Raw genomic sequence first — 202686 nt, forward strand, 5'->3', positions numbered from 1 at the left:
CGCAGGGCTGGGAAATGGGGTGGGCTGGATCTGGGAACTGCCACACCCCAGCAATTCCCCAAGCCTCCCCCTTGTCTCCAGGTGCCCAACATTGCCCAGTGCTCCCCAGTGCCTCCAGTGCCTGGAGATCCCAGTCACGGGGCTGTTCCCACTGCCCAGGTCCCCCACTGTTCTCCCACCTAGGGATCCTTTCCTGGATCCTGGTCGGTGCCAGCCCTCTCCTTTCCCCATGGGGCTGGAGTGAGAAAACTAATCAGACACTTCAAGTCTGGGGCTGGGCTCAGCCCTGGGGTGTCCCAGAGGGAAAGCTGTGGGAAGGGATGGGCAGGAGGACATGGGAGGATGGATTGTGTTGTTGTGGGATTGTCCCCAGAGGGTATGCAGCTGCTTTCAGCTCCCTGCCCACCCCCCTGGCACCCCCAGGGGCCTGGGCCCTTCCAGGGGCAGCTGCCCCGTGCAGGAAGCTGGAGGGATGCCGGGGAAGGTGGCTGGATGGGTGCCGCAGGCGGGATGGACTCTGTGCCAGGGCTGGGCTTGTGGCCAGGGCTGGGGGCTGTGCCCAGCCGGGCATTGCCCCGGGGGCTCTCGGGGAGGGGGCAGGGAGGAGTCCCGGCAGGGATAAATGTGCTCCTGCCCTTGTGCAGCCTCAGCCAGCGCTGCCCAGGCCCAGAGGAAGATGAAGGTCGCTGTGCTCAGCGTGGCCCTGCTCTTCACCATCCTGCTGAGCCCCCCAGCAGATGCCTGGATGGGTCCCCCTTCCCAGCAGGATCACTTCAGGGATGGGTTCAGGGATGGGCTCAGGGTCGGGTCTCCTCGCCCTGACTTCGGCTCTGGTGCAGGACTGGATCCTGGTGGTGAGCAGGAAAACGCTTGTCTTGGCATCTCCCTTTCACCATCCATGAGCATCTCCATGGTTCCTGCAGATTTTCCTTCTCATATGAGGGGGTATCCATGGGCGGGGTGGGGTGGGGACACCTGTGTCCCCCCACAGGCCCACAATGGCCAATCCTGATCAACCCTTTGCTCTCTTTCCCCAGACCATCATCAACACAGGTTGGGGTTCCTGCACCCTGGTAAGTCCTGGAGTTGGGGGACATGCAGTGTGGGAACTGGGGGGCAGTTTGGTCCCCCCATCCCTTACTGAGACTGGGGACACCCCAGTGACCAGTGACCTCTCACTGTCTCTCCACAGGGAGGCATCATCAGGGGAGAGACGAATGGCCAGGTGGGTGCCAGGAGTTGTTCTGGGCCCAGACCCTCCTCTCTCATGGCCACGACCGTCCAAGGCAGCCCAGTGCACCCCAGTGTTTCCTGGGGAGGCCTCTTTCTCCGGGCCCCCACTGTAATCCCATCCATCCCAGTGCACCCCAGTATACACTCAGGACATCATTTCCCATCCATTTCCTCCCTGCTTTTCCCCCAGTCCTTTCCCTTTCCCATTGCCCAGGACAGTGGTGTCCCCAAATCCCCCTCCTTGACACCCCATCCAATTCCTTGATTTTTGTTCCCTGCCACTTCTGCCTTCCCCTGCTACCCGTGTCCCCTCCACTGGAATTCCTTCCTCCTCACCTGCATCCCCCACAGTCCAGTCCCTTTGACACCCCTGTCCCCATCTGTCGGGGTCCCCAGTTTCGCCCAGTTTAACGCCTTAGGATGCCCTCCAATCCCTTACTGGAATTAGGGGCAGCCCAGTGACACCTCACGGTCTCTCCACAGGGAGAGATCAAAGCCAGTCAAGCAAAGAGGTCTGAGGTGGGTATCCCAAGTTCTGCTGTTCCCAGACCCTCCCCTGTCATGGCCACAGGGCTCCAGGGCATCCCAGTGTGCCCCAGTATGCCCCAGTACACCCCAGTGTATCTCTAACCCTGCCTTTCTTCCCAGCCCCCCGTGGCTGACCAGGTGGAGCTGCCTGTCCAGGTGAGAAATAGTGGAGGGTCCTCTTCCCCACAAAGGGTCCTGGAGGGGGTCGTGGGGGATTCCTGAGCCCTGCAGGGTGGGCAGAGCTTGGGGAAAGCAGAGGGACACGAAGTGGGCTGTCCCTGATCCATGTCCAGGTGAGCTGGACAGAGCTGCCTCCAAGCATTTCCTTGCACTCAGGGGGCTCTGCAGACCCTCAGGGTCACCGTGAGGGCAGGGAGGGGCTCTGGGAGACTTCAGGGCATCCAGGGTGAGAGGCTCTGGGGGCCCCATGGATCTTGGGAGCCAAGTCCTGTCCCAGGTATATCCAGGGTTCCAATTCCCTTCTTCTGCCCCAGGTCCCTGCAGAGAGAGGGTCAGGACAAGGCCCCTCTCATGTGCCGGTGGACACCAGGGGTCCCATTTTGGGCTCTGTCTTTCAGGACTGGAAGTGGTGGTGACACCCATGTCCTGTCTCCCTCCAGTGGCATGAGGAGATGATCATCTCTGGAGGACCCCCCTGATCCCCTGGGTGCCCTGGGAATTTCCTTGGAATGATCAATAAACCCCTGATGCAAAGCAAATGCTCTCTGTGTCCATTTGTGTCTTCCCATGTCCATTTGTGTCTTCCCATGTCCATGTGTGTGTTCCCACGTCCATGTGTGTTCCCATGTCCATGTGTGTGTTCCCATGTCCATGTGTGTCCCCATGTCCATGTGTGTTCCCACGTCCATGTGTGTCCCCATGTCCATGTGAGTTCCCATGTCCATGTGTGTCTTCCCATGTCCATGTGTGTTCCCACGTCCATGTGTGTGTCTCCGTGTCCATGTGTGTGTTCCCATGTCCATGTGTGTCCCCATGTCCAGGTGTGTTCCCATGTCCAGGTGTGTTCCCATGTCCATGTGTGTCCCCATGTCCATGTGTGTTCCCACATCCATGTGTGTGTTCCCATGTCCATGTGTGTGTTCCCACGTCCATGTGTGTTCCCATGTCCCTGTGTGTCCCCATGTCCATCTGTGTCCCCGTGTCCCTGTCCCCTCCCCTCTCCAGCCCCTGCACACCCGGTGCCTCTCTGGCCGCACCCCCACCATGAGCAGAGCGGCTCAGGGGGCTCCTGGGGGTCTCTGCACACCAGATCCCCCTCACACTCTTAAGGGAACTTCCCAGGCTCACCATTCCCAAGACTCCCTGACTGTCACTCTCCCACCAGCCCAGACTGGCACTGCTGACACTCAGGCCCCTTCCCAGCAGCAGCAGCTCCAGTGACCCAATGGATCCCCTGTGACTCCCCACACCCCCACTCTCACAGTCAGACCAGGTTTCCTCACTGCTTCCACCCCAGCTTTCCCATGGAAGAGTCTCTGATGTCTTAAAAACAGGAAAACAATTTATCCCTGGTGCAGGAACACAGAAACAGCCTGAGCTGGTGCCTCCAAGGAGGGATCTCCAACAAAGAACCCCATGGGCTTTTATTCCCTCACACTACAAGCTGTCATAGGCTTACGTGTTCTAAAAAACCAAGCAGGGAATTTTTCTTTCCCCTGCATGGCTGTAAAAGAAAGATGTTGAAGGAGGGAGGGGGAAGGTGTTTGCCCGGGGTCACTGAACCCCCAAAGGAACTAGCTAGCAGATCCACATTCCCAGCTGATGGCCCTCCGCAGACTGTGGGGAGGGGTGATGAGTTATTTTTTTTCTCTCCTCCTAAACAGGAGGCACTTTACTTGTGCCCTGACTCAGGCAAGGTGTGTAGGAGGGGTCCGAAGTTCACTTTGTTTCCGGCCTGGTCACCTGGCTGTTTTCTGGCCCCGGTTTGCCTGTGGCCTGTTCTGCCCCCAGCTCAGATCTGCTCTGATTTTATTGGAGTGACCTGACCCATCTGCAGGGGAACCTTTGGGGGAGGAGGTCGCCCTCTCCCTCCTCCACTCCCGTGTTGGCAGCAGCGTGTGTCCAGCGACGGAAGGGGGGAAATCCCAGCCAGGGCCAGCCGCAGGCAGGGTGAGTTTCGTAGGAACAGCCCTCCCTCTTTTTCCCCTTTTCCTTCCCCTTCTCGGAGGGGGGAAGCCGCCATTTTCATCTTCTGACAGCGCCCCCTGCTGGCCAACACCAGCACTGCAGGCCCCGCCCCCTGCACAGATCCAACAGTGCCCCCTGCTGGCCAACACCAGCACTGCAGGCCCCGCCCCCAGGGATCCAACAGTGCCCCCTGCTGGCCAACACCAGCACTGCAGGCCCCGCCCCCCAGGGATCCAACAGTGCCCCCTGCTGGCCAACACCAGCACTGCAGGCCCCGCCCCCCAGGGATCCAACAGTGCCCCCTGCTGGCCAACACCAGCACTGCAGGCCCCGCCCCCCAGGGATCCAACAGTGCCCCCTGCTGGCCAACACCAGCACTGCAGGCCCCGCCCCCTCCACAGATCCAACAGCGCCCCCTGCTGGCCAACACCAGCACTGCAGGCCCCGCCCCCAGGGATCCAACAGCGCCCCCTGCTGGCCAACACCAGCACTGCAGGCCCCGCCCCCTGCACAGATCCAACAGTGTCCCCTGCTGGTCAACACCAGCACTGCAGGCCCCGCCCCCAGGGATCCAACAGTGCCCCCTGCTGGCCAACACCAGCACTGCAGGCCCCGCCCCCCCGGGATCCAACAGCGCCCCCTGCTGGCCAACACCAGCACTGCAGGCCCCGCCCCCAGAGATCCAACAGTGCCCCCTGCTGGCCAACACCAGCACTGCAGACCCCGCCCCCCAGGGATCCAACAGTGCCCTCTGCTGGTCAACATCAAGCACTGCAGGCCCCGCCCCCTGCACAGATCCAACAGTGCCCCCTGCTGGCCAACACCAGCACTGCAGGCCCCGCCCCCTCCCGAGATCCAACAGCGCCCCCTGCTGGCCATGGTTAGAATTGCACCAAAAGGCAGAGATTATTGAACTGTTTACTTTTTGAGGGGGATTTTTGGGTACAGGATTACTGTTTTGTTGGTTTTGTGTTCTTTTGTTGTTCTGCCAACACACATATATCCTTTCAAAAAGGGCTGTTATTTTTTCTTTCTCCATACTTCCTCAACTGGAGCCTCTTAATTTTGGATTTACAATTGCTTAGAGGGAAGAACTTGGTTTTCCTTTTAACTCATCCTCCTTAGCAAAACACTTCAGTTTCATCAAACTGAGGCACAAGCATAAAAAGGTCTGCCTCTTCCTGCTGAGTCCTGGGCTCCTGCCCTGTATCCAAGTGTCCTCTCCCTTGGCTGCAACAAGGCTGGCAGCTCAGGGCCTTTTGTCTGAGGCCACTTACCCAGAGCTCATCCCACAGCTCCAACTGCAGCTGCTCCCTGAGCCACCTGCACCCACGGGATTCCTCAGCCCTGGGCACCACGAGGCCCCCACAGTGTCACAGGGTCCCTTTGGTTCCCTGAGCCCCCACAGTGTCACAGGGTCCCTTTGGTTCCCTGAGCCCCCACAGTGTCACAGGGTCCCTTTGGTTCCATGAGTCCCCACAGTGTCACAGGGTCCCTTTGGTTCCCTGAGCCCCCACAGTGTCACAGGGTCCCTTGGGTTCCATCAAGTTCTGGCACCAAAAACTGGGAAACAAACTCTCCAACCAGTTTTTTGGGTTAGAAAGCCCACATGACTTCATTCAGTGTGCTGGGTGCATGAAGATAGCTCCATAAAGCATGCACACTCACCAAACTCACAGACCACTTTATCACCATCAGCATGGCCGGGCTTCGCCAACGAAGATTTGGGAAGGGCTCTCCCCACATTTGCTACAAGCACACCGGTGGCTAAAGAGGCCAATGCGAGATAGACAAGATGGGTTGCAAAAGGTACAGCAGAGACTCCTTGGATGGGGTCGGCAAGACACGATTCTTTCTGCGCTGTCTTTTCTCTTCGATGGTGATCCTGCTGCGCTCTCAAAGGAAGCAGCAGCGTTATAGATGGTGTGTCTCCAGACATCCCGATTGGAGGCCAGAGTAAAACACTTATGGTGATCAATATGGCCAAGGCTGAGATGTTGTTTCAGGCAGTCCTTGTATCTCCTCTTCGGGGCTCCTCTCTTGCAGCAGCCGGTGGCAAGTTCACCATAAAGCAGGACCTTCGGGAGGCGGTGGTTGGTTCTTCATCCTGGAGACGTGCCCTGCCCAGCTCAGCTGTGTTCTCAGCAACATGGCCTCAATACTTGTGACTGCTGCTTGCTCAAGAACAGACGTATTGGTCACATCATCTGACCAGGGGATGTTTAGGATTGTGCGGAGACAGCGTTGATGGAAGCGTTCGAGGAGACGCAGGTGGTGGCGGTGGATGACCCACGGTTCGGACCCATATGAGAGAGCAGACAGCACAATGGCTCTGTAAACACTGATCTTGGTACTTTTCTTCAGGTGTTTATTTTCCCAGACTCTTTGATGGAGCCTTCCGAAAGCTCTCGATGCCTTTGCTAACCTGTTGTCTGTCTCTCCGTCAATCTCACCGCCCGAGGAGATGAGGCCACCCAGGTAATTAAACTGCTGGACTGATTTGAGCTCTGATTGGCCAATGGTGATGTGGGGGTGATGGAAGCCTTCCTGAGGTGCAGGTTGATAGAGAACTTGTGTCCTCTTCAAGCTGACGCCCAGCCCAAAGAGCTCAGCAGCCTCAGCACAGCAGGATGTTAAACGCTGCAGAGCTGTCACTGTGTGAGCCACGAGGGCGTCGTCGTCAGCGTAAAGCAGCTCCTGGACAAGATGGTTTAAGGTCTTAGTGTGGGCCTTCAGTCGCCTTAGGTTGAAAAGGCTTCCAGGGTTACGATATCAAACGTAGATACCATCCTGATCATCGAGGTCTGCCGTGGCCCTTTGGAGCATCCTGCTGAAGAAGATTGTGAATAGGGTTGGTGCAAGAACGCAGCCTTGTTTCACACCATTGGATATTAGAAAGGGCTCAGAAAGTGCATTGCCATATCTGACTTGGCCGTGCTGATCCTCGTGGAGTAGATGATTATTTTAAGGAACTTAGGGGGACAACCTAAACGTTCCAAAATCTGCCACAGACCTTTTCTGCTCACAGGATCGAAAGCCCTGGTGAGCTCAACAAAGGTTCCATGGAGACCTTTGTTCTGTTCCCTGCACTTCTCTTGCAGTTGTCTGAGAACAAACCCCATGTCTGTGGGGCTCCTGTTGGCTCTGAAACCACATTGGCTTTCAGGAAGAAGTTCTTCTGCTCTAGCGGGTATCAGTCTGTTCAAGAGCCGTTAAACCACTCTGGGACTACAGCTCCCATCGTGCCCCGCGGCACGAGCCAATCACAGCCGCGCCTGCACTTCCCATGATGCTCCGCGGCCCGTACAGACCCGTTTTCGGCGCCGTCCGGGATCCCTGAGAGCCCCCTCACACCCCGATGGGTCTCCTGACCCCTGCTTGGGACCCCCAGCAACGCGCCCAGCCCTGACCCCCAGCCCGGGGAAGGCAGATCCTGTCCCTCACGCCTTGCTCAGGGCTCTGCCAGGGCACTGGGATGGGGGTGACGCTGAGGGAAGGACAAGGGGGTGACAGAGCCCCGAGAAAGTCAAGGCAGGGACTACAACTCCCGTCATGCTCCGCGCCCCATTGAGCCCCGTTACAGCTGTGTTTGCAGACCCCCAAGTGCCTCCCACAGGCTCCCCGACCCCTGAGGTGCCCTCAAGGGCGCCCCGAGAACCCCAAAGTGGCCCCTCGGACCCATAAATGGCCCCTCGGACCCCGAAGTGCCCCTTAGAGCCACTTCTGGGACTTCAGCTCCCGTCATGCCCTGCGACCCCATAGAGCCCATTGTACCCGTGCCTACAACTCCCGTCATGCCCCGCACCCAGAGCCCCGATAAATGCCCCCAGTTCCTCCAAGTGTCCCCAGACCCCCAAGTGCCCTCAAATTCCCTCCCCCGACCTCCAAGTGCCCCCCTGGACGCCCAAGTGTCCCAAAATGCTTCCCGTACCCCAAACTGACCCACAAGTACCCCCCAGGATCCCTAAGTGCCCCCCCAGTGCCAACTCTTTATTTGTGTTCCTGTTCGTCTAAAACGTTTCTCGCACGGGTTTGCCCTGGGGGAGCTGAACCCCATTGGTGGCAGCGGGGATTGGCTCACAGCTGAGGAGTGTCTGTTACCAAAGGTGAAACTTGGGGCTTTCAGATTGCTGCAAAGAAAGAAGAAAAACCCCTCTGTGCTGTGTGCAGCCGGTTCTGTGAGCAGAGAGCAGAGCAGGATCCAGGAGACTGATGAGAGACATGATGGGGTTGGGGAGATGTGGAGCAAGGTTGTCCACACTGTGTCAGACCTCAAGGGACAGTTCTCCAAATAGTCCAGACCTCCTTAGGAGAGACCCTGGATCAAGATCAGTTCGAGAACGCTGCAATCATTTCTTCTTCAAAGAGAAAAGTAATAAAGTACACCCTTTAAAGTAGGAATGCATATTTGTTAGAAGCTCTTTGAACTTTCTCCATAACTACATAGGCAACCTTCTTAAGTAACCCTCCTAGATTAGAGGGCAATCACAGAAGTTCCATGGTTTATTAGGACCTGATTTATCTCAATGAGCCCCGTGGTGTACTTGGTGCTGAGCCTTTGAACCTCAGGGATTGAGAGGAGATTGCACAAACCTTTCATGGGCCAAAGAGAAACTGAAAGTATCTCAGAGCATTAATGGGTGCAACTGAGGACCATTCCCAAAACAGGCTCCTCATGGACCCCCTTGGAGGAGATAACTGGGGGCCACGATTGCACAAACCTCTCAGTATCAAAAGCAAAACCCAAAGTCCCCCTAAAAACTGAACTCCTTGAAAGAATTAATGAGCCCCAGTGAGTGTCACTACTGACACAGGCTCTCAGGGGACTGGTTAAAGCAGATAATTGCAGATGATTGCACAAACCTCTCAGAGATTCAGTGTGGAAAAGAAAATGAAAAGTACTTTGAAAATCCTGCGGTCTCTTGAAGCATTAAGGAGCCCCCCGAGGGCCATTCCTGACAAAGCCTCCCCAGGGACTCTCCAGCAGATCCTTGGAGGCCGTGAGTGCAGGGAGGCAAAGGCTCTGGGCAGCAGCTCAGGTGCTGAGCACAGCCTGGCTCGGCTGGAGGCAGCAGAAAGGTCCAGCCCTGACCCCCAGCCCGGGGAAGGCAGATCCTGTCCCTCTCACCTTGCTCAGGGCTCTGCCAGGGCACTGGGATGGGGGTGACGCTGAGGGAAGGACAAGGGGGTGACAGTGCCCAGCCTTGCCGGGCTGTGCCAGGAGGCCACGAGGCCCCAGGGCCTCAGCACAACGTGTGTCCTCCCAGCCCGTGGTGGCACAGACCAGGCTGTGCCCGAGGGGACAAAGTCTTGGGACCTCTTGGAGTTCTGGCCCCGTCACTTGATGTCCCTCTGTGAAGGAACAAACCACCTCTCAGAGGTGGCTGACAGACCAGTGCTGGGAACAGTGGTTTCCAGGGCCTGGTGTGTGACAATGGCCCTGGGGCACCTTGAGCAGGGGGTCCAGAAAACCAGGCCACAGATCAGGCCCTCCAGGATTATACCTGGAGGCCTGGCTGTGGACGGTGCCATGGGCCCCCTTCCTGCAACCTCACTCTGTAGCTCTTTGTCCTGGTTTAAGCCCCCCTGGCAACTATTCACCACCCAGCCCTTCGCTCACAGCCCCCCCACCCCCGGTGGGGTGGGGAGAGGAATCAAGGGAAAAACTTGCAGGTGGAGATAAGAACAGTTTAATAATTGAGAACAAAGTAAAATATAATAATATAGTGAATAATCAGAGTAATGATGATTAAATGGAAAGGAAAAAAGTACCAAACAATGCACAATGCAATCGTTCACCACCCCCTGACTGATGCCAGGCCCCCCTTCCCAAGCCCAGATCAGCCCCCCATCCCAGGTAACTGCCCCAGTTCATATACTGGGCATGATGTCTAATGGTGTGGAATATTCCTTTGGCCATTTCAGGTCACCTGTCCTGGCTCTGCTGCCTCCCAGCTTTTTTCTTTTGGGAACCTTCTCACTGGCAGAGCAGGGGACATAAAACAAAACCAAAACCAAATTCCTTGACTTAGGATTATCACGACTCAGTAAAACCCCAAACATGAGTGTGTTATCAACAGTATTCTCATTCCAAATCCAACACATGGCACTGTAATGGCTACTGAGACTAAATTAACTCCTTCCCAGCTGAAAACAGGACAATATCCACCCCTTACCCCATACCAATGATGTCATGCCAGTTCTCACACTTCCCAATTCCCCATCACATTTCCTATTTATCTATTTGGTAGATATAAATACAGACATCATTCCCATAGTGTGTGGAACACCTCTGTCAAATGGTCATAAAATGTCCACAAAAATTGTTTGTTGAATTCATTCAGTCCATGACTTTGGCCTCCATCCCTGGGAACAGGAAAGCTGTGTGGGAGGTGTTGGATTGTTGCGTGTGGCACATTGGAGTCAGTTCTGACTCCACTGTTCAATTGTTGTTCAGTTTGATCAAAGTTCCTCCTTCCTTCCGAGGGAAGTCAAGGCTCAGATCCCCAGAACACTTGTGGTTGAGGTCGATGCTGGGAGGTGCTCAGGTGATGCACACGTAGCCACCACAGAAGTGTTGGTTAGTTCTTAACATCAGATTTAATTCATTGGCTATTTTCACCCCAAATCAAATCCCATTAAGGCACACACAGGAATTCCCACTCTCCCACATCAACCACCAAGTGCACTCGTGTCCTTGAGCAACATCAATCCCACGGGTGGGTTTGCCTTTGCCTGAGGCAGGAATAACCCAGACTGTTCTCCTGGAGCGGGTCGACCCTGGCCGGATGCCAGGTACCCACTAAAGCCACTCTCTCACTCTCCCTCTGCAACTGGACAGAGGAGAGGAAAACACAGCCAAGGATTCATGAGCTGAGATAAGAGCTGGGAGAGTCAGTTGCTGATTACCTGCAATGGGCAGAACAGACTCAAAGTGAGGATATTACTTAAATTTATTGCTAACAGGATAAGAACCAAAGAGTGAGAAATAAAACAGTCTTAAAAACACCTTCCCCCCACCCCTCCTTCCCTCCATGTTCTCCCTCCTCCCTCCCAGCAGTGCAGGGGGACGGGAATGGGGGTTGCAGTCAGTTGTTGTTTCTGCTGCCGCTCAGAGAGAGGAGTTGGAGTCCTTCCCCTGCTGCCCTGGGGTCCCTCCCACGGGAGACAGTCCTTGATGGACCTCTCCAGCGTGAGTCCACCCCTCGGGCAGCAGCTCTTCCCAACCTGCTGTCCCGTGGGTCACTCCTCCATGGGGTCAGTCCCTCATGGATGAGCTGCCCCGGCGTGGGTCCCCCACAGGGGCCACGAGTCCTACCCAGGAAAAACCTGCTCCAGCCTGGGCTTCCCTCTCCACGGGCTGCAGGTCCCTGCCAGGACCCTGCTCCATCCTGGGCCTGCCACGGGGTCACAGCCTCCTTTGGGCATCCACCTGCTCTGGAGTGGGCTTCTCCAGGGGCTGCAGGGGGGTCTCTGCACCCCAATTCTCCCCCAGGGGCTGCAGGGGGGTCTCTGCACCCCAATTCTCCCCCATGAGCTGCAGGGGGGTCTCTGCACCCCAATTCTCCCCCAGGGGCTGCAGGGGGGTCTCTGCACCCCAATTCTTCCCCAGGGGCTGCAGGGGGGTCTCTGCACCCCAATTCTCCCCCAGGGGCTGCAGGGGGGTCTCTGCACCCCGATGCTCCCCCATGGGCACAGGGGCACAGCTGTCCCACCCTGCTCTGCCCCACGGGCTGCAGGGCCTCAGCTCCAGCACCTGGAGCTCCTCCTGCCCCTCCTGCCCTGACCTTGGGGTCTACTTTGTTGTTCCCATGTTCTCACTCTGCTCTTCCCTGACTGGAATTCTTTCTGTCCCACAGCCTTCTGTTCTTAAATATGTTATCCCAGGGGTGTTACTGTCACTCCTCGTTGGCTTGGTCTTGGCCAGCAGCAGGGAGTCCGTCCTGGAGCCAGCTGGTGTTGGTTCCACAGGACAGGGGAAGCTTCTGGCAGCTTCTAAGAGAAGCCACCCCTGTAACCCCCCCCAGTGCTACCAAACCCAGCCACAGAAACCCACCACATTTCCCCAGCATGTTTTTCATGTGCACTGCAGGAACTTTGTCCCCTTCCACAGCACGTAAATATGCTGACTGGGCAGGGCCAGCCCGACTGGCAGATCCTCTGCTGTTGAGGAACCTTTGGTAAATGTGTAACCCCGTGTTTGCAGCCCCACCAGCCTTTGCCCTCAGTGTCCTCTTCACCTGTCCCTTGCATCCTGGGATCTCCCCAGAGGCTGGTGCATGACAGGGGATGTGATTCACCTGCTCAGGGCCAGGTTCTTTGGCCCAAGTGTCTCTGAGGCTGGTTCAGAAATGAGTTCCACTGTCTGATTCAGTTCTTTCAGGGGTTTCATGTCACCATTAAAACTTGCTTCTCCAGGCCCAGGACAGTGTTCCAGGCAGTGCCTTGGGACACAGGAGATGTTTCCAACCATCCAGTGTTGGTTCCCCCATTGCAAGCACATGGCATTGCTGAGGGGTTTGGGGCAGTGGGATACAGACAATCTGCCAGGCCTCCCCATACTTATATTTCAGCCATTGTGAGCAAAACCCTCTCTAAACAGGTTTTTTGGATGTCCAAACACTCCTCAGTTTGATATTTCTGAGTCTAAATCTTCACAAAACGAGTGTTTCTCAGCCCTAAAGCTCCCTAAAGCAGTTTTTTAGACCCGAAAATATCCCTAAATGGGTGTTTCTGAGCCAAAACTCTCCCTAAATTGTTCTTTCTTGGCTCAAAACATCTATAAATTGTTTTATTGTTTGGTTTGGGGGTTGTTTTTTCTTCAGTCCAAAGCTTGCTTAATTGGTGTTTCTGAGACTCAGAGCTCTCTAAATGTGAATTTCTGAGCCCAAAAGCTCCTGAAATTGGTATTCTGGAGCCCCAAGGCCCCCCAGATTGCTCTTTCTCAGCCTCAGATCTCCTGAAATCGCTGTTATTACCCCAAACCTCCAAAAGAGGAGTGTCTAAGCCACGAAGTTCCTGAAATTGGGGTTCCAGAGCCCCGAACCCCCTAACTCGTGCCACACGCCCCATTTGCCATCAGTCCTCGTTCCCATGAGACAGTATCCTTGTTCTCACAGGAACAGTGCCCTTGTTCTCTGGATGTTTTTCTCCTCTTCTCAGGGTGCCTGCTGTCAGCACTAAGGCCTTTATTCTCAGTCAGGTTTTCGTTCTATACCAGGGGTCCCGGCCCAGCCGGGATTCCCCACACCTACCTGTGCCCCTGTCCCGAAATTCTGTCCTGGGAAATGCTTTTAAATGCCTGTGCAACAAAAAATGCCTTCCAGTGCAAAGAGGGTATTCAGTCTGAACTGTGCCTGCCCTGTTGCAGCTCTTCCCTGAGGCCCTGAGGTGTCCTGGGCCCAGCGAGCCAGGAATAATTCCCCCTTGTGTTGCCAGTCCAGCTCTACCCGAGACACTTTCATCTGCTCAGTCCCATCCCCCTGTCCATTGCTGGATGTCACTCAGGAGCCCAACTCTTGGCTCCCTGTGCATCTCCAGGATGGACTTGCACAGCCAACCTCTCGACCCGGGTGGCAGGAGGGCCTGCCCTGATAAGGCCTAAAATGCCATCAGACAATGCCAACAGTGCCAGCTCTCCTGCAAGCTGTCTGTGAGATCTGAGAGTTACTGGTGCCACCATGGGAATGGGTTTGGTGTTGGATGATGCTCAAACCAGCCTGGTTCAGCCAACTGCAAACACACATCCTGCTTTGGGAAGTTGGGTGGGACAGAGAAGCTGGGAACTGGCCTGTCCATTTGTGAGGAGCAGTCAGTCACTTTATACTAGAGAAGTCCAGTCCCCTTTCATCCAGGTAGGTTCTTCCAACACAGCCCTTCTTGGGGTAGATGTGTGGAGATTCCTGCCTTGGCTGGGGACGCCCTCCAAGGACACTCCTCAAGGCTGAGCAAAAGAAATCTCCCAGTGACCGCTGGTCTGGGTGAGTTCCATCAGATCTCTACCTAATAATTATTTCTTTTGACTAGCTTTAATATCATCATCATGGCTGGGCTTCACAAACGAAGATTTAGGAAGGCTCTATCCACATTTATTACAGGCACGCTGGTGGCTAATGAGGTCAATACGTGACAGACATATCCGATTGCAAAAGGCACAGCAGAAAGACTCCTTAGGTGGTGTATTCTGCAAGACACGGTTCTTTCTGCGTTGCCTTTTCTCCTCAAGAGTGATCCTGCGTGTGTTCTCGAAGGAGACAGCTGCGTTATAGATGGTGTATCTCCAGGCCTCCCGATTTGAGGCCAGAGTAGAACAGTTATGGTGATCAATATGGCCAAGGTTGAGATGTTGCTTCAGGCAGTCCTTGTATCTCCTCTTCGGGGCTCCTCTCTTGCAGCAGCCGGTGGCAAGTTCACCATAAAGCAGGACCTTCGGGAGGGGGTGGTTGGTCCTTCACCCTGGAGACGTGCCCTGCCCAGCTCAGCTGTGTTCTCAGCAACATGGCCTCAATGCCTGTGCCTGCTGCCTGTTCTAGAACAGACGTATTGGTCACATCATCTGACCAGGGGATGTTTAGGATTGTGCGGAGACAGCGTTGATGGAAGTGTTCGAGGAGTCACAGGTGGTGGCTGTAGATGACCCATGATTCAGAACCATATAAGAGAGCAGACAACACTATGGCTCTGTAAACACTGATCTTGGTACTTTTCTTCAAGTGTTTATTACACCATACTCTTTTGTGGAGTTTTCCAAAAGCTCTCGATGCCTTTGCTAACCTGTTGTCTGTCTCTCCGTCGATCTTACCATCTGAGGAGGTGAGGCTACCAAGGTAATTAAACTGCTGGACTGATTTGAGCTCTGATTGGCCAATGGTGATGTGGGGATGATGGGGGATTTCCTGAGGTGCAGGTTGATGGAGGACCTCTGTCTTCTTTACGCTGACTTCCAGCCCAAAGAGCTCAGCAGCCTCAGCACAGCAGGATGTTAAACGCTGCAGAGCTGCCACTGTGTGAGCCACGAGGGCGTCGGCGTCAGCGTAAAGCAGCTCCCGGACAAGATGGTTTAAGGTCTTGGTGTGGGCCTTCAGTCGCCTTAGGTTGAAAAGGCTTCCATCAGTACGGTATCGACTGTAGATACCGTCCTGATCATCGAGGTCTGCCATGGCCCTTTGGAGCATCCTGCTGAAAAAGACAGTGATCAGGGTAGGAGCGAGAATGCAGCCTTGTTTCACACCATTCTTAATTAAAAAGGGCTCAGAAAGTGTGTTGCCATATCTGACTTGGCCGTGCTGATCCTCATGGAGCGAGATGATCATTTTAAGGAACTTGGGGGGACAACCTAAACGTTCCAAAATCTGCCACAGACCTTTTCTGCTCACAGTATCAAAAGCCTTGGTGAGGTCGACAAAGGTTACACAGAGACCTTTGTTCTGTTCCCTGCACTTCTCTTGCAGTTATCTGAGGACAAATACCATGTCTGTGGTACTACTGCTGGCTCTGAAGCCACACTGACTTTCAGGAAGGATTCCTTCTGCTATAGTGGGTATTAGTCTGTTCAAGAGTATTCTTGCCAGGATTTTACCAACAATGGAGAGCAGAGTAATACCACGATAGTTTGAGCAATCTGATTTAATACCTTTCTTCTTATACAAGGTGATGATGACTGCATCTCGAAGGTCTGATGGGAGTTCACCGAGCTCCCAACAGCGCACCACAAACTCGTGAAATTTGGTGTGGAGTGCAAGGCCCCCATGTTTCCAGACTTCAGGTGGAATTCCATCAACCCCAACTGCCTTGCCAGTTTTCATCTGCTGTATGGCCTTGAGGGTTTCTCCTAAAGTGGGGGCAGTATCCAATTCATACTTTACTGGCTGTTGTGTGATGGACTGAATTGCTGAGTCTTGGACTACACGGTTGGTACTGAAAAGAGTCTGAAAGTGTTCAGACCATCAATTCAGAATGGAGGTTTTATCTGTTAGAAGGGTTTGACCATCAGCGCTGAGCAGAGGGCTTTGGACCTGGTATGCAGGCCCGTATGCTGTTTTCAAGGCCTCATAGAAACCTTTGTGATCACCTGTATCCGCGCATAATTGAGTTTTTTCAGCTAGATCGATCCACCCCTTGTTCTGGATGTCACGGAGTTTCTGTTGGAGCTGCTGCATGCGAGACGAAAGGCTGCTTGTCTTGCGTGACAGGATGGCAGTGCAAGGTGTGCTTGGTGGGCCGTTCTCTTCTTCCTCACCAAGCCTTGGATTTCTTGGTTGTTTTCGTCAAACCAGTCCTTGTTCTTCTTGAGGGAGAACCCTAGGGATTCTTCAGAGGATTGCAGGATGCTGTTTTTAATATGGTGCCAGATTGTTTCAGGAGAGGAATCTGCAGAATCTGTGGGAAGGTTATCGAGCCTAGTTTGAAGGTTTGCCTGGAAACTGTCTCTTACTGTGGCTGATTGGAGATTGTTAACTTGGAGTCTTCTCCTTGGGATGCTGCCCCTTTTAGGTTTGAATTTGAGCTTGAAATTGAGTTTACAGCGCACAAGCCGATGGTCTGTTTGGCATTCTGCACTGGGCATCAGGCGGGTATGGTGGACATCGCGGACATCTCTCTGTCACACCAAGACATAATCAATGAGGTGCCAATGCTTAGAACGGGGGTGCATCCAGGTTGTCTTCAGACTATCTTTCTGCTGAAAGATAGTGTTAGTGACGGTGAGCTGTTGCTCTGCACAGAATTCTAGCAGAAGTCGACCATTATTGTTGCAGTTTCCAACACCGTGCTTGCCTAATACTCCTTTCCAGGCTTCAAAATTTTTGCCTACTCTGGCGTTTAAATCACCAAGGATAATGATCTTATCGTCTGCAGGAACCTTTTGGGTAAGGATGTGCAGGTCAGTGTAAAATTTATCTTTTTCAGCAGGGTCAGCTTGGAGAGTTGGGGCATATATACTAAAGATGACAACGTGTTGGTTGTTGTTTAGTGGGAGGCGTAGGGAGATAATGCGGTCAGAGTGACCTGTTGGCAGATTTTCGAGTTTAGGAACAATGGAGTTTTTGATCATGAAGCCGACTCCTGAGAGGTGTTTTTCGGTTCTGGGCTTGCCTGACCAAAAGAGTGTGTAACCAGCACCACGTTCTCTGAGGCTGCCTTCCTTGTGAAGGTGAACTTCACTGAGAGTGGCAATGTCGATGTTGAGACGAGCCAGCTCATGGGCAATTAGGGCAGACCGACGCTCAGGACGTCCGCTATCCGCAGAATCGAGCATGGTTCTGAGTTCCAACATGCTAGAGTTAATTTAGGTACACCTTTGGAGGCAGGTGCGTGCCTTTGTCTTTTATCTTTGTGCGACCGCACTGGAAGAAGATGCCCGTTGGCCTGCGGTTGACCAACCGGGTGAAAGTGGAGATGAGCTTTGGTTAGGCCACCTTTTCTAGGCCCCTCTCCGAGTGGAGCAAGCAGTGCTGTCCTTGGAAAGGCTGCTTGGTTGTTCAGGGTGCTGCCCCAAGAGACTCGTCTCCGGTCAGTCTCAAATGACCAATATCCTGAACCGCCTGCATGCAGGGTTGGGTCTGCAGCTCCCAGTGCACCTCTCACCTGCCATTTCGACCCTCGCCCGTCGCTACAGGACTTTTTGCATGTGGGTAAAGCCTTCAAGCCTGCACAATGGATTTTTAGGTGAGACACAGTGTGTGCAGAACTGAACCCACCCTTTAATGCTGAGGTTCATCTGCCAGGGCCGAGCGAGCTTGGATGGTGGCAGTGAGGTCCTCAGGACGCAGGTTTAATTAGAGTGACCTTCTCTTAGATGGATGGCCTTACAGGGCTAAGCGAGCTCCATCTGCCCGGGTTTGGGATTGGAGTTGTCCTTCTCCTAGGCTGACTGCCAGGAGGCTAATGAGCTCATCCTGCCCAAGAATGTATTAAATCTGGTCCTACGGTTTTGACCTGTCTGTCGTGGGCAACCCTACTGGAGGCACGTACCACATAGCTCGCAACCACACAGGACTACAGAGACTATGTTCCTATTAGAACGCTTTGGGCAACTCTTTCATTTCCTGCTTTATTAACACCTATCTATAAACAAACTGAGGGAGGTACCCAGGAACAACCCTTTGTCCTGCCCACCGTTTCAGGATGTAACAGAGCAAAGCAAGTATATCCAGAACATGCCGAACCTGGGCAGTAGCCGCAGGAGAACCAAAAACAGACAGACAAAACAAACAAAGCAATCATTCTGAGCCCAGTACCCATCGAGGCGGGGGTGCCTTTCATGGCCCCAGCCTGGCGGGGACCCCCATTATTCTAAAAGAACCCACTATCCACCCTGACCTTATCCTCCCCCCACTGCGTTTCCACATATCTTCAGGTACACTGCTCACCTGCGACATTTCAGATGGGATTGTGCCGCTCTCCCTCCTGCTGGTCGGCGGACCCCCACGGTCTGCTTGACACCCTACGCTAATCCTCCCCCCTACCCACCCCCTCTCCCACCACCCCCGGTAGCTTTAATAGAATTGTTTCAATAATTGCTTCAATAAAGGGCACTATCCTATCTTGTACTGCACTACTAGTAGTTTTAGCCTTTATACTGTCTAGTAAATAATTCTGATTAAGGTCTTTTTGTCTGATCTTTTGTAAGAATAAATGATTCGTTTTATATCAATATTCTCATTTGGCCAATCATTAAAACCTGTGGGACAAAAGTGGTTCAATCCCACTTCTGTAATTCCTTAAATTTAATTTGTTGACAAAATCTGAGGCAAAGATTGGATCCCTTATTCCTTGAGGCTCAGCAGTGGGACAATGGCTCCCTGATTCCATGAGGCTGCACTGTTTCCCAGTGTTCTTTGGCTCCAGAAGGCCCTGCAGTGCACTGCAGTGCCCACAGTGGCCCACTGATTCCATCATTTTCCCCAGTGTCACAATGGCCCCTTGATTCCATGAGGTTCCCCAGTGTCACAACGGCCCACTGATTCCATCATTTTCCCCAGTGTCACAATGGCCCCTTGATTCCATGAGATTCCACAAAGTCCCATTGGTTCCCTTTGGTTCCAAAAGGTTCTGGGATGTCACACTGGCCACTTGATTCCCTGACGTTCCACAGAGTCCCGGGGTCCTTTTGATTCCATGAGGTTCCGCAGTGTCCCATGTTCCCTTTGGTTCCAGGAGGCCCCAGTGGATTCCAATGGCCCCTGGATTCCAGGAGATTCCCCAGTGTCCTGGGGTTCCCTTGTCTCCCTGACTTTTGGCAGTGCCCAGGGTCCCTTTGTTCCCAGGAGGTTCCTTCATTTCCATCAGGCCCTGCCACGTCCCAGACTCCCTTTGGTTCCGTGAGGTGCTGCAGGGTCACAATGTCCCCTTGATTCCAGGAGGTTCTGCCACGTCCCAGGGTTCCTTTGGTTCCATGGGGTTCCACAGGGCCAAAACTCCCTGCTTCTTATCCTTCCAAAATTCTTGGGCCCATTCTACCCCTGCCTGGGACGGAGCACCATTGTGTTTGTGCAGGAATGGATCCATGGCCATCCTGCCACTGCGCCGACTGAATGCAGGGGGAAAAAGGGATTTTTGAGGGAAAAAAATGACATTTTTGAGGGGAAAAAAAGGACATTGTTGAGGGGGAAAAAATGACACTTTTGAGGGGAAAAAGGATGTTTGTAAAGGAAAAACATGACATTTTTGAGGGAAAAAGGATGTTTTTAAAGGAAAAAAAAAGGACATTTTTGAGGAGGGAAAAATGACATTTTTGAGGGGAAAAACCGATGTTTTTGCAGGGGGAAAAAGGGATTTTTGAGGGAAAAAAATGACATTTTTGAGGGGAAAAAGGATGTTTTTGAGGGAAAAAAAAGGACATTTTTGAGGGAAAAAAATGACATTTTTGAGGGGAAAAGGATGTTTTTGAGAAGGGAAAATGACATTTTTGAGGGAGAAAAGGATGTTTTTAAAGGAAAAACATGACATTTTTGAGGGGGAAAATGACATTTTTGAGAAGGGAAAAGGACATTTTTGAGGGGAAAAAGGATGTTTTTAAAGGAAAAAAAAGGACATTTTTGAGGGGAAAAACCGATGTTTTTGCAGGGGGAAAAAGGGATTTTTGAGGGAAAAAAATGACATTTTTGAAGGCAAAAAAAAAGGATTTTTGAGGGGGAAAAAAATGATACTTTTGAGAGGAAAAAGGGTTCCAGGGACCTTTATCTCCAGCTGCAGTGTAGAGTACATTCTTTACATCTGGGCCCGTCCTGACTGGTCCAAGAGCAATCTCTTGCTTGATCTGCCTGAAAGCTTGTTGTTGCTCAGGACCCCACTGGAAATTGTTCTTTTTACGGGTCACAAAGTAAAGAGGGCTCTCAATCTGACTGTACTCTGGGATGTGCATCCTCCAGAAGCCTGTGGCTCCCGGAAAAGCTTGGGTCTCTTTCTTGTTTGAGGGTGGAGCCATGGCTACAATCTTGTGGATGACGTCTGTTGGTATCTGGCGTCGTCCATCTTGCCATTTCACCCCTAGGAACTGGATCTCTCGGGCAGGGCCCTTGACTTTGCTCTTCTTGATGGCAAAAGCGGCCTCGAGGAGAATCTGGATGATCTTCTGTCCTTTCTTGAAAACTTCTTCAGCTGTGTCCCCCCATCCAATGATGTCACCGATGTACTGGATGTGTTCGGGAGCCTCACCCTTCTCTAGTGTGGCCTGGATCGGTCCATGACAGATGGTTGGACTGTGTTTCCAGCCCTGGGGCAGGGGGATCAGGCCCAGCCAGTGTGGGGTTGGGAAAGGCAGGTCCTGCCTGACCAACCTGGTCTCCTCCTCTGACAAAATGAGCCCGTCAGTAGCTGAGGGAAAGGCTGGGGATGTGTCTGTTCTGACTTCAGGAAAGCCTTTGAGCCCATCTCCCCCTTTTCCACTCCAGCTCCGTCTCTCCTACATTGGGGGGCAGGGGAAAGACAAACTCTCTTAAATTCCTAACCTAGAAGAGAATGTCTGATGGTTGCCATGAGAACTGACATGGGCAATGTGAATGTATGCTGGTTGCCATGGTAACTGACCATAGCAACCAGAATGTTTGCTGTTTGCCATGGGAACTGACCGTAGCAACACAAGTGTATGATGGTTGCCATGGTAACTGACCGTAGCCAGGTGACTGTATGGTGGTTGCCATGGTAACCGACGGAACCAGTTGGAAGTATGATGGTTGCCATGGTAACTGAGCGCAACAATGGGAATGTATGATAGTTGCCATGGTAACTGTCCGTAGGAACGCGACTGTATTGTGGTTGCCATGGTAACTGACTATAGTAATGGGAATATACGACGGTTGCCATGGTAACTGACTATGGCAATGCAAATGTATGATGGTTGCCATGGTAACTGACCGTAGCAGTGTGATATATAATGGTTGCCATGGTAACTGACAGTAGCAATGGAAAATGTGATGGTTGCCCTGGTAACTGACCGTAACAAATGGGACTTATGGTGGTTGCCATGGTAACCGACCATAGCGATGGGAATGTATGATGGTTGCCACAGTAACCGACCATGACAATGGGAATGTGTGAGGGTTCCCATGGTAACTGACTGTAGAAACAGGAATGTTTGCTGGTTGTCATGGAATGTGACCATAGCAACGTGAATGTATGATGGTTGCCATGGTAACTGACCATAAAAATGGGAATGGGTGATGGTTGCCATGGTAACCAATGGTAGCAATGGGAATGTATGCTGGTTGCCATGGTAACCGACCATTGCAATGGGAATGTGTGATGGTTGGCATGGTAACCAATGGTAGCAGTGGGAATGTATACTGGTTGCCATGGCAACCAACTGTAGCAGTGGGAATGTGTGATGGTTGCCATGGTAACTGACTGTAGCAATGGAAATGTGTGATGGTTGCCATGGTAACTCACTGCAGCAATGGGAGTGTATGATGGTTGCTATGGTAACTGACTGCACCGGTGGGAATGTACGATGGTTGCCATGGTATCCGAGTGTAGCAACAGGAATGTATGATGGTTGTCATGGTAACCAACCGTAGGAATGGGAATGTATGAGAGTTGCCATGGTAGCAGACCGTAGCAGTGGGAAGTATCATAGTTACCATGGTAACCAAACGTAGCAGTGAGAATGTGTGATGGTTGCCATGGTAACTGACCATAGCAATGGGAGTGTATGATGGTTGCCATGGTAACCAACCCCAGCAATCTCTCCTAGTTGCAGGGGCCGGGACCAGTTTATCACTGGGGGGTGCCACCAAAACTGTGTATTTTCCACCCTCTGGGGCATTTCTGAGGGACTCCTAAGAATGGATCCTTTGCAGCAGCTGCCCAGGGCCCACCTGACACCTCAGCCTACAAGCTGGCCATGAAAGAACTGTACAAGGAGTGTTCCTTTGCCTTCACACCCAGGACTCTGCTGCCAGAGCTCCCCTCCGGGGAGGCATTAGCACCTTCACCCCCAGCCTGAGGGGTCATCTCTGCCAATGGGTCGCCTTGGACTGGCAGAACAGGCAGCTGCAACACCCAGACCATCACACACTCCAGAAATACCCCGTGACTCACAGAGTTCAATCGCCCATTGTCAAACTCCCTGCCCTGGGGGAGGTGCTGCACATCCCCACCTGAACCTGAGCACATTTACTCTTGGGCTTTGGGCACTTCTGCTACCACTCGTGGCATGGAGAGGAGGAGCAGAACTCCAACAGGACTGGGATTGGAACTCTCCACAGGACTGCCATCATTACCTCAACACAACTGCCACCATCATCTGCACCAACAGCGTTTCCTTTCCTTTTCCTTTGCACCCTGGAGCCACGTGGTGCTCAGCACTGTTCTCTTCTTGTCCCAGGCTGCTGGCTTATACAGCTATTTGTGTGGGTTAGAACCAGTTTTCTCTGTACCATTGTATTTCTTGTCATCTTCTCAGGAAATTGTGAGTCTGACTTGTAATCCCTCGGGAGGGTTCATTTCTCCCTCCGGTTTACTTTTAACCCAGCACACGACGGGAGCGTAGGATGGTTGCCATGGTAACTGACCGTGGCAAGGGGGCTCAGTGCCGTTGCCCACGGCTTCCACTTCTGCAAATTGGCTTCACTCCCCTTCTGCTGCAGCAGCCTCAGCCACTCGTCGGGGGGGCCCCACACAGCAGCTTCCCCCCTCCGTGAGGTTCTGCAGCAGCCCAGAGTCCCTTTGGCCCCACAAGGTCCTGCAGTGTCCCCATGGCCCCTTGATTCCGGGAGGCTCCACAGTGTCCCAGGGTCTCCCTGCTTCCAGGAGTTTCCCCAGTGTCCCAGGTTTCCTTTGGTTCCATGAGACCCAGATGTGAAGCAGTGGCCCCTCGATTCCACGAGGCTTTGCAGTGTCCCGAGGGCTCCTTTCTGCCCTCAGGTTCTGCACAGTCTCAGGGTTCCTCTGCTTTCAGGAGGTTCCGCAGTGTCCCGATGGCCCCTCGATTCCAGGACCATCCCAAACGTCCCAGCCTTCCTTTGCTTCTAGGAAGCCCTGCATGTCCAAATGGCCCCTTGATGCCATGAGTTTTCACAGGGTCCCCATTTGCCCTTGCTTCCAAGAGGACCTGCACTGCCACAACGGTCCCTTGATTCCATGAGGTTCCAGTCTCCCAGGGCTTCTTCATCTCCGTGAGACTCCGCAGGGTCACAACGGTCCCTTGATTCTGTCAGATTCCACAGTATCCCAGGATTCCTTTGCTTCCCTGGGCCCTGCACAGTCACAATGGACTGTTGATTCCATCAGGTTCCACGGTGTCAAAACGGCCCCTTGATTCTGGGAGGTTCCACAGCATCCCAAGATTCCTTTGGATCCACAAGGCCCAGCAGTGTCACAATGGCCCCTTGATTCCATGAGGTTCTCCAGTGGCACAATGGCCCTTTGTTTCTATGAGGTTCCACAGTGTCCAAGGATTCCTTTGGTTCCATGAAGCCCTGCAGTGTCACAATGGGTTGTTGATTCCGTGCAATCCTGCAGGGTCACAAAGGCCACTTGGTTCCACGAGTTTCCTCAGTGTCCCAGGCTTCCCTTGGTTCCATCAGGTCCTGCAGGGTCACAGGCACCCCTTGCTCCCACGTGGTTTCCCAGTGTCCCAGGTTTCATTTTATTCCAGGAGGCCCTGCAATGGCACAATGGCCACACAATTCCATGGGGTTCCCCAGTGTCCCAATGGCCCATTGATTCCATGAAGTTCCAAAATGTCCCAGGGTTCCTTTGGTTCCAGGAGACCCTGAAGTGTCACAACAGCTCATTGATTCCCTGACTTTCTCTGGTGTCACAATGACCCCCTTGATTCCAACAAAGGCACCCTATCTAAATTTGTTCTTTGCAAACTGTCCTTGCTGTCACCTCCTGGCAGTGGCTTCATGGCCCCTGTCAGAGCCAGCCCTGTCCCTGCACTGACCCAGCTCTGCTGCCCCACAGATGCTGGAGCAGGAGGGGAAGGCCCACGGTGCAGGGCAGTGCACTGGGACTCATCCTGGAAGGGACCTCGGCAGGTTTCTGGGCCAAACCAAAGCACAGCCAGTGGAGAAAGGGACACAGGGATGGGCAGTTGGTGTGCTCTGCCACCTCAGGGGGAGATGCAGAGCTACAGGGACACCCAGCCCATGTGGATCCCTCCAGGAGATGGTTCCCAGGTCTCATCTAGGCAGTGGGTGCTCCGGTTTGATGTTCACTGGTGGTTACACCCACCCACACCCACACCAGTCTCATGTGCACACACACCAGTCTCACCAGAGTCTGGCCCCCCAGAGAACACAAGACCCCATCATTTGTCAATCCCACTCCAAAAAGTGGCACTGGGACCTCCCTCCAAACCCAGAGCACAGAGTTCCCTTGTCCTGAAAAGTTCTTGGCAATGGAGGGATGAAGCAAACGGGACAGACTGTGGGGATCCCTTGCCGGGCATGGCCAGGGATGGGCACTGACCACTCACCTGTTTGCACGTGACCAGTGAATCCGAACAATCGGCCCCAAAGACTGCTCAGAGACATTCTTTTATCTTTAAGCAGCAAGGTAATTCTTTATTCAACGTTGGGAGGAAGCCAGCTCGCACTGGACAATGTTCCTCAACTTGAAAGTGCAAAACTAAGCCATTATATACGCTTTGGATACAGGGTTACCTCATTTATTATACATATTAATAAGCAGGCTGGTCTCTGGGCAGAGTCTTTCCAGACATGCCCAGTCTCCTACTGTGGGGGGCTTCTCCTCAAGCCTTCATCCCTCTGGTGGTCGCCATGGACGTCTTCCTCAATTTGACCTCTTCAGTCAGGTGACCTGAATTCTTCAAGCTTGCAAAATCCTGGCTCTGGGCCTTTAGATCTTATTCAAACATCTGGGTTACCTAATTTATTACTGTGTGTGTACTACTCCTATTCTTTCTATAATAAGGCCTTTGGTCCAGTGACCAGAACAGAACATGAGATTAACCAGTGCTCCGAAAATGTTCTTCCAGCAAAACAGGTATTGGGGTTTCTCAGCAGGCCAAGATATCTCAGTTAACTCTTCTAGGCCTGGCTCCTGTTTCAATCCTCCTTCTGGCCCTTCTTGTGGATGGGCATCACATGAGCACCTCCACTCATCGGGTCCTCCCTAGTGAGCCAGGACTGATGGTAAATGGTGGAGGGTTTCTGCTAAGCTCTCCCTCCAGCTCCCTCAGCACCCTTGGATGAATCCCTTCTGGTCCCATAGACTTGGGAGTGTCTCAGTGGCTCAGCAGATCACCAGCTGCTTCCTCCTGGATTACAGAGGGTCCATTCTGCTCCCTGTCCTTGTCTACCAGCTCAGGGGGCTGGTTGTCCTGAGGATAACAGGCCTTTCTGTGAAAGACTGAGGCAAAGAAGGCATTAAATGCCTTGGCCTTTTCCTCATCCTTGGTGACAGTGTTCCCCCCGGTGTCCAATAAAGGATGGAGATTTTCCTGTGCCCTCCTTTTGTTGATGATGTATTATATAAACCCTTTTTATTACCCTTTACAGAAGTAGCCAGATTGAGTTCTAGCTGAGCTTTTACCCTTCTAATTTTCTCTCTACATGGCCTAACAACATCCTTGTACTCTTCCTGAGCTGCCTGCCCCTTCTTCCAAAGGTCATAAACCCTTTTTATTCCCCCAGTCCCAGAAAAGTTCCCTGCTCAGCCAGGCCAGTCGTCTTCCCTTCTGGCTCATCTTGCAGCACACATGGACAGGCTGCTCCTGGGCCTTCAAGATTTCCTTCTTAGAGTATGTCCAGCCTTCCTGGACCTCTTTGTTATTAAGGACTGTTTTGCAGGACACTGTCTCAACCATTTCAGTGTCCTGAACAGGCCAAAGTCCACCCTCCAGAAGTCCAAGGTAGAGGTTTTATTGACCCCTTCCTTACTTCACCCAGAACTGAAAACTCCATCATTTCATGGTTGCTGTGCCCAAGACACCTCTGACCATCACATCTCCCAGCAGCCCTTCTCTGGTCAAATCTTCCATCTCTCTTGACCAAGCATTATTCCCTTGCCAAGTCTCCCATCTCCCTTGTCCCCGTTCCCCTTGACCTTCCCAAATCTGCCATCGTGTTGGGAGCAGCTTTCTGATGACATTCATGACTTCTGACTCTTTGCCTTCCCACAGATCAGCTGGGGGCTACTCAGTTCCTGTGACAGAAGTGACCTCACAGCTGGCACCCAGAAGGACAAGGAGCTCCTGGGCTGTTGGTCCCTGCCCAGTGCACCCAGCAGTCCTGCACCACTCCTGAGGTACCTGCCTCAGCTCAGGCCTTCCAGTTCGTGTTCCAGAAGAGCTCCCGTAGGTCCTGGGACACTTTTCCCAGTCCCACATGAGGGCTTCAGCTACCCCAGAGAATGCTGGAGCCACTGGTGGCCTCTCTGCAAACAGCTGACTCAAGCCCTGAATGTAGATTTTAGGAAATAGTGGAGCCCTGTGACATGAAGACTTCTGTGTACTCTCTGGAGAAGTCTTCCTTCCCAGATTCATGAATGTTCTTTGTGCAGTCATTTCCCAAACACATTTTCTACCAACAGTTTGAGTGGTGAAACATTGCTCAGAGGTTCTTCTCAGTTGGTATTAGCACATTTTATATCTCTCCTTCTTCCTCGCTTTTTTTTTTCTTCCTCTCTCTTTTTGATGAGCTCTCAAGGAAAAGATTGCTTGACTTGTGGGATAACTCAGATTGGAAGAGTTTCCTTTGCAATGGCCCTTGCACCAGTGTCTTCAATTGGATCAGGTGTGACTTTGGTCACCACTGTTCTGATTAATTCTTATAATCCACCTGACCTGTGGTCCTGCATGCCCCCTCTGGCATGTGTAAGCATCTTCCAACTCATTCAGGTTTACTCAGCTGTGCAGCAGAAGCTGCTCCAGGGATCTCTGAAGCGTCAGACTCTCCCCCCAGGACGGCAGTCGCCACATTTATGCCCCAGAAAAGGCCTGGGCACAGCAGGATCTGCCCATCTCCAGGACTGCCTGGACTTCCCTGGAGGGTGTCCCTGGGCAGGTCCCACACAATTCAGTCCAACAGCTGATTTTGAAGGTGACTCAAAATTGTTGCTCCTTTTGGAGTTTGTTAATTTTTAAGGGTCTTGACTGAATTCAATCCCTTGGTTTCAAGCTGATGGGCTCTCTCAGACCAGTCTCTCCTCTCATCTATGTGGACAATGAGCTGGGACCACTCAGGGGACTAATGACTTCAGTGCTCTGGCTGCACATCAACACAGCTTTGTTTCATTGCTTCAAACCCACCATCCCCTCTCCTCCCCCTGGCATTTCAAATCACCCTGGTTTTGGAACCATGTGCTCTGCTCCTCTCTGCCTAAAAACAAAATCAAAAGATGAAAGGGAAAATGCCAGTCTTTATTGCACATTTTTTCTCATGCTTCTTTCTGTGAACTGTGAATTTTCATTTAAAAGCATAACAACTTAATTAATCGGAGATTTGAGACTTGAATAATGAGTTTCATCTGCTCCACTGCAGGCCCTTATGGAACTTGTTTTCTCCAGGCTCCCTCTGTAGTCAGTGGAGACAAGAGAAGGCTCTGGAGGCTGGGTTCTCCCAGTCTAAAACTGGCAGGCAAAGGAGAGGTTACAAATCTCTTCCTGGCACTGTTCTCTTGCTCTGCATTTGGGTTGGAACATTTGACAGCAATAGCAACGAGCAACTGTATGGCAACAAGTGCCTTTTTGTGCAGACGGGTGTGAGGTGGGACTCTGTGACACACTGTGTGGATCCATAATAAATTTTGGTCATTATTTAGAGTACTAAAAAGTCAAGTTATACTTGGTCCCTATTCTACCCTCCCCTCTCTTTTCCTGAAGAACCAGAGAGCAAAAAGCTGTGGCAGAAAGCAGGGGATTGCAAAATACTTGATATTGCTTATTTTGGAATCAACAGATTCTCAGGGATTCCCAGTGCAAAAGGCCAACACTGAAAAGTAGAGACAAGAGCTTTAAACATGCAGAGTGGATGTGATTTCATGGGTTAGCATCTGTGCAGTAGAAGAGAGGCTTTTGGCACACAGGTATGACAGATGTTTGCCAGAGGTCTGAGTGAGCCTGGGATTTCCCAGGAATGGGGTGGAATAGCCAAGAACCTCTTCAGAATCCTCTGTTCTGGTGAAAGAATTCTTTGTGAGTATTTGGCAAAGTAGAAATAAGACAGCAAAATCTCTGAGGACTCTGAGTGAAATGTGAAACAGAAAAATCAGGGTGTGAGAATTGCTTGAAGGACGATCTCTGGGCTGTACAGGAAGAGTGCAGGAAATGAAAGGAGCAGAGAGGGAAGGACAGAACATTTTGTCCAGCCTGTGAAATTATCACACTTGGCTTTGCCATGTTCCTGTCCCGGCAGGATGAACTGAAATTCAGCATGGGAGCAGCAAATGAAACAGCAGTTACTGAGTTCATCCTAGAGGGTTTCCCAGGGCGTGATCAAAGCCTGCAGCTGTTTCTCTCTGTGATCCTTCTGCTCATGTACCTGACAACAGTGACAGGGAATGCAACCATCATTTTCCTCGTGTGTGTGGATCACCACCTGCAAACCCCCATGTACTTTTTCATTAGCAACCTGGCGTTCCTGGAAATCTGGTTTACATCCTCCACAAGCATCAAATTGTTTGCCATCCTGAGTTCTGATCAGAAAACCATCTCGCTGAGCAGCTGCTTTGCCCAATCCTATTTCTATTTCGCCCTGGGCTGCACAGAGTTTGTCCTGCTTGTTGTCATGGCCTTTGACCGCTGGGTTGCCATCTGCCACCCCCTGCACTACGCTGCCACCAGGGAGCCTCAGCTCTGCCTCTGCCTGGCTGTTGCTGCCTGGCTCATCGGCTTCACCCTCCTGAGCTACCGCCTGCTCTTCCTCTCTCAACTGTCCTTCTGTGGCTCCAACAGGATCCCCCATTTCCTTTGTGACAACTCCCCCTTATTCAAACTGTCCTGCTCTGACACCAGCCTGCTTTGGAAAATAGACTCTGTTTTCTTATCGTGTGTCGTGCTGGGTTCCTTCTGTTTAACTCTGGCATTTTACACGTGCATCCTTTGCTGTGTTCTGCAGCTTCCAGCAGCCTCTGGGAGGAAGAAAGCTTTTACCACCTGCTCTTCCCATCTCATCACCTTATCCATTGCATATGGGAGCTGCCTTGCTCTCTACATGTGTCCTTCAGCAGATGTTTCCTTGAAGACCAACAGAATTGTAGCTTTGCTGAACACAGTCCTGTACCCATTCTTAAATCCCTTCATCTACAGCCTTAGGAACAAGGCTGTGATACTGGCACTGAACAAATCCATTGCCAGTACAATAACAAAGCTTTTCCCCTAATCCTGATGCATTTCTGGACATAAATTCCAAGGATCTGCTCTCATCTGTTAAACAATAGCAGGGCATATGTGTGTGACCTCCAAACACGGATGCCTCAGGAGATTTGTGCTCTTGTCAGCTTGTGTCAGGTTAAGTGATAAGAAGCTCATCTGCACACACAGACAGGGCACTAACAGTGGGAGGAGGAGTAACTCAGTTAATGCTCTGCCCTGGCTGCTCCATCACTGCAGGGCCATCAGCTCTCCAAGAATCCATCTCCAAACAGAGAGAGCACAGAGGAACAGTGGCAAGTGACAACCCCAATGCCAGGCTCTGGGAAATGGACCCCATGTCCCAGCTCTTTCCAGGGCTGCCCTGGGAGAGCCATCAGCCCTGTTGTCCAGGTCTGAAACCCCTCAGTCACTGAGAGCAGATCCCCATTTGGCCTAGGGGGATTGTTGCCTTGGAGTGTAGGACACATGATGGGATGCAGGGGAAGAGCAGTTTTGGATAACACAGGACTGGAGGGAAGTTGAGGGGAGGACCCCAACCAGTGCAGTCTGTTCTGTCTTCTCATTAAACTTAACTTCCAACTCCTGTGTGAGCCAATTCTCTCTGCAAGAGCTCGTGAGCACGGGGGTGTGAGTGCAGCAATTGGAGGAGGAGCAGGGCCCTGAACAGCCCACGTGTCAATAGTGCTGACAACGGAGCCACTGGAGCGACTGGACTGCAGGGTTCGTGTGTGTGGGCGCGGGGCTGGCACGGGGGGAGTGGAAGGCTCAGACAAAGTTATTAAAGAAGCCCTGCTGTTGAGTCACGAGGTACAGAAAGGATCCCCTTGCTTTCTAAATGCCTTCTCAGAGAGGAGCCCGAGTGTGGCTGGATCCAGCCTTAGCCTTGGGCTGTGTCAACAGTTTAAATTTAAGGAATTACAGAGGTGTGATTAAATAATTTTGTCTCACAGGTTTTAACGATGGCAGATCAGATGTATTTATATAAAATGAATTATTTATTATGACAAATGAACAGACAAGTGAACAGATGAAAACTCTTAATCAGAATTGTTTACTACACAGTGTAAAGACTAAAAACCTACTAGTAGGGTATAATACAGCATAAAGTAGTACAGTGCACTGTATCAAAGCAATTATATTAAAGCAATTATATCCGAACCTGCAAAAGAAACAAGCATTAAGAAGAGATTGATATAAACCACCATACGAGATAGCAGGCAGATCTCTCCTTTCACTTAACCCCAGGGGAGTGACCATGAAGAGGATTTGTGGATCTATGGGAGGTTGGGCTGCTTTTCCTTCCAAAAGGAGCATCACTCCAGTTGGAGGGAGACCATTGGAGTGGTCCATGTTTGGTGTTGGAAGTCCCATCATTGGAATGCTTTCATTTGAAGGAGTGGGAAACAGAACAAATCCAGCAGTTCCTGCTGTTTGTTATCAGTGTCACAGCCTGCATTAGCTTTCGGGGTGAGTTTCTCTTCCAAGGGTCAGGTGGCATTTGCTCTCTGTGTGTTGTATGGGAGTGGCCCTTAGGGGACATCACTCTGAATTCTTTCTTCTAAAATCGTGAGTTGCAAGGTCTTGTTAGGATGGCTGGCTAATCCGGGGATAAATAACCATGAAATATTAAATATTATTATATTTATATTAAAAATACCAGAAACAATGTCCTGTAAACAGAAAAAGATAAACCATTTAATGCTTTTCATTATAGAGGTTCTGATTCTGTTGCAGCTTTACCTGCAGCAGATTCATTGCTCACTGCACTGTCCAGGACAGTGGGTTCCTCTGTGTCCAGAGCTGTTTTATTCCCATACAGGGAATTTGGGAGTCTCCCCACGGAGCTTCCACAGCCACGTTGGGAGACAAAAGTCCTTCCCACTTCTGCTTGAGCAGTTTTTTGTCTCACGTCTGGATATACATCCAGTTTTCTGTCTGTTGAGGGTATACTTGAACATCCAAGGTCATTAGAGAAGCTAAAATAACAAACTTATACAATGGTAAGAGTGGTTCAGAATGTGGGAAATGTCCATGGGGAACTGATCCTGTGTTGGTGCCCATTAGAGTCCATAATCAGCCAGGATAATGGGCCTCGAGTGTCCATCAGACACAGGTACAGGGTCCCTTTGGTTCCATGTGGCCCCACAGTGTCACAAGGAAACCCTTTTGTTCCATGAGGTTCCACAGTGTCCCAATTGCCCTGATGATTCCATGAGGTTCCACAGTTTCCCAGGGTTCCTTGGGTTCCACAGTGTCACAATGGCCCCTTGATTCCAAGAGGCCCTGCAATGTCACAATGGCCCCTCGATTCCATGAGGTTCCACAGTGTCCCAGGGTTCCTCTGTCTCCATGAGGTTCCACAGTATCACAGGGTCCCTTTGGTTCCACAAGGCCCCACAGTGTCACAACGGCCCCTTGGTTCCACAAGGCTCTGCAGCTGAAGCACTGAGGCCTGAACAACATCCCCTGAGCCAAAGTTGGCCTCTGGATGAACCTTCCAAATTAACATAGCTCTGTGAGCTTGTTTATTCAAGCACAGGAAAGCTGGACCCCCTCCCAGCAGAGATGGAGCTCTCCCCTACGAGTGGATTTCCCTTCCCCAGGAGGGGTTCTCCAACCCTTGGCTGTGACCGGGGCTCCCCCGCTGCCGTGCGGGCCTGGCTGAGGGGAACGGATGAGGGGAACTGAGGATGCATCTTTTCTCATCACTCCAGGCACTCTTTGTAGGAACGATGAGGTGCATTACTGAGCTTATCCTTTTGTAATTCTTTGCTCTTTTGCACTACGGAGAAATGACACACTTGTTCCTTAGAGTTGGTGTCTGTGTGTCTTGTGCTGTCCCTCTTCCCCTGGAGAAACAGGGTCCACTGTGACACTCCAAGGGCTCATGGAACCCAAGCAATTTTGGGACAGTGTGGAACCTCATGGAATCAAGGGACCATTGTGACATTTCAGAACCTCATGGAATCAAGGGGCCATTGTGACATTTCAGAACCTCATGGAATCAAGGGGCCATTGTGACATTTCAGAACCTCATGGAATCAAGGGGCCATTGTGACATTTCAGAACCTCAAGGAATCAAGGGGCCATTGTGACATTTCAGAACCTCATGGACTCAAGGGGCCATTGTGACATTTCAGAACCTCAAGGAATCAAGGGGCCACTGGGACTCTGCAGGGCCTCATGGAAGCAAAGGAACTCAGGGACTCTATGGAAAGTCATGGAGCCAAGGAGCCATTGTGACATTGGTGGGCCCCACGGAACCAAAGGAACCCTGAGATATTTTGGAACCTCTTGGAATCAAGGGTCCATTGTGACACTGTAGGGCCTCATGGAAGCAAAGGAAAACTGGGCCACTGCAGAACCTCATGGAAGTAAGGGGCCATTTTGACATGGCAGGGCCCTTTGGAACCAAAGGAGCCCTGAGACATTTCAGAAACTCATGGAATTAAGGGGACATTGTCACACTGCAGTCTTAAGGAGCCAAAGGGACCCTGGGAACCTCATGGAACAAAGGGAGCATTTGGACACTGAGGGGCCTCATGGAAGAGGGAAGCCCTGCAGAGAGACCTCGACAGATCAGAGGGCTGGGAATCACCAACCACAGGGAGTTCAACAGGGGGAAGTGTTGGATTCTGCCCCCAGGATGGGGCAACCACGGATGGACAGACAGAGCAGGGAATGAGAGGCTGGAGAGCAGTGCCAGGAAAGGGCCTCGGGGGTCCTGGTGGGTGGCCAGTTGGCCCTGAGCCAGCAGTGCCCTGGCAGCCAGGAGGGACAACCCTGTCCTGGGGGCATCAGGCCCAGCACGGCCGGGCCAGGGAGGGGATTGTCCCGCTCTGCTCTGCCCTGGGGCGGCCTCACCTGCACCATTGGGGCAGTCTGGGGGGACACAATAAAATAAAGACATTGAGCCCTTAGAGATTTTCCAAAGGAGGCAACGAAGATGGGGAAGGGCCTTGAGAGGTTCAGTTTCTAAATCAGCAACACTTTCAAAGATCTGTTTATGAAGGGACAGCAAGATCACGGAGGAGCAGCTCATGGCTGGCGTGTGTAGGAGCCCAGGAGAGCAGGGGCTGATGTGAATGTGTCACACACCCACAGCCGGAGGGCTCTGGAGCCACCCAGGGACTGCTGGGCAAAGAGAGAGAACAAGGTGTGAGAGGAGCAGGGGCGGTTCGGAGATGGAGCAGCGCTTTCCTGGGACAAACATCCCTGTTCCAGTCCCTGCAGACACAACAACCAAGGAGCATCAGCACAGAAGTGCCCCCAGGGAGCGCGGGCAGCGCCTCCGGGACCCCTTTCCCTTCCCGCCCTTGTTTGGGGAGGGTCCGGCGGGATTTGGGGGTCCCGGGAGGAAACCGCAGGGGGAAGGGCTCATCTGACTTCTCCTCCTTTACGTTCACGGCCAACAGGCGCCAGGGGGGTCCCGGGAGGCTGTGGGGGGTCATGAGGGACCCCCAAAACTCCCCAAAGTCCCCAAATCCCCCCAAATCCGCCGCCCTCCACCCTCCCCTCAGCGCCACCGCTTCCCGCCTCCCACCTCCCATTGGCAGCTGCGCCCGCCCGTCACTGCGCTCAGCCAATCACCGCCCGGGAACGGGGTTGGGGGCGGTGCCTTGGAGCCGCGCCATTTTAGCCGTTTCTTTGACTAAAACTCCCGTCCTGCCCCGCGGCCCCTTTGAGCTCCGCCATTGTCACCTCAGGGCCCCCCAAGTGTCCCCAGGGCCCACTCGGGACCTCTAAATGCCTCCTAAGCCCTAAATGCCCCCATGTTGATCCCCTCGAGCCTCCATGGTGCCCCCACAACCCTTTCCTACCCCCTCATGGTTGGGCTTCGCAAACGAAGATTTAGGAAGGCTCTATCCACATTTATTACAGGCACGCTGGTGGCTAATGAGGCCAATACGAGATAGACATATCTGATTGCAAAAGGCACAGCAGAAAGACTCCTTAGGTGGTGTATTCTGCAGGACACGATTCTTTCTGCGCTGTCTTTTCTCCTCGATGGTGATCCTGCTGCGCTCTCAAAGGAAGCAGCAGTGTTATAGATGGTGTGTCTCCAGACCTCCTGACTGGAGGCCAGAGTAGACCAGTTATGCTGATCAGTATGGCCAAGGCTGAGATGTTGTTTCAGGCAGTCCTTGTATCTCCTCTTCGGGGCTCCTCTCTTGCAGCAGCCGGTGGCAAGTTCACCATAAAGCAGGACCTTCGGGAGGCGGTGGTTGGTCCTTCATCCTGGAGACGTGCCCTGCCCAGCTCAGCTGTGTTCTCAGCAACATGGCCTCAATGCCTGTGCCTGCTGCCTGTTCTAGAACAGACGTATTGGTCACATCATCTGACCAGGGGATGTTTAGGATTGTGCGGAGACAGCGTTGATGGAAGCGTTCGAGGAGACGCAGGTGGTGGCGGTGGATGACCCACAGTTCGGACCCATATGAGAGAGCAGACAGCACAATGGCTCTGTAAACACTGATCTTGGTACTTTTCTTCAGGTGTTTATTTCGCCAAACTCTTTGATGGAGCCTTCCGAAAGCTCTCGATGCCTTTGCTAACCTGTTGTCTGTCTCTCCGTCAATCTCACCGCCCGAGGAGATGAGGCCACCCAGGTAATTAAACTGCTGGACTGATTTGAGCTCTGATTGGCCAATGGTGATGTGGGGGTGATGGAAGCCTTCCTGAGGTGCAGGTTGATAGAGAACTTGTGTCTTCTTCAAGCTGACGCCCAGCCCAAAGAGCTCAGCAGCCTCAGCACAGCAGGATGTTAAACGCTGCAGAGCTGCCACTGTGTGAGCCACGAGGGCGTCGGCGTCAGCGTAAAGCAGCTCCCGGACAAGATGGTTTAAGGTCTTAGTGTGGGCCTTCAGTCGCCTTAGGTTGAAAAGGCTTCCATGGGTACGATATCGGATGTAGATCCCACCTTCTTCATCGAGGTCTGCCGTGGCCCTTTGGAGCATCCTGCTGAAGAAGATTGTGAATAGGGTTGGTGCGAGAACGCAGCCTTGTTTCACACCATTGGTTATTAGAAAGGGCTCAGAGAGTGCATTGCCATATCTGACTTGGCCGTGCTGATCCTCGTGGAGTAGATGATCATTTTAAGGAACTTGGGGGGACAACCTAAACGTTCCAAAATCTGCCACAGACCTTTTCTGCTCACAGGATTGAAAGCCCTGGTGAGCTCAACAAAGGTTCCAGAGAGACCTTTGTTCTGTTCCCTGCACTTCTCTTGCAGTTGTCTGAGAACAAACCCCATGTCTGTGGTCCCCCTGTTGGCTCTGAAACCACATTGGCTTTCAGGAAGAAGTTCTTCTGCTCTAGCGGGTATCAGTCTGTTCCAGAGCCGTTAAACCACTCTGGGACTACAGCTCCCATCGTGCCCCGCGGCACGAGCCAATCACAGCCGCGCCTGCACTTCCCATGATGCTCCGCGGCCCGTACAGACCCGTTTTCGGCGCCGTCCGGGATCCCTGAGAGCCCCCTCACACCCCGATGGGTCTCCTGACCCCTGCTTGGGACCCCCAGCAACGCGCCCAGCCCTGACCCCCAGCCCGGGGAAGGCAGATCCTGTCCCTCACGCCTCGCTCAGGGCTCTGCCAGGGCACTGGGATGGGGGTGACGCTGAGGGAAGGACAAGGGGGTGACAGAGCCCCGAGAAAGTCAAGGCAGGGACTACAACTCCCGTCATGCTCCGCGCCCCATTGAGCCCCGTTACAGCTGTGTTTGCAGACCCCCAAGTGCCTCCCACAGGCTCCCCGACCCCTGAGGTGCCCTCAAGTGCGCCCCGAGAACCCCAAAGTGGCCCCTCGGACCCATAAATGGCCCCTCGGACCCCGAAGTGCCCCTTAGAGCCACTTCTGGGACTTCAGCTCCCGTCATGCCCTGCGGCCCCATAGAGCCCATTGTACCCGTGCCTACAACTCCCGTCATGCCCCGCACCCAGAGCCCCGATAAATGCCCCCAGTTCCTCCAAGTGTCCCCAGACCCCCAAGTGCCCTCAAATTCCCTCCCCCGACCTCCAAGTGCCCCCCTGGACGCCCAAGTGTCCCAAAATGCTTCCCGGACCCCAAACTGACCCACAAGTACCCCCCAGGATCCCCAAGTGCCCCCCCAGTGCCAACTCTTTATTTGTGTTCCTGTTCGTCTAAAACGTTTCTCGCACGGGTTTGCCCTGGGGGAGCTGAACCCCATTGGTGGCAGCGGGGATTGGCTCACAGCTGAGGAGTGTCTGTTACCAAAGGCGAAACTTGGGGCTTTCAGATTGCTGCAAAGAAAGAAGGAAAACCCCTCTGTGCTGTGTGCAGCCGGTTCTGTGAGCAGAGAGCAGAGCAGGACCCAGGAGACTGATGAGAGACATGATGGGGTTGGGGAGATGTGGAGCAAGGTTGTCCACACTGTGTCAGACCTCAAGGGACAGTTCTCCAAATAGTCCAGACCTCCTTAGGAGAGACCCTGGATCAAGATCAGTTCGAGAACGCTGCAATCATTTCTTCTTCAAAGAGAAAAGTAATAAAGTACACCCTTTAAAGTAGGAATGCATATTTGTTAGAAGCTCTTTGAACTTTCTCCATAACTACATAGGCAACCTTCTTAATTAACTCTCCTAGATTAGAGGACAATCACAGAAGTTCCATGGTTTATTAGGACCTGGTTTATCTCAATGAGCCCCGTGGTGTACTTGGTGCTGAGCCTTTGAACCTCAGGGACTGAGAGAAGACTGCACAAACCTTTCATGGGTCAAAGAGAAACTGAAAGTATCTCAGAGCATTAATGGGTGCAACTGAGGACCATTCCCAAAACAGGCTCCTCATGGACCCCCTTGGAGGAGATAACTGGGGGCCACGATTGCACAAACCTCTCAGTATCAAAAGCAAAACCCAAAGTCCCCCTAAAAACTGAACTCCTTGAAAGAATTAATGAGCCCCAGTGAGTGTCACTACTGACACAGGCTCTCAGGGGACTGGTTAAAGCAGATAATTGCAGATGATTGCACAAACCTCTCAGAGATTCAGTGTGGAAAGGAAAATGAAAAGTACTTTGAAAATCCTGCGGTCTCTTGAAGCATCAAGGAGTCCCCCAGGGCCATTCCTGACAAAGCCTCCCCAGGGACTCTCCAGCAGATCCTTGGAGGCCGTGAGTGCAGGGAGGCAAAGGCTCTGGGCAGCAGCTCAGGTGCTGAGCACAGCCTGGCTCGGCTGGAGGCAGCAGACAGGTCCAGCCCTGACCCCCAGCCCGGGGAAGGCAGATCCTGTCCCTCACGCCTTGCTCAGGGCTCTGCCAGGGCACTGGGATGGGGGTGACGCTGAGGGAAGGACAAGGGGGTGACAGTGCCCAGCCTGCCCGGGCTGTGCCAGGAGGCCACGAGGCCCCAGGGCCTCAGCACAACGTGTGTCCTCCCAGCCCGTGGTGGCACAGACCAGGCTGTGCCCGAGGGGACAAAGTCTTGGGACCTCTTGGAGTTCTGGCCCCGTCACTTGATGTCCCTCTGTGAAGGAACAAACCACCTCTCAGAGGTGGCTGACAGACCAGTGCTGGGAACAGTGGTTTCCAGGGCCTGGTGGGTGACAATGGCCCTGGGGCACCTTGAGCAGGGGGTCCAGAAAACCAGGCCACAGATCAGGCCCTCCAGGATTATACCTGGAGGCCTGGCTGTGGACGGTGCCATGGGCCCCCTTCCTGCAGCCTCACTCTGTAGCTCTTTGTCCTGGTTTAAGCCCCCCTGGCAACTATTCACCACCCAGCCCTTCACTCACAGCCCCCCCACCCCCGGTGGGGTGGGGAGAGGAATCAAGGGAAAAACTTGCAGGGGGAGACAAGAACAGTTTAATAATTGAGAACAAAGTAAAATATAATAATATAGTGAATAATCAGAGTAATGATGATTAAATGGAAAGGAAAAAAGTACCAAACAATGCACAATGCAATCGTTCACCACCCCCTGACTGATGCCAGGCCCCCCTTCCCAAGCCCAGATCAGCCCCCCATCCCAGGTAACTGCCCCAGTTCATATACTGGGCATGATGTCTAATGGTGTGGAATATTCCTTTGGCCATTTCAGGTCACCTGTCCTGGCTCTGCTGCCTCCCAGCTTTTTTCTTTTGGGAACCTTCTCACTGGCAGAGCAGGGGACATAAAACAAAACCAAAACCAAATTCCTTGACTTAGGATTATCACGACTCAGTAAAACCCCAAACATGAGTGTGTTATCAACAGTATTCTCATTCCAAATCCAACAACTGGCACTGTAATGGCTACTGAGACTAAATTAACTCCTTCCCAGCTGAAAACAGGACAATATCCACCCCTTACTCCCTACCAATCATGTCATGCCAATTCTCACACTTCCCAATTCCCCATCACATTTCCTATTTATCTGTTTGGTAGATATAAATACAGACATCATTCCCATAGTGTGTGGAACACCTCTGTCAAATGGTCATAAAATGTCCACAAGAATTGTTTGTTGAATTCATTCAGTCCATGACTTTGGCCTCCATCCCTGGGAACAGGAAAGCTGTGTGGGAGGTGTTGGATTGTTGCGTGTGGCACATTGGAGTCAGTTCTGACTCCACTGTTCAATTGTTGTTCAGTTTGATCAAAGTTCCTCCTTCCTTCCGAGGGAAGTCAAGGCTCAGATCCCCGGAACACTTGTGGTTGAGGTCGATGCTGGGAGGTGCTCAGGTGATGCACACGTAGCCACCACAGAAGTGTTGGGTAGTTCTTAACATCAGATTTAATTCATTGGCTATTTTCACCCCAAATCAAATCCCCTTAAGGCACACACAGGAGTTCCCATTCTCCCACATCACCCACCAAGTGCACTCGTGTCCTTGAGCAACATCAATCCCACGGGTGGGTTTGCCTTTGCCTGAGACAGGAATAACCCAGACTGTTCTCCTGGAGCGGGTCGACCCTGGCCGGATGCCAGGTACCCACTAAAGCCACTCTCTCACTCTCCCTCTGCAACTGGACAGAGGAGAGGAAAACACAGCCAAGGATTCATGAGCTGAGATAAGAGCTGGGAGAGGTCAGTTGCTGATTACCTGCAATGGGCAGAACAGACTCAAAGTGAGGATATTACTTAAATTTATTGCTAACAGGATAAGAACCAAAGAGTGAGAAATAAAACAGTCTTAAAAACACCTTCCCCCCACCCCTCCTTCCCTCCATGTTCTCCCTCCTCCCTCCCAGCAGTGCAGGGGGACGGGAATGGGGGTTGCAGTCAGTTGTTGTTTCTGCTGCCGCTCAGAGAGAGGAGTTGGAGTCCTTCCCCTGCTGCCCTGGGGTCCCTCCCACGGGAGACAGTCCTTGATGGACCTCTCCAGCGTGAGTCCACCCCTCGGGCAGCAGCTCTTCCCAACCTGCTGTCCCGTGGGTCACTCCTCCATGGGGTCAGTCCCTCATGGATGAGCTGTCCCGGCGTGGGTCCCCCACAGGGGCCACGAGTCCTACCCAGGAAAAACCTGCTCCAGCCTGGGCTTCCCTCTCCACGGGCTGCAGGTCCCTGCCAGGACCCTGCTCCATCCTGGGCCTGCCACGGGGTCACAGCCTCCTTTGGGCATCCACCTGCTCTGGAGTGGGCTTCTCCAGGGGCTGCAGGGGGGTCTCTGCACCCCGATGGTCCCCCACGGGCTGCAGGGGGGTCTCTGCACCCCAATTCTCCCCCATGAGCTGCAGGGGGGTCTCTGCACCCCGATGGTCCCCCAGGGGCTGCAGGGGGGTCTCTGCACCCCAATTCTCCCCCATGAGCTGCAGGGGGGTCTCTGCACCCCAATTCTCCCCCAGGGGCTGCAGGGGGGTCTCTGCACCCCAATTCTCCCCCATGAGCTGCAGGGGGGTCTCTGCACCCCAATTCTCCCCCAGGGGCTGCAGGGGGGGTCTCTGCACCCCAATTCTCCCCCAGGGGCTGCAGGGGGGTCTCTGCACCCCGATGCTCCCCCATGGGCACAGGGGCACAGCTGCCCCACCCTGCTCTGCCCCACGGGCTGCAGGGCCTCAGCTCCAGCACCTGGAGCTCCTCCTGCCCCTCCTGCCCTGACCTTGGGGTCTACTTTGTTGTTCCCATGTTCTCACTCTGCTCTTCCCTGACTGGAATTCTTTCTGTCCCACAGCCTTCTGTTCTTAAATATGTTATCCCAGGGGTGTTACTGTCACTCCTCGTTGGCTTGGTCTTGGCCAGCAGCAGGGAGTCCGTCCTGGAGCCAGCTGGTGTTGGTTCCACAGGACAGGGGAAGCTTCTGGCAGCTTCTAAGAGAAGCCACCCCTGTAACCCCCCCCAGTGCTACCAAACCCAGCCACAGAAACCCACCACATTTCCCCAGCATGTTTTTCATGTGCACTGCAGGAACTTTGTCCCCTTCCACAGCACGTAAATATGCTGACTGGGCAGGGCCAGCCCGACTGGCAGATCCTCTGCTGTTGAGGAACCTTTGGTAAATGTGTAACCCCGTGTTTGCAGGCCCACCAGCCTTTGCCCTCAGTGTCCTCTTCACCTGTCCCTTGCATCCTGGGATCTCCCCAGAGGCTGGTGCATGACAGGGGATGTGATTCACCCGCTCAGGGCCAGGTTCTTTGGCCCAAGTGTCTCTGAGGCTGGTTCAGAAATGAGTTCCACTGTCTGATTCAGTTCTTTCAGGGGTTTCATGTCACCATTAAAACTTGCTTCTCCAGGCCCAGGACAGTGTTCCAGGCAGTGCCTTGGGACACAGGAGATGTTTCCAGCCATCCAGTGTTGGTTCCCCCATTGCAAGCACATGGCATTGCTGAGGGGTTTGGGGCAGTGGGATACAGACAATCTGCCAGGCCTCCCCATACTTATATTTCAGCCATTGTGAGCAAAACCCTCTCTAAACAGGTTTTTTGGATGTCCAAACACTCCTCAGTTTGATATTTCTGAGTCTAAATCTTCACAAAACAAGTGTTTCTCAGCCCTAAAGCTCCCTAAAGCAGTTTTTTAGACCCCAAAATATCCCTAAATGGGTGTTTCTGAGCCAAAACTCTCCCTAAATTGTTCTTTCTCGGCTCAAAACATCTATAAATTGTTTTATTGTTTGGTTTGGGGGTTGTTTTTTCTTCAGTCCAAAGCTTGCTTAATTGGTGTTTCTGAGACTCAGAGCTCTCTAAATGTGAATTTCTGAGCCCAAAAGCTCCTGAAATTGGTATTCTGGAGCCCCAAGGCCCCCCAGATTGCTCTTTCTCAGCCTCAGATCTCCTGAAATCGCTGTTATTACCCCAAACCTCCAAAAGAGGAGTGTCTAAGCCACGAAGTTCCTGAAATTGGGGTTCCAGAGCCCCGAACCCCCTAACTCGTGCCACACGCCCCATTTGCCATCAGACCATGGGGTTGGCTCCCAGTGCTCCCAGTTCCCCCCCAGTGCCATTCCTGGTGCCCCGGGAGGCCCCAGGAGCAGGCAGGGGCCACTGGCTGTGCCCCCTCGCCCCAGCAGGGACCCCGGGGCTCTGCTGTTCCTCTCCCGCCCCAGGAGCCGCCCCCTGCTCGGAGCATTTTCGCTTTTGGTTTCCAGGGATTTCCGAGAAACTGGTGTACACCCGAGAACTGAGGTGCCAGGGGATAAAGGGCAGGGGTAGGTCCTGCAGGAGTGGGGTAGGGCAGGAGGAATATAAGCGTCAGGAGCCCCGCGGTGCTCCCTGCGGAGCCGCTTCGTCCCGACCTTCTTCCAGGTAAGTGCAGCCCCTCACTCCCACCCTTCCCCCCGTGGGGCTACTTCTGCTCCCGAAATTAGTGTTTCTGAGCCCAAAAGCTTCCCAAATCGCTGGTTTGGAGCTCCAAAGCTGCCTAAATGGGGGCTACTGAGCCCAAAATCTGCTTCACTTGGTCTTTTGGAGCCCAAAGGCTCTTTCATTCGCTCTTTCTGAGCTGAAAATATCCCCAAATCGCTCTCCCTGACCCAAAGCTCCTGATACCAGGATACTGGTACTCAGGTTTTCTGAGCCTCAAGCTCCCCAAATTGGGGTTTCTTAGGCCCAAGGTTCACTAAATTGGTGGTTTGGAGCACCAGGGCTCCCTAAATCCCTCTTTCTGAACCTACATGCTACTTGAATTGCTGCTTCAGGCCCCAAAAGATCCATAAATACTTGTTTCTGAGACCAAGAGTTCCCTAAATTGGAATTGGGTGAGCTCAAAAGCTCCCTAAATGACACTTTCTGAGGCCAAAAGTTCCCTAAATGAGTGGTTTTGAGCCAAATGCTCCCGAAATTGGTGTTTTTCAACCCCGAATCTCCCTAAATCAGTGTTTGAGACACCAAAATCTCCCTAAATGGATGGTTCTGAGCCCCAAAGCTCCCTAAATCACTGCTTCTGAGATCAAAAGCTCCCAAACTTGCAGTATCTGAGACCAAAAGCTCCTGAGGGGTGGGGTTCTGAGCCCCTAAAAAAGCAGAAGTTGCTGGTTTTGAGCCCAGAAGTTCCCTACACCTTTTTTTCTGAGCCTCAAAGATCCCAAAATGGGTATTTCTGAATGCAGGAGCTCCCTAAATCGCTGTCACTCAGCCCAAAAGCTCCCCAGATGGGTGTGTAGTGAGTTGACTCTGACTGGGTGCCAGGCACCCACCAAAGCCACTTTATCACTGCCCTCCACACCTGGACAGGGGAGAGAAAATACAGCAAAAGCTTCATGGGTTGAGATAAGGACAGAGAGAGATCCCTCTCTGATTACATCATGGGCAAACCAGACTGGAATTGTGGAAATTAATTGAATTTATTACCAACAAAATCAGAGCAGGATAATGAGAGGTAAAAGAAATCTTACAAAAATCTTTCCCCCAAGCCCCCTCCATCCCAGACCCTCCCTCCTCCTCCTCAGTGGTTCAGGGAGACTGGAATGTAATCCCAAACATCACAGGCTGATCCTGCTGCTGCTCAGAGAGGAGTCAAAGTCCCTTCCCTGCTCCAAGGTGGGTCCCCCTGAAGCCAGGTAACACCTGAAAAGCGAATTTAAGCAATATAAAGAGTTAAGCACAAAATGTAGATGCAAGCTTTAGCAAAGCACATAGAATTCAGTATTAGGAAAGCGGAGACAATAAATTCACTGAGGTACAGGACACCCTGACACAGAAGAACATAAACATGAACAGAAAATGCTAGCACACAAAAAAGGCATATGGAGAGGAAACCAAAGAGATAAAGAGAGGGACAAGCCAAGAAATTAGGTATTAGTGCCAAATACCAAAACTCCCTGCCAAATTCATAAGGAAGCTACCCAAATTAGGAAAGGTTCAAAAGTTTAGGAGGATGATGATGAAAAGGACATGAGGTTCATGATGAAGAAAGACCGGAACTCCCACCGAAGTTCTCCCCAAAATTAAGGACCACGCCTATAACTCCGCCTCAACTCCACCTGTTATGAATATTAAAAGCAGATGTTGCAATGTAATGAATATTCATAATATATGATGTAATTGCTTAGTAAAAGGTGTATAAAAGTCGGATTGTGTGTTTCTCGAGTTGAAGCAGTTTGCCCAGGGCGACCTGGCTGCTTCCCGGCCGTGAAAAATAAATACCTCCTGCTTATAGACTGAAAACTCTGTCTCTGAGCAGTTCCTCTGCGCCTTCTTTGGGGCAAAATTTGGCATCAATTTTGGCGAGCCAGGCAGGAGAGGGGGGTCTTCCTGAGCCAGGACCCAAGGGGCCGGGACGCTCTCAGGGCCCCCCGACTGAATTTTTGTCGGCAGAGTCTCCCGGACTCCTTGGACCTGCGCAACGGTGGACAAGAATCTCCTGCTCCAAATTAAGAGGTATTTGATCTTTTATATTTTAGGTAAAAGCGCTTTATTGGTGGGGATAGGACGCTATCGCCCAAAAGGGAGCTGGAGGGACGCCTCAGCATTAGCCCTAAAGCTGGGTTAGAGTCCCAGGTATTGAAAGTTGCGGGTTAGAGTCCTGCAAAGATAGCAGGTTAGAGTCCTGCCAAGAAAGGGTTAGAGTCCCTGATCGGGTTAGAGTCCCGACACTGCAGTGTAAAATTGTCTTTTCTTTGTAATGCTGTGTTCACCCTTTATGTTTCTGTGTCCTGTTTGCAAATGTTCTTGCTCTAATTTCCCCTGATCATTTTTGTTTCGTGCAAGATATTGTCTGGTAATGCATTGGAAACTGTGCTCGAATCAGAGAGTTAACCATTTTTAATTCTTCCGAAGCTGCTTGAGTGTTTCTAGGAGCTTTAGGACCCAGGGAACTCCTTGTACCAGCAAAGAATTCTTGGAATGCGGTTTCTCTTGCAGACTGTTCTGGTTTTTGTTAACGAGTAAAACGAAACTAAAATAAGCTATTTAGGTACTGAGAGACTCTCATTTACGATTTTATTGTTTGCAGCGGTTTGTTTGTCCGTTGAAAAATTAGATGTTGTGTTTTCATATACAGTATAATCCTTGAAACGTCTTTTAACTCTATATGGGAAATGATTGCAATCTCAGTTCTATAAGAGTGAATAAGCTTTTGCCGGCACGTATAAATCCTAGGATTAAAATCTGTCCTTTCTGTTATTGCTCACTGTATGTTAGAGCTTTGTGTAACAATTGTGGTAAATATATTTTGGGTCCAAGAGGAACACAAGAAATAGCGCCCAATCGTACCCTTACCTTCCACTGTATACGCTGTTGGTCAAATCAAGATTTGGCAGAAACTAAGTGGGTGAGATTTTATTGCCGCCACACTCATAGACAAGTATTTGTAACATCTTGGTTGCATTTTCTGTGAGAAGTGTGTTTTATAGTTTGCAGCAACATCCTGTGAGTTTGTGGTGACATAGATCGGACAGCCGACAGCAAAGCCATATTTCACGGTCTGCGGCGCCCTCTCGCAGCTTTGTTTGGTGACGTAGATTGCTCAGATAGAAACCAGAAGGTAGGAAAGCTTTTTTATTGAGCGTGCAAGTGTGTGAGTGTGTGAGTGAGTGAGACGCGGCATTGCTGCGAAGCGAGTGGGAGTCCTGCTCTGCGGTTCCTGTTCTCCGTGAGGAGCCAGGCCAGAAACGGACGAAGCGGCTGGAAATTGCGTACATGAAGTGTTGGGATAAAGTGAGAAATACCTTGAGACGGTGGAATAGAATAAGGAGAGTATTGCGGTTCAAAGTACAGTTCACTGACATACCGAAAGCTACTCAGCTAGAACACATTGATGGAAGCCTAGCCCGGTTGGATACAGAAGCACGAATCCAGAGACAAGAATTGCTTGATGTAATAGAGTATCACATAAGAGAATTCATAGCAAAATTAGAAAAAGAAAGTGACAGGTTAGGATACGATCCTCTAGTGATAGAGAATTTTCTTGATTGGGCACCAGTCTGGGAACACGATCCCCAGGTCAGTTGGTATATCACTGACGCTCGAATAATAAGAAAATCTGGTAAGACACCCTATAGGTTTGCCTGGTAAACCCCTCTGTCTCCCGTAAAACCTTATCAATCGCTACATAACTTAAACCTTACGATAATAATGGGAACCCAGCAAAGTAAAGACATAAATATGAAAACCCCTCTAGGATGCATCTTAAAACACTGGAGAGATCTAGGGGGAGCCCCAGGAGGAAACATAAGCAAAAAGACACTCTTAAAGTACTGCACGCAATGGTGGCCTCTGTATAAACTAGATGATGATGAAAAATGGCCACCTGAAGGGACAATAAATTACAACACTATTTTACAACTTATGTTGTTCCTCCGTCGACTGGGCAAGTGGGATGAAGTGATTTATTGCGATATGTTTTTCACGCTCAGGAATAAGCCTGAGTGGCAAAGAGAATGCGGAGTAAATGTTGCACCGCAGGACCCCTTGGTTTTAGCTTTGGAAAAGGATAAGAAAAATTTGAAACCAAAAGAACGCTGTTGTGATGCTTGTAGTATCGGACAACAGTGTCTTAAATTAAAAAGAAGGGACAGTGAAGAAGAAAGTAGAATAAGTCTATGGGAGTATCAACCATATGCTCCAGGATACGGGATACCACGACCAAAGCGGAGAGAAGGTGAAAGAGACACTAGCCTATTAGGAGATATTTCACTAGAGCTAGGAAGATTTAGGACCGGATATAGTTCTCAAAAATCAAAAGACAGTTGGGAAGAAAGTAGCCCATCAAAATTGGAGAGCCCCCAAGGAGAAAGCAGCTCGCAGGGACTGAGTAGTCCACAGGGATCAGAAAGTTACAGAGAAGAAAGCAGTCCACCTAGATTAGAGGTCGATAGGGAAAAAAGTAGCCTGATAAGACCGGAGGGTCACGGGGAAGAGAGTAGTCCGCCTAAACCAAAAGACGACAGAAATAGAGATAGCAGTACACCAAGAAGAGAAGATAGCATCTATAGAGTGGAGAGTAGCACACCAAGAGCTGATTATGAGGGCGAAAGTAGCCCATTGAGACCAGGGGGCAATGAAAAGAAGGGTGATTTCCCCAAGACAAGATGTAGTAAAGAAGATAGTGACATTATAACTCAAGGGGAAAAGGAAAACAACTCACAAAGATTAAACATAGTGATTCAAATAGACGATAAAAGGGATACCAGAGAGATAGAGGAAAATGAGGAGCGCAGCCCCGGGCAGGCTGAACGCCGACAGCATCTCCTCCAAACTCAGAGAGAGAGGCGGCTGGACTGTGTGAATCATGCTAGAGGGTTGGCAGAAGATGACTGGGCAGGAACAGGGAGTGAAGACGAGGAACCGAAACGGGGAAAGAGAAAAGAAAAAAAGAAAGAATAGAATAGATACCGGGGTCCAAGAAGAAGACCCTGGGGAAGGAACTAGTCACCTACACTATACTAGATCTGTAGCACGAAAAGAGGCAAGAGAAAGGATCGGGGGAAGTCATACAATAGCTCCCCTCCGACAGATAATGCCTATTGCAGGAGGCCAGGGACGAGTAAAGGTGCCATTTACGACGAGTGATTTGAACAGCTGGAGAGAAGAAGCCCGGAATTTTAGGAAAAATCCAGAAGGGGTAGCTAAGAGGTTCGAGTTAATTGCAAAGAACCTAGACATTGACTGGAGTGATATAGAAGTAATGCTATCAGAATTAACAGAAACGGAAAAGGAACTAGTATTAAAAACGGGGAGAGATCATGCCAGCATGTTACCTGAAGAGTTAGAAGTTGTATTTCCAAGTAGAAATCCGGAGTGGGATCCAAACAACCCCGATTCTTATGGGAAACTGGTGCAATATAGGAAGCTAATAGCATTAGGTCTGCGGAAAGCAATACCTAAAGCCATTAACTGGGTAGCCTTGTATGATGTTAGACAGGGAAAGGATGAAAGTCCCTCAGAATTTCTGGATAGACTCAGGACCGCCATGAGACAATATACACCCCTAGACCCAGCATCAGAAGAAGGGAGACAACAGCTACTAGGATTGGTAATGGGGCAGTGTACTCCCGACATTAAAAGGAAATTACAAAAACTTAAACATCCAGCAAATAGAGATCTAGAGACATTGATGAATGAGGCCTGGGAAGTATACAACAACAGAGAAAAAGAAGAGAAAAAGAGAGAAGATAAAAGAGTTGCTCAGATCGTAGCAGTAGCAGTGGCAGCCCAAAATACAAAATACCCAGACACAAATGTAAGGGGGAGGGGTCGAGGTTACCCTACGAGAGGGAGGGGAGGATTTGGACCTCAACCCATCAGGGTAGGACCAGACCAATGTTCCAATTGCTTTCAGATAGGCCATTGGAAACGAGACTGCCCCCAGTTGGGAGAGAGGCTTGCAAACACTGCTGTTGCACATCAGAGCAGTGACTGAAGGGGACCGGTGAGTCGTTCCCTAGCAGACCCACTGGTTAAAATGGAGCTAGGGGAAGGTGAAAAAGAATTAGATTTTCTGATAGACACAGGGGCAACATTTTCAGTTTTAAATCAAGAATTGGTACCCAAGAGCGATGAATTTGTACAAGTTGTAGGAGCAACAGGCCAACCAGAAAAAGCTTATTTCCTAAAACCTATTAAATACAAAATTGGAAAGCAAATGGGGATCCATCAGTTTTTGTACTTACCAAATTCTCCAAAACCTCTACTAGGTAGAGATTTATTGGAAAATTTAGGAGCTGTAATAAAATTCAACAAAGACAAACTGGAATTCCAGGTAAATGAAGAACAACTGATTACAGCCCTAAGCTTGACAATCAGTTACATAGAGCCGAAACCTGAAAGCCGGAGTATTGAGCAGATTATGAGCGAGGCATACCCGTTGGTATGGGCTACTGATGTACCTGGGAAATCAAGACAGGCAACACCTATTGTTATCGAACTTATACCTGGAGCAAGACCAGTAGTGAGGAAGCAGTATCCCCTGAGATTAGAAGACAGGAAAGGGGTCGAACCCATAATTGGGAAATTCCTGGAATTAGGACTATTAGTGGAATGTGAATCAGATTATAATACACCAATCTTACCAATTAAGAAACCTGGTGGAACCTATAGATTGGTCCAAGATTTGAGAGCTGTAAATGCAATAACAAAAACTCTACACCCAGTGGTGGCAAACCCTTATACCCTCCTGACCAAGCTAAAGGACAATTTAATTTGGTTCACAGTGTTAGATCTAAAAGATGCATTCTTTTGCCTTCCCTTAGCCCCAGAAAGCCAAAAGATTTTTGCCTTTGAATGGGAATTTGTGAGTAAAGGGAGAAAGACCCAATTAACCTGGACAGTGTTACCTCAAGGCTACAAAAACAGTGAAAGGCCACAGGGGGATGGCACTCTTCTGCAATACGTAGATGATCTATTAATAGCAACTGAATCAGAAGAAGAGTGTGTTAAATGGCCTATTTCTCTGTTGAATTTCTTGAGTTTAAGTGGATATCGAGTCTCTCAACAGAAAGCGCAGTTGGCGCAAGAAAAAGTGGTGTACCTGGGATATGAAATTTCCAGAGGACAACGATCCCTAGGAACAACAAGAAAAGAAGCCATCTGCCAAATGCCTAAACCTGAAATAGCGAGAGATCTACGAGCCTTTCTAGGGATGACAGGTTGGTGCCGTTTATGGATTTATCAATACGGGATACTCGCTAAACCACTATATGATTTGTTGAAAGAGTCTAAGAGTGTCCTAGTCTGGACTCCCGAAGCAGAGGGAGCTTTTAAGAGACTGAAACAAGAACTCATAAAAGCCCCAGCCTTGGGCCTGCCCGATGTAACAAAATCATTTTAGCTGTTCTCTCATGAACGGCAAGGAATGGCTTTAGGAGTCTTGGCACAACAATTGGGACCACACAAAAGAGACATGGCTTATTTCTCCAAACAACTGGATGAAGTGAGCAAAGGGTGGCCCAGCTGTCTGAAAGCAGTGGTCACAGTGATCATAAACATAGAAGAGGCCAGAAAACTTACGATGGGCCAGAAAATGACTGTGTTAGTGTCCCACACTGTGTCCGCAGTACTAGAACAGAAGGGTGGCCATTGGTTGTCACCTTCCAGATTCTTAAAGTACCAAGCAATCCTAGCTGAGTCAGACGACATAACCATTCAAGTAACTAACGTTGTGAATCCAGCCTCATTTCTAGAAGGAAGAATGTCAGCAGAACCAATTGAGCATGACTGCCTGGAAAACATCGAAGCAGTCTACTCCAGTCACCCGGATCTCAAAGAAGAGCCATTTGAAGATGTAGACAACTGGTTCTCGGACGGCAGTAGCTTCGTGAAGCAAGGAGTAAGGATGGCGGGCTATGCAGTAACCACAACGGAAGAGGTAATCGAATCAAATCCTTTACCTGCAGGGACCTCAGCCCAAAAGGCGGAATTAATAGCTCTTACCCGAGCTCTGGAATTGGCAGAAGGCATACGAATTAACATCTGGACAGACTCTAAGTATGCCTTCTCTGTTGTACACGCTCATGGAGCAATTTGGAAAGAAAGGGGACTGCTAACCGCCCAAGGGAAAACAGTCAAACACGCAGAAGAAATTCTACGATTGTTAGAAGCAGTCCAACTCCCAGCACAAGTGGCCATAATGCATTGTAAAGGACACCTAAAAGGTAACACTGTTCCAGAGATAGGAAATAGGAAAGCTGACGCAGAAGCTAAATTAGCTGCGGCAAGAACCGAGGAAGTGGTTATAACAGCTCTAATACCAGAAGAGCTAGATACCAACTTCCAACCAAATTATCAGGACTCAGATCATAGGTGGATTCAAAAGAACAAAGGCAAATTATTAGACAATGGATGGGGTCAATTAGAAACAGGACAATTAATAATACCAGAGAAATTAATGTGGCAATTTGTAAAAACAGAACATGAGAAAACGCATTGGAGCTTAGACCCGCTTTATCAGTATTTGCAAACTAGAATAGCAGGGCCAAAATTATTCACTACTGTAAAACAAGTTACAACCCAATGCGAACGATGCCTGAAGAATAATCCAAATACAGGGACCAAGGTACATCAAGGAGCAATAAATCGAGGCAAATTCCCAGGTGAAATATGGCAAATTGATTTCTCTGAACTCCCAAGAAAAGGGGGGTATAGGTACTTATTGGTACTAACTGATACCTTTTCTGGGTGGCCTGAAGCGTTTCCCTGTAGAACAAACAAAGAGAGAGAAGTAACTAAAGTTTTGTTAAACGAAATTATACCACGGTTTGGGATACCAAGGAGTATATCCTCAGACAGAGGTTCGCATTTCTGTGCAAAAGTTGTGAGAGCAATAAGCAAAGCATTGCAGATTAAATGGCAATTACATACGCCCTACAGGCCACAAGCTAGTGGGCAAGTAGAAAAGATGAATCATCTTATCAAACAACAAATTGCTAAAATATGTCAAGAAACCAACTTACAATGGTATCAAGCTCTGCCTATTGCTCTGATTAGATTGAGGGTCAAACCTCGATCAAAGGAGAAGTTGAGCCCGTTTGAATAGTGATGCTAACTTTTGTATATGTAACTTCACAAAAATTGTAGGTTGTGACTTTAACTATACCGCACCCATAACCACACAACAGTTAATCGAAGCTGATTACACCTTGTATCATGAGGTACCCAAACTACAGATAGGCATGGATACTAAGTTTCTCAAAGAAATGCTTGTGCATCCTGAAGTAAGAAAGTTAGTTCAAAGAGTGAATCAAACGACCCAACGCATGTTGTGGCAAGTCGAGCATAATTCAAAGGGTATAAAGAATATCTTGACGAAAGTTGCACAAGTAGGTCAACATCACTGGTGGGACATTTTCACAGGGTACTCTCCAACAGCAACTCAAGTCTTTCACTACCTGGTACACCCCATATTGATTATAGCTATAGGCATGTTCTTGTTAACCCTCATGAACATATGCCTGTGGTGTAAGTTGAGGTCCATGGTCAAGAGAACCCAAATGATTTGGGCAATGATAAAAGCATATCAGCGCCCTTTAGGATTAGAACTTGACGAAGGAATTCGTAAGTTCTGAGAAAAGGGGGGAAATGAAGCCAGGTAACACCTGAAAAGCGAATTTAAGCAATATAAAGAGTTAAGCACAAAATATAGATGCAAGCTTTAGCAAAGCACATAGAATTCAGTATTAGGAAAGCGGAGACAATAAATTCACTGAGGTACAGGACACCCTGACACAGAAGAACATAAACATGAACAGAAAATGCTAGCACACAAAAAAGGCATATGGAGAGGAAACCAAAGAGATAAAGAGAGGGACAAGCCAAGAAATTAGGTATTAGTGCCAAATACCAAAACTCCCTGCCAAATTCATAAGGAAGCTACCCAAATTAGGAAAGGTTCAAAAGTTTAGGAGGATGATGATGAAAAGGACATGAGGTTCATGATGAAGAAAGACCGGAACTCCCACCGAAGTTCTCCCCAAAATTAAGGACCACGCCTATAACTCCGCCTCAACTCCACCTGTTATGAATATTAAAAGCAGATGTTGCAATGTAATGAATATTCATAATATATGATGTAATTGCTTAGTAAAAGGTGTATAAAAGTCGGATTGTGTGTTTCTCGAGTTGAAGCAGTTTGCCCAGGGCGACCTGGCTGCTTCCCGGCCGTGAAAAATAAATACCTCCTGCTTATAGACTGAAAACTCTGTCTCTGAGCAGTTCCTCTGCGCCTTCTTTGGGGCAAAATTTGGCATCAATTTTGGCGAGCCAGGCAGGAGAGGGGGGTCTTCCTGAGCCAGGACCCAAGGGGCCGGGACGCTCTCAGGGCCCCCCGACTGAATTTTTGTCGGCAGAGTCTCCCGGACCCCTTGGACCTGCGCAACGGTGGACAAGAATCTCCTGCTCCAAATTAAGAGGTATTTGATCTTTTATATTTTAGGTAAAAGCGCTTTATTGGTGGGGATAGGACGCTATCGCCCAAAAGGGAGCTGGAGGGACGCCTCAGCATTAGCCCTAAAGCTGGGTTAGAGTCCCAGGTATTGAAAGTTGCGGGTTAGAGTCCTGCAAAGATAGCAGGTTAGAGTCCTGCCAAGAAAGGGTTAGAGTCCCTGATCGGGTTAGAGTCCCGACACTGCAGTGTAAAATTGTCTTTTCTTTGTAATGCTGTGTTCACCCTTTATGTTTCTGTGTCCTGTTTGCAAATGTTCTTGCTCTAATTTCCCCTGATCATTTTTGTTTCGTGCAAGATATTGTCTGGTAATGCATTGGAAACTGTGCTCGAATCAGAGAGTTAACCATTTTTAATTCTTCCGAAGCTGCTTGAGTGTTTCTAGGAGCTTTAGGACCCAGGGAACTCCTTGTACCAGCAAAGAATTCTTGGAATGCGGTTTCTCTTGCAGACTGTTCTGGTTTTTGTTAACGAGTAAAACGAAACTAAAATAAGCTATTTAGGTACTGAGAGACTCTCATTTACGATTTTATTGTTTACAGCAGTTTGTTTGTCCGTTGAAAAATTAGATGTTGTGTTTTCATATACAGTATAATCCTTGAAACGTCTTTTAACTCTATATGGGAAATGATTGCAATCTCAGTTCTATAAGAGTGAATAAGCTTTTGCCGGCACGTATAAATCCTAGGATTAAAATCTGTCCTTTCTGTTATTGCTCACTGTATGTTAGAGCTCTGTGTAACAATTGTGGTAAATATATTTTGGGTCCAAGAGGAACACAAGAAATAGCGCCCAATCGTACCCTTACCTTCCACTGTATACGCTGTTGGTCAAATCAAGATTTGGCAGAAACTAAGTGGGTGAGATTTTATTGCCGCCACACTCATAGACAAGTATTTGTAACATCTTGGTTGCATTTTCTGTGAGAAGTGTGTTTTATAGTTTGCAGCAACATCCTGTGAGTTTGTGGTGACATAGATCGGACAGCCAACAGCAAACCCATATTTCACGGTCTGCGGCGCCCTCTCGCAGCTTTGTTTGGTGACGTAGATTGCTCAGATAGAAACCAGAAGGTAGGAAAGCTTTTTTATTGAGCGTGCAAGTGTGTGAGTGTGTGAGTGAGTGAGACGCGGCATTGCTGCGAAGCGAGTGGGAGTCCTGCTCTGCGGTTCCTGTTCTCCGTGAGGAGCCAGGCCAGAAACGGACGAAGCGGCTGGAAATTGCGTACATGAAGTGTTGGGATAAAGTGAGAAATACCTTGAGACGGTGGAATAGAATAAGGAGAGTATTGCGGTTCAAAGTACAGTTCACTGACATACCGAAAGCTACTCAGCTAGAACACATTGATGGAAGCCTAGCCCGGTTGGATACAGAAGCACGAATCCAGAGACAAGAATTGCTTGATGTAATAGAGTATCACATAAGAGAATTCATAGCAAAATTAGAAAAAGAAAGTGACAGGTTAGGATACGATCCTCTAGTGATAGAGAATTTTCTTGATTGGGCACCAGTCTGGGAACACGATCCCCAGGTCAGTTGGTATATCACTGACGCTCGAATAATAAGAAAATCTGGTAAGACACCCTATAGGTTTGCCTGGTAAACCCCTCTGTCTCCCATAAAACCTTATCAATCGCTACATAACTTAAACCTTACGATAATAATGGGAACCCAGCAAAGTAAAGACATAAATATGAAAACCCCTCTAGGATGCATCTTAAAACACTGGAGAGATCTAGGGGGAGCCCCAGGAGGAAACATAAGCAAAAAGACACTCTTAAAGTACTGCACGCAATGGTGGCCTCTGTATAAACTAGATGATGATGAAAAATGGCCACCTGAAGGGACAATAAATTACAACACTATTTTACAACTTATGTTGTTCCTCCGTCGACTGGGCAAGTGGGATGAAGTGATTTATTGCGATATGTTTTTCACGCTCAGGAATAAGCCTGAGTGGCAAAGAGAATGCGGAGTAAATGTTGCACCGCAGGACCCCTTGGTTTTAGCTTTGGAAAAGGATAAGAAAAATTTGAAACCAAAAGAACGCTGTTGTGATGCTTGTAGTATCGGACAACAGTGTCTTAAATTAAAAAGAAGGGACAGTGAAGAAGAAAGTAGAATAAGTCTATGGGAGTATCAACCATATGCTCCAGGATACGGGATACCACGACCAAAGCGGAGAGAAGGTGAAAGAGACACTAGCCTATTAGGAGATATTTCACTAGAGCTAGGAAGATTTAGGACCGGATATAGTTCTCAAAAATCAAAAGACAGTTGGGAAGAAAGTAGCCCATCAAAATCGGAGAGCCCCCAAGGAGAAAGCAGCTCGCAGGGACTGAGTAGTCCACAGGGATCAGAAAGTTACAGAGAAGAAAGCAGTCCACCTAGATTAGAGGTCGATAGGGAAAAAAGTAGCCTGATAAGACCGGAGGGTCACGGGGAAGAGAGTAGTCCGCCTAAACCAAAAGACGACAGAAATAGAGATAGCAGTACACCAAGAAGAGAAGATAGCATCTATAGAGTGGAGAGTAGCACACCAAGAGTTGATTATGAGGGCGAAAGTAGCCCATTGAGACCAGGGGGCAATGAAAAGAAGGGTGATTTCCCCAAGACAAGATGTAGTAAAGAAGATAGTGACATTATAACTCAAGGGGAAAAGGAAAACAACTCACAAAGATTAAACATAGTGATTCAAATAGACGATAAAAGGGATACCAGAGAGATAGAGGAAAATGAGGAGCGCAGCCCCGGGCAGGCTGAACGCCGACAGCATCTCCTCCAAACTCAGAGAGAGAGGCGGCTGGACTGTGTGAATCATGCTAGAGGGTTGGCAGAAGATGACTGGGCAGGAACAGGGAGTGAAGACGAGGAACCGAAACGGGGAAAGAGAAAAGAAAAAAAGAAAGAATAGAATAGATACCGGGGTCCAAGAAGAAGACCCTGGGGAAGGAACTAGTCACCTACACTATACTAGATCTGTAGCACGAAAAGAGGCAAGAGAAAGGATCGGGGGAAGTCATACAATAGCTCCCCTCCGACAGATAATGCCTATTGCAGGAGGCCAGGGACGAGTAAAGGTGCCATTTACGACGAGTGATTTGAACAGCTGGAGAGAAGAAGCCCGGAATTTTAGGAAAAATCCAGAAGGGGTAGCTAAGAGGTTCGAGTTAATTGCAAAGAACCTAGACATTGACTGGAGTGATATAGAAGTAATGCTATCAGAATTAACAGAAACGGAAAAGGAACTAGTATTAAAAACGGGGAGAGATCATGCCAGCATGTTACCTGAAGAGTTAGAAGTTGTATTTCCAAGTAGAAATCCGGAGTGGGATCCAAACAACCCCGATTCTTATGGGAAACTGGTGCAATATAGGAAGCTAATAGCATTAGGTCTGCGGAAAGCAATACCTAAAGCCATTAACTGGGTAGCCTTGTATGATGTTAGACAGGGAAAGGATGAAAGTCCCTCAGAATTTCTGGATAGACTCAGGACCGCCATGAGACAATATACGCCCCTAGACCCAGCATCAGAAGAAGGGAGACAACAGCTACTAGGATTGGTAATGGGGCAGTGTACTCCCGACATTAAAAGGAAATTACAAAAACTTAAACATCCAGCAAATAGAGATCTAGAGACATTGATGAATGAGGCCTGGGAAGTATACAACAACAGAGAAAAAGAAGAGAAAAAGAGAGAAGATAAAAGAGTTGCTCAGATCGTAGCAGTAGCAGTGGCAGCCCAAAATACAAAATACCCAGACACAAATGTAAGGGGGAGGGGTCGAGGTTACCCTACGAGAGGGAGGGGAGGATTTGGACCTCAACCCATCAGGGTAGGACCAGACCAATGTTCCAATTGCTTTCAGATAGGCCATTGGAAACGAGACTGCCCCCAGTTGGGAGAGAGGCTTGCAAACACTGCTGTTACACATCAGAGCAGTGACTGAAGGGGACCGGTGAGTCGTTCCCTAGCAGACCCACTGGTTAAAATGGAGCTAGGGGAAGGTGAAAAAGAATTAGATTTTCTGATAGACACAGGGGCAACATTTTCAGTTTTAAATCAAGAATTGGTACCCAAGAGCGATGAATTTGTACAAGTTGTAGGAGCAACAGGCCAACCAGAAAAAGCTTATTTCCTAAAACCTATTAAATACAAAATTGGAAAGCAAATGGGGATCCATCAGTTTTTGTACTTACCAAATTCTCCAAAACCTCTACTAGGTAGAGATTTATTGGAAAATTTAGGAGCTGTAATAAAATTCAACAAAGACAAACTGGAATTCCAGGTAAATGAAGAACAACTGATTACAGCCCTAAGCTTGACAATCAGTTACATAGAGCCGAAACCTGAAAGCCGGAGTATTGAGCAGATTATGAGCGAGGCATACCCGTTGGTATGGGCTACTGATGTACCTGGGAAATCAAGACAGGCAACACCTATTGTTATCGAACTTATACCTGGAGCAAGACCAGTAGTGAGGAAGCAGTATCCCCTGAGATTAGAAGACAGGAAAGGGGTCGAACCCATAATTGGGAAATTCCTGGAATTAGGACTATTAGTGGAATGTGAATCAGATTATAATACACCAATCTTACCAATTAAGAAACCTGGTGGAACCTATAGATTGGTCCAAGATTTGAGAGCTGTAAATGCAATAACAAAAACTCTACACCCAGTGGTGGCAAACCCTTATACCCTCCTGACCAAGCTAAAGGACAATTTAATTTGGTTCACAGTGTTAGATCTAAAAGATGCATTCTTTTGCCTTCCCTTAGCCCCAGAAAGCCAAAAGATTTTTGCCTTTGAATGGGAATTTGTGAGTAAAGGGAGAAAGACCCAATTAACCTGGACAGTGTTACCTCAAGGCTACAAAAACAGTGAAAGGCCACAGGGGGATGGCACTCTTCTGCAATACGTAGATGATCTATTAATAGCAACTGAATCAGAAGAAGAGTGTGTTAAATGGCCTATTTCTCTGTTGAATTTCTTGAGTTTAAGTGGATATCGAGTCTCTCAACAGAAAGTGCAGTTGGCGCAAGAAAAAGTGGTGTACCTGGGATATGAAATTTCCAGAGGACAACGATCCCTAGGAACAACAAGAAAAGAAGCCATCTGCCAAATGCCTAAACCTGAAATAGCGAGAGATCTACGAGCCTTTCTAGGGATGACAGGTTGGTGCCGTTTATGGATTTATCAATACGGGATACTCGCTAAACCACTATATGATTTGTTGAAAGAGTCTAAGAGTGTCCTAGTCTGGACTCCCGAAGCAGAGGGAGCTTTTAAGAGACTGAAACAAGAACTCATAAAAACCCCAGCCTTGGGCCTGCCCGATGTAACAAAATCATTTTAGCTGTTCTCTCATGAACGGCAAGGAATGGCTTTAGGAGTCTTGGCACAACAATTGGGACCACACAAAAGAGCCATGGCTTATTTCTCCAAACAACTGGATGAAGTGAGCAAAGGGTGGCCCAGCTGTCTGAAAGCAGTGGTCACAGTGATCATAAACATAGAAGAGGCCAGAAAACTTACGATGGGCCAGAAAATGACTGTGTTAGTGTCCCACACTGTGTCCGCAGTACTAGAACAGAAGGGTGGCCATTGGTTGTCACCTTCCAGATTCTTAAAGTACCAAGCAATCCTAGCTGAGTCAGACGACATAACCATTCAAGTAACTAACGTTGTGAATCCAGCCTCATTTCTAGAAGGAAGAATGTCAGCAGAACCAATTGAGCATGACTGCCTGGAAAACATCGAAGCAGTCTACTCCAGTCACCCGGATCTCAAAGAAGAGCCATTTGAAGATGTAGACAACTGGTTCTCGGACGGCAGTAGCTTCGTGAAGCAAGGAGTAAGGATGGCGGGCTATGCAGTAACCACAACGGAAGAGGTAATCGAATCAAATCCTTTACCTGCAGGGACCTCAGCCCAAAAGGCGGAATTAATAGCTCTTACCCGAGCTCTGGAATTGGCAGAAGGCATACGAATTAACATCTGGACAGACTCTAAGTATGCCTTCTCTGTTGTACACGCTCATGGAGCAATTTGGAAAGAAAGGGGACTGCTAACCGCCCAAGGGAAAACAGTCAAACACGCAGAAGAAATTCTACGATTGTTAGAAGCAGTCCAACTCCCAGCACAAGTGGCCATAATGCATTGTAAAGGACACCTAAAAGGTAACACTGTTCCAGAGATAGGAAATAGGAAAGCTGACGCAGAAGCTAAATTAGCTGCGGCAAGAACCGAGGAAGTGGTTATAACAGCTCTAATACCAGAAGAGCTAGATACCAACTTCCAACCAAATTATCAGGACTCAGATCATAGGTGGATTCAAAAGAACAAAGGCAAATTATTAGACAATGGATGGGGTCAATTAGAAACAGGACAATTAATAATACCAGAGAAATTAATGTGGCAATTTGTAAAAACAGAACATGAGAAAACGCATTGGAGCTTAGACCCGCTTTATCAGTATTTGCAAACTAGAATAGCAGGGCCAAAATTATTCACTACTGTAAAACAAGTTACAACCCAATGCGAACGATGCCTGAAGAATAATCCAAATACAGGGACCAAGGTACATCAAGGAGCAATAAATCGAGGCAAATTCCCAGGTGAAATATGGCAAATTGATTTCTCTGAACTCCCAAGAAAAGGGGGGTATAGGTACTTATTGGTACTAACTGATACCTTTTCTGGGTGGCCTGAAGCGTTTCCCTGTAGAACAAACAAAGAGAGAGAAGTAACTAAAGTTTTGTTAAACGAAATTATACCGCGGTTTGGGATACCAAGGAGTATATCCTCAGACAGAGGTTCGCATTTCTGTGCAAAAGTTGTGAGAGCAATAAGCAAAGCATTGCAGATTAAATGGCAATTACATACGCCCTACAGGCCACAAGCTAGTGGGCAAGTAGAAAAGATGAATCATCTTATCAAACAACAAATTGCTAAAATATGTCAAGAAACCAACTTACAATGGTATCAAGCTCTGCCTATTGCTCTGATTAGATTGAGGGTCAAACCTCGATCAAAGGAGAAGTTGAGCCCGTTTGAATAGTGATGCTAACTTTTGTATATGTAACTTCACAAAAATTGTAGGTTGTGACTTTAACTATACCGCACCCATAACCACACAACAGTTAATCGAAGCTGATTACACCTTGTATCATGAGGTACCCAAACTACAGATAGGCATGGATACTAAGTTTCTCAAAGAAATGCTTGTGCATCCTGAAGTAAGAAAGTTAGTTCAAAGAGTGAATCAAACGACCCAACGCATGTTGTGGCAAGTCGAGCATAATTCAAAGGGTATAAAGAATATCTTGACGAAAGTTGCACAAGTAGGTCAACATCACTGGTGGGACATTTTCACAGGGTACTCTCCAACAGCAACTCAAGTCTTTCACTACCTGGTACACCCCATATTGATTATAGCTATAGGCATGTTCTTGTTAACCCTCATGAACATATGCCTGTGGTGTAAGTTGAGGTCCATGGTCAAGAGAACCCAAATGATTTGGGCAATGATAAAAGCATATCAGCGCCCTTTAGGATTAGAACTTGACGAAGGAATTCGTAAGTTCTGAGAAAAGGGGGGAAATGAAGCCAGGTAACACCTGAAAAGCGAATTTAAGCAATATAAAGAGTTAAGCACAAAATATAGATGCAAGCTTTAGCAAAGCACATAGAATTCAGTATTAGGAAAGCGGAGACAATAAATTCACTGAGGTACAGGACACCCTGACACAGAAGAACATAAACATGAACAGAAAATGCTAGCACACAAAAAAGGCATATGGAGAGGAAACCAAAGAGATAAAGAGAGGGACAAGCCAAGAAATTAGGTATTAGTGCCAAATACCAAAACTCCCTGCCAAATTCATAAGGAAGCTACCCAAATTAGGAAAGGTTCAAAAGTTTAGGAGGATGATGATGAAAAGGACATGAGGTTCATGATGAAGAAAGACCGGAACTCCCACCGAAGTTCTCCCCAAAATTAAGGACCACGCCTATAACTCCGCCTCAACTCCACCTGTTATGAATATTAAAAGCAGATGTTGCAATGTAATGAATATTCATAATATATGATGTAATTGCTTAGTAAAAGGTGTATAAAAGTCGGATTGTGTGTTTCTCGAGTTGAAGCAGTTTGCCCAGGGCGACCTGGCTGCTTCCCGGCCGTGAAAAATAAATACCTCCTGCTTATAGACTGAAAACTCTGTCTCTGAGCAGTTCCTCTGCGCCTTCTTTGGGGCAAAATTTGGCATCACCCCACAGGGCCACAGGTCTTTCCAGGAAAACCTCTTCCAGCGTGGGCTCCTCTCTCCAGGGACCCCCAGGCCCCTGCAGGGACTCTGCTCCAACACAGGCTTCCCACAGGACCACATCCTCCTTTTGGGGCATCCCCTGCTCTGGCGTGGGCTCCTCCTTGGGCTGCAGGGGAATCTCAGCCCTGGTGCCTGGAGCACCTCCTGCCCCTCCTTCTGCACTGCCCTGGGGGTCTGCAGAGCTGTTCCTCTGTTCTCACTCTGCTCTCCTCTGGCTCTAATTCCTTCTGCACCACAGATGGAGCCACTGGAATTGGCGGTGCCGGACATGGGGAAGCTTCTGGCAGCTGCTCACAGAACCCACCCCTGGAGCCCCCCCGCTACCAAAACCTGGCCACATGAACCCAATAGAGGGGGTTTGGGAGCCCCAAAGCTCCCTGAATTGGTCCTTCTGGTCCAGATGCTCCCAAAATCAATGCTTTGAACAGCAAAAGCTCGTTAAATCACTGGCTCTGACCCTAAAAGCTCCCTAAATGTGTGTTTCCCAGGCCCAAAGCTTCCTAAATCAGGGTTCCTGAACAAGACCCTCTCTAAACAAGTTTTTTTGGAAGCCCAAAAATTCTTTGAATGGATATTCCTGAGCCCAGAATCTCCCAAAAGAGTGTTTCTCAGCTCCAAAGCTCCCTAAATTGGTGTTCTGGACCAAAAAATGTTTCTAAATGGGGGTTTCTGAACCTAAATACTCCCTACATTGCTGATTCTGAGCTTAAAGGATCCCTCAATAAGGGCTTTTTAGGCACAGAAGCTCCTGAAATCAGTGTTCCAGAGCCCCAAAGTCCCTCAAATCAGTTTCTCAGCCCCAAAGCCCCCTAAATCATTCTTTCTGAGCCCCAGAGCTCCCCAAATTTGTCTTTCTGAGCCTTACAGCTCCCAAAATTAATGTTCCAGAGCCTTGAATCCCCCTAACTTAAGCCACATGGCCTGTTTGCCATCAGATCATGGGATTCAGGGGCTAAAAATTCCAGTGCAGCCCCAGAGCTCCCAGTATCGCTCACTGGTCCCCCCCAGCGCTCTCATTTCCCCCCCAGTGCTCCCAGTATGGCTCTCTGGCTCCCCCCAGTGCTCCCAGTATCACACACCAACCCTCCTCTTCCCACTCCCAAGTCTCCTCTGGAGCACCATAGGGGAGTTTCCCACACCAGGGCCTGGATTTTGGAGCTCATCTCTAAGGGGGTGGGGGCAGGAGAAGACCCTGCCCAGCCCTTTGAGCTCTCAGCTCTGGAGCTTCGTGGTTTTCCTGCAGCTCTTCCCATTTTTCTCTTCTCCAGGTGAAGGTCCTGGGCCGTGACATGCCCGGGGAGCCTCGGCAGGGCAGCTCCTGGCAGAGGGTGTCCTTGGTCACAGCAGCTTCTGTGACCAAATACTCTGGAGCAGCCCAAGAGCTGGGTGGGAGGTAGGAGCTCTGGGAGTGAGGGGTTTTCATGGCACTGTGGAATGGTTTGGAAGGCTGTGCCTGAGTGCTGGTGGAGCACACATTGGGCACCAAAAAGGACTGCTGTGGTTTAAGCCCATCCAACAACTAAGGAGCACAGAGCTGCTCCCTCCCATCATCCCCACCCCTGTGATGGGAGAGGAGAATCAGGAGGAGGTAAAACTGGTGGGCTGAGATAAGAACAGTTTAATAATTGAAATAAAGTAAAATATAATAACAGTAATAATAACAATAGTAACAGCAATAACGGGAATGAAAAAGAAAAGTACTGAGAGGGATAAATGCCATGAAAAACCAGTGATGCACAAGGGAACTGCTCAGCACCCACTGACCGATGCCCAGCCCATCCCCGGGAGGCACCTCCCAGTCAACTCCCCCAGTTCATGTACTGGGCATGACGTTCTGGGCTCTGGAATATCCCTCTGGCCCATTCAGGTCACCTGTCCTGGCCGTGCTCCCTCCTGGTTTCTTGTGCAGCTCCTCCCGGGCAGATCATGGGCAACTGAAAGGTCCTTGACTTGGGGTGAGCACGACTGAGGCACAGCCGAGACTCGGCTGGGTCATCAATGTTATTCTCCTCCTAAATTCACACCAGGCAGGCTCGTCCCTGGCTCTCACAAAGCCCAGCAAAGGCCTTGGGGTGGATCATAGGGGAGCAGCAGGGCTCAGCCCTTATTCCAGCAAACCCCAGGGGAGGCAAAGGCTTGGCAGTTCACAGCCTCCTGTCTCTCTTGGCTGCCCCCCCAGATCTTCTCAACTGCCTCCTCTTCTCTAGTCCTGTGCCCACCCCATAGATAGGAAAATCCCCCAAAGGCTCAGGGATCTGTGATGGAGGAGACCCTTGTGCAGCTCTGCAAAGAAATGAAAGCTATGCATGAAGATTTCCAGGAAGGGCTGACATCAACAAAGCAGGATATTCAGCTGCTCAGAGAAGACCTGAACAAGGAACTAGGTGAGCAGGGCCACTCCCAAGCAGATTTCCATCTCTCTGAACACCAAAGCTGCTCTACAGGCAAACCACTCTGAGAGCTCGTCCTGCACAGCTCCTCAGGCCCGGAGGACTCTCTGCAGCTGCTCCACTCACATTTTATTTTTGCGGTGAATTTTGGGGGTGAATTTTTGGGGTAATTTGGGATGAGTTTGGGTTCCTGCATCGCCCCCTCAGGCCCGGAGGACTCTCTGCAGCTGCTCCAATCACGGTTTATTTTTGAGGATTGATCATCCTTTTATGGAATTCCCCGCTCTGAGGGGAGGACTGATCATCCTTTTATGGAATTCCCCGCTCTGAGGGGAGGGACTGATCATCCTTTTATGGAATTCCCTGCTCTGAGGGGAGGACTGATCATCCTTTTATGGAATTCCCCGCTCTGAGGGAATCACTGACCATTCCTGCCTGACCTGGAGAATATATAAACCTGGAGTTTCGGGACCTTTCCACCACTGGTGGGATCCAGGAGAGGACTGCAGCTCCCCGCTCTCAACCGGACTGAGACCACCCCCCTCAGCTGGACTGCGACCACCACTCCTGACCAGACTGCAACAGCTCTGCCCCCAGCAGCTCCAAAACGCCGTCAGGAACGTCCTGGACGGGGAGTTCCTGGGCAGGTTCCTGTACCTGAGCGCCATGGAGAGAGGGGAGCTGGCCAAGAAAATCGGGACCACCCCGGACATCGTGCGTGGGGAGGGGACAGGGACAGGGCAGGGACAGGGACAGGGACAGGGGTGGGGCTGGGACAGGGGGAGCTGGCCCAGAAACTCGGGAACACCCCGGACATCATATGTGAGGAGGGGACAGGGACAGGGACAGGGACTGGTGTGGGATGGGAGAGCTGGGCAAGAAACTCGGGACAACACCAGATATCGTCTGTGGGGAAGGGACAGGGACAGGGACTGGGACACCTGTGGGGTTTGGAGAGCTGGGCAAGAAAATCGGGACCACCCCGCATATCGTCCGTGGGTAGGGGACAGGGACTGGGGTGGGACAGGGCTGGGACACCTGTGGGGATGGGGGAGCTGGGCAAGGATGTGGGGAGGGGACAGGGACAGGGGTGGGGCTGGGACAGGGGGAGCTGGGCAAGAAAATCGGGACCACACCAGATATCGTATGTGGGGAGGGGACAGGGACAGGGACAGGGGGAGCTGGGCAAGAAAATCGGGACAACCCCCGACATTGGATGTGGGGAGGGGACAGGGAGGGGACGGGGGTGGGACAGGGACTGGTGTGGGATGGGGGAGCTGACCAAGAAAATCGGGACAACCCCAGGTATTGTCCATGGGGAGGGGACAGGGACAGGGACTGGTGTGGGATGGGGGAGCTGGGCAAGAAAATGGGCACCACCTCTGACACCGTCTGTGGGGAGGGGACAGGGATGGGACAGGGGTGGGGCTGGGACAGGGGGAGCTGGCCCAGAAACTCGGGAGCACCCTGGCCATGGTGGTCCCACCCGGGACAGGTTTGGGGTCGGACAGGTTTGGGGTCGGACAGGTTTGGGAAGCGAATGTAGGACTGGGATTGGGGGTGGGCTGGGGCAGGTGATGATCCCTGCCCCCCCTCCTCCTGCCCCAGAGATTGACTGAATTTTTGGGGTGAATTTTTGGGGTCATTTGGGGCGGTTTCGGGTTCCTGCAGCGCCCCCCTCAGGCCCGGAGGTCTCTCTGCAGCTGCTCCACTCGCGGTTTATTTTTGGGTGTATTTTTGGGGTGAATTTTTGGGGTAATTTTAGGCGATTTGGGGTTCCTGCAGAGCCCCCATCAGGCCTGGAGGACTCTCTGCCGCTGCTCCAATAGAGGTTATTTTTGGGGTGTATTTTGGGGGTGAATTTTTGCGGTCATTTGGGACGAGTTTGGGTTCCTGCAGCGTCCCCCTCAGGCCTGGAAGACTCTGCAGCTGCTCCACTCGGGATTTATTTTTTGAGGACTGATCATCCTTTTATGGAATTCCCCCGCTCTGAGGGGAGGACTGACCATTCCTGCCTGAACTGGAGAATATATAAACCTGGAGTTTCGGGACCCCCTTTTTGGGGTAATTTGGGGCAATTTCGGTTTCCTGCAGCGCCCCCCTCAGGCCCGGAGGACTCTCTGCATCTGCTCCAATTGGGGGTTATTTTGGGGGTGAATTTTTGGGGTAATTGGTGGCGATTTGGGGTTCCTGCAGCGCCCCCCTCAGGCCCGGAGGACTCACTGCAGCTGCTCCATTTGGGATTTATTTTTGGGGTGAGATTTTGGGGTAATTTCGGGTTGTTTTGGGGTTCCTGCAGCGCCCCACTCAGACCTGGAGGACTCTGCAGCTGCTCCAATCAGGGTTTATTTTAGGGTGTATTTTTGGGGTGAATTTTTGGGGTAATTTCGGGTTGTTTTGGGGTTCCTACAGCGCCCCCCTCAGACCCGGAGGACTCTCTGCAGCTGATCCACTCGGGATTTATTTTTCAGTGTATTTTTGGGGTAATTCGGGCTGTTTCGGGTTCCTGCTGCGCCCCCCTCAGGCCTGGAGGACTCTCTGCAGCTACTGCACTCAGGATTTATTTTTGGGGTGTATTTTTGGGGTGAATTTTTGGGGTAATTTGGGGCAGTTTTGGGTTTCTGCAGCGCCCCCCTCAGGCCTGGAGGAGTCTCTGCAGCTGCTCCAATCAGGGTTTATTTTTGGATGTATTATTAAGTGTATTTTTGGGGTGAATTTTTGGGGTAATTTGAGTAAATTTGAATTAAAATTAAAGGCAGAGGATGGTCCTGAGTAAACTTAAATTAAAAGTAAATGCACATGATGGTCCTGAGTAAATTTGAAAGAGAAGTCAAGGACGGGGGGTTTGACACCTCTTTATCTGCACAGGAGGGGCCTGGGGGGGACACTGGGGCTGGGGGGGGCCCCTCTGGAAGGAGATCCCGGGTTTTTTCCCCCCCCCCTTTATCCCTAGGGGAAACCCAGTGTGGTCCTGGCTCTGCTGATGGGACCCCCCAAGCTGGCCCTGCCCGGTGCTGGGGGTGCCCCCGTTCCCCCTTCTCCTCGTCCCCCCATTTCTGGGCTTCTCCTTCGGGTTGGGATCCCCTTCCCGGTCCTGCTCCGCTCCCTGGGCTCCTTTTCCCGGGATATCCCCGAGCCAGGGGCTGGGCAGGGGCCTCTGGGGGGGCTTCCTTGGGGGGCAGCGGGAGTCAGGGGGGTGTGGGGTGACAAATACAGCACCTGGTTTGGGGAGGAGGGGGGGATTTGGGGGCTCTGGGGTGGGATTGGGGACCCTCATCCTGCATTGGGAGAACAAACACAGCACCTGGTTGGGTGGGATTGGGGATTCAGGGGTCTGGGGGTTTTGGGGTGGGATTGGGGACCCCCATCCTGCACTGGGAGAACAAACACATCACCTGGTTGAGTAGGGGGGGATTTGGGGGGTCTGGGGGCTCTGGGGACCCCCATCCTGTACCTGGGAGAACAAGCACATCATCTGGTTTGGGGAGGGGGGATTTGGGGGGTCTGGGGTGGGATTGGGGACCCCCATCCTGCACCTGGGAGAACAAACACAGCACCTGGTTCGAGGTGTAGGGGAGGGGGGATTTTTGGGGTCTGGGGGCTCTGGGGGGCTCATCTTGCACCTGGGAGAACAAACACATCACCTGGTTTGGGGAGGGGGGATTTGGGAGTCTGGGGGTTCTGGGGGGGCTCATCCTGTACCTGGGAGAACAAACACAGCACCTGGTTTGGGGAGGGGGGATTTGGGGAGTCTGGGATTTTGGCTGAATTTTTGGGGTAATTTGTGGTTCCTGCAGTGCCCCCCTCAGGCCCGGAGGACTCTCTGCAGCTGCTCCACTCATATTTTATTTTTGGGGTGTATTTTGGGGGTGAATTTTTGGGGTCATTTGGGACAAGTTTGGGTTCCTGCAGCGCCCCCCTCAGGCCTGGAAGACTCTGCAAATGCTCCAATCGCAGTTTATTTTTGAGGACTGATCATCCGTTTATGGAATTCCCCGCTCTGAGGGGAGGACTGATCATCCTTTTATGGAATTCCCCGCTCTGAGGGGAGGACTGACCATTCCTGCCTGACCTGGAGAATATATAAACCTGGAGTTTCGGGACCTTTCCACCACTGGTGGGATCCAGGAGAGGACTGCAGCTCCCCGCTCTCAACCGGACTGAGACCACCCCCCTCAGCTGGACTGCGACCACCACTCCTGACCAGACTGCAACAGCTCTGCCAACAACAGCTCCAAAACGCCGTCAGGAACGTCCTGGACGGGGAGTTCCTGGGCAGGTTCCTGTCCCTGAGCGCCATGGAGAGAGGGGAGCTGGCCAAGAAAATCGGGACCACCCCGGACATCGTGCGTGGGGAGGGGACAGGGACAGGGCTGGGACAGGGACAGGGACAGGGGTGGGGCTGGAACAGGGGGAGCTGGCCCAGAAACTCGGGAACACCCCGGGCATCATATGTGAGGAGGGGACAGGGACAGGGACAGGGACTGGTGTGGGATGGGAGAGCTGGGCAAGAAACTCGGGACAACCCCGGATATCGTCTGTGGGTAGGGGACAGGGACAGGGACTGGGACTGGGACACCTGTGGGGATGGGAGAGCTGGGCAAGAAAATCGGGACAACCCCGGACACCGTCCGTGGGTCGGGGACAGGGACTGGGGTGGGACAGGGCTGGGACACCTGTGGGGATGGGGGAGCTGGGCAAGGACGTGGGGAGGGGACAGGGACAGGGGTGGGGCTGGGACAGGGGGAGCTGGCCAAGAAAATTGGGACAACCCTGGATATCGTATGTGGGGAGGGGACAGGGACAGGGCAGGGACAGGGGTGGGGCTGGGACAGGGGGAGCTGGCCCAGAAACTCGGGAGCACCCTGGCCATGGTGGTCCCACCCGGGACAGGTTTGGGGTCAGACAGGTTTGGAAAGCAAGTGTAGGACTGGGATTGGGGGTGGGCTGGGGCAGGTGATGATCCCTGACCCCCCCTCCCGCCCCAGAGATTTACTGAATTTTTGGGGTGAATTTTTGGGGTCATTTGGGGCGGTTTCAGGTTCCTGCAGCGCCCCCCTCAGGCCCGGAGGACTCTCTGAAGTTGCTCCACTCAGGGTTTATTTTTGGGTGTATTTTTCGGTGAATTTTTGGGGTAATTTCGGGTGGTTTTGGGGTTCCTACAGCGCCCCCCTCAGGCCCGGAGGACTCTCTGCAGCTGCTCCAATCGGGGGTTGTTTTTGGGGCGTGTTTTTGGGGTGAATTTTTGGGGTAATTTGAGGCGATTTGGGGTTCCTGCAGCGCCCCCCTCAGGCCCGGAGGACTCTCTGCAGCTGCTCCACTCACGTTTTATTTTCTGGTGTATGTTTGGGGTGAATTTTTGGGGTAATTTGGGGCGGTTTCAGATTCCTACAGTGCTCCCCTCAGTGTTGAACGGGGGGTCCTGCCCCCCCCGGCCCCCTGCTCGTGAATGTGTCCGTGTGTCCCCCCCCTCACACACACATTGTACATAAACTTATTTTTAAATAAAGCTCTTTGCTCCTCACACCCTCCGGGGGGTTTGACACCTCTTTGTCTGCACGGGGGGTGGGAACAGGAGCGTCCTGAGTGAATTTAAATTAAAATAAAATGCACAGGAGGGTCCTGAGTAAATTTAAATTAAACAGAAATGCACAGGAGGGTCCTGAGTAAATTAAAATTAAAAGTAAAGGCACAGGATGGTCCTGAGTAAATTAAAATTAAACTGAAATGCAGAGGAGGGTCTTGAGTAAATTTAAAAAAAGTAAAGGCAGAGGATGGTCCTGAGTAAATTAAAATTAAAAGTAAAGGCAGAGGATGGTCCTGAGTAAATTAAAATTAAACTGAAATGCAGAGAAGGGTCCTGAGTCAATTTAAATTAAAAGAAAAGGCACAGGATGGTCCTGAGTAAATTTGTATTAAAAGTAAAGGCAGAGGGGTTTGACACCTCTTTGTCTGCACAGGAGGGGCCTGGGGGGGACACTGGGGCTGGGGGGGCCCCTCTGGAAGGAGATCCTGGGGTTTTTTCCCTCCCTTTATCCCGAGAGGAAGCCCAGTGTGGTCCTGGCTCTGCTCGTGGGACCCCCCAGGTTGGGGTTTTGGGGGGCTGGGGTGGGATTGGGGACCCCCATCCTGCACCTGGGAGAACAAACACAGCACCTGGTTGAGTAGGGGGGGATTTGGGGCGTCTGGGGGTTCTGGGGGGCTCATCCTGCACTGCGAGAACAAGCACAGCACCTGGTTTGGGGGGGATTTGGGGGGTTGGGGGTTGAGGGTCCCAAGCTGAAAAGTTTTTGGGGGAGAAGGATCAAACCCGAACCCCCCCACCCCGAATTTGGGAGGCTGGGTGTCCTGGTTAGAACAGCTGGGACCGATTCATCCCCGGGTGGGTGCAGCCCAAAACTGTGCATTCCATGGCCTTCCAGGCCATTTCCCCAAAAACTGTTGTCAGGAGAGGCCTGGGAGGTGGGGAGGGGGATGTTCCTGAGCACCCCCCTACCCTTTTATGGACTGAGCAGCCTCATACCCTTTTATGGAATTCCCCGCTCTGAGGGGAGGACTGATCATCCTTTTATGGAATTCCCTGCTCTGAGGGGAGGACTGATGATCCTTTTATGGAATTCCCCGCTCTGAGGGGAGGACTGATCATCCTTTTATGGAATTCCCCGCTCTGAGGGGAGGACTGATCATCCTTTTATGGAATTCCCCGCTCTGAGGGGAGGACTGACCATTCCTGCCTGACCTGGAGAATATATAAACCTGGAGTTTCGGGACCTTTCCACCACTGGTGGGATCCAGGAGAGGACTGCAGCTCCCCGCTCTCAACCGGACTGAGACCACCCCCCTCAGCTGGACTGCGACCACCACTCCTGACCAGACTGCAACAGCTCTGCCACCAGCAGCTCCAAAACGCCGTCAGGAACGTCCTGGACGGGGAGTTCCTGGGCAGGTTCCTGTCCCTGAGCGCCATGGAGAGAGGGGAGCTGGCCCAGAAAATCGGGACCACCCCGGACATCGTGCGTGGGGAGGGGACAGGGACAGGGCAGGGACAGGGACAGGGACAGGGGTGGGGCTGGGACAGGGGGAGCTGGCCCAGAAACTCGGGAACACCCCGGACATCATATGTGAGGAGGGGACAGGGACAGGGACAGGGACAGGGACAGGGACTGGTGTGGGATGGGAGAGCTGGGCAAGAAACTCGGGACAACACCAGATATCGTCTGTGGGGAAGGGACAGGGACAGGGACTGGGACTGGGACACCTGTGGGGATGGGAGAGCTGGGCAAGAAAATCGGGACCACCCCGCATATCGTCCGTGGGTAGGGGACAGGGACTGGGGTGGGACAGGGCTGGGACACCTGTGGGGATGGGGGAGCTGGGCAAGGACGTGGGGAGGGGACAGGGACAGGGGTGGGGCTGGGACAGGGGGAGCTGACCAAGAAAATTGGGACCACCCTGGACATCGTATGTGGGGATGGGACAGGGACAGAGGCAGGGACAGGGGTGGGACAGGGACTGGTGTGGGATGGGGGAGCTGGCCAAGAAAATCGGGACCACCCCAGATATTGTCCATGGGGAGGGGACAGGGACAGGGACTGGTGTGGGATGGGGGAGCTGACCAAGAAAATCAGGACAACCCTGGACATCGTCCGTGGGGAGGGGACAGGGACAGGTCAGGGACAGGGACAGGAGGAGCTGGCCAAGAAACTGGGGACAAGCCCGGATATCGTCCGTTGGTAGGGGACAGGGACTGGGGTGGGACAGGGTTGGGACACCTGTGGGGTTGGGGGAGCTGGGCAAGTACGTGGGGAGGGGACAGGGACAGGGGTGGGGCTGGGACAGGGGGGGCTGGCCAAGAAACTCGGGACCACCCCAGATATTGTCCATGGGGAGGGGACAGGGACAGGGACAGGGACTGGTGTGGGATGGGGGAGCTGACCAAGAAAATGGGCACCACCTCCGACACCGTGTGTGGGGAGGGGACAGGGATGGGACAAGGGTGGGGCTGGGACAGGAGTGGGGCTGGGACAGGGAGAGCTGGCCCAGAAACTCGGGAGCACCCTGGCCATGGTGGTCCCACCCGGGACAGGTTTGGGGTCGGACAGGTTTGGGAAGCAAGTGCAGGACTGGGATTGGGGTGGGCTGGGACAGGTGATGATCCCTGACCCCCCCTCCCGCCCCAGAGATCCTGGACGATCTCCTGGAGATCTGAGGGGCTTCGGGACCCCCAATTCCCCCCCTCTCCCACCCCAAAATCCCCCCAAAGTGCACATTTGGAATAAAACCCAAACCCCCATGGCCATTCCCGGGGTGTCCGTGGGTCACGGGGGGTTCGTTGGCTATCGGGGGGCGGCACTTGGGGGGTTTTGGAAGGGGTTTGGGGGGGGTTTTGGAAGGGGTTTGGGGGGCTTTACTCCGTTTTTGGGGTGCTCGGGGGTGTTTCTGGCACCCCCCTGGAGCAGCGGCCTGGTGGTTTTGGGGCAATTCCGGGGGTTTTCGGGTGTCTCTGGGGCCTCCTCAGTCCTGGGGGACTCTCTGCAGCTGCTCCACTCGGGATTTATTTTTGGGTGGCCCTGACATGGGGCACAGCTTTTGTGCTGCCTGACCCTGAAACAGCTCCCTGCTGAAGTGTTCCCTGCAGGTGGTCATGGCCACACTTGTCTCCCTCATCTCTGCAGAGAGTGTGTGCTGTGAGTTCTCTGATCCCCTGATCCTTGTTAAGGTTCCCCCCTTGCAGTCCTGTCAGCGTCTCTCTCCCTTTCCCCACTCCCCTTCTCCCACTCCCCACTCCTGGGGCCGTCTTGGGGCACATGTGATCCCAACCTTGTCTTCCTGTTGAAGATCCACAAGGAGACCCAGCTCCATGAGCACTGCAGGTGTCTCTGAGCACAGGGGCCTGTGCAGAACAGCTCTCCCTGAAGAGCTGGTGCTGGGAAGGGAAGGAGTCAGCTGGGGCACAGACACCCCAGTGGGCCTGCTGAGCCCCAGATGGTGCTCCTGGGCCTGGCTCAGGCAGGACACAGTGTGTGTTGGGGCACAGCCTGTTGCACCCCGGGCAGGGAAAGGGGAGACAAGATGGGCCTCACCTGCCTGGGGGTCCTGTTCTTGCTGCAGGAGCAAATCTCTGGCAGTGAGCAGCCCAGAACAGTCCAGGGCAACCCCTTGACTTCCTGATGGCTCAGGGCACTGTGGCCTTAGGATGAAACCTGTGGCCCTCTTTTCAAAGCTGAAGCCATATTTAATTGAGCTACAGAAAGCACCAATGAGAGGCTGAAAAGGGAGGAAAATGTGCTCCGAGTTTCTTGTTCCCTCCCTGCTAAAGGACAGAGGGCAAAGGGAAAACCATTTCCAGATTGTACCTCCATCACAAAATTGAATTCCTGTGAGCTGAGGATTTCTGAGGGGGAGTGAGGAAGGAAAATATACACCCAGAGGAGAGCCCTGAGAAGAGACCCTCTGGCAGGGAGCTTAAATCAGAGCCTTTGGGCATCCTTGTGTCAGAGAACTGGTCTGCCTCTCAAGGAGGAAGCATCAGTGTTATGGTTCCAAAGCCAGGGCGTGGAGCTTTGTGATGAATGTCCACCCCATCCCCTCATCCTGGAGGGTGGGTCTTTGAGAACCTGTTTGCTATGGTTTGGTTTAATTTGTTTCTTTTCCCCTGCATGGTCCAGATGGCAGGGGAGCCTCCCACTGTTTTGGCTTTGCTTGTGGCAACCATGTGGTAGCTGCCATTTGGGGCTTTTCTGTCCCGGGGTAGGGGGACTAGGAAACGATTTCTGCCTTTTCAGCTTAAACCATTTTCCCTTGGTTCTTTGGAGTTCCTGCTATTTCCTTTTTAAATTTTTGGTTTTGTACTTTTATCTCTTCATTATATGGAGAGGACATATTATATTATGTCCCTTCATTATTGGAGAGTGTCCTGGTTTAAAAGTTAACCAGCAGGGGGAATGAACCCAACTCAAAGGAGAGATTATAAGTCAGAATAACAATTTATTAAAATAATACAGTAAGTACAATAATACAAACAAACAATTGGTCTCAACCCACAAAAAACCAAATGTATGACCCAGTACCCTGGGGCCTGAACAAAGTGGTGTTCCTTGGGCCCTGTTTGGGTCCAAAGTAAAGGGAGAGGGGAAGAACCTGCTGGTGGGAGAGCTGCTGCAGTCTGGCCAGAACTGGTGATCGCAGTCCAGTGGTGGTCTAAGTCTGGTTGAGAGCGATGAGATGCAGCCGTCCTCTGGATCCCACGAGTGGGTTGAAAAATGTTCCAAAACTCCAAGATTATATATCCTCCAGTTCAGGCAGGAATGCTTGGTACTCTCCTCAGGGCGGGGAGTTCACAAAGGGTGTGAGGACAGAAACATCCTTCTATCTCACAGGCCTCTTAACACCTAGTTTATAGCCTGAGGAGTCAGGCTCTATGGGCAGAGGGTGCGAATAGTCTATTGACAACAATAGTCTAGTTTCTGGGAAATGACATGGAAGGCTATAGAATACAGTTTTGGGTTACACCCACCATGATGAACTGATCTCAGCTGTCCTAACTAGGACATTATCCACCCCTTATTCTATGCCATCCATGTCATGCCCAAATTAACCCCCTTTAAAAACTATATCCCTTTAAAACTATATACATCTATCTATCTATCTATATATATATATATATACAATGAAACATTACAGACCATTCTCACTCAAAATTAGGTCCCCTTGTGGTACACAACGTGTCTCCCCATCTTTTTGCATTACCCACCAGGTGGAACCAGGTCCCTGAGCAAAAACAATCCCTCGGATGGGTTTGCCTTTGCTTGAGGTGGGACTAATCCAAACAGTCTTCCCTAACATTCCTCTCATATGTACCACGGGGACTTTATCTCCATCTACAGTATGCAAAAGTTCTGATTGGGCAGGGCCAGCTCGATTGATGGAACCTCGGGTGTTGACCAACCAGGTGGCCTTTGCTAAATGCAACTCCCAGTGTTTGAGAGTCTCCCCACACAGTGCCTTCAGAGTGGTTTTCAGCAGTCCGTTGCACCGCTCAACTTTTCCAGCAGCTGGTGCATGGTAGGGGATATGATACACCCACTCAATGCCGTGCTCTTTGGCCCAGGTGTCTATAAGGCCATTCTTGAAATGGGTCCCATTATCAGACTCAATTCTCTCCGGGGTGCCGTGTCGCCACAGGACTTGTTTTTCAAGGCCCAGGATGGTATTCCGGGCAGTGGCATGAGGCACGGGGTATGTCTCCAACCATCCAGTGCTTCCTTCTACCATGGTCAGTACGTAGTGCTTGCCTTGGCGGGTTTTGGGGAGCGTGATGTAGTCAACTTGCCAGGCTTCCCCATACCTGTACTTTGACCACCGTCCACCATACCATAGAGGCTTCACCCGCTTGGCCTGCTTGATGGCAGCACATGTCTCACAGTCATGGATGACCTGTGAGACAATGTCCTTGGTTAAGTCCACCCCTCGGTCACGAGCCCATCTGTATGTTGCATCTCTCCCCTGGTGACCGGAGGCGTCATGGGCCCATCGAGCCAGAAATAATTCTCCTTTGTGCTGCCAATCCAGATCTACCTGAGAGACTTTAATCCTGGCAGCTCGGTCCGCCTGCTCGTTGTTACAATGCTCCTCATTAGCCCGTTTCTTGCCTACATGAGCGTCTACGTGACGGACCTTCACACTCAGCTTCTCTACCCGGCCAGCGATGTCCTGCCACATCTCCGCCGCCCAGATGGGTTTCCCTTGGCGCTGCCAGTTGGCCTTTTTCCATCGCTCCAGCCATCCCCACAGAGCATTGGCCACCATCCATGAGTCAGTGTAGAGATAGAGTCTTGGCCACTTCTCTCGTTCAGCTATATCCAAAGCCAACTGAACGGCTTTAAGCTCTGCAAACTGACTTGACCCACCTTGTCCTTCAGTCGCTTCTGCAACTCGCCGTGTGGGACTCCATACAGCTGCCTTCCATTTTCGGTTTGTCCCTACAATGCGGCAGGAGCCATCCGTGAAGAGCACATATCGCCTTTCATCTGCGGGTAGTTTGTCATATGGTGGGGCCTCCTCAGCCCGTGTCACCTTCTCCTCCTCTTCTTCAGAGGATAGTCCGAAACTCTCACCTTCGGGCCAATTGGTGATAATTTCCAGAATCCCAGGGCGATTAGGATTCCCTATCCGGGTTCGCTGCGTGATCAGAGCCATCCACTTACTCCATGTGGCATCGGTGGCATGATGTGTGGAAGGAACTCTTCCCTTGAACATCCAGCCCAGCACTGGTAGTCGGGGTGCCAGGAGGAGCTGCGCTTCGGTGCCGATTACTTCTGAGGCAGCTCGAACTCCTTCATAGGCAGCCAGGATCTCTTTCTCAGTTGGTGTATAGCTGGCTTCAGATCCTTTGTATCCCCGACTCCAGAATCCTAGCGGTCGTCCTCGGGTCTCCCCAGGCACTTTCTGCCAGAGGCTCCAAGAAGGGCCATTCTCCCCGGCTGCGGTGTAGAGCACGTTCTTCACGTCCTGTCCTGTCCTTACTGGCCCAAGGGCTACCGCATGGGCAATCTCCTGTTTAATTTGTTCAAAGGCTTGTTGTTGTTCGGGGCCCCACTGGAAATCATTTTTCTTCCGTGTCACAAGGTAGAGAGGGCTTACAATCTGACTATACTCGGGGATATGCATCCTCCAAAAGCCCACAGCGCCTAGGAAAGCCTGTGTTTCCTTCTTGCTGGTTGGTGGGGACATGGCTGCTATTTTGTTAATCACCTCCATTGGAATTAGGCGGCGTCCATCTTGCCACTTCACTCCTAGGAACTGAATTTCCTGAGCAGGTCCCTTGACCTTACTCCGTTTAATGGCAAAACCGGCTCTTAGGAGAATCTGGATTATCTTCTCTCCTTTCTCGAAGACTTCGCCCGCTGTGTTCCCCCATACAATGATGTCATCAATGTACTGTAGGTGCTCTGGAGCCTCACCCTTTTCCAGTGCAGTCTGGATCAGTCCATGGCAAATGCTGGGACTGTGTTTCCACCCCTGAGGCAGTCGATTCCAGGTGTACTGCACACCTCTCCAAGTGAAAGCAAATTGTGGCCTGCACTCCGCTGCCAAAGGAATGGAGAAAAAGGCATTGGCTATGTCAATGGTGGCATACCACTTGGCTTCCTTGGACTCCAGCTCATACTGGAGCTCCAGCATGTCCGGCACAGCAGCACTCAGGGGTGGTGTGACTTCATTGAGTCCACGGTAATCCACCGTCAGCCTCCACTCTCCACTGGACTTACGCACTGGCCATATAGGGCTATTAAAGGGTGAGCGAGTCTTGCTGACCACCCCCTGGGTCTCCAGTTCGCGGATCATCTTATGTATAGGGGTCACAGAGTCTCGGTCGGTGCGGTATTGCCGACGGTGCACTGTTGCTGTGGCTATCGGTACCAATTGTTCTTCAACCTTCAGCAGTCCCACAGCAGAGGGGTCCTCTGAGAGACCAGGCAAGGTGTTCAACTGTCTAATTTCCTCCGTCTCCACAGCAGCTATGCCAAAAGCCCAACGAAGTCCTTTTGGGTCTTTGAAATACCCACTCCTCAGGTAATCTATGCCAAGGATACACGGGGCCTCTGGACCAGTCACAATGGGGTGTCTGTGCCATTCCTTCCCAGTCAGGCTCACTTCAGCTTCCAGTACAGTCAGCTGTTGGGATCCCCCTGTCACCCCAGAAATGGAGATGGATTCTGCCCCTACGTATCTTGATGGCATTAATGTACATTGTGCGCCAGTGTCCACTAAAGCCTTATATCTTTGTGGCTCTGATGTGCCAGGCCACCGAATCCACACAGTCCAATAGACTCGATTGTCCCTCTCCTCTACCTGGCTAGAGGCAGGGCACCCCTAGTCCTGGTCATGGTACTCATTGTGCTCTTCTTGTGGGTATGACCTGGAGGTCCCTTCAAGAGGATCAGACGTATCATCATTCCTGTACCGTCTGGAGTCTTGCCCACGAGAGACTGGAGCAACGTTTACCCTTGAAGAGTTCTTTATGGTATTTGTTCCTCTTTTCAGTTCACGTACCCGGGCTGCTAAGGAAGAGGTGGGTTTCCCATCCCACTTCCTCATATCTTCTCCATGCTCACGGAGGTAAAACCATAGATCGCTACGTGGAGTGTACCTTCTCTCCTTAGCTTGGGGACGCTGGCTCCTGATAGCAGAGACTCTTGTTTGTCCTGGCGAGATATGGAAAATCCCTTCCTTAATCTCTTCTCTTAGCTTCTGGTGTCCCTCTTCAATTTTCTCTTCCAGGCTTCGGACGTGTTCAGCCAGTTTGGTTTCTACAGATGAGACGTGGGCTCGTAATGGGGCGGTGACAGTGTCTTCATAAATCCTGAGTTTGCTGACCAATGCTCCCACCTTGTCCTCTCCCTCCCTCCATTGCAGCGTTGCTAAGTAGCGGGAATACATTTCTGGCCCGAGTCGTGCAAACTTTAACCACATTTGGGAGGTGCACTGTACGGCATCTGGACTCTTAGGGAATCTTTCATCCTCTGAAAAGATTATCTCCAGTACAGCTAACTCCCTTAAGCACCGGATACCTTGTTCCATCGTGTTCCACTGTCCTTGCTGTACGTGGAGGTCCTCCTTGCAAAGGTATCTCTCCCTCACACTGGACAACAGTCGCCGCCAGAGGCTGAGAGTTTCCTGCCTCCTTCCAATCCCCTGATCAATGACTACATCTCGAGACAGGGATCCCAACTGTCTGGCTTCACTCCCATCTAGGATCGTATCGTTAGCTGCGGCATCCCAGATTCGGAGCAGCCAGGTCAGAATGGACTCATTTGCCTGTCGTGTGAACTCTCTCCGGAGCTCACGTAGCTCACCCAGGGATAGGGACCGAGTGATTATTTCTGGCTCTGTCTCCTCCGGTGGATGTGAAGGTCCCGCCTCTTCATCATCATTTGCTATGCGAACTGATTTAGTCTTTGATTTCCTTTTCTGGACAGGGGCGACTGCTATTGGTTTTGTTTGTTCTTCTGGCTCCTCGATGGTTTGTGTGGACACGGTGCCAGTTGGTTTATTTCTTTCTCCCTCTGACTCAGCTGTGGTTTGGGTGGACGTGGTGTCTGCGGATTTGCTCCTTCTCTCCTCGCCCTGACAGTGCTGTACCATGTCAAGCAGTGCCCGGTAGGCAGTGGCCAGGGCCCAGCAGGTTGCTGTGAGCTGGCCATCTCTGGAGCTGCCAGAGCATTTTTCCTTCACCAGTCTTATCATGCTAACAGGATCCTGCAGTTGTTCAGGGGTGAATTTCCAGATCATTGGAGGAGAAAACTTTTCCAAATACTGGCTGATGTCCTCCCACTTCCCGTGCCACTCAGCATTATCTGCTCCCAGGACAGGTGTCCAAACAACCTCCCTAAAAGGCACTTTTCTGACCCTAAACATGGTGTACACAGTACAGAGCAGACAGAGCAACACTAACAATAACATTATGCTGTCCTTAACATCAAAAGGGAACTCAATATTTTCAAAAACTGTTGTAGGAGGTCTGAAGGGGAAGAAGGAGGTGGGAGGCTGGAAACCATCCACCCCTGTTCCCCCAAAAAGCTGGGTACGATTTTTAATGAGGCCCCAGAGGTAGCAACCCAAACCAGGACAGGCAAACAGGACTGAATACACATTTACAATGAAACTCATTGCTTCTGATGTTAGAATGACATAAACATAATATACTAATAAAGCAATTTGGATCCCTCTCCCTGGTCTTAAAGAGAGCATCAAAACAGACAAATAATACCCCATCTGTGGAAATATGAACAGGCTCAAATACAACATCCATGTGAGTGCATCAAACAACATGGTGATCAGGGAGTTTCTATATTCAAATAGACAAATGCTTCAAATGAAATTGTGATTCTGACTTCTCTCTCTCTGCCCCACGTTGGGCGCCAAAATGTCCTGGTTTAAAAGTTAACCAGCAGGGGGAATGAACCCAACTCAAAGGAGAGATTATAAGTCAGAATAACAATTTATTAAAATAATACAGTAAGTACAATAATACAAACAAACAATTGGTCTCAACCCACAAAAAACCAAATGTATGACCCAGTACCCTGGGGCCTGAACAAAGTGGTGTTCCTTGGGCCCTGTTTGAGTCCAAAGTAAAGGGAGAGGGGAAGAACCTGCTGGTGGGAGAGCTGCTGCAGTCTGGCCAGAACTGGTGATCGCAGTCCAGTGGTGGTCTAAGTCTGGTTGAGAGCGATGAGATGCAGCCGTCCTCTGGATCCCACGAGTGGGTTGAAAAATGTTCCAAAACTCCAAGATTATATATCCTCCAGTTCAGGCAGGAATGCTTGGTACTCTCCTCAGGGCGGGGAGTTCACAAAGGGTGTGAGGACAGAAACATCCTTCTATCTCACAGGCCTCTTAACACCTAGTTTATAGCCTGAGGAGTCAGGCTCTATGGGCAGAGGGTGCGAATAGTCTATTGACAACAATAGTCTAGTTTCTGGGAAATGACATGGAAGGCTATAGAATACAGTTTTGGGTTACACCCACCATGATGAACTGATCTCAGCTGTCCTAACTAGGACAGAGAGGAGTAGGGAGAGGTTGAAACAAAAGGGGAGTGACTTGTTTACAATCTCAATCCACCAGTAACTGTGCAAAGCCATCACAGTCAGTGACCCAGGATCATTGTTCTGCCTTCACAGACAGGAAAATGAAGAAAATGGCGAGGGCCCAGGAATCCAAGATGGACAAGAAATTTCAGCAGCTCTGCCAAAGAATTGGAACTCTGGAAAAAGAATTCTACGGGAGGCAGGGGTCCAAACAGCACATCCTTCAGCTCCTTGGAGCAAAAATGGAGATAGAACAAGGTGAGCAGGGCCATTCCCAAGCACTTCCATCTCTCTGGATGCCAAAGCTGCTCTACAGGCAAACCACCCTGTGAGTTCGTCCTGCACAGCTCCTCAAAGGGGATGGAGAAGGACAGCCCTGACATGGGGAGAGGCCCAGAGAAGCTGCCTTCAGTCCTGGGAATCACCACCACAATCCATCCCGTGACTAAAGGCCACTTGTCTGGGCCTCTGCCCACGGGGAACAAACAGCTTTTGTGATCCGTGACACTGAAACAGCTCCATGCTGAAGTGTTCCCTGCAGGGGGTCAAGGCCCCTCTTCTCTCCCTTGTCTTTGAGGGCAGTGAGGACAGCTCTGACCCGATGGGTGCTAAAGGTGTCCACTGCCAGTCCTCCCACGCACTCACCTTCCTCATGACGGAGGGTTGTCTCCCATGGCCCACGGATGCTGTCTGCAGACGTGGAGGGGGATGATCCCTACCCCCCATCCTGCCCCCCAGGCCTTTGCCAAGGCCTCAGGAAGGCTCACAGGGCCTGGGCTCTTTCCCCAGCCCTGCTGCACTCAACCCATCCAAGCAATTCAAGGAACCTGGTCAGGAAGAAGGGCAGGCACCAGTCCAGGCTCAGGGCTGACCCTCTGACAAGTAGCTGTGCAGAGAAGGCCCTGGGGGTTCTGGTGGACAGAGAGCTGGCCAAGGGTCAGCAATGGCCAAGAAGGCCCAAGGCTGCCTGGGCTGCCTTCGGAAGAGCTTTGCCAGCAGGCCAAGGGAGGAGCAGCCCTGGTGAGGCCCATCTGGAGTGCTGTGTCCAGTGCTGGGTTCCTCAGTACAAGGGAAACATGGAGCTCCTGCAGCGGGTCCAGCTGAGGCTGCAGAGATGATCAGGGGCTGGAGAGGCTGAGGGAGCTGGGCCTGTTTAGTCTGGAGAAGAGAAGTCTGAGAGGGGATGTCATCAGTGGACACAAGTGTTTGAAGGGTCAGGAGGATGGAGCCAGGCTCTTCTGGGTGGTGCTGAGTGATAGGATGGGAGGCAATGGGCAGAAAGGGAAACAAAGCAATTTCCACCTGAACACGAGGAAGAACTTCATTACTGTGAGGGTGACTCAGCACTGGGACCAGTTCCTAGAGAGATTGTGGAGATATCCTTGGAGATATTCAAAATCCCCTGGAGGAGGTTCTGACCACCCAGCTCCAGGTGTCCCATCTGGGTTGGACCAGGTGATCTCTGGAGGTCCCTTGCAACCTCTCCTTGTCTGTGTTTCTGTGATTCTGTACAGGGCACGAGACATCTGAAAACACAGCTTTCAGAACCTACCAAGTCAGATGTAGCTGGATCTCTACCCAATTCCTGTGTGGGTTTAATTTTCACTTCCTCTTGGCTCTTTAATCTTTTGCAGGTGTGCTGATAGAAAGTGCTTCAGAAGACGAGGGCACTGATACAGATGCATAGACAACTCCTGAGCTGGTGAAGCATTGATCAACAAAATTAAAGTCTGGCTCTCATTACATTTCTCTTGAGCTTGGCCCCCCACCCCCTGCACTCCCTGGGCTTGCTGTGTTGGGAAGTGCTCGTGCTGCCGGAAGACTGAGATAATTGTTAGGGCTTTTCTCCCTCCTGTGAGCTGGTTCCTGCTGTGCCAGGGCAGATCCATCCACTGCCTGGTTTCAAACAAGTGAAAGCAACAGCAGCCAAAGTGCAACCCAGAGCAGAGCTGAATTACCCAGCGAGCTCTACACAAAATCTCAGGCAGAGTCCTGGGAATCCTGGATTTTAAGTGTTTTAACATTTTGCGTGTGTGAAGAATCTGGGATGTACAGCAGTGGGGGAACCATTTCACCTGGAGAATGAAGTGTTCAGTTGCAATCCTGATTTTTCTGTGACATGTTTACTACACTCGCATTACCTGTCTTCTTTCCTGTTTCTGTTTTTAGTTAATGTGCACAGCACAAGTGTAGAATTAGCATGTTCCTCCTGAGGCCGGGGCAACACCTGTCTTCCAAGGGTGCCTGTGCCCTGCGCAGGCAGAGGAGTTCCCTTAGAGTAAGAGAACCACCACTGTGCCCCGCTAGTTGGGCACCATCTGTCACAGTCGCAGGGGAGAGAAGCCGCGACAGCCGGGGGTTCGTGCAGAGTGGTAGCTCAAAGCTATTGCAGCCTTATTAGGGTGTGCCACCCCTATTTATAGGGCGGCAGGAGAAGGTTCCAGAAACCAGGGAGGAGCATAGGACAGGCAGGGACATGGACCAGTCAGAAGGGAAAGGAGGGAATAAGGGAGAAATAGGAGCCAATAAGGAAAACATCTGCAATGCAGCAGATTGCAGCCAGTCAGAAAATAGGTAATAAACATGAGGAGAAAACTGTGAAAACATTTGGCATAAACTGAGGTACAATACATTCGTAACTTTTGTTAACAATCCTGTTCAGTCCTAGTCTGTAAAACAGTCTCAGTCTTCATAACTGGACACTGAATGCCCAGAATCCACGTCCTCCTCTGTCGCCTCTTCAGCTCTGGTCTCTCGCAGCTGCCTTCTCCACCTCGCAAACTTCTCCCTTTCCTCCTCCATGCTCCCCGCATCACCCCCTTCTTGTTTTCTATGATGATATTAGCTGAGACACTCCTTAATAACAAATTTTGAATGCAGATAATTATGCAAGGAACAAATGTCAAAATTGAAATAAAAGTAAATAAAGAAACAACAGCTATGGTTATCATCTTGTTCATCCAATTGGGTAAGCAGCAGCAGCGGGGGGGCCAAGGTCACCCCCTCTGCATTCTGTCTGGCCATCCCGGTCCAGCTTCTAAGGGATCAATAAAGTAAGGAAGGGGTCAATAAAACTTCTACCTTAGACTTCTGGAGGGTGGACTTTGGCCTGTTCAGGACACTGAAATGGTTGAGACAGTGTCCTGGAAAACAGTCCTTAATAACAAAGAGGTCCAGGAAGGCTGGACATACTCTAAGAAGGAAATCTTGAAAGCACAGGAGCAGCCTGTCCATGTGTGCTGCAAGATGAGCCAGCAGGGAAGACAACTGGCCTGGCTGAGCAGGGAACTTTTCTGGGACTGGGGGAATAAAAAGGGTTTATGACCTTTGGAAGAAGGGGCAGGCAGCTCAGGAAGAGTACAAGGATGTTGTTAGGCCATGTAGAGAGAAAATTAGAAAGGTAAAAGCTCAGCTAGAACTCAATCTGGCTACTTCTGTAAAGGGTAATAAAAAGGGGTTATATAATACATCATCAAAAAAAGGAGGGCACAGGAAAATCTCCATCCTTTATTGGACACCGGGGGGAACACTGTCACCAAGGATGAGGAAAAGGCCAAGGCATTTAATGCCTTCTTTGCCTCAGTCTTTCACAGAAAGGCCTGTTATCCTCAGGACAACCAGCCCCCTGAGCTGGTAGACAAGGACAGGGAGCAGAATGGACCCTCTGTAATCCAGGAGGAAGCAGCTGGTGATCTGCTGAGCCACTGAGACACTCCCAAGTCTATGGGACCAGAAGGGATTCATCCAAGGGTGCTGAGGGAGCTGGAGGGAGAGCTCAGCAGAAATCCTCCACCATTTACCATCAGTCCTGGCTCACTAGGGAGGACCCGATGAGTGGAGGTGCTCATGTGATGCCCATCCACAAGAAGGGCCAGAAGGAGGATTGAAACAGGAGCCAGGCCTAGAAGAGTTAACTGAGATATCTTGGCCTGCTGAGAACCCCCAAAACCTGTTTTGCTGGAAGAACATTTTCGGAGCACTGGTTAATCTCATGTTCTGTTCTGGTCACTGGACCAAAGGCCTTATTATAGAAAGAATAGGAGTAGTACACACACAGTAATAAATTAGGTAACCCAGATGTTTGAATAAGATCTAGAAGGCCCAGAGCCAGGATTTTGCAAGCTTGAAGAATTCAGGTCACCTGACTGAAGAGGTCAAATTGAGGAAGACGTCCATGGCGACCACCAGAGGGATGAAGGCTTGAGGAGAAGCCCCCCACAGTAGAAGACTGGGCATGTCTGGAAAGACTCTGCCCAGAGACCAGCCTACTTATTAATATGTATAATAAATGATGTAACCCTGTATCTAAAGCGTATAAAATGGCTTAGTTTTGCACATTCAAGTTGAGCAATTTTGTCCAGTGCGAGCTGGCTTGCTCCCAACATTGAATAAAGAATTACCTTGCTGCTTAAAGATAAAAGATTGTCTCTGAGCAGTCTTTGGGGCCGATTGTTCGGATTCACTGGTCACGTGCAAACAGGTGAGTGGTCAGTGCCCATCCCTGGCCATGCCCGGCAAGGGATCCCCACAGTCTGTCCCGTTTGCTTCATCCCTCCATTGCCAAGAACTTTTCAGGACAAGGGAACTCTGTGCTCTGGGTTTGGAGGGAGGTCCCAGTGCCACTTTTTGGAGTGGGATTGACAAATGATGAGGTCTTGTGTTCTCTGGGGGGCCAGACTCTGGTGAGACTGGTGTGTGTGCACATGAGACTGGTGTGGGTGTGGGTGGGTGTAACCACCAGTGAACATCAAACCGGAGCACCCACTGCCTAGATGAGACCTGGGAACCATCTCCTGGAGGGATCCACATGGGCTGGGTGTCCCTGTAGCTCTGCATCTCCCCCTGAGGTGGCAGAGCACACCAACTGCCCATCCCTGTGTCCCTTTCTCCACTGGCTGTGCTTTGGTTTGGCCCAGAAACCTGCCGAGGTCCCTTCCAGGATGAGTCCCAGTGCACTGCCCTGCACCGTGGGCCTCCCCCTCCTGATCCAGTATCTGTGGGGCAGCAGAGCTGGGTCAGTGCAGGGACAGGGCTGGCTCTGACAGGGGCCATGAAACCACTGCCAGGAGGTGACAGCAAGGACAGTTTGCAAAGAACAAATTTAGATAGGGTGCCTTTGTTGGAATCAAGGGGGTCATTGTGACACCAGAGAAAGTCAGGGAATCAATGAGCTGTTGTGACACTTCAGGGTCTCCTGGAACCAAAGGAACCCTGGGACAGTTTGGAACCTCATGGACTCAAGGGCCTATTGAGACCCTGCAAAGCTCATGGAAGCAGAGGAATTCTGGGAGAGTGTGGAACTTCCTGGAATCAAAGGGCCATTGTGACGCTGGAGGGCCTCATGGATCTGAAGGAAAGCTGGGAGACTGCAGAATCTCCTGGAATCAAGTGGCCTTTTTGCACTGAGGGGCCAGAACTGGACACAGCACTCGAGGTGGAGCCTCAGCAGTGCCCAGCACAGAGGGGCAATCAGTTCTCTGCTCCTGCTGGCCACACTCTTCTCCACAAAGGCCACGATGCCCTTGGCCTTCTTGCCCCCCTGGGCACACTCTGCCTCATATCCAGCCGCTGTCAAGCAGCAGCCCCAAGTCCCTTCCTGCTGAGCAGCTCTCCAGCCCCTCTGCCCCCAGCCTGGAGCGTTCCAGGGGGTTGTTGGGACCCAAGGGCAGGGCCTGACACTTGGCCTTATTGATCCAGCCTGTCCAGATCCCTCTGCAGAGCCTTCCTGCCCTCCAGCACATCCACAATCACACCCAACTTCATGGTATCAACCAATGTACTGAGGGGGCACTTGATCCCCTCATCCAGATCAGCAAGAAGGATGTTAAACAGGAGCAGCCTGAGCCCTTGGGAACCCCACTAGTGACTGACCCCAGCTGGATTTAGTTCCATCCCCCACCACTCTCTGAGCCATCAGCCACTTTGTCACCCAGCAAACAGTTCCCTGGGCAAGCCATGAGCAGCCAGTTTGTGCAGGAGGTGCTGGGGGAGATGGGCTCAAAGGCTTTCCTGAAGTCAGAAGAGACACATCCCCAGCCTTTCCCTCAGCTTCTGAGGGGGTCATTTTGTCAGAGGAGGAGACCAGGTTGGTCAGGCAGGACCTGCCTTTCCCAACCCCACACTGGCTGGGCCTGATCCCCTGGATGTCCTGCCCGTGCCGTGGGATGGTGCACTCGGGTGCATCCCTTCTGGGCCCAGGGCCTTGTGGGGGTGTCACTGGCAGGGCAGGTCACTGAGCATTTCCTGCTGGATTACAGGGGCTTCACTCAGCTCCCCATCACCAGTTTCCAGCCCTGGGCTCAGGGGATCCTGAGGACAAGTGGTTTTAGAAGTACAGACTGAGGCAAAGGAGGCAACAAGTCCCTCAGCCTTTTCCTCCTCCCCTGACACTGGGCTGCCCTCTCCACCCAGCAAGGGATGGAGACTCTCCTGAGCCCTCCTTTTGCTGCCCATGGATTCAGAGACACATTTTTTTGCTGTCTTTAAGTGCAATGGTCAAATTCTGTTCTGGTTTGCCCTTTTCCCTTTGAATTTTCTCCCTACATAACCTCACCACATCCTCGTAGTCCCCCCAAGTTTCCTGCCCCTCCTTCCAGGGGTGATAAACTCTCTTTTTTCCCTGAGTTCCAGCCGAAGTTCTCTGTTTAATCAAGTTGTGCCTTTTGCCTCCTGGCTTGTCTTAGGGCACATGGGCACAGTTCCTGGAGCTTTGAGATTTCCTTCTTAAAGCACCTCCAGCCTTCCTGGACTCCTTTGCCCTTCAGGATTGACTCCCAAGGGACTCCAGCAATCATTCTCCCAAACAGGCCAAAGTCTGCCTGCCGTCAGTCCAAGGTGTCAGTTCTGCTGCCCCCTCCTTCCTCCACCCAGAAAGGAAAACTCCAGCATTTTGGGGTCTCTGTGCCCGACGGCTCCGACCACCACCTCCCCCACCAGTCCCGGAATCATGGAATGGTTTGGCTTGGAAGGGACCTTAAAGAGCATCTCAGTCTGGCTGTGAAGCCGGGGGTGCAGCCAGGGGTGCCCAGGGCTGTGGGGCAGAGCAGGGTCCTGCAGCCCAGGGCGCTGTGCTGGGCAGGGACTCTGCTGCCTGCCAGGGGCAGCTCTCAGCCGGCCTGGGAGCTGCTGCCAGGGCTGGGGGAGAAGGGCTGTGGGCAAGGAGAAATCCCTTGGAGGTGAGGGCAGCATCCTTTGGATGCCGTGCTCTTGCAGGGTCAGACCTGTTCACAGCTCCAGATCCCCACAAGGTATTTTACAGGGAGGATTTGACCAAGCACACAAAGTCAGGGGCTTTGGGGAGGCACTGGGACATAGAAATTGTTCTCTCAGTTTAGGAAGAAGCACTTAAATGCAAAGCCTTTTCCTCTCAGACATGAAGAATTCAAGGACTCTCAGAATCAGACAGGATCCTGGGCAGTGCTGAGCTGTGGGGGGAAGTCAGAGCCCCACGAAGCCCCTGAAGCTTGAGGGCTTTGAAGGATTACAGAGTGTTAGACCGTTTTCCATGAGAACAGTAAGGCTAACTAGATAGTTCCCATGGTCACAGCCTTGAGATATAAAGAGTACAAGGTCAAAGCAGTCTGGCTGAAGGCAGCTGCTGGATGCCTGTTTCTGCAAGAATATGTTTATATTCTGTGTGTGAAAGTAGAAGCGAGCGAGCTCAGTAAAGGCTGTGCTCTGTGGATCCCCTGGGAGCAGGGACAGCACAAAGCCTTTCCCACGTGCCTCCCTCACCTGGCTGTGGTCTCCCTGTTTGTCAGCACTGCCATATTTTCCAACTTGAAGCCCCCCTCCATCTCCTCCCCATCCCTGGATCTGGCCCTGTCAGTTCTGTACTCAGTGGTTCCTCCAGCACTGAACCCCCTCATCTACAGCCTGAGAAACCAGGAGTTCAAGGATGCTCAGAGAGAAATGAGGACTGGATGCTTTCCAGGAGCAATCAAGTGCCTGTTTTCTGGGCTGTAGCATTCAGAATGGGTCTCACTAATGGCCCAGCCTTTCTGCTCAGGTTTTTTGTGGAGTTCATGGAGTTGTTCTCACAATAAGTTTCTGTGCAATTAAATATTATTATGCACCACCCTTCTAATTTAGTGTTCACCTTTTGACCCAGAGATGTATAAATGATGAATTGTACTCTCGGAGTATTTAAACCATATAAAGGACCCTGCAGTGCCTTCTTTGTCCAAGATCCTTCTTCTTAGCTGTTCCCAAAGGACAGTACACTGCAGGACAGGGTGTATTTGCAAAGGGGAAGGGGACAATAATCCCAGCCCAGCAGCACTGCCAGGGAGCAGCAGTGCTTGGTCTTCCCAGAGCTGTTCTCTTACCCCTTCCACACTGTCCTCCTGAGCCCCTTTCTCGGGGTAAGGCCTGAGTGCTCTCTGAGCACAGTCCTGGGGGCTGGAAGCCCTTGGAGCACAGGCAGGGACAGGCCCTGGGAACTTGTGAAGCAGAGCTGGGCTCCCTTCCAGCATCTCCAGGATGCTGTGGGATCTTCTGAGGGCAGGGCATGGACTGGGGGACTTCTTCTGTCACCTTGCTCCAGGGCTGGAACTCTCCTGCAGTGTCACCATGACACTCCTGCTCTCTGTTTTCCAGGTTCCATTTTCAGATCCAGTCTTCCCCTCCTGTTCCCAGGGACATCCTGTGAGTGCTTCAGAGCTGCCATCCTGGGGCAGCTCCTGCCCAGCGTGGGCAGGCACAAGGTCTCTCCAGCTGCTCCTCTCCCCTCCCCAGTGCCACTGTTTTCTGCAGCCTCCTCATCCTTGCCCAGCACAGCCCTCCTGGCACAGTTGGACACAGCCCTTGTTCTACCCCCTCCTCAGGCACCTGCCCAACCCCCTCAGCTCCAGCCTGATGGCCACAAACCTTCAGGGCAGGGAGGCACCAGGGAAATGCTGAGGAAACCTTTCAGCTGCACTCCAATCCAATTGGAGGGGTTGGCCTGGAGGAAGAAATCCCTTCTCATTCTCCAGAACCACCAGGACAACCTGTGTGGTGTCCTGGGCACTCCTCTGGAAGTGTGGGCTATGGAAAAGGTTTTGGTGTCAGGGATACTGAGAAGGCTGGGCAGTGTCACTGGGAGACCTTTCCCAAACCCTTGGAAAGGCCAGAGCCATCCCAGAGCTTCCTGGGGCCTTGGCAAAGGCAGACATGGAAGCAGTCTGCAAACAGGGCAGCAAGGAGGGTTGGCAGAGTTCCACACTGCTCAGGTTCAGCAGGGAAGGGGAGAGGGCAAGTCCTCCTGCAGCCATTGCCAGGCATGGGAAGGACAAGGCAGGGACTGCAGAACCCCTGTGGGAGGGGATAGAAGAGGATGTTGTGTGCCCAGACTCCAGCAAGGCCTTTGACATGGTCTGCTGTGGTCTCTTAGAGCCAGACTGGACTGCAGAAGTGGAAGATGTGGTGGGTGGGAAGTTGGTTGAATGAAGAGTGTCCAAAAAAATCCATGGTACAAAGTCCTCTTGGTAGCAACTTCCTGATGAAATCCCTCGGTGACCAGCCCTTGAACACCACTGTAGAACATCTTTATTCTCTTTCTGTACAATGGGACCAAATGTATTTTCAAGTCCTTTGTGGATGATGCCAAATTTCAGGGAGCCCTTGAGCAACCTGTCCTGGTTTAAAGACACATATTGGGCAGGGAACTCCAATCAAATGAACTCACTCCCCTTTTACTCCCCACCAATACAGGGAGACAAAAATACCAGGAGGTATAAGTGAAAAAATAACAATTTACTGACAAGAAATATGGCAGCAAAAACAACAATACCAACAGAACAGTTCAAAGCAAGAGCCGAGAGAGAAATTGCCTCCTATCTCCCCCCCTGCCCCAACTCCCTTTTGTAAAGACAAAACCAGGGATCAGCAGGTGCCTCCCTTCCCCCTCTTCCCCCTGAGTGAACAAAGAACAAAAAACAAAACCAGGGGAAAGAGGGGGCAAAGCAAAATGTGGGAAACTCTCTGGCCTGAGATGAGTTGTGCTGCCCAAGAACACGCTGACTCCAGAGGTGTCCCAGCGGGGCAGAGCCGGCGACTCCGGTCTGTGGGGCAGGGGGGAGGCAGCGGCTCTGCTTGATCCCATGGAGTTCTGGGGAGGCACAGGGGGGGCCAGGAGACTCTTCAGTGTCACTGTGGCCCCTTGGTTCCAAGAGGTTCCACAGTGTGGCAATGGTCCCTTCACTCTACAAGGTTACGTCCTCTCACAGGGTCCCCTTGGCTCCAGGAGGCCCCTCAGTGTCACCAAGCCCCCTTGATTTAATGAGCCTGCACTGTGTCCAAATGGCCCCGTGGGACCACAAGGTTTCACAGTGTGCGGGTTTCCACGAGGTTCTGCAGTGTCCAAGGGTCCCTTTGGCTCCATAATGCCTGGTCACAATGGCCTCTGGATTCCATGGGATTCCTCAGTGTCACAGTGGCCTCTGGATTCCATGGGATTCCTCAGTGTCACCATGGCCTCTGGATTCCATGGGATTCCTCAGTGTCACAGTGGCCTCTGGATTCCATGGGATTCCTCAGTGTCACAGTGGCCTCTGGATTCCATGGGATTCCTCAGTGTCACAATGGCCTCTGGATTCCATGGGATTCCTCAGTGTCACAATGGCCTCTGGATTCCATGGGATTCCTCAGGGTCACAATGGCCTCTGGATTCCATGGGATTCCTCAGTGTCACAGTGGCCTCTGGATTCCATGGGATTCCTCAGTGTCACAATGGCCTCTGGATTCCATGGGATTCCTCAGTGTCACAATGGCCTCTGGATTCCATGGGATTCCTCAGTGTCACAATGGCCCCTGGATTCCATGGGATTCCTCAGTGTCACAATGGCCCCTTCGTCCCACAAGATTCCACAGAGTCCTGGTGCTCCTTTGCATCCCTAAGGCCCTGTAGTGTCACAATGGCACCTTGATTCCATGAGATTCCAATTTGTCCATGGGTTCCTTTGGCTCCAGAGGGCCCTGTAGTGCCAAAATGGCCCCTGCATTCCATGACTTTCCACAGTGTCCTCTGGTGCATAGGGCCTTCAGTGGCACAATGCCTCCTTGATTTGCACAGTGTCCCAGGGTTCCTTTGTTTCCATGGGGCCCTGCAGTGCCACAATGGCCCCTTGATTCCATGTGTGTCATCACAAAGCTGATCCCACCCAGATGAAAGTTTGGGGGAGATTGGGAGGAACTGGGACAAAAAGGATTGGATATTTCGGGAAGGAAAGAGGGGCTTGGCCAACAGATAGGAAGGATTTTGATGAGGTAAAAACAGGTTTAGGTAATTCTGAGGGTGCTGAAAAACTGACTGTGAAAACAGTCCTGATGGACTTTTACTCTCTTTGTAACCTCAAACCACACCACTACCCAAAGTGCTGCCCCTCCCATTGAAAGGAATCCACTGCTCTAATCCCAACCTCAACTGGACCTTGAAGGCAAACCCAAAAGCCAGAACTCCAAATTCTTATTTGTCCTCTAATGCCCACCCTAATCCCAAACCTGTATTACCAGTATAAAAAGCCAAGCTTTAATCCTAACCCAGACCAAAAAGCTCTTCCCCTAATCATGAACCAGACACCACCAGGAGAACAACAAAGCTCCCAAAGTTGTGCCTCATCCCCAGCCTGAGCTCTAAACCCCAAGCCCTGACCATTCAGCACCCCCACAGCCCTTGGGAGCAGGGCAAGGACCTGCAGGGCCCAGAGCAGGCCCAGGGGGTTGGCAGAGGAATGGGAGGTGACCTGGATCTGCTCAGCTCTGCAGTGACCCCCAGGAGAAGGGCCTGGGCTCTGGCAGGGATGTCCTGTGGCACAGGGGCTCAGGATCCAAGTTCAGAAGGCCAAGTGCCCATGGCAACAGCCAGAGCTGGTGCAGAGCCATCAGGGAGGGTCTAGAAATGCTGCTGGGAGGGGGTGGGAAAGCAGGAGGGGTGTGTGCAGCCTGCAAGGCCAGAGCAGCAGCAGGGCCAGGGCAGGACAGCCTGCAGGAGAGATGGCCAAGGGCTCTGGCAGGGCTGCAAGGCCCAAAGGCACCCAGGCCTTTGTCCCCTTGCCTCTGGCAGCTGCCTCTGCCACTCAGGCCACCACAAGCAACATGCCTGGCAGGTTCTGCACTTGGTTTCTGCCTCGCCCCTCCCTCAGCAGCCTGGCAGGGGTTGCCCAGTTTTGGGCCTTTGTTGTTCCTCCCCTCCCATCCCAGTGCCCCCAAACAGCCCTGAGCCAGCCGGGAGGGACAGGATCTGCTGGGCCAGGGCCTGGGGCTCAGGCCTTGGCCTTTGTGCTCCACAAAACCAAGGCAGGCTTTGCTCAGCATTGCAGGGGCCTGCCCAGAGCCTTTGTCTGCCTGCACTCCTGGCCTCCAAGGAGCTGCTCCAAGGAGTCCCTGGGGAGGCTTTGGCAGTGCCTGCCCTCAGTGGGGCCCAGCAATGCTTCAAGGCACTTGCAGTTTGGCTTCTGACTTCTTCAGCAGCTGCTTCAGTCTTCTCTCAGCACCTGAGGAGAATGCATGCAGCTCCAAACACATTGTGGGACTCATTAAAACACAAAAAACCAAATTCTTTCCCTTCCTTTAATTGTCTTCAAGTCTTCAAGACATCAACAACTAATTGCAGTTGTTTTGTTGTTCAGCTAAGGAGGAAGATTTTAAAGTGGACGTCACGAAAAATAGATATTTTTTGATGAAAGGGAATGATTTCCACAGAGCCTTGGGATGCCAGAGGGTCAGGGCCCAAAGGATTTGGATCCAAAGATAAGGGGGCAAAAGACATTAGTAGCATTTGCTTATTGATCAGTTTAACAATTATCAAGTGATTCAATAGCATTTGCTAATATTTTAACAGAGACTGAATTAGAGATTCCCACTCCAGGGACACTTCCCCACACCCCTGGTCCAGTCCAGGGGCTCTTCATTGCTCAGCTGGTTTGGCCAAGGCTTGTCAGGAGCTCCTGAGATCACTGACCAGGCCTGAGGACAATGGGGGAGGATGCACCACCACAGGGGCTTCTAAGAAAGATGGGCACAAACTTTGTGTAGGGACATTTCTGAGCACTCTCCAAGGGTTTTGCAGATGAAAACATTGTGCTCCTAGCCTGAGATAGTCCCAGGGATTCATTTTACCAAGGCCTGGAGTGGCAGAACATGGGGCAATGGATTTCAACTGACCTAGGGGAGCTTTCTATTGGATAAAATGAAGAAATATTTACCAGTGGGGTTGGCAAGAACTGCAACAGGTTCCAAGAGAAGTGGATGTGCTCTGAACCTCATGATGGGCAGCCAGAAAGGGGATTTGGGGACTGGGCAAGACTTGTCCTGGGATGTCTTGGAAGGAACTAAAGCAAGGGGAGGATCCCAGTGGTCACTGGAGGAACAAGCATGAGAAAACAGAGAGCAAAGAGGCTGAAAAAGCTGGTCCTGTTAAACAGGAGGCTGATCAAGGCACGTCCTTGACTGTGCCCTGCAAATGATCCCCACAGCCTGTCCCGTTTTCTTACGAACTCCATGGCCAGGAAGTTTCTGTGGGGAGGGACCTCTCTGCTCCTGGCACAGATTGTGGCCCAAGTTCCAGCCACTGCAGCAGGAGCCACAACTAGTCAGGTCTTGTGTTCTTTGGGGGGCCAGACTCTGCCCAGACTGGGGGGTGTGTGTGTTGGAAGCACAAAAGAGTGAAGGAAATGCAAAGCTAAACACACAGTGTAGCCTGACTTTGTCCCTAAGTGGGGGCTGAGAATTGGACCCAACATGTGCAGGGACAGATGGAGGGGTTTGTCCCCCTGGCCCTGCCCAGAAGGGACACCTTTCAGGAAGGGTTGTGGCCTTGGCTGTGCTGAGGGTTGCCCCGGGCAATGCAGCTTGGGATTGCAGTGGCACTGTCAGGGCTCTGCAGAGCTCCTGGCAGTTCCTGCATTTGTCCCCAGCAATGCCAGAGACCTGCAGGGGTTGCAGTCAAGCCATTGTGCTCTTTGGGACCCCGACTGGCTCTGCTGAATGGGGCAGGCCTGGAGTTCCCAGACTGTTCCTGCATCCAGGGTCGGGCCTGCAGTGACGTTTGTGCAGCATTCAATTGGTGCAGTGGCAGGATGGCCATGGATCCATTCCTGCACAAACACAATGGTGCTCCGTCCCAGGCAGGGGTAGAATGGGCCCAAGAATTTTGGAAGGATAAGAAGCAGGGAGTTTTGGCCCTGTGGAACCCCATGGAACCAAAGGAACCCTGGGACATGGCAGAACCTCCTGGAATCAAGGGGACATTGTGACCCTGCAGCACCTCACGGAACCAAAGGGAGTCTGGGACGTGGCAGGGCCTGATGGAAATGAAGGAACCTCCTGGGAACAAAGGGACCCTGGGCACTGCCAAAAGTCAGGGAGACAAGGGAACCCCAGGACACTGGGGAATCTCCTGGAATCCAGGGGCCATTGGAATCCACTGGGGCCTCCTGGAACCAAAGGGAACATGGGACACTGCGGAACCTCATGGAATCAAAAGGACCCCGGGACTCTGTGGAACGTCAGGGAAACAAGGGGCCAGTGTGAGATCCCAGAACCTTTTGGAACCAAAGGGACCCAATGGGACTTTGTGGAACCTCATGGAATCAAGGGGCCATTGTGACACTGGGGAAAATGATGGGATCAGTGGGCCATTGTGACACTGGGGAACCTCATGGAATCAAGGGGCCATTGTGACACTGGGGAAAATGATGGAATCAGTGGGCCATTGTGGGCACTGCAGTGCACTGCAGGGCCTTCTGGAGCCAAAGAACACTGGGAAACAGTGCAACCTCATGGAATCAGGGAGCCATTGTCCCACTGCAGAGCCTCAAGGAATAAGGGATCCAATCTTTGCCTCAGATTTTGTCAACAAATTAAATTTAAGGAATTACAGAAGTGGGATTGAACCACTTTTGTCCCACAGGTTTTAATGATTGGCCAAATGAGAATATTGATATAAATTGAATCATTTATTCTTACAAAAGATCAGACAAAAGACCTTAATCAGAATTATTTACTAGACAGTATAAAGGCTAAAACTACTAGTAGTACAGTATAAGATAGGACAGTGCACTATATTGAAGCAATTATTGAAACAATTCTATTAAAGCTACCGGGGGCGGCGCCTGCGGCCGGGGGGGCCCTCCCGTGCCTCGTGGCTGGTCCCCCGGGCTGCCGGGAGCCTTTCCCGCGTGTAGCAGGCGACCCTTGTATAACAAGGAATGAATGATGCTCCTCGTGCGGTGGTGAGACAAAGAGAAGTTTATTCAGAATTCCCACTCTTAAATCCCTGCGTACCATGTGACTTCTTCAGCCAATAGAGTTATATGTGACTGCGCATGTCCCCTCGGGCCCATCGCCCTGGCACATCCCCTGTGCATCCAGACACGCCTCCCACATATCCCCTCTCTCTAATATCTTAAGTCACAAAAAGCAGTGCAAAAAACAGTGCAAACAACCAGAACATTGTAAACTACCAAGCTTCGCAGCGACCCAGCGCATTGCTTCGCTTAGCTTCTTAACTCTAATGTAAACCTTTTAAAACCTTATATTCCTATAGGGTAGTGCAACTTGGATAATTATTTTATTAACTTGGGGCCTTTAGCCCAACTGTGTGTAAACTATAACCTTTATTATTCTGAGGGTTTTTTAATAACTGGGGATTTCAAACTTTATTCAAGAAATAGGGTAAGCATATCAAAACTCAATTCTTTCAAGGTGACCTTGTGGTGTAGGTAATGTGGTCTTGTGAGGTATTCTGTGTTTTTATGTTTTCCAGTCACACAACTCTCTTATTCATTCACTCATCTCACACACGACGGCCGTCATCATTCACGCACACACATACACACACCAATATTTGCAGTTTGCTTGTCACCACATTGGTCATTAATATAAACTGAAACATAACATAACTGTTTTTAAACTCCTCAGTTATCTGGTTCCTGCAGCTGTGATTGTGTATCCAAATAGGGCTTTACACACCTGGAGGGAATCCACTTCAGTTCTTTTCCTGTTGCCACACAAGCGTAACCTCTCCCCCAAGTCAGAAGATCTAAAGGTCCTGTCCATTGTCCCGAGATCAAATCTTTTACCATGACTAATGGCCTGGGAGAGGCAAACGCCTGAGATTTGTGCTGCTTCTCGTTTCTGCTTCTTTCAGCACTGTCACAATTTAAAAAATTGATCACATATGTGGCTTTCCACAAACGTTCTTGCGGACTGTATAGCTTCTCCCCCCCTCTTTGTTTTATTAGCATCTCTTTCAGTGTGCGGTGTGCCCTTTCTACAATTGCTTGTCCCGTAGGTGAGTGTGGGATCCCTGTGATATGTGAAATTCCCCATTCTGATAGGAAATTCCTTACCTTTTCAGAGACGTATGCTGGTCCGTTATCGGTCTTAATCTGTTGTGGAGTGCCAAGGGTAGCAAAACAGCTTAGCCAGTGTCTTATTACATCCTTGGCTTTCTCACCTGTGTGTGCTGTAGCAGTGATGTACTGTGAATGTGTGTCTACAGTTACATGTACATATTTCAAGGGGCCAAATTCTGGGATGTGTGTAACATCTGTTTGCCATATCTGATTGGATATTAACCCTCTGGGGTTAACACCTTCCTGAGATGGCATGGGGGTAATTTTTTGACAGTCTGGACAAGTCAATATGATATCTCGGGCCTGATTGATAGCAATTTTGAATTGTCTCTTTCGAGAGCGTGCATTCTGGTGGAAAAACAAATGGGACAATTTTGCTTGCTCAAGGGTCCTAGGTACTGTGTTGAACATTGCTGCTTTGTCAGCTTCTCGGTTCCCTTCAGCTATTGGCCCTGGCATGTCAGTGTGAGACCTGATGTGCATTATATGAAAATCAAACCTTCTGTGATTGACAAGGAACCAAATACAACGCATTTCAAACAACAAATGAGGGTTAGAAACATCCCGAAGAAATGAACATTCTAGACGTGAAACTAGCCCTGCAGCATAACAAGAATCAGTGGCAATATTAACAGGTTGTTCAGAAAACTTTTCCAAGGCAATACGAATGGCAGCCAGTTCCAGAACCTGCACAGAGCATTGGTTCATGGTCTGTACTTTTTGTTCCCATTGTCCGGTATCAGGATTTATCCAAGTCACTGCAGCTTTCTGTGATCGCCCAGATGCATCTGTAAAAACTGTGAGGCCTTTTACTGGCTCACTTCTGCATCTAGTCGTGGTTCTTAAAGGCAAATTACCGATTTCTGCCCAAAGTTTGTGCTTAGGGAGATTAACTGAAATGTTACCATCAAAACCTGCTAAGGCAGCTTGGAACTCGGTGTCCTCAGCTAGCATCCAAGCTAAATTGTCCTTCGTGGCTGGAATGTAATGACCGCTGGATCCCTTCCATCTAGTTCCTGTAATCGAACTCTGCCTTTAATAACAAGCTTAGCAAACATTTCATTAATTGTCCATACAGTTTTAGGTGGGGTGTGGGGCAGAAATAGCCATTCTAGAACCAGCAGTGGGTCCTTTTCAGTCTGGTCCCACTGGAATAAGACTGCAAATGGCTGGTACCTGCTGGGAATTAAGGCCAGGCAGATTTGCAGTTCAGGATCTCTCCTTCTGCTCTGCCTAGATTCGATCGCCTTGGCACAGATGTCTAACGCCTGTTTGGCCTCTGCTGTCAGAGCCCTATTAGATGTCAGATCAGAGTCCCCCTTTAGTAACACAAAGAGAGGGTGTAGCTCCTCTGTGGTTAAGCCTAGAACAGGCCTTAACCAATTAATAGCTCCCAGGAGTTTTTGCAGCTCATGTAAGGTTAAAGTGTCTTTTACCTCGAGCTGCAGCGGCTGTGGGGAAATCTGTTGTTGCGTGATTCTCCATCCAAGATAGCTCCAGGGCTGCGATCGCTGGATTTTCTCTTCTGCAACCTGTAAGCCTGCTTCTTGGACAGCATCAGTTAAAGCAGTAACAACAATTTGCAGTTCATTTTCTGTGGCCATGCTTATTAAAATATCATCCATGTATTGGTAGATTATTGCAGAGGGAAAATGTTTTCTGACGGGTTGAATAGCATTTGCAACTACTGTTTGGCATATGGTTGGACTGTTCTTCATCCCCTGAGGGAGAACAACCCAGTGATACCTTTGTATAGGCTGTGAGTTGTTTAATGCTGGAATAGAAAATGCAAACCTTGGGGCATCCTCGGGGTGCAGGAATATGGTGAAAAAGCAGTCCTTTAAATCAATTATTGTCAGAGGCCAGTTCGCTGGGAGCATAGCAGGTGAGGGTAATCCTGGTTGCAATGCCCCCATAGACTCAATGACTGCGTTTACTGCTCTGAGATCCTGAATCATCCTCCATTTGCCAGTTTTTTTGGGAATGCAAAATACAGGAGTGTTCCAGGGACTATTTGTTGGCACAATGTGTCCTGCTTCCAATTGTTCCTCTACAAGCATCTTTAAATGTTCAAGCCTTTCTTTTTTCATGGGCCATTGGTCTACCCAGACCGGGTGGTCACTTTTCCAGACCAGCTTAATTGGTGCTTGGGACGGCTGACCAATGGCCCCTATTGAAAAACCTGGCTGCTTGCAGGAGGAATTTGCATTACTGTGCCAAACTGTGAAAGTATATCACGTCCCCACAGAGAGCAAGGGATCGGGGCTATGAATGGAGCTACCTTTGCTACTTGCCCCTCTGGTCCCAAGACAGTGAGTACTTGAGCACTCTGTCTGGGTCTTTGTGTGCCTCCCACCCCTTGAATGGTTGCAGCTGGGCAGACAGTAGGCCAGTCAAGTGGCCATTCGGAGTCCTTTATGATGGAAACATCGGCTCCCGAATCCAAAAGGCCTGTAAATCGGTGCCCATTAACCTGGCACGTCATGAGCGGCTGTGCTGCTGTGATGGCTGCTGCCCAGTAAACCTGTGGTTGTCCCGTGCTGCCAAAGGCCCCTGAACCCCGCTCCCTCCCCCCCTCCCCTGCAGGCGACGTACTGTAGAAGGGGATTAACTGAGCAAGCTTCTGTCCTTTCGGGATGAAGCAGGGGGGTGAAGGGGTCCATGCCATTATCAGAATCTCGCTATGAGAATCCGAGTCTATTACACCTGGCAGCACAAACAAACCCATTCTGGTGGTAGAGGACCTTCCAAACAGCAGTGCATGTACCCCTGGATTAAGGGGACCCCGATGTCCAGTCGGGATTAGCACCACCTCAGTGGAAGTTATGAGGACTGTGTCCCTGTTGGATAAGTCCAGCCCAGCGCTGGCTGATGTGGCGGGGCACAGATCGCTGGCTGGGGTGCAGGGGCACAGAGCGCTGGCTGAGCTGGGGGGGCACAAATCGCCAGCCTGTTCCCCTGTGTTGCATGTGATTGCTGTACCGGGGCGTGCGACAGCGCCCCTCGCCTCCAGTTTTTTGGCATCCTCCTTGCTTTGGGTTGCTTTCGAGGTGCCAATGCTAGAGGTTTCTGAGGGCAGTCCCCTTGGAAATGGTCAGGGGCCCCACAAATGAAACAACCATCTTTGGGTCTGGCCCCCTGCTGTGTCCTTAACTGAGTACTCAGTGCTACTGCTAGCAAATCTGATTGATGTGTTAAAGAACCCACCTCTTGGCAGGCACGAACTAATTCTGAGATACTGCAAGTTTCCCTCTTAGGAAGGGTTTGCAGAACTCTTTTACAATCCACATTAGCATTTTCAAAAGCCAGTCTTCTACTAAGGATTTCCCTGGCTTCCTCATTTTCAATCTGCCTATCCAGAGCAGATTGCAGCCAATCTAGGAATTTTGTGTAAGGTTCTGTTGGGCCCTGTATTATTTTGGTGAATGACAAGTTTGCATCTCTGTCTGATGTAGGTAATTTTCTTATTGCCCGCATGGCATGTTTTGCTATTACCTCGTATACCTCTCTATTGTACCCGGTTTGAGCATCTATGGAACGATAGTTCCCATCCCCTGTGAGTTGGTGTGCTGATACCCCTGCTTGTGGGTCATTAGCGTAAGCAGAACAGATTTCTCTAAAATCGTTCAGCAATACATTGTATTGTGTGTTAGAAAGGCTTATTTGTAACAAGGTTCTCCAGTCATGAGGCATGAAGATGTATGTGGAACTTAGTGACTCTAAAAATGCAAGCGTGTTAGGGGATGATACACCAGTTTCTCTCATTAACTGTCTTAGTTCTTTGGTTAGTTCATGTGGTAATGGTTGGAACCTGCGGCTTTGACGTGGACCGATAATTACTGGACATGCTTGTATAACTTGTAAGTCCCCAGTACGCAATGCCTCTTCTCTGCATAAAGCCCACCTATCAATTGTACCTTCTCGGTATGTTGCTTCATCCCTTGCCGGCGGAGCTATCCCGAAATCCCCCTCCTCCTCCCCCCATTCCTCCCATTCCCCCCCCGCAGCTCCTGCGAAAGCGGCTGTCTGTGGGTGGGTGGTGGTGGTGGTTGGGGAGTACGGCGCGGGGGCGGGGAAGGACGGGTCGGTGTCCGAACCGCGTGGCGGGCGAGATGGTGGTGCCCGCTCCTGGGCGCGTACTCGGCGTTCATGCGCGGGATGGGTTGGCGAGTAAGCTGGGCTAGCCCCCCCACTCCCGTCACGGGACCCCCTGCTGCTGTCCCACTGACTGGAACCTCGCATCTGGGGCCCCGCTCCCTCCCGCCGGTCCGTGTCCCTTGGGCTCCCGGTTCCCTTCCCCGGAGTTGAATTGTGAACGGCTCCACCCCCTCCCCCCGCGGAGCTTTGTGAGTTCAAACTGCGGCGCGTAAAAGTGGGGTTGTTGCTTGCAGCCTGAGTGGGGGTGTATGTGTTCGTCGTTCTTTGGTGGGATCTGCTTAATGCAGTCATTATAGCTTGCCAGGCTGGGTAAGCATTGTTTGCTTGGGAATCCCCTCTCTGAGCCTTGAGTTTGATAAGATTGCCTATTTTGTCCCATATGTGAATGTTGAGGGCTTCAACCAGAGGTAGTTCTGGTACGGCTGCTTTAATGAGCCGCACCAACTCTGATAATTCAGCCCTTGTAACCCGAACAGAGTAAGGATTCAGCAGAGCAGCCAGTGCTTCTGTGTCCCGTGATACTTCGGTAGGGAAAAAGTTTCCCATGTTACCTTTGTGTCTCGGCGCTGCTGGGGTGCGCTGCTGAAGAGGGTCTGTCGGTTTGTTGATTTGTGTTGGCTCACTGTCGGCTGGGCTGTGGCGTCCCGTCGGCGGCGGCTGATGTCCCGGTGCAGGCGGCAAGCGGCAAGCGGCGGCGGCAGGCACGGGCAGCTGTAGCGACGGACGCGGGGGCTGGCTGTAGAGGCGGCGGCTTGGGGCTGCGGCGATCGGCGTGTGCGGGCTGCAAAGCGGCGAACGAAGCGGCGGCGCTGGCGGCGGCGTCTCAGTCACGTGGCGGCGGCTCGGCGTGGTCCCGGCTCTGTCTCCGGTGAGCGCGGCGTTCGCCTCGGTGAAGCCCGCGCGGTCTGAATACGGCGCAGGGGCTTTTTGCTGGTAGTGCTTTTTAAGCACGCCGCAGGGTCAGTCAGCGGCGGTGAGCAGGCGGGGAGCCACGGTCAGTTTCTACTGGACAGAAAACTGGAGCGGGGGCTCCGCGGGGGTCAGCGGTGGCTGGGGTTGCTAGGACGCGGCAGCGGCAAACCACTTCTTGCACGTGGTCCACACAGTCGGTAGCGAAGAGTCGCTTTACCAGATGACCGACACTCAGGGGACTAACAGGCCTTTCCCTGACGATCTTAAGGTGCTCCGCGGCTCGTTCTCCGAGCTGCAGGCACGCTTTCGCCCAGGGAGCAGTCTTAGACGTGCGGGGTGCGTCCCAGTCACTCACCGCTTTCGATGTTGCGTTGACCCTCTCCACTCTCTCCAGTGGCTGCTTTGACCTCTCGGTTTGTTCCTTAACTCTTTCTTCTCTTCTTCCGTGCACTATCTTACTATTATTGAGCTCGCTAAACTAACTGTCCGTCTCTTAGAAGCCACTAAGAGCACGGGGTTTATTGACGTCAGGGTTTTTTGTGGTAAAGTCCCCCGTCTCCGAAAATTGAGACGATCCCGGAGACACCAGCTGATCTCCTGATCCAGGATAGATATCTCACTTAATATAAGCTAAAGATGTCCCGTTCGGGCGCCACATGTAGCAGGCGACCCTTGTATAACAAGGAATGAATGATGCTCCTTGTGGATGGTGTGGTCAAAGAGAACTTTATTCAAAATTCCCACTCTTAAATCCCTGTGTACCATGTGACTTCTTCAGCCAATAGAGTTATATGTGACTGCGCATGTCTCCTCAGGTCCATCGCCCTGGCACATCCCCTGTGCATCCAGACACGCCTCCCACAATGGGAGTCCCTAAAACGTTAAAAACAGATAACGGACCTGCCTATGTTAGCAAGATTCTGGGACAATTCTTGCAGCAGTGGGACATAAAGCATGTTACGGGCATAGCTCATTCACCTACTGGACAAGCTATAGTAGAGCGAATGAATGGAACAATTAAAAGCTACCTTGAGAAATACAAAGACATCAGGGATGCCCGAGAGAGAGTTAGCAAAACTCTTTTTGTCCTTAACCATTTGTGTATTTTCGGAGATGATTCAGTACCTCCTATCGTCAAACATAATCAGAAAGAGCAGGTGTCAAAAGGACCACCCATGAAGGTTCATTATCGGAATCCTAAAACTGGGATGTGGGAAGGTCCAGCAGAAGTCATCTTTATAGGCCGAGGCTACTTCTGTGTGTCTACTTCTACAGGTACCCTGTGGGTTCCCAGTCGTTGGGTCAAGCCAGCGACTGAGAGCCCTGGAGAACGAGGAGGAGAGACACCTGCGGTGCCTGCAGCCTCACCTGACCTTACACCACCACCTCCAGCCTCTTCAACACCTGATTCCCCTGCACCTGCTGAAGAGGGAGACACTGGAACAGCATCTGAATTAACTGAGTAACTGTACACAAAGGAACTGCAAGACTTACGTGCCCGGACTTGATTTACTGTTTTTGTGTATTAGTATAGTGTGCTGGTTTAAAAGTTAACCAGCAGGGGGATGAACTCAACTCAAAGGAGAGATTATAAGTCAGAATAACAATTTATTAAAATAATACAGTAAATACAATAATACAAACTAACAATTGGTCTCAACCCACAAAAACCCAAATGTATAACCCAGTGCCCTGGGGCCTGAACAAAGTGGTGTTCCTTGGGCCCTGTTTGAGTCCAAAGTAAAGGGAGAGGGGAAGGGCCTGCTGGTGGGAGAGCTGCTGCAGTCTGGGCAGAACTGGTGATCGCAGTCCAGTGGTGGTCTAAGTCTGGTTGAGAGCGATGAGATGCAGCCTTCCTCTGGATCCCACGAGTGGGTTCAAAAATGTTCCAAAACTCCAAGATTATATATCCTCCAGTTCAGGCAGGAATGTTCAGTGCTCCCCTCAGGGCGGGGAGTTCCACAAAGGGTGTAAGGACAGAAACATCCTCCTATCTCACAGGCCTCTTAACACCTAGTTTATAGCCTGAGGAGTCAGGCTCTATGGGCAGAGGGTGCGAATAGTCTATTGACGACAATAGTCTAGTTTCTGGGAAATGACATGGAAGGCTATAGAATACAGTTTTGGGTTACACCCACCATGATGAACTGATCTCAGCTGTCCTAACTAGGACATTATCCACCCCTTATTCTATGCCATCCATGTCATGCCCAAATTAACCCCCTTTAAAAACTATCCCTTTAAAACTATATACATCTATCTATCTATATATATATATACAATGAAACATTACAGACCATTCTCACTCAAAATTAGGTCCCCTTGTGGTACACAACGTGTCTCTCCATCTTTTTACATTACCCACCAGGTGGAACCAGGTCCCTGAGCAAAAACAATCCCTCGGATGGGTTTGCCTTTGCTTGAGGTGGGACTAATCCAAACAGTCTTCCCTAACATTCCTCTCATATGTACCACAGGGACTTTATCTCCATCTACAGTATGCAAAGGTTCTGACTGGGCAGGGCCAGCTCAATTGATGGAACCTCGGGTGTTGACCAACCAGGTGGCCTTTGCTAAATGCAGCTCCCAGTGTTTGAGTCTCCCCACACAGTGCCTTCAGGGTGGTTTTCAGCAGTCCATTGCACCGCTCAACTTTTCCAGCAGCTGGTGCATGGTAGGGGATATGATACACCCACTCAATGCCGTGCTCTTTGGCCCAGGTGTCTACGAGGCCATTCTTGAAATGGGTCCCATTATCAGACTCAATTCTCTCCGGGGTGCCGTGTCGCCACAGGACTTGTTTTTCAAGGCCCAGGATGGTATTCCGGGCAGTGGCATGAGGCACGGGGTATGTCTCCAACCATCCAGTGCTTCCTTCTACCATGGTCAGTACGTAGTGCTTGCCTTGGCGGGTTTTGGGGAGCGTGATGTAGTCAACTTGCCAGGCTTCCCCATACCTGTACTTTGACCACCGTCCACCATACCATAGAGGCTTCACCCGCTTGGCCTGCTTGATGGCAGCACATGTCTCACAGTCATGGATGACCTGTGAGACAATGTCCTTGGTTAAGTCCACCCCTCGGTCACGAGCCCATCTATATGTTGCATCTCTCCCCTGGTGACCGGAGGCGTCGTGGGCCCATCGAGCCAGAAATAATTCTCCTTTGTGCTGCCAATCCAGATCTACCTGAGAGACTTTAATCCTGGCAGCTCGGTCCGCCTGCTCGTTGTTACGATGCTCCTCATTAGCCCGTTTCTTGCCTACATGAGCGTCTACGTGACGGACCTTCACACTCAGCTTCTCTACCTGGCCAGCGATGTCCTGCCACATCTCCGCTGCCCAGATGGGTTTCCCTTGGCGCTGCCAGTTGGCCTTTTTCCATCGCTCCAGCCATCCCCACAGAGCATTGGCCACCATCCATGAGTCAGTGTAGAGATAGAGTCTTGGCCACTTCTCTCGTTCAGCTATATCCAAAGCCAACTGAACGGCTTTAAGCTCTGCAAACTGACTTGACCCACCTTGTCCTTCGGTCGCTTCTGCAACTCGCCGTGTGGGACTCCATACAGCTGCCTTCCATTTTCGGTTTGTCCCTACAATGCGGCAGGAGCCATCCGTGAAGAGCACATATCGCCTTTCATCTGCTGGTAGCTTGTCATATGGTGGGGCCTCCTCAGCCCGTGTCACCTTCTCCTCCTCTTCTTCAGAGGATAGTCCGAAACTCTCACCTTCGGGCCAATTGATGATAATTTCCAGAATCCCAGGGCGATTAGGATTCCCTATCTGGGTTCACTGCATGATCAGAGCGATCCACTTACTCCACGTGGCATCGGTGGCATGATGTGTGGAAGGAACTCTTCCCTTGAACATCCAGCCCAGCACTGGTAGTCGGGGTGCCAGGAGGAGCTGCGTTTCGGTGCCGATCACTTCTGAGGCAGCTCGAACTCCTTCATAGGCAGCCAGGATCTCTTTCTCAGTTGGTGTATAGCTGGCTTCAGATCCTTTGTATCCCCGACTCCAGAATCCCAGCGGTCGTCCTCGGGTCTCCCCAGGCACTTTCTGCCAGAGGCTCCAAGAAGGGCCATTCTCCCCGGCTGCGGTGTAGAGCACGTTCTTCACGTCCTGTCCTGTCCTTACTGGCCCAAGGGCTACCGCATGGGCAATCTCCTGTTTAATTTGTTCAAAGGCTTGTTGTTGTTCGGGGCCCTACTGGAAATCATTTTTCTTCCGTGTCACAAGGTAGAGAGGGCTTACAATCTGACTATACTCGGGGATATGCATCCTCCAAAAGCCCACAGCGCCTAGGAAAGCCTGTGTTTCCTTCTTGCTGGTTGGTGGGGACATGGCTGCTATTTTGTTAATCACCTCCATTGGAATTAGGCGGCGTCCATCTTGCCACTTCACTCCTAGGAACTGAATTTCCTGAGCAGGTCCCTTGACCTTACTCCGTTTAATGGCAAAACCGGCTCTTAGGAGAATCTGGATTATCTTCTCTCCTTTCTCGAAGACTTCGCCCGCTGTGTTCCCCCATACAATGATGTCATCAATGTACTGTAGGTGCTCTGGAGCCTCACCCTTTTCCAGTGCAGTCTGGATCAGTCCATGGCAAATGCTGGGACTGTGTTTCCACCCCTGAGGCAGTCGATTCCAGGTGTACTGCACACCTCTCCAAGTGAAAGCAAATTGTGGCCTGCACTCCGCTGCCAAAGGAATGGAGAAAAAGGCATTGGCTATGTCAATGGTGGCATACCACTTGGCTTCCTTGGACTCCAGCTTGTACTGGAGCTCCAGCATGTCCGGCACAGCAGCACTCAGGGGTGGTGTGACTTCATTGAGTCCACGGTAATCCACCGTCAGCCTCCACTCTCCACTGGACTTACGCACTGGCCATATAGGGCTATTAAAGGGTGAGCGAGTCTTGCTGACCACCCCCTGGGTCTCCAGGTCACGGATCATCTTTTGTATAGGGGTCACAGAGTCTCGGTCGGTGCGGTATTGCCGACGGTGCACTGTTGCTGTGGCTATCGGTACCAATTGTTCTTCAACCTTCAGCAGTCCCACAGCAGAGGGGTCCTCTGAGAGACCAGGCAAGGTGTTCAACTGTCTAATTTCCTCCGTCTCCACAGCAGCTATGCCAAAAGCCCAACGAAGTCCTTTTGGGTCTTTGAAATACCCACTCCTCAGGTAATCTATGCCAAGGATACACGGGGCCTCTGGGCCAGTCACGATGGGGTGTCTGTGCCATTCCTTCCCAGTCAGGCTCACTTCAGCTTCCAGTACAGTCAGCTGTTGGGATCCCCCTGTCACCCCAGAAATGGAGATGGATTCTGCCCCTACGTATCTTGATGGCATTAATGTACATTGTGCGCCAGTGTCCACTAAAGCCTTATATCTTTGTGGCTCTGATGTGCCAGGCCACCGAATCCACACAGTCCAATAGACTCGATTGTCCCTCTCCTCTACCTGGCTAGAGGCAGGGCACCCCTAGTCCTGGTCATGGTACTCATTGTGCTCTTCTTGTGGGTATGACCTGGAGGTCCCTTCAAGAGGATCATTCCTGTACCGTCTGGAGTCTTGCCCACGAGAGACTGGAGCAACGTTTACCCTTGAAGAGTTCTTTATGGTATTTGTTCCTCTTTTCAGTTCACGTACCCGGGCTGCTAAGGAAGAGGTGGGTTTCCCATCCCACTTCCTCATATCTTCTCCGTGCTCACGGAGGTAAAACCACAGATCGCCACGTGGAGTGTACCTTCTCTCCTTAGCTGGGGGACGCTGGCTCCTGATAGCAGAGACTCTTGTTTGTCCTGGAGAGATATGGAAAATCCCTTCCTTAATTTCTTCTCTTAGCTTCTGGTGTCCCTCTTCAATTTTCTCTTCCAGGCTTCGGACGTGTTCAGCCAGTTTGGTTTCCACAGATGAGACGTGGGCTCGTAATGGGGCGGTGACAGTGTCTTCATAAATCCTGAGTTTGCTAACCAATGCTCCCACCTTGTCCTCTCCCTCCCTCCATTGCAGCGTTGCTAAGTAGCGGGAATACATTTCTGGCCCGAGTCGTGCAAACTTTAACCACATTTGGGAGGTGCACTGTACGCCATCTGGACTCTTAGGGAATCTTTCATCCTCTGAAAAGATTATCTCCAGTACAGCTAACTCCCTTAAGCACCGGATACCTTGTTCCATCGTGTTCCACTGTCCTTGCTGTACGTGGAGGTCCTCCTTGCAAAGGTATCTCTCCCTCACACTGGACAACAGTCGCTGCCAGAGGCTGAGAGTTTCCTGCCTCCTTCCAATCCCCTGATCAATGACTACATCTCGAGACAGGGATCCCAGCTGTCTGGCTTCACTCCCATCTAGGATCGTATCGTTAGCTGCGGCATCCCAGATTCGGAGCAGCCAGGTCAGAATGGACTCGTTCGCCTGTCGTGTGAACTCTCTCCGGAGCTCACGTAGCTCACCCAGGGACAGGGACCGAGTGATTATTTCTGGTTCTGTCTCCTCCGGTGGATGTGAAGGTCCCGCCTCTTCGTCATCATTTGCTATGCGAACTGATTTAGTCTTTGATTTCCTTTTCTGGACAGGGGCGACTGCTATTGGTTTTGCTTGTTCTTCTGGCTCCTCGATGGTTTGTGTGGACACGGTGCTGGTTGGTTTATTTCTTTCTCCCTCTGACTCAGCTGTGGTTTGGGTGGACGTGGTGCCTGCGGATTTGGTCCTTCTCTCCTCCCCCTGACAGTGCTGTACCATGTCAAGCAGTGCCCGGTAGGCAGTGGCCAGGGCCCAGCAGGTTGCTGTGAGCTGGCCGTCTCTGGAGCTGCCAGAGCATTTTTCCTTCACCAGTCTTATCATGCTAACAGGATCCTGCAGTTGTTCAGGGGTGAATTTCCAGATCATTGGAGGAGAAAACTTTTCCAAATACTGGCTGATGTCCTCCCACTTCCCGTGCCACTCAGCATTATCTGCTCCCAGGGCAGGTGTCCAACCAACCTCCCTAAAAGGCACTTTTCTGACCCTAAACATGGTGTACACAGTACAGAGCAGACAGAGCAACACTAACAATAACATTATGCTGTCCTTAACATCAAAAGGGAACTCAATATTTTCAAAAACTGTTGTAGCAGGTCTGAAGGGGAAGAAGGAGGTGGGAGGCTGGAAACCATCCACCCCTGTTCCCCCAAAAAGCTGGGTACGATTTTTAATGAGGCCCCAGAGGTAGTAACCCAAACCAGGACAGGCAAACAGGACTGAATACACATTTACAATGAAACTCATTGCTTCTGATGTTAGAATGACATAAACATAATATACTAATAAAACAATTTGGATCCCTCTCCCTGGTCTTAAAGAGAGCATCAAAAAGGCAAATAATACCCCATCTGTGGAAATATGAACAGGCTCAAATACAACATCCATGTGAGTGCATCAAACAACATGGTGATCAGGGAGTTTCTATATTCAAATAGACAAATGCTTCAAATGAAATTGTGATTCTGACTTCTCTCTCTCTGCCCCACGTTGGGCGCCAAAATGTGCTGGTTTAAAAGTTAACCAGCAGGGGGAATGAACTCAACTCAAAGGAGAGATTATAAATCAGAATAACAATTTATTACAATAATACAATAAGTACAATAATACAAACCAACAATTGGTCTCAACCCACAAAAACCCAAATGTATAACCCAGTACCCTGGGGCATGAACAAAGTGGTGTTCCTTGGGCCCTGTTTGAGTCCAAAGTAAAGGGAGAGGGGAAGAACCTGCTGGTGGGAGAGCTGCTGCAGTCTGGCCAGAACTGGTGATCGCAGTCCAGTGATGGTCTAAGTCTGGTTGAGAGCGATGAGCTGCAGCCGTCCTCTGGATCCCACGAGTGGGTTAAAAATGTTCCAAAACTCCAAGATTATATATCCTCCAGTTCAGGCAGGAATGTTCAGTGCTCCCCTCAGGGTGGGGAGTTCCACAAAGGGTGTGAGGACAGAAACATCCTCCTATCTCACAGGCCTCTTAACACCTAGTTTATAGCCTGAGGAGTCAGGCTCTATGGGCAGAGGGTGCGAATAGTCTATTGACAACAATAGTCTAGTTTCTGGGAAATGACATGGAAGGCTATAGAATACAGTTTTGGGTTACACCCACCATGATGAACTGATCTCAGCTGTCCTAACTAGGACACTATATCATGTTGCCACAGACCCGCCAAGGTAAACGCTATGTGCTTCCCATGGTGGAAGCAACCACAGGATGGTTGGAAACATATTCGGTACCGCATGCAACAGCCCCAAACACCATTCTAGGTCTGGAGAAGCAGGTCCTGTGGAGACATGGCACTCCAGAGAGGATTGAGTCAGACAATGGGACTCATTTCCAGAACAGCCCATTAGCCACTTGGGCACAGGAGCATGGGATTGAATGGGTATATCACATTCCATATCATGCACCTGCTGCAGGAAAAGTAGAAAGGTGTAATGGACTGTTGGCGACAACCCTAAAGGCACTAGGTGAGGGAACTTACAAAAATTGGGATAAGAACTTAGCCAAGGCCACCTGGCTAGTCAACACTAGAGGCTCTGTCAACCCAGCTGGTCCTGCCCAAGCACAATCCCTCCACACTTTAGATGGAGACAAAGTTCCAGCCATCCATCTAAAAGGTATGTTAGGTAAGGCCCTTTGGATCACTTCTCCCTCAGGCCAAGACAAACCCAGTCGTGGGATTGTTTTTGCTCAAGGGCCCGGAAATCCCTGGATGGTTATGAGGAAGGATGGAGAGATCCAATGTGTGCCTCAAGGAAACCTAGCTCTGGGGAAAAACTAATTCTGTGCCCTAAGTTGTGTTTTACAGGAGACCAGACACCAGACGGAAAAGACCCGAACAAAGTGATCCCGGTATCCAAGGATGTCCGATGATGAGACAGCCCAAACCAATGAGCCAGTCCTAAACCAGAACTGTGATTGCCACGAAAGGGCCAAGAATCCTAATCGAGCTGCTGGTGGTGCTGATCTTCAACAACAGACGACAGCCTCGAAATAAACATGGACTATATGTATATATGTATATGTATACGCGCAGGATAGAGATGGACACAATATACAGGTGTTACGTAAAGAAATAGTATGGAATAAGGGGTGGAGAATGGGATGGTTTCACTCAGGCCTTCCTGGAGACCAGCTTGGAACCAGGAAGGTGATCACGGAAGTATTCCATGCTATTCCTTTGCGTAACTTGAGGTGTAAATAAAGCCAGCAGGAGGGACCTCGCGCTCTTCCTTCCCGGCGAGGTTCGAGAACGGCGGGTCCCTGTCTCGGTCTGGCTTATCTGGAGCTGAGGCCCACAGCGACTGCTGTTATCTGCCACGCGTGAGGGGAGAGCGCTGGGCCGTGTCCAGCCATCCTGCCTGTTCAAAGGGAAGTGGTGAGATTTTGCTAATTTACCTGCAGTTGGCTGGTTGACTTGGTTGGTCTTTGTCCCTTTTTGTCCTTTTCCTTTCTCTCTCCCCCTCTTCCCTTTTTGGGGAGCTGTTTGGGATTTCTGGAGTTGTGGTGCATAGTATTCTCATTGTATATATCTGTCTCATATGTAAAATATATATATATATTTTTTTGCTATAGCTTTGGCTGCTTAAGTCGTTTTTTTTTCTCTTCCCTCTCTGGGAAGCAGGTCCTTCTTGTCGAGTTTCGGGGACTTGGCGGGAAGCCAGCTCGAAACTTGCACACCTCCCTGCGATGAAAAGCAAGCAGCTTGTCAGGACCACACTGAGAAACCCAGGACTTATTGTTTCATTGAATATCGTTGTTCAATCCCTAGTGGAAGAGGAGAGAGACTTACTGAGGAAAAAGGAGTTGGCTATGCTGGAACTCCAGGCCGTGCAGAAGAGGTTGGAAGAGCTGCAAGAGCTGAGCAAAGGCCTGGAGGAAAACAGGCTGGAACCAGGAGCTGAACTGATCCAGAGAGTGGTGAGTGTGTCCTGGGATGGGCATGGGATTTGTCCCACAAAACTGAACCGTGCTTGAGGAACCAGAGTGGATTGTTCACCAAATTTGGAGCTCAAGGAGTGGCGGGAGCAGCTCCAGAGGGAGCTCAAGGAGTCCCGGGAGTAGCTCCAGAGGAAAATCAAGGAGTCCCGGGAGACTCTGCACAGAGAGCTCAGGGAGCGCGAACGACGGGAAAGCGACCTGAGCTCCAGAGTATGGTGAGTAAAGCACCGAAACATCCCCCGAAACTGCCCCAAATCCAGCAAAATGCACGCAAATCCCATAAAAAACACCATCAAAATCCATCCAAATCCTTCCAAATCCCCCTGAAATCCACTCAAAATTCCAGGAAATCCTTCAGAACTGAGCTGAAATCCATTGAAATGGAGCAAAAATGCTTCCAAACCGACTCCAAATCCATCAAAGATCCACTGAAAATCCCCCTCCAGCCGGAGCTGTGGGAAAGCTGCCTCCGAGTGGGGTGAGGGAACCACCAAAATTCCCCTGTAATACACCCAAACCCCCTCAAATTCCATCAAGAATCCCTCAAAACCTTCTGAAAATCCACAAAAATTGACCTCAAGTCCACACAAGTCAACCCCAAACCCCTCAAGATCCCACAGAATTTCCCCCAAAAGCCTTCCAAAAATTCCCCAATTCCCTCCAACTTCTCCAAAATTTCCCCAAATCACCCCAAATTCCAAAGATTTCCTCCAAATCCCTCAACATGGGAATTTTCTGAGATTCTCTCAAGGATCCCCACAGAAATTCCCCAAAACCCTTCGACAAATTCCCCAATTCCCCACAAAGCCCCCTCCAAAATGGCATCAATTCCCTCCAAATTGCCTTCAAATCCCCCAAGCCCCTCGAGGTTTGGGAATTCCAATTTGGGAGTTTGGGGGATTCAGAGGGAAATTTGGGGGGAAATTCAGGGATTTGGGGGCATTTGGGTGGAAATTCAGAGACACCCAGGGAATTTGGGGGGAAATTCAGGGAATCTGGGGGGATTCAGGGGGAAATTCGTGGCATTTGGGGGATCAGAGGGAGGATTTGGGAATTCTGAGGGGGGTTTGGGAAGGGATTTGGTGGGGATTTGGTGGGAATTCAGGGGGAAATTCAGGAAAATTCAGGGGGAAATTCAAGAAAATTCAGGGCATTTGGGGGATCAGAGGGAGGATTTGGGAAGAATTTCGGAATTCTAAGGGGGAGATGGGAATTCCGGGGGGCTCGGGACTTTTGGTGGGGTTGGGAAGAGGTTTGATGGGAATTTGGGGGGCATTCAGGGAGAAATTCTGGGACTTTCCCGCAGCTCCCTGCAGTCGGAGCTGGAGCGGCGTCTGCGGGAGGAGGAGCAGCGGCAGAGTCATGCCACAGCTCCGCAGGAAGAGCTCTCCAACATCTCCGAGAAATCAGAGGTTTGCGGGGGGCCTGGAATTCCCAAAAACTTACGGGGAAAAAACCGGGGGAATCCGGAGCCGTTTGGGTGCTCTGTGGGGCGAAATCCGCCAGGGGGCGCCAACGCGGAGGAAAACAAAAGGCGGGAAAATCTGAGGGTGGCGGCAATTCCCGGTCTTTTGAGCCCAAAATTCCTCATGGGGGGCCCGGAAACATGGGAAGAGTCAAGGAAAAAAGGCAAGGAATGGGAATTCGCACCAGTGTTGCTGATTTTTGAACCGAAAACACCTCAGAACTTGGGAAAAATGGGGAAAAAATCGGGGATTTGCTCCGATTTCGGTTTTCTTTTTGGCATCAAAAGCCCATCCCAAAAAATTGCACCAGGTCTGGCGGTTTTGTGCCCGAAATCCACCAGTGGTGCCAAAAAAAAAGGTGGGAAAATGGGGGTTTGCACCGATTTTGAGCTTTGTGGCATTGAAATCTCTCAGGGAGCGCCGCAGAATTTGGGAAAAGAAGAAAAGAAGGGAATTTACCACCCGAAATCCCTTGGGGGGGCACCTCAACATTCTCAAAAAATGGGAATTTTTACCAGTTTCATTATTTTTCGGCCAAAAATCCCTCTGAGGATGCTGAAAAACCGAGAAAAAAATTTGGAATTTTTACCAATTGTGCTGCTTTTGGCATCAAAATCCCTCAGGAGGTACCGCAAAAATCGGGAACAAATCGCACTTTTTTACCCATTCTGCCATTTTGGCGTCAAAATCTGCTTCGTGGCACCTCAAAATTTGGGAAGAGTCAGGAAAACCTTGGGAATTTTGCCCTGATTCCGCCATTTTTTCCCTTTTGGTGCCATTTCCCCCCCGTTCCTCCCCAGGCTCACCAGAGGCAGGTCGAAGACCATCTCCGCCTGCAGCGGCACCAGATGGCCGCGCTCCAGGAGGTACAGAGATCACAAAAATCCCTCCTGGATCAGCAGGACGAACGGATCCACCATCTGGAGATGGAGTGACGCCGCCTCCACAGTGACATCCAGGAGCCCAAAGTGGGCCCAGGGCAGAGGGGGGCATTTTATGAGGGGAACCGCCCCCTAAACTTTCCTCAAATCCCTAAATCCCGTTTTTTTCCCCATTTTCCAGGACAACATCCCCCTGTTCTGCCGCGTGCGGCCCGTGCAGCCGGAGGAGTCGGAGCGGCAGCGGGGGCTGCAGCACCTGCACTTCTCCCCGCACAATGACACATTCATTGTCAGCCAGCCCGACGAGGTGAGAAGGGCTGAACCCAAAAATGCCCTTTTTCCCCTCAAAAATCCCTTTTTTCCCCGTCAAAAATGTCCCGGGAGCAGCTCCAGAGGGAGCTCAAGGAGTCCCGGGAGCAGCTCCAGAGGGAGCTCAAGGAGTGCCGGGAGCAGCTCCAGAGGGAGCTCAGTGAGTGCTGGATTGAGTCAGACAACGGGACTCATTTCCAGAACAGCCCATTAGCCACTTGGGCACAGGAGCATGGGATTGAATGGGTATATCACATTCCATATCATGCATCTGCTGCAGGAAAAGTAGAAAGGTGTAATGGACTGTTGGCGACAACCCTAAAGGCACTAGGTGAGGGAACTTACAAAAATTGGGATAAGAACTTAGCCAAGGCCACCTGGCTAGTCAACACTAGAGGCTCTGTCAACCCAGCTGGTCCTGCCCAAGCACAATCCCTCCACACTGGAGATGGAGACAAAGTTCCAGCCATCCATCTAAAAGGTATGTTAGGTAAGGCCCTTTGGATCACTCCTCCCTCAGGCCAAGACAAACCCAGTCGTGGGATTGTTTTTGCTCAAGGGCCTGGAAATCCCTGGATGGTTATGAGGAAGGATGGAGAGATCCAATGTGTCCCTCAAGGAAACCCAGCCCTGGGGAAAAACTAATTCTGTGCCAGGGGAGAGGGGAAATTGGAGACATGTTAGTAACCATTTTCCCCCTGGAGGAGAATTTTGGGGAATCCATCAATTCCCTGTGCTTCGCCAGCAAGGTGGGAGTGGGATTTGGGGGGATTTGGGGGAACATGAGGGATTTGGGGGGATTTGGGAGAACATGAGGGATTTGGGGGGATTTGGGGGGGATTTGGGGGAACATGAAGGATTTGGGGGGGTTTGGGGGTCTCTGCTGGATTTTGGGGGGTCACAGGAGGGTTTGGAGGGTCCTGGGGGAGTTTTCGGGGGGATTTGAGGAGGTTTGGAACATGTCACAGAACAAAGGGAGCTCCAAGGAAACGTCCCCAGACGCGGGAATGGGACTCGGGGAATTGTTGCAGCTGCTTCTCGACAACTCCACGAGCAGAGGGCCGCGAGCAGAGCTGAATCCTCCTGTGCTGGGCTGCAGAGAACTTCCCAGGAGAAGCTGTGTGGAGGTGGCACAGCCCAGAGCGGGAGAGCTGCAGGCACGGAGCATTCCCTGGGTTTTTGCTCTGTATTCCAAGGCTGGAGCAGGGATCACTGCAGGGAGCAATCCTGAGGCTCCTCCAAGGATGTCGCTGCTGACCTGCGAGGGACGTGAGGAGGGACAGCTGTGAGTTGTACCTGTGTTTGGATGGTGCCAAACATTTCCAAAGGGGGGGACACTGGGGACATTGGGGGGACATTGGGGGACATTGGGGGGACATTGGGGACATTGGGGGGACATTGGGGACATTGGGGGGAGATTGGGGACATTGGGGACATTGGGGATATTGGGGGGACATTGGGGGACATTGGGGACATTGGGGGGACATTGGGGACATTGGGGGGACATTGGGGGGACATTGGGGACATTGGGGATATTGGGGGGACATTGGGGACATTGGGGGGACATTGGGGGGACATTGGGGGGAGATTGGGGACATTGGGGGGAGATTGGGGACATTGGGGACATTGGGGATATTGGGGGGACATTGGGGACATTGGGGGGACATTGGGGGGACATTGGGGGGAGATTGGGGACATTGGGGACATTGGGGATATTGGGGGGACATTGGGGGACATTGGGGGGACATTGGGGGACATTGGGGAACATGGGGGTACATTGGGGGGACATTGGGGGTACATTGGAGGGACATAGGGGGGACATTGGGGACATTGGAGGGACATTGAGGGGACATTGGGGGGACATTGGGGGGCTCAGGGGTCATTTTCTGGGGGTCAAAGGTCACCTGCTGGTAGGTGTTGGTGGCGATGATTGGCCGCAGGATGGGGGGTGGGGCCAGTGGGTCCCCAGGGGCGGGGCCTGGAGCCCCCAAAACCTCCTGCTCGAACCTGGGGGGGAGGGGCACCGGTGACACCCCCCCAGTGACACCAGTGACCCTCCCAGCACCCTCCCAGTGTTCCCAGTAACACCCCAGTGACCCCCCAGCACCCTCCCAGTGCTCCCAGTGACACCCCAGTGACCCCCCAGCACCCTCCCAGTGCTCCCAGTGACACCCCAGTGACCCCCCAGCACCCTCCCAGTGCTCCCAGTAACACCCCAGTGACCCCCCAGCACCCTCCCAGTGCTCCCAGTAACACCCAGGGCCCTCCCAGTAACACCCCCATCACCAAGGCCCTGGCCCCGCCCACATGGCCACGGGGAAAACAAGCCCCGCCCACCCCAACCCCTTAGACCCCCACCCCTGTTGCCATAGGAACCCAAACTCCTCCCACTGCCCCAAACCCCACCCCATTGCCATGGACACCCTTAAACCCCGCCCACTGCCCCAAGTCCCACCCACTATCGCCATTAACCTCCAAACCCCGCCCACAATCATTAACACCCCAAAGCTCCTCCTGCCTCTAAGCCCCACCCACCAGAGCGACCCCACCTCTGTTGCCATGGTCACCCTCAGGCTCCACCCACCCCTCCAAGCCCCTCCCCCGTTGCCATGGCCACCCTCAGACCTCCCCCCGACCACCACCACCCACCCAGGCCCCGCCCCCGTTGCCATGGCCACCCCAAGCCCCGCCCCCGTTCCCAGGGCCTGCACAGTACCAGGGCTGTGCCCACCCCTGCCCCTGATGGGGATCAGCCATCTCCAGCATGGCCCAGCAAACAGAACTCACAGAGACCACGAGAGCAAAGAAAAAGGCAATTGAGTTATCTGATGGTTAATAGCCTTCCTTCACTCTGCCTTGGCTTCACCTCTGATTTTTAAAGAGTGTTTTAAATTCAGTTAACTACACAGAACTGTCAGACCAAGCCAACTCCGTAACCCAAGGGAAATAAATCACGTGGCACCAGAATATCTACAAAATTATTCTGAAGTTTTGCATCTGGGGTAGAAATTTTTCATGAGCTCAGCCCTGCTTTCTGGATGTCCCTGATGGGGTAACACGGGAGTGAATTTGAAATCAAAGAAATGGGAATCCGAATAAAAAAAGACTTGGATAGCAACAAGAAACACTTTCCTGCATGAGGAGGTGCAAGTTTGAGAACCAAGGAGGGCTCTCTCACCAGCTGTTTGGTGTCTGCCAGTGCTGCTGTTCCTCCCTCTCCAACAACGCTCCTCAGCCAAGGGCTGAAAATCAGCAGGAATCAAACCCTGGAGGGATTAACACTGGAAATACAACTCAGGTCACCCCAGGGAAGGGTGGCTGCGGTCTCACAGACCACCCACCCCAGAGGGCTTGTGCCACACCACAGCCAAAGGTGTCCTGTGGCTCAGGGAACAGGACACGTCACCACTCGCCTCCTCCCACCACACCGAAGACACACTTGCCCTCCTCGGACACCCCTGGTGAGCTCAGGTGAGAGGCTGAGGAGCTCCAGACACCACTGTTACCCCATGGAAAGTCAGGGGTTGAAGGTTGCATCATCCCATCCCCTTTGCCACCAGGCTGCTGGCAAAGGTGAGCTGCTCTCCCGCTGTCAGTCACATTCCCAACACACGTCCTGTCACCTGCACAACAGCACAGGCTGAAAATTCTGGGAGCGCTGGATGGGCTACAGAGAGCTCAGCTCACTGCAGAAGGGATGGATGGCAGAACTTCCAGCTCCCCAGAGTTTAGCTGGGATCATTCAACTCCAGCTCCCTGCAGGCACCCCCTGGCTCCCTGCAGCCCTCACCACACAAGTGCTGCCTCCAGGCTATGGGCACCTGGGCCAGGAGACCCTGGGAGCCTCCCAAGAAGTGGCATTTACAAATACACACTAAACAGCGTCTGCTGTGGCTTCCTGAGAAGGGTTCGTTCACTTGACCCGTCCTGAAATGAAGTAAAATCTTGTCAGAGGGATTCAGCTCTGCCCAGAGTTCAGCACAGGAGGGAGAGGTTGCTGCACGCCAGTGCAAGCCCTTGTCTAGAGCAGCCTGCTTGGGGAAAATTAGCAGTGGGCACACCTCTAAATGAGGCTGTACAGCAAGTAAAAGAGGGATTAGCCATGTAAAGTAAGCCCTTTTGGTTTTAGATTAAAGAGGGGAGGTGACTTTGAAGGATTATTCCAGAGCCATTTCAGCAGTTTTCAGGGACTTACAAAGGCGGGGTAAAAATGCAGCTCCTCGGGTCCAGAAAAGAATAAAAACCAGTGTCCCGGCCAGGGAAGCAGCAGAAAAGGCTTCTGGAGGGACCACCTGGCTGGCCCCAAGTGCAGACCCCCCCCCGCTGCCCACGATCGGTGCCGGCCACGGTGCGGCCAGAGCATCACCTGCACAGCCGGGCTGGAGCTGCTGCAGGGAGCCAGAGGGACTGGGGAAGGGGCTCCCCCAGCCACGATGCCACTGGGATGGGTCACAGCACCTCCGGCCCCACGGCGGGTGGGAGGGCAGCTCTGCCCACCGTGCTGGACACCGTGTCGGGAAGGAGCTCGGGAGCAGCACGAGCGTTAGAACCGGAGCCTTACACCAGTCCCTGCTCTCACCTCAGGGATTTATCGGCTGGGATGCAGGTCCTGAACTGAGCCACGGAAACGGGAGGATCTGCCAGCACAAACACAAAAACTGACTTCTCTCCTCAGCCGAACGTTCCCCTGCTTCCCTGCACCTCCGGGTGCCTCATCAACGTGCTGGCTCTTAATCCTTTGCCCACATTAATCCAGCCAGTGGAGATGAAGACGTGGCTACAAGACATCAGGCGGCTTTATCGAACCCTCCTTGCAAAAAACCCACAAACCCTCTTTTGCTGAGCCTAAAAGGTGACGGATAATTAGTATGTAAGATCCCAACTATTCCCACTTGTTATGCAAGCAGCATCCTTTAAGTTGTAGTTTAGAGAGCGAGTCATTCCTGTCTGGGATCAATAAAACAACACGCTGCAGTTTGTTGCTCACGACACGGGAGCAGCATCAGCCTGGGGAAGGCGAAAGGAGCTTCAGCTCCAGCCGCGTTAGCCAGCAAAAAGTTGTGCGCGCGTCTGTGCCGGCCTGGCGGGAGCATCCCTGCGCGTGCAGGGAGGGAGGGATGGAGGGAGCGAAGGATGCTCCCGGTCCCGCCGCTCCCGCTCCCCGTGCCCGGGGGCAACGCAGCGACCCCCGGCCGGGCCGACTCTGCGGACCCCGCGCCCAGCCCCGCACAGAGCTCCGCCCGGCCAGGAGCCGCGGGGGCACTGCGGGGAGCCCGGCGGGGCAGGCACCGCGTCCGCCCGGCCCCGCATCCCCGCCGGCTCCCGCAGCGCGGCCGCGCTCTCCTTCCCCCGAACCGCAGCCTTTCCTAATTTCCTTATTTAGTCCTATTTTCTTTCCCCTTTCCAACCCCCCCTGCCTGCTCCCGGTGCCGAGCCGCGCTCACCTGTGCGGGCGGGGGGGACATGCCCTGCCCTGCCCTGCCCTGCCCTGCCCTGCCCTGCCCTGCCCTACCCTGCCCTGCCCTGCCCTGCCCTGCCCTGCCCGGCGCGGCTCCCGCAGCCCCGCGGTGCTCCCGGTGTTCCCGCAGCATTGAGCGGCAGCGGCGGGGGCCGGGCGGGCTCCGCGCAGACCCCACTCCCGGCCCCGCCGTGCGCGGGGGGCGGGCGGCGGAGCGGCGGCGGCGCGGCCGCGCTTAACCCTTCGGTGCCCCTTCGCTGCCCCTTCGCTGCCCCTTCGCTGCCCCTTCGATGCCCCGCCGGAGCCCCGCCGGGCCCCGGGGCAGCGCTCGGTGCCCTCCCCCTGCCCCGTTCGCGCTCCCGCAGCCCAGGTGCTGCTCCTCCCGCACCTGCGGGATCCTCCGCGGCAGCCCCGAGCCTGTTCCCGTCCCGCTCCCCGCCTTTCCCGCATCCTCGCCCGGTCCCGCTCCCGATGACGGCAGACCTTGCAGTCCCAAATTACCGCTCGCCGCTTTTTGGCCCTCCGCTTTTAATTCCAAATTTGCCCCAATTGTCTCGCTCTTCCAAAGGAGCCTTTCTCCTCACCCGCCTGCTCGCTCGGCCCTTTGCATCCACCTGCTGCTTTCCTTCCCTTCCTCATCCTCCTCGGCCGAGAAATGAGTGTCTCGTGCAGGGAGACGAGGAGCCGGAGAGCGGAGCACACCTGGGGACCAGCTCTGCCGCCCCCGAGCCCTTTTGGCACCCCTGTGAGGCTGGGACCTCCCTGTCCTGGTTGGGACGGACTACGGAGCAGCAGCAGCAGCCAGGAGCTGCAGTTTACAGCCTCTTAAATACAGCTCTTCAGGCACACGTATACCACACAGATGGGTCCATTTAAACACACAAACTACAATTCCTACAGCCAATAGGTGGATTTGAGTTGCACTTTCTCAGTTCTACTTTCTCACAACATTTCTGGGCACCTGTCCCTGTTTCCCTTTGATGTTTATATTTTTCTCAGTCACTCTGTTCAAAACAAGTCCTCGTTCCCATGAGACAGTATCCTTGTTCTCACAGGAACAGTGGCCTTGTTCTCTGGATGTTTTTCTCCTCTTCTCAGGGTGCCTGCTGTCAGCACTAAGGCCTTTATTCTCAGTCAGGTTTTCGTTCTATACCAGGGGTCCCGGCCCAGCCGGGATTCCCCACACCTACCTGTGCCCCTGTCCCGAAATCCTGTCCTGGGAAATGCTTTTAAATGCCTGTGCAACAAAAAGTGCCTTCCAGTGCAAAGAGGGTATTCAGTCTGAACTGTGCCTGCCCTGTTGCAGCTCTTCCCTGAGGCCCTGAGGTGTCCTGGGCCCAGCGAGCCAGGAATAATTCCCCCTTGTGTTGCCAGTCCAGCTCTACCCGAGACACTTTCATCTGCTCAGTCCCATCCCCCTGTCCATTGCTGGATGTCACTCAGGAGCCCAACTCTTGGCTCCCTGTGCATCTCCAGGATGGACTTGCACAGCCAACCTCTCGACCCGGGTGGCAGGAGGGCCTGCCCTGAGAAGGCCTAAAATGCCATCAGACAATGCCAACAGTGCCAGCTCTCCTGCAAGCTGTCTGTGAGATCTGAGAGTTACTGGTGCCACCATGGGAATGGGTTTGGTGTTGGATGATGCTCAAACCAGCCTGGTTCACCCAACTGCAAACACACATCCTGCTTTGGGAAGTTGGGTGGGACAGAGAAGCTGGGAACTGGCCTGTCCATTTGTGAGGAGCAGTCAGTCACTTTATACTAGAGAAGTCCAGTCCCCTTTCATCCAGGCAGGTTCTTCCAACACAGCCCTTCTTGAGGTAGATGTGTGGAGATTCCTGCCTTGGCTGGGGACGCCCTCCAAGGACACTCCTCAAGGCTGAGCAAAAGAAATCTCCCAGTGACCGTTGGTCTGGGTGAGTTCCATCAGATCTCTACGTAATAATTATTTCTTTTGGCCAGCTTTAATAGAATTGTTTCAATAATTGCTTCAATATAGGGCACTATCCTATCTTATACTGTACTACTAGTAGTTTTAGCCTTTATACTGTCTAGTAAATCATTCTGATTAAGATTTTTGTCCAATCTTTTGTAAGAATAAATGATTCATTTTATATCAATATTCTCATTTGGCCAATCATTAAAACCTGTGGGACAAAAGTGGTTCAATCCCACTTCTGTAATTCCTTAAATTTAATTTGTTGACAAAATCTGAGGCAAAGATTGGATCCCTTATTCCTTGAGGCTCAGCAGTGGGACAATGGCTCCCTGATTCCATGAGGCTGCACTGTTTCCCAGTGTTCTTTGGCTCCAGAAGGCCCTGCAGTGCACTGCAGTGCCCACAATGGCCCACTGATTCCATCATTTTCCCCAGTGTCACAATGGCCCCTTGATTCCATGAGGTTCCCCAGTGTCACAATGGCCCCTTGATTCCATGAGGTTCCCCAGTGTCACAATGGCCCACTGATCCCATCATTTTCCCCAGTGTCACAATGGCCCCTTGATTCCATGAGATTCCACAAAGTCCCATTGGTTCCCTTTGGTTCCAAAAGGTTCTGGGATGTCACACTGGCCCCTTGATTCCCTGACGTTCCACAGAGTCCCGGGGTCCTTTTGATTCCATGAGGTTCCGCAGTGTCCCATGTTCCCTTTGGTTCCAGGAGGCCCCAGTGGATTCCAATGGCCCCTGGATTCCAGGAGATTCCCCAGTGTCCTGGGGTTCCCTTGTCTCCCTGACTTTTGGCAGTGCCCAGGGTCCCTTTGTTCCCAGGAGGTTCCTTCATTTCCATCAGGCCCTGCCACGTCCCAGACTCCCTTTGGTTCCGTGAGGTGCTGCAGGGTCACAATGTCCCCTTGATTCCATGAGGTTCTGCCATGTCCCAGGGTTCCTTTGGTTCCATGGGGTTCCACAGGGCCAAAACTCCCTACTTCTTATCCTTCCAAAATTCTTGGGCCCATTCTACCCCTGCCTGGGACAGAGCACCATTGTGTTTGTGCAGGAATGGATCCATGGCCATCCTGCCACTGCGCCAATTGAATGCTGCACAAACGTCACTGCAGGCCCGACCCTGGATGCAGGAACAGTCTGGGAACTCCAGGCCTGCTCCCATTCAGCAGAGCCAGTCGGGGTCCCAAAGAGCACAATGGCTTGACTGCAACCCCTGCAAGTCTCTGGCATTGCTGGGGACAAATGCAGGAACTGCCAGGAGCTCTGCAGAGCCCTGACAGTGCCACTGCAATCCCAAACTGCATTGCCCGGGGCAACCCTCAGCACAGCCAAGGCCACAACCCTTCCTGAAAGGTGTCCCTTCTGGGCAGGGCCAGGGGGACAAACCCCTCCCTCTGTCCCTGCACATGTTGGGTCCAATTCTCAGCCCCCACTTAGGGACAAAGTCAGGCTACACTGTGTGTTTAGCTTTGCATTTCCTTCACTCTTTTGTGCTTCCAACACACACACCCCCCAGTCTGGGCAGAGTCTGGCCCCCCAAAGAACACAAGACCTGACTAGTTGTGGCTCCCGCTGCAGGGGCTGGAACTGGGGCCACAGTCTGTGCCAGGAGCAGAGAGGTCCCTCCCCACAGAAACTTCTTGGCCATGGAGTTCGTAAGAAAACGGGACAGGCTGTGGGGATCACTTGCAGGGCACAGCCAAGGACGTGTCTTGACCAGCCTCCTGTTTAACAGGACCAGCTTTTTCAGCCTCTTTGCTCTCTGTTTTCTCATGCTTATTCCTCCAGTGACCACTGGGATCCTCCCCTTGCTTTAGTTCCTTCCGAGACATCCCAGGACAAGTCTTGCCCAGTCCCCAAATCCCCTTTCTGGCTGCCCATCATGAGGCTCAGAGCACATCCACTTCTCTTGGAACCTGTTGCAGTTCTGGCCAACCCCACTGGTAAATATTTCTTCATTTTATCCAATAGAAAGCTCCCCTAGGTCAGTTGAAATCCATTGCCCCATGTTCTGCCACTCCAGGCCTTGGTAAAATGAATCCCTGGGACTATCTCAGACTAGGAGCACAATGTTTTCATCTGCAAAACCCTTGGAGAGTGCTCAGAAATGTCCCTACACAAAGTTTGTCCCCATCTTTGTTAGAAGCCCCTGTGGTGGTGCATCCTCCCCCCATTGTCCTCAGGCCTGGTCAGTGATCTCAGGAGCTCCTGACAAGCCTTGGCCAAACCAGCTGAGCAATGAAGAGCCCCTGGACTGGACCAGATGACTAAAGCCAGTCCCCTTGTGAGCCCCCACCCAGCGGGGCTGAGGGAGGCCCTGGCAGCTCCCCAGCACCTCCCTCTCAGTGGGACACCTCTGGCAGCCTCTCCCAGCTTGGGAACCCTCCAGTTTGCAACACTCCAAAGAGCGGCGCTGATGCCCAGGACAATTCTGATCCCCCTCACCAAACCCTCCTCCAGCTGGGACCCTTGTCTGGTGGGAAGCACAAAGGGATTGGTGGCAGTGTTTCCCTGACAACAAGGAGAATTTGGGAGAGGCACCTTTCCACACCCAGCTCTTGATGTGTCCACACAGCTCTGCCTGGGTGTGGGTGTGAATTGACTGTGGGGTGAATGTTGTTCTTGGGAATCTCTAATTCAGTCACTGCTAAAATATTAGCAAATGCTATTGAATCACTTGATAATTGTTAACTGATCAATAATTAAATGCTACTAATGTCTTTTGCCCCCTTATCTTTGGATCCAAATCCTTTGGGCCCTGACCCTCTGGCATCCCAAGGCTCTGTGGAAATCATTCCCTTTCATCAAAAAATATATATTTTTCGTGATGTCCACTTTAAAATCTTCCTCCTTAGCTGAACAACAAAACAACTGCAATTAGTCGTTGATGTCTTGAAGACTTGAAGACAATTAAAGGAAGGGAAAGAATTTGTTTTTCTGTGTTTTAATGAGTCCCACAATGTGTTTGGAGCTGCATGCATTCTCCTCAGGTGCTGAGAGAAGATCAAAGCAGCTGCTGAAGAAGTCAGAAGCCAAACTGCAAGTGCCTTGAAGCATTGCTGGGCCCCACTGAGGGCAGGCACTGCCAAAGCCTCCCCAGGGACTCCTTGGAGCAGCTCCTTGGAGGCCAGGAGTGCAGGCAGACAAAGGCTCTGGGCAGGCCCCTGCAATGCTGAGCAAAACCTGCCTTGGTTTTGTGGAGCACAAAGGCCAAGGCCTGAGCCCCAGGCCCTGGCCCAGCTTTGTTTTTCTCCTGGTGGTGTCTGGTTCATGATTAGGGGAAGAGCTTTTTGGTCTGGGTTAGGATTAAAGCTTGGCTTTTTATACTGGTAATACAGGTTTGGGATTAGGGTGGGCATTAGAGGACAAATAAGAATTTGGAGTTCTGGCTTTTGGGTTTGCCTTCAAGGTCCAGTTGAGGTTGGGATTAGAGCAGTGGATTCCTTTCAATGGGAGGGGCAGCACTTTGGGTAGTGGTGTGGCTTGAGGTTACAAAGAGAGTAAAAGTCCATCAGGACTGTTTTCACAGTCAGTTTTTCAGCACCCTCAGAATTACCTAAACCTGTTTTTACCTCATCAAAATCCTTCCTATCTGTTGGCCAAGCCCCTCTTTCCTTCCTGAAATATCCAATCCTTTTTGTCCCAGTTCCTCCCAATCTCCCCCAAACTTTCATCTGGGTGGGATCAGCTTTGTGATGACACACATGGAATCAAGGGGCCATTGTGGCCCTGCAGGGCCCCATGGAAACAAAGGAACCCTGGGACACTGTGCAAATCAAGGAGGCATTGTGCCACTGAAGGCCCTATGCACCAGAGGACACTGTGGAAACTCATGGAATGCAGGGGCCATTTTGGCACTACAGGGCCCTCTGGAGCCAAAGGAACCCGTGGACAAACTGGAATCTCATGGAATCGAGGTGCCATTGTGACACTACAGGGCCTTAGGGATGCAAAGGAGCACCAGGACTCTGTGGAATCTTGTGGGACGAAGGGGCCATTGTGACACTGAGGAATCCCATGGAATCCAGAGGCCATTGTGACACTGAGGAATCCCATGGAATCCAGAGGCCATTGTGACACTGAGGAATCCCATGGAATCCAGAGGCCATTGTGACACTGAGGAATCCCATGGAATCCAGAGGCCATTGTGACACTGAGGAATCCCATGGAATCCAGAGGCCATTGTGACACTGAGGAATCCCATGGAATCCAGAGGCCATTGTGACCCTGAGGAATCCCATGGAATCCAGAGGCCATTGTGACCAGGCATTATGGAGCCAAAGGGACCCTTGGACACTGCAGAACCTCGTGGAAACCCGCACACTGTGAAACCTTGTGGTCCCACGGGGCCATTTGGACACAGTGCAGGCTCATTAAATCAAGGGGGCTTGGTGACACTGAGGGGCCTCCTGGAGCCAAGGGGACCCTGTGAGAGGACGTAACCTTGTAGAGTGAAGGGACCATTGTCACACTGTGGAACCTCTTGGAACCAAGGGGCCACAGTGCCACTGAAGAGTCTCCTGGCCCCCCCTGTGCCTCCCCAGAACTCCATGGGATCAAGCAGAGCCGCTGCCTCCCCCCTGCCCCACGGACCGGAGTCGCCGGCTCTGCCCCGCTGGGACACCTCTGGAGTCAGCGTGTTCTTGGGCAGCACAACTCACCTCAGGCCAGAGAGTTTCCCACATTTTGCTTTGCCCCCTCTTTCCCCTGGTTTTGTTTTTTGTTCTTTGTTCATTCAGGGGGAAGAGGGGGAAGGGAGGCACCTGCTGATCCCTGGTTTTGTCTTTACAAAAGGGAGTTGGGGCAGGGGGGGAGAGAGGAGGCAATTTCTCTCTCTACTCTTGTTGAACTGTTCTGTTGGTATTGTTGTTTTTGCTGCTATATTTCTTGTCAGTAAATTGTTATTTTTTCACTTATACCTCCTGGTATTTTTGTCTCCCTGTATTGGGGGGAATAAAAGGGGAGTGAGTTCATTTGATTGGATTTCCCTCCCCAGTATGTGTCTTTAAACCAGGACAGGTTGCTCAAGGGCTCCCTGAAATTTGGCATCATCCACAAAGGACTTGAAAATACATTTGGTCCCATTGTACAGAAAGAGAATAAAGATGTTCTACAGTGGTGTTCAAGGGCTGGTCACTGAGGGATTTCATCAGGAAGTTGCTACCAAGAGGACTTTGTACCATGGATTTTTTTGGACACTCTTCATTCAGCCAACTTCCCACCCACCACATCTTCCACTTCTGCAGTCCAGTCTGGCTCTAAGAGACCACAGCAGACCACGTCAAAAGCCTTGCTGAAGTCTGGGCACACAACATCCTCTTCTATTCCCTCCCACAGGGGTTCTGCAATCCCTGCCTTGTCCTTCCCATGCCTGGCAATGGCTGCAGGAGGACTTGCCCTCTCCCCTTCCCTGCTGAGCCTGAGCAGTGTGGAACTCTGCCAACCCTCCTTGCTGCCCTGTTTGCAGACTGCTTCCATGTCTGCCTTTGCCAAGGCCCCAGGAAGCTCTGGGATGGCTCTGGCCTTTCCAAGGGTTTGGGAGAGGTCTCCCAGTGACACTGCCCAGCCTTCTCAATATCCCGGACACCAAAACCTTTTCCATAGCCCACACTTCCAGAGGAGTGCCCAGGACACCACACAGGTTGTCCTGCTGGTTCTGGAGAATGAGAAGGGATTTCTTCCTCCAGGCCAACCCCTCCAATGGGATTGGAGTGCAGCTGAAAGGTTTCCTCAGCATTTCCCCGGTGCCTCCCTGCCCTGAAGGTTTGTGGCCATCAGGCTGGAGCTGAGGGGGTTGGGCAGGTGCCTGAGGAGGGGGTAGAACAAGGGCTGTGTCCAACTGTGCCAGGAGGGCTGTGCTGGGCAAGGATGAGGAGGCTGCAGAAAACAGTGGCACTGGGGAGGGGAGAGGAGCAGCTGGAGAGACCTTGTGCCTGCCCACGCTGGGCAGGAGCTGCCCCAGGATGGCAGCTCTGAAGCACTCACAGGATGTCCCTGTGAACAGGAGGGGAAGATTGGATCTGAAAATGGAACCTGGAAAGCAGAGAGCAGGAGTGTCATGGTGACACTGCAGGAGAGTTCCAGCCCTGGAGCAAGGTGACAGAAGAAGTGCCCCAGTCCATGCCCTGCCCTCAGAAGATCCCACAGCATCCTGGAGATGCTGGAAGGGAGCCCAGCTCTGCTTCACAAGTTCCCAGGGCCTGTCCCTGCCTGTGCTCCAAGGGCTTCCAGCCCCCAGGACTGTGCTCAGAGAGCACTCAGGCCTTACCCCGAGAAAGGGGCTCAGGAGGACAGTGTGGAAGGGGCAAGAGAGCAGCTCTGGGAAGACCAAGCACTGCTGCTCCCTGGCAGTGCTGCTGGGCTGGGATTATTGTCCCCTTCCCCTTTGCAAATACACCCTGTCCTGCAGTGTGCTGTCCTTTGGGAACAGCTAAGAAGAAGGATCTTGGACAAAGAAGGCACTGCAGGGTCCTTTATATGGTTTAAATACTCCGAGAGTACAATTCATCATTTATACATCTCTGGGTCAAAAGGTGAACACTAAATTAGAAGGGTGGTGCATAATAATATTTAATTGCACAGAAACTTATTGTGAGAACAACTCCATGAACTCCACAAAAAACCTGAGCAGAAAGGCTGGGCCATTAGTGAGACCCATTCTGAATGCTACAGCCCAGAAAACAGGCACTTGATTGCTCCTGGAAAGCATCCAGTCATCATTTCTCTCTGAGCATCCTTGAGCTCCTGGTTCCTCAGGCTGTAGATGAGGGGGTTCAGTGCTGGAGGAACCACTGAGTACAGAACTGACAGGGCCAGATCCAGGGATGGGGAGGAGATGGAGGGGGCTTCAAGTTGGAAAATATGGCAGTGCTGACAAACAGGGAGACCACAGCCAGGTGAGGGAGGCACGTGGGAAAGGCTTTGTGCTGTCCCTGCTCCCAGGGGATCCACAGAGCACAGCCTTTACTGAGCTCGCTCGCTTCTACTTTCACACACAGAATATAAACATATTCTTGCAGAAACACTTAGGCATCCAGCAGCTGCCTTCAACCAGACTGCTTTGACCTTGTACTCTTTATATCTCAAGGCTGTGACCATGGGAACTATCTAGTTAGCCTTACTGTTCTCATGGAAAACGGTCTAACACTCTGTAATCCTTCAAAGCCCTCAAGCTTCCGGGGCTTCGTGGGGCTGTGACTTCCCCCCACAGCTCAGCACTGCCCAGGATCCTGTCTGATTCTGAGAGTCCTTGAATTCTTCATCTCTGAGAGGAAAAGGCTTTGCATTTAAGTGCTTCTTCCTAAACTGAGAGAACAATTTCTATGTCCCAGTGCCTCCCCAAAGCCCCTGACTTTGTGTGCTTGGTCAAATCTTCCCTGTAAAATACCTTGTGGGGATCTGGAGCTGTGAGCAGGTCTGACCCTGCAAGAGCACGGCATCCAAAGGATGCTGCCCTCACCTCCAAGGGATTTCTCCTTGCCCACAGCCCTTCTCCCCCAGCCCTGGCAGCAGCTCCCGGGCCGGCTGAGAGCTGCCCCTGGCAGGCAGCAGAGTCCCTGCCCAGCACAGTGCCCTGGGCTGCAGGACCCTGCTCTGCCCCACAGCCCTGGGCACCCCTGGCTGCACCCCCGGCTTCACAGCCGGACTGAGATGCTCTTTAAGGTCCCTTCCAAGCCAAACCATTCCATGATTCCGGGACTGGTGGGGGAGGTGGTGGTCGGAGCCGTCGGGCACAGAGACCCCAAAATGCTGGAGTTTTCCTTTCTGGGTGGAGGAAGGAGGGGGCAGCAGAACTGACACCTTGGACTGACGGCAGGCAGACTTTGGCCTGTTTGGGAGAATGATTGCTGGAGTCCCTTGGGAGTCAGTCCTGAAGGGCAAAGGAGTCCAGGAAGGCTGGAGGTGCTTTAAGAAGGAAATCTCAAAGCTCCAGGAGCTGTGCCCATGTGCCCTAAGACAAGCCAGGAGGCAAAAGGCACAACTTGATTAAACAGAGAACTTCGGCTGGAACTCAGGGAAAAAAGAGAGTTTATCACCCCTGGAAGGAGGGGCAGGAAACTTGGGGGGACTACGAGGATGTGGTGAGGTTATGTAGGGAGAAAATTCAAAGGGAAAAGGGCAAACCAGAACAGAATTTGACCATTGCACTTAAAGACAGCAAAAAAATGTGTCTCTGAATCCATGGGCAGCAAAAGGAGGGCTCAGGAGAGTCTCCATCCCTTGCTGGGTGGAGAGGGCAGCCCAGTGTCAGGGGAGGAGGAAAAGGCTGAGGGACTTGTTGCCTCCTTTGCCTCAGTCTGTACTTCTAAAACCACTTGTCCTCAGGATCCCCAGAGCCCAGGGCTGGAAGCTGGTGATGGGGAGCTGAGTGAAGCCCCTGTAATCCAGCAGGAAATGCTCAGTGACCTGCCCTGCCAGTGACACCCCCACAAGGCCCTGGGCCCAGAAGGGATGCACCCGAGTGCACCATCCCACGGCACGGGCAGGACATCCAGGGGATCAGGCCCAGCCAGTGTGGGGTTGGGAAAGGCAGGTCCTGCCTGACCAACCTGGTCTCCTCCTCTGACAAAATGACCCCCTCAGAAGCTGAGGGAAAGGCTGGGGATGTGTCTCTTCTGACTTCAGGAAAGCCTTTGAGCCCATCTCCCCCAGCACCTCCTGCACAAACTGGCTGCTCATGGCTTGCCCAGGGAACTGTTTGCTGGGTGACAAAGTGGCTGATGGCTCAGAGAGTGGTGGGGGATGGAACTAAATCCAGCTGGGGCCGGTCACTAGTGGGGTTCCCAAGGGCTCAGGGCTGGGGCTGCTCCTGTTTAACATCCTTCTTGCTGATCTGGATGAGGGGATCAAGTGCCCCCTCAGTACATTGGTTGATACCATGAAGTTGGGTGTGATTGTGGATGTGCTGGAGGGCAGGAAGGCTCTGCAGAGGGATCTGGACAGGCTGGATCAATAAGGCCAAGTGTCAGGCCCTGCCCTTGGGTCCCAACAACCCCCTGGAACGCTCCAGGCTGGGGGCAGAGGGGCTGGAGAGCTGCTCAGCAGGAAGGGACTTGGGGGTGCTGCTTGACAGCGGCTGGATATGAGGCAGAGTGTGCCCAGGGGGGCAAGAAGGCCAAGGGCATCGTGGCCTTTGTGGAGAAGAGTGTGGCCAGCAGGAGCAGAGAACTGATTGCCCCTCTGTGCTGGGCACTGCTGAGGCCCCACCTGGAGTGCTGTGTCCAGTTCTGGCCCCTCAGTGCAAAAAGACCACTTGATTCCAGGAGATTCTGCAGTCTCCCAGCTTTCCTTCAGATCCATGAGGCCCTCCAGTGTCACAATGGCCCTTTGATTCCAGGAAGTTCCACACTCTCCCAGAATTCCTCTGCTTCCATGAGCTTCGCAGGGTCTCAATAGGCCCTTGAGTCCATGAGGTTCCAAACTGTCCCAGGCTTCCTTTGGTTCCAGGAGACCCTGAAGTGTCACAACAGCTCATTGATTCCCTGACTTTCTCTGGTATCACAATGGCCCCCTTGATTCCAACAAAGGCACCCTATCTAAATTTGTTCCTTGCAAACTGTCCTTGCTGTCACCTCCTGGCAGTGGCTTCATGGCCCCTGTCAGAGCCAGCCCTGTCCCTGCACTGACCCAGCTCTGCTGCCCCACAGATGCTGGATCAGGAGGGGGAGGCCCACGGTGCAGGGCAGTGCACTGGGACTCATCCTGGAAGGGACCTCGGCAGGTTTCTGGGCCAAACCAAAGCACAGCCAGTGGAGAAAGGGACACAGGGATGGGCAGTTGGTGTGCTCTGCCACCTCAGGGGGAGATGTAGAGCTACAGGGACACCCAGCCCATGTGGATCCCTCCAGGAGATGGTTCCCAGGTCTCATCTAGGCAGTGGGTGCTCCGGTTTGATGTTCACTGGTGGTTACACCCACCCACACCCACACCAGTCTCATGTGCACACACACCAGTCTCACCAGAGTCTGGCCCCCCAGAGAACACAAGACCCCATCATTTGTCAATCCCACTCCAGAAAGTGGCACTGGACCTCCCTCCAAACCCAGAGCACAGAGTTCCCTTGTCCTGAAAAGTTCTTGGCAATGGAGGGATGAAGCAAACGGGACAGACTGTGGGGATCCCTTGCCGGGCATGGCCAGGGATGGGCACTGACCACTCACCTGTTTGCACGTGACCAGTGAATCCGAACAATCGGCCCCAAAGACTGCTCAGAGACATTCTTTTATCTTTAAGCAGCAAGGTATTTGTTTATTCAACGCTGGGAGCAAGCCAGCTCGTGCTGGACAAAGTTGCTCAACTTCAAAGTGCAAAACTAAGCGAATTTATACGCTTTGGATACAGGGTTACCTCATTTATTATACATATTAATAAGCAGGCTGGTCTCTGGGCAGAGTCTTTCCAGACATGCCCAGTCTTCTACTGTGGGGGGCTTCTCCTCAAGCCTTCATCCCTCTGGTGGTCGCCATGGACGTCTTCCTCAATTTGACCTCTTCAGTCAGGTGACCTGAATTCTTCAAGCTTGCAAAATCCTGGCTCTGGGCCTTCTAGATCTTATTCAAACATCTGGGTTACCTAATTTATTACTGTGTGTGTACTACTCCTATTCTTTCTATAATAAGGCCTTTGGTCCAGTGACCAGAGCAGAACAGGAGATTAACCAGTGCTCCGAAAATGTTCTTCCAGCAAAACAGGTATTGGGTTTCTCAGCAGGCCAAGATATCTCAGTTAACTCTTCTAGGCCTGGCTCCTGTTTCAATCCTCCTTCTGGCCCTTCTTGTGGATGGGCATCACATGAGCACCTCCACTCATCGGGTCCTCCCTAGTGAGCCAGGACTGATGGTAAATGGTGGAGGGTTTCTGCTGAGCTCTCCCTCCAGCTCCCTCAGCACCCTTGGATGAATCCCTTCTGGTCCCATAGACTTGGGAGTGTCTCAGTGGCTCAGCAGATCACCAGCTGCTTCCTCCTGGATTACAGAGGGTCCATTCTGCTCCCTGTCCTTGTCTACCAGCTCAGGGGGCTGGTTGTCCTGAGGATAACAGGCCTTTCTGTGAAAGACTGAGGCAAAGAAGGCATTAAATGCCTTGGCCTTTTCCTCATCCTTGGTGACAGTGTTCCCCCCGGTGTCCAGTAAAGGATGGAGATTTTCCTGTGCCCTCCTTTTGTTGATGATGTATTATATAAACCCTTTTTATTACCCTTTACAGAAGTAGCCAGATTGAGTTCTAGCTGAGCTTTTACCTTTCTAATTTTCTCTCTACATGGCCTAACAACATCCTTGTACTCTTCCTGAGCTGCCTGCCCCTTCTTCCAAAGGTCATAAACCCTTTTTATTCCCCCAGTCCCAGAAAAGTTCCCTGCTCAGCCAGGCCAGTCGTCTTCCCTTCTGGCTCATCTTGCAGCACACATGGACAGGCTGCTCCTGGGCCTTCAAGATTTCCTTCTTAGAGTATGTCCAGCCTTCCTGGACCTCTTTGTTATTAAGGACTGTTTTCCAGGACACTGTCTCAACCATTTCAGTGTCCTGAACAGGCCAAAGTCCACCCTCCAGAAGTCCAAGGTAGAGGTTTTATTGACCCCTTCCTTACTTCACCCAGAACTGAAAACTCCATCATTTCATGGTTGCTGTGCCCAAGACACCTCTGACCATCACATCTCCCAGCAGCCCTTCTCTGGTCAAATCTTTCATCTCTCTTGACCAAGCATTATTCCCTTGCCAAGTCTCCCATCTCCCTTGTCCCCGTTCCCCTTGACCTTCCCAAATCTGCCATCATGTTGGGAGCAGCTTTCTGATGACATTCATGACTTCTGACTCTTTGCCTTCCCACAGATCAGCTGGGGGCTACTCAGTTCCTGTGACAGAAGTGACCTCACAGCTGGCACCCAGAAGGACAAGGAGCTCCTGGGCTGTTGGTCCCTGCCCAGTGCACCCAGCAGTCCTGCACCGCTCCTGAGGTACCTGCCTCAGCTCAGGCCTTCCAGCTCGTGCTCCAAAAGAGCTCCTGTAGGTCCTGGGACACTTTTCCCAGTCCCAGAGGGCTTCAGCTACCCCAGAGAATGCTGGAGCCACTGGTGGCCTCTCTGCAAACAGCTGACTCAAGCCCTGAACGTAGATTTTAGGAAATAGTGGAGCCCTCTGACATGAAGACTTCTGTGTACTCTCTGGAGAAGTCTTCCTTCCCAGATTCATGAATGTTCTTTGTGCAGTCATTTCCCAAACACATTTTCTACCAACAGTTTGAGTGGTGAAACATTGCTCAGAGGTTCTTCTCAGTTGGTATTAGCACATTTTATATCTCTCCTTCTTCCTCGCTTTTTTTTTCTTCCTCTCCCTTTTTGATGAGCTCTCAAGGAAAAGATTGCTTGACTTGTGGGATAACTCAGATTGGAAGAGTTTCCTTTGCAATGGCCCTTGCACCAGTGTCTTCAATTGGATCAGGTGTGACTTTGGTCACCACTGTTCTGATTAATTCTTATAATCCACCTGACCTGTGGTCCTGCATGCCCCCTCTGGCATGTGTAAGCATCTTCCAACTCATTCAGGTTTACTCAGCTGTGCAGCAGAAGCTGCTCCAGGGATCTCTGAAGCGTCAGATTCTCCCCCCAGGACGGCAGTCGCCACATTTATGCCCCAGAAAAGGCCTGGGCACAGCAGGATCTGCCCATCTCCAGGACTGCCTGGACTTCCCTGGAGGGTGTCCCTGGGCAGGTCCCACACAATTCAGTCCAACAGCTGATTTTGAAGGTGACTCAAAATTGTTGCTCCTTTTGGAGTTTGTTAATTTTTAAGGGTCTTGACTGAATTCAATCCCTTGGTTTCAAGCTGATGGGCTCTCTCAGACCAGTCTCTCCTCTCATCTGTGTGGACAATGAGCTGGGACCACTCAGGGACTAATGACTTCAGTGCTCTGGCTGCACATCAACACAGCTTTGTTTCATTGCTTCAAACCCACCATCCCCTCTCCTCCCCCTGGCATTTCAAATCACCCTGGTTTTGGAGCCATGTGCTCTGCTCCTCTCTGCCTAAAAACAAAATCAAAAGATGAAAGGGAAAATGCCAGTCTTTATTGCACATTTTTTCTCATGCTTCTTTCTGTGAACTGTGAATTTTCATTTAAAAACATAACAACTTAATTAATCGGAGATTTGAGACTTGAATAATGAGTTTCATCTCCTCCACTGCAGGCCCTTATGGAACTTGTTTTCTCCAGGCTCCCTCTGTAGTCAGTGGAGACAAGAGAAGGCTCTGGAGGCTGGGTTCTCCCAGTCTAAAACTGGCAGGCAAAGGAGAGGTTACAAATCTCTTCCTGGCACTGTTCTCTTGCTCTGCATTTGGGTTGGAACATTTGACAGCAATAGCAACGAGCAACTGTATGGCAACAAGTGCCTTTTTGTGCAGACGGGTGTGAGGTGGGACTCTGTGACACACTGTGTGGATCCATAATAAATTTTGGTCATTATTTAGAGTACTAAAAAGTCAAGTTATACTTGGTCCCTATTCTGCCCTCCCCTCTCTTTTCCTGAAGAACCAGAGAGCAAAAAGCTGTGGCAGAAAGCAGGGGATTGCAAAATACTTGATATTGCTTATTTTGGAATCAACAGATTCTCAGGGATTCCCAGTGCAAAAGGTCAACACTGAAAAGTAGAAACAAGAGCTTTAAACATGCAGAGTGGATGTGATTTCATGGGTTAGCATCTGTGCAGTAGAAGAGAGGCTTTTGGCACAGAGGTGTGACAGATGTTTGCCAGAGGTCTGAGTGAGCCTGGGATTTCCCAGGAATGGGGTGAAATAGCCAACAGCCTCTTCAGAATCCTCTGTTCTGGTGAAAGAATTCTTTGTGAGTATTTGGAAAAGTAGAAATAAGACAACAAAATCTCTGAGGACTCTGAGTGAAATGTGAAACAGAAAAATCAGGGTGTGAGAATTGCTTGAAGGACGATCTCTGGGCTGTACAGGAAGAGTGCAGGAAATGAAAGGAGCAGAGAGGGAAGGACAGAACATTTTGTCCAACCTGTGAAATTATCACACTTGGTTTTGCCACGTTCCTGTCCCGGCAGGATGAACTGAAATTCATCATGGGAGCAGCAAATGAAACAGCAGTTACTGAGTTCATCCTAGAGGGTTTCCCAGGGCTTGATCAAAGCCTGCAGCTGTTTCTCTCTGTGATCCTTCTGCTCATGTACCTGACAACAGTGACAGGGAATGCAACCATCATTTTCCTCGTGTGTGTGGATCACCACCTGCAAACCCCCATGTACTTTTTCATTAGCAACCTGGCGTTCCTGGAAATCTGGTTTACATCCTCCACAAGCATCAAATTGTTTGCCATCCTGAGTTCGGATCAGAAAACCATCTCGCTGAGCAGCTGCTTTGCCCAATCCTATTTCTATTTCGCCCTGGGCTGCACAGAGTTTGTCCTGCTTGTTGTCATGGCCTTTGACCGCTGGGTTGCCATCTGCCACCCCCTGCACTACGCTGCCACCAGGGAGCCTCAGCTCTGCCTCTGCCTGGCTGTTGCTGCCTGGCTCATCGGCTTCACCCTCCTGAGCTACCGCCTGCTCTTCCTCTCTCAGCTGTCCTTCTGTGGCTCCAACAGGATCCCCCATTTCCTTTGTGACAACTCCCCCTTATTCAAACTGTCCTGCTCTGACACCAGCCTGCTTTGGAAAATAGACTCTGTTTTCTTATCGTGGGTCGTGCTGGGTTCCTTCTGTTTAACTCTGGCATTTTACACGTGCATCCTTTGCTGTGTTCTGCAGCTTCCAGCAGCCTCTGGGAGGAAGAAAGCTTTTACCACCTGCTCTTCCCATCTCATCACCTTATCCATTGCATATGGGAGCTGCCTTGCTCTCTACATGTGTCCTTCAGCAGATGTTTCCTTGAAGACCAACAGAATTGTAGCTTTGCTGAACACAGTCCTGTACCCATTCTTAAATCCCTTCATCTACAGCCTGAGGAACAAGGCTGTGATACTGGCACTGAACAAATCCATTGCCAGTACAATAACAAAGCTTTTCCCCTAATCCTGATGCATTTCTGGACATAAATTCCAAGGATCTGCTCTCATCTGTTAAACAATAGCAGGGCATATGTGTGTGACCTCCAAACACGGATGCCTCAGGAGATTTGTGCTCTTGTCAGCTTGTGTCAGGTTAAGTGATAAGAAGCTCATCTGCACACACAGACAGGGCACTAACAGTGGGAGGAGGAGTAACTCAGTTAATGCTCTGCCCTGGCTGCTCCATCACTGCAGGGCCATCAGCTCTCCAAGAATCCATCTCCAAACAGAGAGAGCACAGAGGAACAGTGGCAAGTGACAACCCCAATGCCAGGCTCTGGGAAATGGACCCCATGTCCCAGCTCTTTCCAGGGCTGCCCTGGGAGAGCCATCAGCCCTGTTGTCCAGGTCTGAAACCCCTCAGTCACTGAGAGCAGATCCCCATTTGGCCTAGGGGGATTGTTGCCTTGGAGTGTAGGACACATGATGGGATGCAGGGGAAGAGCAGTTTTGGATAACACAGGACTGGAGGGAAGTTGAGGGGAGGACCCCAACCAGTGCCGTCTGTTCTGTCTTCTCATTAAACTTAACTTCTAACCCCTGTGTGAGCCAATTCTCTCTGCAAGAGCTCGTGAGCAGGGGGGTGTGAGTGCAGCAACTGGAGGAGGAGCAGGGCCCTGAACAGCCCACGTGTCAATAGTGCTGACAACGGAGCCACTGGAGCGACTGGACTGCAGGGTTCGTGTGTGTGGGCGCGGGGCTGGCACGGGGGGGAGTGGAAGGCTCAGACAAAGTTATTAAAGAAGCCCTGCTGTTGAGTCACGAGGTACAGAAAGGATCCCCTTGCTTTCTAAATGCCTTCTCAGAGAGGAGCCCGAGTGTGGCTGGATCCAGCCTTAGCCTTGGGCTGTGTCAACAGTTTAAATTTAAGGAATTACAGAGGTGTGATTAAATAATTTTGTCTCACAGGTTTTAACAATGGCAGATCAGATGTATTTATATAAAATGAATTATTTATTATGACAAATGAACAGACAAGTGAACAGATGAAAACTCTTAATCAGAATTATTTACTACACAGTGTAAAGACTAAAAACCTACTAGTAGAGTATAATACAGCATAAAGTAGTACAGTGCACTGTATCAAAGCAATTATATTAAAGCAATTATATTAAAGCAATTATAACAAGCATTAAGAAGAGATTGATATAAACCACTATATGAGATAGCAAACTGTGGTGGGGGAAACAAAAGTTTTCCCCCTGGAGTTAAAAAAATGGTAATCCCCCAGGGGGTGGTGTCCCTTGGGGTTGAACCAATGAGTGCTCCTGCAAAATATAAACATATCAACAACCAGAGAGGAAAAGAAGGTTGTAGTTGTGGTCGTTGGAGAGGAGTGGCCATGTTGTAAAGCCACGAGGAGAAGGGGCAGGAGCCCCGATGGGGGCTGGGCCCCCCCAGCCCCGGCTGGGGCTGCAGGAACTTGGAACAGTGTTGGACTGGGCTGAGTATCTGTAACTAGAAAGCTGAAGGAGTTTTCTCCAACGTGAGTGGGCAGACGGAGCAGTGGCAGAAACAGCACTGACTGGAGAGCAGGGGCAGAAAGCCAGAAGAGATAAGAACTGAAGAAGCAGCAAAGCCGGCATTGCAGCCAAGGAAGAGAGACACAGAGTTGTCTGAACGAGAGAGAGAGAGTTTTGGGGTTAGAACTGAAACCAAACCCCCCAAAACCCTTTTGTGACTTATCCTAAGTGGAAGGGGTGGACTCCTACTGGATGGAAGTCCTAAAATGCAGCACGCACCGGAGAGTGGAGCTGAGAAGCTCAGGCGTCTCAGAAGCTGGACCGGGACGGCCAGACAGAGTGTGGAGGGGGTGACCTTGGCCCCCCCGCTGCTGCTGCTGCTGCTAAGCTGGCAGCCTGAGACAGAGCAGGGGAGCTCTGAGAGAACTCTTGAGGCAAAGGCTTTTCAACTGAAAGCTGCTCGAGATGTTCTGACTCAAGGGAGCTTAAATCCCCTGAGGAAAGGGACCGTCACCAAGATGATATGCACTCCGTGATATGACGTGGTGAGACGAGCTTGTCCCTGATGTCACAGTCCAGGGAAGAGAGGGGGGAGAGGAGACCCCCTTGTGTGTAATGGGAAGAGATCCAGCTACAGCTGCTGCATGGAAGAAGAGAGACTGCTGCCCTAGAGACACTGCTGCTCTGAGAGTGGAAAGGATCTTTCCTTTTCCCTTCTGGACTTTTATTGGAGGGAGAAGAGATTGATCCATTGTAAATACTGATTTATTATAGGAGAGGTAGTTAAGATTGTATATGATGTATTGTAATATTTATTTGTATAGTGCATTGTAATATAATATCCTTTCCCCCCATATTGAGTCTTGTGTGGTGTCTGGAAAACCCATCTCACACGGGGTTGAGATGCGGGAGGGGGGCTTGGACTCAAGAACTGGATTTTAGGGGTCTCAAACTACGACACAAGCAGATCTCTCTCTTTCACTTAACCCCAGGGGAGTGACCATGAAGAGGATTTGTGGATCTATGGGAGGTTGGGCTGCTTTTCCTTCCAAAAGGAGCATCACTCCAGTTGGAGGGAGACCATTGGAGTGGTCCATGTTTGGTGTTGGAAGTCCCATCATTGGAATGCTTTCATTTGAAGGAGTGGGAAACAGAACAAATCCAGCAGTTCCTGCTGTTTGTTATCAGTGTCACAGCCTGCATTAGCTTTCGGGGTGAGTTTCTCTTCCAAGGGTCAGGTGGCATTTGCTCTCTGTGTGTTGTATGGGAGTGGCCCTTAGGGGACATCACTCTGAATTCTTTCTTCTAAAATCGTGAGTTGCAAGGTCTTGTTAGGATGGCTGGCTAATCCGGGGATAAATAACCATGAAATATTAAATATTATTATATTTCTATTAAAAATACCAGAAACAATGTCCTGTAAACAGAAAAAGATAAACCATTTAATGCTTTTCATTATAGAGGTTCTGATTCTGTTGCAGCTTTACCTGCAGCAGATTCATTGCTCACTGCACTGTCCAGGACAGTGGGTTCCTCTGTGTCCAGAGTTGTTTTATTCCCATACAGGGAATTTGGGAGTCTCCCCACAGACCTTCCACAGCCACGTTGGGAGACAAAAGTCCTTCCCACTTCTGCTTGAGCAGTTTTTTGTCTCACGTCTGGATATACACCCAGTTTTCTGTCTGTTGAGGATATACTTGAACATCCAAGGTCATTAGAGAAGCTAAAATAACAAACTTATACAATGGTAAGAGTGGTTCAGAATGTGGGAAATGTCCATGGGGAACTGATCCTGTGTTGGTGCCCATTAGAGTCCATAATCAGCCAGGATAATGGGCCTCGAGTGTCCATCAGACACAGGTACAGGGTCCCTTTGGTTCCATGTGGCCCCACAGTGTCACAAGGAAACCCTTTTGTTCCATGAGGTTCCACAGTGTCACAATTGCCCTGATGATTCCATGAGGTTCCACAGTTTCCCAGGGTTCCTTGGGTTCCACAGTGTCACAATGGCCCCTTGATTCCAAGAGGCCCTGCAATGTCACAATGGCCCCTCGATTCCAAGAGGTTCCACAGTGTCCCAGGGTTCCTTTGTCTCCATGAGGTTCCACAGTATCACAGGGTCCCTTTGGTTCCACAAGGCCCCACAGTGTCACAACGGCCCCTTGGTTCCACAAGGCTCTGCAGCTGAAGCACTGAGGCCTGAACAACATCCCTGAGCCAAAGTTGGCCTCTGGATGAACCTTCCAAATTAACATAGCTCTGTGAGCTTGTTTATTCAAGCACAGGAAAGCTGGACCCCCTCCCAGCAGAGATGGAGCTCTCCCCTACGAGTGGATTTCCCTTCCCCAGGAGGGGTTCTCCAACCCTTGGCTGTGACCGGGGCTCCCCCGCTGCCGTGCGGGCCTGGCTGAGGGGAACGGATGAGGGGAACTGAGGATGCATCTTTTCTCATCACTCCAGGCACTCTTTGTAGGAACGATGAGGTGCATTACTGAGCTTATCCTTTTGTAATTCTTTGCTCTTTTGCACTACGGAGAAATGACACACTTGTTCCTTAGAGTTGGTGTCTGTGTGTCTTGTGCTGTCCCTCTTCCCCTGGAGAAACAGGGTCCACTGTGACACTCCAAGGGCTCATGGAAGCCAAGCAATTTTGGGACAGTGTGGAACCTCATGGAATCAAGGGGCCATTGTGACATTTCAGAACCTCATGGAATCAAGGGGCCATTGTGACATTTCAGAACCTCAAGGAATCAAGGGGCCACTGGGACTCTGCAGGGCCTCATGGAAGCAAAGGAACTCAGGGACTCTATGGAAAGTCATGGAGCCAAGGAGCCATTGTGACATTGGTGGGCCCCACGGAACCAAAGGAACCCTGAGATATTTTGGAACCTCTTGGAATCAAGGGGCCATTGTGACACTGTAGGGCCTCATGGAAGCAAAGGAAAACTGGGCCACTGCAGAACCTCATGGAAGTAAGGGGCCATTTTGACATGGCAGGGCCTTTTGGAACCAAAGGAGCCCTGAGACATTTCAGAAACTCATGGAATTAAGGGGACATTGTCACACTGCAGTCTTAAGGAGCCAAAGGGACCCTGGGAACCTCATGGAACAAAGGGAGCATTTGGACACTGAGGGGCCTCATGGAAGAGGGAAGCCCTGCAGAGAGACCTCGACAGATCAGAGGGCTGGGAATCACCAACCACAGGGAGTTCAACAGGGGGAAGTGTTGGATTCTGCCCCCAGGATGGGGCAACCACGGATGGACAGACAGAGCAGGGAATGAGAGGCTGGAGAGCAGTGCCAGGAAAGGGCCTCGGGGGTCCTGGTGGGTGGCCAGTTGGCCCTGAGCCAGCAGTGCCCTGGCAGCCAGGAGGGACAACCCTGTCCTGGGGGCATCAGGCCCAGCACGGCCGGGCCAGGGAGGGGATTGTCCCACTCTGCTCTGCCCTGGGGCGGCCTCACCTGCACCATTGGGGCAGTCTGGGGGGACACAATAAAATAAAGACATTGAACCCTTAGAGATTTTCCAAAGGAGGCAACGAAGATGGGGAAGGGCCTTGAGAGGTTCAGTTTCTAAATCAGCAACACTTTCAAAGATCTGTTTATGAACGGACAGCAAGATCACGGAGGAGCAGCTCATGGCTGGCGTGTGTAGGAGCCCAGGAGAGCAGGGGCTGATGTGAATGTGTCACACACCCACAGCCGGAGGGCTCTGGAGCCACCCAGGGACTGCTGGGCAAAGAGAGAGAACAAGGTGTGAGAGGAGCAGGGGCGGTTCGGAGATGGAGCAGCGCTTTCCTGGGACAAACATCCCTGTTCCAGTCCCTGCAGACACAACAACCAAGGAGCATCAGCACAGAAGTGCCCCCAGCGAGCGCGGGCAGCGCCTCCGGGACCCCTTTCCCTTCCCGCCCTTGTTTGGGGAGGGTCCGGCGGGATTTGGGGGTCCCGGGAGGAAACCGCAGGGGGAAGGGCTCATCTGACTTCTCCTCCTTTACGTTCACGGCCAACAGGCGCCAGGGGGGTCCCGGGAGGCTGTGGGGGGTCATGAGGGACCCCCAAAACTCCCCAAGGTCCCCAAATCCCCCTAAAATCCGCCACCCTCCCCCCTCCCCTCAGCAGCGCCGCTTCCCGCCTCCCGCCTCCCATTGGCAGCTGCGCCCGCCCGTCACTGCGCTCAGCCAATCACCGCCCGGGAACGGGGCTGGGGGCGGTGCCTTGGAGCCGCGCCATTTTAGCCGTTTCTTTGACTAAAACTCCCGTCCTGCCCCGCGGCCCCTTTGAGCTCCGCCATTGTCACCTCAGGGCCCCCCAAGTGTCCCCAGGGCCCACTCGGGACCTCTAAATGCCTCCTAAGCCCTAAATGCCCCCATGTTGATCCCCTCGAGCCTCCATGGTGCCCCCACAACCCTTTCCTACCCCCTCATGGCTGGGCTTCGCAAACGAAGATTTAGGAAGGCTCTATCCACATTTATTACAGGCACACTGGTGGCTAATGAGGCCAATACGAGATAGACATATCTGATTGCAAAAGGCACAGCAGAAAGACTCCTTAGGTGGTGTATTCTGCAGGACACGATTCTTTCTGCGCTGTCTTTTCTCCTTGAGAGTGATCCTGCGAGCGTTCTCAAAGGAAGCAGCAGCGTTATAGATGGTGTATCTCCAGACCTCCTGACTGGAGGTCAGAGTAGACCAGCGATGGAGATCAATGTGGCCAAGGCTGAGATGTTGTTTCAGGCAGTCCTTGTATCTCCTCTTCGGGGCTCCTCTCTTGCAGCAGCCGGTGGCAAGTTCACCATAAAGCAGGACCTTCGGGAGGCGGTGGTTGGTCCTTCACCCTGGAGACGTGCCCTGCCCAGCTCAGCTGTGTTCTCAGCAACATGGCCTCAATGCCTGTGACTGCTGCCTGTTCTAGAACAGACGTATTGGTCACATCATCTGACCAGGGGATGTTTAGGATTGTGCGGAGACAGCGTTGATGGAAGCGTTCGAGGAGACGCAGGTGGTGGCTGTGGATGACCCACGGTTCGGACCCATATGAGAGAGTGGACAGCACTATGGCTCTGTAAACACTGATCTTGGTACTTTTCTTCAGGTGTTTATTTTCCCAGACTCTTTGATGGAGCCTTCCGAAAGCTCTCGATGCCTTTGCTAACCTGTTGTCTGTCTCTCTGTCAATCTCACCGCCCGAGGAGATGAGGCTACCCAGGTAATTAAACTGCTGGACTGATTTGAGCTCTGATTGGCCAATGGTGATGTGGGGATGATGGAAGCCTTCCTGAGGTGCAGGTTGATAGAGAACTTGTGTCTTCTTCAAGCTGACGCCCAGCCCAAAGAGCTCAGCAGCCTCAGCACAGCAGGATGTTAAACGCTGCAGAGCTGCCACTGTGTGAGCCACGAGGGCGTCGGCGTCAGCGTAAAGCAGCTCCCGGACAAGATGGTTTAAGGTCTTAGTGTGGGCCTTCAGTCGCCTTAGGTTGAAAAGGCTTCCAGGGGTACGATATGGGATGTAGATCCCACCTTCTTCATCGAGGTCTGCCGTGGCCCTTTGGAGCATCCTGCTGAAAAAGATTGTGAATAGGGTTGGTGCAAGAACGCAGCCTTGTTTCGCACCACTGGATATTAGAAAGGGCTCAGAAAGTGCATTGCCATATCTGACTTGGCCGTGCTGATCCTCATGGAGTGAGATGATTATTTTAAGGAACTTGGGGGAACAACCTAAACGTTCCAAAATCTGCCACAGACCTTTTCTGCTCACAGTATTGAAAGCCTTGGTGAGCTCAACAAAGGTTCCATAGAGACCTTTGTTCTGTTCCCTGCACTTCTCTTGCAGTTATCTGAGAACAAACCCCATGTCTGTGGTCTCCCTGTTGGCTCTGAAACCACAATGGACAGGCCTCTTTGGACACCTGGCCTCAAATTCCACAGCAGGTTTTATGCTACGGATGGCAAGCACTGAACTGATATTTGCCAAAAAAGGACCGAATAATCTTTTCCCAAAGACAGATTCTCTTTTGTCACTGATCTTCTTGCTTATTCCAAGAAAGACTGCACCACCTAAGCTACCAAGACAAGCCATGAATCACAGAATCCTAGCAAAAATCAAGAACTAACAGCAAAGAACAGGGATGGTTTGGTTTAGTGCTGAATGCCATGGGTGTAAACGGCAGGTCTGAGATGAAGAAGTTTTTTCCCAGTTTAACCCCCTCACCCCCTGTCCTATTGTGACAGGCCCTACTGAACCCTTTGCCCACATGTTTCTAAGAAGCTGCCTTGAAGTACTGGAAGGCCCCAAGGAGGTCTCCCCACAGGCTTTTCTTCTGCAGGCTGAAGAGCCCCCACTCTCTCAGCCTGTCTCCATCCCAGAGGTGCTGCAGCCCTGGGATCCCCTTGGTGGCCTCCTCTGGAAGTGCCCCAAGAGGTGCGTGTCTCTGCTGTGCTGAGGAGCCCATGGAGCTGCAGGAGATGCCAGGGCTGGCAGGGGAATCCCCCCAAGCCATTGCCATTGCGGGCGGGTGCGTTGCAGACAGCCAGAGGAGCCCAGAGCTGGAGGCAGCACTGCAGGGGGGTCTCAGCTGAGCGGAGCAGAGGGGCAGAACCCCCTCCCCTGCTGCCCACGCTGTGGGATGAGCCCAGGACACGGGGGGTTGTGGGCTGTGAGCTCCCACTGCTGGCTCCCATCCTGCTTTTCATCCCCCACTGTCCCCATGGCCTTGGATGCAGGGCTGCTCTCCATCCCTTCAGCCCCGAGCCTGGCCCTTGAGATCTGGGGGCATTTGACACCCGCTGGCCCCTTTGATCCCCTTTCCATCCCTCCCAGAGCACAGGGGAGGTCCAGGTGCTCCAGGGGCTGCCCCGTGTCCCCCCTGCCTGTCCCAGCCCCCAGCAGGGACATTCCATGATGCCCCAACCTGCACTGTTCAGGATGCACATGGAGGGGGTGAAGGGGATCTCGTGTGCAGAGACCCCCAGGAGCCCCCTGAGCCTCTCTGCTCATGGTGGGGGTGCAATCAGAGAGGCACTGGGTGTGCAGGGGCTGGAGAAGGAGGGGACAGGGACATGGGAACACACCCATGGAGATGGGAACACACACATGGAGATGGGAACACACCCATGGAGATGGGAACACACACAAGATCAAGCAGAGTAGCTTTGCTGAAGGGATTTATTGATCATTCAGGGGAAATGGCCCTGGGCTCTGAGGGAAATCAGGGGGTTCTTCCAGGGATGATCATCTCCTCATGCCACTGGAGGGGGACAGGGCACGGGTGTCACCACCAGTCCTGAAAGACAGAGCCCAAAGTGTCACCCCCAAAGGCCACTGCAACACGAGAGGGGCCTTGTCCTGACCCCTCTCCCTGCAGGCACTGCTCACCTCAGCGAGTCCTGACTGCAGCCAAGAGTTTCTTACGAAGAAGACCCACCTCCTCCTCAACCACAGGGGGCTGGGGACAAAGGCATGGTTAGAGACACACTGGGGGGCAGTGGGATGTATTGGGAGCCTGGGGGAAGAAATGGGATCCTTGGGGAAGGTGCACTGGGGTATACTGGGGCAGACTGGGATAGCCGGGAGTGTCATGGCCATGTGAGGCAAAGACCTGACTCAGGCAGAACTCCTGGTACCCACCTGAGCCGTCATCAGGATCCCAACGTCCACCAAACCAATCTGGAGAGAGACCAGGAGCCCTGGCTGGTCACTGGGATGTCCCCGGTGCCAGCGAGGGATGGGGGGACCAAAGTGTCCCCCAGTTCCCAGACTGGATGCCCTCCAGTCCCCCCGGCCCACTCACCTCCTGCAGATCATTTTGGGTTCCTGCCAAGAGTGCCTGGGCAAGGAGAGCAAAGGGTTGCTCAGGATTGGCCCCTGTGGGGCTGGGGGAGGGACACGGGTGTCCCCAGCCCCCCCAGTCCAGGGCTGCCCCCGTCTGAGGGGGAAAATCCCTTCTGCTCCCCCCAGTCCCACTGCACCCAGTTTCACCTGCAAGCCCTGTGCCTGCAGGGCCCAGGGTGGGGATGGAGACAAGGAGAGCCAGGGGAATTCAGGGCCTGCAGGGAGGGTGGGGGGACATCGGGGGGGACCCAAAGATGCTGAACTGGGGGGAACTGGGGAGCCCACGGGACTGGGATTGGGGTGTTGAAGGGGCACCGTGTGGGATGCAGGGGAGGGGAAAGGAATTCAAGTGTAGGGATGGGGGGACTGCAAGGGAGAGGCTTGGTGGGGACAGGAGAAGGAGGATGGAGGAGGACAAAAACGAGGGCACTGGGAGATGGTTGGGAGTGGAGAGGGAGTCAAGGAATGGTCTTGGGAGGTACCAGGGCAGTGGCCTGGGTGAAAGGCAAAGGTCTGAGGGGGAAGACGGAAAGAAAAAGTTTGGGAATGATCAGTGGGAGGATGTCTGGGGACCCTGGGTAGGACACAGAGCAGATCCTGGGGAGGAGATGCCTGAGGGGACCAAAAAGGATGGGATGGGAGGCCCAAGAGGGTGGGATTTGGGAGCACCATAAAAAGAAAGAGGTGGGGGCCCTCCCAGCAATTGATAGTGGCCCTCCCTTGTGAGGGACCTCCCTGGTCAGGTTCCCTGAGCATCTGGGGCTCTGGGCAGAGGGAGATTTGCAGTGGAGGTGGAGTGAAGAGGGGGAAGAGTGGGAGGGAGCATCTGCAGTGCCCAGCACTGGAGGTCCAGGAGAGCTGAGGATCCCCTGGACTGGCAGAGGGAGAGGCCAAGGCAAGGAGTTTTGGGATCACACCCCGATTCCATCCTGCAGCAGAGCTGCTCTCCTGCAGACAGGAGCATCCCCAGCCCTGAGCCCACGCCCGTGGCATGGGGGCCTCACCTTGGCATCTGCTGGGGGGCTCAGCAGGATGGTGAAGAGCAGGGCCACGCTGAGCACAGCGACCTTCATCTTCCTCTGGGCCTGGGCAGCGCTGGCTGAGGCTGCACAAGGGCAGGAGCACATTTATCCCTGCCGGGACTCCTCCCTGCCCCCTCCCCGAGAGCCCCCGGGGCAAAGCCCGGCTGGGCACAGCCCCCAGCCCTGGCCACAAGCCCAGCCCTGGCACAGAGTCCATCCCGCCTGCGGCACCCATCCAGCCACCTTCCCCGGCATCCCTCCAGCTTCCTGCACGGGGCAGCTGCCCCTGGAAGGGCCCAGGCCCCTGGGGGTGCCAGGGGGGTGGGCAGGGAGCTGAAAGCAGCTGCATACCCTGTGGGGACAATCCCACAACAACACAATCCATCCTCCCATGTCCTCCTGCCCATCCCTTCCCAGAGCTTTCCCTCTGGGACACCCCAGAGCACACCCAGGCCCCAGACCAGCATGTCTGTCCACAGTTGTCCCTGTTCCACTCCAGCCCCGTGGGGAAGGAAGGGGCTGCCACTGAACATGATTTGGGAAAGTCCCACTCCTTGGGTGGGAGAACAGTGGGGGACCTGGGCAGTGGGAACAGCCCCGTGACTGGGATCTCCAGGCACTGGAGGCACTGGGGAGCACTGGGCAATGTTGGGCACCTGGAGACAAGGGGAAAGCTTGGGGAATTGCTGGGGTGTGGCAGTTCCCAGATCCAGCCCACCCCATTTCCCAGCACTGCGGGCCCCAAATGGGTCCAGTCTCCAGCCCCAGAGCAGAGCCCAAGGGGAAGATTCTCTGCCCTGGCCCTCCCTGTTCCTCTGCAGGCCATTTCTCTTTCCCACTCTGCTCTCATGAGTCCCATTCCACAGTTCAGTCCTTTCAGGGGGGCTGTGCCCCCTGAAGATGCTTTTCAAAGCCCAGGGAGGCTTCCACTCCCCATTCCACTTTTGCACTGGCCAGATGGGACTGCTAAAGGGCAAGTGAGCCTTCCTGAGCAATCCTTTGCTCTCCAGTCACTGATCAGCTGATGGAAGGGAACCAGGAAGCCCCGGTGGGTGTGATATTGTCCTTGGCCATCTGTCAGAGTGGCAATTGGCACATTGGTTGCCCTTTGATCCCACACAGCCCAGGAACCCTCAGGGCCCCTTTCTGAGGCCGGGCTGACCCTGTTCCTGCTCAGGGGATTGATTTCTGGGGTTTGTTACATTTCCTTCCTGCCTTGAGCAGGGTCAAAAGTCAGACCAGCCCCTCTCCCCTGCCCAACAGACACTGGAGCAGGAGTTCTCCTGCACAAATGCTTTTGGCCTTTGCTTTTCCTTCCAGTTTCTGGACCTGAGCTTCCAGTCTCCAGGGAGCTTCCCCATCCCACTCCCTCATGGCCAAGCCCCAGTCCCACAGACAGAACCCCAGGCTGACACGTGGGCTGTGCCACCAGAGCCTTTCCCTGGAGCAGGAAAAGGTCAGCTCTTCCTGGCTGAGACAGTGGTCGGTAGGAGAGGGGAAGACATCCTTAAACGCTGGGACATGTGCTGAGACACAGCCCCGAGGGAGGCAGTGGGGTTCCCACTCAGCTCCTGCAGCTGACTGGCCAACCCACCTGCCCTGGGAGCCTCCCAGCCTGCCCAGCTCGTTAACCCCAGGCTGTTGGCACATGTTCAGTTGGTGTCCAGTGCCCTGCCCCTGACTGGCATCTCCAAGGCAGCCTGGGCCTCTCCTGCGTCAGTGTTCCTCAGTGATGACCCTGTGGGCAGTTCCTTCATTCCTGTCCAGACGAATTCAGCACACCAATGATGTCATGGCACATGTGCCTCTGGGCAATAATCCCCCCTGGCACACTCTGGTCTCTAAGAAATGGGGCAGAAAGCAGAAACAGTCCAGAGGAAAATCTTCCCGGGCACTGCCGCCTCCTTGGGCAAGTTCCAGAGCAAATAGTCAAGGCAGTTGCCTGGAATGTTTCCCCAGCTGCCCCACAACAGATCTGTTCTGGCCCCACAGTGCCCTGGAAAGAGAGAAACCCAACCCTTAACAAATGCCCCGGAAGGTCACACAACAATCAGCCATTGACAGTTCTCAGGAACCACTTCTCAGGGTATTTTTACTTCTTTGAAGCCGTGACGGGCGTCTGTATCATGGTGGGAACAAACCCAGGGACACCTGGGATTGCCTGCGGATCAGGCAAACCTTCCTCTGCCTTCAGAACCCAAAACAGGTTTTCATCCTTTGATCCCCAGCTTGGGACTCCTAAAAATACTTCTCTTCACACCCTTAGTACACAGAGCACTAAACCAGAGGGTTATTTTCCTGTCCCACGGGCTGCTGGATGGATTTGGAAGTGGATGGAGATTGGGAAGCACAGCTTGAATGACTGTGGCACATATCAGACAGAGAATGAGTTTCCAGAGGAACCATGGCACCCTGTTTGAAGATCAACAGGGGATTGGGAGACACAGGAAATGGGACACAGGTGTCTGAGCCAACCTGGGAAGGAGGGATTTCAACTAGGAAAGACATGGGAAGGGCAGAGTCCTGGAGAGCAGCCAGGCAGCAAGACAAGGCTCCAGTGGGGAAACTTCCAGGAAGGTCCAGCAGCCCAGGGAGTGGCCCCAAGGCCTGACAAGGGGGTGTCCTCTGGCAGCCCTCCTGGCAAACAGACCCTCTCCAACACCTCAGTGAAGTGCCTGGAGAGCAAAGCCCGAGGCAGGGAAACAAACACAGAGATTTGGAGATCCTGTGCAGTTGGAGACCTGGATCTCCCAGAGAGATGGTGGGATGGCTCCAGGGTTGGAGTGTTGTCATGAACGGCTCCAGGGGTTTTGGCAAAGCAGGCCAGGAAGGGGAGCGGTGGAGTCGCCCCTTCTGGAACAGAAAACCAGCCCTGAGGAGTCTCTGACCCAGGAGAGCAGTGAAAAGAAATGGTGGAAGAAAGCCTTTCCCATGGTCAAGGGGGATCTGGGTTGAGATCTCCTGGGCAAACTTGGCATCCACAAGTCCGTGGGTCCTGTCAGATGCATTTGGGAGCACTGAGGGAGCTGCTGGACACCACAGGGAGGCCACTGCTGGTGATCTTTGAAAGGCTGTGTCAGTCAGGAGAGGGGCCTGAGGGCTGGATGAGAGCCAGTGTCATCCCACTCTTCCAAAAGGGCAAGAAGGACCCAGGGAGCTGCAGGCCAGTCAGCCCCACCTCCATCCCTGGAATGGGCTGGAATGGCTCATCCTGGAGGCCGTCTGAGCACGTGGATGACAGGAAGGGGATCAGGAGTGGTCAGCATGGATTCACCAAGGGTTGACCCACCCGATTGCCATCTAGGATGGCCCAGCTGGCTGGCTGGAGGAGAGCAGAGCTGTGGGTGTTGTGTGCCTGGAGCTCAGCAAGGCTTTGGGCGCTGCCCCCACCTCTGGGCTCCGGCCTGTCCTGAGGGCAGCAAGGGAGCCCCAGGGCTGTGGGGTGCCCCAGGACCTGCTCCTGCCCGTGCCCCCAGCTCTGCCCTGCTCTGCCAGGCCTGGGGGGAGCCCAGGTGTCCAGGCTGCCTTGACCTCCCCCATTCCCAGACTGCCCGGATCAGACAGGGCTGGAAAGCCCCGGGATTGCTGAATGGCTTCCTGCTGCCTCAGGCCATGGGCAAACAGGGCTTATCAGAGGTGCTGGCAGGGACAAACACCCCTCCTGCTGGCAGGGGAGCTCTGTTTGCCCAATTAGCTCCAAGTGGCTGCCTGGAGACAAGGGCCCCTTCACCCTGTCCCCCTGCATGGCCACATCCTGCCCAGGGCCAGCGCTGGCGTGGGCCCAGGGCCATGGACAGACACCATGTGGGGACAAGGGCCTGTGGGGAGCTGTGGCCAAGTCCCAGCCAGGGACAGAGCTGGACTTGGAGCCGTGTTGGGGTTGGGGTCCCTTGGAACCCCCCCCGTGTGGGGCAGCTCTGCAGAGCAGGACCCAGGTGATGTGGGTGGCCCCGGGTGTGACAAAGGGAGTGGCAGAGGAATCTTCCCCCCTGGGCTCTGCTCTGGGGCTGGAGACTGGACCCATTTGGGGCCTGCAGTGCTGGGAAATGGGGTGGGCTGGATCTGGGAACTGCCACACCCCAGCAATTCCCCAAGCCTCCCCCTTGTCTCCAGGTGCCCAACATTGCCCAGTGCTCCCCAGTGCCTCCAGTGCCTGGAGATCCCAGTCACGGGGCTGTTCCCACTGCCCAGGTCCCCCACTGTTCTCCCACCTAGGGATCCTTTCCTGGATCCTGGTCGGTGCCAGCCCTCTCCTTTCCCCATGGGGCTGGAGTGAGAAAACTAATCAGACACTTCAAGTCTGGGGCTGGGCTCAGCCCTGGGGTGTCCCAGAGGGAAAGCTGTGGGAAGGGATGGGCAGGAGGACATGGGAGGATGGATTGTGTTGTGTGGGATTGTCCCCACAGGGTATGCAGCTGCTTTCAGCTCCCTGCCCACCCCCCTGGCACCCCCAGGGGCCTGGGCCCTTCCAGGGGCAGCTGCCCCGTGCAGGAAGCTGGAGGGATGCCGGGGAAGGTGGCTGGATGGGTGCCGCAGGCGGGATGGACTCTGTGCCAGGGCTGGGCTTGTGGCCAGGGCTGGGGGTTGTGCTCAGCCGGGCTTTGCCCCGGGGGCTCTCGGGGAGGGGGCAGGGAGGAGTCCCGGCAGGGATAAATGTGCTCCTGCCCTTGTGCAGCCTCAGCCAGCGCTGCCCAGGCCCAGAGGAAGATGAAGGTCGCTGTGCTCAGCGTGGCCCTGCTCTTCACCATCCTGCTGAGCCCCCCAGCAGATGCCTGGATGGGTCCCCCTTCCCAGCAGGATCACTTCAGGGATGGGTTCAGGGATGGGCTCAGGGTCGGGTCTCCTCGCCCTGACTTCGGCTCTGGTGCAGGACTGGATCCTGGTGGTGAGCAGGAAAACGCTTGTCTTGGCATCTCCCTTTCACCATCCATGAGCATCTCCATGGTTCCTGCAGATTTTCCTTCTCATATGAGGGGGTGTCCATGGGCGGGGTGGGGTGGGGACACCTGTGTCCCCCCACAGGCCCACAATGGCCAATCCTGATCAACCCTTTGCTCTCTTTCCCCAGACCATCATCAACACAGGTTGGGGTTCCTGCATCCTGGTAAGTCCTGGAGTTGGGGGACATGCAGTGTGGGAACTGGGGGGCAGTTTGGTCCCCCCATCCCTTACTGAGACTGGGGACACCCCAGTGACCAGTGACCTCTCACTGTCTCTCCACAGGGAGGCATCATCAGGGGAGAGACGAATGGCCAGGTGGGTGCCAGGAGTTGTTCTGGGCCCAGACCCTCCTCTCTCATGGCCACGACCGTCCAAGGCAGCCCAGTGCACCCCAGTGTTTCCTGGGGAGGCCTCTTTCTCCGGGCCCCCACTGTAATCCCATCCATCCCAGTGCACCCCAGTATACACTCAGGACATCATTTCCCATCCATTTCCTCCCTGCTTTTCCCCCAGTCCTTTCCCTTTCCCATTGCCCGGGACAGTGGTGTCCCCAAATCCCCCTCCTTGACACCCCATCCAATTCCTCGATTTTTGTTCCCTGCCACTTCTGCCTTCCCCTGCTACCCGTGTCCCCTCCACTGGAATTCCTTCCTCCTCACCTGCATCCCCCACAGTCCAGTCCCTTTGACACCCCTGTCCCCATCTGTCGGGGTCCCCAATTTCCCCCAGTTTAACGCCTTAGGATGCCCTCCAATCCCTTACTGGAATTAGGGGCAGCCCAGTGACACCTCACGGTCTCTCCACAGGGAGAGATCAAAGCCAGTCAAGCAAAGAGGTCTGAGGTGGGTATCCCAAGTTCTGCTGTTCCCAGACCCTCCCCTGTCATGGCCACAGGGCTCCAGGGCATCCCAGTGTGCCCCAGTATGCCCCAGTACACCCCAGTGTATCTCTAACCCTGCCTTTCTTCCCAGCCCCCCGTGGCTGACCAGGTGGAGCTGCCTGTCCAGGTGAGAAATAGTGGAGGGTCCTCTTCCCCACAAAGGGTCCTGGAGGGGGTCGTGGGGGATTCCTGAGCCCTGCAGGGTGGGCAGAGTTTGGGGAAAGCAGAGGGACACGAAGTGGGCTGTCCCTGATCCATGTCCAGGTGAACTGGACAGAGCTGCCTCCAAGCATTTCCTTGCACTCAGGGGGCTCTGCAGACCCTCAGGGTCACCGTGAGGGCAGGGAGGGGCTCTGGGAGACTTCAGGGCATCCAGGGTGAGAGGCTCTGGGGCTCCATGGATCTTGGGAGCCAAGTCCTGTCCCGGGTATATCCAGGGTTCCAATTCCCTTCTTCTGCCCCAGGTCCCTGCAGAGAGAGGGTCAGGACAAGGCCCCTCTCATGTGCCGGTGGACACCGGGGGTCCCATTTTGGGCTCTGTCTTTCAGGACTGGAAGTGGTGGTGACACCCATGTCCTGTCTCCCTCCAGTGGCATGAGGAGATGATCATCTCTGGAGGACCCCCCTGATCCCCTGGCTGCCCTGGGAATTTCCTTGGAATGATCAATAAACCCCTGATGCAAAGCAAATGCTCTCTGTGTCCATTTGTGTCTTCCCACGTCCATGTGTGTGTCCCCATGTCCGTGTGTGTTCCCATGTCCATGTGTGTCCCCATGTCCATGTGTGTTCCCATGTCCATGTGTGTCCCCATGTCCATGTGTGTTCCCACGTCCATGTGTGTCCCCATGTCCATGTGTGTGTTCCCACGTCCATGTGTGTTCCCACGTCCATGTGTGTGTCCCATGTCCATGTGTGTGTCCCCATGTCCCTGTGTGTCCCCATGTCCCTGTGTGTCCCCATGTCCATGTGTGTGTTCCCACATCCATGTGTGTGTTCCCACGTCCATGTGTGTCCCCATGTCCATGTGTGTGTTCCCACATCCATGTGTGTCTTCCCACGTCCATGTGTGTGTTCCCACGTCCATGTGTGTTCCCATGTCCACGTGTGTCCCCATGTCCATGTGTGTTCCCATGTCCATGTGTGTTCCCACGTCCATGTGTGTGTTCCCACGTCCATGTGTGTGTTCCCACGTCCATGTGTGTCCCCACGTCCATGTGTGTGTTCCCATGTCCCTGTGTGTCCCCATGTCCATGTGTGTCCCCATGTCCCTGTCCCCTCCCCTCTCTAGCCCCTGCACACCCGGTGCCTCTCTGGTCGCACCCCCACCATGAGCAGAGCGGCTCAGGGGGCTCCTGGGGGTCTCTGCACACCAGATCCCCCTCACACTCTTAAGGGAACTTCCCAGGCTCACCATTCCCAAGACTCCCTGACTGTCACTCTCCCACCAGCCCAGACTGGCACTGCTGACCCTCAGGCCCCTTCCCAGCAGCAGCAGCTCCAGTGACCCAATGGATCCCCTGTGACTCCCCACACCCCCACTCTCACAGTCAGACCAGGTTTCCTCACTGCTTCCACCCCAGCTTTCCCATGGAAGAGTCTCTGATGTCTTAAAAACAGGAAAACAATTTATCCCTGGTGCAGGAACACAGAAACAGCCTGAGCTGGTGCCTCCAAGGAGGGATCTCCAACAAAGAACCCCACGGGCTTTTATTCCCTCACACTACAAGCTGTCATAGGCTTACGTGTTCTAAAAAACCAAGCAGGGAATTTTTCTTTCCCCTTCATCGCTGTAAAAGAAAGATGTTGAAGGAGGGAGGGGGAAGGTGTTTGCCCGGGGTCACTGAACCCCCAAAGGAACTAGCTAGCAGATCCACATTCCCAGCTGATGGCCCTCCGCAGACTGTGGGGAGGGGTGATGAGTTATTTTTTTTCTCTCCTCCTAAACAGGAGGCACTTTACTTGTGCCCTGACTCAGGCAAGGTGTGTAGGAGGGGTCCGAAGTTCACTTTGTTTCCGGCCTGGTCACCTGGCTGTTTTCTGGCCCCGGTTTGCCTGTGGCCTGTTCTGCCCCCAGCTCAGATCTGCTCTGATTTTATTGGAGTGACCTGACCCATCTGCAGGGGAACCTTTGGGGGAGGAGGTCGCCCTCTCCCTCCTCCACTCCCGTGTTGGCAGCAGCGTGTGTCCAGCGACGGAAGGGGGGAAATCCCAGCCAGGGCCCGCCGCAGGCAGGGTGAGTTTCGTAGGAACAGCCCTCCCTCTTTTTCCCCTTTTCCTTCCCCTTCTCGGAGGGGGGAAGACGCCATTTTCATCTTCTGACAGCGCCCCCTGCTGGCCAACACCAGCACTGCAGGCCCCGCCCCCTCCACAGATCCAACAGTGCCCCCTGCTGGCCAACACCAGCACTGCAGGCCCCGCCCCCAGAGATCCAACAGTGCCCCCTGCTGGCCAACACCAGCACTGCAGGCCCCGCCCCCCAGGGATCCAACAGTGCCCCCTGCTGGCCAACACCAGCACTGCAGGCCCCGCCCCCTCCCGATATCCAACAGCGCCCCCTGCTGGCCAACACCAGCACTGCAGGCCCCGCCCCCCAGGGATCCAACAGTGCCCCCTGTTGGCCAACACCAGCACTGCAGGCCCCGCCCCCAGAGATCCAACAGTGCCCCCTGCTGGACAACACCAGCACTGCAGGCCCCGCCCCCTCCCGAGATCCAACAGCGCCCCCTGCTGGCCATGGTTAGAATTGCACCAAAAGGCAGAGATTATTGAACTGTTTACTTTTTGAGGGGGATTTTTGGGTACAGGATTATTGTTTTGTTGGTTTTCTGTTCTTTTGTTGTTCTGCCAACACACATATATCCTTTCAAAAAGGGCTGTTATTTTTTCTTTCTCCATACTTCCTCAACTGGAGCCTCTTAATTTTGGATTTACAATTGCTTAGAGGGAAGAACTTGGTTTTCCTTTTAACTCATCCTCCTTAGCAAAACACTTCAGTTTCATCAAACTGAGGCACAAGCATAAAAAGGTCTGCCTCTTCCTGCTGAGTCCTGGGCTCCTGCCCTGTCTCCAAGTGTCCTCTCCCTTGGCTGTAACAAGGCTGGCAGCTCAGGGCCTTTTGTCTGAGGCCCCTCACCCAGAGCTCATCCCACAGCTCCAACTGCAGCTGCTCCCTGAGCCACCTGCACCCACGGGATTCCTCAGCCCTGGGCACCACGAGGCCCCCACAGTGTCACAGGGTCCCTTTGGTTCCCTGAGCCCCTACAGTGTCACAGGGTTCCTTTGGTTCCCTGAGCCCCCACAGTGTCCCAGGGTCCCTTGGGTTCCATGAGCTCCCACAGTGTCACAGGGTTCCTTTGGTTCCCTGAGCCCCCACAGTGTCACAGGGTCCCTTTGGTTCCCTGAGCCCCCACAGTGTCACAGGGTCCCTTTGGTTCCATCAAGTTCTGGCACCAAAAACTGGGAAACAAACTCTCCAACCAGTTTTTTGGGTTAGAAAGCCCACATGACTTCATTCAGTGTGCTGGGTGCATGAAGATAGCTCCATAAAGCATGCACACCCACCAACCTCACAGACCACTTTATCACCATCAGCATGGCTGGGCTTCGCCAATGAAGATTTGGGAAGGGCTCTCCCCACATTTGCTACAAGCACCCCGGTGGCTAAAGAGGTCAATGCAAGATAGACAAGATGGGTTGCAAAAGGCACAGCAGAAAGACTCCTTGGATGGGATCGGCAAGACACGATTCTTTCTGCGCTGTCTTTTCTCTTCGATGGTGATCCTGCTGCGCTCTCAAAGGGAGCAGCAGCGTTATAGATGGGGTGTCTCCAGACCTCCTGATTGGAGGCCAGAGTAAAACACTTATGGAGATCAATGTGGCCAAGGCTGAGATGTTGCTTCAGGCAGTCCCTGTATCTCCTCTTCGGGGCTCCTCTCTTGCAGCAGCCCGTGGCAAGTTCACCATAAAGCAGGACCTTCGGGAGGCGGTGGTTGGTCCTTCATCCTGGAGACGTGCCCTGCCCAGCTCAGCTGTGTTCTCAGCAACATGGCCTCAATACTTGTGACTGCTGCTTGCTCAAGAACAGACGTATTGGTCACATCATCTGACCAGGGGATGTTTAGGATTGTGCGGAGACAGCGTTGATGGAAGCGTTCGAGGAGACGCAGGTGGTGGCGGTGGATGACCCACGGTTCGGACCCATATGAGAGAGCAGACAGCACAATGGCTCTGTAAACACTGATCTTGGTACTTTTCTTCAGGTGTTTATTTTCCCAGACTCTTTGATGGAGCCTTCCGAAAGCTCTCGATGCCTTTGCTAACCTGTTGTCTGTCTCTCCGTCAATCTCACCGCCCGAGGAGATGAGGCCACCCAGGTAATTAAACTGCTGGACTGATTTGAGCTCTGATTGGCCAATGGTGATGTGGGGGTGATGGAAGCCTTCCTGAGGTGCAGGTTGATAGAGGACTTGTGTCCTCTTCAAGCTGACGCCCAGCCCAAAGAGCTCAGCAGCCTCAGCACAGCAGGATGTTAAACGCTGCAGAGCTGTCACTGTGTGAGCCACGAGGGCGTCGTCGTCAGCGTAAAGCAGCTCCTGGACAAGATGGTTTAAGGTCTTAGTGTGGGCCTTCAGTCGCCTTAGGTTGAAAAGGCTTCCAGGGTTACGATATCAAACGTAGATACCATCCTGATCATCGAGGTCTGCCGTGGCCCTTTGGAGCATCCTGCTGAAGAAGATTGTGAATAGGGTTGGTGCAAGAACGCAGCCTTGTTTCACACCATTGGTTATTAGAAAGGGCTCAGAAAGTGCATTGCCATATCTGACTTGGCCGTGCTGATCCTCGTGGAGTAGATGATTATTTTAAGGAACTTAGGGGGACAACCTAAACGTTCCAAAATCTGCCACAGACCTTTTCTGCTCACAGGATCGAAAGCCCTGGTGAGCTCAACAAAGGTTCCATGGAGACCTTTGTTCTGTTCCCTGCACTTCTCTTGCAGTTGTCTGAGAACAAACCCCATGTCTGTGGGGCTCCTGTTGGCTCTGAAACCACATTGGCTTTCAGGAAGAAGTTCTTCTGCTCTAGCGGGTATCAGTCTGTTCAAGAGCCGTTAAACCACTCTGGGACTACAGCTCCCATCGTGCCCCGCGGCACGAGCCAATCACAGCCGCGCCTGCACTTCCCATGATGCTCCGCGGCCCGTACAGACCCGTTTTCGGCGCCGTCCGGGATCCCTGAGAGCCCCCTCACACCCCGATGGGTCTCCTGACCCCTGCTTGGGACCCCCAGCAACGCGCCCAGCCCTGACCCCCAGCCCGGGGAAGGCAGATCCTGTCCCTCACGCCTTGCTCAGGGCTCTGCCAGGGCACTGGGATGGGGGTGACGCTGAGGGAAGGACAAGGGGGTGACAGAGCCCCGAGAAAGTCAAGGCAGGGACTACAACTCCCGTCATGCTCCGCGCCCCATTGAGCCCCGTTACAGCTGTGTTTGCAGACCCCCAAGTGCCTCCCACAGGCTCCCCGACCCCTGAGGTGCCCTCAAGGGCGCCCCGAGAACCCCAAAGTGCCCCCTCGGACCCATAAATGGCCCCTCGGACCCCGAAGTGCCCCTTAGAGCCACTTCTGGGACTTCAGCTCCCGTCATGCCCTGCGGCCCCATAGAGCCCATTGTACCCGTGCCTACAACTCCCGTCATGCCCCGCACCCAGAGCCCCGATAAATGCCCCCAGTTCCTCCAAGTGTCCCCAGACCCCCAAGTGCCCTCAAATTCCCTCCCCCGACCTCCAAGTGCCCCCCTGGACGCCCAAGTGTCCCAAAATGCTTCCCGGACCCCAAACTGACCCACAAGTACCCCCCAGGATCCCTAAGTGCCCCCCCAGTGCCAACTCTTTATTTGTGTTCCTGTTCGTCTAAAACGTTTCTCGCACGGGTTTGCCCTGGGGGAGCTGAACCCCATTGGTGGCAGCGGGGATTGGCTCACAGCTGAGGAGTGTCTGTTACCAAAGGTGAAACTTGGGGCTTTCAGATTGCTGCAAAGAAAGAAGAAAAACCCCTCTGTGCTGTGTGCAGCCGGTTCTGTGAGCAGAGCAGGATCCAGGAGACTGATGAGAGACATGATGGGGTTGGGGAGATGTGGAGCAAGGTTGTCCACACTGTGTCAGACCTCAAGGGACAGTTCTCCAAATAGTCCAGACCTCCTTAGGAGAGACCCTGGATCAAGATCAGTTCGAGAATGCTGCAATCATTTCTTCTTCAAAGAGAAAAGTAATAAAGTACACCCTTTAAAGTAGGAATGCATATTTGTTAGAAGCTCTTTGAACTTTCTCCATAACTACATAGGCAACCTTCTTAAGTAACCCTCCTAGATTAGAGGGCAATCACAGAAGTTCCATGGTTTATTAGGACCTGATTTATCTCAATGAGCCCCGTGGTGTACTTGGTGCTGAGCCTTTGAACCTCAGGGATTGAGAGGAGATTGCACAAACCTTTCATGGGCCAAAGAGAAACTGAAAGTATCTCAGAGCATTAATGGGTGCAACTGAGGACCATTCCCAAAACAGGCTCCTCATGGACCCCCTTGGAGGAGATAACTGGGGGCCACGATTGCACAAACCTCTCAGTATCAAAAGCAAAACCCAAAGTCCCCCTAAAAACTGAACTCCTTGAAAGAATTAATGAGCCCCAGTGAGTGTCACTACTGACACAGGCTCTCAGGGGACTGGTTAAAGCAGATAATTGCAGATGATTGCACAAACCTCTCAGAGATTCAGTGTGGAAAAGAAAATGAAAAGTACTTTGAAAATCCTGCGGTCTCTTGAAGCATTAAGGAGCCCCCCGAGGGCCATTCCTGACAAAGCCTCCCCAGGGACTCTCCAGCAGATCCTTGGAGGCCGTGAGTGCAGGGAGGCAAAGGCTCTGGGCAGCAGCTCAGGTGCTGAGCACAGCCTGGCTCGGCTGGAGGCAGCAGAAAGGTCCAGCCCTGACCCCCAGCCCGGGGAAGGCAGATCCTGTCCCTCTCACCTTGCTCAGGGCTCTGCCAGGGCACTGGGATGGGGGTGACGCTGAGGGAAGGACAAGGGGGTGACAGTGCCCAGCCTTGCCGGGCTGTGCCAGGAGGCCACGAGGCCCCAGGGCCTCAGCACAACGTGTGTCCTCCCAGCCCGTGGTGGCACAGACCAGGCTGTGCCCGAGGGGACAAAGTCTTGGGACCTCTTGGAGTTCTGGCCCCGTCACTTGATGTCCCTCTGTGAAGGAACAAACCACCTCTCAGAGGTGGCTGACAGACCAGTGCTGGGAACAGTGGTTTCCAGGGCCTGGTGTGTGACAATGGCCCTGGGGCACCTTGAGCAGGGGGTCCAGAAAACCAGGCCACAGATCAGGCCCTCCAGGATTATACCTGGAGGCCTGGCTGTGGACGGTGCCATGGGCCCCCTTCCTGCAACCTCACTCTGTAGCTCTTTGTCCTGGTTTAAGCCCCCCTGGCAACTATTCACCACCCAGCCCTTCGCTCACAGCCCCCCCACCCCCGGTGGGGTGGGGAGAGGAATCAAGGGAAAAACTTGCAGGTGGAGATAAGAACAGTTTAATAATTGAGAACAAAGTAAAATATAATAATATAGTGAATAATCAGAGTAATGACGATTAAATGGAAAGGAAAAAAGTACCAAACAATGCACAATGCAATCGTTCACCACCCCCTGACTGATGCCAGGCCCCCCTTCCCAAGCCCAGATCAGCCCCCCATCCCAGGTAACTGCCCCAGTTCATATACTGGGCATGATGTCTAATGGTGTGGAATATTCCTTTGGCCATTTCAGGTCACCTGTCCTGGCTCTGCTGCCTCCCAGCTTTTTTCTTTTGGGAACCTTCTCACTGGCAGAGCAGGGGACATAAAACAAAACCAAAACCAAATTCCTTGACTTAGGATTATCACGACTCAGTAAAACCCCAAACATGAGTGTGTTATCAACAATATTCTCATTCCAAATCCAACACATGGCACTGTAATGGCTACTGAGACTAAATTAACTCCTTCCCAGCTGAAAACAGGACAATATCCACCCCTTACCCCATACCAATGATGTCATGCCAATTCTCACACTTCCCAATTCCCCATCACATTTCCTATTTATCTATTTGGTAGATATAAATACAGACATCATTCCCATAGTGTGTGGAACACCTCTGTCAAATGGTCATAAAATGTCCACAAAAATTGTTTGTTGAATTCATTCAGTCCATGACTTTGGCCTCCATCCCTGGGAACAGGAAAGCTGTGTGGGAGGTGTTGGATTGTTGCGTGTGGCACATTGGAGTCAGTTCTGACTCCACTGTTCAATTGTTGTTCAGTTTGATCAAAGTTCCTCCTTCCTTCCGAGGGAAGTCAAGGCTCAGATCCCCGGAACACTTGTGGTTGAGGTCGATGCTGGGAGGTGCTCAGGTGATGCACACGTAGCCACCACAGAAGTGTTGGTTAGTTCTTAACATCAGATTTAATTCATTGGCTATTTTCACCCCAAATCAAATCCCCTTAAGGCACACACAGGAATTCCCATTCTCCCACATCAGCCACCAAGTGCACTCGTGTCCTTGAGCAACATCAATCCCACGGGTGGGTTTGCCTTTGCCTGAGGCAGGAATAACCCAGACTGTTCTCCTGGAGCGGGTCGACCCTGGCCGGATGCCAGGTACCCACTAAAGCCACTCTCTCACTCTCCCTCTGCAACTGGACAGAGGAGAGGAAAACACAGCCAAGGATTCATGAGCTGAGATAAGAGCTGGGAGAGGTCAGTTGCTGATTACCTGCAATGGGCAGAACAGACTCAAAGTGAGGATATTACTTCAATTTATTGCTAACAGGATAAGAGCCAAAGAGTGAGAAATAAAACAGTCTTAAAAACACCTTCCCCCCACCCCTCCTTCCCTCCATGTTCTCTCTCCTCCCTCCCAGCAGTGCAGGGGGACGGGAATGGGGGTTGCAGTCAGTTGTTGTTTCTGCTGCCGCTCAGAGAGAGGAGTTGGAGTCCTTCCCCTGCTGCCCTGGGGTCCCTCCCATGGGAGACAGTCCTTGATGGACCTCTCCAGCGTGAGTCCATCCCTCGGGCAGCAGCTCTTCCCAACCTGCTGTCCCGTGGGTCACTCCTCCATGGGGTCAGTCCCTCATGGATGAACTGCCCCGGCGTGGGTCCCCCACAGGGGCCACGAGTCCTACCCAGGAAAAACCTGCTCCAGCCTGGGCTTCCCTCTCCACGGGCTGCAGGTCCCTGCCAGGACCCTGCTCCATCCTGGACCTGCCACGGGGTCACAGCCTCCTTTGGGCATCCACCTGCTCTGGAGTGGGCTTCTCCAGGGGCTGCAGGGGGGTCTCTGCACCTGATGCTCCCCCAGGGGATGGAGGGGGGTCTCTGCACCCCAATTCTCCCCATGAGCTGCAGGGGGGTCTCTGCACCCCAATTCTTCCCCAGGGGCTGCAGGGGGGTCTCTGCACCCCAATTCTCCCCCATGAGCTGCAGGGGGGTCTCTGCACCCTGATGCTCCCCCATGGGCACAGGGGCACAGCTGCCCCACCCTGCTCTGCCCCACGGGCTGCAGGGCCTCAGCTCCAGCACCTGGAGCTCCTCCTGCCCCTCCTGCCCTGACCTTGGGGTCTACTTTGTTGTTCCCATGTTCTCACTCTGCTCTTCCCTGGCTGGAATTCTTTCTGTCCCACAGCCTTCTGTTCTTAAATATGTTATCCCAGGGGTGTTACTGTCACTCCTGATTGGCTTGGTCTCGGCCAGCAGCAGGGAGTCCGTCCTGGAGCCAGCTGGTGTTGGTTCCACAGGACAGGGGAAGCTTCTGGCAGCTTCTAAGAGAAGCCACCCCTGTAACCCCCCCCAGTGCTACCAAACCCAGCCACAGAAACCCACCACATTTCCCCAGCATGTTTTTCATGTGCACTGCAGGAACTTTGTCCCCTTCCACAGCACGTAAATATGCTGACTGGGCAGGGCCAGCCCGACTGGCAGATCCTCTGCTGTTGAGGAACCTTTGGTAAATGTGTAACCCCGTGTTTGCAGGCCCACCAGCCTTTGCCCTCAGTGTCCTCTTCACCTGTCCCTTGCATCCTGGGATCTCCCCAGAGGCTGGTGCATGACAGGGGATGTGATTCACCCGCTCAGGGCCAGGTTCTTTGACCCAAGTGTCTCTGAGGCTGGTTCAGAAATGAGTTCCACTGTCTGATTCAGTTCTTTCAGGGGTTTCATGTCACCATTAAAACTTGCTTCTCCAGGCCCAGGACAGTGTTCCAGGCAGTGCCTTGGGACACAGGAGATGTTTCCAGCCATCCAGTGTTGGTTCCCCCATTGCAAGCACATGGCATTGCTGAGGGGTTTGGGGCAGTGGGATACAGACAATCTGCCAGGCCTCCCCATACTTATATTTCAGCCATTGTGAGCAAAACCCTCTCTAAACAGGTTTTTTGGATGTCCAAACACTCCTCAGTTTGATATTTCTGAGTCTAAATCTTCACAAAACGAGTGTTTCTCAGCCCTAAAGCTCCCTAAAGCAGTTTTTTAGACCCCAAAATATCCCTAAATGGGTGTTTCTGAGCCAAAACTCTCCCTAAATTGTTCTTTCTCGGCTCAAAACATCTATAAATTGTTTTATTGTTTGGTTTGGGGGTTGTTTTTTCTTCAGTCCAAAGCTTGCTTAATTGGTGTTTCTGAGACTCAGAGCTCTCTAAATGTGAATTTCTGAGCCCAAAAGCTCCTGAAATTGGTATTCTGGAGCCCCAAGGCCCCCCAGATTGCTCTTTCTCAGCCTCAGATCTCCTGAAATCGCTGTTATTACCCCAAACCTCCAAAAGAGGAGTGTCTAAGCCACGAAGTTCCTGAAATTGGGGTTCCAGAGCCCCGAACCCCCTAACTCGTGCCACACGCCCCATTTGCCATCAGACCATGGGGTTCGCTCCCAGTGCTCCCAGTTCCCCCCCAGTGCCATTCCTGGTGCCCCGGGAGGCCCCAGGAGCAGGCAGGGGCCACTGGCTGTGCCCCCTCGCCCCAGCAGGGACCCCGGGGCTCTGCTGTTCCTCTCCCGCCCCAGGAGCCGCCCCCTGCTCGGAGCATTTTCGCTTTTGGTTTCCAGGGATTTCCGAGAAACTGGTGTACACCCGAGAACTGAGGTGCCAGGGGATAAAGGGCAGGGGTAGGTCCTGCAGGAGTGGGGTAGGGCAGGAGGAATATAAGCGTCAGGAGCCCCGCGGTGCTCCCTGCGGAGCCGCTTCGTCCCGACCTTCTTCCAGGTAAGTGCAGCCCCTCACTCCCACCCTTCCCCCCGTGGGGCTACTTCTGCTCCCGAAATTAGTGTTTCTGAGCCCAAAAGCTTCCCAAATCGCTGGTTTGGAGCTCCAAAGCTGCCTAAATGGGGGCTACTGAGCCCAAAATCTGCTTCACTTGGTCTTTTGGAGCCCAAAGGCTCTTTCATTCGCTCTTTCTGAGCTGAAAATATCCCCAAATCGCTCTCCCTGACCCAAAGCTCCTGATACCAGGATACTGGTACTCAGGTTTTCTGAGCCTCAAGCTCCCCAAATTGGGGTTTCTTAGGCCCAAGGTTCACTAAATTGGTGGTTTGGAGCACCAGGGCTCCCTAAATCCCTCTTTCTCAACCTACATGCTACTTGAATTGCTGCTTCAGGCCCCAAAAGATCCATAAATACTTGTTTCTGAGACCAAGAGTTCCCTAAATTGGAATTGGGTGAGCTCAAAAGCTCCCTAAATGAGACTTTCTGAGGCCAAAAGTTCCCTAAATGAGTGGTTTTGAGCCAAATGCTCCCGAAATTGGTGTTTTTCAACCCCGAATCTCCCTAAATCAGTGTTTGAGACACCAAAATCTCCCTAAATGGATGGTTCTGAGCCCCAAAGCTCCCTAAATCACTGCTTCTGAGATCAAAAGCTCCCAAACTTGCAGTATCTGAGACCAAAAGCTCCTGAGGGGTGGGGTTCTGAGCCCCTAAAAAAGCAGAAGTTGCTGGTTTTGAGCCCAGAAGTTCCCTACACCTTTTTTTCTGAGCCTCAAAGATCCCAAAATGGGTATTTCTGAATGCAGGAGCTCCCTAAATCGCTGTCACTCAGCCCAAAAGCTCCCCAGATGGGTGTGTAGTGAGTTGACTCTGACTGGGTGCCAGGCACCCACCAAAGCCACTTTATCACTGCCCTCCACACCTGGACAGGGGAGAGAAAATACAGCAAAAGCTTCATGGGTTGAGATAAGGACAGAGAGAGATCCCTCTCTGATTACATCATGGGCAAACCAGACTGGAATTGTGGAAATTAATTGAATTTATTACCAACAAAATCAGAGCAGGATAATGAGAGGTAAAAGAAATCTTACAAAAATCTTCCCCCCAAGCCCCCTCCATCCCAGACCCTCCCTCCTCCTCCTCAGTGGTTCAGGGAGACTGGAATGTAATCCCAAACATCACAGGCTGATCCTGCTGCTGCTCAGAGAGGAGTCAAAGTCCCTTCCCTGCTCCAAGGTGGGTCCCCCTGAAGCCAGGTAACACCTGAAAAGCGAATTTAAGCAATATAAAGAGTTAAGCACAAAATGTAGATGCAAGCTTTAGCAAAGCACATAGAATTCAGTATTAGGAAAGCGGAGACAATAAATTCACTGAGGTACAGGACACCCTGACACAGAAGAACATAAACATGAACAGAAAATGCTAGCACACAAAAAAGGCATATGGAGAGGAAACCAAAGAGATAAAGAGAGGGACAAACCAAGAAATTAGGTATTAGTGCCAAATACCAAAACTCCCTGCCAAATTCATAAGGAAGCTACCCAAATTAGGAAAGGTTAAAAGTTTAGGAGGATGACGATGAAAAGGACATGAGGTTCATGATGAAGAAAGACCGGAACTCCCACCGAAGTTCTCCCCAAAATTAAGGACCACGCCTATAACTCCGCCTCAACTCCACCTGTTATGAATATTAAAAGCAGATGTTGCAATGTAATGAATATTCATAATATATGATGTAATTGCTTAGTAAAAGGTGTATAAAAGTCGGATTGTGTGTTTCTCGAGTTGAAGCAGTTTGCCCAGGGCGACCTGGCTGCTTCCCGGCCGTGAAAAATAAATACCTCCTGCTTATAGACTGAAAACTCTGTCTCTGAGCAGTTCCTCTGCGCCTTCTTTGGGGCAAAATTTGGCATCAATTTTGGCGAGCCAGGCAGGAGAGGGGGGTCTTCCTGAGCCAGGACCCAAGGGGCCGGGACGCTCTCAGGGCCCCCCGACTGAATTTTTGTCGGCAGAGTCTCCCGGACTCCTTGGACCTGCGCAACGGTGGACAAGAATCTCCTGCTCCAAATTAAGAGGTATTTGATCTTTTATATTTTAGGTAAAAGCGCTTTATTGGTGGGGATAGGACGCTATCGCCCAAAAGGGAGCTGGAGGGACGCCTCAGCATTAGCCCTAAAGCTGGGTTAGAGTCCCAGGTATTGAAAGTTGCGGGTTAGAGTCCTGCAAAGATAGCAGGTTAGAGTCCTGCCAAGAAAGGGTTAGAGTCCCTGATCGGGTTAGAGTCCCGACACTGCAGTGTAAAATTGTCTTTTCTTTGTAATGCTGTGTTCACCCTTTATGTTTCTGTGTCCTGTTTGCAAATGTTCTTGCTCTAATTTCCCCTGATCATTTTTGTTTCGTGCAAGATATTGTCTGGTAATGCATTGGAAACTGTGCTCGAATCAGAGAGTTAACCATTTTTAATTCTTCCGAAGCTGCTTGAGTGTTTCTAGGAGCTTTAGGACCCAGGGAACTCCTTGTACCAGCAAAGAATTCTTGGAATGCGGTTTCTCTTGCAGACTGTTCTGGTTTTTGTTAACGAGTAAAACGAAACTAAAATAAGCTATTTAGGTACTGAGAGACTCTCATTTACGATTTTATTGTTTGCAGCGGTTTGTTTGTCCGTTGAAAAATTAGATGTTGTGTTTTCATATACAGTATAATCCTTGAAACGTCTTTTAACTCTATATGGGAAATGATTGCAATCTCAGTTCTATAAGAGTGAATAAGCTTTTGCCGGCACGTATAAATCCTAGGATTAAAATCTGTCCTTTCTGTTATTGCTCACTGTATGTTAGAGCTTTGTGTAACAATTGTGGTAAATATATTTTGGGTCCAAGAGGAACACAAGAAATAGCGCTCAATCGTACCCTTACCTTCCACTGTATACGCTGTTGGTCAAATCAAGATTTGGCAGAAACTAAGTGGGTGAGATTTTATTGCCGCCACACTCATAGACAAGTATTTGTAACATCTTGGTTGCATTTTCTGTGAGAAGTGTGTTTTATAGTTTGCAGCAACATCCTGTGAGTTTGTGGTGACATAGATCGGACAGCCGACAGCAAAGCCATATTTCACGGTCTGCGGCGCCATCCCGTGACCTTGCCTGGTAACGCAGAATGCTCAGATAGAAACCAGAAGGTAGGAAAGCTTTTTTATTGAGCGTGCAAGTGTGTGAGTGTGTGAGTGAGTGAGACGCGGCATTGCTGCGAAGCGAGTGGGAGTCCTGCTCTGCGGTTCCTGTTCTTCGTGAGGAGCCAGGCCAGAAACGGACGAAGCGGCTGGAAATTGCGTACATGAAGTGTTGGGATAAAGTGAGAAATACCTTGAGACGGTGGAATAGAATAAGGAGAGTATTGCGGTTCAAAGTACAGTTCACTGACATACCGAAAGCTACTCAGCTAGAACACATTGATGGAAGCCTAGCCCGGTTGGATACAGAAGCACGAATCCAGAGACAAGAATTGCTTGATGTAATAGAGTATCACATAAGAGAATTCATAGCAAAATTAGAAAAAGAAAGTGACAGGTTAGGATACGATCCTCTAGTGATAGAGAATTTTCTTGATTGGGCACCAGTCTGGGAACACGATCCCCAGGTCAGTTGGTATATCACTGACGCTCGAATAATAAGAAAATCTGGTAAGACACCCTATAGGTTTGCCTGGTAAACCCCTCTGTCTCCCATAAAACCTTATCAATCGCTACATAACTTAAACCTTACGATAATAATGGGAACCCAGCAAAGTAAAGACATAAATATGAAAACCCCTCTAGGATGCATCTTAAAACACTGGAGAGATCTAGGGGGAGCCCCAGGAGGAAACATAAGCAAAAAGACACTCTTAAAGTACTGCACGCAATGGTGGCCTCTGTATAAACTAGATGATGATGAAAAATGGCCACCTGAAGGGACAATAAATTACAACACTATTTTACAACTTATGTTGTTCCTCCGTCGACTGGGCAAGTGGGATGAAGTGATTTATTGCGATATGTTTTTCACGCTCAGGAATAAGCCTGAGTGGCAAAGAGAATGCGGAGTAAATGTTGCACCGCAGGACCCCTTGGTTTTAGCTTTGGAAAAGGATAAGAAAAATTTGAAACCAAAAGAACGCTGTTGTGATGCTTGTAGTATCGGACAACAGTGTCTTAAATTAAAAAGAAGGGACAGTGAAGAAGAAAGTAGAATAAGTCTATGGGAGTATCAACCATATGCTCCAGGATACGGGATACCACGACCAAAGCGGAGAGAAGGTGAAAGAGACACTAGCCTATTAGGAGATATTTCACTAGAGCTAGGAAGATTTAGGACCGGATATAGTTCTCAAAAATCAAAAGACAGTTGGGAAGAAAGTAGCCCATCAAAATCGGAGAGCCCCCAAGGAGAAAGCAGCTCGCAGGGACTGAGTAGTCCACAGGGATCAGAAAGTTACAGAGAAGAAAGCAGTCCACCTAGATTAGAGGTCGATAGGGAAAAAAGTAGCCTGATAAGACCGGAGGGTCACGGGGAAGAGAGTAGTCCGCCTAAACCAAAAGACGACAGAAATAGAGATAGCAGTACACCAAGAAGAGAAGATAGCATCTATAGAGTGGAGAGTAGCACACCAAGAGTTGATTATGAGGGCGAAAGTAGCCCATTGAGACCAGGGGGCAATGAAAAGAAGGGTGATTTCCCCAAGACAAGATGTAGTAAAGAAGATAGTGACATTATAACTCAAGGGGAAAAGGAAAACAACTCACAAAGATTAAACATAGTGATTCAAATAGACGATAAAAGGGATACCAGAGAGATAGAGGAAAATGAGGAGCGCAGCCCCGGGCAGGCTGAACGCCGACAGCATCTCCTCCAAACTCAGAGAGAGAGGCGGCTGGACTGTGTGAATCATGCTAGAGGGTTGGCAGAAGATGACTGGGCAGGAACAGGGAGTGAAGACGAGGAACCGAAACGGGGAAAGAGAAAAGAAAAAAAGAAAGAATAGAATAGATACCGGGGTCCAAGAAGAAGACCCTGGGGAAGGAACTAGTCACCTACACTATACTAGATCTGTAGCACGAAAAGAGGCAAGAGAAAGGATCGGGGGAAGTCATACAATAGCTCCCCTCCGACAGATAATGCCTATTGCAGGAGGCCAGGGACGAGTAAAGGTGCCATTTACGACGAGTGATTTGAACAGCTGGAGAGAAGAAGCCCGGAATTTTAGGAAAAATCCAGAAGGGGTAGCTAAGAGGTTCGAGTTAATTGCAAAGAACCTAGACATTGACTGGAGTGATATAGAAGTAATGCTATCAGAATTAACAGAAACGGAAAAGGAACTAGTATTAAAAACGGGGAGAGATCATGCCAGCATGTTACCTGAAGAGTTAGAAGTTGTATTTCCAAGTAGAAATCCGGAGTGGGATCCAAACAACCCCGATTCTTATGGGAAACTGGTGCAATATAGGAAGCTAATAGCATTAGGTCTGCGGAAAGCAATACCTAAAGCCATTAACTGGGCAGCCTTGTATGATGTTAGACAGGGAAAGGATGAAAGTCCCTCAGAATTTCTGGATAGACTCAGGACCGCCATGAGACAATATACACCCCTAGACCCAGCATCAGAAGAAGGGAGACAACAGCTACTAGGATTGGTAATGGGGCAGTGTACTCCCGACATTAAAAGGAAATTACAAAAACTTAAACATCCAGCAAATAGAGATCTAGAGACATTGATGAATGAGGCCTGGGAAGTATACAACAACAGAGAAAAAGAAGAGAAAAAGAGAGAAGATAAAAGAGTTGCTCAGATCGTAGCAGTAGCAGTGGCAGCCCAAAATACAAAATACCCAGACACAAATGTAAGGGGGAGGGGTCGAGGTTACCCTACGAGAGGGAGGGGAGGATTTGGACCTCAACCCATCAGGGTAGGACCAGACCAATGTTCCAATTGCTTTCAGATAGGCCATTGGAAACGAGACTGCCCCCAGTTGGGAGAGAGGCTTGCAAACACTGCTGTTACACATCAGAGCAGTGACTGAAGGGGACCGGTGAGTCGTTCCCTAGCAGACCCACTGGTTAAAATGGAGCTAGGGGAAGGTGAAAAAGAATTAGATTTTCTGATAGACACAGGGGCAACATTTTCAGTTTTAAATCAAGAATTGGTACCCAAGAGCGATGAATTTGTACAAGTTGTAGGAGCAACAGGCCAACCAGAAAAAGCTTATTTCCTAAAACCTATTAAATACAAAATTGGAAAGCAAATGGGGATCCATCAGTTTTTGTACTTACCAAATTCTCCAAAACCTCTACTAGGTAGAGATTTATTGGAAAATTTAGGAGCTGTAATAAAATTCAACAAAGACAAACTGGAATTCCAGGTAAATGAAGAACAACTGATTACAGCCCTAAGCTTGACAATCAGTTACATAGAGCCGAAACCTGAAAGCCGGAGTATTGAGCAGATTATGAGCGAGGCATACCCGTTGGTATGGGCTACTGATGTACCTGGGAAATCAAGACAGGCAACACCTATTGTTATCGAACTTATACCTGGAGCAAGACCAGTAGTGAGGAAGCAGTATCCCCTGAGATTAGAAGACAGGAAAGGGGTCGAACCCATAATTGGGAAATTCCTGGAATTAGGACTATTAGTGGAATGTGAATCAGATTATAATACACCAATCTTACCAATTAAGAAACCTGGTGGAACCTATAGATTGGTCCAAGATTTGAGAGCTGTAAATGCAATAACAAAAACTCTACACCCAGTGGTGGCAAACCCTTATACCCTCCTGACCAAGCTAAAGGACAATTTAATTTGGTTCACAGTGTTAGATCTAAAAGATGCATTCTTTTGCCTTCCCTTAGCCCCAGAAAGCCAAAAGATTTTTGCCTTTGAATGGGAATTTGTGAGTAAAGGGAGAAAGACCCAATTAACCTGGACAGTGTTACCTCAAGGCTACAAAAACAGTGAAAGGCCACAGGGGGATGGCACTCTTCTGCAATACGTAGATGATCTACTAATAGCAACTGAATCAGAAGAAGAGTGTGTTAAATGGCCTATTTCTCTGTTGAATTTCTTGAGTTTAAGTGGATATCGAGTCTCTCAACAGAAAGCGCAGTTGGCGCAAGAAAAAGTGGTGTACCTGGGATATGAAATTTCCAGAGGACAACGATCCCTAGGAACAACAAGAAAAGAAGCCATCTGCCAAATGCCTAAACCTGAAATAGCGAGAGATCTACGAGCCTTTCTAGGGATGACAGGTTGGTGCCGTTTATGGATTTATCAATACGGGATACTCGCTAAACCACTATATGATTTGTTGAAAGAGTCTAAGAGTGTCCTAGTCTGGACTCCCGAAGCAGAGGGAGCTTTTAAGAGACTGAAACAAGAACTCATAAAAGCCCCAGCCTTGGGCCTGCCCGATGTAACAAAATCATTTTAGCTGTTCTCTCATGAACGGCAAGGAATGGCTTTAGGAGTCTTGGCACAACAATTGGGACCACACAAAAGAGCCATGGCTTATTTCTCCAAACAACTGGATGAAGTGAGCAAAGGGTGGCCCAGCTGTCTGAAAGCAGTGGTCACAGTGATCATAAACATAGAAGAGGCCAGAAAACTTACGATGGGCCAGAAAATGACTGTGTTAGTGTCCCACACTGTGTCCGCAGTACTAGAACAGAAGGGTGGCCATTGGTTGTCACCTTCCAGATTCTTAAAGTACCAAGCAATCCTAGCTGAGTCAGACGACATAACCATTCAAGTAACTAACGTTGTGAATCCAGCCTCATTTCTAGAAGGAAGAATGTCAGCAGAACCAATTGAGCATGACTGCCTGGAAAACATCGAAGCAGTCTACTCCAGTCACCCAGATCTCAAAGAAGAGCCATTTGAAGATGTAGACAACTGGTTCTCGGACGGCAGTAGCTTCGTGAAGCAAGGAGTAAGGATGGCGGGCTATGCAGTAACCACAACGGAAGAGGTAATCGAATCAAATCCTTTACCTGCAGGGACCTCAGCCCAAAAGGCGGAATTAATAGCTCTTACCCGAGCTCTGGAATTGGCAGAAGGCATACGAATTAACATCTGGACAGACTCTAAGTATGCCTTCTCTGTTGTACACGCTCATGGAGCAATTTGGAAAGAAAGGGGACTGCTAACCGCCCAAGGGAAAACAGTCAAACATGCAGAAGAAATTCTACGATTGTTAGAAGCAGTCCAACTCCCAGCACAAGTGGCCATAATGCATTGTAAAGGACACCTAAAAGGTAACACTGTTCCAGAGATAGGAAATAGGAAAGCTGACGCAGAAGCTAAATTAGCTGCGGCAAGAACCGAGGAAGTGGTTATAACAGCTCTAATACCAGAAGAGCTAGATACCAACTTCCAACCAAATTATCAGGACTCAGATCATAGGTGGATTCAAAAGAACAAAGGCAAATTATTAGACAATGGATGGGGTCAATTAGAAACAGGACAATTAATAATACCAGAGAAATTAATGTGGCAATTTGTAAAAACAGAACATGAGAAAACGCATTGGAGCTTAGACCCGCTTTATCAGTATTTGCAAACTAGAATAGCAGGGCCAAAATTATTCACTACTGTAAAACAAGTTACAACCCAATGCGAACGATGCCTGAAGAATAATCCAAATACAGGGACCAAGGTACATCAAGGAGCAATAAATCGAGGCAAATTCCCAGGTGAAATATGGCAAATTGATTTCTCTGAACTCCCAAGAAAAGGGGGGTATAGGTACTTATTGGTACTAACTGATACCTTTTCTGGGTGGCCTGAAGCGTTTCCCTGTAGAACAAACAAAGAGAGAGAAGTAACTAAAGTTTTGTTAAACGAAATTATACCGCGGTTTGGGATACCAAGGAGTATATCCTCAGACAGAGGTTCGCATTTCTGTGCAAAAGTTGTGAGAGCAATAAGCAAAGCATTGCAGATTAAATGGCAATTACATACGCCCTACAGGCCACAAGCTAGTGGGCAAGTAGAAAAGATGAATCATCTTATCAAACAACAAATTGCTAAAATATGTCAAGAAACCAACTTACAATGGTATCAAGCTCTGCCTATTGCTCTGATTAGATTGAGGGTCAAACCTCGATCAAAGGAGAAGTTGAGCCCGTTTGAATAGTGATGCTAACTTTTGTATATGTAACTTCACAAAAATTGTAGGTTGTGACTTTAACTATACCGCACCCATAACCACACAACAGTTAATCGAAGCTGATTACACCTTGTATCATGAGGTACCCAAACTACAGATAGGCATGGATACTAAGTTTCTCAAAGAAATGCTTGTGCATCCTGAAGTAAGAAAGTTAGTTCAAAGAGTGAATCAAACGACCCAACGCATGTTGTGGCAAGTCGAGCATAATTCAAAGGGTATAAAGAATATCTTGACGAAAGTTGCACAAGTAGGTCAACATCACTGGTGGGACATTTTCACAGGGTACTCTCCAACAGCAACTCAAGTCTTTCACTACCTGGTACACCCCATATTGATTATAGCTATAGGCATGTTCTTGTTAACCCTCATGAACATATGCCTGTGGTGTAAGTTGAGGTCCATGGTCAAGAGAACCCAAATGATTTGGGCAATGATAAAAGCATATCAGCGCCCTTTAGGATTAGAACTTGACGAAGGAATTCGTAAGTTCTGAGAAAAGGGGGGAAATGAAGCCAGGTAACACCTGAAAAGCGAATTTAAGCAATATAAAGAGTTAAGCACAAAATATAGATGCAAGCTTTAGCAAAGCACATAGAATTCAGTATTAGGAAAGCGGAGACAATAAATTCACTGAGGTACAGGACACCCTGACACAGAAGAACATAAACATGAACAGAAAATGCTAGCACACAAAAAAGGCATATGGAGAGGAAACCAAAGAGATAAAGAGAGGGACAAACCAAGAAATTAGGTATTAGTGCCAAATACCAAAACTCCCTGCCAAATTCATAAGGAAGCTACCCAAATTAGGAAAGGTTCAAAAGTTTAGGAGGATGATGATGAAAAGGACATGAGGTTCATGATGAAGAAAGACCGGAACTCCCACCGAAGTTCTCCCCAAAATTAAGGACCACGCCTATAACTCCGCCTCAACTCCACCTGTTATGAATATTAAAAGCAGATGTTGCAATGTAATGAATATTCATAATATATGATGTAATTGCTTAGTAAAAGGTGTATAAAAATCGGATTGTGTGTTTCTCGAGTTGAAGCAGTTTGCCCAGGGCGACCTGGTTGCTTCCCGGCCGTGAAAAATAAATACCTCCTGCTTATAGACTGAAAACTCTGTCTCTGAGCAGTTCCTCTGCGCCTTCTTTGGGGCAAAATTTGGCATCACCCCACAGGGCCACAGGTCTTTCCAGGAAAACCTCTTCCAGCGTGGGCTCCTCTCTCCAGGGACCCCCAGGCCCCTGCAGGGACTCTGCTCCAACACAGGCTTCCCACAGGACCACATCCTCCTTTTGGGGCATCCCCTGCTCTGGCGTGGGCTCCTCCTTGGGCTGCAGGGGAATCTCAGCCCTGGTACCTGGAGCACCTCCTGCCCCTCCTTCTGCACTGCCCTGGGGGTCTGCAGAGCTGTTCCTCTGTTCTCACTCTGCTCTCCTCTGGCTCTAATTCCTTCTGCACCACAGATGGAGCCACTGGAATTGGCGGTGCCGGACATGGGGAAGCTTCTGGCAGCTGCTCACAGAACCCACCCCTGGAGCCCCCCCGCTACCAAAACCTGGCCACATGAACCCAATAGAGGGGGTTTTGGAGCCCCAAAGCTCCCTGAATTGGTCCTTCTGGTCCAGATGCTCCCAAAATCAATGCTTTGAACAGCAAAAGCTCGTTAAATCACTGGCTCTGACCCTAAAAGCTCCCTAAATGTGTGTTTCCCAGGCCCAAAGCTTCCTAAATCAGGGTTCCTGAACAAGACCCTCTCTAAACAAGTTTTTTTGGAAGCCCAAAAATTCTTTGAATGGATATTCCTGAGCCCAGAATCTCCCAAAAGAGTGTTTCTCAGCTCCAAAGCTCCCTAAATTGGTGTTCTGGACCAAAAAATGTTTCTAAATGGGGGTTTCTGAGCCTAAATACTCCCTACATTGCTGATTCTGAGCTTAAAAGATCCCTCAATGGGTGCTTTTTAGGCCCAGAAGCTCCTGAAATCAGTGTTCCGGAGCCCCAAAGTCCCTCAAATCAGTTTCTCAGCCCCAAAGCCCCCTAAATCATTCTTTCTGAGCCCCAGAGCTCCCCAAATTTGTCTTTCTGAGCCTTGCAGCTCCCAAAATTAATGTTCCAGAGCCTTGAATCCCCCTAACTTAAGCCACATGGCCTGTTTGCCATCAGATCATGGGATTCAGGGGCTAAAAATTCCAGTGCAGCCCCAGAGCTCCCAGTATCGCTCACTGGTCCCCCCCAGCGCTCTCATTTCCCCCCCAGTGCTCCCAGTATGGCTCTCTGGCTCCCCCCAGTGCTCCCAGTATCACACACCAACCCTCCTCTTTCCACTCCCAAGTCTCCTCTGGAGCACCATAGGGGAGTTTCCCACACCAGGGCCTGGATTTTGGAGCTCATCTCTAAGGGGGTGGGGGCAGGAGAAGACCCTGCCCAGCCCTTTGAGCTCTCAGCTCTGGAGCTTCGTGGTTTTCCTGCAGCTCTTCCCATTTTTCTCTTCTCCAGGTGAAGGTCCTGGGCCGTGACATGCCCGGGGAGCCTCGGCAGGGCAGCTCCTGGCAGAGGGTGTCCTTGGTCACAGCAGCTTCTGTGACCAAATACTCTGGAGCAGCCCAAGAGCTGGGTGGGAGGTAGGAGCTCTGGGAGTGAGGGGTTTTCATGGCACTGTGGAATGGTTTGGAAGGTTGTGCCTGAGTGCTGGTGGAGCACACATTGGGCACCAAAAAGGACTGCTGTGGTTTAAGCCCATCCAACAACTAAGGAGCACAGAGCTGCTCCCTCCCATCATCCCCACCCCTGTGATGGGAGAGGAGAATCAGGAGGAGGTAAAACTGGTGGGTTGAGATAAGAACAGTTTAATAATTGAAATAAAGTAAAATATAATAACAGTAATAACAACAATAGTAACAGCAATAACAGGAATGAAAAAGAAAAGTACTGAGAGGGATAAATGCCATGAAAAACCAGTGATGCACAAGGGAACTGCTCAGCACCCACTGACCGATGCCCAGCCCATCCCCGGGAGGCACCTCCCAGTCAACTCCCCCAGTTCATGTACTGGGCATGACGTTCTGGGCTCTGGAATATCCCTCTGGCCCATTCAGGTCACCTGTCCTGGCCGTGCTCCCTCCTGGTTTCTTGTGCAGCTCCTCCCGGGCAGATCATGGGCAACTGAAAGGTCCTTGACTTGGGGTGAGCACGACTGAGGCACAGCCGAGACTCGGCTGGGTCATCAATGTTATTCTCCTCCTAAATTCACACCAGGCAGGCTCGTCCCTGGCTCTCACAAAGCCCAGCAAAGGCCCTGGGGTGGATCATAGGGGAGCAGCAGGGCTCAGCCCTTGTTCCAGAAAACCCCAGGGAAGGCAAAGGCTTGGCAGTTCACAGCCTCCTGTCTCTCTTGGCTGCCCCCCCAGATCTTCTCAACTGCCTCCTCTTCTCTAGTCCTGTGCCCACCCCATAGATTTTGCTCCCCTTTTCCCTTGCATTGCAGAATGAACCCTGAGAAAAGGACCTGGGACAGAAGAGGCATGGGATTCCTGGAAGGAGCTGGTAAGAGCTGTGTTTCTTCTGTTTTGACAGTAATAGAAGGGGAAATAAGTCATCTAAAAACCCCAAGTATATCAGAGGTTTGAGCAGTATAAGGGATATGTGTGTCCCCAAAAAGCTCCTTCATGCATTCTTGAAATCTGGAGGGAAAAGTCCTAGTGAAGTTTCCTTTTTTCCTTTTTCTTTCCATGTGAACCCAGTGGGCAGAAATGGAGAGCTGGTGGCAGAGTGTCCTAAGAGATGTATTTGGGTTGATAAGTAGGTGTGCTGGATCCCATTCCTCTTGCCTGTGGTCATCTGAAAGTCTTTGAGAAGACAGGCCCAAATGAAAAGGCCAAGGGACAATGAAGGGCCCTGGGAGGTCCCTCTCCACTCGTGCAGTGTGGAGGAGGAGTGTCTCACACTTTGGGGTGTCTCTGTTCTGGTGGGACTGTGCTGAGGCACCTGTGTGGTGCCCGAATGCTGTGGCAGCCGAGGCAGGTTCTTGGCCAGGAGAGCCTGAGTGGCCTCGAAGGTCAGAGCCCCCCCAGCGCTGCTGTCGGGCTCTGGTGCACAGGACCTTGTGGTTCCAGGGCCAGCTGGGTGGTGTGTTCTGCCCCAGAACCTGCTCAATGCATTCCAGGAGTTCCTCAGGGAAAAGTCCTTGTTAAATGCCTTTTTGTCTTTGTTTTATTTCCATGTGACCCTGATGCCCAGCTGCTACAGTTGGTTGGAAGCTGCTTGAGAAACTCACAGACGAGGCATTCGAGCGAGGAAGTGAGTGCTGATCCCATTCCTCTTGTCTGTGCTCATCCTTGGGAACCTCTGGGATGTGAGGGGTTATCCTTGAGAGAAGCAAAGCCAGTCAAGGTCTCTCCCCCGAGCACGTTACCTGCAGAACCCCTTCAGTGCACAGCAGGAGGCCTTTGGGGTGGGGTGACTTTGGTCAGAGGGACATCCCTCTCTGACCAGAGACACGTCCTGCTCTAGCAGAGGGTATCCCTGGCAATTGGTAAGGATTGAAAGGCATAACACAGCACTTCTGGGATTTCCTCTCCTTCCCTTGACCACTAAAGGAGGAATCTCCTCCTGGGCTTTCCTCCAGGCCCAAAAGGGAGAAGCCTTTGCGTGCAGGTGAGGGCCAGGACTTGCCCAGGCTACCTGGAAACTAAACCCTGCCGAACAAAGAGAAGAGACAAAGGCCTGTTGTGCATGAGGGCCCAGCACAGTGAGGCCAAATAGTCCCATCTGTCCATAAATTCCCACTTCCAAGGGCCTCCAGAAGTGCTTTGCTGTATTTCCCACCCCCGTGCAGGTGTCCAGGCCCCCAGGGTGCAGAGCTGCCCCGGCAGTGGCTTTGCCCAGCACAGCCTGGGCTCTGCTGGCTCCCATCCTGCCCAGGTTCTAAGGCAGCTCTTTGTCTGTCCCTGCTCTTTGCAGCTGGTATGGGGCAGGGCAATGTTCTTCCCTCAAGGAACACTTGGAAATCAGCAGGGCCTGGGCTCTCCCCCATGGCCAGGCCCTTGGGGAGTGAGGGGGCAGGGGGCTTCCTGTCAGTGCTCCTCCCCAGCAGCACAGGAGCTCCAAGCCCATGGTTCTGAGGGCTCACAGTGGTGCTGAGACTCCTTTCCAGAGACAAAAGCTGGAACAGAAAAGTCTCCATGTCCCAAGGAAGATTGGAGCTCCAGGAGAGAGACCAAGGCTCCTTCCCGGAGCAAATTCCTGGTGGGAAAGGATTTGAAAGCTGGGGAAGAGATCACTAATGATGCCCACAGTGCATCAGCTTGGGAATTCCCCAGTCCTGTTTTTCAGGGATGAGTGAGTTCTTTTCCAAGGCTGCTGAATGAGGAAGGATTCTCTAAAGAAAAAGAAGTGTGGAGCAAACAAATCAGTAAACAGGCTGGACATGAGGGACCTGAGTCTGAGTTTCTTGTTCCCTCCCTGCATGAAGAAATAAGGCAAAAAAGTCCATTTCCAGGTTGCACCTTGAGTGCAAGGTTTAATTCCTCTGAAGTGAGTATTTCTCAGGAGGAGAGTAAAGTTGAAAAGACAACCTGCAGGAAGGCCTAAGGAGAGACCCTGAAGAAGAGACTTGAAAACAGAGGATTTGAGCATCCCCAGGGCAGATGGGTGGTCTCTCCTTCAAGGGGGCAGTGTCAATCTCCCACTGACATCAGTCTTTTTTCACAGAAAAAGGATGGGAACCAGAGGCCTCAAAGCCCCAGGAATCATGGATGAAGGAGGACTTCCAGAAGTTCACGTGAGAAATGAAAGCTATGCGTGAAGATCTCCAGAAAGGGCAGGAATACACAAATTGGCTTTTTCAGCTGCTCAGAGAAAACCTGAACAAGGAACAAGGTGAGCAGGGCCACTCCCAAGCACTTCCATCTCTCTGAACACCAAAGCTGTTCTACAGGCAAACCACTCTGAGAGCTCGTCCTGCACAGCTCCTCAAAGGGGCTGGAGAAGGACGGCCCTGACATGGGGCACAGCTTTTGTGCTGCCTGACCCTGAAACAGCTCCATGCTGAAGTGTTCTCTGCAGGTGGTCATGGCCACACTTGTCTCCCTCATCTCTGCAGAGAGTGTGTGCTGTGAGTTCTCTGATCCCCTGATCCTTGTTAAGGTTCCCCCCTTGCAGTCCTGTCAGCGTCTCTCTCCCTTTCCCCACTCCCCTTCTCCCACTCCCCACTCCTGGGGCCGTCTTGGGGCACATGTGATCCCAACCTTGTCTTCCTGTTGAAGATCCACAAGGAGACCCAGCTCCATGAGCACTGCAGGTGTCTCTGAGCACAGGGGCCTGTGCAGAACAGCTCTCCCTGAAGAGCTGGTGCTGGGAAGGGAAGGAGTCAGCTGGGGCACAGACACCCCAGTGGGCCTGCTGAGCCCCAGATGGTGCTCCTGGGCCTGGCTCAGGCAGGACACAGTGTGTGTTGGGGCACAGCCTGTTGCACCCCGGGCAGGGAAAGGGGAGACAAGATGGGCCTCACCTGCCTGGGGGTCCTGTTCTTGCTGCAGGAGCAAATCTCTGGCAGTGAGCAGCCCAGAACAGTCCAGGGCAACCCCTTGACTTCCTGATGGCTCAGGGCACTGTGGCCTTAGGATGAAACCTGTGGCCCTCTTTTCAAAGCTGAAGCCATATTTAATTGAGCTACAGAAAGCACCAATGAGAGGCTGAAAAGGGAAGAAAATGTGCTCCGAGTTTCTTGTTCCCTCCCTGCTAAAGGACAGAGGGCAACGGGAAAACCATTTCCAGATTGTACCTCCATCACAAAATTGAATTCCTGTGAGCTGAGGATTTCTGAGGGGGAGTGAGGAAGGAAAATATACACCCAGAGGAGAGCCCTGAGAAGAGACCCTCTGGCAGGGAGCTTAAATCAGAGCCTTTGGGCATCCTTGTGTCAGAGAGCTGGTCTGCCTCTCAAGGAGGAAGCATCAGTGTTATGGTTCCAAAGCCAGGGCGTGGAGCTTTGTGATGAATATTCACCCCATCCCCTCATCCTGGAGGGTGGGTCTTTGAGAACCTGTTTGCTATGGTTTGGTTTAATTTGTTTCTTTTCCCCTGCATGGTCCAGAGGGCAGGGGAGCCTCCCAATGTTTTGGCTTTGCTTGTGGCAACCATGTGGTAGCTGCCATTTGGGGCTTTTCTGTCCCGGGGTAGGGGGACTAGGAAACAATTTCTGCCTTTTTAGCTTAAACCATTTTCCCTTGGTTCTTTGGAGTTCCTGCTATTTCCTTTTTAAATTTTTGGTTTTGTACTTTTATCTCTTCATTATATGGAGAGGACATATTATATTATGTCCCTTCATTATTGGAGAGGAGTAGGGAGAGGTTGAAACAAAAGGGGAGTGACTTGTTTACAATCTCAATCCACCAGTAACTGTGCAAAGCCATCACAGTCAGTGACCCAGGATCATTGTTCTGCCTTCACAGACAGGAAAATGAAGAAAATGGCGAGGGCCCAGGAATCCAAGATGGACAAGAAATTTCAGCAGCTCTGCCAAAGAATTGGAACTCTGGAACAAGAATTCTACGGGAGACAGGGGTCCAAACAGCACATCCTTCAGCTCTTCAGAGCAAAAATGGAGATAGAACAAGGTGAGCAGGGCCATTCCCAAGCACTTCCATCTCTCTGGATGCCAAAGCTGCTCTACAGGCAAACCACCCTGTGAGTTCGTCCTGCACAGCTCCTCAAAGGGGATGGAGAAGGACAGCCCTGACATGGGGAGAGGCCCAGAGAAGCTGCCTTCAGTCCTGGGAATCACCACCACAATCCATCCCGTGACTAAAGGCCACTTGTCTGGGCCTCTGCCCACGGGGAACAAACAGCTTTTGTGATCCGTGACACTGAAACAGCTCCATGCTGAAGTGTTCCCTGCAGGGGGTCAAGGCCCCTCTTCTCTCCCTTGTCTTTGAGGGCAGTGAGGACAGCTCTGACCCGATGGGTGCTAAAGGTGTCCACTGCCAGTCCTCCCACGCACTCACCTTCCTCATGACAGAGGGTTGTCTCCCATGGCCCACGGATGCTGTCTGCAGACGTGGAGGGGGATGATCCCTACCCCCCATCCTGCCCCCCAGGCCTTTGCCAAGGCCTCAGGAAGGCTCACAGGGCCTGGGCTCTTTCCCCAGCCCTGCTGCACTCAACCCATCCAAGCAATTCAAGGAACCTGGTCAGGAAGAAGGGCAGGCACCAGTCCAGGCTCAGGGCTGACCCTCTGGCAAGTAGCTGTGCAGAGAAGGCCCTGGGGGTTCTGGTGGACAGAGAGCTGGCCAAGGGTCAGCAATGGCCAAGAAGGCCCAAGGCTGCCTGGGCTGCCTTCGGAAGAGCTTTGCCAGCAGGCCAAGGGAGGAGCAGCCCTGGTGAGGCCCATCTGGAGTGCTGTGTCCAGTGCTGGGTTCCTCAGTACAAGGGAAACATGGAGCTCCTGCAGCGGGTCCAGCTGAGGCTGCAGAGATAATCAGGGGCTGGAGAGGCTGAGGGAGCTGGGCCTGTTTAGTCTGGAGAAGAGAAGTCTGAGAGGGGATGTCATCAGTGGACACAAGTGTTTGAAGGGTCAGGAGGATGGAGCCAGGCTCTTCTGGGTGGTGCTGAGTGATAGGATGGGAGGCAATGGGCAGAAAGGGAAACAAAGCAATTTCCACCTGAACACGAGGAAGAACTTCATTACTGTGAGGGTGACTCAGCACTGGGGCCAGTTCCTTGAGAGATTGTAGAGTCTCCTTCTTTGGAGATATTCAAAAGCCTCTGGAGGAGGTTCTGGCCACCCAGCTCCAGATGGTCTCTGGAGGTCCCTTGCAACCTTCTCCTTGTCTGTGTTTCTGTGATTCTGTACAGGGCACGAGACATCTGAAAACACAACTTTCAGATGTAGCCAGATGTAGCTGGATCTCTACCCAATTCCTGTGTGGGTTTAATTTTCACCTCCTCTTGGCTCTTTAATCTTTTGCAGGTGTGCTGATAGAAAGTGCATCAGAAGACGAGGCCATGATACAGATGCATAGACAACTCCTGAGCTGGTGAAGCATTGATCAACAAAATTAAAGTCTGGCTCTCATTACATTTCCCTTGAGCTTGGCCCCCCACCCCCTGCACTCCCTGGGCTTGCTGTGTTGGGAAGTGCTCGTGCTGCCGGAAGACTGAGATAATTGTTAGGGCTTTTCTCCCTCCTGTGAGCTGGTTCCTGCTGTGCCAGGGCAGATCCATCCACTGCCTGGTTTCAAACAAGTGAAAGCAACAGCAGCCAAAGTGCAACCCAGAGCAGAGCTGAATTACCCAGCGAGCTCTACACAAAATCTCAGGCAGAGTCCTGGGAATCCTGGATTTTAAGTGTTTTAACATTTTGCGTGTGTGAAGAATCTGGGATGTACAGCAGTGGGGGAACCATTTCACCTGGAGAATGAAGTGTTCAGTTGCAATCCTGATTTTTCTGTGACATGTTTACTACACTCGCATTACCTGTCTTCTTTCCTGCTTCTGTTTTTAGTTAATGTGCACAGCACAAGTGTAGAATTAGCATGTTCCTCCTGAGGCCGGGGCAACACCTGTCTTCCAAGGGTGCCTGTGCCCTGCGCAGGCAGAGGAGTTCCCTTAGAGTAAGAGAACCACCACTGTGCCCCGCTAGTTGGGCACCATCTGTCACAGTCGCAGGGGAGAGAAGCCGCGACAGCCGGGGGTTCGTGCAGAGTGGTAGCTCGAAGCTATTGCAGCCTTATTAGGGTGTGCCACCCCTATTTATAGGGCGGCAGGAGAAGGTTCCAGAAACCAGGGAGGAGCATAGGACAGGCAGGGACATGGACCAGTCAGAAGGGAAAGGAGGGAATAAGGGAGAAATAGGAGCCAATAAGGAAAACATCTGCAATGCAGCAGATTGCAGCCAGTCAGAAAATAGGTAATAAACATGAGGAGAAAACTGTGAAAACATTTGGCATAAACTGAGGTACAATACATTCGTAACTTTTGTTAACAATCCTGTTCAGTCCTAGTCTGTAAAACAGTCTCAGTCTTCATAACTGGACACTGAATGCCCAGAATCCACGTCCTCCTCTGTGGCCTCTTCAGCTCTGGTCTCTCGCAGCTGCCTTCTCCACCTCGCAAACTTCTCTCTTTCCTCCTCCATGCTCCCCGCATCACCCCCTTCTTGTTTTCTCTGATGATATTAGCTGAGACACTCCTTAATAACAAATTTTGAATGCAGATAATTATGCAAGGAACAAATGTCAAAATTGAAATAAAAGTAAATAAAGAAACAACAGCTATGGTTATCATCTTGTTCATCCAATTGGGTAAGCAGCAGCAGCGGGGGGGCCAAGGTCACCCCCTCTGCATTCTGTCTGGCCATCCCGGTCCAGCTTCTAAGGGATCAAAAGGTAAGGAAGGGGTCAATAAACTTCTACCTTGGACTTCTGGAGGGTGGACTTTGGCCTGTTCAGGACACTGAAATGGTTGAGACAGTCTCCTGCAAAACAGTCCTTAATAACAAAGAGGTCCAGGAAGGCTGGACATACTCTAAGAAGGAAATCTTGAAGGCCCAGGAGCAGCCTGTCCATGTGTGCTGCAAGATGAGCCAGCAAGGAAGACGACTGGCCTGGCTGAGCAGGGAACTTTTCTGGGACTGGGGGAATAAAAAGGGTTTATGACCTTTGGAAGAAGGGGCAGGCAGCTCAGGAAGAGTACAAGGATGTTGTTAGGCCATGTAGAGAGAAAATTAGAAAGGTAAAAGCTCAGCTAGAACTCAATCTGGCTACTTCTGTAAAGGGTAATAAAAAGGGTTTATATAATACATCATCAACAAAAGGAGGGCACAGGAAAATCTCCATCCTTTATTGGACACCGGGGGGAACACTGTCACCAAGGATGAGGAAAAGGCCAAGGCATTTAATGCCTTCTTTGCCTCAGTCTTTCACAGAAAGGCCTGTTATCCTCAGGACAACCAGCCCCCTGAGCTGGTAGACAAGGACAGGGAGCAGAATGGACCCTCTGTAATCCAGGAGGAAGCAGCTGGTGATCTGCTGAGCCACTGAGACACTCCCAAGTCTATGGGACCAGAAGGGATTCATCCAAGGGTGCTGAGGGAGCTGGAGGGAGAGCTCAGCAGAAACCCTCCACCATTTACCATCAGTCCTGGCTCACTAGGGAGGACCCGATGAGTGGAGGTGCTCATGTGATGCCCATCCACAAGAAGGGCCAGAAGGAGGATTGAAACAGGAGCCAGGCCTAGAAGAGTTAACTGAGATATCTTGGCCTGCTGAGAAACCCAATACCTGTTTTGCTGGAAGAACATTTTCGGAGCACTGGTTAATCTCATGTTCTGCTCTGGTCACTGGACCAAAGGCCTTATTATAGAAAGAATAGGAGTAGTACACACACAGTAATAAATTAGGTAACCTGGATGTTTGAATAAGATCTAGAAGGCCCAGAGCCAGGATTTTGCAAGCTTGAAGAATTCAGGTCACCTGACTGAAGAGGTCAAATTGAGGAAGACGTCCATGGCGACCACCAGAGGGATGAAGGCTTGAGGAGAAGCCCCCCACAGTAGAAGACTGGGCATGTCTGGAAAGACTCTGCCCAGAGACCAGCCTGCTTATTAATATGTATAATAAATGAGGTAACCCTGTATCTAAAGCGTATAAATTCGCTTAGTTTTGCACTTTCAAGTTGAGCAACTTTGTCCAGCACGAGCTGGCTTGCTCCCAACATTGAATAAAGAATTACCTTGCTGCTTAAAGATAAAAGATTGTCTCTGAGCAGTCTTTGGGGCCGATTGTTCGGATTCACTGGTCACATGCAAACAGGTGAGTGGTCAGTGCCCATGCCTGGCCATGCCAGGAGGTGACAGCAAGGACAGTTTGCAAAGAACAAATTTAGATAGGGTGCCTTTGTTGGAATCAAGGGGGCCATTGTGACACCAGAGAAAGTCAGGGAATCAATGAGCTGTTGTGACACTTCAGGGTCTCCTGGAACCAAAGGAAGCCTGGGACAGTTTGGAACCTCATGGACTCAAGGGCCTACTGAGACCCTGCAAAGCTCATGGAAGCAGAGGAATTCTGGGAGAGTGTGGAACTTCCTGGAATCAAAGGGCCATTGTGACACTGGAGGGCCTCATGGATCTGAAGGAAAGCTGGGAGACTGCAGAATCTCCTGGAATCAAGTGGCCAGTGTGACACGGGGGACCTCATGGAACCAAAGGAACCCTGAGACAGTTTGGAACTTCATGGAATCAATGAGCCATTGGGACACTGGGGAACCCCATGGAATTGTGTGGCCATTGTGCCATTGCAGGGCCTCCTGGAATAAAATGAAACCTGGGACACTGGGAAACCACGTGGGAGCAAGGGGTGCCTGTGACCCTGCAGGACCTGATGGAACCAAGGGAAGCCTGGGACACTGAGGAAACTCGTGGAACCAAGTGGCCTTTGTGACCCTGCAGAATGTCACGGAATCAACAACCCATTGTGACACTGCAGGGCTTCATGGAACCAAAGGAATCCTTGGACACTGTGGAACCTCATAGAAACAAAGGGCCATTGTGCCACTGGAGAACCTCATGGAATCAAGGGGCCATTGTGACCCTGCTGGGCCTTGTGGATCCAAAGGAATCTTGGGATGCTGTGGAACCTCCCAGAATCAAGGGGCCGTTTTGACACCGTGGAACCTGATGGAATCAACAGTCCACTGTGACTGTGCAGGGCCCAGGGAAGCAAAGGAATCCTGGGATACTGTGGAATCTGACAGAATCAAGGGACCGTTGTGACCCTGCGGAGTCTCACGGAGATGAAGAAGCCCTGGGAGACTGGAACCTCATGGAATCAAGGGACCGTTGTGACAGTGCAGGTCCTCTTGGAAGCAAGGGCAAATGGGGACCCTGTGAAAACTCATGGCATCAAGGGGCCATTTGGACATGCAGGGCTTCCTAGAAGCAAAGGAAGGCTGGGACGTTTGGGATGGTCCTGGAATCGAGGGGCCGTCGGGACACTGCGGAACCTCCTGAAAGCAGAGGAACCCTGAGACTGTGCAGAACCTGAGGGCAGAAAGGAGCCCTCGGGACACTGCAAAGCCTTGTGGAATCGAGGGGCCACTGCTTCACATCTGGGTCTCATGGAACCAAAGGAAACCTGGGACACTGGGGAAACTCCTGGAAGCAGGGAGACCCTGGGACACTGTGGAGCCTCCCGGAATCAAGGGGCCATGGGGACACTGCAGGACCTTGTGGGGCCAAAGGGACTCTGGGCTGCTGCAGAACCTCACGGAGGTGGGAAGCTGCTGTGTGGGGCCCCCCCGACGAGTGGCTGAGGCTGCTGCAGCAGAAGGGGAGTGAAGCCAATTTGCAGAAGTGGAAGCCGTGGGCAACGGCACTGAGCCCCCTTGCCACGGTCAGTTACCATGACAACCATCCTACGCTCCCGTCGTGTGCTGGGTTAAAAGTAAACCGGAGGGAGAAATGAACCCACCCGAGGGATTACAAGTCAGACTCACAATTTCCTGAGAAGATGACAAGAAATACAATGGTACAGAGAAAACTGGTTCTAACCCACACAAATAGCTGTATAAGCCAGCAGCCTGGGACAAGAAGAGAACAGTGCTGAGCACCACGTGGGCCCCAGGGTGCAAAGGAAAAGGAAAGGAAACGCTGTTGGTGCAGATGATGGTGGCAGTTGTGTTGAGGTAATGATGGCAGTCCTGTGGAGAGTTCCAATCCCAGTCCTGTTGGAGTTCTGCTCCTCCTCTCGATGCCACGAGTGGTAGCAGAAGTGCCCAAAGCCCAAGAGTAAATGTGCTCAGGTTCAGGTGGGGATGTGCAGCACCTCCCCCAGGGCAGGGAGTTTGACAATGGGCGATTGAACTCTGTGAGTCACGGGGTATTTCTGGAGTGTGTGATGGTCTGGGTGTTGCAGCTGCCTGTTCTGCCAGTCCAAGGCGGCCCATTGGCAGAGATGACCCCTCAGGCTGGGGGTGAAGGTGCTAATGCCTCCCCGGAGGGGAGTTCTGGCAGCAGAGTCCTGGGTGTGAAGGCAAAGGAACACTCCTTGCACAGTTCTTTCATGGCCAGCTTGTAGGCTGAGGTGTCAGGTGGGCCCTGGGCAGCTGCTGCAAAGGATCCATTCTTAGGAGTCCCTCAGAAATGCCCCAGAGGGTGTAAAATACACAGTTTTGGTGGCACCCCCCCAGTGATAAACTGGTCCCGGCCCCTGCAACTAGGAGAGATTGCTGGGGTTGGTTACCATGGCAACCATCATACACTCCCATTGCTATGGTCAGTTACCATGGCAACCATCACACATTCTCACTGCTACGTTTGGTTACCATGGTAACTATGATACTTCCCACTGCTACGGTCTGCTACCATGGCAACTCTCATACATTCCCATTCCTACGGTTGGTTACCATGACAACCATCATACATTCCTGTTGCTACACTCGGATACCATGGCAACCATCGTACATTCCCACCGGTGCAGTCAGTTACCATAGCAACTATCACACATTCCCACTGCTACCGTTGGTTGCCATGGCAACCATCACACATTCCCATTGCAATGGTCAGTTACCATGGCAACCACCACACATTCCCATTGCTCCGGTCAGTTACCATGGCAACCATCATCCATTCCCATTGTGATGGTCACTTACCATGGCAACCATCATACAGTCACGTTGCTACGGTCAGTTACCATGGGAACCTTCACACATTCCCGTTGTCATGGTCGGTTACCGTGGCAACCATCATACATTCCCATCGCTATGGTCGGTTACCATGGCAACCACCATACAGTCCCATTGTCATAGTCAGTTACCATGGCAACCATCGTATAGTCACATTACTACAGTCAGTTACCATGGCAACCATAATACAGTTGCGTTGCTACGGTCAGTTACCATGGCAACTATCATACATTCCCATTGTTACGTTCAGTTACCATGGCAACCATCATACACTTGTGTTGCTACGGTCGGTTCCCATGGCAAACAGCAAACATTCTGGTTGCTATGGTCAGTTACCATGGCAACCAGCATACATTGGCATTGCCCATGTCAGTTCTCATGGCAACCATCAGACATTCTCTTCTAGGTTAGGAATTTAAGAGAGTTTGTCTTTCCCCTGCCCCCCCAATGTAGGAGAAACGGAGCTGGAGTGGAAAAGGGGGAGATGGGCTCAAAGGCTTTCCTGAAGTCAGAACAGACACATCCCCAGCCTTTCCCTCAGCTACTGACGGGGTCATTTTGTCAGAGGAGGAGACCAGGCTGGTCAGGCAGGACCTGCCTTTCCCAACCCCACACTGGCTGGGTCTGATCCCCCTGCCCCAGGGCTGGAAACACAGTCCAACCATCTGTCATGGACTGATCCAGGCCACACTAGAGAAGGGTGAGGCTCCCGAACACATCCAGTACATCGGTGACATCATTGGATGGGGGGACACAGCTGAAGAAGTTTTCAAGAAAGGACAGAAGATCATCCAGATTCTCCTCGAGGCCGCTTTTGCCATCAAGAAGAGCAAAGTCAAGGGACCTGCCCGAGAGATCCAGTTCCTAGGGGTGAAATGGCAAGATGGACGACGCCAGATACCAACAGACGTCATCAACAAGATTGTAGCCATGGCTCCACCCACAAACAAGAAAGAGACCCAAGCTTTTCCGGGAGCCACAGGCTTCTGGAGGATGCACATCCCAGAGTACAGTCAGATTGAGAGCCCTCTTTACTTTGTGACCCGTAAAAAGAACAATTTCCAGTGGGGTCCTGAGCAACAACAAGCTTTCAGGCACATCAAGCAAGAAATTGCTCTTGGACCAGTCAGGACGGGACCAGATGTAAAGAATGTACTCTACACTGCAGCTGGAGATAAAGGTCCCTCCTGGAGCCTCTGGCAAAAGGTGCCTGGCGAGATGCGAGGGCGACCACTGGGTTTCTGGAGCCGAAGCTACAGAGGTTGTGAGGCCAATTCCACCCCTGTGGAAAAGGAAATCTTAGCGGCGTATGAAGGCACACGAGCAGCTTCAGAGGTAATTGGTACCGAAGCACAGCTCTTCCTGGCACCCCGATTACCAGTCTGGAGCTGGATGTTCAAAGGGAAGGTGCCCCCTACGCATCATGCCACCGATGCCACGTGGAGCAAGTGGATGGCTTTGATTACGCAACGTGTCCGAATCAGGAACTCGAATCGCCCTGGCATCTGGGAAATCATAACCAACTGGCCTGAAGGTGGGAACTTCAGTCTGGCAGAAGAAGAAGGAGAACCAGTAAGCCGAGCTGAAGAAGCTCTGCCATTTGATCAGCTGCCAGATGAAGAGACACGCTATGCCCTTGGCTCCGATGGCTCCTGCCGTGTTGTAGGGAGGAGCTGGAAGTGGAAAGCAGCCGTTTGGAGTCCCACCCGACGAGTGGCGGAAGCCACTGAAGGTAAAGGCGAATCCAGTCAGTTTGCGGAACTCAAAGCAGTCCAATTGGCCCTGGATATCGCAGAGAGAGAAGGATGGCCAAGGCTCTACCTGTACACCGGTTCGTGGGTGAGAGCCAATGCCCTGTGGGGGTGGCTAGACTGGTGGAAAGAGATGAATTGGAAGCGTAGAGGAAAACCCATCTGGGCTGCTGATCCGTGGCAAGACATCGCTGCCAGAGTGAAGAAATTGACCGTGAGAGTCCGCCATGTAGATGCCCACGTGCCCAAGAAACGAGCTAATGAGGAACATGCTAATAACATACAGGCAGACCGAGCTGCACAGGTCAAGGTATCACAAGCAGACCTAGACTGGCAGCAGAAGGGAGAATTGTTCCTAGCTCAATGGGCCCATGATGCTTCAGGTCATCAGGGCCGAGATGCCCCTCGTAGATGGGCACGAGACCGAGGGGTGGATTTAGCCATGGGTATCATCTCTCGAGTTATCCGTGACTGTGAAACCTGTGCTGCTATTAAGCAGACAAAAAGGTTGAAGCCCCTGTGGTATGGTGGACGCTGGGAGAAGTATAAATATGGGGAGGCCTGGCAGGTTGACTGTATCATGTTGCCACAGACCCGCCAAGGTAAACGCTATGTGCTTCCCATGGTGGAAGCAACCACAGGATGGTTGGAAACATATTCGGTACCGCATGCAACAGCCCGAAACACCATTCTAGGGCTGGAGAAGCAGGTCCTGTGGAGACATGGCACTCCAGAGAGGATTGAGTCAGACAACGGGACAAGAACAGCCTAGTAGCCACTTGGGCACAGGAGCATGGGATTGAATGGGTATATCACATTCCATATCATGCACCTGCTGCAGGAAAAGTAGAAAGGTGTAATGGACTGTTGGCGACAACCCTAAAGGCACTAGGTGAGGGAACTTACAAAAATTGGGATAAGAACTTAGCCAAGGCCACCTGGCTAGTCAACACTAGAGGCTCTGTCAACCCAGCTGGTCCTGCCCAAGCAGAATCCCTCCACACTGGAGATGGAGACAAAGTTCCAGCCATCCATCTAAAAGGTATGTTAGGTAAGGCCCTTTGGATCACTCCTCCCTCAGGCCAAGACAAACCCAGTCGTGGGATTGTTTTTGCTCAAGGGCCCGGAAATCCCTGGATGGTTATGAGGAAGGATGGAGAGATCCAATGTGTCCCTCAAGGAAACCCAGCCCTGGGGAAAAACTAATTCTGTGCCAGGGGAGAGGGGAAATTGGAGACGTTAGTAACCATTTTCCCCCTGGAGGAGAATTTTGGGGAATCCATCAATTCCCTGTGCTTCGCCAGCAAGGTGGGAGTGGGATTTGGGGGGATTTGGGGGAACATGAGGGATTTGGGGGACATGAAGGATTTGGGGGGGATTTGGGGGAACATGAGGGATTTGGGGGGGATTTGAGGGGGATTTGGGGGGGTTTGGGGGAACATGAGGGATTTGGGAGAACATGAGGGTTTTGGGGGTGTTTGGGTGTCTCTACTGGATTTTGGGGGGTCACAGGAGGGTTTGTGGGGTCCTGGGGGAGTTTTCGGGGGGATTTGAGGAGGTTTGGAACATGTCACAGAACAAAGGGAGCTCCAAGGAAACGTCCCCAGACGCGGGAATGGGACTCGGGGAATTGTTGCAGCTGCTTCTCGACGACTCCACGAGCAGAGGGCCGCGAGCAGAGCTGAATCCTCCTGTGCTGGGCTGCAGAGAACTTCCCAGGAGAAGCTGTGTGGAGGTGGCACAGCCCAGAGCGGGAGAGCTGCAGGCACGGAGCATTCCCTGGGTTTTTGCTCTGTATTCCAAGGCTGGAGCAGGGATCACTGCAGGGAGCAATCCTGAGGCTCCTCCAAGGATGTCGCTGCTGACCTGCGAGGGACGTGAGGAGGGACAGCTGTGAGTTGTACCTGTGTTTGGATGGTGCCAAACATTTCCAAATGGGGGGACACTGGGGACATTGGGGGGACATTGGGGGACATTGGGGGGAGATTGGGGACATTGGGGGGAGATTGGGGACATTGGGGACATTGGGGATATTGGGGGGACATTGGGGGACATTGGGGGACATTGGGGGGACATTGGGGGACATTGGGGGGATATTGGGGACATTGGGGACATTGGGGGACATTGGGGGGACATTGGGGGTACATTGGGGGGACATTGGGGACATTGGGGGGACATTGGGGGGACATTGGGGGGACATTGGGGGACATTGGGGGATATTGGGGGGACATTGGGGGACATTGGGGGACATTGGGGGGACATTGGGGGGAGATTGGGGACATTGGGGATATTGGGGGGACATTGGGGACATTGGGGGGACATTGGGGACATTGGGGATATTGGGGGGACATTGGGGACATTGGGGGGACATTGGGGGGACATTGGGGGGAGATTGGGGACATTGGGGGGAGATTGGGGACATTGGGGACATTGGGGGGATATTGGGGGGACATTGGGGATATTGGGGGGACATTGGGGGACATTGGGGGGACATTGGGGGACATTGGGGAACATGGGGGTACATTGGGGGTACATTGGAGGGACATAGGGGGGACATTGGGGACATTGGAGGGACATTGAGGGGACATTGGGGGGACATTGGGGGGCTCAGGGGTCATTTTCTGGGGGTCAAAGGTCACCTGCTGGTAGGTGTTGGTGGCGATGATTGGCCGCAGGATGGGGGGTGGGGCCAGTGGGTCCCCAGGGGCGGGGCCTGGAGCCCCCAAAACCTCCTGCTCGAACCTGGGGGGGAGGGGCACCGGTGACACCCCCCCAGTGACACCAGTGACCCTCCCAGCACCCTCCCAGTGTTCCCAGTAACACCCCAGTGACCCCCCAGCACCCTCCCAGTGCTCCCAGTGACACCCCAGTGACCCCCCAGCACCCTCCCAGTGCTCCCAGTAACACCCCAGTGACCCCCCAGCACCCTCCCAGTGCTCCCAGTAACACCCAGGGCCCTCCCAGTAACACCCCCATCACCAAGGCCCTGGCCCCGCCCACATGGCCACGGGGAAAACAAGCCCCGCCCACCCCAACCCCTTAGACCCCCACCCCTGTTGCCATAGGAACCCAAACTCCTCCCACTGCCCCAAACCCCACCCCATTGCCATGGACACCCTTAAACCCCGCCCACTGCCTTAAGTCCCACCCACTATCGCCATCAACCTCCAAGCCCCGCCCACAATCATTAACACCCCAAAGCTCCTCCTGCCTCTAAGCCCCACCCACCAGAGCGACCCCACCTCTGTTGCCATGGTCACCCTCAGGCTCCACCCACCCCTCCAAGCCCCTCCCCCGTTGCCATGGCCACCCTCAGACCTCCCCCCGACCACCACCACCACCCACCCAGGCCCCGCCCCCGTTGCCATGGCCACCCCAAGCCCCGCCCCCGTTCCCAGGGCCTGCACAGTACCAGGGCTGTGCCCACCCCTGCCCCTGATGGGGATCAGCCATCTCCAGCATGGCCCAGCAAACAGAACTCACAGAGACCACGAGAGCAAAGAAAAAGGCAATTGAGTTACCTGATGGTTAATAGCCTTCCTTCACTCTGCCTTGGCTTTACCTCTGATTTTTAAAGAGTGTTTTAAATTCCGTTAACTACACAGAACTGTCAGACCAAGCCAACTCCGTAACCCAAGGGAAATAAATCACGTGGCACCAGAATATCTACAAAATTATTCTGAAGTTTTGCATCTGTGGTAGAAATTTTTCATGAGCTCAGCCCTGCTTTCTGGATGTCCCTGATGGGGTAACACGGGAGTGAATTTGAAATCAAAGAAATGGGAATCCGAATAAAAAAAGACTTGGATAGCAACAAGAAACACTTTCCTGCATGAGGAGGTGCAAGTTTGAGAACCAAGGAGGGCTCTCTCACCAGCTGTTTGGTGTCTGCCAGTGCTGCTGTTCCTCCCTCTCCAACAACGCTCCTCAGCCAAGGGCTGAAAATCAGCAGGAATCAAACCCTGGAGGGATTAACACTGGAAATACAACTCAGGTCACCCCAGGGAAGGGTGGCTGCGGTCTCACAGACCACCCACCCCAGAGGGCTTGTGCCACACCACAGCCAAAGGTGTCCTGTGGCTCAGGGAACAGGACACGTCACCACTCGCCTCCTCCCACCACACCGAAGACACATTTGCCCTCCTCGGACACCCCTGGTGAGCTCAGGTGAGAGGCTGAGGAGCTCCAGACACCACTGTTACCCCATGGAAAGTCAGGGGTTGAAGGTTGCATCATCCCATCCCCTTTGCCACCAGGCTGCTGGCAAAGGTGAGCTGCTCTCCCGCTGTCAGTCACATTCCCAACACACGTCCTGTCACCTGCACAACAGCACAGGTTGAAAATTCTGGGAGCGCTGGATGGGCTACAGAGAGCTCAGCTCACTGCAGAAGGGATGGATGGCAGAACTTCCAACTGCCCAGAGTTTAGCCGGGATCATTCAACTCCAGCTCCCTGCGGGCACCCCCTGGCTCCCTGCAGCCCTCACCACACAAGTGCTGCCTCCAGGCTATGGGCACCTGGGCCAGGAGACCCTGGGAGCCTCCCAAGAAGTGGGATTTACAAAGACACACTAAACAGCGTCTGCTGTGGCTTCCTGAGAAGGGTTCGTTCACTTGACCCGTCCTGAAATGAAGTAAAATCTTGTCAGAGGGATTCAGCTCTGCCCAGAGTTCAGCACAGGAGGGAGAGGTTGCTGCACGCCAGTGGAAGCCCTTGTCTAGAGCAGCCTGCTTGGGGAAAATTAGCAGTGGGCACACCTCTAAATGAGGCTGTACAGCAAGTAAAAGAGGGATTAGCCATGTAAAGTAAGCCCTTTTGGTATTAGATTAAAGAGGGGAGGTGACTTTGAAGGATTATTCCAGAGCCATTTCAGCAGTTTTCAGGGACTTACAAAGGTGGGGTAAAAATGCAGCTCCTCGGGTCCAGAAAAGAATAAAAACCAGTGTCCCGGCCAGGGAAGCAGCAGAAAAGGCTTCTGGAGGGACCACCTGGCTGGCCCCAAGTGCAGACCCCCCCCCCCCGCTGCCCACGATCGGTACCGGCCACGGTGCGGCCGGAGCATCACCTGCACAGCCGGGCTGGAGCTGCTGCAGGGAGCCAGAGGGACTGGGGAAGAGGCTCCCCCAGCCACGATGCCACTGGGATGGGTCACAGCACCTCCGGCCCCACGGCGGGTGGGAGGGCAGCTCTGCCCACCGTGCTGGACACCGTGTCGGGAAGGAGCTCGGGAGCAGCACGAGCATTAGAACCGGAGCCTTACACCAGTCCCTGCTCTCACCTCAGGGATTTATCGGCTGGGATGCAGGTCCTGAACTGAGCCACGGAAACGGGAGGATCTGCCAGCACAAACACAAAAACTGACTTCTCTCCCCAGCCGAACGTTCCCCTGCTTCCCTGCACCTCCGGGTGCCTCATCAACGTGCTGGCTCTTAATCCTTTGCCCACATTAATCCAGCCAGTGGAGATGAAGACGTGGCTACAAGACATCAGGCGGCTTTATCGAACCCTCCTTGCAAAAAACCCACAAACCCTCTTTTGCTGAGCCTAAAAGGTGACGCATAATTAGTGTGTAAGATCCCAACTATTCCCACTTGTTATGCAAGCCCTGCCCTGCCCTGCCCGGCGCGGCTCCCGCAGCCCCGCGGTGCTCCCGGTGTTCCCGCGGCTCCCGCAGCCCCGCGGTGCTCCCGGTGTTCCCGCGGCTCCCGCAGCCCCGCGGTGCTCCCGGTGCCCTCCCCCTGCCCCGTTCGCGCTCCCGCAGCCCAGGTGCTGCTCCTCCCGCACCTGCGGGATCCTCCGCGGCAGCCTCGAGCCTGTTCCCGTCCCGCTCCCCGCCTTTCCCGCATCCTCGCCCGGTCCCGCTCCCGCTGACGGCAGACCTTGCAGTCCCAAATTACCACTCGCGGCTTTTTGGCCCTCCGCTTTTAATCCCAAATTTGCCCCAATTGTCTCGCTCTTCCAAAGGAGCCTTTCTCCTCACCCGCCTGCTCGCTCGGCCCTTTGCATCCACCTGCTGCTTTCCTTCCCTTCCTCATCCTCCTCGGCCGAGAAATGAGTGTCTCGTGCAGGGAGACGAGGAGCCGGAGAGCGGAGCACACCTGGGGACCAGCTCTGCCGCCCCCGAGCCCTTTTGGCACCCCTGTGAGGCTGGGACCTCCCTGTCCTGGTTGGGACGGACTACGGAGCAGCAGCAGCAGCCACGAGCTGCAGTTTACAGCCTCTTAAATACAGCTCTTCAGGCACACGTATACCACACAGATGGGTCCATTTAAACACACAAACTACAATTCCTACAGCCAATAGGTGGATTTGTGTTGCACTTTCTCAGTTCTACTTTCTCACAACATTTCTGGGCACCTGTCCCTGTTTCCCTTTGATGTTTATATTTTTCTCAGTCACTCTGTTCAAAACAAGTCCTCGTTCCCATGAGACAGTATCCTTGTTCTCACAGGAACAGTGGCCTTGTTCTCTGGATGTTTTTCTCCTCTTCTCAGGGTGCCTGCTGTCAGCACTAAGGCCTTTATTCTCAGTCAGGTTTTCGTTCTATACCAGGGGTCCCGGCCCAGCCGGGATTCCCCACACCTACCTGTGCCCTTGTCCCAAAATTCTGTCCTGGGAAATGCTTTTAAATGCCTGTGCAACAAAAAATGCCTTCCAGTGCAAAGAGGGTATTCAGTCTGAACTGTGCCTGCCCTGTTGCAGCTCTTCCCTGAGGCCCTGAGGTGTCCTGGGCCCAGCGAGCCAGGAATAATTCCCCCTTGTGTTGCCAGTCCAGCTCTACCCGAGACACTTTCATCTGCTCAGTCCCATCCCCCTGTCCATTGCTGGATGTCACTCAGGAGCCCAACTCTTGGCTCCCTGTGCATCTCCAGGATGGACTTGCACAGCCAACCTCTCGACCCGGGTGGCAGGAGGGCCTGCCCTGAGAAGGCCTAAAATGCCATCAGACAATGCCAACAGTGCCAGCTCTCCTGCAAGCTGTCTGTGAGATCTGAGAGTTACTGGTGCCACCATGGGAATGGGTTTGGTGTTGGATGATGCTCAAACCAGCCTGGTTCAGCCAACTGCAAACACACATCCTGCTTTGGGAAGTTGGGTGGGACAGAGAAGCTGGGAACTGGCCTGTCCATTTGTGAGGAGCAGTCAGTCACTTTATACTAGAGAAGTCCAGTCCCCTTTCATCCAGGCAGGTTCTTCCAACACAGCCCTTCTTGGGGTAGATGTGTGGAGATTCCTGCCTTGGCTGGGGACGCCCTCCAAGGACACTCCTCAAGGCTGAGCAAAAGAAATCTCCCAGTGACCGTTGGTCTGGGTGAGTTCCATCAGATCTCTACGTAATAATTATTTCTTTTGGCCAGCTTTAATAGAATTGTTTCAATAATTGCTTCAATATAGTGCACTATCCTATCTTATACTGTACTACTAGTAGTTTTAGCCTTTATACTGTCTAGTAAATAATTCTGATTAAGGTCTTTTGTCTGATCTTTTGTAAGAATAAATGATTCATTTTATATCAATATTCTCATTTGGTCAATCATTAAAACCTGTGGGACAAAAGTGGTTCAATCCCACTTCTGTAATTCCTTAAATTTAATTTGTTGACAAAATCTGAGGCAAAGATTGGATCCCTTATTCCTTGAGGCTCAGCAGTGGGACAATGGCTCCCTGATTCCATGAGGCTGCACTGTTTCCCAGTGTTCTTTGGCTCCAGAAGGCCCTGCAGTGCACTGCAGTGCCCACAATGGCCCACTGATTCCATCATTTTCCCCAGTGTCACAATGGCCCCTTGATTCCATGAGATTCCACAAAGTCCCATTGGTTCCCTTTGGTTCCAAAAGGTTCTGGGATGTCACACTGGCCCCTTGTTTCCCTGATGTTCCACAGAGTCCCGGGGTCCTTTTGATTCCATGAGGTTCCGCAGTGTCCCATGTTCCCTTTGGTTCCAGGAGGCCCCAGTGGATTCCAATGGCCCCTGGATTCCAGGAGATTCCACAGTGTCCTGGGGTTCCCTTGTCTCCCTGACTTTTGGCAGTGCCCAGGGTCCCTTTGTTCCCAGGAGGTTCCTTCATTTCCATCAGGCCCTGCCACGTCCCAGACTCCCTTTGGTTCCGTGAGGTGCTGCAGGGTCACAATGTCCCCTTGATTCCATGAGGTTCTGCCATGTCCCAGGGTTCCTTTGGTTCCATGGGGTTCCACAGGGCCAAAACTCCCTGCTTCTTATCCTTCCAAAATTCTTGGGCCCATTCTACCCCTGCCTGGGACGGAGCACCATTGTGTTTGTGCAGGAATGGATCCATGGCCATCCTGCCACTGCACCGACTGAATGCAGGGGGAAAAAGGGATTTTTGAGGGAAAAAAATGACATTTTTGAGGGGAAAAAAAGGACATTGTTGAGGGGGAAAAAATGACACTTTTGAGGGGAAAAAGGATGTTTGTAAAGGAAAAAAATGACATTTTTGAGGGGAAAAGGATGTTTTTAAAGGAAAAAAAAAGGACATTTTTGAGGAGGGAAAAATGACATTTTTGAGGGGAAAAGCCGATGTTTTTGCAGGGGGAAAAAGGGATTTTTGAGGGAAAAAAATGACATTTTTGAGGGGAAAAAGGATGTTTTTGAGGGAAAAAAAAGGACATTTTTGAGGGAAAAAAATGACACTTTTGAGGGGAAAAGGATGTTTTTGAGAAGGGAAAATGACATTTTTGAGGGAGAAAAGGATGTTTTTAAAGGAAAAACATGACATTTTTGAGGGGGGAAAATGACATTTTTGAGAAGGGAAAATGACATTTTTGAGGGGAAAAAGGATGTTTTTAAAGGAAAAAAATGACATTTTTGAGGGGAAAAAGGATGTTTTTAAAGGAAAAAAAATGACATTTTTGAGGGGGAAAAAGGATGTTTTTAAAGAAAAAGAAAGGACATTTTTGAGGGGAAAAAATGACATTTTTGAGGGGAAAAAGGATGTTTTTAAAGGAAAAAAAGGACGTTTTTGAGGGGGGAAAGAATGTTTTTAAAGGAAAAAAAAATGACATTTTTGAGGGGAAAAAGGATGTTTTTAAAGAAAAAAAAGGACATTTTTGAAGGGGGGAAAAAATGACATTTTTGAGAAGGGAAAATGACATTTTTGAGGGGGAAAAGGATGTTTTTAAAGGAAAAAAAAGGACATTTTTGAGGGGAAAAAGGATGTTTTTAAAGGAAGAAAAGGACATTGTTGAGGGGGGAAAAATGACATTTTTGAGGGGAAAAAGGATGTTTTTAAAGGAAAAAAAAAGGACATTTTTGAGGGGGAAAAGGATGTTTGTAAAGGAAAAAAAGGACATTTTTGAGAAGGGAAAAAGGACATTTTTGAGGGGAAAAAGGATGTTTTTAAAGGAAAAAAAGGACATTTTTGAGGGGAAAAAGGATGTTTTTGAGGGGAAAAAAAAGGACATTTTTGAGAGGAAAAGGATGTTTTTAAAGGAAAAAGAAGGACATTTTTGAGAAGGGGAAAGGACATTTTTGAGGGGAAAAAGGATGTTTTTAAAGGAAAAAAAGGACATTTTTGAGGGGAAAAACCGATGTTTTTGCAGGGGGAAAAAGGGATTTTTGACGGAAAAAAATGACATTTTTGAAGGCAAAAAAAAAGGATTTTTGAGGGGGAAAAAAATGATACTTTTGAGAGGAAAAAGGGTTCCAGGGACCTTTATCTCCAGCTGCAGTGTAGAGCACATTCTTTACATCTGGTCCCGTCCTGACTGGTCCAAGAGCAATTTCTTGCTTGATCTGCCTGAAAGCTTGTTGTTGCTCAGGACCCCACTGGAAATTGTTCTTTTTACGGGTCACAAAGTAAAGAGGGCTCTCAATCTGACTGTACTCTGGGATGTGCATCCTCCAGAAGCCTGTGGCTCCCGGAAAAGCTTGGGTCTCTTTCTTGTTTGAGGGTGGAGCCATGGCTACAATCTTGTTGATGACGTCTGTTGGTATCTGGCGTCGTCCATCTTGCCATTTCACCCCTAGGAACTGGATCTCTCGGGCAGGGCCCTTGACTTTGCTCTTCTTGATGGCAAAAGCGGCCTCGAGGAGAATCTGGATGATCTTCTGTCCTTTCTTGAAAACTTCTTCAGCTGTGTCCCCCCATCCAATGATGTCACCGATGTACTGGATGTGTTCGGGAGCCTCACCCTTCTCTAGTGTGGCCTGGATCGGTCCATGACAGATGGTTGGACTGTGTTTCCAGCCCTGGGCAGGGGGATCAGGCCCAGCCAGTGTGGGGTTGGGAAAGGCAGGTCCTGCCTGACCAACCTGGTCTCCTCCTCTGACAAAATGACCCCGTCAGTAGCTGAGGGAAAGGCTGGGGATGTGTCTGTTCTGACTTCAGGAAAGCCTTTGAGCCCATCTGCCCCTTTTCCACTCCAGCTCCGTCTCTCCTACATTGGGGGGCAGGGGAAAGACAAACTCTCTTAAATTCCTAACCTAGAAGAGAATGTCTGATGGTTGCCATGAGAACTGACATGGGCAATGCCAATGTCTGCTGGTTGCCATGGTAACTGACCATAGCAACCAGAATGTTTGCTGTTTGCCATGGTAACTGACCGTAGCAACACAAGTGTATGATGGTTGCCATGGGAACTGACTGTAACAGTGGGACGTATGATGGTTGCCATGGTAACTGACCGTAGCCAGGTGACTGTATGGTGGTTGCCATGGTAACCGACTGAACCAGTTGGAAGTATTATGGTTGCCATGGTAACTGACCGTAGTAATGGGAATATACGATGGTTACCGTGGTAACTGACTATGGCAATGGGAATGTATGATGGTTGCCATGGTAACTGACCGTAGCAGTGGGATATATAATGGTTACCATGGTAAGTGACCGTAGCAATGGAAAAATGTGATGGTTACCATGGTAACTGACGACAACAAATGGGACTGTATGGTGGTTACCATGGTAACCGACCATAGCGATGGGAATGTCTGAGGGTTCCCATGGTAACTGACTGTAGAAACGGGAATGTTTGCTATTTGTCATGGAATGTGACCATAGCAACGTGACTGTGTGATGGTTGCCATGGTAACTGACTGTAGTAATGGGAATGTGTGATGTTGCCATGGTAACCAATGGTAGCAGTGGGAATGTATGCTGGTTGCCATGGTAACTGACTGTAGCAATGGGAATGTATGATGGCTGCCACAGTAACCGCCTGTAGCAACAGCAATGTATGATGGTTGTCATGGTAACTGACCATAGGAATGGGAATGTATGAGAGTTGCCATGGTAGCAGACCGTAGCAGTGGGAAGTATCATAGTTACCATGGTAACCAAACGTAGCAGTGAGAATGTGGGATGGTTGCCATGGTAACTGGCCATAGCAGTGGGAAGTATGATGGTTGCCATGGTTACTGACTGGAGCAATGGTAATGTAGGATGGTTGCCATGGCAACTGACCATAGCAATGGGAGTGTATGATGGTTGCCATGGTAACCAACCCCAGCACTCTCTCCTAGTTGCAGGGACCGGGACCAGTTTATCACTGGGGGGTGCCACCAAAACTGTGTATTTTACACCCTCTGGGGCATTTCTGAGGGACTCCTAAGAATGGATCCTTTGCAGCAGCTGCCCAGGGCCCACCTGACACCTCAGCCTACAAGCTGGCCATGAAAGAACTGTACAAGGAGTGTTCCTTTGCCTTCACACCCAGGACTCTGCTGCCAGAACTCCCCTCCGGGGAGGCATTAGCACCTTCACCCCCAGCCTGAGGGGTCATCTCTGCCAATGGGCCGCCTTGGACTGGCAGAACAGGCAGCTGCAACACCCAGACCATCACACACTCCAGAAATACCCCGTGACTCACAGAGTTCAATCGCCCATTGTCAAACTCCCTGCCCTGGGGGAGGTGCTGCACATCCCCACCTGAACCTGAGCACATTTACTCTTGGGCTTTGGGCACTTCTGCTACCACTCGTGGCATGGAGAGGAGGAGCAGAACTCCAGCAGGACTGGGATTGGAACTCTCCACAGGACTGCCATCATTACCTCAACACAGCTGCCACCATCATCTGCACCAACAGCGTTTCCTTTCCTTTTCCTTTGCACCCTGGGGCCCACGTGGTGCTCAGCACTGTTCTCTTCTTGTCCCAGGCTGCTGGCTTATACAGCTATTTGTGTGGGTTAGAACCAGTTTTCTCTGTACCATTGTATTTCTTGTCATCTTCTTAGGAAATTGTGAGTCTGACTTGTAATCCCTCGGGTGGGTTCATTTCTCCCTCCGGTTTACTTTTAACCCAGCACACGACGGGAGCGTAGGATGGTTGCCATGGTAACTGACCGTGGCAAGGGGGCTCAGTGCCGTTGCCCACGGCTTCCACTTCTGCAAATTGGCTTCACTCCCCTTCTGCTGCAGCAGCCTCAGCCACTCGTCGGGGGGGCCCCACACAGCAGCTTCCCCCCTCCGTGAGGTTCTGCAGCAGCCCAGAGTCCCTTTGGCCCCACAAGGTCCTGCAGTGTCCCCATGGCCCCTTGATTCCGGGAGGCTCCACAGTGTCCCAGGGTCTCCCTGCTTCCAGGAGTTTCCCCAGTGTCCCAGGTTTCCTTTGGTTCCATGAGACCCAGATGTGAAGCAGTGGCCCCTCAATTCCACGAGGCTTTGCAGTGTCCCGAGGGCTCCTTTCTGCCCTCAGGTTCTGCACAGTCTCAGGGTTCCTCTGCTTTCAGGAGGTTCCGCAGTGTCCCGATGGCCCCTCGATTCCAGGACCATCCCAAACGTCCCAGCCTTCCTTTGCTTCTAGGAAGCCCTGCATGTCTAAATGGCCCCTTGATGCCATGAGTTTTCACAGGGTCCCCATTTGCCCTTGCTTCCATGAGGACCTGCACTGCCACAACGGTCCCTTGATTCCATGAGGTTCCAGTCTCCCAGGGCTTCTT

General features: G+C 51.7%; 6 protein-coding genes and 2 long non-coding RNA genes across 10 annotated transcripts; 7 read left to right on the plus strand and 1 right to left on the minus strand.

The window, feature by feature from the left end:
- Positions 1-1191: 1191 nt before the first annotated feature.
- Positions 1192-2480, plus strand: LOC127461313 (uncharacterized). The gene is made up of 4 exons (XR_007900023.1): positions 1192-1225; positions 1717-1752; positions 1882-1917; positions 2340-2480. It is a non-coding gene; the product is annotated as an uncharacterized LOC127461313 (long non-coding RNA).
- Positions 2481-6273: 3793 nt separating this feature from the next.
- Positions 6274-35682, plus strand: LOC127461319 (uncharacterized). Its single transcript, XR_007900030.1, has 3 exons — positions 6274-6387; positions 14736-14809; positions 35373-35682. It is a non-coding gene; the product is annotated as an uncharacterized LOC127461319 (long non-coding RNA).
- LOC127461302 (olfactory receptor 6F1-like) lies at positions 28698-29787 on the plus strand. Its single transcript, XM_051768989.1, has one exon. It carries the CDS (start codon positions 28713-28715, stop codon positions 29694-29696), a length of 984 nt encoding a protein of 327 aa, XP_051624949.1. The 5' UTR covers positions 28698-28712; the 3' UTR covers positions 29697-29787.
- An 8738-nt stretch (positions 35683-44420) lies between the features above and the next one.
- Positions 44421-174056, plus strand: LOC127461278 (uncharacterized). 3 transcript variants are annotated; one of them, XM_051768949.1, is made up of 2 exons: positions 44421-44440; positions 49475-51538. In XM_051768949.1, the coding sequence occupies exon 2, from the start codon at positions 49854-49856 to the stop codon at positions 51531-51533; it is 1680 nt and encodes a 559-aa protein (XP_051624909.1). In that variant the 5' UTR covers positions 44421-44440; positions 49475-49853; the 3' UTR covers positions 51534-51538. The 3 variants fall into 3 exon arrangements, with proteins under 3 accessions (XP_051624909.1, XP_051624908.1, XP_051624907.1); XM_051768948.1 differs by lacking the exon at positions 49475-51538 and adding an exon at positions 171260-174056 and having other exon boundaries at positions 44422-44440; XM_051768947.1 differs by lacking the exons at positions 44421-44440; positions 49475-51538 and adding exons at positions 166184-166225; positions 171260-174056.
- Positions 57951-165581, plus strand: LOC127461277 (uncharacterized). Its single transcript, XM_051768946.1, has 2 exons — positions 57951-60550; positions 165407-165581. Exon 1 carries the CDS (start codon positions 58319-58321, stop codon positions 59996-59998), a length of 1680 nt encoding a protein of 559 aa, XP_051624906.1. The 5' UTR covers positions 57951-58318; the 3' UTR covers positions 59999-60550; positions 165407-165581.
- Positions 73779-105106, minus strand: LOC127461290 (uncharacterized protein K02A2.6-like). Its single transcript, XM_051768970.1, has 2 exons — positions 104201-105106; positions 73779-74589 (listed from the first exon to the last, which is right to left on the minus strand). Exons 1-2 carry the CDS (start codon positions 105073-105075, stop codon positions 74529-74531), a joined length of 936 nt encoding a protein of 311 aa, XP_051624930.1. The 5' UTR covers positions 105076-105106; the 3' UTR covers positions 73779-74528.
- On the plus strand, positions 135742-136704 carry LOC127461306 (olfactory receptor 6F1-like). Its single transcript, XM_051768994.1, has one exon. The coding sequence runs from the start codon at positions 135757-135759 to the stop codon at positions 136702-136704; it is 948 nt and encodes a 315-aa protein (XP_051624954.1). The 5' UTR covers positions 135742-135756.
- LOC127461299 (uncharacterized) lies at positions 163427-177487 on the plus strand. Its single transcript, XM_051768982.1, has 5 exons — positions 163427-164153; positions 165260-165386; positions 175857-175981; positions 176845-176903; positions 177101-177487. The coding sequence occupies exons 1-5, from the start codon at positions 163810-163812 to the stop codon at positions 177160-177162; spliced, it is 717 nt and encodes a 238-aa protein (XP_051624942.1). The 5' UTR covers positions 163427-163809; the 3' UTR covers positions 177163-177487.
- Positions 177488-202686: the final 25199 nt, after the last annotated feature.

The sequence above is a fragment of the Manacus candei genome, unplaced genomic scaffold (assembly GCF_025592945.1).
Source record: "Manacus candei isolate 608988 ecotype Guabito, Panama unplaced genomic scaffold, ASM2559294v1 h1tg000099l, whole genome shotgun sequence".
Classification (NCBI taxonomy): Eukaryota; Metazoa; Chordata; class Aves; order Passeriformes; family Pipridae; genus Manacus; species Manacus candei.

What these genes read in the sequence shown, in the direction of transcription:
- LOC127461299 (XM_051768982.1), top strand. Translation starts at nt 163,810, where the DNA reads ATGGGGTTCGCTCCCAGTGCTCCCAGTTCCCCCCCAGTGCCATTCCTG. An exon ending in AGTCCCTTCCCTGCTCCAAG is followed by an intron (nt 165,387 to 175,856) that starts GTGGGTCCCCCT and finishes TCTCTTCTCCAG; the next exon opens with GTGAAGGTCCTGGGCCGTGA. An exon ending in GGGATTCCTGGAAGGAGCTG is followed by an intron (nt 176,904 to 177,100) that starts GTAAGAGCTGTG and finishes ATGTGAACCCAG; the next exon opens with TGGGCAGAAATGGAGAGCTG.
- LOC127461277 (XM_051768946.1), top strand. Translation starts at nt 58,319, where the DNA reads ATGGCTTTAGGAGTCTTGGCACAACAATTGGGACCACACAAAAGAGCC.
- LOC127461302 (XM_051768989.1), top strand. Translation starts at nt 28,713, where the DNA reads ATGTTCCTGTCCCGGCAGGATGAACTGAAATTCAGCATGGGAGCAGCA.
- LOC127461278 (XM_051768949.1), top strand. Translation starts at nt 49,854, where the DNA reads ATGGCTTTAGGAGTCTTGGCACAACAATTGGGACCACACAAAAGAGAC.
- LOC127461290 (XM_051768970.1), bottom strand. Translation starts at nt 105,075, where the DNA reads ATGGTGGCCAATGCTCTGTGGGGATGGCTGGAGCGATGGAAAAAGGCC. An exon ending in CTGGTTGGTCAACACCCGAG is followed by an intron (nt 74,590 to 104,200) that starts GTTCCATCAATT and finishes TCAACACCCGAG; the next exon opens with GTTCCATCAATCGAGCTGGC.
- LOC127461306 (XM_051768994.1), top strand. Translation starts at nt 135,757, where the DNA reads ATGGGAGCAGCAAATGAAACAGCAGTTACTGAGTTCATCCTAGAGGGT.